General features: G+C 36.9%; 4 protein-coding genes and 1 long non-coding RNA gene across 9 annotated transcripts; 2 read left to right on the forward strand and 3 right to left on the reverse strand.

Annotated features, from left to right (window-relative positions):
• Positions 1–24208: 24208 nt before the first annotated feature.
• Positions 24209–82997, reverse strand: WASHC3 (WASH complex subunit 3). Of its 2 annotated transcripts, none has more exons than XM_004446817.5 (7): positions 82799–82997; positions 82175–82273; positions 75006–75071; positions 73099–73206; positions 69240–69350; positions 52146–52210; positions 24209–29211 (listed from the first exon to the last, which is right to left on the reverse strand). In XM_004446817.5, exons 1-7 carry the CDS (start codon positions 82847–82849, stop codon positions 29127–29129), a joined length of 585 nt encoding a protein of 194 aa, XP_004446874.1. In that variant the 5' UTR covers positions 82850–82997; the 3' UTR covers positions 24209–29126. The 2 variants fall into 2 exon arrangements, with proteins under 2 accessions (XP_004446874.1, XP_023441554.1); XM_023585786.3 differs by having other exon boundaries at positions 69240–69347; positions 82799–82975.
• NUP37 (nucleoporin 37) lies at positions 82982–151652 on the reverse strand. Of its 3 annotated transcripts, none has more exons than XM_004446815.4 (10): positions 151570–151652; positions 150009–150229; positions 141202–141326; positions 135890–135962; positions 129418–129512; positions 107217–107307; positions 101521–101702; positions 101043–101093; positions 98179–98272; positions 82982–83093 (listed from the first exon to the last, which is right to left on the reverse strand). In XM_004446815.4, exons 2-10 carry the CDS (start codon positions 150162–150164, stop codon positions 83064–83066), a joined length of 897 nt encoding a protein of 298 aa, XP_004446872.1. In that variant the 5' UTR covers positions 150165–150229; positions 151570–151652; the 3' UTR covers positions 82982–83063. The 3 variants fall into 3 exon arrangements, with proteins under 3 accessions (XP_004446872.1, XP_004446871.1, XP_004446870.1); XM_004446814.4 differs by having other exon boundaries at positions 82982–83096; XM_004446813.5 differs by lacking the exon at positions 82982–83093 and adding an exon at positions 97459–97724.
• LOC139440174 (uncharacterized) lies at positions 98622–99471 on the forward strand. Its single transcript, XR_011650294.1, has 2 exons — positions 98622–98735; positions 99298–99471. It is a non-coding gene; the product is annotated as an uncharacterized lncRNA (long non-coding RNA).
• On the forward strand, positions 151625–238334 carry PARPBP (PARP1 binding protein). 2 transcript variants are annotated; one of them, XM_058308632.2, is made up of 11 exons: positions 151625–151793; positions 154532–154687; positions 178132–178365; positions 184305–184412; positions 192085–192255; positions 193338–193492; positions 214557–214740; positions 221083–221261; positions 223298–223379; positions 233421–233556; positions 234055–238334. In XM_058308632.2, exons 2-11 carry the CDS (start codon positions 154535–154537, stop codon positions 234390–234392), a joined length of 1740 nt encoding a protein of 579 aa, XP_058164615.1. In that variant the 5' UTR covers positions 151625–151793; positions 154532–154534; the 3' UTR covers positions 234393–238334. The 2 variants fall into 2 exon arrangements, with proteins under 2 accessions (XP_058164615.1, XP_058164616.1); XM_058308633.2 differs by lacking the exon at positions 178132–178365 and having other exon boundaries at positions 151713–151793.
• On the reverse strand, positions 235098–235906 carry PMCH (pro-melanin concentrating hormone). The gene is made up of 2 exons (XM_012521610.3): positions 235661–235906; positions 235098–235304 (listed from the first exon to the last, which is right to left on the reverse strand). The coding sequence occupies exons 1-2, from the start codon at positions 235904–235906 to the stop codon at positions 235098–235100; spliced, it is 453 nt and encodes a 150-aa protein (XP_012377064.1).
• Positions 238335–288358: the final 50024 nt, after the last annotated feature.

A 288358-nucleotide genomic window follows, 5' to 3' on the forward strand; every position in this document is an offset into this window, starting at 1 on the left:
AAATAATGATTGAAATTTTCCACATTAGATAAATGTTTGGTCAAGAAAGCTCTGGGCAAATTGTAATAAAAGGACATTTATGGACCTTAGTTATCAGTGACTTCATTGCATAGATGGCTGATTACATCTGTTCAACCAATGAAACTTATCATCAATGAATGGTATTTTATCCAATCAATTGAATGCCTTAAGAGGAATAATGATTTCAGCATTCAGAGAGTATTTCCAATTTGACTTCAGACAGTAAATGTTTTCTGGGAACTCATCAAGGACCTTCTTTGGAGCTCCTGGTTAAGCCTGCTGCAGAATTGAGACTTGTGCATTTCCACAATCACAAGAGAGAATTTTATAAAATTTCATACTACTTACAGATATCTCCTGTCAATTCTGTTTCCCTAGGGAACACTGACTAATACAACTTGGTATGAGGAGTGGCTCTTGAGAAATAGAATTTTGAACTTGGGATTTCTGAAGTGGTTCTGGGAGTTTTGCAAGTGGCTCTCTACTTTGGACTCAAGGGTACCAATGATTTCCTTTCCAATAATCAAGAGGCCACTGCTATTCCATGGTGTGAGTTGGCAATGGAGATACATGAAATATCACCACTGGATTCCCTTACTTCTGTGCTTATAAGAGGCAAGGATCTGGGTGAGAGTGTTTTCAACACCTTAACAGAGTTTTGTGGAATCAAAAGGTACAATGATGTTGGCTGGCTCCTCCTAGACACTCTGGATATAGTTATAAAAGAAAGGGATGAGCTAAAGGCTTCAAATTTGCAATTTAAATGCAGAATGAATGAAGTGAAAGTTTCCATGTGTGCTCTGAAAGAAAATCTTGTTTCATGCACCTACAGACTTGAGATCTCTGAAAACCAGATTCAGAGTCTCATTGCATGAGTAGAAGAGTTACAAAGGAAACTCAAATCTCAACCTCACAGGTTGTCTGCTGTTAAAGTGAAGGAATTGATTAAAAAGGAGCAAAGCCCTGAGGACTAGGATGGAGACATATGGGTCAATGATGATATGAGTGGAGACAGTGAAACCCTAAATTCTGCTGAGACTTTGCCAGATAAACGTGTGATGTTCTGTCCTGTGGGGAGCATACAATGTCAACCTTGTGTCACCCAGTCTCCAGCCTGCCCCAGGGAGTCCAGACCTCCTTACAGCCCTGAGTGAAACTAAAGCCTGTGCAGCCCAATGTCCACCCTTCCCTGAGGAATCTGCCTCCCAACCCCTGCCTTAAGAGATTAATTCTATTTCACCAGATACAAAGGAATGCCCTGAGGTCAGTAGCTTGTAAGGCATTTCTAATCTTTCTCCTTACCCATCCCCCCATCCCTCTTCTCTTCAATACTTATTACTAGACTAAAATCACCACAAGCCCCCAAAGGCGAAGTACAAAGGGTGACCCATGAGGAAGTATGCTATACTCTAAAAGAACTGCATGACTTTTCTAACTAATATAGACAAAAATCAGGGGTCTATGTGTGAGAATGGATACTGAGGGTATGGGATAACAGTGGTAGGAATATAAAGTTGGACCTGAATTTATTGATATGGGCCCACTAAGCAGAAACTCTGGATTCAATGGTATAGTTTAAGGAATTAGAAAGGACTCTAACAGTTTGTTTGGGTGGCTGACTGAAACATGGTCCAAAAGATGACCTAGAGGATCTGCAGTTGAGATGAACAACTTACGCTGTTATACAGTAGAAGAGGGCATTCAAAAGCTTAGAGAGATTGGAATGCTAGAATGGATTTACCATTTAAGACCTGCCCACCCACCCCAGGAATGTCCAGAGGACATGGCTTTAACCAGGACTGTGAGGAATAAATTTGTGAGACTAATCCCATGTTCCCTGAAGAACTCTGTGGTTGCTCTTCTGTGTAGTCCAGATACTACTATAGGAACTGCTGTAAATGGAAGTAGAATCCTTAAACATTATGGGGATGATCGAATCTCAGGCCAGTAAAAGTCAAGTTATCAGCAGTTAATCATCAAGACAAGGTGGACTTGGCTGCCACAAACAAGGCAGACTCAAAGCAGCAACCAGAACACTAGAGCAATGGCATTGGCTAATAGATCATGGGATACCTAGAGGTGAAATACATGGGCAGTCTACTAAATTCCTACTTGAACTATTGTATTATAAGCAGAAGAGTTCTAGATCGAGTGAACAAAACCCTAACTTCAATTACAGACACAGGGAATCATGGCCTTTAATCAATTCCTAGACTTGAGGGGGTTTACAGACCCAGAGTCTCATGAATGAGGAGAAGGCCAGGTAACCTTAGGGAAGGATCCTGTTTCACTGCCAAAAATTTATATGGTTAATCTTCTTCCCAGCTTTCCCCAGAGTAACTGTGTATTGGGGGAAAGGAAATGATCAGACATTTTGGGGATTATTAGACCCTGGCTCAGAAGTTGCATTAATTCCAGAAGATCCAAAACATCACTGTGGTTCACCAGTGAGGGCAGGGGCTTATGGAGGTAGGTGATTGGTGGTGTTTTAGCTCAGCTCTGTCTCACAGTGGGTCCATGGGGCCCTATGGTTTTCCCTAGTTCCAGAATGCATAATTGGAATAGACATACTCAGTAACTGACAGAATCCCCACATTGGATCCCTGACTTGGTGAGGGCTATCATGGTAGTAAAGGCCAAGTGGAAGCCACTAGATCTGCCCTTAACTAGCAAAATAGTAAATCAAAAGCAATACTGGGTTCTTGGAGGAATTGCAGAGATGAGTGCCACCATCAAGGATCTGAATGATGCAGGGGTGGTGATTCCCACTACATCCCCATTCATCTCTATTTGGCCTGTGCAGAAAATATATGGCTCTTGAGAATGACAGTGGATTATCATAAACTTAACCAGGTGGTAACTCAAATCACAGCTGCTGTCTCAGATGTGGTATCATTGCTTGAGCAAATCAACACAACACATGGTACTTTGTATGCTGCTATGGATCTGGCAAATGCTATTTCCTCAATTTCCATTAGTAAGGACCACCAGAATAGTTTCCATTCAGCTGGCAAGGCCAGCAAAATACCTTCACTGTCCTGCCTCAGGGGTATATTAAGTCTCTAGCACTATGTCATAATATTGTGCACAGGGACCCTGATCCTCTCTCCCTCTCACAAGACATCACACTGGTCCATTATATTGATGATATCATGTTGATAAGACCTAGTGAGCAAGAAGTAGGATAATTCTAGACTCAGTGGTAAGGCATTTGCATGAGAGAAGATGGGAGATAAATCCAACAAAAATACAGGGGCCTTCCACCTTGGTGAAATTTTTAGGTGTCCAGTGGTGTGGGGCATGTTGAGATATCCTTTCTAAAGTGAAGGATAAGCTATTGCATCTGGCCCCTCCTATGACCAAATTGAGGCACAACATTAGGTAGTATCCTCAGATTTGGAGACAACATATTCCTCATTTGGGTGTGCTGCTCAGTCTATTTGCCAAGTGACTAGAAAAGCTGCTAGTTTTGATTGTGACAAGAACAAGAGAAGGCCCTGAGACAGGTCCAGGCTGCTGTGCAAACTGCACTAACATTTGGGCCATATGATCCAGCAGATCCAATGGTACTGGAAGTGTTAGTGTCAAATAGAAATGCCATCTGGAGCCTTTAGCAGGCCCCTATAGGAAAATCACATTGCAGACCCTTAGGATTTTGGAGCTAAGCCCTGCCATCCTCTGCAGATAACTACTCTCCTTTTGAGAAACAGCTTTTGGCTTTAGTAGAGACTTAATGCTTAACCATGGGCCACCAAGTTACCATGATACCTGAGTTGCCTATCATGAGCTGGATATTGTCTGACTCACCAAACCATAAAGTTGGGCAAGCATAGCAGCACTCCATAGTAAAGTTGAAGTGGTATAAATGAGATAGGGCTTGAGAGGGTCCTGAAGGCAAAAGTAAGTTACATGAGAAAGTAGCTCAAATACCCATGGTCACCACTCCTTCTGTGTTACCTCTTCCTTCCCAGCCTCACAGCTTTGGCCTCTTGAGGAGTTCCTCATAATCTATTGACTGAAGAAGAGAAAACTAGGGTCTAGTTTATAGATGGTTCTGCATGATATGCCCATACTACCTGAAAGTGAACAGCTGCAGCACTGTAGCCCCTTTCTGGGATATTCCTGAAGGACAGTGGTGAGGGCAAATCCTCCCAGTGGGCAGAACTTTGAGCACTGCACCTCGTCTTTCATTTTGCTTGGAAGAAGAAATGGCCAGAGGTGCATTTGTACACTGACTCATGGGTTGTTTCCAGTGGTTTGGCTGGATAGTCAAGAACTTGGAAGGAACATGATTGGAAAATTTGTGACGAAGAGGTCTGGGAAAGAGGCATGTGCTAGAGCTCTCTGACTGGGCAAAAACCATGAAAGTATTTGTGTCCCATGTAAATGCTTACCAGAGGATTATTTCAGCAGAGGAAAATTTTAATAATCAAGTGGATAAGATGACCACCCTATGGCTAATATTCAGCATCTTTCCCCAGCAATTTCTGTCATTGTCCAATAGGCTTATGAACAAAGTGTCCATGAAGGTAGGGATGGAGGTTATGCATGGGCTCAGCAACATGGACTTACCCTTGCCAAGGCTGACTTGGGGGAAGCGGTCTTGACCCAGTGGTTAGGGCATCCGTCTACCACATGGGAGGTCCGCGGTTCAAACCCTGGGCCTCCTTGACCCATGTGGAGCTGGCCCATGCACAGTGCTGATGCATGCAATGAGTGCCCTGCCACGCAGGGGTGTCCCCCGTGTAGGGGAGCCCTATGCTCAAGGAGTGTGTCCTATAAGGAGAGCCACCCAGCATGAAAGGAAGTGCAGCCTGCCTAAGAATGGCGCCACCCATACGGAGAGCTGACACAACAAGATGATGCAACAAAAAGAAACACAGATTCCCGTGCCACTGACAACAGAAACGGACAAAGAAGACGCGTAAATAGACACAGAGAACAGATAACCGGGGCGGGGGTGGAGGGTAAGGAGAGAGAAATAAAAAAATAAATCTTAAAAAAAAAAAAACAAAAAAAAAACACTGCTGAGTGACCAGACTTATTCCCAGATATGGCACCATTCCCCAAGGTGATCAGCCTGCTACTTAGTGGCAGGTTAATTCCATTGGATAACTACTATCATGGAAGAGACAGTGATTTGTTTTAACTGGAATAGACACATACTCTGGATATATGGGTTTGTGATCCCTGAACACAGTGTTTCTCCAAAAACTACCATCTGTGGACTTCCCAAATGTCTTATTCACTGCCATGGCATTCCATACAGCATTGCTTCTGATCAGGAACCCATTTCAAAGCAAATGATGTGTGAGAATGGTCACATGCCCATGAAATTCACTGATCTTAACCATTTTCACCATCATTCTGAAGCAGTTGGATTGATATAATGGTGGAGTGGCCTTTTGAAGACTCAATTATGGTGTAACTAGGTGGCAATACCTTGCAGGGCTGGGGAAATGTTCTCCAGAAGAATGTGCATGTTCTAAATCAGTGTCCACTCTATGATGCTATTTCTCCCATAGCCAGGATTTATGGGTCCAGGAATCAAGGGTGGAAATGGGAGTGATATCACTCACTATTACCCCTAGTGATCCACTAGGAAAATGTTTCCTTCTTATCCCTACAACTTTAAGCTCTGCTGGTCTACAGATCTTATTTCCCAAAGGAGGAATGCTTCCACCAGGGAACACAACAATGATTGCATTGAACTTGAAGTTAAGACGGCCATCAGGTGACTTTGGGCTCCTCATGCCTCTGAATCAACAGAAAAGAAGGGAATTACTGTACTGGCAGGGGTGATTGATCCTATCAAGGGGAAATACACCTACATAATAGGGGTAAAGAAGAGTTTTCCTGGAATACAGGAGATTTTCTAGGGCATCTCTTAGTACTGCCATGCCCTATGATGAATGTCCATGGAAAATTGCAACAACCCAATCCAAACAGTACCAACAATGGTCAAGAATCTTCAGGAATGAAAGTTTGGGTTATCCCACCAAGCAAAGAACCATGACCATTTGAGGTGCTTGCTGAGGGTAGTGGGAATATAGAATGGGTATTGGAAGAAGGTAGTGATAAATATAAACTTTGACCAATTTACCAGTTATAGAAATGAGAACTGTAATGTTCATGAACATTTCTCCCATTTTTTTTGTTATGAGTATGATTGTATATGTGCATAAAATGAAAACCTTTGTTTTCTTCCCTAACTTTCCCCCTTGTCATATGACAAAAGTTGTATTAGTTTCACGTCATAATATTTAAGGATGTCAATTTGAAGAGTGAATATTACCCAAGGACTTGTACCCTATTCTGTAGGGAATTAATACATTTCCAATTGTATGCAGGACAGTTGAATACTCTTAGGCAGAAATATATATATGTATGTTTATTACTGTTTATTTATAGGTATGTATGTTTTAAGGTGATGTGTATGGCTGTGAAGTTGACAAGAGGTGGACTGTGATGGTCTAATGTGTCAACTTGGCGAGGTAATTGTGCCTAGCTGTTTGGTCAAGAAGGCACTGGGCTAATTATAATGCGAGGACATTTATGGACCTTAGTTATCAGTGACTTCATTGCATAGATGGCTGATTATATCTACAACTAACCAAGGAGATTTTTGTCAGCAATGAGTGATGTTTTATCAAATCAGTTGAATGCCTTAAAAGGGGAAACACTTTTAGTGTTCAGAGAGTATTTCCAGCTTGACTTCAGACAGTCAGTGTCTCCTAGGAACTCATCAAGGATCTTCTTCAGAGCCCCTGGTTTGTAGCCTGCCTATGGAATTTGGACTTGGGCATCCCCACTGTCATGTGAGAGAATTCAATAAAATCTCATACTATTTACAGATATCTCCTGTTGATTCTGTTTCCGTAAAGAACACTGACTAACACACCCTTATATCTTACTTGACTTCTGTAGCAGTTTGATATAGATATGAATTCCAAAAATAGATATTGGATTATGTTTGTAAACCGGTCTGTACCTGGGCATGATTAAATTAGGGCTTTTGATTGGGCCACATCAATAAGTGGCCCCTTGGTGGGTGGGAACTCACAGATAAAAGACATGGCAAAAGAAGAGAGCTGAAGATTTTGATAATGGAGTTTTGATTTGGAATTTGATGCTGGAGTTTTGAGCTGAGCCCTGGGAAGTAAGCACACAGAGGAAAGAGAAGCAAGCCCCAGCAAGAGAGGACCTGAGCCAGACAGGAACACAGAGGAATTGAGATGGCTCTTTAGACATGGAAGAAACCCCAGGGAGAGAGACAGAGCCATTCACCTGATAGTCTACAGCTGACCTTGTGGAGAGGCAAAGCCTAGAGAGCCTCATAGACTACAGCTGAACTTGTGGAAAAAACAGAGGCCCTGAGCCTGGAGAGAAGCAAGACCTAGGAAGAGAGGAACCTAGGAATCCTGAACCCTGGCAGATATTGGCAGACATCTTGCTCCAACATGTGGAAATAGACTTTGGTGAGAGAAGTAACTTATGCTTTATAGCCTGGTATCTGTAAGCTTCTACCCCAAATAAATACCCTTTATAAGAGCCAACAGATTTCTGGTATTATGCATCAGCACCCCTTTGGCTGACTAATACAACTTCTATTTGTTGTTTCATCCTTTCTCCTTCACAAGCAAGCCTCTGAAAAGATAATTCTCTTTATACAACCCATTTACACCTCCCATTTATAACCAACCCATTGCTATATGGCTTCTACCCCTACCATTCTCCTGAAATTGTTATCATCAAGGTCCTAGTGACCTATTTGATACAGAATCCAATGGATTCTTTTAACTTTAATCTTAGCTTGTTTATTCAACAAAATACTTATTAAGCATATGCTGTGTGCCATGCTCTGGAACTAGAGCTGGGAATATGATGGGAAGAAATATAAATGCCCTCTCAGAGCTCAAGTCTGGCAGGAAACTCAAACAGCTAAGTAAGAAGACATGCTAAGTGCTATCTGGTATTTGATGATGGTGTCTACTTCCATTCCAATTGAAGTGCTCTCTGACTTTGGCTTCTCACCCCATCCTTTCTGGGTATTTTTATCCTCCTCATTCTGACCATGTCTTAATAGCTTTTGTCCAGGGCTGCTCTTTATCCTTCTGTCCTATGAGTTAGTTATTTTCCCCATGGTAAATTGCTTGGCCTTCTTTCCAGTCTATACCTCAAGTTGTCTTCATGATCTCATCCATGTCTAAAATTTCAACTAACATCAACAGGCGCATACTTCCAAATATGTATCTCCAGCCCAAATCTTTCCCCCTAATTCCAGAATTCTTCTATCTACTGAAGAGTTTCATTTGGATATCTATAAGTACCCCAAATTAAAAAGCCCCAGTGTTATTTACGATAAAACTGTTCTCCTTTGTGCTCCTGAATTGAATAAATGGTACCAACTCCCCACAGTCTAAAATATTGTCACAATCCTTAATTTCTCTCTCCTTCCAACACCACATTCAATTGGTCATTAAATCCTATTGATTCATTCCTAAGCATTACTCACACAGGTTTCCTCTCTATCCCTTTAACCACTGCAAACCTTATCATTTCTCTTTTAGATCTAGTAGTCATCGCTCTCTGCTTCCAGTCATGGCCTCTTTCAATAAGTTCCAAACAACAAAAAGTGACCTTAATGAAATGGAATCCAAGTATGTCACTTTCAGGTTTAATATCCTTTGATAGTTCTCTATAGCATTCCAGATCAAACTCATGCTCCCTATCATGGCACAATGCCCCAACTTACCAGACTCATCTCTCACCTTATATTGAATTACCAATTTCTTGTGTGCCAAATAGCATCTCATACACCCTGGTACTAGCAAATGCTGTTACCTCTGCTGGATTTTGTTTCCTCCTACTTCTCATGGCATTCTTTAAGACTCAAATCAGGTACGGCACATCGTAAATGCTTTTTGATGTTCCTCTTCCCTAAGCTGAGGTTAAATGCCCTTCCTTAGTATATCCACAAAATAGTTCGTATATATTCTATCTTTGTAGAGCACTCACTTTGATTTTTTTTTTAAAGATTTATTTTTATTTAATTCCCCTCCCCTCCCCCCGTTGTCTGTTTTCTATGTCTCTTTGCTGCGTCTTGTTTCTTTGTCCGCTTCTGTTGTCGTCAGTGGCACGGGAAGTGTGGGTGGCGCCATTCCTCGGCAGGCTGCCCCCTCCTTCGCGCTGGGCGGCTCTCCTTACGGGTGCACTCCTTGCGCGCATCAGCACTGCACATGGGCCAGCTCCACAAGGGTCAAGGAGGCCCGGGGCTTGAACCGCGGACCTCCCATGTGGTAGATGGACGCCCTAACCACTGGGCCAAAGTCCGTTTCCCTCACTTTGATTTAAAAGAGTATCTGCTTTAAGGATGCCCACTATCACCACTGTTATTCAGTATTGTGCTAGAAGTTCTAGCTAGAGCAATTAGGCAACAAAAAGAAATAAAAGGCACCCAAATAAGAAAGGAAGAAGTAAAACTTCTGCTGATAATATGATCCTATATCTAAAAAATCCTGAAAACTCCATAACAAAGCTATTCGAACCAATAGATGGGTTCAGAAAATTGGTGGGTTAAAAGAGTAATATATACCCAGGGGATCTGAATCTCTGGACTGACCATATGATAACCAAGCCCTGAGCCTCAACAGACTTCAGCTCCTACACTCTGGTTTTTTGGACTTACCCCACTCAGCTAACATGGAGTTGAAGAAGGTCAACCATCACACCAGGGAGCCAAGAGTGCCTACAAATGAAAGCAGGAGGATTGCATCCAGCATCCATGTGGAATCTAAGCCCCCTCTTGACATAGAAGTGGAATGGACAAAACCAATCCAAGGCCCACAGGAAGGAGGAATAGAATATGGATTAGAGTGGACTTACTGATATTCTATTCATGAACTATTGTGATTAGTAATCGAAGAAAATGTGGCATTGGTGTGGAGAAAGTGGTCATGGTGGCTGCTGGGTGTGGGCAATGGGAGGAAGAGATGAGATGTAGAGACGTTTTTGGGACTTGGAATTGTCCTGGGTGGTGCTGCAGGGACAATTACTGGACATTGTAGGCCCTCCCATGGCCCACTGGATGGAACGTGGGAGAGTGTGGGCTATGGTGTGGACCATTGACCATGAGGTGCAGTGATGCTCAGAGATGTATTCACCAAATGCACTGAATGTCTCATGATGATGGAGGAGAATGTTGCTATGGGGGGAGTAATGGGGTGAGGGGGGTGGGGGTATATGAGGAACTCATATTTTTTGAATGTAATATTAAAAAAATGAATAAAGACAAAAAAAGGACAAAAATGTAAAAAAAATAGTAATATGTAAAAATCAGTAGCATTTCTAAACCCTACTGTTGAACAATCTGAGGAAGAAGTCAGGAAAAAAATCCATTTATAATTGTGACTGTATTAGTCAGCCAAACGGGTGCTGATGCAAAATACCAGAAATTGGTTGGTTTTCATAAAGCGTATTTATTTGGGGTAGGAGCTTGCAGATACCAGGCCATAAAGCATAAGTTACTTCCCTCACCAAAGTCTATTTGGAGAAAGATGACTGACGACATCTGTGAGGGTTCAGGCTTCCTGGGTTCCTATGTTCCTGGGGCTTGCTTTTCTCTGGGTTCAAAGTTCCTTCCTTCCTGGTGCTGGCTTCTCTTTCCTCTTTCCCATGTCTTCAGCATCAAACTCTAACATTAGAAATCCTCAACTCTGTTCTTTGCCATGCCTTTTATGTGTGAGTCCCCACCCACCAAGGGGTGGGGATGCAATGCCCTAATCATAACTCAATTATGCCCAGGTACAGATCAGATTACAGGCATAATCCACTATTTCTTCTTGGAATTCATCAATTATATCAAACTGCTACAGTGATTAAAAGAATCAAATATGGAAGAATAAGCTGGTGATGCATCTAGAAAGATACCTTGAATAAAAGGGTTAACTCAGACCAGCAGAATATCTCAGCCTAAATGTAGGATCATGTGTTAAAAACTGCTTTTTGACCTTGAATAAAAGGGGGAAAGGGCAAAGACAAATGAGTTTATATGTCTAAGAGTCTTCAAAAAATAGTCAGAAGGTCATCAGAGGGGTCACACTTATGCAGGGCCCCCGAGACTGCCAAAGTAGGTGCAAGCCCAGGTACTGGGGCTTGCTTTTCTCTGGTTCTTCTGAGGGCTAAGGAGACCCACGGGTCATGGCAAATGGCTCTGGAGTTCAGTGCTGTGTCAGTGGGTCCTACTTTGGAATTCGTGTTCCTGAGTGTGATGGAGTTGGACTCAGATGTGACCTTTCTACACACGCCTCCTCTGTCACTTTTACTGTTTCTTCTTGAGTCAGTGAAGGTAGTTTGTATGTTTCTAAGAATTTGTCCATTTCATCTAAGTTATCTAATTTATTGGCAACAGTTGTTGATAGTATCCTTTTTTTTTTTTTAAGATTTAGTTCTCTTCCCTTCCCCCTTCCCCCCCCCCCCCCCCGGTTGTCTGTTCTCTGTGTCTATTTGGTGTGTTTTCTTCTGTGACCGCTTCTATCCTTATCAGTGGCACTGGGAATCTGTGTTTCTTTTTGTTGCATCATCTTGTTGTGTCAGCTCTCTGTGTGTGTGGTGCCATTCTTGGGCAGGCTAAACTTTCTTTTGCATTGGGCAGCTCCTTGTGTGTGGGCTTCCCTACACGGAGGACACTCCTGTGTGGCATGGGACTCCTTGTGTACATCAGCACTGCACATGGGCCAGCTCCACACGGGTCAAGGAGGCCCAAGGTTTGAACCTTGGACCTCCCATGTGGTAGACAGATGCTCTGTCCATTGGGCCAATGGATAAGTTCTCTCTTATAGAACCTTTTATTTTATTGGGGTCAGTAGTAAAACCCACATTTTCATTTCTGATTTTCCTTATTTGTATCCTCTTTTTTTCTTTGCCAGACTTGCTAAAAGCTTATTAATTTTATTGATCTTTAAAAAAACCAACTTTCCGTTTTGTTGATTCTATTTTTTTTGTTTGTTTTTATTTCATTTGTCTTCACTGTAATCTTTGTTATTTCCTTCTTTCTGTTCACTTCAGGTTTAGTTTGCTCATCTTTTTCCAGTTCTTCCAGTTTCGAGATTAGTCTCTGATTTGAAGTCTTCCCTTTAATTTTTTTTAATGTAAGCATTTAAAGCTATAAATTTCCCTCTCACCAATGTCTTCACTGCATCCCATAAGTTATGGTATGTTGTATTTTCATTTACATTTGCTGCAAGATATTTCATTTAGCTTCTCATTTCTTCCTTAACCCATTGGTTATTTAAGAGTGTGTTGCTTAATATGCACAGATTTGTGAATTTTCCACTTCTCCCTCTGTTATTGATTTCTAACCTCATTCTGTTGTGGTTGGAAAATATACATTGTGTGATTTAAATAATGTTGAATTTACTGACATTTGTTTTGTGACCTAACATTTGGCCTACCCTGGAGAATTATCCAAGTGCACTCAAGAACTATGTCTGATTTATTGTGTGCAGAATTTTATGTATATCTGTTAGATCTTGTTTATTTAGTGTATTATTCAAGTCCCATAATGCCTTATTGATCTTTTTTTTTTTTTTAAAGGTTTATTTATTTTATTTAATTTTCCCCCCTCCCCTGGTTGTCTGTTCTTGGTGTCTGTTTGCTGCATCTTGTTTCTTTGTCCGCTTCTGTTGTCATCAGCGGCACCCGCTTCTGTTGTCGTCAGCGGCACGGGAAGTGTGGGCGGCGCCATTCCTGGGCAGGCTGCTCTTTCTTTTCACGCTGGGCGGCTCTCCTCACGGGCGCACTCCTTGCGCGTGGGGCTCCCCCACACGGGGGACACCCTTGCGTGGCACGGCACTCCTTGCGCGCATCAGCACTGCGCATGGCCAGCTCCACACGGGTCAAGGAGGCCCGGGGTTTGAACCGCGGACCTCCCATATGGTAGACGGACGCCCTAACCACTGGGCCAAAGTCCGTTTCCCTGATCTTCTGATCAATAGAATTCTATCCATTATTGAGAATTGTGGTGTAGAGTCTCCTTCTATTAACGTAGAACTGTCAATTTTTCCCTTCAAGTCTGCTATTATTTGCATCATATATATATTTTAATTTAATTATTATTTTTTAAAGATACTTAGATTATACAAATGTCACCTAAAAAATATAGGGGATTCCTATATGCTCCACTCCCCACACCTCCCACATTCTCCCACATTTACATCTTTCATTAGTGAGGTACATTCATTGTGATTGATGAACACATTTTGAAGCATTGCCGCTAAGTGTGGATTAAAGTTTACATTGTAGTTTACATGCTCTCCCACACAGTTCTGTAGGTTATGACAAGATTTATAATGGCCTGTATCTGTTGTTGCAATGTCATTCAGGACAAGTTCCAGGTCCCAAAAATGCCTCCCATATTACTCCTGATTTTCCTTCTCTCTGCCCTCAGAATATCCAGTGGCCACTGCCTCCACATCAATATGATTTCTTCCATTGCTAGAATTACAATAAGTCTATAGTAGAACACCAGTTATTCCCCAGTCTTGAGGATTTTAGGATGGTGATGTCCACTCCACCTCTAACTGAGCGGTAGCTGTGATCCCAAAGGGCTGATGGATGGGACTCTCTTGCCTACAGTTGTAGACTCTCCTGGTTCCCTGGTATGGCAGTTGTTCATCATCACCTCTGTTAGTTGTCCTGGGTGAGACCAATGAACTAGAGAGTATGTGTTGCAACTCCGATGAGATTCAGGGCTCAGCTGACACATGGGTAGACCAAAGATTTGGTCTTACATTTGTAGACTCTCTCTATTCCTTGGAATTTCATTATCCATCATCATTCCCTTGTTAGTTGTCCTGGATGCGTTCAATGAACTGGAGAGTAGGTGCTGAAACTTTGTTGAGATTGGGCCTGACTGGCACATTGAAAGCCCAAAGATTTAAGTCTCTTGGACCTACACCTACCAAGTCTAGTACTAATTATAAGTTCAATAGAAAGAGGCATGTGTAGGGAAACTACAACTGAGTCTAACTCTGTCACTCTGGGGAGCATAAATTCCAAAGTAGGGCCCACTGGCAATGCACCAAACTCCTGAGATATCTGCCCTGACTAGTGTCTGGATATCTCCAGAGCCCTCAGGAGCCCCACTATTTGGAAGTAGTATCTGCTTTGGCAGTCAAAGAGATCCTGCTGATATGTGCATAAGTGTAACATCTGGAATGACCTCCTTACTCACTTTGAAGTCTCTTAGCCATATAAACTTACTTGTCTTTACCTTTCCCCCTTTGGATCAAGGTCTTTTTCCAGTTGCATTGCTAGTTGGTGTTTGGTAGTAATGTCCTGGTGCCAGGAAGGCTCATCCCCTGGAGTCATGTCCCATACTGGGGCAAGGTAACGTATTTATATGCTGAGCTTGGCTTAGAGAGAAGCCACATTTGAGCAACAAGGAAGCCCCCAGGAGGTTCCCAGGAGGCAACTCTTAGGTACCCTACAACACTAGGCTAAGTTTCCATTTCCAGAGTAAAGGTTCATAAGCACAGTCATCAATATCAAAGGCCTGTCAATAGACCATCCTCCTTCACTAGTCATTGCCCCTGTACTTGAGGGGTTCTTGCTGATTAGAGAATGTGGCAGAGCTCCCCAGGATGAGAATTTGATATTCCTTCAGTTATTGTGTGAATCTCCACCCACTGTGACAATGCCCCATGAACACTTGAACACTTTCATATGCTTATATGTATGCCCAGGTGAGCTTCCTCCTATGTATTCTCTAATGAATACCAGTATCATCCTAAATATGTAACAATCATATTTGGTTTGATAACAACTTAATTTCAACAGCATGCATATATACTTTTCCTTTACTCCTCTGTTCTCCCACCATTTTTTAATACTTGTTACTATTTATGTCTTTGTACACTGTATGTCCAAAAACATACTTATCATAACATTTTTATGCATTTGCATAAAAAGCAACAGTAGGAAGTAAGAAGTGGGGTTGCACGTCAAACAATATGATACAATAATACTGGCCTTTATAATTACCCAAATTGCAACATTTACCATGGCTGTTTATTTTGTTATCTGCTTTGAACCACTGTCTAGTATCCTCTCCTTTCTGTCTGTAGAAATTCCTTTAGCATAGCTTTTTGGGCAGGTCTAGAGATTATGAACTCCCTCAGATTTTTTTTTATCTACTAATGTCTTAATTTCTCTTTCATTTTTGAAAGAGTCTCACCAGATATAAAATTCTTGGCTGGAAGTTGTTTCCTTTCAGCACTTTGAGTATTTCAACCCACTGCCTTATTGCCTCCATGGCTTCTGATGAGAAATCAGCACTCAATATAATTGTGACTTCCATTTTTATGCAATACATTGCTTTTCTCTTGCAATCTTCAGAACTCTCTCCTTGTCCTTTGTATTTGATAATATAATCAATATATGATGGAGTTTATTTTTTTTCATATTTATATTTTTTGGTGTTCTCTGAGCTTCTTGCATATTTATGTCTTTTGCTAAGTTTGGGAAGTTCTCTGTCATCATTTCTTTGACTATCCCTTCTGTCCCTTTCTTTCTTCTCTTTCTGGGACTCCCATGATGCATATATTGGTGTGCATGATAGTGTCCCAGAGCTGTCTTAGGCTATTTTTGCTCACTCTTAATATTTCTTTTCTTTTTCTGCTCCTCAGCCTGACTCATTTCAAGTGTCTTGTCTACAATTCACTGATTCTTTCTTCTGACAGTTCCAATCTGCTTTTTAAACACTTCTGGCATTTAAAAAAAAATATTTAGTTTGTTTATTTCTCTCCCCTCTCTCCCAACCCCCCCGTTGTCTGCTGTGTCCATTTGCTGCATGTTCTTCTTTGTCTGCTTCTGTTGTCAGCGGCATGGGAATCTGTTCTTTTTGTTGTGTCATCTTGTTGTATCAGCTCTCTGTGTGTGTGGTGCCATTCTTGGGTAGGCTGCACTTTCTTTTGTGCTGGGCAGCTCTCCTTATGGGGTGTGCTCCTTGCACATGGGGTTCCCCTACATGGAGGATATCCCTGTGTGGCAGGGCACTCCTTGGAGGCATCAGCACTGTGCATGGGCCAGCTCCATATGGGTCAAGGAGGCCCAGGGTTTGAACCATGTGGTAGATGGACACCCTATCTACTGGGCCAAGTCCACTCCCCCCTTCTGGCCTTTTTTATTTCGATTATTATGGTCTTCAACTCCAGTGATTCTGTTTGATTCCTTTTTAATATTTTTATTTCTTAGATTCTCATATTGCTCATTCACTGTTTTCCTGATTTGATATCCTTTAGTGCTTTCTATTTTCCTTCATCTTCTTGAGCATTTTAAAGATAATTTCAAAAAGGCTTTGCTGCTTATTACAAAGTCAATAAAAAATAAAAAAATTAAAAAAAAAAAAAATAAAGAAACAGAATGCTGAAAAAAAAAAAAAAAAAAAAAAAAAAGGCTTTGCTGGGTATGTTCACATCCTCATCGTCTTCATTGATGTTTTTTGTATTTTTATCCTCTTCCTTTGGATGGGCCGGCATTTCCTGTTTCTTTCTTTGCCTTGAACTCTTGTTGCACACTGTACATTTTTTTTTAAAGATTTATTTTTTTAATCTGTTTCTCCCCTCCCGCCCTGCCCCAGTTGTCTGTTCTCTGTGTCCATTTGCTGCATGTTCTTTTTTTCCATTTCAGTTGTCAGTGGCATGGCAATCTGTGTCTCTTTTTGTTGTGTCATCTTGCTTTGTCAGCTCTCCGTATGTGTGGTACCATTCTTGAGCAGGCTGCACTTTCTTTTGCGCTGGGCGGCTCTCCTTACAGGGTGCACTCCTTGCGAGTGGGGCTTCCCCATGCAGGGACACCCCTGCATGGCAGGGCACTCCTTGCATGCATCAGCACTGTGCGTGGGCCAGCTCCACACAGGTCAGGAGGCCTTGGGTTTGAACCGCAGACCTCCCATGTGGTAGGCTGATGCCCTACCCACTGGGTCAAGTCTGCTTCCCACACACAGTACATTTTAATATTTTAAAGCCTTAACTCTTGGATTTACATCCTAAGATGTCTGTTTCTTGGTTTTGCAACCAGGTGGTGATAAAACAGATTTTCTTGAGCTTCAGACCTCCTATCAGGAAAGTCTGCGCAAGACAAATGCAACATACAAGGTTTACCTATCATTCTGGGCTTGTGTCTTGTCCCAAACTTAAGCCTGTTAGTTGCTTTGGAGTTACCCTGTTTACTAGAGTTTGGTTGTCTCTTCCATTTCACAGAAGACATCCCTCCTACTCCCAGGGGTTTAAAGCCAGCAGTCCTTTGTCCCAGACTGTCTGCCTCTGTAGTTTTTCACACTCCTTTTGCTGTCTCAATCTGTTTTGTCTAGAGGGCAGATTCTGGGAGGAGGGGCATCCTGTAGAGGACTTTACCAAGTCAGTCCTTCCTAGCCTAAACAGACCCAGGGACTCATGAAGCGGGAGCAGACCTTCTCCAAAGTGCTCTGGGGATGAGATCAAGAAGGTTCCCAAAGCTTTTCTAACATCTCCCCAATGCAGAGCTTTTCTAGCCTGCCCCAAAAATGCAGCCCTTCAGCTAACTTGCCCCTCAGCCCTGAGGAAGTACTGTGTCTTTAAATCTGTCTCTATCCCTCTCTGGAGTGGTTGATACAATGGCTGCTGTTGCCTTTATTGGAGCAGGTTGAAACAATGGTGTAGCATTTTGATATGGTTATGAATTCCAAAAATAGATATTGGATTATGTTTGTAATCTGGTCTGTACCTGGGTGTGATTAAGTTATGATTAGGGTTTTGATTGAGCCACATCATTAGGGAATTGAGTCCTCACCCTTTGGTGGGTAGGGACTCACAGATAAAAGACATGGCAAAGGACAGAGTTGAAGGTTTCTGATGTTGGAGTTTTGATGTGAAGTTTGATGCTGAAGTCTTAAGCTGGAGCCGTAGGAAGTCAGCACACAGAGGAAAGAGAAGCAAGCCCCAGGAAGAGAGGACCTGAGCCAGGAGAATATAGAGGAATAGAAACAGCTCCTTAGACATGACAGAAACCCCAGGGACACAGACAGAGCTGTTCACCTGATAGTCTACAGCTGACCTTGTGGAGAGAGGTAGTCTAGAGAGCTTCATAGTCCACAGCTGACCTTGTAGAGAAAACAGAGGAGCTGAGCCCAGAGGAACCCAGGAAGCCTGAATCCTCACAGACATCAGCAGCCATCTTGCTCCAACATGTGAAAATAGACTTTGATGAAGGAAGTTACTTATGCTTTATGGCCTGGTATCTGTGAGTTCCTACCACAAACAAATGCCCTTTATAAAAACCAACCAATTTCTGGTATTTTGCATCAGCACCTCTTTGGCTGACAAATAGAAATGGCTACCTACTGCCTTTGTCTGAAGTGAGTTGAAACAATAGCTGCTCTCAGAGCCAGGCCCTCAACAATCCATATTCACTAATTAAAGGCTGTGATAGTGGTTAGCCATGCCCAACCCTGTTCTTGGGGAAGATTTTTATGTACCTTCTTTCATGAGGGAGCTAGGCAGGGACTGACTCCACAGGGGCCTGCCATGAGAGTGGGGGGTGGGCATCAGTAGCCACCTCAGAGAGGACAATTTGTTTCTCCCGCTCTTCCTTGGATGCTGGACAGTGTTCTTCTGGCCTCCAGAATTTCAGAAATAGTTGTTTAACACAGTTCATGCCTGTTTAATAGTTGTTTTGGTGGAAGGACTGAGTCCTAGAGTTCCCTACTCTGCCATCTTTCCCAGAAGTCTTCCTACTAGAATATATCTTCATGTTAGTTTTTCTGGGCCTACTTCCCCAGATACGTAGTTTGCCTTTTCAATAGAAGTTTTATAATTTTAGGTTTTATAGTTAGTGATATATTTTCAGTGAATTTTTGTATAAGTACAAGTTATGAGTTGAGGTTCATTTTTTAAATATATGGGTATCCAGTTTTACCATCAGTTGAAATTACTGTTCTTTCTCTACTGAATTAGCACCAAGTATGTGTTGGATTTTCTATTCTGTTCAATTAATCTACTTCTCTATCCTTACACCAATAACCCTGTCTTAATTATTCTAGTCTTATAATAGCTCTTGATCTCAAGTAGTTTTAGTCCTCCAAGATTGTTCTTTTTCAAAGTTGCTTTGGCTTTTTTAACAAATCAATTTTATTGATGCATATTAATAAAGCAAAAATCCATCCAAAGTGTACAACCAATGGTATTCAGTATAATCAGTTGTACTTTCCTCACTTAAATCATATTTAGAGTGTTTTCATTATTCCATTAATAGTAACACTCAAAAACAACCAACAAAACTCATCACCCCTCAATCACTCTATGCTATTAACATATATATAATCTAAAATTTCCCTTTTTAACCACATTTAGATATATATTTCAGTGTTAACTACATTCACACTGTTTTAGCTATTCTTGATCCTTTTCATTTCCCTATGAACTTTAGAATCAGTTTGTCAATTCTACAAAAAATGCTTCCTGCGATTCTGACTGGGATTGCATTGAATCTATAGGTAAATTTGGTGAGACTTGACATCCTATCATTATAAGAGTCTTCCAATCCATAGATATAGGAAATCACTCCATTTATTTAGGTCTTTGTTAATTTCTCTCAGCAATGTTTTGTAGTGTTCAATGTACATGTATTCATATCCTTTGTTAGCTTATCCGTCAGGATTTCAATTTTTTTTATTTTTTATTTTAATTGATTTTGTAAAAATATTACATTAAAAAAACAATATGAGGTCCCATTCAACCCTACCACCCCCACCCCACCACTCCCCCCCCAGTAACACTCACTCCCATCATCATGATACATCCATTGCATTTGGTAAGTACATCTCTGGGCATCTCTGCACCTCATGGTCAATGGTCCACATCATGGCCCATACTCTCCCACATTCCATCCAGTGGGCCCTGGGAGGATTTACAATGTCCGGTGATTGCCCCTGCAGCACCATCCAGAGCAACTCTAAGTCCCAAAGGCGCCTCCACATCTCATCTCTTCCTGCCATTCCCCATACCCATATCAGCCACCATGTCCACTTTTCCCACTCCACTCCAATGCCACCTTTTCTCTGTGGACCTTGGATTGGTTATGTCCGTGGCATCTCTATGTCAAGAGGAGGCTCAGATTCCACATGGATACTGGATGCAATCCTCCTGCTTTCTAGAATATAGAAATATAATTGATTTTGCATATTGATATTGTATCATGCAATCTTATTAGTTCTAGTAAGACTTTTGTTGATTTCAATGGATATTCTATATATATAATCATGTCATCTGTGAATAAAGATAGTTTTACTTCTTCCTTCCAATCTGTGTGCACTTTATTCATTTTCTTGCTGTAATGCATTTGTTAGATCCTTCTGTACAATGCTGAATTGAAGTGGTGACAGTGGACATCCTGTATTATTTCTGATCTTAGGGTAAAGCAATCAGTTTTTCATCAGTATGATGTTAGCTGTAGAGGTTTTGTAGACACCCTTTCTCAAGTTGAGGAAGTTCACTTCTATTTCTAATTTGCTGAGAGTTTTTAATCAGGAATGGATGTTTTGTCAAATGCACTTTCTGTGCCTTTTGAAATGATCATACAGTTTTTCCTTTTTTAGCTAGTTAATATGATGGATTTATTGATTTTTGAGTGTTAAACAAATTGTGCATTCCTAGAATAAACTTCACTTGGACATGATGTATTATTTCTTTAAAAATAAGAGATTTTATTTTTAAAATAGTTTTAGATTTACAGAATGTAGCAGACAGTACAGAATAATGTAGCAGATAGTTCCATATATACACTCCTACTTCACCTTCCATCCCCCCATTGTTAACATTTTGCATTTGTGTGGTACATTGTTAAAATTAATGAACCAGTATTGGTAATTCTTAATTATAATATATAGTTCATACTAAGGCTCACTTTTTGTGTTGCACAGATTTATGACTTTTTAACAAATGCATCAGAACATTTTTCCACCATTAAAGTTTCCAATAGAAGAGTTTCACCCTAAAAATTTACTGTGCATCACCTATTCTTCTTTCCCTTTCTACCTCCTGAACTCCTGAAATCACTGATCTTTTTACTGTCTCTATAATTTTTCCTTTTCTAGGATGTCATGTAGTTGGAATCATATAGTTTATAGCCTTCTCAGAATGACTTCTTTCATTTAGATACAGGTAATTAATGTTCCTCTATGTCATTTCATGGCTTCAAAGCTCATTTTTTTATTGCAGAATAATATTCTATTTTATTGATGTGCTATTTGTTTATCCATTCATACACTGAAAGATATTTTAGTTGCTTCCAGTTCTTGGTGATTATGATTAAAGTTGCTATAAACATTCATGAGGTTTTTGTGTAAGTTTTCAACTTGAGTAAATACATAGGAGCATGACTGAACTGTACAAGATAAGAACTGTACAATAGTACTTTCATTTTTCCTTTCCTGAACTTTCTCATTGTTTTCTTATATTTTTGCCTGTTATAAATCAAATAAGTTATTTTTGCTTAAACAATTATCTTGTAAAGAGATTTAAATAATAAGGAAAATCTTATAAATTTATTTATATAGTTACCATTTCTGGTGCTCTTCATTTCTTTGGGTAGGTCCATATTTCCATTAAGATATCCTTTTCCTTAAAGGGTTTTTTTTTTTTTTTGGAGGTACAGGGGACTGAACCTGGGACCTCATACATGTGAAGCAGACACTCAACCATTGAGCAACATACACTCTGGAAAGACTTTTAATATTTATTCTAAAGCATGTCTGCTGGTATTAATTTTTTTGGTAATTCTTTAAGCTTTTGTATGCCTGAAAAATTATTTCATCTTCATTTTTTAAAAAAAGGTTTATCTATTTATTTATTCCCCTTCCTTGCGGCTTGTTCTTTTTCTTTTGCTGTCTTTTCTCTGTGTCCATTTGCTGCACATTTCTTTTTTTTTTCTGAATCTGCTTGTCTCCCTTTTGTTGTGTCATCTTGCTGCACCAGCTCTTCGTGGCGCATTGGCCAGCTTTGCCTTCACAAGGAGGCCCTGGGACGTGAACCCAGGGCCTCCCATATGGTAGATGGGAGTCCAATTGATTGAACCACAGCCGCTTCTCTTCATTTTCATTTTTGAAAGATATTTTTTCTGGATATAGAATTCTAGGTTAACAGTTCGCATCCCTGCTCTGCCACTTATGTTCAATATGCTGTTCCACTGCCCTCATTTGCATCCACCTAGTATAATCTTCATTTTCAAAGTAACTTTTCTTTGATTTCTATTTATTTTGCGAGCTCTATCACCTCTCTTTGCCATCCTCCTTTTCATTGCCCACTTAATTTTGGAGTTTTAAAAAATTGTGTATTATGCACTTATACCTATGATCATTTCTTAATTTATTTTAAAATATCAGTTTATATTTCCATTTTGGTGAGTACATATTTTGGTGTGCTTTTAGTCTGTAGAGACAGACATGCTGTTTCATATTTCCCTTTTGTACAATAATTTTCCTCAGGATTTGAATGCAATTCTTTATTGTTGCTCATTTTTAAGTGAAGTAAACGATGGTCCAGAATAACTTTTCTAGTCTCTTGAGCTCCACGTTATGCTGCTTTACTTAAGTGATATTCATATGGCCTCACACTTTTTGAGATCTGCCTCCTTTGGTCATCTACTCCATTTTAATTATGACTTCTCTCTTGCTTCCTGATCTTCTCAAATTTGATTCTACGTCTAGCACTTTCTTTGTGTGGCTTTGTTCTGGAAGGAAATTTTGATTTATTATGTTCACAGGGCCCAGATCATTCCTGCACCTTGACTTTCAGACCTTAATGGGATCCCCTTGTACTTACACAAAAATTTAAGTCGACATAACTGCCATCCACTTTTCAGCTTCTGTCCTCACTTTGGCCTATCGTGACTCCTGTAAGTAGTTGTTAGTGATACGGAGTATTTCCTGTCTTTGGGCTGTCAGATACCCTGCTGTCTTCTAACAGTTTCTTTCCCTACAGGTGCTGATATCATGCAAGTAGTTAAATTGTTTTCTGCTGCTTGTACTTTTGGGTTTATTGGGATAGATTGTTACTTTTTTTTTTTTTTTTACAGATTTTGCCCTTTTGTTTTCTTTTCTTCCTTTTTTTTTTTTTCTGAGGTACCAGGGCCGGGGATTGAATACTGGATTTTGTATGTGGGAAGTTGGTGCTCAACCACTGAGCTTCACTGGCTCCCCTGAGTTGGTTCCTTTGTTTTTTCACTTGTTGCCTGTTTCTTTGTTTTTAGGAGGCACCAGGAACCAAAACTGTGACCTCCATGGGTTTTCAATTTTGCTATGTAGTTTCTCTTTATTTATGTATCTTTGGGGGCCACTTAAGAACTAAGCTGCCAGCTTCTCAAATCCTTCTAAGGTTTGATTTTTAAAACCAGAATGAGAGTATAGCTAAGTACAAAACCAGTAACTGTCCTTAAGAAAATACAGAAATAGCTTTACTTGATTGCCACAGGGTCACATATTTTAAAACAAATGAAAAAACTGAGATTGTTAAAACATACTTGAGAACCATAAAAAAAAAAAAAAACCTTCGCAATTCCACTTTGCAGATTACTAAGTAAATTTTTAATAAGAAATTTCTTAAATTTCAAGAATTTGAAATTTCAAGAACTTTCTTTTTGCATGGGTAATTAAAAGTATTACTATTTAACATAAGAATATTACTGGTAGACTAAGTATTTTTGTTTACATAAATAAGCCTTGTTTCTTTCCTACATTTTTTTAGGAGGACTGTTCAACTATGGGCTATAATTTACTACTCATTGGTAAAAATTAGGCAATTAGACTAGATACTTGGTAAAATTTCTCCTGTATAAAAATATTATTCCAATTCTTAGAATGTATTGTGAAATGTTTGTGATGCTAACTGTGAAACAAAGTGTTAGTTAAAAAGTTTTAATTTAATTATATTGATATGGTCAACATAAGTATACACAGATGATGAATGAACAGTTTGTAGATATGGTAAAATGAATTTTTTCCCCAAATTTATTTATTTGCAAGCTGCCAATCTAAAATAATATTTTTGGGGGGAGTGAGGAAACGGAGTCAGAAAATCTTTACTCTTCTTGTTCCAAAGGAAAAGGGATATCTCTTGTTTAAGCTACTTATCCAAAATCAAAGAGTGACACTTCCTTTGTTAGTACTTTCATTTATTAATCTCATCAACAAGGTAAAAATGAATGTTTTGGAAGACACTATGGCACTGTTGCAGCAGCTGTTATACTACAGGATTAAACTGGATGAATTTAAGTATTTCATGAGTTCTGTAAATCAAGTTTGTTTTTGTAAAGAACTTGATCAGAAATAAAAGTTTTACTGAACATTATGTTGCCTGTGCACTCTTGAAGAGCACATGGACACAATTTATTCTTTAACAGGAGCCTTGCTCTGGCTCAGAAACTTTTCTGTAAAAGTTTCACAGAAAAATTCTGTGGGCTATGTGTAAAAGGAAACATTTAAAAATTATAATTACAACAGACTGTAAAGATATAGATTTAGTCACTGTTTATCCTTTATCATTCTTGGCAGATTTTAAAAAATGAAAACTTTTAATGAAAAAGTTCTGCAAGTCTTGAGTGTGGATTCCCTAGGCCCACCTCAGATTCCAGCCATGGCTGCAGCGGAGAGTTCCAGGCATGGAGAGATCCATGCAATCTCAGACTCACCTTAGGGTGACAGTACTCAAGAGAGTACCTCATTTTCCACTTTCTGACCGAGTTTTTTCCCCAATGTCAAGGAAGCCCTCTAAGGCCTGCATGTAAGGACATTCCAGAAGTGGGATGGGGGGTGGGAGGGAGATATAGTGCCTCCAACAAATGGGCCTAGGGCTGATAGGGAAATGTTGCAGCATCCAGTCCTTCAAATGTACAATTCGAGGAAGCATCCTGCTCATTTCTAAGGAGGTCCTGGTCCTGGAATCATGCCTTATGTCTACAACGGCAATCTCAATAATATACCTCTGTACTGGATTTTCTTTCTTCCCTCATTCTTCCTGTGCTCTTATTCCTCCATAGGACTACCTCACAAATAAACTACTTAGACCCAAGCGTTTGTCTAAGGTTCTTCTTTAGGAGGTACACAAAGCACTTTGGGTATGAGAAGTGACCCTGGAAAGAAGATCCTTAGAGTGGGATTCTGGAACTGGATTACTTACTCCACTGCTAGGGTAAGTAGACAGTGATAACTCCAGGTGTACACCACAATTCCTGAATCTCAACTGTGGACTGGGATGAGGTGTAGCTGATAGGGTAAGCAATGGGTTATCTGGTAGTTGTGTCGCTGTGTGTGGTAGAAACTGAGAGCTTTACCACATGACATTAAGTAATTATGTAATTGGAGCTGCCTCTCTTGAGCTGGGTATTATCAGGTATTCCAAATCATAAGGTCAGAAGAGGGTCACAGTAGCAATCCATCATTTGATGGAATTGTGCATTTGAGATCAAGCCTGAGCAAGTCCCAAAGGTATATGTAAGTTACACGAATGGCTGAGATTCTTACGTCATTTACTTCTCTTGCACTAATGCTTCTCCCTCAATTCATTCCTTCAATCTTATATGGAGTTCCTTATGACCAGCTAGCTGTATCAGGTTATCTATTGCCACAAAATTGCATATAGTAAGCCCTCCAAAATCTTAATTATGATCAACAATAAGCATTTATTATACATCTAGAGGCTGCTGGAAATTGGCTAGGCAGATTTTCTGATCTTGACTGGGCCGGCTCACCTAATTGGGTTTACTGTTGGTGACTGGAACAACTCAGTTCTACTACAGACATATCTTTCAGGCTCCATCAGGCTAACCCAGTAATGTTTTTATATTAATGGCAGAGGCACACGAGAGAGTAAGACCAATCACCCAAGTGATTTTCAATCTTCTGTTTGGATCACATTTGCTAACATTCCAAAGGATATCACATGGCTGAGCTCAGAGTCAGAGGATAAGGCAGAATACCTATCTAGAGTGGGAGGGCAATATAAACTTACATGACAAAAGGCTTGGAAACAGGAAGAAATGAATTGCAGCTGTTTTTGCAATATTAGTACACCAGCTGACAGAGGAGGAAAAAGTGAGTTTATTCATGGATGGGGAGGCTTGATAAGTTAGTGTGGTCCCCAAATGGCTATTACACTCATCCTCTCTCAGAGGTGATCCTAAATATGAATGGTGAGGGAAAAATCTTCCTGATGGACAGGGCTGCAAACAGTACAAATGGTCATCATACTGATAGAGAAATGGTCTAATTAAGAATACAGATTTTTGATCAGTGGCAACTGGCTTGGCTGACTGGTCAGGGGCATGGAAAGTAGCTACATAAGGATGAGGCATGTGAACAAACTATAGAAATGTGCACAGTATGTGCAGACCTTTTTATCATGTACTACCAATAAAAGAACACTCATCAGATGAGGCAAAGATTAAGGTGGACGGGATGACTCCTTTAGGTGTCAGTCAGCCTTATCCTTGACTACCCCAGGCTTACACAATATGCCTATGAATGGAGTAATTATGGTGGCAGGATGGAGGCTATCTACATATGGGTCCAACAGCTTGGGCTTCCTCCCACTAAGAGTGATTCAGTTACCGCCTTTGCTTAATACCTGACCTGCCAGTATCAAAGACAAATGCTGAGCCTTTGATTTGCTATTATTCCTCAAGGAGATTAACAAGTCTTGGTAGCAAATTGTTTATATTAAATTCTTTCCACTCTGGAGAAGAAAGCAATTCTTTCCTTTTGGAATTCATTGCTGCTCTGAATACGGGCTTCCCTTTCCTTCCAGCAATACTTCTGGAAGCATTACTATCCGAGAGCCTACAAAATGCCTATGACCAACCTGATATACTGCATTACACTGTCTCAGACCAAAGGTTTATTTTGTCACAAAATAAGAACAATAGGTGTGTAACTACTGTGTCTACTGGCTCTACTGTCTAATATAGCATTATCTAGAAGCAGCTGATATAATAAACAATGAGATGGCCCATTAAAGGCTAAGCTAAGGCACCAGTTTAGAGAGATCAACTTGAGGACTGGATGTTGTACTTCAGGATGCAGTGAGTATATGCAACTTACAAATTATCAATATGTGATGCTGGGTCCGCAACTGCTAAAATTCATGGGTCCAGGAATCAAGATGGGAGAAACTGGATTAGTCCTTCTTATCACCATTCCCAATGACCTACTTGCAGAGTGTGCTTCCCATATCTGCCACCTTATGCTCTGCTGGATTGGAGGTCCTCCTTTCCAGACAGGGTAAGAGGAAAGAGCTGGGACTCTTCTACCTGGGAGTACAGTAATTTGTTTCACCAAATTGAAGCTACTGCTGCCAATAAATCCCATTGGGCTGTTCATGCCTGTGGCACAAAAGGCAAAAATACAGTTAATACTTTGATTACATGAGTTAAGAGTTGCAACTATAAAATGGAATAGGGATAATGTGTCCAGAACTCAGGCAATTCAATGGGGCATGTTTTTGTGCTTTCATGTTTGGTGAAAACATCAGATAAGCAATTGTAATAATCATATCCTAAAAAGGGCAAAGTAACCTAGGCCCTACACCCCTTCAGGGATGAAGGTCTGTGTCATTCTATTAGACAATCAACTTAGATCAGCTGAATTTCTGGCAGAGAACAAAAGAAAAATCAAAATGGGTGGAGGAGGAAGGGGATGATGACTATCAGTTTTGGACTTGGATTCAGTAGTAGAAACAGGAACTATATTTAGCTTGTCTCACTAATCCTCCTGTTTAGTCTACTACAGAGATTGTGGCTGGCCGTCATCTTGAAGACTTGGTGACAGAGTGGGCCTAACATGGGGTTTGAGCAATTCTTAATAGCCAAGGGGCAGACTACAACAAACACCTCTCTTGGTCCACTTTGATATCAATCACAGCTGCAATGGACAGTTCTAAGTGAGCCCAGACTTGTCTTTTGCTGGCAACATTCCACCTCACATGTGCATCTTTCTGCTCTGTCTCAAGGTCTTCTTGAAAAAAGGGAGCCTGCTTTCTCACACATAAGCACAGCACAGGAGTGCAGGGGTGGTTAATGCCCATGGGGGCAACTCTCAACTAAGGGGTATGGAAACTGATCATAAATGGTCCCATCCCTGTTCATCAGGTAGGCAATTCTGGGAGTGTTCTGTAAGTTTCTTAGTAGGTCCTGTAGCACTCTAACCCACGATGGCAAGCCTAATACCTTCATATTGGTTTCCCCCTTCCTTATCTCCCTCTTCTCTCACTCCTGCTTCCTGGAATCACCTCACAAACTACCTATCTACACTCATGTCCTTTTTTCAGGCTCTTTTTCATGTTATATAAATTAAGATGAGCAAAATCAATCAACTGCATTTATATATTTTTTCACATAAGTATTTAAAGGATTTTCAAGACTACATAAATTATTTAGGAAGCATTCATTATGTGCAAGGTGAAGTGAGAAGAACATTTTATACATGTACAAATTAAATATATATATTTTTCTATTTGGGTAACAAAGAGTTGCTAACTGATAATAAATATAAGAATATCTGACTTTGATAATATATGAATATATATGGATGAATGGGCAAATGGTAAAAGCTCTATATGCTAATAAATATTAGGAATAAGTTCCATATTTAACCTTCAAAGTAAATGACATTTGTCTTTCTGCCAGAAATTTATGAACTGAAATACATAATACTTTACATGCTAAAATATTTGCAAAAATGGAATTCACTTAGCCAAATTCATATTTTTTAACTGAGTGATCAAAACTAAATTAACTTCATTTTATATGCTGTCATCCCTAAAATATTCCATCTTAGTATTGGTAGCATTAGTTGTACCTTATATTATTTAGGCTATTCTGTATTTCAGTTCAGCGTCCTTTATTTTGGTTATAAGACATACTTTAAGGTTATAAAAGCTTTATTTATAACATAGAGGAAGAATGGTGGTAGATATGTGGCCACTGATGTTTTATAATTAAGGGTTTAAGTTCAGATTCCCTCTCTTACAGAATGTAAATGATACCTATACATGTATATGCATTTCTTATCTAAATTAAGCTCAGTCACTAAAAGAAGATTCGCTATCTGAACTTTCTGCTGCATTTTTATCACCTTCACCATCAGGCACTGGAGCGTCTGGCCTCCTGAAAGAGAAGGGAAAATTTTAAAAGGTTTTTCCAGTTGAAAAAAGCACTTATTAATTGTACATTAAGCTCCTCTTCAAATAGAATATTGCTGCTAATAAATTTGTGAAGTCTGCCATCCTTTGCTGAAGGAGTCTCTCACTCTACACCACAGAGTAGTTCTTTTTGGCTTCTTTAGCACATGGGGATTAAGTGCTATTCCTGTACAGGCCATGGCACTACATGCTGTGCTACTTCAGCACTTTCTGTCTTTCATTACCATGGAGACCCAACTAGACAGAGATGTGATCTGTAGATGCTGGCATGAAAAGTACTAAATTCCCGCAGCCTCCAAGTGCAGCTGAGGTGCAGAGAAAGGAAAGCTAGAAATGGAAAGAAAAGGAAAACCTTTATGCTTGAAAAAGCTGTAGGGAGAAATTTAGAAAAGGAAGAGTTCAAGAATGGCTATTAAGAGACAGACAATATGGAAATTTTGCAGAGGAAGAAAGCACCTGGTCAAAGCAGGTTCTTTTAATGCTTACTGAATGTTTTCACTTGTGTTTTATCTTTAGAGAATGACTCTGAAAAGAAAAGTACAACGACTACACAACTGAATAATTTAAAAAATTCTGTCTTGAATATTCTTTAGGCACAACCAGGAGATTTGAGAATGGTTAAATTCCAATTATGCATATATGTGCTCTATAAATAAACCAAAAGAACATTACAATGGTGTCATTAAAGCAGTCAACTAGAGAGGCCCCATAGTGTTTGTACCAGTAAATCTTTTAATCAGTAAAGTAGGACTGTCACTCAGCCTCCATTCACTCTTGCCAGGAAAGTAAACTTAAGTAGGGAAAGTATACTTTTGGAGAATATAAGAGGAAAAGCAGGAATAATATAGTTGCTATCTTTTAATAACATAGCACCTAAAGAGTAGTAAAAACTACCAGATTTATTTCTCCCTCACGTTCCTTGATTCTTAATAAGATTTAGGACAGTCAACAAACAAAACTCTTTGCCATAAATACAAATTATTACTAAAATAAGAAAATGCTTAGTCCACTATTTAGTTCTAGTTATTAAAAACTATGGGTTGGGAAGCGGATTTGGCTCAACTGATAGAGTAGAGCGTCCGCCTACCACATAGGAGGTCCAGGGTTCAAACCTAGGGCCTCCTGGCCCATGTGGTGAGCTGGCCTACACGCAGTGATGATGCATGCAAGGAGTGTTGTGCCACACAGGGGTGTCCCCCATGTAGGGGAGCCCCATGTGTGGGGAGTGCGCCCTTCAGGGAGAGCTGCCTCACGCGAAAAAAGTGCAGCCTGCCCAGGAGTGGTGCTGCACACATGGAGAGCTGACGCAGCAAGATGATGCAACAAAGAGAAACACAGATTCCCAGTGCTGCTGAGAAGAATGCAGGTGACACAGAAGATCAGACAACCGGGGTGGGGGTGGGGGGTGGGGAATAAATAAATACATCTTAAAAAAAAAATTATGGGTTGGGGAGTGGGTATAGCTCAGTGGTTTAGTGCCTGTTTCTCATGTACAAGGCCCCAGGTTCAATCCCTGGTACCTCCTAGGGAAAAAAAAAAGCCTGAAGTTATGAACAAACTATATCTAGGAAAATAAAGAAAAAGTTATTTATTTTTCTAATATTACATTTAAAAAATATGAGGTCCCCATATACCCCCCACCCCCCTTGCCCCACTCCTACCCCCATAACAACAATCTCCTCCATCATCATGAGACATTCATTGCATTTGGTGAATACATCTCTGAGCACCGCTGTACCTCATGGTCAGTGGTCCACACCATAGCCCACACTCTCCCACATTCCACCCAGTGGGCCATGGGAGGACATACAATGAGAAAAACTTATTTTTAAAACTATGGTTACTTTTGGTTTCTGTTTCTTGATATCATATTTGGCAAGTTACAAATACTAGCTGTCAAATATAAACCCATTTGCCCTGCTGAACAAGTCTAAATCATACCTATTAGGAAACCATATGCACCCACACAGTAAAATTTTAAAGCTGCATATAGCATGAATCAACTCATTTTTAGGTTTTGATTGATGCTCCATTTACCTAGGGTATTAACATGGGACAACAGTCTTCATCTACACAGAAGAACTCTAGATTTAGTGGGAATGAATATTTGGTATATTTTTCCCAGTAAATTTCTCCTTGTTATATGGTTGATTTCTTATTGTCTCCATTTTGAAGAAAAAGGGGGAAAAAAAATCATTACAGAAATTACTTGAATACCACATCAAAATTACATTAGCATATATGTCAATTCAAATAAAATAATGTATACTACTCCCTAAATTAATCCTAGTTAAGAAAAGAGTAAAAGTGGTTTAGCAGGCTAGTGAAATTATAAATTCATTAAAATGAATGTGCTTAACCATTTATTGATATATGTGATGCAGTAGAGAATAGTGATTAAGAATAGAGACTATGGAATCAAACTGCTTAGTTTCACATCCCAGCCTTGCCACTTACTCATTGGGTGGCTCTGGGGACGTTACTTAACTACTTTCTACTGCACTACCTGAGTGTACCATGATGATTAAATGAGTTAATAACTGTAAAATATATTGAATAACATCTGGCACATAGTACTAAATGAAACTTAATGCTATTATTACTATTTTATTATTTTCCTCTTCATTATCATGTGACTACTATTTTTCAAGAACAGAGTTAAGTGCTGGGATATAAAGATGAATAATACATAGTTCCTGCCCTTGAGAAGCTGATTGTTTAGTGGGGAGACAGAAATGCAAATAACTTATTGTCATATAGTATGATATAAACAAATGCAGCTGTACTATCTATACTGGTATGAAAAGAAGAGTAATCATCTCTGCTAGGGCTTGTCAGAGAAGACGTCAGAGAGGTAGAGATACTTGTGAAGGGTTATGAGATATGAGTAGTTTTCCAGAAAGAGAAAAGGTGGGAATAAATGAGATATGAGCACTCCAGGTAAGGAGAAAAATTGGGAAAGGCATGGCATGTTGCATTTAAGAACTATAGGTCATTTGGTAGCTAGAGGGTAGAATATGAATTGGGGTGCAACAGTAGATGAGATTAGACACAGGAGCAATAAGTAGAGGGTAGGAAAAAGTTACATGAAATGTAAGTTTTCACTGAAACAGAAAATCTAAGTATGGAGACTCTTAAGTCCTCTTTTATTTTAAAAAATTGAGATATAATTCACATGCCATAAATTTACCATTTTAAAGTATACAATTCAGTGGTTGTATATTCATTAAGGTTGTACAATCATTACTGCTATCTAATTCCAAAACATTTTCATCATTCCAAAAAGAACCCTTAACCATTAGCAGTCACTCTCCTTTTTCTCCTATGCCAGGCTCCTGGCAATCATTAGCCCACTTTCTGTGTCTATGGATTTGCCTATTCTAGACATGTCATGTAAATGGTAGCACATGATATGTGGAATTTTATGTCTGGCTTCTTTCACTTAACATTATGCTTTAAGGTTCTTCCATGTTATAGCGGGTACTTCATTACCTTTTTATATATGCTGAATAATATTCTATAGTATGGATATATCATATTTGTTTATCCATGCATCTCTTAAAGGCCATTTGGTTGTTTCTACCTTTTGGCTGTTACGAATAATGATGCTCTGAACATTCATGTACAAGTTTTTGTGCAAACATATGGCTTAAATTCTTTTGGGTCTATACCTTGGACTGGAATTGCTCAGTCATGTGGTAATTCTATGTTAACCATTTTGAAGAACTGCCGAACTGTTTTCCATAGTGGCTGCTGCATTATTTTAAATTCCCACCAGCAACGTATAAGGGCACATTCTTGTCCACATTCTTGTCAACACTTACTATTGTCTGTCTTCAGTCACATCATTTTTTTAAGGCGGTACCAGGGATTCAACCCAGGACCTTATATATAGAATTATATCTGCTCGCCTTCATTAACTTTTAAATGAAATTTATGCTACTTTGAATTGAAATCACAGTGAGAACAAACGATAAAGTACATACTAGTTTTCCTTGGATATTAAAAAGACAAAAACTTCAAGAAACCATGAAAATCAAATGAAGTGGAATAAATGAAAGCATTTTTAAAAGCTATGAAGCCTTACATAAATGTTACTGGTGATAATAAAACTCATTATACTATCATTTCTAGCCTGGACAGTCATATTCTCAGGGAGAACAGAAATTTGGCTTCTTGTGCTATGTTCAGAAGTGCTCTTATTTGAGCCTATATATATGAATGTTTTTGCTTTTTTTTCATAGAAGGAAGTTTTAAAGACATATTTGAAAAGGATGCTACTGTAAATTACTAACCTAAAGGTCAGCCTCTCAAAATTCAAAGGAACCATACTTCACTGCTAAAATATGGAAATAAGGGAATTTTATAATAGTCTCTTATTATTTCAAGTATTTAAGTGAATCACTAAAAAAAAGTATATCATCAGAATGTAGAAAAACATGTCAGAAATATAATCATAATATATTATATATTTTAAAAAGAATTGTATTGCAGTATATTATTCATACATGAACACACATAAATAAGCATATAGTAAAAATTGTGAACTTATAAAACAAACATGCATATCATCATACAGGACTCGTGTCCATCACCCTACCATAAACACCTTGCATTCCTGTGAAACATTTGTTAAAAGCACGAAAGAGGATGGTCAAAATATTACGACTGGGGAGTGGATATAGCTCAGTGGTTTGAGCAACTACTTCCCATGTACAAGGTTCTGGGTTGAATCCCTGCTACTGCCCTCCCCCCAAAAAAAAAACTATGACTAATTACAGCTCATGTCATACATTTGGTACACCTCCCACCCCTGCCGGTTATTAACACCCTGTATTAGTAGTATATATTTGTTATGGTACATAAGAAAAAGTTTTCATATTTCTATTAACCTTCATCTATCTTCCACCAGTAGTATACAGTCCCATGCTTTGCACAATCCATTCAACGTGCACACTTAGTGGTTCCCATTTTTATCACAGAGATGTGCTGCCATCACGTCAGTCAATTTTAGAATGTTTTCATTACTCCAAAAGGAAAATCCCAGAGTCCCTTAATCTCCCTATTGTTGTTCCTTAGAATTTATATATTTTCTTTGCAGTTGCTGCAAAAATATTACAATATCACTGTTAACTATTGTCCATAAGTTACATTAGTTATAATTACCCTGTGTATCACCATATTCTTAACATTTTGTAAAAGAATATACTTATATTTATACTATTAACCACAATCTTCATCCACCACCTAAATCACTGTTATAAATTCTCTAGATTATTCTCTAGCTTCTTTTTAATTGACTTTTACATCCACAGACTACCCCTTCCATCCACAATAACATTTATAAGTCAGCAGTGTTAGTTATACTTACTATGCTACCATCAGCTCTATTCACTTCCACACTTTTACAACAAACTTTATAAAAAATTCTGCATACATTAAGTATCAGACCCACATTCTCTTAGTAATCTATACTCTATAGAGTTTACCTCTCTGAGTTTACTTATTGTAATTAGTTCATATTAGAGAGACCATCTTTTTGTGGTCTGGTTTATTTCACTATCTTTTTGTGTCTGGTTTATTTCACCCAACATAATGTCCTCAAGGTTCATCCAAGTTCTCATATGCATTCAGACTTCATTTCTTCTTACAGCTGAATAGTATTCTACTGTATATATATATACCATATTTTGTTTATCCATTCATTGGTTGATGGACACTTGGGCTGGCTCCGTATTTTAGCAACTGTGAATAATGCCTCTCTGAAACTGGTGTGCAAGTATCAGTTCATGGCCTTGCTTTCAGTTCTTCTAAGTACATTCCTAGGAACACGATTGCAGGATCACATGGCAGTTCTCTATTAAGTTTCTTGAGGTCCTGCCAAACTGTCTTCCACAGAGGCTGCACCACTTTACAATCCCACCAACAGTGAAGGAGTGTTCTTATTTCTCCATATTCTTCCAGCACTTGCAGCTTTCTATTTTTTTTTTTTAAATAACAGCCATTTTATAAGGTGTGAAACAGTATCTCATTGTAGTTTTGACCTGTATTTCTCTAATAGTTAGTATGGCAGTTTGATATTATTTATGAATTCCAAGAGATAGTGATTATGCTTGTAAACTGGTCTGTTTCTTTGGGTGTGATTATATCCGATTCAGCTGAGATGTCTGATTAAATTATGTTAAGATTAGGGTTTTGCAATCCATAATCCAATCCAAAATCACCCACTGCAACTACATCTCTTCAGGCAACCTTAATCTGAAATACTTTGGATTTTGTCTTTCAAAATGTTGAAAAAATGTTAAGAATACAGACCAGGTGTTTTGTAGAATATTCCTCAAAGTGGATGTAGCAGTTTGATATTGTTTATGAATTCCAAAAACAAATATTGGATTATGTTTGTAAACTGCTTTTTCCTTTGGGCACATTAGATTATATTCGATCCAGAATTTTCACTTTTATTTGATTAAATAATGATTAAGTAATTGATTGGGCCACATCAGTAGGATGTTGAGTCCCCACCAACGTTGTGGGCATGAACTCACAGAGAAATCACACTGCAGAGAAGGGAGGTGAGAGTTTTGACCTTGGAGCCTGCAAAGTAAACACACAGAGGAGCAGGTAAGTGAGGACGGAGAGAAGGTTCCATTAGACATGGCAGAAGACATTGGAAAAGAGATGAGTCATTCACCTGATAGTCTATATAGCTGGTCTTGTGGAGGGTGTAGAGCAGCTTGAGCCTGGAGAGAAACAAGCCCTTGGAAGAGAGGAACCCAGGAAGCCTGAACCCTTGCAGATGTCACCAGCCATCTTGCTCCAACACATTCAACAGACTTCGGTGAGGGAAGTAATTAAAGCTTTATGGCCTAGTAACTGTACTTTTATAAAAGTAAAAAAAAAATATTAGGGCTTTGATTCAACCATGTCATCAGAGTGTGACTCAGTGTTGAGTCTCAGCCCACTTTGATAAAATAGGCTCTCATACGGAAGTAGACACAGAGAAAAAGAACACAGAGGAATGCAGGCAGCTAAACAGACATGGGGGAGGCCTCAGGAAGAGAGATGAGCCTGATAGTCTATAGCTGACCTTGTGAAGAAAACAGAGCAGCTGAGCCTGGAAAGAAATGAGCCCTGGGGAGAGAGATAAGCCTTATGCCAGACTACAGATGACATAAGCAGCAGCAGGGACCATGAAGCCTTCAAGGAAGAAGGAAGGCTGAACACTCACAGATGTTACCTGCCATCTTGCTTCAACATGTGGCAACAGAGTTTGTTAAGGAAGTAACCCTGAGTTGGACTCTTTAGCACCTTGTGACTGTAAGCTTCTACCCCAAATAAATACTCTTTATAAAAGGCAAAAGATTTCTGGTATTTTCCATTAACACCCCTTTGGCAGACTAATATAGCTAGTGATGCGGAGCATTTTTTTACGTGCTTTTTGACCATCTGTATTTCCTCTTTGGAAAAATGTTTATTCAAGTCTTTTGACCATTTTTAAATTGAGTTGCTTGTCTTTTTAATCATTCAGTTGTATGATCTCTTTATATAGCATGGATATCAAACCAGTATCTGATTAAGTGGTTTCCACATATTTTCTCCCATTGAGAAAGCAGCCTTTTTTACTTTCTTGACAAAGTCTTTAGAAGAACAAAAGTGATTAATTTTGAGGAGGTCTCATTTATCAAGTTTTTCCCCATTGTTCGTGCTTAGGGTATAAGGTTTAAGAAACTATCACCTACTGCAAGATCTTGAGATGCTCTCCTCCATTATCTTCTAAGAATTTTATGAGTGTCGCTTTTATATTTAGGTCCTTGATCCATTTTGAGTTAATTTTTGTATAAGCTGTGAGATAGGGGTCCTCTTTCTTTCTTTCAGAAATGGATACCCAGTTCTCCCAGAACCATTTGTGGAACAGACTGTTCTGACCCAGTTGAGTGGGCTTGGTGGCCTTGTCAAAAATCACTCTCCAGAAATGTGAGGGTCTATTTCTGAGTTCTTGATTCAGTTCCACTGGTCAATCTATCATTATGGCAGTACTATCCTGTTTTATACCACTGGAACACAGTAACATGCTTTAAAATGAGGAAGATATAAGTCCTCCAGCTTCTTTTTAAAGACATTTTTGGTTATTTGAGGCCCCTTGCCCTTCCAAATAAATTTGATAATTGGCTTTTCCATTTCTGCAAAAAAATGCCGTTGCGATTTTTATTGGGATTGCACAGAATCTTTAAGTCAGTTAGAGTAGAACTGACATCTTAATGATATTTAGTCTTTCAATCCATGAACATGGAATGTCCTTCCATTTAATTTGGTCTTCTTTGGTTTCTTTTAGCAATGCTTTATAGTTTTCTGAATACAGGTTCTTTATTTCATTGTTCAGTTTACTCCTAAATATTTTATTCTTTTAGCCACTATTATAAGTAGATTTTTTTTTTCTGAATTACTTCCCAGATTGCTCATCAGCAGTGTATTGAAATGCTATTGATTTTTGTGTATTAATCTTTTAACCCACCACTTTGTTTAACATGTCTATTACTTCTAGCAACTTTTCAGGATTTTCTAGATATAGGATCATATCATCAGTGAATAGCAGAAGTTTTACATCTTCTTTTCATATTTGGGTGCTTTTTATTACTTTTTCTTGCCTAATTGCTCTAGGTAGAGCTTCTAGCACAATATTTAATAATAGTGATAAGTAGGCATTCTTGTCTTGTTTCTGATCTCCGCAGGAAAGATTTCAGTTTTTCACAGCTGAGTACAATGCTAGCTGTGGGTTTTTCATATATGCACTATACTATGTTGAGAAAGCTTCCTTCTATTCCTATCTTTTGGAGTGTTTTTATCAAGAAAGGATGTTGCATTTTGTCAAATTCCTTTTCTACATCAATTGAGAGGATCATGTGATTTTTTCTTCTTCAATTTATCCCATTGTGGTTTATTATGGTAATTAATTTTCTTGTGTTGAACCACCCTTGTATACTTGGGATAAAACCCACTTGACCTTGGTGTATAATTCTTTTAATGTGCTTTTGGATTTGGTTTTCAAGTATTTTGTTGCAGATTTTTGCATCTATATTCACTAGAAATTGGTATGTAATTTTCTTCTTTCAGTGTCTTTATCTGGTTTTGGTGTTAGGGTGATGTTGGCTTCATAGAATGAGTTTGGTAGAGTTACTTCCTATTCAATTTTTTTGAAGAGTCTGGGAAAGACTGGTATTAGATCATCTTTGAATGATTGGTTGAATTAACCTGTGAAGCCATTTGGTCCTGTGCTTTTCATCTTTGATGACTATTTCAATCTCTTTACTCCTGATTGGTTTGTTGGGGTCTTCTATTTCTTCTAGGGTTAGTGTAGTTTGTTCATGTGTTTCTAGGAATTTGTCTACTTCATCTATGTTGTCTAGTTTGTTGGTGGATAGTTATTCATAGTATCCTCTTATATTCTCTCTTATTTCTGTAGTGTCAGTGGTAATGTCCCACCTCTCATTTCTGATTTTTCTTTTCATCTTCTCTTTTTTTTTTCTGTCTAGCTAAGGTTTGTCAATTTTGTTGATCTTCTTAAAGAACCAACTTTTGGTTTTTTTGATTCTATCTATTGCCTTTTGTTCTCGATTTCATTTATTTCTGCTCTGATATTTATTTTTCCTTAAGCTTAGTTTGCTGTTCTTTTTCTAATTCCTCCAGGTGTGCAATTAGGTCTTCTAATTTTTAGCTCTTTTTCCTTTTTTAATGCAAGCATTGAGGGCTATAAATTTCCCTCTTGGCACTGCCTTTGCTGTATCCCACACATTTTGATATGTTGTGTTTTCATTTTCATTTGTCTCAATATATTTACTGATTATTCTTGCAATTTCTTCTTTGACTCACTGCTTATCTTATTTAAGAGTGGGTTATTTAATCTCCATGTATTTGTGACTTTTCTGTTTTTCCAACTGTCATTTCCACCTTCATTCCTTTATGATCAGAGAAAGTATTAAGTATAATTTCAATCTTTTGAAATTTACTGAGACATGTTTTGTGACCCAACATATGGTATCCTGGAGAAGGAACCATGAGCACTTGAAAAGAACGTATATCCTGCTATTTTGGGGTATAATGCTCTATGTTAGGTCTAGTTCATTTAACATATTATTCAAGCTATCTGTTTCCTTATTTATCCTCTGTCCAGATGTTCTATCCAGTACTGAGAGTGGTGTATTAAAGTCTTCAATTATTACTGACATCTATTTCTACCTGCAGTTTGGCCAGTGTGTACCTTATATATCTTGGGGCACCCAGGTTAGATGCATAAAATTTATTATAATTATTTCTTCTTGGTGAATTTCCCCTTTTATTAATATATGACCATCTTCATCTAACAGGTTTACATTTAAAATCTATTTTGTCTGATATTAGTATCATTACTCCAGATCTTTTTTGGTTTCTATTTGTGTGGAATATCTTTTTCTAACCTTTCCCTTTCAACCTGATTGTGTCCTTACTTGAGGTGAGTCTCTTGTAGAAAGCATATAGATGGCTCATTTGAAAAAAAAAATCCGTTCTGTCAAAGTCTTTTGATTAGGGAATTCAATCCATTAATATTCAATGTTATTACTGTCAAGGTATTAGTATTATATCTTTTTTCCATTTTATCCTTTGGCTTTTCACTGTCATTTCTTACCAAGCCTGTCTTTTTATCCTTTAAGTACCCTTACCAATATTCTTCATTTCTACACTTTTCTTCAAATCTCCTATCCTTACTTTTTCCTTTCAGGCTGTAGCACTCCCTTTAGTATCGCTTGTAAATCTGGTCTTTTGTAACATACTCTCTCAGTTTTTGTTTGTGAAGACTTTAAACTCACTCTCATTTCTGAAGGACAGTTATGCTGGACAAAGAATTCTTGGCTGGCAGTTCTTCTCTTTCAGTGCCTTAAATACAGCATACCACTTTCTTCTGATGAGAGATTAGTACTTAGTCTTATTGAAGTTCCCTTGTATTTGATTCATTGCTTTTGTCTTGCTGCTTTCAGAACCCTCTCTTCATCTCTGGTATTTATCATTCTGAATAGTTGGTGTCTTAGAGTAGGTCTATTCAGATTTATTCTGTTTGGGTTGCATTGTCCTTCCTGGTTATTGATATTATATCTTTCATAATGGTTGGGAAGTTTTTGGTCATTTTTTTTCTCAAATATTCTTTCTGCCCTTTTTCTCTTCTCCTTTTGGGACACTGATAATGCATATATTTGTGTGTTTTTCACTGTCATTCAACTTCCTGTTTCATTTTTCCATCCTTTTCTTTCTGTTCTCCTGTCATTTCAAGTTCAGATGCTCAGTCCACTAACACTTCTGTCTTCCATTAATTAAAATCTGCTGTTATATGCCTCTAATGTATTTTTAATCTCATCCATTGTGACACATTCTTCTAAGCTGTTATTTTTATTTGCAAGTTTTCAAAGTGTTCTTTATGCTCACCAAGTATCTTCTTACTATCCTTCAATCATTTTTTCTTCATGTCTTTGAATAGTATTAGAAGATTTGTTTGATTATCATTGATTCCTTCTCTGAAATTCTCTGTCTTGAGTCAGGATTTTTAGTTTGTTCCTTTGGTGGGACATCTCTTCCTGCTTCTTAGTATGGCGTTTTTGCTGATGCCTAGGCATCTGAATATATTGGTGAATTTACTCTGACAGTCACTATCTCTTTCTTGCCTAGTGGTTTTTTTTTCATGGCTCTTCTTTGATTTTTGGTTCAACTTATTCTAAGTCATCAAAATTGCCCAGCTTAAGTTATAAAAATAGGACCAGAGTCTCACTAATTGTGTACAGATTCACTCCACAGGGTGTGGGAAAACAGACTCCTCAAAGTGGTTTTTCTCCTTGCAGTTTCTTGGCTGGCCAGCATATGGTGCTCGTCAGTGAATCTTTCCACAGATGTGTCTCTTTCAAAGTCCACTTGCCAGTAATTCTGGTCTAGCCAGAGGCAAGATTCCAGGAGTGCTCTGCTGGCTAAATTCACTGAAGAGAAACCACTCTCTGACCTCTGCCGCACCCTCCCTCTTCACAGAAAGATGTCTGTTCCCCTCTCAGCTGGCTATAATGAGCTATGGGTTTTATTTAGGCTGTGTGAGAGTAGGGGATGGGTGCTGTTGCTGGCTGTGGGGTTAATAACTCATGGTTTTCATTTTAGCTTCTTTGTCTTTTTGTACTTTGCCTCTTGGAGGATGTGCAGCACTATCTGGTCTATAGATTCCCAAAGCAGTTGCACTGGACAGCTTTTTGCCTTTCCTCTGCTGTTTTTGTGAAAGAGTTGAGTCCTGTGTACTTACTCTGATGCCATATTCCTGGAAGTTTACTATCATGTATATATTTTTAAAATCTCAATCTTTAGTGGCTAACAGAAAAACCTGGCTTGGTAGATACCTTTTATTAATTGGTGATACCTGGATTATCAGTAACATGTTTGATTAAAGCAAATTTAAAGGAAAGTTTAAATTAAGTCTAAATTATTTTTAAAAATAAATATTTTAAAAGCAGTTACTAAGGTGATCTCAGCTAAAACTAAACAAAATTTAGAAAGGAAAGAAGCAAAAGAAAGGACTAAGCATATACAAATATATACACATCAGTACTTTTTAGCATACCAGATGCTGTATGACTATGTTATTTTTGATGGACTTATCCTTCTATGTTATGTGGATCAAGTAAGGTTGTCAAGCACAATCCTTGCTGTCCTCACCCTCTCCGTAGATTACTTGCTTCAGCCATATGAGGAGACCTTGCCAATTGTAGGAGTCTCTTTCTCTGGAGAGAGAGATCAACTCAAAGGAGGGTGGAAAACAATGAGAATTTTTCCTAAAAATTAGCTATGGATTATGGAGAAGAGGCTCTCTTTCTGTTGGGATTTCAAAACTAGCAATATTAAAGCCTTTAAATTCTGGGGAACTAGGATCCCTGGCTTCTGAGAAGAAGCCCATCAGTGACAGGAGAGAATAGAATGATTAAACAAAGAAGGTAAAGGTAGAGTGAGGTGGGGGAGAGAAGGAAAGAGAATGACAGCTAGCCAGCCAATCCTGATGACACTGAGCTCCTAGATCCTTTCTTACTATCTAGACTACTCAGCTTTATAAGCCAACAACTTCCGCTTTGCTTAAGCTAGTTTGAGTTGCTTTTTGTGATTGTGAACATGAAGAGTCTTAAAATACAAATATTATTGGTTTAATTTTTCTTTCATTAAGGGAAGATTTATATTTGTGTTTAAAACCTTAGCCACTTTAAAGACACAAAAACCATATAAACATTCTTTAGAAAAACATTTATTTATGTGGACAAATAGTTTAAAAACAATTTTCATCTGCTTTAAACTTAAATCAATTGAATTTAAAGCAAATTAAGTACCAAAAATATTGTTAATAAAAATTGCTGTGTGGGGGGTTGTGGGTAGAGAAGGGTACCATAGTTATGAATCAAATCACTTCTAAATGTCAACTATCACATGCATCAAGTTATTAATATACATTTTGAATAGTAAAAGGATGTTTTATTTCATTAGGCATATGAGAACAGAACTTGTTAAGATATTAACATATCTGTGAGTGGTACACACATTTATGAACATTAGAAAGCAGACCTGGGAAAAGGAAAAAAGTACTACATGACATCACTGTCAATTAGTGGTGTTCTATAAGAACACTATGCAATTAGCAATAGGAGATCTTGAAAGAGCAAAACAATAAAATTCCTGAACAGTGATTGCAATGATTATTTAAGATTTCTGGGGAAGTTAAAAATTTAACAATTTCTACTTCAACATAGCAGCTAGTGACTTATTTCAGCTTTACACTTACTCAAACTCCATATACTTTTCTCTTCTGAATGCCTATCAAGATAGGTATATACTGTCCTTTGTCTTGGTAAGTGCATTCCTGCAACCATGGAGAGGATTTAGTGTCTAATATGATAAAGAAAGAGAAAACCACCTGTCCTAGCTAAGACCTGCTTCAACTGATCTTGGGATCCTTTGCCTCCAAGAAGCTCTCATATCTCTTGCTTACTAGATACACTGGGAGATCACAATTTTTGTGTTTTTAAAAAAAGATTTATATTATTGATTTATTCACTCCCCTCCCCCTACCCCGCATTGTCTGCACTCCATGTCTCCTCTCTGTGTCCATTTGCTGTGTCATCTTCTCTTTACGAGGCACTAGGAACTGAACCTGGGACCTCCTATGTGAGAGAGAGGTGCTTAATTGCTTGAGCCACCTCTGCTCCCTCCTTTATTGTGCTCTCATTATGTTTCCTTTTTGTGTCTCTTTGTTGTGTGATCTTATTGCATCAGCTCGCCATGCCAACCTGTTGTGCCACCTTGCTGTTTTGCTTGTCTTTTCCAGGAGGCACTGCAAACTGAACCTAGGACCTCCCATGTGGTAGGCAGGAGCCCAATTGCTTAAGCCACATCCACTTCCCCACAACTGTTTTTTAACACTACCTCCCAGATATTTTTATGCCCTCTCTCACTCTTGTTGTGGTCCCAGTTTCCAACACTGGACTAATCACATCTTTTTGACATTGATTTTTTTCCTGTCCTATACTTTCTAGCAAGTGTCTGTCAGTCAGTGGCTAAGGACAGGTAATTACACTGAAATAGAACCCAGCTCGGCAAGAATTTTTAAAAAAATGCAGCCAGTAAAACAATCTATTTTGGGAATTGTCCAGGTAAGGGATGAAGGTCTACTCTTTTCTAAACGAAACAAAATCCATCCTTTAATTCATTATGTTGTTATGTACTGGAAGGTAGATAAAATCTAGATCATTAGTGGAAAAGGAATTCCCTTAGAGGACAGGAAAATGTGCTGGACCTGCCTTTACTACAGTCAGAAAATTTTCCTGCTTTCCACTATCCTTTGTTTAACACAAATAAAGTCTCTCTTGTCTCAGTGATAAGGAGGCCGAACTGATTACTTTTATTTCTGGCAATTACATGAATAATTACTCTTCAGGTATGGGAGAAGTATCTAAATGTCTTTTGGATACCTCCAGGACAAATATCAACTGAGCTGGTTCTGTTCAAAGCCTTCACAGTAACTTGAACTCAATTTTACATTCTTTTATTAGCCAGATCAATATACTGTAAATCACACTCCCTACTAAGATTAAGAGTGTGACCAACTGAATTTCATTTTCAGAAAGTGTTCTTTACTGAGAAGTTGACAAAAAAATATATTTTCAGTTTAAGAAAAAAGAGGGTATCATTTAAAAGGATAATTATTTTGTGTATTTTAAATATGTCGTTGTTGAAAACACAGTGGTGTACAGGCAACCATGGAATTATAAACAAGTTGTGTTCTAAAAGCTTTGTAAATCCATTGTTTAGAACTTCTACATATTCTTCCATTAAAACATTCATAAATCACAACTAACACTCATTAAAAATTTATTGGTGGTCCAGAGCTGTGCTAAATACTGACATTATTATCCTACTTAATGTGAACAACTCTCTGAGTGGTGAACTCTTCTATTTCCCATTTTACTGATTAGGATATTGATGCACAGAGATATTAGATAACTAACCCAAGGTCACACAGCTAGAAAGTGGCAGGGCAGAACCTGTATCCAAATAAGCATACCATCTCTAACCAATTACTTAGTGAACCTTAACCATTATAAATTCTACCTCTTGTGATGTGCAGAGCCAGAGTCTAGTCTATTTATCCTAAAGTAGTAAAAGTAGCAATTACTAGGTAGTAATAGTAACCTGAGTTCTGGGGCTTAGTATAAGAGCACAGAAGAGAATTGAGGAAGAAACCTCCCCTTCCACTGGTAATACCTAGGCATTGATGGAAATAATTTATAAGCCACGATTTACCTGTTCTATATTTCTGAATGCAAAACTAAAACAGAATAACCTTTTGGACAAAGACCAATACAGTGTTTCCATTTTATTTCTCCGTAAACTTAAAAAAAAAAACCTTTAAAATAGGAAATAAAAAATTTACAGGACAGTTACAAACTTACAGGACAGCTACCCCATATAGAGAATGCCAACATACCCCATCCTCTGAGATATCCAGATCCACCAATTTTAATGCTTCGGCACATTTGCCCTATCATTCTAGCTATCTACGCACCATTTTATCAACCTATTTATTTGTCTACCCATCTATCTGTACATCTCTTGGTCTAAGTAATCTATCAGTCCATTTTCTGAATACTTGACTGTAGGTTGTATACATCATGTTCCTGGAACACTTAATGTTGCCATGTACATTTCCTAAGAACAAGTATATTCACTTATATATCCATCATAACTGCAGTTACCAGTTCAAGAAACTAAACACAGATAGAAAGCTTACAGTCTATATTCCATTTTTTTCATATGTCCCAATAGACCCTTTAAGCCTTTTTTCTTCCCTTGTTAGAGTTAGATCCCACTCAGGATCATCTATTACCTTTATTTATTAATTTATTTAACAAATCAATATTATCGTTACATATTAATAAAGCATAAATCCATCCAAAGTGTACAATCAATGGTATATGGTGTAATCACATATTTGTGCATTTATCACTTCAATCATTCTTGGAACACTTTAATTATTCCAATAATTATAATAATAAACAAAATAAACAAACAAAACACATCACTTCTTAATGTCTCTATGCTTCCCCTGCAATATCAGCTGTTATTCTTTTTCCTTCTAATAATTCTATTTCTATTTGTAAAAACAGTCATATATGCAATATCAACCATATTCATGTTTTACATCAGCTTTTACTGTCATACAAAAGATAGTAAAACCTCAACCATAAGTTGGTTCTTTGATAAGATTAACAAAATATTTTATTTATATTTGTAAAAAAATATATGTATTTATATTTCTAAAAACAGCCTTATATATGCAATATCAACCATATTTGTGTTTTACATATTTGTGTTTTACTGTCTTATATAAGTAAATCCTCAATAATAAGTTGGTTCTTTGGGAACCAAAGTTGGTTCTTTGAGATGATTAACAAAATCTACAAAACCTTAGCTAAAATGACAAAAAAAGAGAGAAGATGCAAATAAATGAAATAAAAAATGAAAATGTGGACATTATTACTGACTCTACAGAAATAAGAGAGACCAAAAAGGATAATATGAACAACTGCATGCCAAAAAATTAGACAATTTAGACAAAATGGAAAAAATATCTAGGACTGTACAAATAACCTACACTGATCCAAGAAGAAATAGAAGTCTTTTGACTATTTTTCTCTATTTGTTGGCTTTTGATAAAGAATTGTCACTGTCTTTTTTTGTTGCTATTTATTTCTTCCCTTGTTTTAAAAATTGTGGGAACATATGTACAACATAATTTACCATCTCAACTACTCCCAAGCATATTATTATTCAATGGGATTAATTACATTCACTATTTGTGGTATCCTCACCACCTTCCATTACTAAGACTTTTCCATCTCTCCAAACTCTACACCCATTTTGCACTAACTCACATTCTCCCTGCTCCGGCCTCTCTGTCCCCATTCCCTTCCCCCATCCGTGGCAAAGTGTACTTGAATTTCTGTCTTTTTAGGTTTGCATATTGTCCAATATTTTCTTTGTAGTTACCATGGAGCTTAAATTTACATCCTAAATCTTTAACAATCTTGTTTGCTTTGATACTAATTTAACTTCAATAGTATATACAAACTATGTTCCTAAACCTTTCCATTCCCCTTCATGACATTCTTGTCACAAATTACATGCTTATACATCATAAGTTCTAAACCAATGATTTCTCTTTAAATTTTATGCATTTGCCTTTTAGATCCTATACTGGCATTTATATTTACCACAGTTATTGCTCTTACTGTAGATCTTTATTTCTTCACATGGCTTCAATCTACTCTTTAGTGTTCTTTCCTTTCAACCTGCAGAACTCTCTTTAGTATCTTTTATAGGGCTTGGCTATTGGTGACAGACTCCCTCAGCTTTTATTTATTTGGGAATATCTTAATCTCTCCCTCATTTTTGAAAAACAGTTTTGTTGGATACAGAATTCTTAGCTGGTAGTTTTTGGTTTTGTTTTTTGCTTTCAGCACTTTAAATATGTCATCTCACTACCTTCTTGCCTCTATGGTTTCTAATTGAAGCTCCCTTGTACATGACATATAGCTTCTCTCTTGCAGCTTTCAGTATTCTCTCTTTATCTTTGGCATTCAAAAGTTTGATAATAATATGCTGCAGAGGGGGTCTATTTTGGTTTATCCTTTTTGAAGTTTTTGAGCATCTTGATGTGTATATTCATGTCTTTCATTAAGTTTGGGAAGTTGTCAGTCACTAATTCTTTGAATATCCTTTCTGCCCCTTTCTCTCTTTCTTCTTCTCAGACTCCACAATGCATATAATAGTACACTTGATGGTGTCCCTCAGGTTTCTCAGGCTCTCTTCACTTTCCTTCTTTCTTCTTCCTTCTGCTCCTCAGACTGGATGATTTCAATTATATTACCTTCAAGTTCAATGATTCTTTCTTTTGCCAGCTACAATCATTGTTGAACCCCTCTATTGAAAATTTTAAATTTCTGTTATTGTGCTCCTCCTCAGCACTGTGTCATTCCTTTTCATAATTTCCATCTCTCTGGTGATATTCTTTGTGTCCATCTATTGTTTTTCAAATTTCCTTTTGCTCTTTATCCATGTTTTTCTTTAGCTCTTTGAACATAATTAGGCCCTTTAAAAATTTTTTTAAAGTCTTTGTCTGGTATTTCCCAGCTATGGTCCTCCTCACTGATGGTTTATAATGCTTTAATCCTCTCTTCTCATTGGGCCAGCACTTCCTGTTTCTTTGTATATTTTGTAACCTCTTACTGAAACCAGGACATTTTGATATTTTAATGTTTTATTGGGGGAATTTATAGACCCTGAGGCCTTTTTTCCTTAGGCTTGTATCCAGCTAGTGTTATGAAAGAACTTTCCTTCCTTGAATGCCAGGACATAACAAGAACAAAACCTCCCCCGTCCCCCAAAAACAGAAAGAAAAGAGAACACCTTTCTCAGTCTTTGCAGATTGGCCTCTGCAAATGCTCTCCTTCAGGGCTTATTCATACACTGAGTTTAGAGAATAGCTCCAGGCCAAAGTGTAGGAGCCTCCCTGATCATGTGTCTAGTCTTGGGCATGCACATGCAGCCCTAGGAATCTCCCCCATTTACATGATTCCAAATGGCCCCCTTTCCCCAGGAAATAGTTTCCTTATGGTCCTGGGTACTGCACTGTATGTTCTGTAGCCAGCAATTCCTTGCCCCAGGCAGCCAAACTTTACTGCTCTTCCAAAGCATTCTGTAGGAGAGCTCTTTGAGCTGCCTTCTACATGCAGGCCAAGTTCTGGGATGGTGAGTCCTTCAGGCCACTACCATACAAATTGGGCCAAACAATATACTCCCTGTACGTGCACCAGGGTTACTCTGCTCCCTCCAGAACTAGTACCAGGGATCTGGACTGGGAAAGCAGGCTGGCTTAGAGGCAGTGGGGAGTAAGGGAGAGGTCAGCAGGGGTGTCAGATGATCCTATCACTGTTAAGCAGCTTTTTTCTTGATTTGGCCCTTGCCCTGTTACTGCAGTCCCTTAACTGTTTTCTCAAGCTTTGAGAAAGATGTTTCTACCAGTTCTTGCTTATTGTTCAAAGCTTCTTTAGAAGGATGGAGTTCTGGAGTGTCTCGCTCTGTCATTTTGATAGGGGTGGGCCTCCTTAAATTCTTTTGAGTACAATAGTTACAAAGGTGTCCTTTCACAAACCTTTTCATTTAAGTGGCACTGGAAACACCCCTCACCCTTGTGGCTTGTTTGCTGTCTGCTCTTCTGTGTCCATTCACTGTGTGTTCTTCTGTGTGTATGTGTGTATTTTTATTCCCCCCCCTTGCTGCTTGCTTGTTGTCTGCTCTGTGTCCATTCGCTGCACACTCTTCTATGTTTTTACTTGTCTCCCTTTTTGTTGTGTCACCTTGCTGAGTTGGTTCTCCGCGGGCTGGCAGAATTCTGTGGCACCTGCAGGCCGGCAGAACTCTGTGGCGCCTGCGGGCCAGGCAGCACTCCATAGCACTTGCAGGCCAGCGGCTCTCTGGGGCATGTGGGTGAGCCTGCCTTCACAAGGAGGCCCCGGGTTGTGAACCCAGGGCCTCCCATATGGTAGACGGGAGCTCAATTGATTGAGCCACAGCTGCTTCCCTGGAAACCTAATTTTTATAAGCTAAATAGGACTCATTCTTGGATATATAAGAACCGTTATTTAAAAAAAAAAAACCATGGATTATTTCCAAGAATTAAACAATCACTTAGAAGTAATCAAACAAGTATTATTTATTTGGTAATTATCAGGCATTTTTTTCAGGTCTATAGACTTTCTACAATTTTTTGATAATTATTTTTTTAGAAAAATTGCCAGGCTCTTTTCCCCCTTATCACGTTAACTTTTTTAGGTTAAAATTCTGTACTCTTAGCTTCCAAATTTTGATACACACATGACAATGAAGTAACAACATAAAATGAAGTATTTTATGGTCAGTATTTCTACACCAACCTCAGTTTTGTTCTTTGCTTAGTGCAGACAGATCTAAACTACTTTGTCCAACAGTTATGTGAGTGCCTTACCACATAAGGCTAATAAAAAGAAAGTGTATATTTATACTTTAAAAGAGAAAAGAAAAAAGAAAACAGAACAATCTCTACAGAAAGTTCTTGGCTAAAGCTTAGTATGTACCTAAGATTCTAAACAAAAGAGTCTAAATAAAAGTACACTCTTCCCTCAGATGGCACATTTTCTTCTTCATTATCTCATATTTTTCTCCTAAAGTGAGGCTCCTTAACTTTTATGTAAGTATCTTTTCTAAAGTGCCAGGATTCTTCAGTTAACAAGGCAGTTGATTATCATATTTAGCTGAATGTGGTTGGAGCTGGTTTGCTAGTAGTGGTGATAAGTTACAGTGAGTCAACCCCACTCCCACCAGTGCCCCTGGTGACCAATGGCATGTACTTATGAGGTAATGGGCCAGAATACAGGCTCCAGGCTGTGGTTGAGGAACAGCCTTTCTGTAAGACAACGTTAACTGTTACTGGAATTCTACCCTAAAACTTGGCACAACCTTTCAATTGAATGTTTCCCAACATTTATAGACAATGACATACCCTCAAACTTGTTAAGTGAGACATGTTAAGAGAGTATTAGGGGTGCTGGAGAGTCTCCCCCTAGTTGTCATCCTTGGACATCTAAAAGTGGTGCTACCTAAATTGAGTCTTGAAAGAAGAGGAAATTAGTCAGGCCAATATGATGGAGGGTCATGCAGAGGAATGAAAACATTTAAAGACAACAAAAAGAATAGGAAAATGATAAATTTAGGGAACTGCAAGTAGTCTGCTATGGAGACACAAGATAGGTACATGTGGGAGAGTGGCAAGATAGGAAGCTAGAGAGAGAAACTGCCTTTTGATGATAAAAACATTTATATGCAATGCTAAACGTAGCAGAGAATCAGAAAGATTTGAAGTAAGAATTAAGTATGAATAGATCCACTCAGACCCTAGTGAACAGGATGAAAGAGAATAGGGAAACCAATAAGGAAGCTGCTATAAATAATAAAATGATTGAGGGCCTGAACTAAACACCAATAGATATGGGAGCATATGCTCATATTTGAGAGAGATCGAAAAAGAGAGAAGAGGGACTAACATAGAAGGGGTTGGGAAAGACAGCAATGTCAAGGATGACTTCCAAGTTCCTAACGTGGAGAGTGGATGAAGTAAAGGATTATGAAGTAGGTTTATGCTGCATAGCAGATGAAATGAATTTAACAGGGAGTAAAGAGACAAATGATTTTAAAGGCGATTCTATAGTTCTCTGTTACTATAGAAGGTCTACTGTGTATTTCCAGAAGTTAAATGAATTCCAAAATGGATTGGACCCACATTTTTAATTCATATTAAAGTACATGTCACAATCCATTTGCTTTTAAAATGTGTGTCAGAAAAAATTTCCAGAAAAAGTGCCAAACATCCTGGTGATGTTTTAGTTCAAATTACTAAGCCATGCCATCGTACTTGAACTGTTTGCTATTAGTTGAAATACCACATGTAGTGACATGTTAGAAATCTGCTCTTATAGACTTTAAAAATTTCATATTTTGGAAGATAAAAGAAACAGACCATTTATGGTGCTTCACTCCCCAAACACACACCTTTTTCTGAGAAGCTAAATGCCAAGAAAAATTCAAAGTATACTGATAGTATAGTATGAATGCCCAGATAATACAGCTAAATACATTAAGGTGAACTAAAACCCAAACTGGAAAGACAGTTTACAAGTACCTAGATATGTGCAAAAGAGAATATTCTGAAGAATCCATCAAAATATGCAGAATCCTGGCTATATACTATGTACTATGTACAAGTTTGCTTGGAGGAATGAATTACTGTCAACTATCAGAGCCATGTTTTTATACCATTTTCAAAAAATATTTTATAAAACTAACACAACCCAGTATCTAGTTTCAAGATAACCATTAATGTGGACCTAGAGTACTTTTACTCTGTTTAATGATCAAAGGTCTTAAAAGAAAAGCAGTAAGGTAATAAAGAAGCTAAGAAAAAGGTAGCATGCAGAAAAAAAATAGAATTGCCTCTCATAAACACCACTGTGTGATGAAAATCAAATTTCATCTCCTTTTGAGATTCATTACTGATCTTTTCAAACTGTTCCTAAAATCTGCAAAGACTGGGTTTAGTGGCACAGAATATATATATTTTTTGTAACACTGCAGAAACACTATTTATGAGATGATTTCCTTAACCATAAAACACTGTAAAGAATCAAACAAACACATAGCATGACATATTTTCACTGTAATTGGCACATTCAATATATTTGCAGCAATACTATAAGAAGAACCACTTACTCAAGAAGATCTGGGTCTAGTCCTTCAGATATCATTTTGTTCTTTATTGCCATCACTGGAACACCCTAAGCAAAAGACACAGATAATAATTTAATTATTAACAATGCCTCCTTTATCTCCATATAAAATCCAAAACAAGACCTTTAGAGGATTATTTAATATAGTTCTTCTTTCATTTTTATATTAGTACATATATAGCACTTGCATTATCTAATAAGAAGTTTTACACTATAAATGGAATCAGTGACGTCTAATGCCACATAGGTGTAAATTAACTCATTATCTATTACTAAGTCTGCTACATAGAAAGCAGTGGTCATATTCTCAGACTCTTCTTATGGCATTAAAGGAAAGAAAATACTGAAAACCTCAATGACTAAGACCCTGGCTGGAGTGGTTCAATGAATAATTAGCAATATTAATGAAATATTTTTTCAAATAAAAATTTCAGCACTTTATACTCTTATATATAGCTATATTAATGGTCCACTTCCATTTGGACACATCAGGCACAAAAGGTCAACTAGAATTAAAAAACCCTCTTGGCACTATATCATACATTTTCTGTATACCAATGCAAACACTAAGTAATGATAATTATAGAAATCTATAAGTTGCAATAACACTGAGAACATGTGAATTTTAAAGTTCAGGTTAAGAACATAAAAATAGTAACTGAAGCAAAGGAAAGGATATGTCATAAATAAATACAAAATTACTAGAAAAGTGATTTAATGAATACTGAAATTTCATTTTCAAAGTTCTAAGGAGAGAAGATAAAATTAAGTGTCTTTCTTGACTCCTTGTATTCACACCATCCCAAGGATGAGGAAATACAAATCTGATAGTTAAATTTGAAGTCATTCATTCTATCGCCTTCAAAAGTAGGTGGGGTCCGTTGTCTTTAAAAGGTTGTATACATGGAGGGTTCCCTCCTTTGTACCTTTTCATCCCATGTGGCAGAAGGGGTAAGTTGCATCAGAACCCACGTGGGAAAGAGCCTAATCACTTCTTATTGCTGTTGCACACTCTTCCCTTTGGTCCTCCCATGTTACAAGCCAGTTGTGATATTACGTTTTGAACTGAAGAGTAAAGAAGAGGCCCCTTAGGAGCTTTGATATACCAATCCAATTTCTCAAAGCCTTATCCTGAAGATTCTGGGCACCCAGCCAAAGTTCCTCTGCTTTCTTTTGTAAATGACCCTTGAATGTTTTCCAGTTTTAGAAACTGGGAAGCAGTACATTTACTGTAGTTACCAGTAAAATTCTGATATCAGAATCTCACATAATCTTTAACATCACTGTGGAAGCACAGTGCTTTATGCTGAGAAAATAACGAGATAATCAGCCCAGGCCCTCAGGGAATGCACAGTTTATGTGTACACAGATGATTATAATACAGCTGTAAAACTGATAAGAGAGGCCTGCATAGAGGGCAATGTGAGACCGGAGGAAAGGCAGACTGAGCTCGAGGATCAGGGAATGATTTGCTGAGGTGATCTTTTTGAATTGAGTCTTGAAGATGGGATTAAGAGTTGGTTAAAAATGAAAAACACAGAGACTTAGAAATATATACAAAATTAATCTATCATACACGGCTTTTCTCAAACATTTTTAAAGAAATATATGCTCGCCTAGATAGTCCCTTCTCCCAAAATGCTGATTTAATTTTACATTCCGCCCAACAAAATCTGAGTTTAAATCAAGGCAAACATGCCGATATGAGAACCAAATGGATTGAAAATTCAATAGAGAAGACTTCAAAGTTAATGACTATATATCTTCCATATAAATGTTGCAGATCATGCCAAATTAAGTTTAGATCATTAACCATGACGTTTAATTCTTATTTATCTTTTTAAAATCTGTCCAAAAAATACAACTATAGAAGGAGTCATAAGATGTCTTCTACAACCATAACTTCTTATTTTGGCCATGGAGGAGAAAAGATACAAGTACTCTCACAGCTTGTTAGGTTAAAGGAGATTTGGAAAGCAAAAGCTTTCTTTCAAATTTACAGGTAACCCAGAAGAATCTCACTCATGAAGGGTTGCAAAAGCAAGGCTATCTTTTACAAGCCCATTTATATATTTATCTTTATAACTGTTGTGATTTATATTATAAATTAGTAAAAGTACTCTATAAGACTCAGATAACAATGGATAGTTGAATGCATCTAAATATAGAAGGATGAAAATAAATAGCACTATCATAGAATTTTCAAAATTATGCCCCTGAAAGCAATACCATTCCACAGGGCAATCTCTGAGGTATTCTGAAAAGTGAAATATGGTAGGTTTGGAAGACAAAGAAGGTGGAAGATAAAATGGTGGGCCATTTGTGAAGTTTAAGGACAAAAAGCAATTACTTGTTTAGGGGCACATAATGTGAACAGAATTCTTAAACTGGAATAAAGGAAGTAAGAGATTGTAAAACTAGAATCACTTAAAAAATATATTACCTTGAGATAAGACTTGCACTAAACGTTTAAAAATTAACTTAATAATTAGTAAAATGTATTTAATTTTAATAGTAGAGAAGAAAGATAAATAGAATGACAAGGATGGGAATTTAATTTTTGATAATTAAAGGCTATTCAACTATTTAGGATAATAGGAGGAAAGTTAGTTGGGCATATTTCACAAAAAAACACTGAAGTGCTAAGCAGAAAAGGGTAAAAGAGCAGGGTTAACGTCATACTTCTCTTAAAAAAACCTCTCAGCTTCTAATAAGGTATAAGGCCTTTCTACAAATTCAACTATGTGATTTATTTTGACTTTAGCATATCCACAGGATATCACTGGAAAGGTTATACAAATAAGTTACAAAGCCGAGAAAACAGAAGGGAGGAGAGATGGGCTTGAAAAATGTCCTAAAATATGGCAAAGAAAGTGTGTAGGGGAGTGGGGGTGGAGGGGTGGCTGTGGAGGGAAGAACAGGGAACAGGTAAGTTGGTGGAATTAGATAAGCTCCCTATTTTAACATTAGCTCCATGGAAATGGTTATAGTACAAGAATAATAGATGCCAGAATCTATAAGCTCCTTGTTTTAATCTTCGTTTCTTGGAATTGATTATAACACAAGAGTAAGATTATGCCCCAAATTTGGTAGGTCTTCAGACATTTCTGCATATGGCTATAGAGAAGGGAAAATACACATAACTTATAAAACCTTATCTTATCAGAGACATTGCTATTTTCATTACCTTAATACAAATTTCATAAAGCTTGATACCAAAGAACAATTTGGCCTTTGTTCCAAAGGATGCATTCCAAAGGGATTTGTTGCTATGTTTTCAGTGATGTTGCTTGGAAAATTTGTTGTTTTGCTATATTCTTCCTCAGAGGTCAACGAACAGGGTCTGGTTTGTTAAACATCAAAAAGAAGTGTCCAATTTCTGATCTCCAAGGGACAAAGCTACTGGTGGTCTAAGGAAGACGTGAGAGACCTCAAAACTGAAGTCTACTGAACTGTGGGATTTTTTTTGGCAAGTGATAATGGCAGTTTGTCCAACATAAGTAAAGAAGCAGCAAGAAGGAAGCCATAAGTCTGATGTTCCAAAAAATCATGTCTGTATTTGCGTCACTGGAGAAAGTGTGTAAAGAAGCCACACTAATGAAATTATGATGGCAGCACTAATAGTTAAATACTAATTTATTATGTCACAAAAGCTGTTTGGAGATTTATAGGCTTGCCAAAATTTACATTTATTTGTTATTTGTGTTAATAAGAGCCAAGCTATTAAATCCCTATATAAACAAAGTTGAAATTTTCCTAAAAATTTTAAATGAAGGGGAAAAAAACTTTCACTCATTTTAACAGAGAGAAATGACACTCTTTTTAAAAATAATAAAAAAAACCTCCTTATATTTTAGAATTTTCCTCTCAGTTTATGAGCTTGAATCATAACAGTTCAGTTATGAAAGATTAAAATATTAAGTATTTTCTCCTTCAGGGGCAACAATAAAGGCTCTATTGAGTTGATGGGCAGATAGTATCTTTTACATCTGTAGGGAGGGGGAATGCATAGGAACTGAAAAGATGCTACAGGTTGGAAAAAGGCAGCCCCCAAACAGGCTTTTATTTAAATTTCAGTGTAGTGAAAAGGATTCAACTATTTCTTTGCTGAGTTTCAATAGTCCTACCTTTTAATAGATATACTGCATTATTTTGGTTATTTTTTGTTTTTTAAACAGTAGTCATTCTAGTCAGTGTGAAAGCCCATTCTCTTTTGTTATACTGGGTATATTATAGGGTGTTATATATAGAATTTTCAGATGAAATATACTATATAATAGATATTGTTTGGTGAACAAATCATATTATAAAAGAATGCACATACTGAAGGATCTTTTTTCCTTGTGGAAGCTTTCGGTGAAAGCATACAAAAATGAACTTAAATAAATCTCAATCACTGTAAAATTAAAATAGCTATCTACAAAAACAGAAGTTTTATTTGTAAAGCTAGAAAATGCTAGACTCTGATATTAATTCTGATATTGTTGCTACCAAAGGTTAATTTGAACCCATATATGTGGAGAAAAAAGTTCACAAATCTTTATTGGAACTAAACATAGTGAACTAATGTAAATTATTCCTTTTATAAGAATTATCTCAATAGATCATTTTCACTGTGAGAAAGTATTTCTCACTTTCTCTTCAGACATCATTAAAGATGACAGAACAAATCACAGGACAAAATGGGCCATGGGCCATGACTAAAAGGCTCTAGTAAGGTGGTAAGGCTGTTCCTGCTACTTTATTCATAAAATAAAAACACGTTAGCAGTTCCTCCTGCACTTTTTAGGAATAGGAACTAAGGTTACCCTAAATGCTTGAGAAAAGAAATCTTTAAAGAAACTATTTCAAAAAGTAAGGGAATCTATTTTCATGAGACAATTCAAAATACAACTGAATTGATTTCCCATGTGATTGCCTTTTTCCCCTGGATAACATACTCTTGTAACACGATAAACATCAGGTGTTCAATGACTAAAAAAAGGACACAGTATTTTCTTCGCCTTTTGTAGCTACTAAAGTATTTGTTGATTTGAGTATAATTTGATCCTGAGGAAGACCCACTTTCCTCCCTTCATTATAATGAAAAACAAGATCTAACATTAAAAAATTTGCTTTGATAGGTTAATTAATAATGGAACTCCATTATTAAAATTTCAACTACATTATAGCTTTGCTATACATTTCACTCAATAATATTTGTTCTCTGAAAACACGTATTAGAATTTTCTAAATTTAATTACACTTTTACTATTTAAGAATAAAAAATTTAGAAGAATTTATACTGAATTATTTTGGAATTCACTGCCTAAATTATAAGTGTAATAAGTTCAAACTGCTTCCTGTTCAGTTTTTTAAAGCTTATTACTTATTACTATACGTACCTATTCAAAAGGATTTAAATAAATACCTCAAAATAGAGCAGAAAAAGCTATAAAGAATAGAAATCTTAGTAACTAATTGTAAAGATAATTCTATTGATTCAAATAATAGAATATATGCTTTTGAATTAATTTTCCAATGTTGGTAATATGTTTGAACTGATGTATTATGATTCTCTCATTCAATGCCTTTTGGGATCCATAGGCACCCATTTAAAGAGAGATGGCCAGGATTAAGGATGCCATGTGGTTACAAAACTACAATAAAGGACCCTGTATCTGATATATCAGTATCTCATCAGCACATGGTCTAACCAACTAACTGAACAAAAGTCATTTGTGAACTTGGGCTAGCAAAAAAGCAATTTTTTAAAAAAAAGTTGGAATATTGTATTTTGAAAAAATTTTTGTAAATTGTACTTAAGTCTGAGGATATTTAAAAAATTACAGTACTAAGATAAATGTCAAAGACATAGATATAGGGAAGCAGATTTGGCCTAATGGATAGGGTGTCTGACTACCACATGAAAGGTTCAAGGTTCAAACCCAGGGCCTCATGACCTGTGTGATGAGCTGGTCCAAACGCAGTGCTGTTGCACGCAAGGAGTGCCATACCGTGTAGGGGTGTCCCCCACGCAGTGGAGCCCCACGCGCAAGGAGTGCACCCCATGAGGAAAGCTGCCAAGCATGAAAAAAGTGCAGCCTGCCCAGGAATGGTGCCGCACACACAGAGAGCTGAACAGCAAGATGATGCAACAAGAGACGAGACATAGATTCCAGGTGCCACTGAACACAAGCGGACGCAGAAGAACATATAACAAATGGACACAGAGAGCAGACAACTGGGGGAGGGGCAAGGAAGGGGAGAGATTAAAAAAAAAAAAGATGTAGATATAGTCAGGTAGAGGAATAGACAATATTTATTTAAAAGTTTTTCCCAGCAAAATTTAATATCTTGAAATCCACTTTCTTTTTAAAATATATAATTAATGTATTAGCATTTCTCCAAATTATAAAATAAGCATCACCAAAAAATTAACTTACAAATGAAGTATGCTGCTGTATCTTCAATTATTTTCTGCACTGGGATTTTCTACACCATTATAAATGCTTACACTATCTGAGAAGGTGCTAAAAGTACCTTCCTCAAATCCATGGTGTAAGAAACCTTTAGGTAGGCACTTCTTCCCCTACTGAGGCAAGACTGCTTCCCACTTATAAGCTAATTTGCTTCTTGGTTCTTATGTTTTTTCCCATTACTTAGTCACAATCTTAGACAAACTTATAGTTATGGTGAGAATCTAAATAAGTAACTACTTAATTTACATGACTATTATTTCCTCCTCGCCAGTTCGGAAACATTTATGTGAGGTGTCTTCTTGTTTCTAGCAAGAGGTGGTCACTGGGAAAGAAGATAAAAGGGCACTGAGAAATGGAAGTTCAATAACTAAAAAAGTATAGTTAGATCAGGATAAAACAACTCTACCACACAATTCCAGCAAGCATAAAAACTGTCAACATCTACCTTCAAAAATTTAAGAGCGTTAAAGAGAGTTTTATTCCTTTTGTCACAAATTCTAAAGTTAACTCTTAACTCTAAAGAGTTAAGGAATTTAAATGAGTTGGAATGAAAGATGTGGAAGCTTAAAGTTAATTTTTTTCTGCCAAATGTTCTTGTCTTTGTTGGTTACCATTTTATGTATCATTTAAAGGAAATTCTTATGAAATTCAAAACTACCTCAAGCTAACCCTGTAAAAATCGTCCCCCCTCTTTGCTTGCTAGCTTTTCATGGGGAGGGGGACTCAGAGGTATGGTATTAGTGAATTAAAGGTAAACAAAGTAAATTTTACTGGCACTTAGCAAAATAAACTGAAGTCAAGAATTAGACTGAAAGGACTGTTTCTGATAAATCATCCTCCACAGTAAATTATTTTAATTATAATGCCAATGGCACAAAAATATGATATTTTTGATATCATATTTTGATATGATATATATGAATATATATTCCTGTGGAAATATATTCTCTACTATTATTTACACTTAAGAAAAACTGCCTGGACATACTTAGCATCCTACATGTATTGCCTTATCAACTATTTTTAAAAGAACATTACTTTGCATTCTCATTTCTCTTATATTTCACTTACTTCCCTTGTTTCTAATTTTTTTTAAACTAACATTTTATTTTAAATTACCTGATATATTATAAGAAAACAAAGAACTCAAGTGTACAGTAGCCAAATATCCTTCTATAACTCTAATGGAGACTGGCATGTGTGTATGTCAGCTTGTTGGTATATGACTATTTTTTTAATGATTGCAAATTTCAAACCCTCCTGAAGTTCAGTCTAAAATATATTTTGCAGAGACTGCAAGCACCAAAAATAAAAAGTTAGAGTAAACAACTAGTTTATGCAAACAATTTACTTACCTATTAAAATAAAATAAAAGATTTCATGGCTACTGAATGTCATCTAAGGATAGTTATAATGAAAAAATATGTGCTATCAGTATTAAAATATCCTGGGCTGTATGATTATGCCAACAACTGTATCAGTGAAGAACAGATGAGGAATAGATAAGAATCAAGACGAGCACACATAAAATTACCAAATGGATATTGGCAATCATATAACCACCACCCCATGACTTCCTTTCAATTTTCTAATTTCATCTAACTTCATTAACATGAGGTCAAGCAATAATTTAAAACAAGGACTTAATATCATTTACTGCTCTCTAATAATCATATATAAGAAAAATAAAACAGCAAAGAACAAAAGGGTAGCTATATCATTTACAAAGAATACTTTTAAACATTAAATTTGGTGTAATCTTCCTAACTTTCAATTTGGGAAAGGTCCAAAAGGCAGCCAAAATGATTGGAAAACAATCAGTAAAACTGGCATAAATTTTCATACATGGTTTCTTTTGAGACCAGTTCACGGACTCTGATAGAAAAAAAAGTAATTTTTGTAGTTCTTTGCCAAAAATATGACAAAACATTATCTGCTTTTAGGTTCTCTGGATACCCAGACATGGCAAAGCATAGGTAACACTAGAAGGACTTCCAATTGAAAACTAACTGCCACGGTTTTTCTGCTTTAAGGGAAATCTCTAACCAAACCTTCTTGCATCTGATATAATACAGAAAGTAGAGGAAGTAGGAAAATGATCAGAGTTCCACTTGTCCTAACTCAAAGTTAACTACTTACATGTCTACCATTCTGCTAAGCTTTGCTCTTTTTTTTTAAAGATTTATTTTTATTTATTTCTCTCCCTTTCCCCCCACCCCAGTTGTCTGTTCTCTGTGTCCATTTGCTGTGTGTTCTTTTTGTCTGCTTCTACTGTTGTCAGCGGCACGGGAATCTGTGTTTCTTTTTGTTGTGTCATCTTGCTGCGTCAACTCTCCGTGTGTGCGGTGCCATTTCTGGGCAGGCTGCACTTTATTTCATGCTGGGCGGCTCTCCTTATGGGTCGCACTCCTTGAACATGGGGCTCCCCTACGCGGGGGGCACCCTGTGTGGCACGGCACTCCTTGTGTGCATCAGCACTGAGCGTGGGCCAGCTCCACACGGGTCAAGGAGGCCCGGGGTTTGAACTGCGGACCTCCCATGTGGTAGGTGGATACCCTATCTACTGGGACAAGTCTGCTTCCCTGCTATTTCTTTTAGCTATAGTCAAATAAACCTGGTTGACCATTTAGCTGATGATAGCAAAATATTTTTTCCTTTTCAGTTTTCAAAGTTGGCTAAACTATGCAATTAAATGAATAAACAAATGTCCTACTCACATCTTTTCTTTATCTACATTCATATGTATGGGAAATCAAATCTTTGGACATACAACTTTTATCTTCATGAACACTGCAAAGCTAAAACACCCCCCCAAAAGTTGTGCCTTGTAAACCTTTATATACTAAAAAATCATTGACCTTAATATTGATTAATAAATGTAGATATCATAAATGAAATAAAATATATATTATTATAATATCTATATAGTTAAAAAAACAATGAAAAATAGAACATATGGTTATTAAATTAAACTTATACCATGTTTTTCACAGTGATGATTCTATTTGAACCAAAAGCCTCTCCTTTGACTACACTATTTTCAGTGATGAGGAACTTACCCTGGATCTTTCTAAACCATGGAAAGCCATACTGGCATCATGGCCAAAAATAGGCTTTGAAAGACTTTAATCACTCTTACAAAAACTACACTTTATTTGATATCTAAAGAACAATCTATTTCATGCTTGATTAGTTTCACCAGGTCCAAGGTGTATAATGTCTTGATGAACATCTTTAATAATCCTTTGGAACCTCTTGATCCTAGGTAATGGAAGTCAAGTCATATTTCCTCAGGCTAACATCCACTGCTGGCAACACATGCATCAGAACCACCAGAACCAAAGAGATCATTCCATTCACATTTTGAACCAGCCAAAGAAAACAGAATGTTAAAAAAGTCTAAGTGTCCGAAGAGACTGTTTTGGCAAATATGTTTTTAAAAAAAATACAAGTCATTAGCTTCTTAATGTGGAAGTCGGACTTTCCCAAGCACAATTTATTACTGGCAAAGGATTCACCAATCTTTGCCAGTAAAAAGGGAAGAATTGTTGGAAAAGTGATCTATGTACAAAATTCCAGTTAAGTTATAAAAGCAATATGTAATTTAGTAAAGGCTTGTGCTGCACTATTATGACAACAAACATTAAATCAGAATCAATTATATGCCACATTTGGAACACAAAAGTATTACTCACTGAAAAATCTTGTGTAAAACTTGCTTAAAAAGGGGAAAAAAATCCCAACAACCAGAAAATGCCAGCAGGTGTTCCAGGAACATTCATTAATAATGAGATCCAAATTTGCGGATCAATTAATAGATCATAAATCTAGAACGAAGTTCATTTTCCAATTTATGGATGATGAAACTGAGGCCTTCACAGGTGATGTGACATGAGCATGGTAATACAATGAATATATGGCAAAGCTAAGGAACATCCCAGCTTTGTTACATCCTAGAAATAGAAGGAAAGGATCTGGCTGTATTCTAGGCAGTGAAAATATGTCACAGAGGAGCAACTATTTTTCAGAACTCTGATCATTCTTATATCTCACAGAGGGTAATGATCTAAGAGTGACAGAAAAAGGCATGGAGGAAAGTGGATTTGGCCCAACAGAATAGGGTGTCTGTCTACCACATGGGAGGTTCAAGGTTCAAACCCAGGGCCTCCTAACCCGTGTGATGAGCTGGCCCACATGCAGTGCTGATGTGCGCAAGAAGTGCCATGCCACGCAGGGGTGCCCCCCGTATAGGGGAGCTCCATGTGCAAGGAGTGCACCCCATAAGGAGAGCTGCCCAGTGCGAAAAAAGTGCAGCCTGCCCAGGAATGGCGCCACACGCATAGAGAGCTGATGCAGCAAGATGATGCAACAAAATGAGACACAAATACTGGGTGCTGCGGACACAGAACACATAGCGGACACAGAACACATAGCGAATGGACACAGAAAGCAGACAACTGGGGGTGAGGGGTGGGGAAGGGGAGAGAAATAAAAAATCTGAAAAAAAAAAAAAAAAAAAGGTATGGAGGCCAAAAAGCAAGGTACTGCTTATTATTCTTTGAACTGGTACTTGTAACAATTGATTTTGTTGACTTCTGTTCAAAGTTCTAATTACTGTGGCAGTTTGAAATTATTTTATGAATCCCAAAAAGGAACTAATCCATTCCTGTGGGTGTGAGACCCTTTTGACTGAACTACCTCAGTGAGGAGTGTCTCATGTTGAGTCTCCACCCTTTGGTTAAATCTGATATAAATGGAAACACACAGGAAAAAGGAGCTCTGCCATTTTTAATCCTTCCATGTGACAGAAAAGAGATGTTGAAAGAGCTGAGGCCCAGGGAGAGATGAGACACATGCCTTAGAGCTTGCAGCTGAACTCAGGAAGACAGCAGAGTAGCTAAGCCTGAGAGAGAAGGCCTGGGAAGATACAAGCCCTATCTATGCCTGGTTGCCACAGCTGAGTTCCAGGAGATGGTACAGCCTGCAGTGGAAGACAGAGACCTAGGCACAGACTGGCTGCCATCTTGCTTCACCATGCGGCAGCTGACTTTGGTGAGAAAGCACCCCTTCTGGTGTCTTAAGTTGGACTTTTCATGGCCTTAGAACGTAAGCTTTTATACCAAACAAATCCCCTTTATAACCAACCCATTTCTGGTACTTTGCATCTGCAGCCCTTTGGCAAACTAGAACAATTACTTAGTGCCTGAAAAAGATTTATAGGTATGTAACAACTGAGGCAAGGAAAATATAAAAGTAGTATATTCTAGCAGATAGCTAGGACCCAGGAAGAAGTTGTTTCCATGGCAGCTTAGAGAAGAAGCCACAAAAGATCATAATTCATCCTGATATCCAAGAAGCCTGAAAATCAGAAAATCTGGTTTTGTATGCTGTAGGAGTTTCTATGTCTATCTGAAGTGATCACCAAATCAATGTTCTGCAAATTTAAGCTTTGTATCTACTAGAGAAGCGCTTATGAAATACTTGTCTATGCTCTGTCATTTTAGAGGATGAAATGTTTCTAAATAATAATTCAAAGGGAGCCAGGAGCTTGTAAATATCAAGATAGTATTGAGTGGAAAAGTTTTACACTTTGGAAAACATAAACTCAGCATAAACAGAATGTAGGTACAAAATTTGCTCATATTTTGCAGCAACCTATATTTTTTAATGACAAGAATATAAAGGTAATCTAAAATGAAAGAAATCCTGTTACTGCCTCCACGAGGTGAATGACCTTGTAGCACTGTTAATTTTCTATTGAGGGTATAGTTAATTTTAAGATCTTAGGAATAGATTTTATATTGCTGGTATAAATATACTGATTTTTCTAGAAAGACCAAATTTTTGTGACCGTGTCATCTTCCCTCTTATTAGTACAAACAATTCTCTAAATTCCTGAACATAGGTTTCAAAAACTCAGCTTTGATAACCTATAGGAATGTGTGGAAAACTACTCAGGATCACAAAAATAGTTACAGTAGAACTCATTTGATGAATTATGTTGATAGTGGTCTTTCTCTACATTAACAACTAAAATTAAATTTTCATTGGTAGGTAAGCAAGAGAAATCTTAGCCACTGTCTCAAGTCAAGAAAAATAGGGTGTTTTAATGAAAATTTACAAACCTGCTGGGTAAGGTAAATACTATTCAGTATTGAAAAGGCAACTTCTAATGTACCTAACCTCTAACATTAGCTGGGATTCAGCTCTTTTGCAGGAAGTGGTCAAATTTGTTTTGCCTTCTCTCTAAATCCCTCCAAATTCTGTTTCTTAGTCACACTCAAGGAACTCAACCACCTTAGTAGAATGAATAGCTAAGTAGAAGAACGACATAGAAGTAGGAAGACATATAACTATCCTACTATCCTTGAGTAGAGAAACACAATGCTACCTAATTGTTTCTGCATTAATGACAGAAAGTGAAAGTGATTGTAATGGGTCTCTAACGAATTCTCTCTACTTCTGATAAGTTAATGACAGAGTTTAAAGGAATGTGTAATAGATGTGGAATGGTTATGAATGTGATGTGTTTTCTAAAGCAGGGTGGTACTGTTACACATTTTTTCAGTTGTAGCTTAGTAAAAGAATGAATACAGGAAGCATACTAGCTTTGTAGATACTGCTGAAGAAAATTTTAAAGTAAATTTTAAGTAAATTTTAAAGTAAGGACTTAGGACACTTGAATGATTAGTATAAATCAATATATACACATATATGAATCTTCTCGAACATGGAATAAAGGAAGCACTAAGTGAGGCTAAAGGAAGGTAAAGGAATTATCAGGTGAAGCATACTTTTTATTCACCTGACCAGATGGAGGATATGGGTAAGGCTTTCCTAAAACCTACTACACATAAGCACAGGAATAAAAGACACATCTGATGGGAACATTACTCATCTATTAATACATATATACTCTAAGATTAATTTGCCCAAATTATAGTACCTGATACATTCTCAAGTTGTCTTGCTGAAAATGTTATCCGTCAAAAGATAAAGGGAACAATGAGGGGAACTGATTTAATTACTTCCTACTTACCTTTGAACAAAAAGGAAAAACCGAATGATGATGCAGAAATGACAAGAACTCTGGCACTGACCATGCCAAGGAAGACAATTAGGGCATTGTCAAACATGTAGCTACCTCTATGGTTAGACGTTTTGACAGTCACTCATAATATACTTGAGAAAGAGCAGAAAAGGTGTATTTTATAGATAGTTTAATAACCATTATTCAAAAACAATGATTGGTAGATGTACATCAACCTTGAGGGAGGCCTCTAGTTGTTCTACTCTACAAAACATTTTCAACTGATACTTTAAATAAATGCAAGGCATATTTATTTATTTCCAGGTGGCAAAAAGCTGGGAAGGATAGTTAATATGCAGGATTATATAATCCATTCAAAAAATTAAATGAGCACCTTTATGGGCAAGGTGTTAAAAGTGAATACGAAAATGAATCGAATACAGTTCTTGCTCTCATGGGTCTTTTTTTAAATAAGGGAGAGAAATAGATGTATAAATTATCATAGATCAAGGTATGTAGTGATAAGTTGCATTAAGAAGACAGGTAAAGTAGTTAGAGAGGTCAATGAAGGGAAATATTACTTCTAGCTTTATGTACTGGCGGGTTCAGTATCTGGAATGATTCAGTAGAAATGTTCCTATGAACATGTTAGATGAGTAGAATTTGGGAATGCAGCAATAAAGAGAGGGAAATCTAGATTCAGAGGTGGGAAAGCATGGAGCTTATATGGAGAAGGGTTTGTGGTTTTGTCTGACAGAAGAATGGAATGAGGACAAGGAACAGTAGGAAATAAAAGTTGGGTAATACAGGTTGGCCCAATAAACTGAAAACAATAAAATTAAATTTAACTTGGATGAACTTCTTGTTCCCCCCTTTCTTCTTAAAAATCACCCCCAAACAACAGGGCAAAAAGAAACAGAATAGAAACTCCAACATTAATAACTACCAGGCATATATGAACCACAATACTTGAAAATTAAAAGCAGATAGAGGAATGATTGATGACTTAGGATAACAGAGGGAGGCCAAGTCTGTGTGCCTGTAGAAGGGGATACCACGAAGAAGCAAGATGATTTGCCTTCCAGAACTCTGGAAATGCTTAGGAATTAGAAGCACTGCTACCAAAGGCAGCAGAGAGGCAAAGGACTGAAAACAGAAAAATTGGGCTAAAAACAAAACGTCTATAAGCAGAAGAAATTGAACCCCTGCTTATATTTAAGGAAAAAGAATGGGCTGCAGTTAAGTGCCACTACTGCTAGTTTTTGAAAACTAACAAATAATTCTCCCTTAGATGTTTTTTAAATAATATTTCCTTTAATGATGTTATAATACAGTTTAAAGTATTTTAAAACAGCTCTTATTAGAAGAACTTTTCTCAAAATACATTTACTCAAACTCTAAGTCCCAACCCCAGAGATTCTATTTAGTATGGTGGGGTCCAGGAACTTGTATTTTGACAAAGTTTCTCAGTCTGAAAACCAATGAGCTAGTGTAAAAATGAAATCTATTATCAAAACTTACCAAAAGGTAAAATGGCATAGAGAAAATGTAGGCTTTTTCATTCATAGATAAGTTTTAAGTGCCAGCTATTATTCTAGGGACTGGGAATAGTACAGTACACAAAAAATTCCCTGCCCTCCTGGAGTTTCTATTCTAGTAGTGGGAGAGATACAACGTAAATATGAGCAATATGTAGTATGTTGGAAGGTGATATAAAGAAAAAAACAGAAGAGAAGACATGAAGAGAATGGTGCCAAGGGGCAGTGGAATTTAAAAGATGGTCAGAGAAGATCTCATTGAGAAAGTAGTATTTGAGTAAAGAATTAAAGGAAGCAAGGGAGCAAACAAATCATGGAGATATCTGGGAGAAAAATATTTCAGGCAGAGAGAATAGCTTAATGTGAAGGCCCCAAGGCAGGAGACTGCCCATATGTTAAAGGACCATCAAGGAGGCAAACTGAACTGGAACAGAGTAAATGAGGATAGGAAATTAGAAAGATAACAGAGATGCTAAATTATATAGGACCTCGTGGGTCTATGAAGGATTTTGGCTTTTACTCTTAGTGAGATTGTAAATGATATGGTTATAAAAATGAATATCTAAAGGATACATATATGTGTAGAGAGAAAGTACGCACTGAAAGGTAATGGAACTTGTCTTAGTAATTAATAACAAAAATTAAAATTTCAGGTGGTATCTGGGAACCTTAGCTAACTAAATAAATCTAGACAGTATCTAATACTGTACTTTAAATAAAGTGTTTTAATAAATATTTCTGGAACGAATGGATAGTGGATTTATACTGAAAACAAGAAAGACAGTGTTTCAAGTTCTTGGAAAATCATATGTGATTTATCAAGAATGTAACAGTTTTTGTACAATACAGCCTTTTATGAAAGATTTCAGGGCATTCTCATGATATCAGCAAGTAGATTTCCTTATTTCATATTTTATATGTTAGGCTAGAAGAGACTAACATAAAAAGCCTTGCAGAGTCACTTCTAAAGCTTTTCCTCTTTTGTTTATAAGACTCAAATTTTATATAAAACACATGGTATATCTTTCAAGCTTAAAGTTTCCTGGGTTCTACCTTTAAAAATTTATTCATCAAGATTCATATTCAAAATAGTCCTACTTTATTCTTATTAATTCAATAAATTTCTAGATTTTCATCTCAAAAAGGCTGGTTTGCTTTTTCTGGAGCTTAGGGACCAGAGTCAATGCAATAATTCTGCAAGTGACAAATCTACTTCTGACAGGGAATGGGAATGACTTTCTCCTCTCATGGTCACCACTGTAGCTTTTAAATTAACCAATCCACACTTATGGGCTGTCAGAGAGAACTGGCTTTTAAATTACTGTGGTGATAAACAATGCCATGGACAGCAAAATGAATCTTTTCCTCTTCAATAATGGTACTTCTATCTGATAACTGAATTTTCATATGCATTAATTTTGTGGTTATCAGGAAAATAAAGGATAGCTCATTCAATCATTGCAACAGGATTTTCTTCAGGAATGAAAGAAATTAACTTGTTACAGACAAATGCAAATATTTTTGTATATAACATGTTATGATTTCCTCGAAAAAATATGAATTCTTAAGTTATATAATGTTAAAAGGATTACTTAATGGTGAAGAGACTTTTATTCTTTTCTATAAATGAAACCGTTGGTAAAGATGACCACCAGGTGAAAGTACACAAAAACATTATTTTTGCTAATATATGGGAATATATATAAGTTAAAGCCATATGATTTACCAAATGGATACTCTACTTTCATTCCTCTTTCTGATACATCCAAGATTTGCATTGATAAGTCTGTGTAAAGCAAAAAAACCTTATATAAATTTATATTAAACTATAAAACTATGTTAGTCTGAAGTTTGAAATAATTTTTAATTAGAAAAACTTGACTTCTGGTTACTTTTTATCAGGGTATTAGTTAAGCACAGGAAAGAAAAATAGAAAACTTGGTCACTCGGTTTAGCAGTTTTCTCAGATTCGAAAAATAACAAAACCTCAAGGGTTAAGAATTTCAAATGAGGCTGCTAGACAGAGAAGACAGACCAAATTAGCTTACCACTTGAACCATTTTGAGATATCTGGCATATCTTGGATCCTTGGCTACAGTTAAGATATTTTCTGCTGTTACTTCACTTTCCTGTGGTCCAGGGTCTTGTACACTGTTCTGCTGTAGAGAGTATGTGTGTAAATCTTCAGACAATTCACAAAAGTGGTCCATCATGTTACTTAAAAGGGATGTTTCTTTTTATATTTTTAAAGCAATTAGTATCAGGAAATAAATCAATTTTAAATTTGAATAGCCACAATTTAATTACAAGACATATGTTTCAAAATAGCTGTAAATTCTTAAAATATTACCTCAGGGGAAGCTACATTTAGTATCAATACTATATTATTTCTTAAAATGCAAGTATATTTATGGCATTAAATATGAAACTGTTTTACTTGTCTCCGGAGTGCTGATATAAACATGAATTAAAGGTAGAAATATTATTTTAATAAAACTATTTGGATTTTCAATTGATCAATGCTAACGGACAGGGAATTGGTTTCCTACATCTACCACCTGCCCAATCAAACTCCTCATTTATTAAATCTTAAACTAACTGCACAAGGCTAGTCTACCTTTTTAGAAACCAATGTCTGGAGACTTTATGGAGAAACTCATTTTTCTGACAAAATCTTATATCATTGTAAATTTTAGCCACTATGGAACTATTAGGAATAACATTGTCCAAAGAGTAGTTAAGATTAAATAATAAAACTACTTATAATGAAGACTACTGCAGAATGGTCTTTTTAGATAAAAATGCTAGTGTAATGTAGGCAGCCCTCATTTGCATGGTAACTGAAACTTGTCCATATTGGAACCATGTCCTCACTTAATTGCAATGTGAGGACTGCTTGTATATAGCATTTAACTTTTAAAAAAAAATTAAAACTGTAGGTTTAGAATAAGTTTACTTTTGTGAACCTTACTCAATATCTGTATATTAGAGTTAAGAGGCATTTAATAAATTTTGAACGAATGAAATTAATGAAATCAATTTTATGTCTACATCAATATTGATATATAGATAAATATCTTCAAATTTTCAGTCTTTAGAATATAAATGTGAATTATATATTAAGGTTTTTCCTCAAATAACTCAAATATAAATTAAACTGTAAAAATTCTGAAGCCACTAAAACCCGAAAAGTCCTTTAGATTTCTCCTCCTAATACAATACTGTTAAACTATCTGGGTATACACACACACACACACACACACACACACATTTTTCATCTATAAAATACAAAAAATTCAAAACATTATTAGTAAAATAAAATTCAAACGACTCAAATACAGTTTTAAAAATGTATGGACAATATACTCATACAACAGCACAATGGAGCAAATAATATTTACATATGGGCCTAATGTATTTCAACATCCAGCTATTAACTTTTGACTATAATCAAGACCTCAACAAGTTTTAATTATGCAGTGTCTTACACCTTTTCCATATGAACGAGCCATTAACTCCACTATCATATCTTTCAACTGTCTTTCATTTAACTCTCAAATAAATCTCAATCTGCACAACTGGATGCTCTATTTTAATGATAAAATCTGAACCATGAAATTAAAGTTTCAGAAAAAATCAGTATACAAACCTTGGGTTTATGACTCATACATAGATTAGAGATTGTGATGAATGGATGATTTTTTAAAAAGAGGTGCATGATTACTCTTTACCTGATGATTGAGTTGACAGTAATATCAATGAAAACTGTATCAACCAATACTTAAATCCATTTCAAAATATTTTACATATACCTATTTTTAACCATGGAGAAGAAACAAGAAGTTTATTTGAATATTAAGAACATGCTGAACAGTAATTTTATTAAGCTAATCATCATATAAATTTTGCATAATTTTTAAACTTGAGAAGCCAACAGGATTTTGTAAATTCTCCAAATGAATCAATATACAACTTTTATATAAAATTGCCAGAGATATATCAGGCCATTCTAAATATGCAAAGCTAATTAGAAAATTCAGCTGTGATTAGTGGCAATCAACATTTTGGGACCTTAAATAGACAAGGGCCAACACAACTGCATAAATCAGGTTTTAAAACACATATTATAGATAGCATTTGTAATAGCACATGGTAAAGTTAATATTTAATGTTAGACAGCTACAACTTAAGAATTTCATAGAAACATTAACATAACAACTAGTATCCACCAAATATTAACTAATCAATAGAGTGGAAATTCTTAGTATTCATTACGGATGCCTTGTTTTAGAAAAAGGATGGTCCACGTTTAATGGAAAGAACCCTTTAAAGTTAAACTCCTCTACAACATCTGGATTTTCTCTTGTATATATTATATATATTTAAATGGCTATCATAATGGAATTTGCTATATTAAATGGATGCTAAATTTTCTAATAGCTAACTCTTAAGTAATCATCTAATTTATTCCTAAAATACCTTGTACCGCATGTGATTAATATGTTTAACAAATTGAACACAGACACTGGAGACAGTGTACTATAGTGGGTAGGAGATAGAACTCTTGGCATCAGACTACTTGGGTTACAATTTCAGCTCTTACACTTATAGTCTGACCTTCAGCAAGTTTTTTAGCATCTGTGTGCCTATGCTGACCCATCAGCAAAGTATGATTGATAATAAATGAGTTAACTTAGGAAAAGTGCCTAGAATTGTGCTGTGCACACAGTAAGCATCCTTTAAATGTTACTATCATCATCGACACCATCATGATATAAAAAATTATTCTGTGAAAAGTGCCTCCAGATATCAATGTAGAATTTCACATAGATAGGAAGTCTACTTGTTTAGTATTACTTTGATAGACCATCATTTTAGTGATTATTTTATTTTGAATACCTTATTGAGACTCACTAGGGACTGTCTATTCTCAAATGAATTATTTTTATTTTTTAATAATAAAATATTTAAGTTTATACAGAAGCATACATTACATTAAGACATAATTGCTAGGGGAGTGGGTATAGTTCAGTGGTTAAGCACCTTCCCAAGTATGAAGTCGCGGGTTCCAACCCTGGCACCCTTCTTAAAAAAAACAATGACATAATAGCCAGATGTACAGCATGGCCATGACTTCAACAATGATTTGAACAAAGCAACTCTAAAAAAGACACTTTTTATTATTAGATCAGTATGTCTCAAATTTCAAGTCTACAAATTACCAAATGCAGATTCTGATTCAGTAGGTTTGGGGTGGAGCCTGAGATTCTGTACTTCTATCACGATCCCAGGTGATGCCAAAGCTATTGGTCCATGGATCACATTTTGAGTAACAAGGGGTTAGATGATACCAGGGAATTACTGCTAATTACACTAGGGTTATAAAAGAAAACATCAAAAAGTGTCAGAGATGCTTAAGCATTATACAAGTATGAAATGACATGATTTCTGGGATTCACTTCAGCAAGGGACAAAAAAGGTAGATGAAGCAATTATGACAAAATCTTAATAACCGGTGAATCAGGGAAATGGGCACTTGGGTGTTCACTATACTATCTTTATTTTTGTGTATGATGGAAAATTTTTATAATAAAATATTTTAAAAGCATAATTCTTACAAGAACTTAGAAAAATTTCCTTTGTGAACTTGAAAAAAAACTGAGTTTTCCTAATCCTGCATAAATTTTCCTTTTAAAAAGCAAAACTAAAAGCAAAAAACATTAACTTCAGAAGTTCTTCAAAATAATTAAAACATCTTAATTTTTTTCAAACTTCATATTCTATCTTAGGTTTTAAAATTTTATTACTAGAAGTTATACATTTTTATTAAACGTCTTCCTTTCGATCTGTTGCTTAAGTCTTTCGAGTTCAGCATGTGCTCATGTTTTGTGGACATCAAATACTTACCTGTGATTGCTCCGAAGTGGCTTCAGAATGCGGCCCATTTGTGACACTAGTGACATTTATAGGAGATACTTCAAATGTGACATCATCTAGGCCTGGGATCGATGACAACTGGGAAAAGAAAATAATTGTTGATATATGAAGATACTGTTAGGACATAAATAAACACAAACGTTTGTGTTAGGCCTATAGAAATAGGTCTATAAAATTTCATCTTTGCTGGGGGAAATTCCCCATACCATAAACTAAAAGTGGAAGACATTTACAAAACACTTTTTGAAGCATTTATCAAAAATCTAATTTCCTTTACTCTTTTCCCAGGAATTATTTTTAAAATATAGATAATCCCAGTAAGGAATGAGATGATGGACTCTGGAGTCAGATTGCCCACATTTAAGTCATAGTCACAAGCTGTGTGAACTTGAATAAACCTCCTTATGCCTCAATTTTCTCAATTGTAAATGGGGATAAGAAAATTTACCTCACAAAGTTGTAGTAAAAAGATTTTTATTAGAAGTGCTATGGGGAACAGATGTGGCTCAAGTTGTTGAGTGCCTGCTTCCCACATGGGAGGTCCCAGGTTTAGTTCCCGGTGCCTCCTAAAAATAAAACTAAAAAACGAACTCAGGGGAGCTAATGTGGCTCAGCAATTAAGTGCTGGCTTCCCACATATGAGGTCCCAGATTCAATCCCTGTCCCAGGTAGCTTAAAAAAAAAAAAAAAAAAAAAGTGCTATGTAGTACATTTTAAGTAGTTAAGGTATTTCAGGTTGGATTTGCAATATCCGGGCATAATCTCTTTACCATTTTCAACCTGATCTTGATACACAGTTGTAAGATGTTTGCCTAACTTTGCAGGTTAACTCTTTGGCTGTAGAAATGACTAAGATTAATTTTCCTAAATGGTAACTTAAATTGTGACCTTGGACTCTAATCTGATAAGCATTCCCTAAATATTAAACAAGATACATACTCATAGTACAGAATACCGAAAAAAAACAATGGTAAGATCTCAAACAGCGATACTCTTTGAGAATGATGACAGCACTTAGCACAGTGTCTGATCCAAACAGTTTCCAAGAGGATATGGCTGCTAGGAGAATGTCTTGAAAATAAAGCCAGTTATCCTAACTTTCTAAGCTACAGAAATGTTCTGAGAGAAATACAGTTGCTCAAGTACACAAGGTATAGAAAGTATAAGCTAGATATTTCAGTCCTTACACCAAAGATACTAACATAATTTTCTATTCCTCATAAATATTTAGTACTTTTTTCACATAATCTTCTTTTGGTAAAAGGACAAAGTCACAAAAATAAACTAGTGACTCCATTACATTATAAATTGGAAAAAGACATGGCCTAATAGCTGGAACTGAAACCAAGTTAAAACATTTATGAAAATCTTTAAGCTTTCAAATAAAAATACTCTCCTGCATTTTCTATTTATCTCTTGCAATTTCATTATCAAAATTTGTATTCTTCATTAGTATTTAATACATCTGCAAATGAAAAAAAGCCTTATATTCTCAAATTTTGCTTCGGAGAAATTTAAAGCTTTAATTTCTTAATGTGTTATCAAAGGTAACTATCAAAATAATTTTGAATTTTCCCTCAAATGAAGTAAACCCATTTGTAACAGCTCAATTTGTTAAAATACTATTCACATTATACTTTGACTAGTATAATAAAAGAAACCTCAGTTCATGTCTACTTTTGAACAGACTCAGTTAATGGCTCACAATGAATACCATTTTCTTTTTAAAATATAATGAATTGAAAAACAACACTGTGTCACCTCATGGATGCAGGAAATAAAGTGAATTCATTCTCAAATTCAAACTGTTAAGTATATCTGAGAAATATGGTATTTGTACACCAAAGTTTATGCTATAAATTATTCAAAAAACAAACCTTTGCATCTAAAATATTGAGAGTTGTTTCAATTTGTTGTATACGAAGAGAAAGGTCTGCCAGTTTCTAGAAAAGAAAAATTAGAGGCATGAGAATGAAGTCTTTAATAAAGTAAACTGTTAACAAGAACAAAGGGCAGATATGAATATAATAAAAACAATGGTTTAAGTATTTCTCATTTTTCAAGCTACTGCTCTATTTTTTACTTGAGGAGGAATGGGAAACTAAGTATTCTATTCTCTTTATTAACATACTTCCTGGTAATGTTATTAAGTTATATTCATTAGATAAAAATAGTTACATTTTCAGCCTTATCAAACTCAAGATCAGAGTAGTAAATAATTATTGGGACCAGAATATAAATTCCACAAGGATAATCTTTTTGTTCACTACTATACTAACAGTGCCCAGAAGAGAACCTGATCATTATTAAAAGGCTTAATAATGATTTGTTGACGAATGAAGGAATGTTTCATAGAAAACAAGAGAAAGAAAAAAATAAGCCAAACACTGTGGGGAACAGGATCTGCCTTTATGAACTACTTAAATATGTAAGTATATAAAATTGTTACCAATTCAAACTTTTCAAGTTTGAAAAGTAAAGGGATGGAACTGGAAGATGTTGGAAATGTTCATGTTGGAAAGAATTAAAGCAAAAGAGAAGGAATTTGAAAGAGTACTGAAAATGCAAAATGAATCAATATACCATCAAAATCCAAGATAAAACAGAATGAAAGGTTATCATGCTCTAGTGATTCTGTACAATTAAATTATCCACATGTACACAGACATACATATATACACATAAATAAAAGTAACATCATAAAATATAACCCATAAAGAGCATTTATTTTAAACATCCTAATTTTAAACATTATTATATTCATTCACATAGTCCAAGAGCAATTGGCCAGTGTACTAGTTGGCAGATATTCAGTATTTTGACTGCTCTCCGGGATATTATCAAAGATCCTGACTAACTCATAGCAGAACTTTAACACCCTGAGAAAGGGTCATTTTGCCAATATGTGGGGTAGGGTGAGGAGATTGAAAGCAATTGGAATAATGAGTGCTTTTTCACAGGGTACTTATTTTTAAGATGAACATTTTGCTATTTAAAAAGATATAATTTAGAAAGAAAACATTAGAATCTATTTTTATTAACATCCCAAGTAAACAATCAAGCTAAGTTTACCCTTGATGACTAGGATTTATTCACATAAGGCTTATGTAAACATAAAAAATGTTTATAAAATATATATACAGATGAATTCCTCTTCAAATTATAGGTATATTTCTGAAAACCACAAATTAAATTTTGGCAAATTTAATTGTACTTTCAATTATCTAGAGAAGCTTAGTCATTAAATACATTCTACAGTAAATTAATTTGCAAAGTGATTGATAATTTCTAATTTATTTAAAAATGAAGGTGTTGGTTTGATTAGAGTAAGTGAAACAGAGAAAAACTCCAAAATTTGAATTTTTAAAAAAATTTCATTTTTGTTTAATATACTTAAAATGTACTTTTACGAAAAAGATCCTAATTATTGTAAACATTTGAACATTTATCTTATCATATTACAGTGCATAGGCAACATATTCAGATTCTCACACCAAACCTATAGGAATTATTGTTATGCCAGTTTTAAAAATGAGGAAACTGAGTCTTCATCTAAGTTAAATAATCTGAACTCAAAAGACTCCAATTCAGAGATAATACTCTTTATCAGATACTATTTTTGAAAGAATTTTACATTGCTAAACCATGACGAAAAATTCTCAGGTAATGCACAGATAGAATTTTTAATATTTAAGGCTAATAAATGATCAATCACTTCCCATTAAGACTAAAATGGTACTGTGCTAAATACCGGAAATCAAATTTTTCTCAATCTGATGAATTTCCTACAATAAAAGCAGTTTATCTGGAATTATTTAAAAATTGGCATTAAAAAATATTCAGTGTTAAATAATAAAACTAACTTGTCTTTAATTCCAATGGGTACACAATGATTCACACAGGATAGTTTAAGGATATACATACAGATCTTAGTAAATAAAAGACTAAGGATAAAAATGTTTATTTGGAAAGCTACTTGTTGATAAGGAAGACTGAAGAGGCTTGGAAAAAAGAGTTATACTTTCTAGAGCAGTTTTTTTTTTTTTTTTTTGGATATAATTTAGTTTGGTATGGCAATCTTTTGCTCGGAACTCACTTTACCTACTCTCATCCGGTATAATCAAAACCTTACTAAAAATGAAATGATTTATTTTTTATTAAAAATGAGATGACATAGATGATCTAATCATGTAAGGCATGAAAGACACTGATGACACTTTGAAATTATAATTATTAGGTATGCCGATGGATTACATAAATTAATGCTTTAATAAAGGGATGTTTTACTGTCTTAGAATTTTGAGTTTTTTTTAAAGTATGTAATTGGTTTCTTTTGTAAACATATATTTTTTTATGCATTTAAAAACATCAATTTAGTTTCACACACTGCCAAAGTATCCATGGCACAATTAAGAATCTCTGCTTTTCAAAGATAATTCACATAATAATGGTTTTGAGTCTGTTTCCAAGTAATAATGCTCTAATATACATGAATACATACTTTTTACAGAGCCATTGTCAGTTGGCAAAGTATACCTGGCTTCATTTATAGGCTACTATTAAGTTTATTTCTAAGATGTACATGCCTTCTATGTTTCCCCTCTGCAATCCTCAGACCACTCTAAAGCAGGATTTTTCAACCTTGGTTCTACTAACATTTTGGAATGGGTAATTCTTTGCTGTGCAGGGCTCTCCTGTGCATTGTAGGTTTCCACTCACTAAATGCCAATATCACTGCCACCCTCACCCCCTCAGTTGTGGCAACCAAAACTGTCTCCAGACATTGCCAAATGCCCCCTGGCTAAGAACCAGTGATCTCAAGTTTGGATGACCATGGAAATGGTCTCAGTAACATGATTATGACAGTAACTGCCCTCACCTCTGAAAGTTTTAGCAGAATGAATGGAAAGGTAACAGACTTTTCCACCCATTTAACCATCATTTTTAGAAGGATTTAAACCAAACCTGAGGGAGTAGATGTGGCTTAAGCAATTGGGCGCCCACCTCCCACATGGGAGGTCCCAGGTTCAGTTCCCAAGTGCCTCCTAAAGAAGACAAGCAGACGCCGCAATGAGCAGACGCCACAACCAGAAAGATGCTGTAACCAGCAGATGCTGCAACCACCCCAATGAGAAGATGCACAACCAGTAGGGAGCAGAAGTGGCTCAAGCTGTTGGTACTGGGTTCAGTTCCCGGTGCCTCCGAAAGAAGATGAGCAGACAGATGAGGGAGCCATGTTGGGGTGTGGGGGTGTGGGGGGTGTGGGGATAAAATTTTAAAAACCCAAGTCAAAAAAACTAAAAAACAAACCTGAAATGACTTGGTTTGGGATAACAGGGAAATTTATAAGTACCTGAAATTTGTAAGATAAACTGAAAACTTCTTGATTTATTAACTTCTATTTCTAAGGCAGTATATTTTATTAAAGTGAAAAAGAAAACAAAATAAAAAAATACGAAGTTACCAGTTAAACATGGAAACAAAAAAACACTAGTTTTTCAGTGTTGTAAAATATCCTGTTTGCATATCCATTTCTCTAAAAGCAAAACAGTATTTTAAAATAATGCATCTCTTGCTGTATTCCACTGGATTATATATGTCCTAGATACAAAAAAGGGAAGCATTCAATGGTTTTATTAAGCTTCATCTGACACTTAAGCCCAGCAGTTGTAAAAGATGTGATAGCAACAAGTTTTAAGAGGAACACTGTCTAGTTGAAGGTTAAGTCTGATGGTTGGCTTAAAAACCAGATGTAGAAGATAAGCACCATGTAACATTTTAAAGATATGTGAAAATTCTTAGCCCTTTTGCTAATATTGGAAGATGTTAGAAAAAAGAAAAATTTTAGAACTTTAACTATGATTAAAAATCCAATACTAGGCATGTTTCAAGTCCAAGTTATAATTACATATCTGTTTTCTGTTTACAGTGTACTTTGACTTTACAATTCACTATAATGATGTTCCCACTCGGTTTTACCTGCAAATTTGTATAGAGCTTGCATTGTCCTTTATTTTTTAGATTTCCAGTCCCAATGGACCACTGTAAGATTTTGTGACTATGACCAGAATAGAAATGCTTAATGAGGAATTTGTAAAGGAAGAAAAAATTACCCTAAGTAACTCTGTAACTTGGGTCTGATTCAACTACTTTCCCTTCTTTATCTTCCTATCTCTCTCTTACTTTAGTGCCAGTCATTAGAAGAGTTACAAAGTAGCCCAGTATGTAAAGTTTAAAAAGTTGAGTTCTTCAGAATACATGCCTGCATTTTCCTCTATTAGAAAACTAAAAAAACAGTACCAGTCATGAAGAAAGAGCACTAGCAATTTGTTTCAAGTTCAATTCCAGTTTGAGTTTAGCTGTGACTGAGGTTGTTACAGTTTGGGTTTGGTTCAAACCAGAACACATGAAAAGAAATAAAACAAGAGGTTACCCAAACGCCTCCCCTCACAGGTCATTTCCAGTTCAAAAAATAAAAGCTGAGGTTCATTTTTTCGTTGAGAGAAACATAGTTTGTTTCTTGTTTAAGGATTTAATTAAACAAGGATCACAGGTCTAAAAGATGCTACCATCAAATTAAAAACAATTTCAAAGAACTACTACTGATCTTAGCTCAGGTGGTAATGGCACTTGATGTTCAAACACCTGGATTATATCCTTGGAATTTATCATTTTAAAAATATATTACATTAAATGGAATGGCATAGCAAGGAAGAGAATACTGATTTCAACAGCAGATTTTGAATAGCTATAAAGAAGTCACTAAACTCTCAATTAAAAATGATGTAAACATGTTTCTTATTCAGGAAGTGCAATATAACAGAGTACTGAGATGATTTTGGCTTGTCAAGTCAATAAACCTGAGTCAGAATCTGAGCTCTGTGTGACTGTGGGTAGGTTACAGTAGCTGGTGCAGCTATAACTACTAGGCACTTAAATATATGTTGAATGAAATGACTAAGCAAATGATTTAAACCTCTCTGTATCTTGGATTACTTATCTATAAAAAAGGGCCAACTGGACGTCTTTCCGAAGGCTGGGCTGTGATGATTAAATATAAATACATGAAAAGCATTTAGCCTAGCACAGGGTAAGCACACAACAAGTATTAGTTATTGTCATTCTACTGAGCAAACAGACTACACCTGACACAAATACCCAGACTGCTAAAATATGAACTGTATAATGTGGTTAGTCAATCCTAGGTTAGGAGAAAAAAGGCAAATAAACCACATTTAAATTTCATGAGTTTTTAGTCAACAAGCTCTTTTCTAGAGTTCAAAGAATTAAAAAAACAGTGATACAGAAATGAGTTGGGGAAAAAGTTGAGAGTAGAACAGAAGTGCGAAGAGTGAATCATGAGGCTTTGACAATTCATAAGCAATCAATCAATGAAAGATGCTTATTATTATCTTTGATCAAGTCATCAGTAAATAGCACTTACTCTTCAGGCAGTCATAACTGTTAGGCGCTACATAGGTGAGGGGCTATCCTGCCTTAGAGCAGCCCAATCAAGTTGCTTTCAAAGGTGCATTTGTTTGTTTTGTTATTGTTGCCTGTTTTATTTCTTAACCTGGTGAGGAGGAGTAAGTTTGCTAAAGATCCTGGGATATTCCATCTCCAGAAACTTCGACACCACCTTGGTGTAAAGAGTGAAAAGCGGGAAGCAGACTTGGCCCAATGGATAGGGCATCTGCCTACCATATGGGAGGTCTGCGGTTCAAACGCTGGGCCTCCTTGACCCATGTGGAGCTGGCCCACCTGCAGTGCTGATGTGCGCAAAGGAGTGCCCTGCCATGCATGAGTGTCCCCCCCGTAAGGGAGCCCCACGTGCAAGGAGTGCGCCCCGTAAGGACAGCCACCCAGTGAGAAAGAAAGTACAGCTTGCCCAAGAATGGCTCTGCAAGCACCCGGAGAGCTGACAGAATAGGATGACGCAACAAAAAGAAACAGATTCCTGGTGCCGCTGATAAGGATAGAAGTAGTCACAGAAGAACACACTGCGAATGGACAGAGAGCAGAAAACAGGAGGGGGGGGGGGATAAATAAAAAATAAATCTTTAAAAAAAAAAGTGAAGAGCTAAATTCTCGGTTTACTGCATTTTATTCAGTCAATTCTACATTTCATTTAGACAGGCAACATTATAAGATTAAGCTCATGAAAGCCATTGCCTAGTCTCTGGGTCTGTTAACAAATAAAATACATGAATTGATCCCCTTACTCTAATATATCAGATAGCACTTTTGTTCATTTAAGTGAGAAGATTTTGATACCACAATAGCTGGACTTATATAAGTGAACACTATCTTCCTGTGTCCATGCAATTTTTATTAATAACACATCTAACAAAAACTCTACTTGTTGAGATTATACTTTCTATACAACAATGAACTCAATAGTTTGTTCAATTGTTTCACTTGTGAATTATCTAAGACCTATGACTTATCACTTTCTCTTTTCTTCTGTTCTTTCTTAAACCCATTTTCAACCCATGCTTATTATTTTCCCTCCTGAACCTCTCTTTTGGGTTTTAAAAACACAGGTCCCTAGATCTGGTATCTTAAGGATTCTTAATCTGGTACTTAATTCTCACTTCAGGCCTCATTTGCATCAAGTATTTTTATTTCCATGATTATATTTGATGCTAAAGTTCTATTTCTAGGCTACCTCTCTCCTATCTTTTGGATCAAGGAAAGTAAAATATTAAAATAAACTGCAACAATGTGCACTTAAATATGTAAACCTTTGGAGTAAACAGAACACATAAATTTTAAAAAAGTTTTCAACTGTGACATTTTAGAATTCTTCTTCGTTCTCTTTAATCACAATGAGCCTGACTAATCTCATTGAGGCCTTTGAACACTACACCAGCAGAGGTGAGATGCACGATCCATCAGAATCAAAAAGGATTTAAAGTGTGTTAAACTAGGTGGCAAGAGGCCCTGATACTTGAAACACGACTGTGGTTTTTTTTCTCTCCACTTGCCATTCTCAGAAACACAGTGATTTCTGAACTGCTCTATAAACCAACATCACAGGACCTACCTCCTCACAAACTGTAGAAAAGCGGTTGAGGAACTGTACTGTGTGCACCACAAATTGGTTTAGAAAAGCCACCGTTCTTTTCTGTTGAATAGCTGGCACCTGTGTCATGTAAAAACAAACATTTGTACAGGAAGAACGAACGCCGTGCAATTCCTTTGATATTTAGGCATAACATCGTGTGAGATTCGAGTTTCTTTAAGTACTGAGAATCATTTTGTTTTTCTAAACTGTTGGGTGGGGTGTCCGAAGAATATAGAGGCTGCAGAAGTTTCAGAAGGGTCTCTGAATTCACATATACCAACTTCAGACGGTAAAGGCACTACATGTAAACGAAAAACATCGGGGGCCGAATTAAAGAGATCGCAAACGGCCCTCTCGGACATCGAGACTCGTGACCCGGAAAGCGAAAGCTGGGAGAGACACACTATCCGCTTAATTAGCTCGGGAGCGACCTCGTTTCAAGGTAAACTGTACGGCTCTCCCTCCCGAGGCAGGCAGAAGGGGGGCCCTGGGCCAAAGACAGACTGGGGCCTGGAGATGTGAGGGTTCTCCCTGGCATCCGGGCGTCCCTTCCCCATCCGCCTCCCCGGCCGCCGGAAGTTCAGAACTCCGTCTTTTACAAACCTTGGTCAGGTCAATGCCCGACCCCATGAGAGGAAGCCCGTCCTCATCCATCTGCTCAGCGGGTGGGACACCCAAGGCTCCCTCCCAGACCCCTCCCAGATGAGGACAGTATTCGCAGGTGAACACCTCCCCCACCGCCCCCTCCGCCCCGGCCCTTCCCGCCGGAAGGAAAGGCCTACGCTCGCCAATCACTCGGCGGCTCTCGGAAAGCCCGCCCCTTCGCTCAGCATTCTGGGATTGGTAGTTCAAGGTCTGGATTGTGACGTCATCCTCGGGGGCTGCAGTTGGCGCTAGACTGCTGAGAAAGAGGAAAAAAGGGAAACAAAAAAAAAAAAGAAGTCAGGAATTGGGTCCCCTTGAAATAGTCCCGCTTAGTCTGGTCTGTTATGTAAATAGTTCCGTCATTCGTTAAGCCATTATATATTTTTAGCCTACTAAATGCCAGATACGGTTCTAGGTCTTATGGGGAAGACAAAGTTTGAGATTCAGCCTGCCACAGCACAGAGGTTTATGCTCTGAAGGAGGTAAGATCTGCTCCCATAAGACTTTAAACCATATAATAAAATGTCAAATGCCATATATGAGGAACAAATTCATGGAAATGACTTCACTTAGACCATCGAAAAGGCAAGCAACAGTCTCCTGGAAAGAGCTTTGCACCTGGAATTTGAAGATTTTGGTTTAGATTTTGACTGCAGTTTACCAGCTGTGTGCCCTAAGACACATCACCTAACTAAAATCTTCCTATTGTGTATCAGGCAAGGTGCTAAGCACTGAGAAGGTGACAAAGACAATAGTCTCTGCCCTCAAGAAATTTATAGTCCGAGGCAGACGTGCAGAATTTAGAAGAGAAGGGTCCCGACAGACAAGCAAACAAAATACTGTGAAAATTGCACACATGCACGCACACAGTGCTGTGGTACCACAGATAAAGGCATTCCCAAGTCCTCTGAGAAAGTTGAAGAAAGTAGCTTTTTAGCAGCCATTTAACATTGAGTGGAGTTAGCCAGGTAAACAAGTAGGGTGGGCCTTTGTACAAACAAAGTTTTAGAGGCCTGAGGGAGCATGGCATATAGGGGAAGCGGAAAAGTTTGATTCTACTGAGGCAAAAAGTTCCAAAAATGGAGAATGAGAGGAAATGAGGGTGGAGAAGTAGAAAGAAACAAACATTGAGGACCTTTTGTGTCAGTTACTTATTTCTCCCCACCCCCTTGTTTGCACTTGCTGTGTCTGTTCATCTTCCTTGTTTCTTTAGGAGGTATTGGGAATCCAACCCGGGACCTCTGATGTAGGAGGGAGGCGCTTAATTGTTCAAGCCACCTTTGTTCCCTGCTTTGATGTGTCTCTTATTGTGTTTTTCTTCTTGTGCCTCTTATTGTATCAGTTTGCTGCACCTCCCTTTCTGTTGCATCAGCAACTTGTCTTGCTCCTCCTCTTTAGGAGGCACTGGGAACCTCCTCTCCCTGCTTTGTGTCTCTCATGTTTTTCTTCTTGTGTGTCTTGTTGCATCAGCTTTCTGTGCCTGCCTGTTGTGCCAGCTCGCTGTCTTTTTTAGGAGGCACTGGGAACCGAACCAGGGACCTCCCGTGTGTTAGGCAAGCGCTTGAGCCACATCCACTTCTCTTCTGTCAGTTTTGATCCTATAGGCATTGTTTCTCAAGGTGTGTTTCATGGATAAATCTACATCAGTTATTTGCAAGGGAGTTGTAGCAGTTTGATATGGTTATGAATTCCAAAAATAGATATTGGATTATGTTTGTAATCTGGTCTGTACCTGGGCATGATTAAGTTATGATTGGGACTTGGACTGGGCCATGTCATTAGGGCACTGAGTCCCCACACATCACAGATATAAGGTATGGCAAAGGACAGAGTTGAGGGTTTTTGATGTTAGAGTTTTGATGTTGGAGTTTGATGCTGAAGCCTTAAGCTAGAGCCCTGGCAAGTAAGCTCTCAGAGGAAAGAAGCAAGCCCCAGGAAGGGAGAAACACTGAACCCAGGTAGAAGCAAGCCCTGGGAAGAAAGGAACCCTGAATCCAGAGAGAAGCAAGACCCTGGAAGAGAAGAACCCAGGAAGCCTGAACCCTCGCAGATGTTGGCAGCCATCTTACTCCAACATGAGAAAATAGACTTTGGTGAGGGAAGTAACTTAGGCTTATGGCCTGGTATCTGTAAGCTCCTACCCCAAATAAATTTCCTTTATAAAAACCAACCAATTTCTGGTATTTGCATCAGCACCCCTTTGGCTAATACAGGGGCAGTGCTTCTTAAATTGCACATTCCAGGGATTAATCCACATAAACTGAACATGACCTCTGTGGGATGAGACCCAGAAAATGACATTTTAACTAACTCCTCAAGGATTACTCTGAACTGAGATTTTAAAATTACTTCTGTGGGTGAACAAGACCAATTGAAAGAATTTTAGCAGGAGATGATTCAGAAATTTGAAAAGGCTATGTAGTGACAAGCACATAGATGCTTAATAAGTGTTGGAAACAAAAAGGTTGAGAATAGTGTTTGTACACATAAATATGGGAGGAGAAAGTGATGGAGGATAGGATGAGGAATAATTTTAAATGCCTATCTCTTTGTAGCTATTCCTGTATATCATTGAATATTTTATTTCAACAATCATCTATTGAGCACCTTCCATGGTCTGGTACTATAGTGGGCTACGGTTATAAATAGATAAACATTATGACAGTTCTAGGAAATTGTACTTATGTTTTTATCTTTTTGCCTTTATAAGGTACATATGAGCTTGAATTTTTCCAATAGATTGTAAATTCCTTGGAGCAAGAATTATCTTTTTTTTTAATGACTCCTAAATTAGTACCAATCATTCTGCTTCTCATTGAAAACTCAATATTTTCAATAAAGTTTTGAGGGCTTACTTATAAAAGTTATCAAGTTGAAGAAGACTGTGAAGGGCATTCCATGAAGAGGAACAGGATATGCAAAGGCACTGAGGCTTGGCCCTAAAGATCTATGTGTGCCAGATATGAATACTGCTGGCCTACCATCCACCTTTGGTGGGAGTGAAGACCACTTTTTCCAGAGCTCTGCCTATTCCTTGTATGAATCTCCATCCTTTCTTCCTCTACTACCACTCTGTACCTTGAGACCATCACAATTAGTCCTGGACTCCTAAATCATCTCTTATCACTTAGACTTCAATCTCATATGGCTTTTTTTTTTTTTTAAGGATTTATTTTTTCTTTATTTATCCTCCCTCCTGCCTCACCTCTGATGGTTCTCTCGTCTGTCTGCTCATTGTTTGCTCGTCTTCTCCAGGAGGCACAGGGCACTGAACCCAGGACCTCCCACATGAGATATGAGTGCCTAATGGCCTAAGCAACACCTGCTCCCCATGGGCTGTGGTGTCTGCTGGCTTGTGGCATCAGCTCATTGTGGTGGGAGGTGGCATCTAGCTTGCTGCAGCAGGAGGCAGCATCTGCTTGTCTTCTCTGGGCACTGGGACCCAAACTTGGGACTTCCCATGTGGTAGGCAGGCACCCAACTGGCTAAGCCATATCTTCTTCCCCCTCATATGGCATTTCCTGATTCCTCCCCAACTCCTAGACCCTTTCTCTATGTCCTCTGGATCTCAGGCATTAGTAAATTCCTCTCTGATGATTCTCCTTCCTGAGAATACCCAGCTGGCCAGTCTAGCCTTCCTGTCCACAGGCTTTCCAATCAGGGGAAAATAAAAAACCAATTATCTCATGGTTTCATGGTAAAGTATAAGTAGCAGACATATATATAAAATTAAACTATAAAGGCGGTGGACTTGGCCCAGTGGTTAGGGCATCTGTCTACCACATGGGAGGTCCAACGGTTCAAACCCCAGGCCTCCTTGACCCGTGTACAGCTGGCCCATGCACAGTGCTGATGCGTGCAAGGAGTGCCGTGCCATGCAGGGCTGTCCCCTGCATAGGGAGCTCCACACCGTAAGGAGAGCCGCCCAGCGCGAAAGAAGTGCAGCCTGCCCAGGAATGGTGCTGCACACACGGAGAGCTGACACGACAAGATGACGTAAGAAAAAGAAACACAGATTCCCATGCTGCTGACAACAACAGAAGCGGACAAAGAAGACGCAGCAAATAGACACAGAGAACAGACAACTGGGGTGGCGGGGAAGGGAAGAGAAATAAATAAATCTTAAAAAAAATTTAAACTATAAAAACATGAGCTTACTCTCAATTGGCCAAGTGACCAAAAATTTAAAAAAATTGTTCTTTTTTTAAAAAAAAGACAAATGCTATAAGATATGAGCTGTAGTTATGAAAGAAGAGTGTGGCAGTTTCTCTCTGCCTCCTAAGATCTTTGATGATTACTATTCATCAATCATCCATTATTTCTGACAGCAGTGCAATTCACATTTTAATACTGAATTTCCAGGACTATTAAAAATCTATAACTAGAAATCTTGGCCAACTGCAGAAGTCTTCTGAAATATGTACTTTTTTGGCTCCAGGTTTCCTTTCATTAGAAATGTAGTACTAGATTTCATTTACTGTAGTGAACTTTGGAGACAAAACAAGTAGCTTGTAATGAATATTGATAACAAAGGGTAGACTACATGCCACCTGTAGATATCCATTCAATAGAAATCTTAAGAATTTTTCAATAGTAGTCTTTGTTTAGCAGATTACTATGAAATCACTATTATTTTATCATGGATAAATTCTTAAGTGGAGGAAATAATGAGAATTGGGTTCCCATTTTTCCTTTGTTTCTCCTGAAACAGTGCATCCCCATTCAGAGGAACTGGTGCTCTAAGTTCCTCAGCAGGAGTGTGCTATAGAAATCCAAGTGTTTTCTTGATTTTCCTGCCTTGGAGAAGATCAGGACCATGAAGCCACTTTTCCTTTTTAATCCTTGTAACATTCCTTGCTTGCATCACTCATTTGATGCTTAGCATATGTTCTCTTTATCTTTTTGTGAACACTGCCAACCTTTTTGTAATTACTTTGAGGTTGGAGGCCATAGTTTCCAATTCTTTATATTCCCTTACAACTATTACAAAGCTGTGCACATGGTAGACATTAATATCTGCTTATTTTTAAGTTAAAAATTTATTATAAGAGTGAAATAGTTATCATGGAAAATGGGAATGCATAGTTAAAAAAATACACAGGTGGGAAAAATGTCACCCACAGTCACACCTCTTAGAAGCATTACCATTTTTATAGAACTAAGGTACGTTATCTTGAATTCACAAAGTCAGATATTTTTCACCTTTAGAAAAGGCATGAATGAGGCAGGCCTCAGAGACATGAGACTTTCCTTAGCTTTGTATATCTTCTATACTCCCTCCTCTTCATAAAATAACTCCCATTTATTTAAAAAGTAGCAAATGATGCCACTGTCAGCTGCTTCAGTAAATGACTCAGTACTTGGGCTGTTTTTTAAAAAATTTTATTTCCTCCCTCCCTTGTTGTTTGTGGTCACTGTCTGCTCTCTATGTCCATTTGCTGTGTGCTTTCTGTGTCTGCTTGTCTTCTCTTTAGGAGGCATTGGGAACTGAACCTGGGACCTCACATGTGGAAGAGGTGTTCAATCACTTGAGCCACCTCAGCTCCCTGGTTAGCTGTGTCTCTTATCATCTTTCCTCTTTGTGTGTCGCTCTTTTTTTAAATTATGTTCACTTTTTTTTCTTCCCCTCTCCCTTCCCTGCCCCACTGTTTTTGCTGTGTCCATTCGCTGTGTGATCTTCTATACCTATTTCTCTTTTTGTCTTCTCTTCTTGTCTTTCTCCTCTAGGATACAGAGGGATTTGATCCTGGGGACCTCTGATGTGGAGAGAGGTCCCCTGTCAACTGTGCCACCTGTTCCTGGTCTCTTGATGTGCTTCACCTTGACTCTCCCCTTTGTCTCCCTTTTGTTGTGCCATCAGTTTGCTGTGTGACTCACTTGCATGGGCACTGGCTCACTGCGCAGTCACTTGGCTTGCTGCATGGGCACTTGGCTCACCACACGGGCACTTGCTCGCCTTGCGGTCACTGGCTCACCACATGGGCACTCACACAGGCACTGGGCTTACCCTGAGGATACTCGGCTCACCATGCTGGCATGCTTTCTCTTTTTTTTCACCAGGAGACCCCAGGGATCAAACATGGGTCCTCCCATAAGGTAGGTGAAGGCCTTATCACTTAAGGCATATCTGCTTCCCTTTTGTGTCTCTTTTGTTGTGTCATCTTGTTGCACCTGCCTGCTGTGCCAGCTCCCCTTCTCCAGGAGGCACCAGGAACCAAACCCAGGATCTCGCATGTAGTAGGCAGAAGCCCAGTTGCTTGAGCTGCATTCACTTCCTATGGGCTTCTTAAGGAAGTCAAGTTTTTCTGAATCACAACCACATAAAACCACCATTTTAGTTCCCCAGCTGCTAAAACAAATACCATATAATGGATTGGTTTAAAAACACTAATTTATTGGCTCACAGTTTCAGAGGCTAGGATTGCTTCCTCCCAGGGTCAGTATCTGCTGTCTGTGTTTGGGGTTCCTTGGCTTTTCAGTCACATTACAATGCATATGATGGTGTCTTCTTTTTCTTCCAAGTTGTGTTGATTTTGGTTTCTAGCTGTTCCCTGTGGCTTCTCTGTCTTTCAGTCTGCTTATAAAGGTCTCCAGTAATCCAGATTAAAGCCCAATCAGATTTCAGTTAGGCCACACCTTAACCAAAGGAACATCTTGAAGAGATCTTATTTACAATGGGGCCATACCCACTAGAATTCAGACCAAGACCAAGAACATATCCAAATGAGGTACACAGTTCAATCTACCACACTCTGTAAATTCAACATCGACATTTCCTTCCTGTAGCTTTGTTTCCAGAGTCCAAAGTGATCATGTTAGAACCTTTGCTATTACCCTTTAGGAAATGACTTAGCCAATCTAGGAAAGACATTCAGTGTTTTCCAGTATGAGAAGCTTTTTTTTTTGAAGATTTATTTTTATTTCTCTCCACCCCCACCGCATCAGTTGTCTGTTCCCTGTGTCTATCTGCTGTGTGCTCTTATTTGTCTGCTTCTGTTGTTGTCAGCAGCATGGGAATCTGTGTTTCTTTTTGTTGCATCATCTTGTTGTGTCAGGTCTCCGTGTGTGCGGCGCCATTCCTGGGCAGGCTGCACTTTCTTTCGCACTGGGGGGCTCTCCTTATGGGACACACTCCTTGTGCGTGGGGCTCCCCTACCCGCTGGGGACACCCCTGCGTGGCACAGTACTCCTTGCGTGCATCAGCACTGCGCATGGGCCAGCTGCACATGGGTCAGGAGGCCCCGGGGTTTGAACCGCGGACCTCCCATGTGGTAGACGGACGCCCTAACCACTGGGCCAAGTCCGCTTCCCAGAAGCGCTTTTTAAAACACAATTTTTCAAGGAACCCCAGATGACTGTAGGTGCAATAATATTCATTAGGCTAAAACATACTTTGTTGAGGGAAATTTAAAAGAGGAATATTAAGTGAAAATGGGTGGGCTGAATTTGGAAATTAATCTTAAACTCCCAAATTTCAGGTCAAAGATAATATTTCTCTTTTATTTTCCAAACAGAGTTCTATTACAGTTGTCTTATAATACATCCTGCTTTAGTCTTTTCTCCTTCATATCACATAGGCAGAAAAGTATAATTTTGGTCTCTATTCCAGAGCCAAACCTGGGGCACATAATAGGATCAAGATGACAAACACATCTGGCTCTTGCTTGGGAACATTTTAGTCATCTTAAGATTTATGAATAAGATTTCTAAGAGCCACTATCTGTGAATGGGAGCGAGGCATACATTGGAAGGGTCATTCCTCATATTACTTGTTATGGTGATTGGAGTAGAAGGTGGTAGATGGTAGGCAAATGATGGGGAAGTCATTGCATATCTGAAGCCAATGTCTCCTAAAGTTATGTGAGATGACTATATTATTCCAGAACTAGGAGGTCATGGCTTCCAAGGGAAAAGAGAATTCTGGTACTGGAAATATGAATAAATTTTCAGAAAAATTTATTTCCATATTTTCCCAGGTATCTACTGTTAGGGTTTTGTAAAAGGCCCAGGCTTTTAAATAGTATTATATATGTTTGTGAACACATCTTAAGTATTGTGGCAGGTGGGTGGAATGATGCAGAAAGGAAGAGGTTAAAAACAATTGAGAGAATTCTAGAATTGTTCAGTAGGCTTGGGGCTTAATGTATTTGTGGGTGAATCCAGGATGGGATTAGACTTTTGAAATAGCTGTATAATATGACCAGATTGTGTACTTGCTCAAAATTATGTGCCAGGGAAATCTTTTTAGAGCTCTGTGGATTTCAGGTGAGGACACTACCATAGATGTTCTCCCTAGTATAGGCAGTTTGGAGAGAGATACTTCATTGGCTGTTCAAACACAATTGGAGGGAAGCGGACTAGGCCCAATGGATAGGGTGTCTGCCTACCACATGGGAGGTCTGCGGTTCAAACCCTGGGCCTCCTTGACCCATGTGGAGCTGGCTGATGCGTGCAAGGAGTGCCGTGCCATGCAGGGGTGTCCCCCGCATAGGGGAGCCCCACGCGCAAGGAGTGTGCTCCGTAAGGAAGAGCTGCCCAGCGCGAAAGAAAGTGCAGCCTGCCCAAGAATGGCACCACACACAAGGAGAGCTGACACAAGATGACACAATGAAAAGAAACACAGATTCCCGGTGCCACTAAGAAGGGTAGAAGGGGTCACAGAAGAACACGCAGCGAATGGACACAGAGAGCAGACAACTGAGGGAGGAAGGGCAGAGAAATAAATAAAAAAATCTTAAAAAAAAAAACAAAACAATTGGAGACAATATCCAACTCTTAGGAGAATCAACCCTACAGAACATTTGGCAAAATATTTAAATCCCACAGAGTCAAAATCTTAATGAAAAAGCTCTTTTGACTCTGCAGGATGATGTGGTGGTTTGAAACTGTATGTAACCCAGAAAAACATGTTCTTAAAGCTAACCCATTCCTGTGGGTGTGAACCTATTTTAAATAGGATCTTTTGATTAGGTTACTTCAGTTACAGCGTGGCCATGCTGGGTCTTAATCCTCTTACTAAAGACCTTTATAAAAGAATGAAATTCAGACACAGGGAGTAAGCCACGTAAACAGGGAGCTGAAAGCAGCAAAACCCAGAAGAGAAGGGAGAGACCAACAGATGCTGCCTTGAGCCTTGCCATATGACAGAGGAATCCAGGATTCCTGGCTGCCAGTCTTCAGGAAGAAAGCATCACCTTGTGATGCCTAGATTTGGATATTTTCATGGCTTCAAAATTGTAGGCTTTTAAGTTAATAAATTCCCATTGTTAAAAGCCAAACCCATTTCTGGTTTATTGCTTTCAGCAGCCTAGCAAATTAAACAGTTGAAAACATAAAAATGAGCTATACTACAATAATTACAATAAAGTATATCTTATCTCTAATACATAAACATTAATATTAGTGGAAAAAGTAGCAATTAACAAATAAACATTAAATTTATTTAAAAAGTAATGTATTGGTCCGATTTAGACAATGTCAACTAAAGAAAGTCATCTTTTAAGTTGTAGTTGAGGTAAAAATGAACCAAAAATGAACTAATCTGTGTAGAAAAATGAACCAAAAATGAACTAAGATGTGTAGATGTAGAAAATCTCCATCTCTATCATTGTGGTATAATTTGTCACTAGTTGCCTCTGGTTTAGAGGTTAGTTGTCTGGGGCTTATTTCTTTTATAACACTGCCTCTATAAATAGAGGTTTCATAAAACAGTATTTGATACGGTTTCAAAGATTAACCTTAATTTTGGCCAGAGTCTAATCTTGTCTGGATTTGGCTCAATGAAAGGACAATAGCTATGTTTATGAAAAAGATCAAAGTGTTTAACTATTCTTAGAAGCAAAGATACCAGCAGCATTTATTGTCTTTTACTACTAAGTAAAGAAATAGGCACTCAATAGTACTATAAACGGGGTTGGTAGAAATGCTGCCATTTCGTAAAAATAGAACCTTAAATCTATTGGATTACTCAAATTGTTTGCATACGCTGAGAAACCTGGTGGCCTTGCCTTCTTCTTACCAGTGTTCATATGGATTTTATAAGTTTATATGAGTGTTATAAGTCCCAAGCAGAGTATTCTGTTAAAAAACAGCTATAGATCAAAGATATAAGTTAAACAGGAATAAGCTTATCCAAAGAAATTTCCAGACAAATGTCATTTGATCCTACATAAGGGCAACAATTGTTTTTACTAAGGTAGTTCAATGATCAGCTGAAAAGGTCAGAGAGTAGATTAAGAACTTTGATTTCCCATAAAGTCTTTGTTGAGGCATGTAAAGGAAATATGTTGAGTTTGAGTAATGGATATGTCATCATCAAATGTGCATTTCTTTTCTTTTTGTGAAATGAGATACTCGAAGCTGATATCCTAATTATTTTGCTGTGGTACTGTTCTTAGTTAATAAATGGTTGCTATAAATTAAAATCATGTTAATAATAATAAAAAGAAAGCTATGTTTTAAAGGTCATATTTATTTAAATGTATAATAAGGAACAAATGTTAGCTGTTTTGCAATTCTTTTCAAGTGCCTGTTAAAATAAATGTTTTTGAATCAGCAAGGTTTAAAGAAACAGAGTGTTCTCTCCTGTTCTTATTACTGAGCACACCGACAATGTGATAAAGATATATTGGAACAATGCTGCTTCTGAGAACTTGAGCAAGTTCTCATGAGCAATATGTGGTAATGCATCATCATAATGGTCATTTTTATTTTGCAACTTTTGTTTGGGCTCAGAACAAAGGTTATACTATACTGGTATGGTATAAAATTGGGTTAAATTAAGTTTACCTTTTTGAACTACAAAAAACATGAGAAATATACTAGAGCAACTACTTTTTCTCTCCTCAGAACTATAAAAATTAGTCTTAGGCACAATACTGTCTCATAACTTTCTAATCAGCATTTCTGGGACAATGTCAGATTTTGGACAATTACAAAAAACCAGACACAAATGTGCAAACCAGATTTCAGTTTCTTCTCCACTGACATGAGATTTAAAACAGCAACAGGAACTTTCTAGGTCAGTGTCAATATGTAGTCACAAATTACCAAAGTAAAAAACAAATTGGAGTGCATGGGTGTGTGATTTTGTCTTTTGGCATGGGAGAGACATTGAAATATTCACAATGTACAAGCCAAATCATAAAAATAAAATGGGACTTATGATCCCATCATGTTGAGAGAGTAGGATTTTGCTTTGACATCTTGCAGATTTGCGATAGCCTGACTTTTGCTTCACCAGTCCTAAATAATACAAGTTTTAGAACATAAGTTTAATTTTTTCTTTCCACAATGTTTATAAGTGAAGCAATACTGAGGAAAACTTCGTTTCAACAGAAGAAACACCCTCTTAAACATATTTATTAACAAACATGGACAAACTATAAACTGGGCCATATACATATACAATCAGATTTCATGTTATTTATCAGGGATTAAGAAGTGATGACCAGGAACGAATTCCCTATTTAAACATTTTCTTCTACCTCTTTCTTCTTTAATTTAAACATATTTCAAAGAATGAAGTTTACTAAGGGAAATATTGTTAAAGCATTTCAAAGTAATTGAATACAAAGTTGAATGACAAAGTAGAAGCTGGAAAATGGTCCTATAGCCTGTATGTAAGATCTAATGAAAGAAAAGGAAGATTAGCATTCTCAATGCTTACCCAGGGTATAGTGTATTTCATTCCCGAAACTAAGAGTTAAAGACATCCCTCTCATTTCTTGAGAATGTCTTAGCATTTATTCACCATATCAATTCACAAATGAAACACCATTTTATTTTCCCTTTGAGAACACTTCCTATATTTACATGATCACCTAAATTATCTTTTCCAAGTAGAGCCTCACCTAATAATAGATACTAATCTATGGGATAATTTCATCAGACAACTTTTATATTTTTATAAGCCCTTATTCCATTTCCTAGATACCCGAGCCCAACATACCCACCTCACCAATCTCCATCCCTAAAAAGAATCCACTTAATTCCTAAATCAACTTTTTAAAATTTAGAGATAATTTTCAGATTCACTAGCCCAAGAGATAACTTCCTTTTTTGGGGGGAAACATCTTGAAATGGCAAATATTAAAATAGTATTTATTAGCACTGTATATCTCTGGCCTACTCTTTTTAGGGATTGTTATGCCATTACAGATGGTGTTAAAGGGAACCATATCAAAATTTTATGTCCTTGGTATTTGCACACAGATGGTCACTGTGGCATTATTCACAATTATCAAGGAAGCAACCTAAGTGTCCATCAACAGATGAAAGGATAACCAAAGTGTGGTATATATTAATACATATGATGCAATATTATTTGGCCCTAAAAAGGAAGTTCTGATGCATGTGACAACATGGATGAACCTTAAAGACATCAGACTGAGTGAAATAAGTCAGACACAAAGGACAAACTGTATGATCTTACTTATATGAAAATAAGCAGTATATACGAATTCATAAAGTCAGAAACCAAGGGTCAGGTAGGGAAGGAGAATGAGGAATTCATGTTTAATTAGTACAGAGTTTCTGTTTGGAGTGATGGAAAAGTTTTGGCAATGGATGATGGTGAAGGAGGTACAACTTTGTGAATGTAATTAATGCCACTGAATTGTGTATTTGAAAAGGGAATAAAAGGGCAATTTTAGGTTGTATATAAGTTATCAAAAACACATAACACACGAACCCACAGAATTGCACAACGCAAAGAGTGAACCCTAATATAAACAGTGGACTAAAGTTTAATAGTGTAATTATAATAATATTGTTTTATCTATTGAAATAACAAAAGTACTGCACTAATGTAAAATGTTAATAATAGGGAAAACTGTGTGTATGAGTGTAGGGGTATAGGGGAATTGTACTTTCTGCATGATTTTTCTGTAAACCTAATACTGCTTTAATTAAAAAAAAAAAATCCTGCCCTTTGCTTTTCTCTTTGTAAGTTCAAAATCTGTCTTGAATGGTAAAATATACAATAAATGTATTAACTTGGTAGTAATATATTAAGTAACTGACTTGGAAATTACCATGCAATTTTTTCATCTGTACTTTAAAGTATATAATAGTTTATACCAAACATCTACATGATTGCCAAATTTCTTTGACTTCTTATTACCTGCAAAATATATTTCTCTCTTACAAATAAACTTCTTGATTCAATAAGATACTTATCATAAGACATCTTATGAAGTGAAAGCATGAACAAAAAATATATATTGGCATTATTTATTAAAAATACATCTCCAAATGCTCAAAAATAAGAACTATACATTTCTGAAATAAATCAATATCTACAAATTCTTGACATCTGTAGCAGACACATGCTGGGTGTTTTCATTCACCTTTATTTAATCCTCATAGCAACTTCTTTAGACAATGCTTCGAGAGAGCATTAACTTGCAGGGATGCATAGTCAGCAGAAAGTTATTTAACTCAATACCTGACTAAAAAGAAGAACCATGATCTTATACTCTTCTGACTACAACATGATGTGTCACAAAATCATGACATGTTTGTTTCACATAAGGCTGATTTCAATTATTTTTGAGTGGGTGAACAGTTCTATCACCATTGAGTGCTATCTCAAAAACATTTAAGTTTCTTGGTAAGAATGGTTAAGATTCATAAAAAGAGGATGTTATTAAAGGTACTAACACTAAGTACCTTTAATAACAAAGTCATTTTGTCAAGGTAAGCTTAAACCCATATACCAGATGTTGTAAGAATGCTGAGAAGTCCAGTCAAAAGGTAATATGGGGAAGTGGACTTGGCCCAGTGGTTAGGGCGTCTGTCTACCACATGGGAGGTCCACAGTTCAAACCCTGAACCTCCTTGACCCGTGTGGAGCTGGCCCATGTGCAGTGCTGATGCGTGCAAGGAGTGCCGTGCCACACAGGGTGTCCCCCGTGTAGGGGAGCCCCACGTGCAAGGAGTGCACCCCGTAAGGACAGCTGCCCAGTGTGAAAGAAAGTGCAACATGCCCAGGAATGGCGCCATACACACAGAGAGCTGACACAACAAGATGATGCAACAAAAAGAAACACAGATTCCCATGCCACTGATAACAACAGAAGCAGACAAAAAAGAAGAACACACAGCACATGGACACAAAGAACAGACAACTGGGACGGCGGGGGGGGGGGGGGGGTGGGTATGGAGGGGGGAAGAGGAGAAAAATAAATAAAAATAAAACCTTTTTAAAAAAAAGGTAATATGAAAATGGTATACTGGGTTGAATAACAGTTATATTTTTAAGATTTTGCAAACCATGCTTTTCTTAATATTAGATTGAAAAATAATCCTTTAAAATTACTGAGGAAGTTGCAGCATCCCTATGAAAATAGATTGCTAAAGAAAATGTATGTACGCACACAAATGTACACGTTCAACTACTGCCAGAGTAACACTGAGACTTTCTCTGCCTTTGTAAATATTTCTGTCATTGAGAATCAGGAAAACAGCACACAGTCAAAGTAATAAGGACACTTTTTTTACAATCTTACTATAAATCAAAAGAATTATTTTTCCTTAGTCATCTGTTCTATGGAGCTGGGTTGTTGAGTAAGTTACACAGTCTTAAAATATAATTATATTTACAGAACAGAGTAGGAAACATTTTCAAACCACCACTTTATTTATAAACAAAAGCAACAAGTGAGACATTTCTAGAGCTCATAATATATCTAATACAAAAATAAGGAATTCTCCCAAAAAATATGTGTTAAAAAATACAAAGTTTATCAACCTAAAGAGAAAATGTATTTTACATTTCAGTCACCCAAAACAGCAGCTTGTGGTCTCCTCCAATCACACACAGTGGGAGAGTCCTATGCCAGGAAAGGCCAGATCCAATAGCTACAGAGCCAGTAAGGATGGGCTATAAAATGTGAAGAATTAAAAAAGCTCAATAAATCCCAAAAGTTAATAAATAAAAGCTAATTTCAAAAATAAGACATGCACTGATAAGTTATCTTTGCTTATAGTGGAAATATAATTTAAAAATAGGTTCCTTCATAGGTAAAGATAACCTGGCTAGAGTAAGGGATCCAGTCAGTCTCTAACCTTTTTACAGTCTACACCAACCAAGCGAAGAAAAGTACAATATTTAAATGAAGGAGGAAATAGACAAAAGCAATAGAAGAAAAACATGAATACTGCAAAAATCTGTTGCCACTGGTGAATTTAAACAGCAAAACATGCCTTCTTTTTCCAATTTAAGCAGGTAACAAACATTATAAATGTCTTTAGCCACAGATTAGAAATTTGGGGGTTCTGGGTAAGTAGAAAAGACAAATAAAAAACACATTTACCACAAAATACTTTGAGATTACCTGAGTGTGTCCTAAATGATGAATTTGAAACTGGCTTGCCATTTTACCAGGATAGCCAGTGGTTGCAAATAAGTTTTCGTTAATTGTGGACCATCTAAAAAAAAATTAAGAATACAAATAAGTACACTATCCTACAGATAATTCAAGTTTGTGTGAAACAGGTATTTCTTTTTGCATAAATACAGCAATTTTATAACCCTAAATTTGTTAATATGGCTTTACGGTTAGACTAGTGTAGCACTTTGAAATTATTTTACAAATCCCATAGAGAAAGATAATGTTTGTGGGCTAGTCCACTCTTGTGGGTGTGAGACCTTTTTTCAAACTGGACTACCTTAGTGAGGTGTGACTCAGGTTAAGTCTCCACTCTGTTGCTGGGTCTGATAAAAAAACGGAGACACACAGGAAGAAGATCTCTGACATTTTTGATCCTTCCATGTGATAGAAAGGAGAGGCTCAGGGAGCTGAAGTCCCTGGAAGAGATGAGCTATTTGTCTGATAGCCTGCAGCTGAAATTGGAAAGAAAGTGGAACAGCCAAGACTGAGGAAGAAGCCTGGTAAGAGACAAGTCCTATGCTTATCTCAACCAGCTCTGCTGGTTGCCCTCAGCTGAGCTTCAGATGTTACTGCCTGGAGGGGAAGGCAGAGACCACGTGATCGCCCACCATCTTGCTACAACACATGCAGGTGACTTAGGTGAGAGAGCACCTCTTATGGTGCCTTGAGTTAGACTTTTCACAGCCTTGGAACTGTAAGCTTTTACCCCAAATAAATACCCTGTATAAAAGCCAACACATTTCTGATCTTTGCATTGACAGTCCTTTGGTAAAAGAAAACAACTGGTAACTATAAATTAATTTCAGGAAAATTAGCTCTAAATATTTTCTCATTCTGTGAATATTTAGGTCTTTATTGTATGCCATTTGTTAAATTTCAAAGTTATACAAGGTTAACACAGTCCCTTTCTTATAACCAAAGGGCTTATGGTGTGGTGTGAGACACAAGTCATCAGACAGATACAAAACATATCACAGTACAATACATTAAAAAACACATTTAATGCTCTTATTGACATTTCTTATAAAATTAATGAAATATTTATGTGTTTAAATTCCTTAGGATGACATGGACACCTGGAATATTTAAATACTTAAGTTGCAAAGCATGCTGAACACTGCAGTACAATGAATCAATTAATCAACAAGTGCTTATGGAGCCCCAAACATGTCCATACTGTATACTAAGCATAATAGGGGTGATATAGGGAAAAATAAATGATTTTTTGACAAAACATGGCTAAAAATCTGGTTGATATCTTTATGTGTGCCAGATGTTATTAATTACCTGTCAAACAGCTAATCTGCCAGTCTTCTGTGCTAACTAAACTTGAACTTTTTTTGAGCAACAGTGTGTCTAACCCCAAGGGAAGACACACAATTGGTTTAAGTCAATCATAGCAATCTCCAATGAAAAGGGATTGCGCCTTCCTCTCCTCTTACTTTGGACAATGTGGTATGAGACTATGATGCCGGAACTCTGGTAGCCATCTTGTGACCATGAAGCAACAAGTCCAAACCTTGCCATTGAGGATGGCAGAAGGAAAGGATAAAAAGGCCTGTGGGCTATTGAAAAAGCTGATAGGGAAGCGGACTTGGCCCAGCGGTTAGGGCGTCCGTCTGACACATGGGAGGTCCTTGGTTCGAACCCTGGGCCTCCTTGACCCGTGTGGAGCTGGCCCATGCGCAGTGCTGATGCGCGCAAGTAGTGCCGAGCCACTTCAGGGGTGTCCCCCGCATAGGGGAGCCCCACTCGCATGGGGTGCGCCCCGTAAGGAGAGCCACCCAGCGCGAAAGAAGGTGCAGCCTGCCCAGGAGTGGTGCCACACACACAGAGAGCTGATGCAGCAAGACGATGCAACAAAAAAGAAACACAGATTCCTGTGCCCCTGACAACAACAGAAGTGGACGAAGAGGGCACTGCAGGTGGACACAGAGAACTGACAACCGGGGTGGGGTGGGGTAAGGGAAGAGAAATAAATAAATAAAACAAATCTTAAAAAAAAAAAAAAAAGAAAAAGCTGATAAACCAAACCTGAGACTGTCTCCTCCAGATTTCTTATTAAGTACCATAGAACTGATTTTAAAATGAACATATGCTCACATATCTGAAATTAGAGTGTGCCTCACAATCTATGGCATTCTTACATTTAGTTGAATATATTTTAATTCTTTGGGGTACATAAAATTGTGGTGTCCCCAAGTTCTATAATTTTATTTGAGATATTTTAGATTTGTTGAAATGCAGTATATTAAAAATGTTCCATAGGTTTTAGTCACTGCTAGTTGGTTTTCCTGTTACTTGATGCTGAAAGCAGTCCTTATGACTATATTATACAATGAAATATGCAAAAATGAAAAAGAACAAGGTAGATTTTTACATCAATTTAAGTGAAAAAAAGCAGCCACAGACATATAATGTATAGCTTGTTCTCATTTAAAACACAATCTAGTTTATATGCTTAGCCATAGGTATACCTACATTTACATCTTTAGTAGCATAGAAATAAAAAATAAAGGAAGGATATGCTTGTTCCAAATTTCTGGGGTGATATGGGTGGAGAGGCAACATGCTTTTCATGTTTTGCAAAATTTCTCAAAAAAAACATTGGAAAACAAAACACCCCACCCCCAGACCAAAAGATAAAAACAAAAAGTTAGGAAAACAAAATGACTGTTTATAAAATAATCAGAAAAAGTCCAGTGCAGAGGAGAGGATTGGGAAAGTATTCCAGGCAGTGGCACAGTATTAACAAAGTAATGAAACTCAATAAATGAAATTATAACTCCAAAAAAATTGTATAGTACCTGAATAAGAAGGCACGATCCATATGGACAGGTCTCTTCTCTTGAGGATAACTAAAAGATAATATTTTGCCTTTCATCAAGTATGTCTTAGACTCAAGTAGGTAAAATTAAATTAAGGTATAAAAGTTTATTTTCTCTTTAAAAGACATAACGCCCAATGTAGCTTAACTGTGACAAAAGTCTAAAAAATCACTAGGTTATAATAGATAAACGTTTTTCTTTTTTGCTAATATAGCTCCTCAGTTCAAAGGTTTTCTATGCTGCGTTGTCCTTCCTAGGTAACTCCCAAAATAAACCTGCAAAGTAGGAGTTCCCATCTCTATTACTGCAAAAACCCATAGCTCTGGACCTTCTACAGGGAGAGACTTGTTTTTTCGCTCAACAGTGAGGCTCCAGTTTTCAAGGATGGCCCAGGGGATCATTTAGCAGGAGTGAATGACGTCTTGTAAGCAATAAAATAAATACACTAAGAAAGTACCTGGACCGAGTGATATCCCAAATTAACCAATCATTCCCTGCAACAGCTCCAACTTTGAAGGTGTTTTTAAAGCACCAATGTGCTGACATTAATGGCATCTGTTCTGATTCTAGAGACAAAATGGCCTGTTGAGAAACAAGATCATAGAAACGGATTGTTCCATTCTTCTCTGCAACCATTAGCTGTAAGACAGAAAAATAAAAGAACACTAAACCATATATCTCACCAGCCAAATCTAAGAAGTCGGCAGAGATTCAATGCTACACAGTAAAACAAACAGTTGCAATACATTGCAAATGACAGATCAAATGTAAAGGAGAAACCAATGTAATAATCTCTATCAAAAACCTTAGAGAAAATTGGCAAAAGAAAGACCTAAGAGAGAAGTACAAATTTGAGTGATGATGTATGGTCACTAGGAAGAAGAGATCAGCCTCAAGATTCATTCTGGGAAAAGGTACCTTTAATTGTCTAGAAAGGATAGCTAAGTATCTGTCTCTGGACAGAGACGTATTTATGTTACACATTCTTACACAGTGTAAGTTTGTTTCCAGAATGGGAGACAGCATGGTGTAGTGACAGCACAGACAGGCCTTCTAGGTAAGGCTGCCTCCCCTACTGAAAAGCTGAATAACTCTACCAAGTTACAGGGCCTTGACTGACAGCTTCCCCATTTTGAAAATGAAAATGTAAAGAAAAGAATAGGTACCTTGCAAGGTTGTTGTGATGATTAAATGATTAATATACATAAAGCACCTAATACAAGGCTTGACACACAGTAGCCACTCACTTAATAGTAGCTACTCTTCAATATTTCTTTGATTCTAAGATATTGCTGATTTAAGAGATTCAAACAAATTAATCATTATGTATATTACTTAGTATGTATGTATCTGAGACATATTTTATTATATTCACAAATTATAAGACAAAAAATTCAAATTTTACAAACTATTAAAATGAGAAAAAATTCTGTTTCTTAGACTCAGGAAGTATGGTATTAGAGTACTCATTTGTGGGAGATAAGTTATAGAAGTTGCTGTGATTATATAACTCCATGATTATAAATAGTTGTTGCCTGAACAAAATGTTTTTAAAAAGTCTACATTTCTGTAAAGTTCTTACTTTTTTTGAGGGAGGGAAGGTTTATAATGAGAATTTTATTTAAGGTAAAAATTTACAGTTCTAGTTCTTATTTTTTTTTAAGATATATTTTGTATTTATTTCTCTCCCCTTCCCCCCTCCCCCCAGTTGTCTGCTCTCTGTGTCCATTTGCTGTGTTTTCTTCTGTGACCGCTTCTATCCTTATCAGCGGCACCGGGAATCTGTGTTTCTTTTTCTTGCGTCATCTTGTGTCAGCTTTTCGTGTGTGCGGTGCCATTCTTGGGCAGGCTGTACTTTCTTTTGCGCTGGGCAGCTCCCCTTACGGGGTGCACTCATTGCACGTGGGGTTCCCCTACATGGGGGACATGCCTGTGTGGCACAGCACTCCTTGTGCGCATCAGCACTGCGCATGGGCCAGCTCCACACAGGTCAAGAAGGCCCAGGGTTTGAACCGTGGACCTCCCATGCGGTAGGCAAACGCCCTATCCATTGCGCCAAGGCCGCTTCCCTAGATTTATTTTTTAAGAATGTTTTTTTCCTTAAGGAAGTACTGGGAATTGAACCCAGGACCTGTACATGGGACATAGGTGCTCAACTACTGAGCTACATCTTAACCAGGGACCATGTATATAGGAAGCCAGCTCCTGAGTTGGTTTTTTCGTTTGTTTGCTTGTTGTTGTTTTTTAGGAGGCACTGGGAACTGAACCTGGGACTTCCCATGTGCGAAGCAGGTATTTAATCACTTGAGGCACATCAGCTTCCAAGAATGTTCTTTTAATTCTGGTTATATTAAGGTGAAAACACCTCTGCAGGACTGACGAAGTAGTGGGAGTCTAGAAGGAATGTAAGACTTGGTGACAAAAATCCTGGATTCTACTACTTAATCTGTTCAATGACCTGGACCTTGCTTTTTCCATATAATTTATATATTGAATGATTTTCAGAAGAATACTACAAGATAGGTAACTATGGACCCATCTCTTTTTTTCCTCTGACTTTACCTATTTGTTCACTTTTATCCAAGACCAAGCATAACAGAACAAAAGTTCTGGGCTTGACAAATCTCTGAGAGGTAATGGATTGGTTATATTAGTAATAATAGTATCAACAATGACAACAATGATAAGTAGCTAAAATTGACTGAGTGCTTATTATGTGCCCGACACTTTTTAAAGGACTTTACAAGTGTTAACACATTCAATTTTCATAAACATCCATTTTATAAGATGAGGACGTGAAGATGGGGGTGAGAGAAAAATTATAAGACCTTGGGAAGTTCGCATATAGGGAAGAAAGAAACCAACAATGATTTTTATATTTTGAGTTTATGTGATGTAGAGCAGGGACTTCCAAATATTCTGAAGTCCTGGAAACATTAAAAAGTAGCTGGGGTGGTATGAGGTAAAATTTTAATGATATATAGAAGAAAAATAGAAATTGAGTTGAAGCTCATAGAAGGAAGGGATCTAAAATAACAAATTAAACATTAGAATGTAAGTTTTGGGATAGATATTGCCTTAAATGTTCTTATTTCTCATCTAGGTCACAGTTTTTAAAAAGTTGTCTACTGAATTTATATGTGGCAACATTACCATGTTAGTACAATCTCTACCAATCAAGCAGACGCACTGCTTTGGGGAGAAATCTAGGCATAAAAGAAAATCAGGATCTGGATTCAGATATAATACTTATACATCTAATACAAATAAATCAGAAAATTTCCTTTACACATACACAGAGTATAATTCTACCAATGAAAAATGCGGTAGGACCCAAACAAATATCAATGGAACACAATTACATAACCTGGGGCATCTCAGTTCAGGATTACCTCCTCTGTGAGGGCTGTGAGCTGATCTGATCAATCCTTCTTCATGTCATCACTCTCCTTACCAGAGTTTTGGATCTTAGCACTTATAATCTGTGTTGTGATATTTATGTTTTCCTTCCTTATAAATCACTGTGAAACCTACAGGCAGGGGTGTTCTTTTTTTTTTTTCTTTTTTGATTTATTATTCTTTTTAAATTTCCTTTTATAATAAACATTGCACAGTAGGTGAGAACTGTTGGACTAACACAAATATGTGGTGAAAGAAGAGCTGGCAGAGGAGAAAAAGGGAAGATATATGCGAGGATGCTCAAGAGGATTAGGATAATGCAGTTTTAAAAATCGAAGTGACCACCTGGCTTTGGGGTCTGCTCCAGTCAGGCTCCCTTCCATTTTTCTCCTCTCCTTCCTTCTTCCTTTCCCGTTTTCCTCACATCTTCCTCCTCCTCCTTTTCCCACCACCCCCCTTTCTTCTCATATTGTCACCACTCCTCCCTACCTTATCTCCTCTTTCCCCTCAATCATGATGAAGTTGACCTTATTTGACACTGTGTGGGGCTTGGTATCAGTCAGGATCCCAAACTCCCAGTCCCTAAAAATTCAGTTTGAATCTTCATTCTGCATGCCCCCAACCAGACCCATGCATGTCATGCATAAAACAAGCTCAACCTTGTAAAAGAAAATGAAGTGAGTAGAGCTTCTTGACAAGGTGATGAAGAGTGTAAAATACTGCCTTGAGACTAAGAATGAAAGAAAAGTCCATTGGATTTGATGAAAACATCACTGATGGCTTCTGAGAGAGGACTAGAGACTGAATGAGATTACAAAGTATATTAAGGGATGGGGAAAGAGGAATTGAAGTTAAAAGGTATAGGTGATATGTTCAAGAAATGAAGATATAAAAGATGTGAAGATAAGCTTAAAATTAAAAGGTAAGGCAGACAATATAATTGTAAAAAGCAGTAACTATGGAGCCAAGCTGCTGGGATTAAAATATCAATGATTCCACTTATTAGTTGTGTGACCTTGGTTTCCTATCTGTAAAATAAGCATCACAGTACCATCTCATAAAGTTGTCATGAGAAATAAATGAGTTGATATATGTGAAATGCTGACAATGGGCCTGGCACATAGAAAACCTTATGTGTTTACAATGATTAATTAATTTATCTTTTCATGCAAGTTTGATGACAAAAAAGTCATTGGAAGAGAGGGTAGGAAGGCAGGGTGCTTAAATAATTGGTAGTGAGCTCTAAAGGACAGCTAAAGGATTAACTTTAAGAAAGACAAACATGGTAACTTCTCAGATTCTAGGGAAGAAGCAATAAATAGAGTGTTGCCCAACAGACTATACTGGCAAATGAAGGAAACTCTTGTTGTTGAATGTCTTCTATCTTCCCAAAGAAATAAGAAGGCCATCTATTGATAATAAGAATTTGTAGTACATTTTCAGTATTTTAGAAAGTTCTAACCTGAATAGGAATACAACCACAGCTAGGATAATTTTTTTTTTAAAGCCATTGATGCTTTTCTGTTTACATACTCGACTTACAAGACGGATAAAACTTTTTTCTTTAAAACCCATTACTGCTAGATAATCTAGGCATCAGGTTTTTAGACTGGAATCTACCAAGAGGCAGGAAAAATATACTTGAATAAATGCCACTTGTGGTTGTTGAACAGAAATTTGGCAATTAGAGATATACTTTTTTGTACTTTTTTGTGTTTCCTTAATCTTTCAAAATTTTATTTTTATTTTTACTAACAAACACTCCTTTTTCCTCCCTCCCCTGGTAACCTCTAATCTGCTTTCTATCTTTGAGAATTTGCAATTTCTAGGCATTTCTTATAGGCAATAGGATACAATTTGGGCCCTTTAGTCTCTTGCTTGTTTCACTGTGCATAACATTTTCAAGGTTATTCCATATTGCAGCATGTCTCAACACTTCCAGTTTTTTCTTACGACCCACTAATATTCCATTTATGTATGTTCTACATTTTGTTTACCAATTCATTAGTTGATGGACATTTGGGTCGTTTCTAGCTTTTGGCTATGAATAATGCCACTATAATAATGGAGAACAAGTGTCTGTTTACAACCCTGTTTTCATTCTCTTTAGGTATATACCTAGAAGTGGGATTGCTGGATCAAATGGTAATTTTATATTTAACTTTTTCAGGGACCACCATATTGCTTTCCACAGTGGCTGCCACCACTTTAAATTCCCATGAGCAATGCACTAGAGTTCCAATTTCTCCATATCCTCTCCTATTGACCATTTGTACATCATCTTTGGAAAAATGTCGATTCAAGTCCTTTGTGTGTGTGTGTGTATATATATATATGTTTTAGGAGGTATTGGGGATTGAACACAGGACCTTGTACATGGGAAGCGGATAATCAACCACTGAGCTATATCTGTTCCCCAATAAGAGTTGTTTTTTTTCCATTTGTTTGTTTTATTTTGTTTTTAGGAGGTATCAGAGATTGAACCCAGGACCTCGTACATGGGAAGCACATGCTTAATCACCTGAGCTACATACGCTCCCCTCTATTTTTTAATTGGGCTATTTGTCTTATTGAGTTGTAGGAGTTCTTTATATATCTGGATATTAAACCCTTATACTAATATAGAGAAACTGTTAAGGAAGAGATTTCTGGAAAAATGCAAATGTAGCTGTAGTCTCTGATTTTTCTCCTGCATATGTATGTATTACCTACATCTTTTCAGCTTGATAAAATAGCTAAGTTTTAAATAGTAACCTTGTAAGTTTCCTCAGGATGCCAGCATACACTCATTCCAGGGGAACGAAGAACAAAATGAGCTGTCTGAATTCCTCCCAAGTCCCAAATCCTAATAAAAGAAGAGAAGGAGTTGAATGTTAAATATTTTTGATTTATCACTAAATAATAATAATACATTTCCATGAACTTATTCAAATTTATTAACTGGGGATTATAAGGTACACATTTGTACTTAAAATGTATCTTTGAAAGAAAATTTTAATACAGCTTTTATAAAATGTGAAAGTAATATGATAAATTTAAGTTTTACCATATATAGTAATGAAAACATAGCCACACACATTCTCTCCTTCTCTAATTAATTTAACATAGCAACACTGCAACACAGTAACCAAATTAGATGATTTATATACTCTATTTTGAGGGTTAAATCTTAAGCCTAGGACACTAAGTAGGTTGCTTTCCTATTTCTATAGTTATTTCAGTTTGCAATAATTTCTATTAGTGGTGCTTAAAGAACAATAACAGTACTCCTCTTTTCAAAAATAACATATAAAGTAGCTGATATGATGTGATATGAATTTAGAAGACAGTAATTTTCCTTAACTGCTTATTCTTTCTACCTTTGGGTTTCCACCCAAAGTGGATCCTTTATATCTTATACCCTTTCTGTCCGGACTCACTTCTCCAATTGTCTCCCCTCAAAGAGACCATTCCCACTAGCTGTCAGATTAAAGACAGGCTGAAGGAATGGGGGCCTGATCCCTCTCACTCTCCACCCCCCCCCTCAATTCAGAAATCCATAACCAGGATCAGGTTACTCACTGACATAGCTCTCTCATCCCAATTTCTTTCCCATCCCCAGAGTGGGGATGAAGACTCAGAAACTTCAGTCTTGGCATTTTGTGTGAGAAGTGCCACCCTAACCTAGCTCATTCTTCACACTCAGCCACTGTGACATCTTGTTGGCACAAAGTGTGGCACAGATAGCATGGCAACAGAGGGTAAGTCGGTGGGAGGGTGGCAAAGCGCCCACAGAATTCTGGTCCTTGAGAATTGAACGTATTTATTAGTATACCTTGGACTTTTTTCTAGGATTTATAGTTTATATCTTAGCAGGGACCATAGACAATTTCAACAAATCTATCTAAAGTCCAGCAAAAATTTTTTATCAGACAATGCTACTATTCTGTACCGAACTACAATATTTCATGTATTTGTTTCCTTGTAGAAATGACAGGGTCTCCAATCTTGAAAAACACTAACATATAAACATAAATGTTTTTCAAAACAATTATCTACTTGATTGAATAGCATACTGTTTTCTCTTTCCAAATCAACATTTTACCTGTATTTACTATTTAGAAGGGAGAACAATTACAATTTAATTGAAGAGGGATATCACATTTACCGACAGTTCATGCAATTGTGTCTTACTCCCCACAACGAAAGAGAAGATTAATTACAGCAACTAAATCTTTCTTTTCTATTGCCGTTTTCATAATAAAGTGCTGGGCTAGCATATATTTTACAACTAGTGAAACAGTAGGAATTTGTCTTGCAAATTTGGTGAGTCCCATAAGAGAATGGCTTAAAATCCCCATTCTTTTGATCTTACCGTTATATGTATTTGATTTTTTGTTGGCCATTATATAAATCGAATACATACCAACATATTTTTATGACAATTTCCTTTCAAATGAAGGAAACAAAAGAGGCAGAAGTTGTGAAATATGGGTAAAGATATATAAAACAGGTCCATTAATGAAATGTATTCCTGTGCAATGAACCAAATTTTAGTCTCATTTACAAAATTGTAGTATTTTATCTTGAACAGAACCTGACACTTTGTTTTAAACTAACTTAAAAATGGGCAAGTTGATCCAGATTACTTTTCAGAGGGTTAGGATAAGATGATTTATGGTTTACAATTATATATTTTTTTCAATAATTTTCAGCCATTGCATAATCCAAGGAACATGCAGAATACAATATATTGGGCAAAATGCATTATCATAACTAAATTAGCTACAGATGGTACAATTTAAGTTGTTAAGTCTTGTTTCCCTTTTTGATAGATTCCATAAATAAGCTCTTCTAAATCCTTCTGTGTAGTCTAATTCCTTTGACTGTGTCTTTATTACATGGCTCATCTAGTTAATATTAGTTCCATCAGATAAAGTCACATTTCTTATTTTTAGGATAATATTTTAGAAGTGCACTAAACACAAAGTATAAAAATCAAAAGTATATGGCTCAAAGAAACCACATTCAAAGAGAAGAAAACCCAATCAAGAAAACAGTATTTCCAGAACCCTAGATGAAGTAGTCTGGTATTCCCTTCCAATCATATTTCCTTATCCTCTCATAATAGGTACCCACTATCCTGATTTCTAACACCAAAGCTTACTTTTGCCTGTATTTGAAAATTATAAAAAAGAAATTATAAGTTAGGTGTTTTTTGGGTCTGGCTTCTTTCACTCACCATTAGGTTTTGTGAGATTATTTTTTTTTAATTAAAACACATTTTTTATTTATTTCTCTCCCCTCCCCACCCCCAGTTGTCTGCTCTGTGTCCATTTGCTGTGTGTTCTTCTGTGACCACTTCTATCCTTATCAGTGGCATCAGGAATCTGTGTTTCTTTTTGTTACGTCATCTTGTTGTGTCAGCTCTCTGTGTGTGCGGCACCATTCTTGGGCAGGCTGCACTTTCTTTCACACTGGGCGGCTCTCCTTAGGGGGCGCACTCCTTGCGCGTGGGGCTCCCCTACACGAGGGACACCCCTGCGTGGCAGGGCACTCCTTGCACACATCAGCACTGCGCATGGACCAGCCCCACAGAGGTCAAGGAGGCACGGGGTTTGAACCGCAGATCTCCCATGTGGTAGGCGGACGCCCTATCCATTGGGCCAAGTCCACTTCCCAGGTTTTGTGAGATTTACCAACACTGTTACATGTTGTTGTACTTTGTTCATTCTCATTTCTATATATAGTATTGATTGAATAAGCAGACCATAACTTATTTATCCATTCTATTGTTGATGGACATTTAGGTTATTTCCAATCTTTAGTCATTGTAAATGATACAACTCTAAGCATTCTTGTAAATGTCTTTTAGTGAATACCTACATACACACATAAGTATGTATAACTGTTTGATACATACCTAGGTGTGCAACTGCTGAATCACACAGAGGTTACAAATATGTTCAGCTGTTACAGTCAAAGGAAATTTACAAATTGGCTGTACCTCATATTTCTTTTCCATTACCAAATACAAGAGCCTAAACTTTCTCAAGAGTCTAAACTTTCTCTTATTTCCTCCCTCCCTCCCTTCCTTATACCAGGGCCTGGATTTGATTCCAGGACCTTGCATGTAGGAACCTGGCACTCAACCACTGAGCCGTACTGGCTCCTGAGTTAATTTTTTGGTTTGCTTTGTTTTGTTTTTAGGAGGTACAAGGGGTTGAACCCGGGACCTTGTACATGGGAAGCAGGTGCTCAACTACTTAAACTACATCTGCTCCCCTATTTTCTGACAAAAACAACCTTAATTATGTGTCTGAAAGGCCAAAAATAGAACTTTTCCATTGTTCTTATTTAGAAAGTAGATTTCTGAAGTCATCCCTTTTTTTCTTTTTCTTTTCATGTATCTATGTATAAGCTTGAAAAACAGAGAACACAATGCACAGTTGAACTCTCTTAAGTGACCTTGTTCTGACATTCTCCTGCCCTCTGTAGAATTAGCAAGAATGAGAAAGCTATTTCCTAATATGCCCACATGCGTATTTATTGTATGCTTACCAAGAGGAATTATAGGTTTTTGCTTTGCAAACTTTTTGACTAGTAAGTGATACAAACAATACATATAATTGAGCAAGTAATATTAGGTAAAATGACAAAATATGAATATGAAAGAGATGTTTCAATGTACGTGATGACAACTAAGTAAAGGTATGTTTCTAAAAGAAAAAAAATAAACCCTGCTCTTAAATTATGTATGTGTAACAGCTGTAAAAGATTAAACAAAAATAAAAATCTGGGTATAGTCTGATTTAGGACTGCTTTGCAAGTGTTACATCCATTGCAGACATTGTATTATGGGTGTGGTTCATGTCAGAAAGATGTCAAACCCTAACCAATGAACACCCAAGAAAGAAATTCAAGAAAAAAAGCTTTGGCCTAATATCAAAAGTGACAACTAGATGTTCATTTAAATGTTGTACACTAAAATAAGGTAGGCAGGCATTCTTTAAAAATCATTTCCTGAGTTTACTGACATTTAGGTTACTTAAGAGGGTTTCTACATAAATAGGAAAAAAATTTCAGAAATTTGGAAATTCAGATCTTATAATAGTATTTCCAAATTTATTTGCCTATAAATTTGTTTATAATAAATAAAATTACTTGAAATTCAATTATAACCACAGACCTTATGCCTTGGAAAGAGAAAAGATTTATGAGTTCACAGACTTCTTAATATACATAACCAAACACTCAGAAAGATACTAGACCATACATAAAATAAAAATTTTAAAGGGCTATATGAAATAAATACATGTATCTACTTGAATATGTACAGGGGAAATTTCAAAGGAAAGGTTTTCAAAGTAAAGTTAATCTGCTGACATTCAGAAGCCAATAATACAGACTGAAGTAAAGGGCACTGGATGTGTTAGCATCACTCCTCATGTAAAAGAAGATGGCAGTTTTTATCCAACTTGACTATAATTATAATAAATATCCCCACTACTCTCCACTCTCTTGTCCTAAAGAGTACTCTTTGATTTAGTTGTAAAATAGAGGGATTATATTTGATGGCTGAAGAGCCATCCAGATCTAAGATTATAAATGACACTTATTTTACTTTTAGTAGTTTATTGTTAAAATTATTGCTTTAATTCTGGGTCAGTGTTTTTCAGCAGAACATTAAGTAACTCTACCTCATGGTATTTAAATATAACTGTTCCATTTAATTAAAAAGATCTCATAAATTGTGCTTTGGGACATTGGGCATATGCTAGATATTCTCAAGGGTCTTTTAAATAGACAATTAGTGGAGGGAGATGTTCCCTCTGAGAATTGAAAGGAAATTTCCTGGGTTATACTCTTCTCTTTTTATTTGTTCTCAATTTTCAATTGGCAACTCATTGTCTGCTAGGAGTTTACTGTAGAAGGAAATTTCTGCTACCCATTGTTTTTTTACAACATAGACAAAAGAAGGAATGGATAACATTAAATGACACATCTGTATCCATTTGGCCACCTCTAACTGGTAAAGCAAAAAATACAAACCACAGTCTTTTTAAAAAAGATGAGAAGACCAGATGAATCAGTGTATTGATTAATTAAATATGAAAGCAAGAACAAAACTCATACAGAGATGTAGTTATAAGGATGAAAGGCAATGTTACAGTGTTGCTGGGTACAGGACATTCTTAAATAGGACACTATTAGACAAGAAACATATTTTTCACTGAGTTTGTGGCAACAAATGTCTACTTTCTCTCTCATTTTCAAATAATCAATCACTAAGTTACTCATCATGCCATGAATGATTCAATGAAGCATGAAATATAATACAGTTCTTAGCAAATCACAATTAGGAAGGAAGACAAACATTACAAAACAATTTAGTGCTAAAATATCTGGTTTTAAGTGCAAAATGACATCAGAGGTGGGAAATAAATAACTGAAAGCGCAATCTAGGGATTAGACTGACAAACTTGAAGGTAGGTATGGTAGCTGAGAGTTGTTAATAAATAAACTTTGTCAGTTTGTGGCTCAGACTATGCAAAACCTTGATACCAAGGGAAAAGCCTTAAAAGTGGAGGTAACATAAAAATAACGCATGGTAGTTTGAACTAGGTATTTTAAAAAGGTTAATTTTAGTATGTGTTAGTGTTACAGATATATTCAGAAGATCATCCTAATTCTGATTTTTAAAAAGTACCTGAGTTCTTAGACATATTACTTAGCTACAATGGTAAGAATAGCATGGTATTAGCATAAATTTAGACAGACTGACCAATGAAAGAGAATTGAGTGTTCAGAAATAGACCCTCATATCTGCAGTCACATGATTTTTTTCAAGACTGTCAAACCCACCCAGTGGGGTAGAACACTCTATTAACAAATGGTGCTAGAAGAACTGGATAGCCATATCTAAAAGAAAGAGGACCCCTATCTCACACTTTAAGCAAATATTAACTAAAAATAGAAGAAGGACCTAAATATAAAAGCTACAACCATAAAACTCCTAGAAGAAAATAGAGGGAAACATCTTCAAGGTCTTGTGGCAGATGGTGGTTTCTTAAAACCAAAGCACAAGCAATGAAAAAAAAAATAGGGTAAATGGGACCTCCTCAAAATTAAACACCTTTGTGCTTCATATGACTTTGTTAAGAAGGTGAAAAGGCAGCCTATTCAATGGGAGAAAATCTTCAGAAATCACATATCTGATAGCGTTTGATCTCCATGTTATAAAGAGATCACATGAGTCAATGATAAAAAGACTAGCAATTCAATTTAAAAAATGGGCGAAAGACATGCATAGACATTTCTCCAAAGAGAAATACAAATGGCCAAAAAGCACATGAAAAGGTGTTCAGCATCAACTTCTGAGAAGATGGCAGACTAGAAAGACACAGGACTCTATCCTCTCCCAGAAAAATAGCTAGAGGACAGGCAGAAATGGCTAAGGAAAAAGTCTTTTAAGGTTTAGAACACCAGGGGATGGGGCTGGACAATGCCCAGAAGAGAGAGGGGCAAAGGAAAAGAATCACGATGACAAAACTTGTTAAAAGTGGCATGTGCAACTGCTGGCATCCTTTTCACACTACAGACACTTTTGAATTCTTAGGCCTTGAAGCCTACAGTTACAGACAAAGAGGGCCCCTGGGTTCCACCTTCATAGGAAAGGGGAGAGAGGGGGACACAGCCTAAGATGACTCAGCTTTTTTTTTTTTTAAAGATTTTTAATTTATTTCTCTCCTCCCTGCCCCCGCCCCAGGTGTCTGCTCTCTATGTCCATTTGCTGTATGTTCTTCTGTGACCGCTTCTATCCTTATCAGTGGCACCAGGAATCTGTGTTTCTTTTTGTTGCGTCATCTTGTTGCATCAGCTCTCTGTGTGTGCGGCGCCATTCCTGGGCAGGCTGCACTTTCTTTCGCGCTGGGCGGCTCTCCTAATGGGGCGCACTCCTTGCGCGTGGGGCTCCCCTATGCAGGGGACACCCCTGCTTGGCAGGGCACTCCTTGTGCACATCAGCACTGCGCATGGACCAACTCCACACGGGTCAAGGAGGCCCAGGGTTTGAACCGCAGACCTCCCTATCCATTGGGCCAAGTCTGCTTCCCTGACTCAGCTTTTGACTTACAAATTTGGTCTGCTCAGTACCACCAACCCTTCCAGGCTGGGTGGGGCCATACCACTGTTTGCCCTGAGAGCCAGCAAGGGACTAGAGAGTTCCAACCCTCTCAATCTCCCTCTCTAAGACCAGGACTGGTTGTTGAGGATGCAGAGCGGAGTGGAATTATTCCCTACCCAGGAAAAGGGAGAGGGACACCAGCAAAGGTTAGAGAATTGCTTTTGTGAAAGTTTAAATTAGGAGGCTTTTAGCCTCCAGGCATGATCCTCCCTCACAATGACCCAGTCCCTATTGCAGTGAACAAACTTGGACTGGCTATTAACTGAGAGTCCTACTGAAGAGCACCATCTCATGACCCACTGAGGAAGCGTATGTGAGAGAATTAAATGAGAAGTTTTTTCTTGCCCTTATAGCCTCCCTCCCCAAGGCCCTTGGAAGCAGGTCTGCAAGCACTGGGTTCAGAGCCCAGATCTGAACAACTAAAAGGGATAAGCCTAAAGACCCAGATCAGGTTAAATTGAGTATCAAAGAATAGCAAGAACACATAGCCTCCTGCCAGTATATCCCTATGAAAACGAGAGAAATTGAGTATCTGAGTAAACTTACCATCCTAATGAGATACCTAGACTTCAGCAAAAAATCATAAGCCATACTAAGAAAATGGAAGAAATGGCCCTAGAAAAGGAATATATCAAGGCTCTAGAAGAGACACAGGATTTGAGACTAATCAATGAGATGCACACAAATTTCCAAAATCAAATTAATGAGGTGAAAGATAATATGGCTAAAGAGATAAAGGACACCAAGAAGACACTGAACAAACACTAAGAAGAATGTGAAAACCAGAACAGAAAACAGCTCATGGGAATAAAAGACAAGACAGGTGAACACATTAGAACACATTAGAGGCTTACGACAGCAGACTAGAAATGATAGAAGAAAGAATAAGTGATACAAAAGAAAGAAGAGCTGAAATTGAAGAGAGAAAGGAATGGAAAAAATAAAGCAGGGATTCAGGGAGTTGAAGGATAACACAAAGTAGAACAACATACATGCCACGGGAGTTCCAGAAGGAGAAGAGAAGGAAAAAGGGCAGAAAGAGTATCTGAGGAAAGAATGGCTGAAAATTTCCCAACTCTCATGAAAAAAATGAACTTACATGTCCAAGAAGCACAGTGTACTCCAGTCAGAATAAACCTGAACAGACCTACTCCAAGACATGTACTACTCAGAATGTCAAACGTCAATGATACAGAGAAGATTCTGAGAGCAGCAAGGAAGAATAAACCATCACATCCAAGGATTGCCCAGTAAGACTTAGTGTGGGTTTCTCATTGGAAACCACGGAGGTGAGAAGACAATGGTATGATATATTCAGGATACTGAGAGAGAAAAACATCCATCTGAGAATTTTTTATCCAATAAAACTGTCCTTACAAATTTGAAGGTAAGTTAAAAATATTCACAAATAAATGAAATTAAGGGAGTTCATAATAAAGAATCCACCTTTGCAGGAAATATTAAAGGGAATCTTATAGCCCAAAAGAAAAAGACAGGAGAGAAAGGCTTGGAAGAGAGTGTAGAAGGCAAAAATAGCTGAAAAAAAATAAAAATAAAGAGACTAAGAAGACAAATGAAAATAAGACATATGAAAAATGAAGAATAAAATGGTAGAAGTAAATAATGCATTTATAGTAATATCATTAAATGTGAATGGATTAAACTTCACAATCAAAAGATACAGGTTGAAAGAATGGATAAAAAACATGAGCCATCCACATGCTGCCTACAAGAGACTCACCTGAGACCCGGATATACAAACTGGCTGAAAGTGAAAGGTTGGAAAAAGATATTCTATGCAAATACTAATCAAAAAAGAGCACAGGTAGCTGTACTAATATTGGAAAAAACAGGCTTTAAATACAAAAAAAAGTTGAAGAGATACAGAAGGCCATTATATATGAATAATAGGGGTAATCCACCAGGAAGAAATAATAATCATAATTATCTATGCACCTAACCAAGGTGCTCCAAAATATATGAAGCAAACTCTGGCAAAACTGAAGGAAGAAATAGACATTTCTACAATAATAATTGGAGACTTCAACACACCACTCACATCATTAGATAGAACCAGACAGAAGATCAACAAAGAAACAGAGAACTTAAACAATATAAATGGCTAAATCTAACAGACAAGATACAAAACATTGCACCCAAACTCAGCAGGTAATACATTCTTCTTAAGTGCCCATGGGTCTTTCTCCAGGACAGACCACATGTTAGGGCACAAGGCAAGTCTCAATATAAAAAGACTGAAATTATACAAAGCACCTTCTCAGATCATAATGGAATGAAACTGGAAGTCAATAATAGATTGGAAAGAGACATCACAAATGTGTGGAGGTTAAACAACACACTCCTCAATAATCAGTGGGTCAAAGAAGAAATTGTAAGTGAAATTAGCAAATATATTGAGGTGGGTGAAAATGAGACTATAACTTATCACAACTTATGGTATACAGTGAAGACAGTGCTGAGAGGGAAATTTATAGCTCTAAATGACTATATTAAAAAAAGAAAAGTTAAAATGAAAGATCTAACAGAACAACTGGAGCAACTTAGAAAAAGAACAGCAAACCATTTCCAACTCAAGAAGAAGGAAAGAAATAATAAAGATTAGAGCAGAAATAAATGAAATTGAGAACAACAAAACAATAGAGAAAATCAAGAAAACCAAAAGCTGGTCCTTTGAGAAAAGCAATAAAATTGAGAAAACCTTCAGTAGACTCAGAAAGAAAAAAAGAGAGAATACACAAATGAATAAAATCAGAAATGAAATGGAGGAAGCTACAACTGACCTCACAGAAATAAAAAGGATCATAAGAGGATAGTATATGTGAAGAAGGTAGACAACCTAGATGAAATGGACAAATTTCTAGAAATGCACAATGTCAAGTAATGCTATAAGAAATACAAGAACTTAACAAATCAATCACATTTAAAGAGATTGAAGCACTCATAAAAAATGTACCAACAAAGGAAAGCCCAGCACCACATGGCTTCACTGGTGAATTCTAAGAAGCATTTTGAGAAGAATTAACACCAAATCCTGTTTAAACTCTTCCAAAAAATTGAAGAGGAGAGAGAATCACCCAACACATTTAAGGAAGCCAACATCACCCTAATACCAAAGCCAGATAAAGCACTACAAAAAAAGAAAATTACAGACCAATCTCTCTTATGAACACAAATGCAAATATTTTCAACAAAATACTTCCAAATCTAATCTAACAGCATATCAAAACACTTATATATCAAGACCAAGTGGGATTTATTCCGGGTATGCAAGGGTGGTTCAACATAAGAAAATCAATTAATGTAATATACCACATAAATAAATTGAAGGAAAGAAAAACCACATGATCATTTTTATTGATGCAGAATATGAATTTGACAAAACCCAGCATCCTCTCTTGATAAAAACACTTTGAAAGATAGGAATAGAAGGAAAATTCCTCAGTATGATAAAGGACATATATGAAAAACTGACAGTCAATATTGTATTCATTGGGGAAAGGCTGAAAGCTTTCCTCTAAGAAAAGAGAAAAGGGAAGGATACACAGTGTCATCATTGTCTTGTGCTAGAAGTTCTAGCTAGAGCAAGTAGACAAGTAAAAAAAAAAGGCATCTGAATAGGAAAAGAGGGAGTAAAACCCTATTTGCAGATGGCTTCATCCTATATTTAGAAAATTCTGAAATATGTATGACAAAGCTACTTGAGCTAATAAATGAGTCCAGCAAGTTTATCATTACAGAGGTGAGAAACTATCTGAGACCTCTCACAGAGATTAACATCATATTTAATTTATAAAGACAGATTTTTGAAGAACGGGAATGGTGAGAAACTTTGACACATTTAAAAATAAACCTCAAAATTAAACTCTCAACTGTAAAGAAATACCATATGGAAGTTTTCAAACAGATGATATGTAATGATTACTTCAAGGAATTCAGAGTAAAAGGGTTTTTCCTTTAACTACTATAAGCCTTAACATAAACACCAGTAATATTATCTAGGAAATATGAGCATTTCATTATTTCCAAGAAAAGTTCTGATATAACTGACAACTTAAAGTTTTGACTACATGCTGGCTACAAGAGTTACAAATGAGGGAAAGCACTCCTTACCACTCACATCAATGGATTTTCAAAATAAATCTGAAAAATGTTTATGGATGTGATTCCCATTTATACTACTTACTTTCTGTAACCACATGAGGGCCATGGAAAGCAAGATGAAATTACTACAGTAATGGACATGGTAACATACTTTAATAAGTAATGGTTTTGTATTTCAACTAAGAGCACATAAAAGAGAACAAAAAGTTCACTACTACATAGTGGTGTTACCAGTACATGATGAAGTAACATTTTAGTAAATTCTTTAATCACTGTAAAGACTTTATTATAAATTTTCATTTACAAACTATTTCACAGCATTGAATGAGAGATATGCAAATGTAACCAACAGGTTTTAGTATAATTTTTGGATAGTTGTTATAAAGACACAGATTCCTTATGTTCCATTCACTGGAGATAAAATATTATCAAACACAATACAAACTATCAGTTTTATTCCTTTCTTTTTCTTTTTTCATTGATCACTTCAATCACTATTAAGGCATTTTCATTATTTCAATTAACAATAATAAACAAAAAATAGACAAACAAGAAAATTCTTCACCTTTCTATCTGTTTCTCCTATATCCCATTCTTAAAGCTCTTGTTAGAGCTATGTAATAACCGATTTTGATTCAAAATGTTACCAAAAATTAGAGGGAATTTTAGAGTCAAACATGGAACTCTATATACTGAATTATGTAACTATATATTTTTTATTAGAGAAGTTGTAGATTTTACAAAACAATCATGCATAAAATATAGGATTCCCATACCCTACCACTAACCACTGCATTAGTATAGGACATTTGTATAACATTTTAATAATATAAATTCTGATTTCTCTTTGTCTGCAATTATTTAGGCATAATTTATTTCCTCAATTGGGATTAAATTCCCAAGGAATGCTGTTCCATTGGCCAACTTTGACAAGGTTCTCAGTCCCCTCCTTTCTCCACTTACCAAGGATTATTATTTTTTAAAGATTTATTTTATTTATTCCTACCCCATTCCCCACATTCTGTGTCCATTTGCTGTGTGTTCTTCCGTGTCTGCTCGTATTCTCATTAGGCGGCTCCAGGAACCGATCCTGGGACTTTGTGGAATGGGAGAGAGGTGATTACTCTCTTGTGCCACCTCAGCTCCCTGTTCTGCTATGTCTTCTTATTTTCTCTCCTCTGTGTCTCCTGTTGTGTCATCTTGCTGTCCAGCTCTCTTTGTCGGCCGGCACTCCTCCACAGGGCAGCTTTCCCGTGCTGGGTGACATTCGCATGCAGGGCAGCTCTCCTGCACAGGGCCACATTCCTGCATGGGCTGGCATTCTGCATGGGCCAGCTTGCCCTCACCAGGAAGCCCTGGGCTTCAAACCCTGGACCTCATCTATGGTAGACAGGAGCCCTATTAGTTGAGCCATATCTGTTTCCCTCCAAGGATTATTTTTAAAAGATTACATATTTTGTTTTCCCAATTGGGGTGGGGGTAAGGGAGGAACATTCCAGTTTAATTATGAATCTTGTACTCAGAGGTAATACGTAAAGAACTTAGCCAATATATGATACATAGAAAACATTTTTCTTCTTTTAACTTTTTTTTTTTCAAAAAACTATACTTATTGGTTTGTGAGTCTTTTAGGTAATTTAGTATTCCCTTATCCAGCGATTTGATTATATTCCTAAAAGAAATCCTTATTCTTTGATTCTGTTCCTCCACTCCTTACTTCCATTCTTTTAAAAAATAATCACTGCTAGAACATGGCAACTACTAATATTCCATCTTTTATGGACAAAGTGAGTGGCACATTACATGCCTTTATTATTTCAGTCTTAAAATAAGAATTCCCTGGGCGGCGGACTTGGCCCAGTAGTTAGGGCGTCCGTCTACCACATGGGAGGTCCGAGGTTCAAACCCCGGGCCTCCTTGACCCATGTGGAGCAGGCCCATGTGCAGTGCTGATGCGTGCAAGGAGTGCCCTGCCACGCAGGGGTGTCCCCTGCATAGGGGAGCCCCATGTGCAAGGAGTGTGCCCCGTAAGGAGAGCCGCCCCACGCGAAAGAAAGTTCACTGCCCAGGAATGGTGCCGCACACACAGAGAGCTGATACAACAAGATGACGCAACAAAAAAGAAACACAGATTTCCCAAGCCGCTGACAACAAGAAGCGGACAAAGAAGACGCAGCAAATAGACACAGAGAACAGACAACTGGGGGTGGGGAGGGGAGAGAAACAAATAAATAAATCTTGAAAAAAAAAAAAAGAATTCCCTGGTCTCTGGACAATTTTCTTCCACCACAAATTTTTATCTAATATTTTAAAAGATTTTTGGGAGAAGTGGATTTGGCCCAACGGATAGGGTGTCCACCTATCACATGGGAGGTGTAAGGTTTAAACCCAGGGCCTCCTGACCCGTGTGATGAGCTGGCCCACGTGCAGTGCTGATGCGTGAATTGAGTGCTGTGCCACGCAGGGGTGTCCCCCGCGTAGGAGAGCCCCACACTCAAGGAGTGTGCCCCAAGGAGAGCCACCCCACGTGAAAAAAGCACAGCCTGCCCAGAAACGGCACTGTACACACGGGAGAGCTGACACAGCAGATAACGCAACAAAAAAAGAGACACAGATTCCGGGTGCCACTGACAAGAAAACAAGCAGACACAGAGGAACACACAGTGAATAGACATAGAGAGCAGACAACTGGGGGGGGGGGGGGGGGGGGGAAAGGGGAGAGAAAAAATAAATCTTTAAAAAAGAAAAAGATTATTGGGGGGGGGGGGGCCAGGATTAAAGGAAAGGGATTTACTTCTGACATGCTTTGTAGTTACACTGAATACTGAGTTTTCATTTCTTTTCTGTCTCCTTAAGTACTAAATGTAGGCCATACTAAACATGTTTAATACTTGTTGATCTGACTTGTTCTTACAGGATAGTAGTTTCTATTACAGAAGAACATCTATTATTTGGCAATGAGTAGGAATGTGATGTTCTGTATTAGTGAAGTTTTAAATTAATAAGCTTAACCCATTAAATATTCAAACATCATTTTTACCTTTAGAGGTAAGAAATAATAAATCTTTCTAAATGAATATGTACTCGTCTGCCTTTCAAGTACTATAATAATTTTAGCTACCTTTTTTAACCATTTTTTTGAAGTTTATCATTCACATATGAACATACATAAATGATAAATGTATAGGCAAAATGGTGAACTTACAAAATGAACATGCATATCATATATGGCTCCCATACATGAACCTACCACCCAGACCTTGCATTGTTGGGAAACAACTTTTACAAACTATGAAAGAGCACTGTCAAAATTCTACTACTACTACTACTAACTATAGTCAATATTTTGTATTTGGGCTATTTTCCCCCAACTCACCCAGTTATTAACACCCTGTATTAGTATTATGTACTTGATAATAGTTCATGAGAGAATGTTCTCATATTTGTTGTGTTAACCCACAGTTCATATTCTACCACAAGATTCACTGTATCTAACTTTTGATGATGCTAGGCTGTAATTATGAACATCAGTATTTTATCTTCTTGTCCAAATGTGTATACATATACATACTCAGTGCACATACAGAAATGGACATCAGTATTTATTTCTATCATTCTGTGCATATATGTGCATATAAATGTACACAAACATAAATATGTATATATTTATGTATGTTTGTGTATGTGCATGTGTGTGTGTGGTAGAGATGATGAGGGATCATAAAGGAAAGGGTGGGGAGTGGACGTGGCTCAATCAGTTGAGTGCTTGCATCCTACTTGGGAGGTCCCACGTTTGGTTCCTGGTGCCTCCTAAAGAAGACAAGCAAACAATGAGCAGACGTGAGTAAAAACAATGAGCAGACAATGAGCAAACACAATGAGGAGACAATGAGCAAAAATAAATGAGCAGGGAGTGTCTGTGGCTCAAGCAGTTTAGTGCTTGCCTCCCACACGGGAGGTCCTGGGTTTGGTTCCTGGTGCCTCCTATAATGAAAAAAACAGACAAGCAAAAAATGAGCTAAAACAATGAGCACAAACAAGCAAACACAATGAGTAAACAGATGAGGGAGCCACAGGGGTGGCAGGGGATGAAAAAAAAAAAGGAAATGGCTTAGAACATGAGATTGAAGGGCTGGCAATCCTGTAATTTACCTGGAAATTTCCTTTCTTAAAAACATATGCTGCCAGACTGCTTTTTTTGGGTAATGGCACCTTTTTCATAAAGATGTGATGACAGAGTTATAATCATATATTCATTCTTTAACCTACTCACTCCTTCCACAAGGTCATTCTTCTAGGTTCATGATGACTTCTAAGGGGTAAAGCATGGCCGACTCTGCGAAATACCTAATTAGTAAAAAGGTCAAAGCACTCTACTCTAGATTAATTTCCTCATCCTCTAGACAAGTCCGTTTCTTAGCAGGATTAAAATCCTCTGTTACTTAGGCATCATGGACACCATGGAGCTCCTCTTTGGCAGCTTGCACTTACTCTTCTTTCTCATCCATGATAACCTGGCTAATCGAATGTGAAGGACCATGACATCTTCATTTCAATAACCAGTGCTAGGATAATTTGACAAAGTTATCCCTCAAAAATTACAAATTCCTCACCAGCACTAGAGGATGAATAACACTTTTGTATATATACCTCTAAGCAACAATTTTATCAATTTATTAAGTTCAATGATATAAAGAGAAAAATTATTAAAGAACTTTAAAAAGTTGCACCACCTTACAAATCCACCAACAAAGTATCACAACGTCCTTACCAACATTTATTTCTTTTTTTTAATTTTAAAAAAGGTCATTCTAGTAGGTGCTAAGTAGTATCTTGTTTTGGTTTTGAATTGCATTTGCCTAATGAATAATGACATTAACCACATATTTTCATGGGTTCGCTGTCCATTTATATATCTTCTTTGAACAAATGTCTTTTCATGTACTTTGAACATTTTAAAATTGTGTTGTCTTATTATTGTTGAGTTGTAAGAATTCTTTATATATTCTAGATACAAGACCCTTATGAGATATATGATTTACAAATATTTTCTCCCATTCTGTGAGTTGTCTTTTCATTCCCTTGATAGTCTTTGATATCCTAAAGTTTTTAATTTTGATGAATTTCAATTTATTTAATTTTTCTTCTGTTATTTGTGCTTTGGGTGTCATAGTTAAGTAACCACTGCCAAATCTAAGGTCATGAAGATCTAACCCTATGTTTTCTTCTAAAATTTTAATAGTTTTAGATAGATGTTGAGGACTTTTTTTCATGTATATTCATAGGGATATTCTATATTTTTCTTTTCCTGTGATATCCTTTTGTGGCTTTGGCCTCAGGATAATCCTGGACTCATGGAATAAAACAGAAGTGTTCACTCTTCTTGAACTTTTTGGAAGTGTTCAAGAATTGGTATTTGTTCTTCTTTAAATGTTTGGTAGGATTTCCAAGTGAAGGAATTTGGTCCTGGGCTTTTCTCTGCTGGTTTTTTATTATTAATTGCTGGTACTTATTATAGGTCTATTCAGATTTTCTATTTCTTTTCTATTTCTTTCTCTGTTGGTTTTTGATTGCTGAAACTTGTTATAGGTCTATTCAGATTTTCTGTTTCTTCTTGAATCAGTTTTGAAGAGTTTACGTGTTTCTAGAAATTTGTCCATTTCATCTACGTTATCTAATTTATTGGATACAATTCCTCAGGGTGTTCTCTTAAAATCCTACTTATTTCTATAAGGTAGTAGTAATGTACTCACTTTCATTTCTGATTTTACTAATTTGAATATTGTTTTCTCAGTCTGTCTAGCTCATGGTTTGTTAATTCTGTCAATCTTTTCAAAGAATCAGTAATTGTTTTGTTGATTCTATCATCTTTCTACATTCTATTTATCTTCACTCTAATTTTCACATTAATTTTCTTCCTTCTGTCTGCTTTAGGTTTAGTTTGCTTCTCTTTTTTCAGTTCTTTAAGGTATAAAGCTAGGTTTCTCATTTGAGAGTTTTCTTCCTTTTTTTAATGCAGTTTTTTACAACCTTAAATTTCCCGTTAGGCATGGCCTTTGCTACATTCCATAAATTTGGTATGCTCTGTTTTCATTTGCATTCATTTCAAAGTATCTTCTAATTTTTCTCCACCCACTGGATGTTTAAAAGGATATTGTTTAATTTTCACCACGTGGGGATAATTCAAATTTTCCTTCTTTTAATTATTTCTAGTTTCATTTTATTGGGAACAGAGAAGCTCCTTTACATGATTTCAATCCTTATTTTATTTTTTAAAATATTTATTTATTTCCCCCCCTTCTCCTCCTCCTACCCTGCTGTTTTTGCTGTCTGTGTAGTCTTCTCATTTTCTCTCCTCTGGATTTACTGGTATTTGATCCTGGAGACCTCTGATGGAGAGAGGGGTTCCCCGTCAATTATGCCACCTCAGTTCCTGGTTTCTGCTGTGCTTCACCTTGACTCTCCCCTTGTCTCTCTTTTGATACTTCAAAAGACTCACTTGCATGGGGCACTGGCTCACCACACGTGCACTCACACGGGCACTGGCTTGCCATGTGGGCATACTTTCTCTTCTTTTTCACCAGGAGGCCCCAGGGATCAAAGCCAGGTCCTCCCATACAGTAGGTGGAAGATCTATCACTTGAGCCACATCCACTTCCCTGATTTCAATCTTTTTAAATTTATTGAGACTTATCTTCTAGCCTAACACAGTCTATCCTAGAGAATGTTCCATATACATCTGAGAAGGTGTATTCTGCTTTTGATGGGTGAGTGTTCTGTATATATTTGCTAGGTCAGTTGGTTTATAATGTTTATAATGTTCAAATCCTCTATTTCCTTATTTATTTTTACTATTTTTTAATAAAACTTTTAAAATTAAAGTTAATAGATCACATAGAACGTTACATTAAAAAAACATAAGAGGTTCCCATTTAACCCACACCCAACCTCCCCACCCCCATCAATTTTTTGTAAACTGTATTTTTTTAAAGATGCATACATAAAAGGTAACATTATAAAAAACATAAGAGATTCCTGGATATCCCCCATCCCTCTATTTCTTTATTGATCTTCTGCCTAGTTGTATTTATTTTTAGCATGGCATCACCTGTTGTATTAGTAAGCCAAAGGGGTGGTGATGCAAAATACCAGAAATTAGTTGGTTTTTATAAAGGGCATTTATTTGGGATAGGAACTCACAGATACCAGGCCATAAAGCATAAGTGACTTCCCTCACCAAAACTATTTTCACATGTGGGAGCAAAATGGCTGCTGCCGTCTGCTAAGGTTCGGGCTTCCTGGGTTCTTCTGGGCTCAGCTTCTCTGGTTTCTCCACAAGGTCAGCTGTAGACTATCAGGTGAATGCTCTCTCTCCCTGGAGCTTCAGCTTAAGATCAGCATCAAAATCCAACATTAAAACTCCAACATTAAGAACGCTCACCTCTGTCCTTTGCCATGCCTTTTATTTGCCATGCCCTAATAACGTGGCCCAATCAAAGCCCCAATCATAACTCAATCACGCCCAGGTACAGACCAGATTACAAACATAATCCAGTATCTATTTTTGGAATTCATAACCATAGCAAACTGTTATATCTGAATATAAAACTACTATAAAATGACAGATTTAGAGACTAGAATTTGACAAGGATTTTACCAATGTACTTCTACCTCTAACATGCAGGCCCAGCTTATGATTGGCATTACTTTAGTATATTGATAGCAGTGATCATTCGGGATGTAAATGGCTATTTCCTCTGCCCAAAATGCATAATTGTTATTTGGCTAGTGTCTTTATTTGCAGTCTGGCAATTCTATCCTTTGAGTTAATGAAGATGGTTGTACTGAAAAGTTTTTCTACTGGAGTCTATCCCCTCAGAATTCCTTTCTTCCTGTGAGAATGTATAATACTTGCTGCTCTTCCTTACCTTTAAATTCTTGTTTTACTTTTATCTTCTGTTTCTCTCATTTTCTCTTTTTTTTAAAGGTACTGGGGTCCAGACATTGAACCCAGGACCTTGTATGTGGGAAGCTGGTAGTCAACCACTGTGCCACATCGGCATTCTTGAGTTGGTTTTTTCATTTGTTTTGCTTCTTTTTTGTTTTTCTGTTTTTTTTTTTTTTCCAGGAGGCACTTAGAACTGAACCCAGGACCTCCCATGTGGGTGGTTGAATTACCCACATTCTCTCCCCTCAGTCTTTCTTTTCTTTTTTAATTTTATCATATCCATATTACTTAGCTTCTGGCCTAAGAAGTTTGATTTTAATAACTAATTAGAATTCTCCTTTACTTCTGGTTGGCAAACTAAGCTAATGCATTCTAAATACAGGTCCTGAGCTATTCCTACAATGTGCATCAACCCTAAAATCTCAGTGGTTTAAAAAGTAAGCATAAATTTCTTGCTCATGGGTCTACTGGAAGCTGTGTTTCATAATGCTAGAAGGGCCCATGTCTACTCCATCTTTTTCTTATTTTGGGACCAGTAGCTCTCCAAGACACACTCATAGCAGATGACAGAACATACGTAAAGCCAAAACAAGTAAAACATTTAAAGCTTTTGCTTGGATCACATTTGCTAACATTATATTGGTCTAAACAAGACACATGGTTAAGCCCAACATTAACAGAGTGGGAAAACTCCTCCTTTCATAGAAGGGAGGAAGGAAGAGTAAGTATTTGCTGAACAATAATACCATCGACCACAGTCTAGCAAAATAAGACAATTAGGGGCTAAATAGCAAGTTTTAGAAAATGTTAAATTTATTTAAATTAAAGGAATGACTCAAATTAAGCTCTTTCTACATTTTAAGAGTAATAATGTCCTTTCTTTTATAAAATGATGACAAAAGGTAGTAGACTTTTAAAATTGTTACTACTTGAGAAAATAAACAGTTGGCAATTCTACATCAGTTTCCCAAATTTTGGAGAAGTTTACTAGTCTACAAAAATCCCAAGTCTACCACAAGAAAAAAAAAAAATCAGACCATGAAGTATAGTCCCAGGTCTTTCTGGCTGTTGTTCACTCTTCAGAAATTATTCCTTGGCTTTAAAAGTCGTGCATTTCCCCTTTTTCAGGTTTTTTTTCTATATGCATGTGATTAGGAAAGTCCATGTTTGAGAGAAATGAAATGCCATTATTTCATCCTAATAATCTAACCTAACTTTTATCATAACAATGGTCCCATTAACTCTTTAGGCCTCTATACAAACTTAGTTTTAATACACTTAGGGCCCTTTCAAAAGAAATGATTTTTAATATATGAAAATCTTAAAGTCATATAAATCTTTCATATCCCTGATATGAAAATTTTTATATAGTACATAAAGAATAATGGTTTATGATTCTAGATCTTTAAAAATAGGAGCTACATGAATAATGATTAAAATTTAAAAAGTAGCTCATGACTTTACTTCCACTGTAAAAGGACACATTTAATAGTTTTCTATGTATACAAGTGATAATAAATATAATTTTGACAGTTTAATCAAACATTCAAACTATGCAAAACAGCAAAGCAGCAGTTTTTTTGGCCACAGTATTGTTAAAGTAAACGAAGCAATTGGCACTCCTCTAATGACTGACACATTTCACTTCTGACTTCTCAGCTTTTTTTCACCTCCTACTCGTACTCGTTATCTTGTTCTCCAAGTAGAGTGGTATTCTTCACTTAAGGCATTATTAAAATGTTATAGTTAATGTCATCTGCTCTAAACTAGTGGGTGGGGTGGAACAATGATACTGAAATGTATTGTATATACAGAAAAAAACTTTACAAAGAGACCTTCGAAATTGAAAAAACACTCATTTTTCCATGAATCTTACTTAGCAAATGAAATTCACAGTTCATATCGAGCAATAACATATCATATAGGATCTGTGACGTAACTTCATAATATAGCAATTACCATTTATTATCCTAGTAACTTTGTCCAATATTGAAGAATATGACCCAATATATATATTTTGATTTCATAAATACGCAATTCTAAAGTAAGAGGCAAGGAGGGACACATGAATCTGGAACAGAAGACTCTATTAACTGCAATTAGTAATCGAGGCACTGGTTTTGAAACTTAAGTTTGTGTCATACTTATTATTTTTATTTATTTTTTTAAAGATTTACTTATTTTTATTTATTTTTCTCCCCTTCCTCCCCCCCCACCCCAGTTGTCTGCTCTCTGTGTCCATTTGCTGTGTGTTCTTCTGTGACTGCTTCTATCCTTATCAGCGGCACTGGGAATCTGTATTTCTTCTTGTTGCATCAGCTCTCTGTGTGTGTGGCGCCATTCTTGGGCAGGCTGTACTTTCTTTCGTGCTGGGAGGCTCTCCTTATGGGGCACACTCCTTGCCTGTGGGACTCCCCTACGTGGGGGGACACCCCTGCGTGGCACGACACTCCTTGCGCACATCAGCACTGTGCATGGGCCAGCTTCACACGGGTCAAGGAGGCCCAGGGTTTGAACTGCAGACCTCCCATGTGGTAGGCAGATGCCCTATCCATTGGGTGAAGTCTGTTTCCCCATACTTACTATTTTTAAAAAGTACACTTCTTTTATAACATTGTGTGGCATTTATATAAGTTACAATTCCTGTAATTTTTAAAATGTCATTCTCATCAAAATAAAAAAATAAAATAAAAAATACAGTTGTAACATAAGGAACATACCTGCAGGTATGATCATCACTCACACTTGCAATTTCACGGCCTTCTTTGGGATCAAACACCAAACCATTAATGAAATCTGAATGGCCCTCTAAAATCTGACAAAAGGGGAAAAATTAATTAAAACTACAAAAACATATTCTACAGCATTCCTTCCTAATTATTTTACTTCACTGCTTTAAAAGCTTTCACTACATGCTCCTTTTTTTCTATTAAATGGTCATATGCAGCCTGCTATTTTTAAAGCATGACTTATATATCCATTTCTGGAAGGTTTACCTTGGAAAGAAGTTGATCATTCAACACGTTGCTCTCAGTTTGACCGTTCTTTTCCTTTTTTTAACAAAAACACATACTTTTAATGTACCTGTCCTCATACCACCTTTTTTCTCACTTCTTACATAAAGTTTAACTAAAAAATAAAGCTAGAGAAACTTCAGCAGCACTGAGATGGAGTCCCCTCTGCTTTTTATCTCATACATAATGATCTGCATGCTTGCTACTACCCAATAAACCCAAGTCCTGTGGACCTCACCTTTTAAGGCTTTTATCCACTTGTTTAATGTGACTGCCAGGACTGGAGACAGCTAGAATAACAAGTCCATAGTCACAATGAATGCAGAAACCTTCAACTGGCCATTGAGAGCAAATGGGAAGTTGTAAGGTGGAAGACTATGTATGCAGGCAAGGTTCAAATCTTTTCATGGATATACTTCTTCCTTCCTCTCCTCCTTCCTCCCTCCCTTCTTTTCAAGAATAACTCCAATTTGATCTCAGTTATAAAGTTAATAAAGTGGTTCTATATGGTATTGCTTACTATAAAGAAATATATCACAAGGGAAATAAGGATTTGATTCAAACATTCCTGCACAGCTTTAACAAACTTAAATCCTCCAAGTCATCATGCAAAGATTCCTCCACAGTTTACAAGGCAAACTAAATTAACATTAAGTTTTTAATGTTCATAATAATCAGCATATTAACTTTTGATTGGTCAAAATTTTATGCGGTAACTTCTGGGGAAGATGGCAGAGTAGGGAGAAGGGAGTTCCAGGACTCAGTTCTTCCACCCAAACAACTATTAAACAGACAGGAACTGTGTTTTTGAAAACACAATGTACAAAGATGTAAGTGGGATGCAACCTGAGTTACGCCTTATTGACGCAGCCCAATCAGAAGCCCTAAATTGATTGTATCAAACTCAGAGGCCCCTCAACGCATTTGATACAACCAAAGAGTATCACACACAGAGGAATAGATTAGTTTATAAACATAATTTTTCTCTTTTTGGGATTCATAAAATGATCTCAAACTGCCACAGTACATTTAAAACAGTCACAAATAAACAGAAACTAAGAGAATTTGTAAAAAAGAATCCAGCTTTGTAGGAAACATTAAAGGGAACATTAGAGCTAGAAAGAGAAAGACAGGAAAGAGAGGCTTGGAGGAGAGTGTAGAAGGCAAGAAAAGCTGAAAGGATATTCAAAGGAGTAAAAAGGCAGATGCAACTAAGACATGACATGTGAAAAACAAATACTAAAAATGATGGAAGTAAATAATGCATTTACAGTAATATCATTGAATGTGAATGGATTATTCTCCCCAATCAAAAGCTATAGGCTGACAAAATGGATAAAAAACCACGAGCCATCCATACGCTGCCTATAAGAGACTCACTATAGATCAAAATATACAAACCAGGGAAGCGGGCTTGGCCCAGTGGTTAGGGCGTCCGTCTACCACATGGGAGGTCTGCAGTTCAAACCCCGGGCCTCCTTGACCCGTGTGGAGCTGGCCCATGTGCAGTGCAGATGTGCACAAGGAGTGCCGTGCCACGCAGGGGTGTCCCCGTGTAGGGAAGCCCCACGCACAAGGAGTGCACCCCGTAAAGAGAGCCGCCTAGCGCGAAAGAAAGTGCAGACTGCCCAGGAACGATGCCGCTCACACAGAGAGCTGACACAACAAGATGACGCAACAAAAAGAAACACAGATCCCCATGCTGCTGACAACAGAAGAGGACAAAGAAGAACCCACAGCAAATAGACAAAGAGGACAGACAACTGGCCGGGGGAGGGGGGGGGCGGGGTGGGGCGGGAGAAAAAGAAATAAAACAAACAAAATAAACAAAAACAAAAAAACCCCAAAAAATATACAAACCAGCTGAAAGTGAAAGGCTGGAAAAGATAATCCATGCAAACAGCTGTACTAATATTGGACAAAAGAAACTTTAAATGCAAAAGATATAAGATATACAGAAGGTCATTATATGTTAATAGAAGGGACAATCCACCAGGAAGAAATAATAATCATAAATATCAATGCACCTAACCAGGGTACCCCAAAACACATGAGGTAAACTCTGGAAATACTTTGAGGAAGATGAAAATGAAAATACAATATACCATAATTTATGGGAAGCAGCAAAGACTTTGCTGGGAGAGAATTTACAGCTCTAAATGCTTACATTTTAAAAAAGAAGACTTTAAATCAGAGACCTAATCTCAAAACCGGAAGACTAGAAAAAGAAGGGCAAATGAAATCCAAAGGGAGAAGGAAAGATATAACAAAGATTATAGAGGAGATAAATGAAATAGAAACAATAAAACAATAGAGAGAATTAACAAAACCAAGAGTTGGTTCTATGAAAGAATAAAATCAGCAAAACTTTAGCTAGCCTGACAAAGAAAAAAAGAGGGAAGAAACACAAAACGAAATAGAAAGGTAAAGGGGAACATTACTACCATACATGCTAAAATAAAAAGGACTTTAAGAGGATACTATGAACAACTGCATGCCAATAAGTTAGATAACCTAGATGAAAGAGATAAATTCTTAGAAATACATAAAGTACCTACATTGACTCAAGAAGAAATAGAAGATCTTAGCAAACCAATTATTAGTAAAAAGATTGAATCAGTTATCAAAAACCTACCCCCCAAAAAAGAGCCCAGGACCAGATGGCTTCACAGGGGAATTCTACCAAACATTCCAAGAAGTCTTTACTCCACTTTTGCCCAAACTCTTCCAAAAAATTGAAGAGGAGGCTACCATCATCTCATACCAGAAAAAATAACACCAGAAAATAAAACAACAGACCAACATCTCTAAAGAATAGAGATGCAAAAATCCTCAACAAAATACTAACACACTATATCCAACAGTATATTAAAAGAACTATATAACATGATCAAGTGCGATTTATCCATGGTATGCACAGTTGGTTCAATATAAGAAAATTAATTAGTGTAAAACACCAAGTTAACAGATTGAAGGAAAAAACCATGTGATAATCTCAGTTGATGTAGAAAAGGCATTTGACAAAATACAGTACCCTTTTTTGATAAAAACACTTGTAACCCTAGGAATAGAAGGAAACTTCCACAACATGATAAAAGTCATATGTGAAAAGCATACATCTAACATCCTACTTACAGCTTTTCCTCTAAGAACAGGAACAAGACAAAGATTCCCACTGTCGCCACTGTTTTTCAACATGGTTTTGGAGTTGCTTGTTAGAACAATTAGGCAACAAAAAGAAACAAAAGGCATCCGAATTGGAAAGGTAGTAGTAAAACTTTCCCTATATGCAGATGATCGGATCTCATAAACAGAAAATCTTGAAAAATCCAGAACATATCTGCTAGAGCTAATAAATTAATTCAACAATGTGACAGGTATAAGACTAACACCCCAAAATCAGTAGATTTTCTATATACAAGCAATGAACAATCTGAAGAATAAATTATGAAAAATTTGCTATCACAATAGCAACTAAAAGAATGAAATGCCTAGGAATAAATCTAGCCAAGGATATAAAGGACTTGCACACAGAAAACTACAAAACATTGCAAAAAGAAAGAGAGAAGACCTAAATAAATGGAGGGACATTCTGTGTTCATGGCTTGGAAAACTCAATTATCATTAAGATGTCAATACTACCCACAGCAATTTATAAAATCAGTGTAATCCCAATCAAAATTTCATCAACACTCTTTGAAGAAATGGAAACCCAATCTTGAAATTTATATGGCAGGGTAAGGGGCCTTGAGTAGCCAAAGCCATCTTGAAAAAGATGGATTACGTTGGAGGACTCACACTTCCCCATCTTATTACAAAGTCACAGTAATCAAATAAGCACAGAACTGGCACAAGGACAGACATATAGACCAATGGAAAAGAACTGAGAGCTCAAGGCTCACATTTATGGCCAACTGATTATCGACAAGGTATCAAAGACACTCAACTGGGAAAGAATAGTCTCTTCATCAAATGGTGATGGGAAAACTGGATCTCCATTTGCAATAAAAAGTACCCCTATCTCACACCATATATAAAAATCAACTCAAAATTGATGAATGTCCTTAATAGAAAACTAGAACTATCAAACTCCTAGAAGAAAGCATAGGGAAGCATCTTCAGGACCTTGAGTTAGACAACAGTTTTTAGACTTAATGCACAATGCACAAGCAAGAAAAGAAAAAAAAAAAAAGAGAGATAAATGGGACCTCATCATAATTTAAAATTTTATACCTCCAAAGGATTTTATCATGAATCAAAAATGACAATCTACACAATGGGAAATAACATTTGGAAAGCACATAACCGATAAAGGTTTACTATCCAGAATATAAAAAAAAAATCCTTTACTTTAATAAACAACAAAAAGACAAAAAACCCAATTAAAGGATGGGCAAAAGACTAGAATAAATATCTTTCCAAAGAAGATATACAAATGGCATGAATCACACAAAAAGATGGTAAACATCATTAGCCATCACAGAAATGCAAATCTAAACTACGATGTTACACATTTCACATCCATTTGAATGGCTGCTATTAAAGAAATGAAATGATAAATAATAAGGTTGGAGAGGATGCAAAGAAATAGGAACACTCACTTATTGCTGGTGGGAATGTGAAATGGTACAGCTGCTATGGAAACCAGTTTGGCAGTTCCTCAGGAAGCTAAGTAGAGAACTAGCATATGATCTGGCAATCCCCTTACTAGGTATATATCCAAAATAATTGAAAGAAGGACTCAAACAGATATTTGCACGCTGATGTTCTTATAGCATTATTCACAATTGCTATAAGATGGAAGCAACCCAACTGTTCTTCAACTGATGAATGGACAAACAAAATGTGTTATCTACTTACATGGAATATTATTCAGCCATAAAAAGGAATGAAGCCCTGATACATGAGACAACTTGGATGAACATCATGTTGAGTGAAATAAGCCAGCACAAAAGGACAAATATTTTATGATCTCACTGATTTGAAATAATTAGAATAAGCCAACTCATAGAACATGGGTTACCAGGACTTGAGATGGGATAGGAATAGAAAATTAAGGATCAAAAATGTACAAGGTTCCTATTTAGAATGATGGAAATGCTTTAGTAATGGCTGGTGGTGATGGCAGCACAACACTGAATGCAGTTAACAGCACTGTAATGTATTTCTGAATATATGTGATTATGATTAAAAGGGGAGAGAGAGTACAAACACGGTAACAGCACACAAACACTGAACCCTAACTTAAACCATGGGCTTTAATTAATAGTATAATTTTTAGAATGTGCTGTCATCAATTCAACAAATGTTCCACACCAATGCAAGGTGTTGGTGGTGGGTTATGTATGGGAATTCTGTATTTTATGCATGATTGTTCTGTAAGTGCACAACTTCTCTAATAAACAAAACAATTTTTTTTCACCTATCTACACTTGACTACTCTCTGGTACACTATTAATTTAACCAATATATACAGCATTAGATTACAGCATATTTTTACTATTTTTTAAATGATAAAAATTTATTGTTTATTTTTCTTTTATAACACTATTCATGTTCAGAAAGTCAAGAAGGCAATACTGTTGCTATAACAAAATGATTCAATTTCAACCCAAACTAAGGGCTTTTTATTATAGCAATGGGAAGTACAATTATTGAGCATTATTCTAAGGGTTTTACATGAATTAGCTCAGAAATGCTGGAGATGTTATGATTATCCCCATTTTACAGATAAGGAATAAGCATAAAGAGATTATTTTGCTACTAAGTTGTAGAGCTGGGCTTCAAACCACACAGTCGGGCTCCTGTGTCTGTGTCTTAACCACTTTGTAATCCTCTCTCCTGCTCTACTATAGTGATCATTTTTGCCTTCGAAGCTCATTTGCTACTTATTGGATGTTCATGTCTACTCTACGCTGACTATATTCAAGTACGAATATACTTGGCTTTGCCGTGCCTGCCTAATATTTCAATGTAATAAGCAATAGGAGATTTTTAATCCACAGTTGTTACTAAGAACATACTTAACATAGGTTAAAATAGAGACAATGAGACCCTAAATTACATGCTTTCAAGATGACCTAAAAAGTCATTCTGAATTGGGATAAGTGTAATTTAAAAATAAAAAATATATATATTTTAAATTCTAAAGATGAACAAATTACAGTTGTCAATATACCTTGTATTCATTTTTATCCTGAAGATCTGAAGTAAATAATCTAATTTTCATATCAGCAGCTGAGGTACAAAATCTGGAAAAATAAAAACAAAACAAAACAATATTTTTAGCCTCTCAAAGTGAAAGTCCTTCTTGCCCCCAAATCAACAAAGCTACTTTCATAATTCATTATCATGCTTTTTGGGGAAGTGGGTTGGGGGATGTTGTGGCTCTATTACAAAAATATGTTACATGGCCATTATCGAAAGTAGGATGTATTTTAATACATCCTACTTTTTGTGTCTTGAAAACACAGAAAATATTAATATATTCTAGATTTGTCTCAAAAGTGTGGAATTTTATGCCACATCAGCAGATGGATTTAATTTTAAATTTTTTTTTTCCCTTCTCCCTTTCCCCCCATGGGGTTTTGCTGTCTGTGTCCATTCGCTGTGTGATCTTGTGTGTCTGTTTCTTTTTATCTTCTCTTTTCGTTTTTCTCCTCTAGGCTTCACATGGATTTGATCCTGGCGACCTCTGATGTGGGAGAGATAGTCCCTGTCGCTTGCTCTACCTCAGTTCCTGGTTTCCACTGCGTCTCGCCTCGACTCTCCCCTGCGTCTCTCTTTTGTTGTATCATCTTCTTGCTGTGTGGCTCTCCACACAGGCCTGGCTTGTCGCATAGGCCTAGCATGCCTTTACCAGAAGGCCCCGGGAATCAAAGTGGGTCTTCCCACATGGTAGATGGAAGCAAAATCGCTTGAGCCACATCTGCTTTCCTTAAATGTTTTTTTGAAAGTACAAACCGATGGATTTTTTAAAAAGTATCATTATTTCTTAATGAGGTCAATAAGAGATTAAGAATACCATTACATACCTGCCTTAGACTTTGTCTTCTTTAGTTATCTACAAGATTTCTCACTTTTCCTATCCCTCCATGTAAATTAAATTAGATAATAGAAGATACTTTTTAAACCTATAAAATGGTATATTTATAACTATTAAAGTGGGAGTATTACTTGTACTGACCATAAATATTTGAGGCCTTTTTTTAAAGTAGTTCCTCAATGGACGTTACTTAAAAAACAACATTTAAGCAACAAATAAATATTTCTTAACGTTAATACTAAAATTTCTAGATTCTCATCTCATCAGGGAATGGCTTAGGCAGAAATAAAATTACTGCCTAATTTATATATTTTTAAAAGTTTATTTCCAATTTTTCTTTAGTAAGAAGCCTATTGTAGGGGTTTAAACTTCATCAGTTCTGACAAAAGTTAACCTTTTTTCTCAACTCACATTTAAGGATTTCTCTCAAGCAAGGCTCCTATTCTATAGACTGGGCATATCTCTGTTACCATACTCCTTTTCAGAAACTTCTCAAGAGCCATAGTAGGAAACAGATCAAAGCCAACAGGGAAATCCCCTTCCTTGTCCAGGGTTTTCTTAGAAGAGACACTAAAAGTTGCAGAGAAAAAAAAAAATAGTATTTTTATACTATTTTTAGTATTTTCTCCCCACACCCCAAACTGGGAAGTGCTGTTCCAAGTGTTCATAATCCAGTATTTTAGATGAGAGGAGTGGTGTGTGTGTGTGTTTGTGTGTATGTGACAAGGGTTGAGGTGTTCTTAGGATATATCTCAGGAAATATTTTCTGGATATATCATTAAGTAATTTTTAGGTAGTTTTGCAGTTTATAATTTTAGGAGTTTCATCATATGCTTTACAAATATAAAACAAAATTTTCATGAAGGTTACTGTCTACTGTGATTCTTAAAGGGTTTATATGAAAGAGTACAACCTGCATTATGTTAGTGCACAGTATATTTTGCATTTCTATGTAGTTATACAGTGCATAGGAATTTCATACTATTAGTAATGGATTGAATAGTGGCTCCAAAAAGCTATGTCTAAGTCCAAACTACCAGAACTTGTGAATGTGACCTTATTTGGACATAGGGTCTCTGCAGATATAATTAAGTTAAAGATCTCAAGATGAGATCACCCTGGATTTAGAATGGGTCCTAAATCCAGTGATTAGTATCCTTAGGAGACAGAAAAGGAGAAACACAGGAGAGAAGGAGATGTGAAGAAGGATGGTTACTAATACGCTTTTGAAAAGAAGCATTCTCTCTGTGCAGCCTCTGGTACTTTCATGTTGTCAGAGGTGGTTAATATCCAACTTTTGCTATCAGGCCCTTTTCCAATTCAGTACAACATTCTGAGTCTAGGCTAGTCTACCTTCCTTTGGTTCAGTCTCCTTATTCTATCTCCCTCTCCATTCACCACTCCTCTCTTGCAGGTAGAAGAAATAAGGAGAGAAAAAGGAAAAGGAGGAGAAAGAGAAGTTCTAAGAAATGTTCACGAGAACAGCTACTATGGGAAAAGTATGTTAAGGAAGCAACCATTTTAGAAAATTGCTTTGAATTATCTATTCCAAAGTATACATTTTAAAAGAAATACAAGCACATGCATACCAGGATACATGCACAAGAATGTTCATGGTAGGATTATTCAAAATAACCTCAAATGGGAAACAACTCACATGTCCACCTACAGTAGCATGGATAGACTGTACTATATTCACAATGGAATACTACGTATTTAAATGAATAAGTAGATCTATAACATGAATGAGTTGCACACAAGTAATGTCAAGTGAATTCAAGCAGCACATAATATATATGGTATGATTCCATTTGAAATACAGTTTAAAAAAGCACAAAACTAAACTATATTGATTAGGCATGCATAAATACCTGGTAAAACTACAAAGAAAGGCAAGGGCATGATTATCACAATAATTATGAAAATGATTGCTTTTAAGGGGAAGAAAAAAGGTTATGATTAGGGAGATGTACATGAGGAATCTGGGGTGCCGGCAATGTTGTATTTCTTGCTCTGGGTGATGATCACATGGATTTTTGCTTTATAATAATGATGGTAATCTGTACCTATATATACCATACTTTTTTTTTTCTTTAGAGGGTACCAGGGATTGAACCCAGGACTTCATACTTGGGAAGCAGGCAATCAACCATTTGTGCTACATCCACTTCCTATATACCATACACTTTTTCTTTTTTTTTTATCCCCCCCTTTGTGGCTTTTTGTGTGCTATCTGCTCTCTGTGTCCATTCACTGTGTGTTCTTCTGTGTCTGTATTTACTTACCGCCCCCCCCCCCAGTGGCTTGCTTGCTGCTTGCTCTCTGTGTCCACTCGCTGTGCGCTCTTCTGTGTGTTTTTTTTTTTTCTTGTCTCCTTTTTTGGTTGTGTCACCTTGCTGAGTTGGCGCTCCGTGGCGCTTGCAGGCTGGGAGGCTCTCCGCAGCGTGCGGGTGAGCCTGCCTTCACGAGGCCCCGGGACGTGAACCCAGAGCCTCCTATATGGTAGTCAGGGGCCCAACTGATTGGGCCATAGCTGCTCCCCCTACTATACACTTTTAAGCATGTATGTTATATTTCATACATTAAAAGAAAAGTTCAGGCTATAACAAAGCTTATTCTAGATGATTCTCCTCTCTTCAATTTGTTCCATTATTGTTTTGGGTGTTCATTATTGCCTCACTCTGGAAACCCGAGGACAAATTTGCTAGTAATGTGGAGGGTTTCCTAATGTGTATTTTCTCAAAGTTATGCCACAAAGAAATAATTTTAAAATCTCTGTTCAAAATGTCATCTCTAAAACTGATAAAGGTCATGTTTAGGTTTTAAAAATAAATATCTCAAGCAAAAGGGCTTTAAAGAAGGTATTACTAGCAGAAAGAGGCCGAGTTCAGAAAAAAACAGGAGTTAACAGTAGTCAAAATACTCATTAAAAAAAATTAATGAAAGATTCTTACTAGAATTAATTAAAAAAACACACACACACATACAAAACTTTATGGTCATCCCCATGTTGGCCCACTTGTCTCTCAATCTTTGCTGCTTTAGTTTATGTATGTTAGGGGAATTTAAATCCCCCTAATTAAACCAGAAAACCTCTGAGAAATCAAGTAAAGTGAACTGTTTAGTCTCCAGCCACTATGAAGAAAAAAACCCCAACAAAACAGCAAGTGGGGATGGAAAAGAATGGGGTGGCAGGGAGCAAGAGAACATGATTGAAGGTAATTAAATGTTAAAGATAAAATCACTAGGAAGGGTATCTTTCTAACTGCAAGATAAATGTTAATGATGATAAGGGATAAGTTATACCTCAGTCACCTTGACAGACCTTGACAGATCAATATGCAGTCATGGAAAAATATTAATTATTTGGGAATACCGTGGAAAAAATATAAAGTAAAACAAACAAAAAATATATGTACTTACTCATATAATTTAATTACAAATGTGTAAAACTATTCCTTAAATAAAAGGAAAGAGAATTCGATACGAAGGTGGCACTTTTCCCTTCTTCCTTTTTTTTGTATTTTCTCAATGCAGATATAAGCATGTATTATCTTTATAATAAAAATATATATTTGAAAACTCCAAAATTGTACTGTCAGCATGCTCTAAAAAAAATTGTCTTTAAAATCAATGACCTTGATCAACATGGTGGAGTAAGATATTTCCAGGATCATCCAGCCACAAAATCTTTCAACGATCAGCAAGAACTGGCAGAAACATCCTTCTCAAACCTCCAGAAGACAGTTTAAAGGACCGCAGTAATAGGGCAAACACCAAATCAAGATTAAAACTTTTTAAAAATGGTAGCATTTCCAGATACCCTGGTTGGCCCTTCCCTTACTCCTCACTGGCTAGGACTGGAGCTAGTCTGTACCCCCAGTATGGATCTCTGGTCCGAGTACCAGGAGCAGCAGAGTAACTCCTGTGTACCTTCTGGGAGCTTCCATGTTTGGCACAACTGTCTGGTGATGGCCTGAGGGACCTGCCATCCCAGAACTTGCCCTGCATGTGAAAGTGGCTCACAATGCTCTCCAAGTGCTGTGGGAGTACAGACAATTTGTACTACCTGGAGTAAGGGACTACTGGCTGTAGGACATACAGTTTAGTGTCTGGGTACCTGGGCACAAGGAAACTGTTTGCTAGAGAAGAGGGGACATATATATCTGATAGAGGAATTCCTTGAGCCACACATGTATGCCCAAGACATGCAAAGAAAGGATTAGAGGCACCTAAACAAACTCAGGTAGATATAAAAATCATATATTTAAATAATAAATTCAGATGATAAGCCTAATTTATGATTAAGAGCAAATATCTGGGGTTGAAGAAAACAGAAATATAACTTTCAAGAGAGAAAAACGTCCCTATGATCATAAACTTACGATCACTTAACACAATAAAAGGACACTAATCACTACTGCATTTAACAATTTTAAACTTACTTGATTATTGGAGGCAACGCATCAAGTCTAGTCTCTGGGCTCCAAGCTATGCCATTCACCCTGACACCATGGTGAAAGGTTCGAAGTGTTTTATATTGAATCCCTTCGATGTCTGCTTCTTCCTCCTAAGCATGCGCAGTAAATATTTTAATAAATTATGAGGACAATGTAATAATTTGTATTCCATTATTACAATGCATTTATTGGGAAGGTGTACAAGCTTTTGAGAATTTCAAAGCATTTAGATATTCAGACTTAACTAGTTAATTGAGTTAAAAAAAAACTACAACTGTGAAAGCATCCTAAAATTAAACTAAGGCAACTAAAAACAAACAGTAATTATGTTATACCTTATCTTAGGAGATAATTTATTCCTATAGTAAAACATTTCAAAGCAAACTCAGTGAAATTAGAATGCTATGAGTATCAGAATCTTCTAGGTAAATGAATTAGAATTCATGGATTATTGACTAACAGACTTAGAATCCAATATAATAAAATACACTCAGGATGGAGGAATGAAATATGGATTAGATTGGACTTACTGGTATTCTACTATAAAATTATTGTGACTCTAGCAATGGAAGAAATTATATCATTGATGTGGAGACAGTGATCACGGGAGTTGCTGAAGGCAGGGAGAGGGAAAAAGAGGTGATATGGGGGCATTTTTGGGACTTGGAGTTGTCCTGAATGATCATGTAGGGACAGATGCAGGATGTTATATATCGTGCCATACCCACTGAATGGACTGGGAGAGAGTGTAAACTACAAGGTAAACTATAATCCATGCTGTGCAGCGGTGCTTCAAAATACATTAATCAAATGCAATGAATGTACCACACTAAAAAACAAAAAAAAAAACAAACGAAAAAAATACATTTGGAACAGAAAGTCTTAATTATGTAGCAGATACTTTGAGACCTTATTCCTTCAAAGTCATTATAATGAGTATTAAGGTTTTCATATGGTATTACATACGGTAGTAATACATGAGTGAGATGTTGCAGATATGTAATTTGTATTGTAATAGTCTGTGAATAGTGACTATATAAATAATAACCTGATTAATCTCATTTTTAGGTTATTTGATTCTGGGTAAAAATGCTTAATAAAGCCAGCTTGTTTACCTAGTTCAGTATTACTAAAATGATTTCAGTTGCATCTTCATGGGAAGATGAGAGAAAAATGAATTTTACAAAGTCAAGCCATCTATGTCTGCAGCTAGGAACAATAACCAGAAAAACCCTCCCACTACAAAAACACAAAAATCCAAATGCAGAGAAACAACAAAGCAATGAAGTACACAGCTGCCTTAAGGTCATCTGTCCACATCCGAGGACTTAAAGCATCAGTATGCAAGGGACAGCAGCTAAAACTTAGTGTCTTTCACAGGAAAGGATGCCAGATCAGAGAACTCTGCATAGATGCATTACCCTTAGAGGTGAAGGCGGGTGGAGGGAGGGCTGCCTGTGCAAAATACCTAACTTGGCTCTGGGTAAAGGCCAAGAAAAGGAAAAACCCAACAACTTCACATGAGTTTGGCACCTGAAGTCACACTATGTCCTCTAGAAAATGAAAAAGAATTTATTTCAAAGTGGTCATATAGTAGCAGCAGTCCTAAGCACCTGAGGGAAGCAAAGGCAAATTCTCTCTGGATGAACGACTTCTACCCAGGCCTCAAAAATTTCCCATAGATATAGTTAAACTAAACATGATCTTACACACAATCAATCATTGATATATACAGAAACAAAGTGTACCATGAACACATACAACAAAGAATCAAACCTGTAAAGATGACAGATAAAAAAAAATTATCAGGTACAAAAGTAATATATATTTAAGGAAATAAAGGAGATAATCTAAAGTATGAGTAAATAAGAGGTTATGAAAAATGTCCAGTCAGATTTTTAAGAGAACTAAACAAAATTTCTCGAGACGAAAATGCCATAACTGAAATGACAACAACAACAGAACAATATTTATGTTTAACAGCAGCTTAGATGCAGATCAAGGGAAAATTACTAAACTGGAAGACAAATTTCAAGAAATTACTCAGAAACTAGATAGCGAAGACAAAAAGGTTAAGAGACATGGTGTACTCAGTAAGAAGTTCTACTATACATGAATTCTGGGTTGTAGGAGAGAATAGAGGGGATGGAGAAGAGTCAATTCTTAAAGAGGTAATGACAAAGGATTTTTATACTTGGTAGGCACCTAAGGATAATAAATCCTAGGCAGTTTAAATAAACTTATGTCTAGACACAATTAAGTGAAATTGCAGAAACACAGACACCCAGGCTTGCATATAGTCAAGAGTGCATGTGAGATCTTAGCAGCAGTCAGAAAAAGACAGACTTCCTATAAAAGAATAATAATTAGACTAATAACCACCTTTTCAGCAGAAACTATGAAAACAAGATGCTGAGGGAAAATAACTCTAGAATTGTAGATGGAACTAAACTATTTTTCAAGAATAAGGCTATATTAAAGCTATGTTCAGAAAAACAAACACCAAGAATAAGCACTAACAGACCCTCACTAAAGTATCTCCTAAACAGGGGCTGGCAACTATGGTCCACAGACCAAATCTGGCCCATTTTTTATGGCCTATAAGCTAAGTAGCATTTTTATATTTTTAAGGAGATATAAAAGAAAACAAAACAAAGAAGCCAACAAAAATCAAAGAATGTGCAACAGAGACCATAGGTGGCTGGAAAAGCCTAAAATATTGACTATCTGGCCCTTTACAGAAAAACAACAACAACCAAATATACAAAGGCAAACAGATGGGTATATCTAAACAAATATTAGCCATATAAAACAACACACTAATTTGCTGCTTTAAAACATAAAGAAATATGATAGAGAACTAAAATATTAGACAATAATATGAGTTTTGGGGGCAGGTGATAACAGGTCTCTTATTTAGGAAGAAAGGTAAAGATGTTAATTTTGACTTTAAATATGCATTTCCAAATATCTTTGATTACCACTAAAATAAGACAATAACATATAAAACTTCCAAATTATCAGAAAGGAAAAACGAAATAAAGGGGTAAAAAAAAATCACAAACAGAAGACAAGTGAAGAATATGTTTTCAACAGCAAAAAAATGATCTAAATATCCATCAACAGGAGAATGGATCAATAAATTGTGGTATATTCATATGAAAAAAACACTATACAGTAGTGAAAATAAATGAACATGGAGAAGTCTCACAAATATTTTAAGCACTAGCAATTATAGGACATAATACAGATTAATTTCAATGATATAAACTTTAAAACATGAAAATTAAGGAATGACTAATATAAAATTTCTTGGGGCAAGAAGGAAAGGTAGTAGAGCAAGGACAACCAAGGAGTTACAAAGGAATTGCTACTGTTCCATTTCTTGAGCTTGGTAGTAGGTATAAAAGGATTTATTTGATTATTTTATTCCTCATATACATACTTTTATATGCGTAGATTATTCCAAATAAATCATTTTGTTATTTTAACCAGCACATTACCTAGGACTAGAGACTAAAGCACATCTTTTTCATGACAAAATTGTTTAAGGAATCCTGTATATCAAGTGACTATAGTTATCTATTACAAAAACTCTGCTCATGGGATTATAAAATGACATTAGGAAAAAAATCCAGATGAAACTTAATGTTAATGAATTATATATGCCTATATATAGTAATTAATTGAATTAACACGTTCTAAGTATTTCATTCACCCTGAATCTAAATGTAAAGTTTTATAATGTGTCGTCTAACTGAATCCAAATAGATGTGCTGATTTTCCCAGGTTGGCCTTTGGGATCCTAGCAAAGTCATTTTACAGATATATTACACATCTTTCTCTATATAATGCAGATATTGTTTGAAAATCAATTTAAATTTCAAGTGAACTCCTTTAAAAAAAATGTGGAGCAGGTGTAGCTCAGTGGTTGGATGCCTGTTTCAGATGTAGGAGGTCCTGGGCTCAATCCCTGGGATCTCCTGGGGAAAAAAAAAACTTAACAGCAAAAGTTTTTCCATAAATGAAAAAAGGAAACAAATATTTATCAAGAAGAGAAAAACATTATTTATTAATACATAAATTTTATGTATTAAAACTGTATAGCTAACAGCCAGATTTGCCAAGGTGGCAGCCACTAAGCGTTTTAAAAATACATTAAGGAGTGTAATCATAGCTTATTTCACTAAGCGTTTTAAAAATACATTAAGGAGTATAATCATAGCTTATTTCATTAGTTTGGGTTACTTTTCTATACCTGACAAATCAATCTCCTGAGAAATGAAGGTTTTATATTAAAATGCACATTAATTTGCTACTCTTAATAGTGGTAATAATTAGGTGTGGCAATTTTACCTAAATTACATATATGAAATAACTGGGTGGTGGTGAAGAGTAGGGATAAGAAAATTCCAGGGTCTATATAGCCTGAGTTTTATGTATTACCAGTGAGGTTTTTTTTTTCTCTTTCCTGGCAGCATTATCTGCCATTAAGTCAAGTAAAAGGGCAGGGTATGTGTATGGTATAGGCAGAGACGAATGCTATTTTGGGTTTAGTCCGGGTTGCAGGCAGTATTGTATAGACAAGAAATTAAGATACTCCGGAAAACCTGCTATAATACAAATGATTATACAAGGATCCAGCATATTTGAGATTGGGGCAAAGCCAAGTTGATAGAAGGACTATTCTAACGGTTTGAAATTGGCAGGCCCTCCTACCACATCCATTTATGGCCAAATACAGAATTTCAGAATTAGACAAGTCTGTAAAGTTTATTTAGTCCAATTCTTTTGCTTAATGGTTGAATCTCTGGTAGAGCATCTGAGAAAAGAGGTTGAATAACCTCTCTCTGAGCACCTCCAGTGAGAGGGAAGTAGCTATTTCTTGGAGGAGTTTATTCAATTTGGAGATAGCGCTACTTATTAGAAAATTACTTCTTAGCATTAAGCCAAAATCGTTCCATGTAAATTCTACTCATTGGTCCAAGTTCTGCTTTCTGGAACTACACAAAATAAGTCTAATTCACTGATGGCAAATATATGTCCATAGCTGATATCCCTTAGGTAAACATACTCAAAGATGCAGTTTACACGTTTTATACACAGCACTATAAGCAGTAACTCTAAACAGTTAAGTGACATAAAACCCATTTATCGTTTCTAGTCTAATTATTCTTCCACATGACAGTTTTACAATTATAAATACTACTCTGAAATGTGTCTTCAAATATATTATCTCCTTTGAACCATAACATACTGCTGAGAACTTAGGTAAACATTAAGCATCATTGTCATTTCAGAGGATACAGAGCTGCACTGTCCAATGATATCCATGTGGCTATTAAGCACTTGAAATATGGCTAGTTAAAATTGATGTGCTATAAAATACAAAACACACACCAGATTTCAAAGACTTCATACAAGCAGCATGTAAAATATCTCATCCAGATAACTAAAGATCCTAAGTCACATTTCTCCCTTGCAAATCCAATAGTCTATCATTTTAAGATATTGTATTTATCTTTATTAAGTTTTAGCTTATTCAACTTGGTCCTTGATCCAATTTATTAAACAATGTTTAGACTCTGAGCACAAAGCCTGAATGCAGCAGGTGCTCAAAAAATACTTATTACGTAAAGTCTACCATCCAAAGCATTAGGTATCTCTCTCAGCTTCATGTTCTGCATAAACAGAATGCTTAAATCAAGTTCTCTTCCAAGTCCCTAATGTTAAAAATTTTAAGGCCCAGGACAAGGCCCTACCTTGGTAGAGGCCTCAATTCATTAATGAAGACCTTTGAACAGACTTAGAAATTTTCATGCCCCTCTCCCTTTACATACAGGTTGTTTATACTTTTCATATTGCATTGCTTTACATTTAATTAACTCCTTGTTTTTTAAAAACATATTTTTCATTAGTTCCTAGCACTTAGTATGCACTCAATGAATGAATATTTGACAGACACATGAAACTAATGAACAGTACTATCATTTAGCTCACATTTTCATCATATTCAAAAGCATGAGATTCTGGAAAATACTTTGTTGCAGATTCACTATAGCTATCAGTCTTACAATGAGAACTTTCTGACAGGAACTAGAAAATCTTTCCCTTCAAGTTACCTTCATTTAGGTTTCCCTCAAGGCAAGCGGCATAAATAGGGATGCTTTTTAATCTGAAGGTTTCAAATGAGAGAACAGGAATAATGTTTGATTGTACTTAATTAGATAAAAAATAACTTGAACAGAAAGCAATACTTTATTCTAAGACCCCAAGGGCAAACTACTGGAATCTAATTCTCCTTTAGAATCGTTTGAACCAAGGCTTCAACCCATCTGAGAGCACAGAAGAGAAAGAAAAGATTTTTAAGGATGGATTTTCCTTTACTTCATTGTTTTTTCATTTACTAGTAATGCAAATCCCTGAACTTCTTTGAAGTAGAATGGCAGGAAACTCCATGAGAACAGTGGCACTCTTGTTTATCCACAGTACCTAGCACAGAATATAATTCGTACTCACTACTTGCCAAATTAATAAAATCTCAAATTTCTTCCTTAGGGAATTTGGGGTAAGACCTACCTTGCCAGTATCACTAGTCAAATGATTAATCAACACAATGCAGATGACAATAAACCATAATGGAGTCATACAAATGTAAGATGTTATTGTTATTCTTTTTCCCGTTTTCTCTATCACCCATCAATTCTGCCTTTCCTATTTTTTTCTTCTCCCTTCTTGGAGGTTCTCCCCCAGCATTTCTTAGTTGATCAAAAAAGTGGAGATAAAGCATACTTTTCAATATTTCTGAATATAATTCTATGTTCATAACTGTTAACTTTAAAAGTAATGAAAATGAAATAAAAAGTTAGTTTCACCTGTAGGCAGTTGTTTTATTCTTTTGTAGCTTAGAAGCTTGCACTAGAAAACTGGTTTCAGGAAGCGGACTTGGCCCCATGGATAGGGTATCCACATACCACATGGGAGGTCCGCAGTTCAAACCCTGAGCCTCCTTGACCCGTGTGGAGCTGGCCCATGAGCAGTGCTGATGCCCGCAAGGAGTGCCCTGCCATGCAGGGGTGTCTGCCATGTAGGGGAGCCCCATGCGCAAGGAGTGCGCCCTGTAAAGAGAGCTGCCCAGGGCAAAAGAAAGTGCAGCCTGCCCAGGAATAGCGCAGCACACATGGATAGCTGACACAGCAAGATGACGTAATAAAAAGAAACACAGGTTCCTGGTGCGCTGATAAGAATAGAAGCGGTCACAGAAGAACACACAGCGAATGGATACAGAGAGCAGACAGCTGGGGGGAGGAGAAAGAAAGAAATTTAAAACAAACAAACAAACAAAAAAAAACCTGGTTTCCCCTAGGCCTATTTATTTATTTATTTTTAAGGAGGTACTGGGGATAAAATCTGGGACCTTGCACATCTGAAGCAGGCGCTCAACCTTTGAGCTACACTGCCCCCATGACCCCGTCTTTTTAAGAGTGTATCAATTGACTTACTCATGACTTTTTATGATTCTAATCTGGTAATCTAGCTGAAGTCTGGCTGAGGATTGTATTTAGTCTAAAACCTAGAAGTTCCTATCCCCACCCAAAGAGACAATGTGGGATAATATAAGAGCTCTCATATTCTACTCAGACACCAACAAACTGAAACCTTTAATTTATACCTTCCCTTTGGGATATAATCCAGCTCAACTTTGTATTAACTGTACACATTCATTACATAATACTATAAAATTATAAACTGCATTTTTTATTTCAAAACATTGTATGCTGAACTTGCTCCCGAGTAAAAAGGGAAATAATGTTTATAGTGGTTTTAGTAATAAAGTTATTTTAAATATTTGAAAATTAACTTCATTAATTAGAATTTGAGAAATAATGATTTTCTGAATAATATTCTGGCAAATGAAGGATTAACCAGAAATTCCTGACTTCATTGATCAAGGTCTCTCTTACATGTAGAACATTCCTGTGAGAAAACCTGGTGTGTACTCAACACAAATCAATCTTTCTTTGGTGATTAAGTATGGTGTGTGACAATTAAAATGTATTTGTGGCTCATAATTGACAGGTGCCATTCTAGGAAATTTATATATAATAATTCATTAAATCCTCACAAAACTCTATTAAAGTATAAACACATTTTAAACACATTTAAACCCAGATGAGAGGTATTATATGTACCTTATCAAGGTCACAAAGAAAATAAGAGGTAAAGCAGGGAGGAATGGAAAGTTATGCATTCTAGCTCTAGAGTGCATGCTCTTAATGACACTGAATTGTCTGCTCAATTAATATTTCATACTTTGTGGACTCTAGATTTATGGTTTAAATATGCGAAAAGTATGAGAGTGTATTAATAGGAAAGCTGAATCTCATGAAAGCCATAAAATCTCCTGGAGAATAGGATTTTAGGCTTTTAATATTAGCTTGTTTCATGTCAAAGTGGAATGTAGAAAAAATTATATTTAACTGCATCCCATTTAATTGGGGTTTTTCCTGTACATAACAATGCTCAACTTAACATAAATTCCAATTAACAGAAATTTCTTTAACTAATTATGTGGCAAAAAAGGAGCCTCATACTCTTTTTTTCTATGTGTGTAATGTCTGCAGAACCTCAGACACGTATTATTGGGAAGTCTTTCTCTGTGATTCTTCATATCTTTTTTTTTACAGTTAAATTCAGTATTCAATCTATTTTCAAAATTTAGCTTTGGTTTGTGCAAGTTTTCTTATGAGGTTTATAAATATCTTCACTGTCATTTAGTGTTGTAGACTAACCTGAAATGTACATGTGCCAACGACCACGTAATTATTGCCACCATAAGCAATAAGGTTTCCTGAATCCCCACTCTCGAAGGGATTAAATTCTACCACATGCACATAATCTTCACAATCCACAGTGTAAGCAGCATTTCCGGTGGCATCTTGCTTCATCTTCTATGTCAAAACTCAAGCAGATGTAAAAATATAATAGCCTTCTACTGGACAAGGTCATGAAACTGTGGATTATAACAGAAACAGATAAAATTAGAAATAATTAAAATGTAACTCATTCAGTAAATCAATCAAAATGAAGACATAGCATTACAATGCCAGAGAAAGCGCCAAAGGAATGAAACATTTAAAATACTCAGCAAAGGACAGAAGCCACAGGAAAAAAAATTAGATCAAATTATTAATGGTTCAATACTTCCTCCACAGCTTCCCTCTTTTTCACATCTGTGAAGTTAATTTACTCCTGCAGAGTAAAGCACCATAAAATTCTGTATAGACCATCTAAAAGATAAGGTACTTGCAAACAGAAATCAACTATTAAACACATTCATAAAAAATTAATAATAACTGAGCACTATTTGTAGGCAAGACTTAAAAGCATTTTACTGCCATTATGACATTTATCACAAACCTAAGAGGGAGGTACTAATTATGGTCTCCACTTCACAGATGAAGAAACTGAAGCTTTAGAAAGTTAAAAAACTTGGGAAGCTTGTAAGAAAACAAAGCCAGGATTTGAGACTTTACTGTTTGTTGGGCACCAGTGCAAGTGAAGAAAAAAATAGTCCCTGCCTTGAAGGAGTTCAGAATGCAGGGATATTTATGATTCACTATGAAAAGTGCTCTAAAAGAAGGAGATACAAAATATCATCAGACATGGAAGTGCCAAAATGCGATTTAAAAATGGTATTCATAAAACCAGGTACAAAATTTGAACTTATTAGGGCCTGATGTGCACTCTGGAAGTAGTATTCCAAGTGAGAATTATAAATTCTACCAGTTTTTTTTTTAATTGAATGAGTTTTATGCTCCTGAAAACAGTTGCGTTCAGTAAGAACATATCAAGCACTCGATGAATATTTACTGAGAATCAGTTGAGTCCCACCTCAGTGAGCTTATTAGCTCTTAACCTCAAGAATGGGCACTCAGCCTGGGCATCCCCGGGCACTTGTTAAGGGTGACCAGCAGGTGAGAAGTCTACGGATACAGAGCAGTGTGGGAAGTGCAGAAGATTCGAGGCCAGGAAACTAGGTTCCGACCCCGGACTTACAGCTCATTACAGCAGTGCCGGGGCTCACCGCATACAGCGGGATGACTTTCCCCTTTAAAACTGGAAGGGAAGAGAAGGAGGGAAGGAACAAGAGAAGACTCTGCAAAGAGCCCCGATACCTCTTCCCCACCCAGAATTGTCCCTTAAGACCCGATCCCGCTTTCCCGGGCCTGCTATCGCAGGGAAGGAAGAGGCGGCCGGGGGAAGAGGTGGAACTCCCGGGAACAGGGTGAGAGAGCAGGACAGCCGGCAGCGAAATGGCGTGGGTCCCTGAGCTCCCCGAGCGATACCAACCGGAGGGCGCCAGGCCGCGGCCAGAGGGAACTGGTCTCCGCGGGCAGAGGAGCTATGGCGGCGTGTCTCGGCTCTGCTTCCGGGTCGGAGGGCGAGCTCAGTGATTGGCTCCCGGTCCTTCCCGCGATATTCGAAATGTAACCCCTGGCGTTCCTGAATACCAGCGAGCAGGTCGACCTGTCCTTGCAGAGTGTACATCTCCCCGGTTTCTCCCGAGCTTGGTGGTGAGTCTTGCCTCTTTCCTGCCTGCGCGTTGCACTTCTAGTGGTCATCCAAGCCAGAACTTGTAAGGGCTTTCGGTGACAGGAAAACGCAATGCCACCGTGTGGGGTGTTATTGTGCATTTCTTTTGCTCTGCAGCCTGATTGATGACATACGTCATGGTATCTACTGATGGAACTGGAAGGTCTAGAGAGCCTACAGATCGGAAGATTGAAGCCCATAGGGAGCCTGCTTAACGTCCTTTAGTTAGGCTGAAAACGAGGGTTCTAGTCCCAGCATGCACGGACGCTGATTCCACTTCCTCTGCTTTCACCCCCCGCCCTCCCCTCCCCCATATATATCCTCCCAAAGAATATTTAAGTCCTGAATTCTGACAATGATATTATCAACGGCTGCCATTTTTAATCGAGCACCTACTAATGCCTGGCATTAGGTGGGTTATATACTTGTCTCATCAAAGTCTCAACAATTCTACGAAGTGGGAATTATTTCCCCCGTTTTACAGGTTAAGAGACTGAGGATTATCAAGAATTTTAAATACCGTAGAACTTATAGCTAATAAGTGAGGGAGCCTGGGTGTGAACCCTGGTTATCTGACTCAGACGTGTATTTCTTTGAACCATCTCACTACCTCCCCAGTGGCAATGACCTACCTCGCAATTTTTGCTCCAATGCAGTTTGGAATCCAAATTTTTCAAGCAAATATTTATTATCGTCACCACCCGTTTTTGTGTAGGGCAGCCTGCCATTCACTGTTTGCATAGTCAATGTCTCATTTAACTCATTACAACTTGGATTGAAGGTAGGTAGAAAGGGTGGGTATCTAAAACCTCTGCCTATATAACCAGGTGTAACGCTCACAAGGGGTGAGCAAATTGGCTACACTGCCTGTTTTTGTGTGGATAGCTCTTGAACAAAGAATGTATTTTACATGTTAAGTGATTGAAAAAAATAAATTTTTGTGACACATGAAAATGATAAGAAATTCGAATTTGTGTCTTAAATGAATAATTTTGTTGGAGCCCAGCCAAGCTCATTTCTTTATGAATTGTTCATGACTCTTTTCACATTACAAGGGCAAGTTGAGTAGTTGTGACAGAGACCTAATGGCCTGCAGATATTTAAATACGGTAGGATTTTACTCTTTGGACTTTTCCAAAATAACTTCTTTGGCCTTATCCAAAATAACTGCTGACGCCCGGACGATACTGTTGGTTTTCTGTCTCCAACAGTATGCTCTTTTCAATTTTAACCCAAAGCAACTTAGAAACTCATAATGCATGGTAATTACTAACATTTAATTTACTCTTATATATGCCAGGCACTGTTCTAAAAGCTTTGCTTGTATATATGTCATTTACTCTTTACAAAACTCTATGAGGTAGGAACAATTATTATTTTCATTTTCAGTACAAGGAAGCTGAGGCAGGGAGAGGTGATCTGACTTGGCTGAGTGCGCACAGCTAGTGAGTGGTGAAACCAGGATCCAGCACAGTCTAATTCCAGAAGAGTCTTCATTCCTAGCAATCTGGACTTATAATAACTCTACAGCCAGTAAATAATTTACTGCCAAGGATTTATTTTATTTAAACTCTTATGTTATAAATGGCTTATACCCTTTTTTTTTGATCATGCAAACCCAAGGTGTCTAGTAAACATCTGAGATTTTGTTTATGCCATATAAAAATAGAAGAACAACAGAAGGAGTCAGTAAATGGGATATGTACAGTACAATATCCAAAAGAGGGTGATGGACATGTGAATATGTTGGGGACTGGGAAAGAAAGAAGGAACAAATCTTAGCAAGCATGTCTGTATACTTAGAGAAAGGAATTGGCTGTCTAATAAGCTTGGGTATGTAAATTATTAGAATTACATCAAATTATTTTGAAAAGGTTTTGTGTGCATCAGAGGAGCTTGTGTAATACAGTGATTTAAGAGCACAGTTTATGGGATTAGGCATCCTGGGTTAGGTATGGTTCAGTTATTTGCTGGCTAGGTGACATGGGGTATCTGTTTCGTCAGATGTAAAATGAGGATACTAATACCACCTACCTCATAGTTCTCTTGTAAGGATTGCATGAGGTAATAAACATTAAGCTTTCCAAAAGTTTCTGGCACCAAGGAAGAGTTCCTAAATATTAGCTATTGTGTTTGGTGAGCTATTGCTGTGAAAAAACCACCCCAAAACACAGGGGTTTAAAACAAGAACCATTTCATTTGCTTATGATTCTGTGGATCAGCACTTTGGACTGGGCTCAGCTATGTAGTTCTTCTGTTGGAGAACTATAAAAAGTAGTCTAAGGAATTGGAGCTATAATAAATAGTCTAAGGAATATCACTTACTTGTCTATAAGTTGTTACATGTCTGAGTTGGTGTTGCTTGTCTGCTGGAGTTCCTCAAGTTCTCTTCCCCATAACCTCTCAATTATGCTAGATTTCATTAGCTATATCTGTGTCTATAATTATAACTATGCAAAATTTGCCTATCTGTATGAATTTTCAGATTTAGGATTGGATTTTGTTATTTCAAATGATTTGGCTTAAGACAATCAAATGAGAGGAAAATGTGATTGGGAAGGAATTATATTCTGTTTTCCTAAATTTAGAAGCTATCTTGATAAATATGAAATGACATTTCATTCACTACTTATTTTTCTCTATGCTTGTTTATACATGTTAGATATTAATTTACAATTAAAATAAGGTACTATAACATTGTATTCTGTTCTGCTTTAAGAGGATGGCTGTGCTTTATCAGAAGGATGTGTTGCACATGATTAAAGAGTTTAGAAGGAATTGGCATACTCTTTGTAACTCTGAGAGAACGACTGTATGTGGTGCAGACTCCATGCTTTTGGCATTGCAGCTTTCCATGGCAGAGAAAAACAAAGAGGTTAGTAAATTGTATTTCGGCTAATTTATTTTTTAATTAAGTTTTAGGTTACTGCCCACTTTAATAAACTTAAGTACATTAATTTCTTTGTAATATATGTCCTATGATAATATCAGTACTTCATTTTCACAAATGCCTTTGCATATATGTGTGACACAGAATATTAAGATTAGACTTGGTATTCTTTATTTCAAAATTAAGCTCTTCAAACAGACAATTTTACATGTAGCATGCACAATTGATGTAATGAAAAGCTTTAAGATAAACACGCAACTATTATGGTTATTATGGTTAGAAATTATTTTATAACATTCTTCTCTAAAAGAAGTTCTAGAAGACACACATAAATGTTTATTTAAATTAATCACAAAGTATTTTATGACTGGTTTCACATTTTGTAGTATAGATTAGTTGTTCCCAAGCCATATTGTTAATAAGAATCTCTTGCAGCACTTTAAAAAAAATACTGTCTCCTATGCTCAATTCTTGGAAATTCTGGTTGTTCTGATCTGTACTGAGACCCTGGAAACTGTCTTTTTAAAATCTCCCCAAAGTGATTCTTATAAAGCTAGTTTGATGAAAACTAGGACTTAGAATGACCCTAGCCAAAGGACTAGAGGTGTCAGGTGAGAGAAGGGTGAATATAGGTTGGAGTGATAAGTAAAGATTTCTTGGATTTTAGATAATGTACCTAAAGGAAGGGAAGTCTTTGGGTAGGAAGGGAAAAGTCAGTTTAGAAGAAGTTTCCAGGATGAATCAAAATCATGATGATTTGAAGATGGTAAGGACACCAGCTTGACTAGAGAATAGGATTTTTGAAATGTAGACATGGTTTTGATGTTTTGGTTTTTTTTCGCTAGATATTGAAATTACATTTTGATGAGTCTTTTTTTTAACAAATCAATTTTATTGATACTTATTAGTAAAGCATAGATCCATCCAAAATGTACAATCAGTAGTATTTAGTAAAATCACATAGTTGTGCATTTATCACTCCAGTCATTTTTAGAGCATTTTCATTATTCTAGTAATAATAGTATTATTAAAAAACAAAAACCAAGCAACCAAACAAATCTCATCACCTCTCAATCTCTCTATGTTTCCCCTACCATACATAGCTGCTATTCTGTTTCCTTTTGTCTGGTATATTTGTATTTATATTTTGTAAAAACTGTCTTGTATATGCATTATCGCCCTTATTCTTATTTTACGTGAGGTTTCACTATGTTTTACAGTCCCATATTATATTTTTTAGCTTTCCTTCTAGTAATATAAATGTCTTTAGGCTTTCACTTTCAACCACTGTTATACTTGTATAATAGCTCTGTTAGTCACAAACAGCATGATGTGCTCTCACCATTTCCATTTTTTCCAAAGATTTACAAACAACCCTTTAATCAATTCTGTACACATTAACCATTAGCTTTCCATTCTCTACCCTCATTCTATTTTCTGGTGACCTATATTCTAATTTTCAATTCCATGAGTTTACACAATATATTTAGTTCATAGTAGCACAGTCATACAGTATTTGTCCTTTTGTGTCTGGCTAGCTTTACTCAACATAATGTCCTCAAGGTTCATCCATGTTTTATGCTTCATGACTTCATTTCTTCTTATAGCTGTATAATATTCCATCATGTGCATTCACCACAATTTGTTTATCCATTCATCAGTTGATGGAAACCTTGGTTGTTTCTAATTTGCTGAATCATTTTAATCCTATTTGTCAGTGGTTTCCAGATTTTGAGATTCTGTAGACTGTAAAATTTAAAAAAACAGACATTGACAGTAGAGCATTTTTCATCTTGGCAAATTATTGAGGGAAAAAAATTTACTATTATAACCATCAGTTTGTAAAACAAGAAGAATATTTTAATACCTAAATTAGGAAGTATGTAATCTTTTTAAAAAAAGGGATAGTTTCTGGGAAGATGGTGTTGGAGTAGACAGGTAGGGCTCAACTCTCACAAAAGCAATGGAAAAGGGCCAAAAGTTGTCCGAGGGACCTGCTTTTGGTATCAGCAGACCAGGACAGTGCTGCACAACACCCAGGAGGGTAAAGGAGAGAGAAAAAGAACTTGAAACAATAAACATGAGTTACTAAACCCCTACAGTGGCCAGAAAGGGCCCCATCCTCCACCCTCAAGAAATTAAGCCTTGGGAAGCAGATGTAGCTCAAGTGAATGAGCTTCTACCTACCACATGGGAGGTCCTGGTTTGGTCCCTGGTGCCCCCTAAAGCAGACAGCGAGCTGGTATGATGGGTGGGCGTGGCTAGCTGATGCAGCAAGATGACTCAACAAGAGATAGAAGAAGGAAAACATGAGAGATACAATAAAGCAGGGAATGGAGGTGGCTCAAGCAATTAGATGTCTCCTTCCCTCATTGGAGGTCCTGGGTTTGGTTCCTGGTGCCTCCTAAAGAAGCAAGATGAACAGACACAGCAAGTGTAAACAATGAGGGGGTGGGGAGAAATAAATAAAGAATAAATCTTTTAAAAACAAGACATTAAGCCTGGATAAAACCCCTGGTTCACTGCAGCTTTCTGAGAGGGGAGCAGATGTCCCCGTCACCTGTTACAAGGGAAGACGGTGGGGCATTGGAGGGCAGAGAGTGGTTTCTCTTCGGTGAATTTGGCCAGTGGATTCCACTTTGAATCTCAGCTCTGTACATACTAGAAACACTGGAAAGCAGAAGTTGAAAGAAATACCTCCATGGAAAGGTTCACTGATGAGTACCATCTGCTAGCTGGTAAGGAAGTTGCAAGGAGAAAAATTGCTTTTAAGTTTCACTTTAGCCCAAATTTTTGGGAGAAAATCTGTACCCCCAGAATTAGTGACTCCCTGACTGGATTTTGATAACTTAGGCTGAGCAGTTTTGAAGGTGTAGAATAAATTGAACCAAAAAATCAAGGAAGAGCTGAGGGGAAAAAACAAAACACTATGCAAGAGAGAGAACTTGACCATTAGAGTAAATTCACCAACTTATTCAGATGCCTAGACATCAGCAAAAAATTACAAGCCATACTAGGAAACAGGAAGAGATGACCTAGCCAAAGGAACAAGCCAAATATCCACATGAGATACAGGTTTAAGACAACTAATCAATGATAATCACACCAATCTCCTAAATCAATTCAGGAATTGAAGGAAAAAATGACTAAAGAGATAAAGAATATTAAGAAGACATTCTGGGTGAGCATAGAGAATAATTTGAAAGCCTGCTAGGAAAAGAACAGAGCTGATGGGAATGAAAGACAAAATGGATGAGGTTAAAAATGTATTAGAGGGAAGCGGACTTGGCCCAGTGGTTCAGGCATCCGTCTACCACATGGGAGGTCTGCAGTTCAAACCCCGGGCCTCCTTGACCTGTGTGGAGCTGGCCCACGTGCAGTGCTGATGTGCGCAAGGAGTGCCATGCCATGCAGGGGTGTCCCTGTGTAGGGGAGCCCCACGTGCAAGGAGTGCGCCCCGTAAGGACAGCTGCCCAGCACCAAAGAAAGTTCAGCCTGCCCAAGAATGGCGCTGCACACATGGAGAGCTGACACAACAAGATGACGCAACAAAAAGAAACGCAGATTCCCGTGCCACTGACAACAGAAGCGAACAGAGAAGAACATGCAACGAATAGACAGAGAACAGACAACTGGGGTGGGGAGGGGTGTAGGGGAGAGAAATAAATAAATAAATCTTCTAAAAAAATGTATTAGAGGCAGATGTGGCAGATTTGAATTGATGGAAGACAGAATTAGTGACTTGGAGGGCTGAGCATCTGAACTTGAAATGACAGGACAACAGAAAGAGAAAAGAACAGAAAAAATGTGTGGCAGTTTAGTATTATTTATGATTTCCAAAAAGAAGTATTATGTTTGTAAACTGTTTCTCTGGGTTTGATACCCTTTCATTGTATTAAATTCAGCTGATATGGCTTTGATTAAATTATGTTAAGATTAGGCTGTGCAGGGTGAATTCCTCACCCCCTTGCTTGGCAGACACTCATACAGAAAAGGACATGGCAGAGGAAAAGAGACAGCTCGTTAGACATAGCAAAGGCCCCAGGAAGAGAGATGAGGCTGATAGTCTACAGCTGACCTTGTGAAGAGAACAGAGCACTGAACCTGGGAAGAAATGAGCCCTGGGAGAGAGATGAGCTTTATGCCAACCTACAGCTGAGATAAGAAGAAGCTTGGACCATGGAGCCTTAAGAGGAAGAAGGAAGGCTGAACCCTCACAGACATCGCCTGCCATCTTGCTTCAACATCTGGCAAATGACTTTGGGTGAGAAAGTGTGTCTTACGGTACCTTGAGCTGGACTCGTTAGGCCTTGTGACTGTAAGCTTCTACCCCAAATAAATACCCTTTATAAAAGCCAACATATTTCTGGTACTTTGCATCAGCACCCCTCTGGCTGACTAATACAAAATAGAACAGGGTCTCAGGAAATTGAATAACAATGCAAAATGCACAAACATACATGTTATCTGTGTTCCAGAAAGAGAAGAGAACAGAAAAAGGGCAGAAAGAATATTTGAGGAAATAATGACTGGAAACTTTCCATCCCTTATGAAAGGCCTAAATATCAGTATCCAAGAAGGACAATGCATCCCAAACAGAATAAATCTGAAAAGACCTACTCCAAGACACCAACTATTCAGAATGACAAATGCCAGAGATAAAGAGGATTCTGAAAGCAGCAAGAGAAAAGCAATGTGTCAAAAACAAGGGAATCTCAATAAGAATAAGTGCTGATCTCTCGTCAGAAACCATGGAGGTGAGAAGAAAGTGGTATGATGTATTTAAGATATTGAAAGAGAAAAGCTGCCAGTCAAGAATTATTTATCCAGCTAAACTGTTCTTCAAAAATGAGGGTGGGTTTAAAGTCTTCACAGACAAACAAAAACCAAGAGAGTATTTTACCAAAAGACCAGATTTACAAGAGATACTAAAGGGAGTGCCACAGCTTGAAAGGAAAAAACAAGGGCAAGAGACTTGGAGAAGAGTGTAGAAATGAAGATTATCAGTAAGGTTATTTAAAAGATAAAAAGACAGACTTGGTAAGCTAAAGGATAAAATGGACAAAGGAAGTAATGCCTTTATGTTAATAACATTGAATGTTAATGGATTGAATTCCCCAATCAAAAGACTGACTGAATGGATAAAAAAATATGAGTCATCTATATGCTATCTACAAGAGACTCACCTCAGATGTAAGGACATAATCAGGTTGAAAGTGAAAAGGCTATTTCACACAAATAGTAACCAAAAAAATATAGTTACTATGTTGTTCCTATATAGTAACAAATAGTAATATAGTAACCATTATAAGAGATGAAGAAGGTCATTGTATATTAATAAAAGGGCAATTTACCAAGAAAAAATAATTAAATATTTGTGCATCTAATCTGGGTGCCCCAAGATATATGAGGCACAGGCTAGGCAAACTGAAGGGAAAAATAGACTTCTCAAGAATAATAATTGGAGTCTTCAATACACCACTCAGCATTGGATAGAATATCTGGACAGAGGTTAACTAAGGAAACAGAGAGCTTGAATAATATGATAAAGGAGCTAGACTTAACATTTATTTATAGAGCATTATACCGTAAAACAGCAGGATATGCATTCTTTTCAAATGCTCATTCTCCAGGATAGACCATATGTTGGGACACAAGACAGCACTAAAATTGAAGACCTAATTGCATCCATGGAAGAACTAGAAAAATAACAGTAAACTCATCCCAAGCAAAGCCAAAGGAAAGAAATAGTAAAAGTCAGAGTGAAATAAGTAAGTTGAGAACAACAACAACAGCAAAAAACAATAGAGAGAATGAACAAAACCAAAGTTGGTTCTTTGAGAATATCTAGTTCTATTTTTAGGGTAACAGAACTGACAGGAGATAATGGATTGAAAATAGTATGAGATTTTACAAAATTTTCTCATGCATCCTTGGGGATTCACAAATTCAAATTCTGCAGGCAGGCTGCAAGCTAGGGGTTCCAAAGAAGGCACATCATGAGTTCCCAGGAGGCCTTGGGTTTCTAAAGTAGAGCTGTAAATTCTCTCTCTGAATGCTGAAATCACTTCCGCTTTTAAAGCCTTCAACTGCCTGGATAAGATGTTACTCTTTGGGGATGGCAATCTCCTTGGTTGATTATAGATATAATCAGCCATTTATGCAATTAACTCACTGATAAAGTCCATGGAAAGTCCTTGTATTAAAATTAACCCAGTACTTGCTTGACCAAACAACTGGGCACTACTACCTGGCTGAGTTGACACATTAGCATAACCATCACAATCAACCCCTTGTCAACTTGGCAGCCATATGCATCATCTTAAACCAGACTTTATCTCTAAATAAAAACCATAACAGAAATATATATATATTTCCACCTAACAATGTTCAGTTGTCCTTTGTACAAACATGAATGCACTAATACCCTCCAGAATGGGGTGCAAGTACTTGGGTAATGTTCACCCTTAAACTTGACATCCTTAAATATTTTGACATGAAACCAATAAAACTTAGGTTGTATGATAAGGGAAAAATTAGGGAAGAAAACAAAGATATTTGTTTTATGTGCATATATAATCATACTCGTAACAAAACAAGGAAGACATATACATGACATTACATTCCTTGTTTCTGTAACTGGTCATGTGGTCAAAGTTCATATTTATCACTACCTTCTTCTACTACCCATTCCATAGTCCCATTACCCTCAGCAAGCACTTCAAATGGCCGTGGTTTTTTGCCTGTTGGGGTGACCCAAACTTTCATTCCTGAAGATTCTGGACCATTCTTAACCCTGCTTGGATTGGGTTGTTGCAATTTTCCATTGACTTTAATCACAGGGCATGGCAGTACTAAAAGTCACCATAGGGAAGCGGATTTGACTCAACTGATAGAGTGTCCACCTACCATATGGGAGGTCCAGAGTTCAAAGCAGGACCTCCTGACCCATGTGGTGAGCTGACCCACATGCAGTGCTGATACATGCAAGGAGTGCCGTGCCACATGGAGCTGTCCCCCGTGTAGGGTTGCCCTTTGTGCAAGGAGTACACCCCGTAAGGAGAGCTGCCCTGCACAGAAAAAAAAAAAGTGCAGCCTGTCCAGGAGTGGTGCTGCACACATGGAGAGCTAATGCAGCAAGATGACACAACAGAAAGAGACACAGATTCTGCTGAGATTTGCTGCTGACAAGAATACTAGCAGACACAGAAGAACACACAGCAAATGGACACAGAGAGCAGACAACTGAGGGAGTGGGGGAAGGGGAGAGAAATAAATAAATCTTTTAAAAAAAAAAAAAGTCACCACGAGGATTTCTTGTATTTCAAGCAAACTTTTCTTTACCTCTGTTATGTAGGTGCAGTCCTATTTCCCCTTGATAAGTCAAGAGTGAACAATACAAGGATGCCTACTGTCACCATTGTTATTTAGTATTTTGGGAGAAGTTCTAGCTAGAGCAATTAGGCCAGCTAAAGAAATAAAAGGCACCCAAATAGGAAAGGAGGAAATAAAACTTTGACTATTCACTGATGATATGAGCCTGTATCTAGAAAATCTAGAAATATCTACAATGTAACTTCTAGAACTTATAGATGAGTTCAGCAAAGTGGTGGGATACAAGATTAAAATGCAAAAATCACTAGCATTTCTATACACTACTGAAGAGCAATTTGAGGAGGAAATCAGAAAAAAAATCCATTTATAATATTTAATAAAACAATCAAATATTTAGGAATAAACTTAATCAAAGACATAAAGAACCTGTATTCAGAAAATTACACAACATTGCTAAAAAAAACTGAAGAAGACTCAAATAAATGGAAGGGCATTTTGTGTTCATGGACTGGAAGACTAAATATCATTAAGATGTCGATGTTACCCAAACTGATTTATGCATCCAATACAATCCCAATAAAAATTCCAACATTTTTTTTTCAGAAATAGAAAAGCTAATTATCAAATTTATATTAAAAGAATGAAGTTGGAGGACTCTTGTTTCCTGACTCTAAAGCATATTAAATAGCCACAGTGGTTAAAAACAGCATGGTACTGGCATAAAGACAGACAGATTGACCACTAGAACTAAGTCAAGAACTCAGAAATAGACCCTCACATCTCTGGTGAAGTGATTCTATCTAGAATAAAGATAGTCGATTCTACAAATGGTTCTGGGAGAACTGAATATCCATATCCAAAAGAAAGAAACCTTATTAAAAAATTAACTCAAAATGGATCAAGGACCTAAATATAAAGGTGACAACCATAAAACTCCTAGAAGAAAATGTAGGATCTTCAAGATCTTGTGGTTGGTGATAGTTTTGTAAATCTTTTACCCAAAACACAAGCAACGAAAGAAAAATTAGATAAATGGGACCTCCTCAAACTTAAACACTTCTGCACCTCAAAGGACTTTGTCAAATGGTGAAAAAGCAGCTGACTCAATGGGAGAAGATATTTGGAAACCACATATTTGATAAGGGTTTAATATCTTTGATATATAAAGATATGCTTCAACTCAATAAAAAGACAAACAACCACATTTAAAAATAGAAGAAAGACATGAATAGACATTTGCCCAAAGAAGAAATACAAATGGCAAAACACATGAAAAAGTATTCTTCCTTACTAGTGATTAAGGAAATGCAAATCAAAACTGCATTGAGATATCATTTCACTCCTGTTAGAATGGGCACTATTAAAAAGTCACAAAACTATGCGAGCTGGAGAGGATATAGAGAGATAGTTACCCTTATTCCCTGTTGGTGGGAAAGTAGACTACTACAGCCACTGTGGAGGACTGATTGGCAGTTCCTTAGGAAACAATATATACTTGCCTCTACTAAGTATATACCCAGAAAAACTGAGGGCAGTGACACGGTCAGACATCTGCACACTGATGTTCATAGAGGTGTTATTCACAATTGCCAAAAGAGGTAAACAATTCAGGTGTCCATCAACTGATGAATGAATAAACAAATTTTGGTGTATATCCGTGATGGAATAAAATTCAGGTATATGAAGAAATGAAGTAGTAAAGCATATGACAACATGGATGAACTTGTAGGCATGAAGCAATCCAGACATAAAAGGACAAATACTGTATCATTGCGCTATTGTAAATTAATATATTGTCTAAGCCGGAGTTAATAATTAGAATATAGGACACCAGAAAATAGAATGAGCGTAGAGAATAGAATGATGTACAGAAGTGGTAAAAGGTTGTTTGTAAATATTTGGAAATGAATAGAAATGGTGAAAGCACACCATAGTATTTATGACTATATGGGTATGACAGTGGTTGAAAGGGAAAGCCTAAGGGTATGTACCTTACTAGAAGGAAAGCTAAAAAAAAATGTGACATAGGACTTTATAACAGTGAAACCTCATGTGAAATATGGATATGGATAATATTGCATTTAACAGACTTTTTTTACTAAATACAAATACAAATAAACTAGAGAGATGGAAACAGAATAGTAGCTATATATGGCAGGGGAAGCATAGAGAGATTGAGAGGTGATGAATTTTTTGTTTATTTGAATTTTTGTTTTTTTGTTAGTATTGGAATATTGAAACTGTTCTAATAATGATTGAAGTGATGAATGCACAAGTATTTGCTTATATCAAATACTGTTGATTGTACACTTTGGATGGATTCATGCTTTATTAATATGTGTCAATAAAATTGTTTTGCTAAAAAGTAAAAAGATAAATGAATTAATAGAAATAAAGTAGTAAGAATAAAAAAAGAATATTCTGTCTTACACATGGATAGTTGGTGATTTTACATATTTAAATATATTAAAATAAATTTTAAACATAGAAAAAAATGGGACAAAATTTTATTTTATCTTATATGCAGTCAGCTATTCTTACAGTAAGTAAGTTTTTACTGTGTGCTTTATATAGTTCTCATCATTGGGAATATAGCACTGAAGAAAATCCCTGCCCTTATGGAGTTAACCTTCTAGAGAGGATAGACAAATAATATTCTAAGAAATAAGATATTTAGTATTTTAGGACATAATAAGGGTCCTGCTTATTCAACAAGGAACAGAAATTTATTTGAAAGCGTCTTTATCAGAAAAGGACCTTATCTGAGAGATGACATTTGAGCATCAATGCTATTGGTAATGCAAAAGAATATAGAAGTTACCAGGGAATGGCATGGTAAAAGTAATATTTTAGGAATATAAATCCAGGGAGAAGAGTCTGGAAATTAGGAGGCCAATTATGAGGCTATTGCAAATCCAGGCATGAGATCATAGTTCTGGACTATAGTTACGGTAGTCAGAACAGAAAAGAAGAACAGATTTGAGAGGTATTCCAAGGAAAAATTGGTAAGACTTATCTGTCCAAATAGTGAATAAAGAAATTCAGAATTAGAAATGATGTTTTGGATCAGTTGAATGGCCTAGAGAATAGTTTACCTTTGCCACTGAAAACAATTAAAGGGACCTAATTTTTATTTTATTTTATTTTTTATTTTTTTAGGTTTTAGTGGTAGGGGTGGATATGGGGGAAGGAGGGAGATTTAATTTGAAACAGTGGTAGAATTCATGCAGAAGTGTTTCGTGTTCTCCAGGAGACTCTGCAGTGTTTCTTGGTAACATTTTCTAATATCTTTTTTTTTTTTTAATATTTTTTTTCCTTTGTTTTTTTTTTAAAAATTATTTATTTATTTATTTTTTTAATTACATTATGAAAAATATGAGGTCCCATTCAACCCCACCGCCCCCGTCCCCCACTCCCCCCACAGCAACACTCTCTCCCATCATCATGACACATCCATTGCACCTGGTAAGTTCATCTCTGAGCATCACTGCACCCCATAGTCAATGGTCCACATCATAGCCCAGACTCTCTCACGTTCCATCCAGTGGGCCCTGGGGGGATCTATAATGTCCCGTAATTGTCCGTGAAGCACTATCCAGGACAACTCCACGTCCCGAAAACACCTCCACATCTCATCTCTTCCTCCCGTTCCCCACACCCAGCAGCCACCATGGCTACCGTTCCCACACCCATTCCACATTTTCTCTGTGGACATTGGATTGGTTGTGTCCATTGCACATCTATGTCAAGTGAGGGCTTAGATTCCATATGGGTACTGGATGCACTCCTCCCGCTTCCAGTTGTAGACACTCTAGGCTCCATGTTGTGGTGGTTGACCTTCTTCAACTCCATGTTAGCTGAGTGGAGTAAGTCCAATAAATCAAAGTGTAGGAGCTGAAGTCTGTTGAGGCTCTGGGCCTGGGTGTCATATTATCAGTCCAGAGATTCAAATCCCCTACATATATCTTAAACCCAGCACCGACTACAATTCCAATAAAGTAGCATGCAAGTCTTGTGAAAAGAGATCCCCTCTGAGTCCAATTCCATCACGCAGAAACACCAGCTCCAAAGAAGGGCTATCTGTCATGGCAGTGAACCCCTTCTGCCATGACCATAGAAGCCGTGGGTCTCTTTATCCCTCAAAAGAACCAATACCTGGGGTTGTATCTACCTTATCTGTCTCTTAGACTCTGTTCAGTTGTACATAGGGGTATTCCTTCTGACAACCTCCAGACTCTTTTTTAGAGACTCACAGCCTTATAATCTCATTTCTCCTTTCCATTTCCCCCTTACATTAGGTCAAACAGCTTCCCGAAGTCATGTCATTATATGTAGACAGGTATATTCTGCTGTTCCGCATTGAATCTTTAATTCAAGGTCATTTTCTAGTTGCTTCTTCAGCTGGTATGTGGTAGTGATCCCTCGGTGCCAGGGAGGCTCATCCCCGGGTGTCATGTCCCACGCTGGGGGTCTAATATCTTATAATCACAAAGCAGGAATTATATCTTTGTCTTTTTTCTTCCTGTTCTTACGCACAATTCCAATTTTCCAAATCATCAGTAAGGATGTAGGCCAAGTAAGATGTGTATGTTTACTTAGGAGATTTTAGGGAAAATCCTGAATTACCTAAAAACATAATAAAGAAATAAAAATGAGTCTATAAAAAGAGAGCTCAGATGTGATATGTTGTTTATTTTTTAATTTAAACTCATGAAATGGTTTATAAATAATTGAAAATGTAAATGATTTGTATTTTTAACATGTGAAAACATGGATGAACCTTGAAGACATACTGAAATAAGTCAGCCACAAAAGGACAGCTTTATGATTTCATGTATGTGAAATAATAAGAACATGCAAATTCATAGAGGCAAGAAGTAGACAACAGGGTACTAGGGTAGGGATAGGGGTAAAAACAGGGAGTTAATGCTTAATGGGTTCAGAGTTTTTGTTTGAGATGATGGAAGTTTTGATTATGGGTGGTGGTGATGGTAGCACAATATTGTCAATTTTAATACCACTGAATTGTATACTTGAAAGTGGTTAAAGTAGGAAATTTTGTCTTGTATAAATACTACCAATTTTTTTAAAAAAAAATATTTTTATATGTCAGTTTAAATTTGGAACCCAGTGTACTGAGGAAACATTATGTAAGTGATAATTAGGTTCTCAGACAATTCCACAAAAGCCTATTTTAAATCTATACTGTAGGGGAGTAGATGTAACTCAAGTGGTTGAGCACTTGCTTCCCAAGTATGAGGTCCTGGATTCAGTCCCCTGGATTCAGTACATCCTAAAAGCAAAACAAACAACAAACACATGAAAAAACTAACTGTCATTGGGGGGTGGATATAACTCTGGTTGAGTGCCTGCTTCCCATGTTCAAGGTTCTGGGTTCAATGCCCAGTACCTCCTTTAAAAAAAAATCCATAGTGTAGATTAGTCAATATTTGTAATGAAAAACTAATGGCAACAATGCTGTTTGTACTCTATTAATTTAGCAGAATGTTTGAATTTGCCAAGAAGTGTTTTAAAAAAATTATCTTGTGAACTAACATTTGAGGAAAAAGTGGTTTATTTAGAGGAAGATGATTAGGTAAATATTTATAGGCATTTTGAAATGGGTATTTGGAGTACTTTAATGTAGAGTGACACAGAGTGTTTTTCTCTTTCTTTAAAAAAAATTAAAATCTTTTTTAGAGTTAAATATGCGTATCATGTAAGGAGTCAGTTATCTATAAGGCTTGGTATGAAAACAGCACTCTATCCCAACCTCCCCATTCCTTATTTCCCAGAGACAACCACTTCCCTGTTCTTAACTAATTTATTTTGGTATTTACCTCCATCCCTCCATTTATTCATTCATCAAATGTTTATTGGATCACTACTATGTGACAGGCATGATTCTTTGTACTATAAATGAAATGCATGAAAATCCTAGCTCATGTACAACCTTGAACCCACCACAATATCCATACTACCTGGCCATCATCCTGACTCATCCTCCAGTTATTGACTTAGTTTGGTAGGGCTGTTGTAAAAAAGCACCACAAACTGGATAACTTAAAACAACAGAAATGCATTGGTTCACTTCTGGAGTCTAGAGTCCAAAATCATGATGTTGGCAGGGATATACTTCCTCTAAAATCTGTAGGGAAAAAGCCCTTCTAACTGGGCATCTGGCAATGGTTTGCTGGCAATCCATTGTGTTCTCTGCTTCAGTTGTCATGTCATGTTTTCCTCTTTTTCTGTCAGTGTCCAAATTTCTTCCTCTTATAGGAACACCATCATACTGGATTAAAGGCTTACCCTATTCCAGTATGACCTCATTTTAATTTGCTTAATTCTAGCTATACAAACTCTGTTTCCAAATAAGTTTACAGTGTGAGGTACTGGGGATTCAGACTTCAACATATGTTTGGGGGACACAGTCCATAATAGTTATGTTTGTAATTTTGGGTTCAGTGTTTATGCCAGAAGACCACTTAAATGCATTAGCAGTATTTCTTTTTGGTAAAACTGATTTTTCCCCTAAAGTTAGTAATTATTTTATTTTTCTGTTTGCTTAGATTTTTATATATTTTTCACTAATGTCTCCAGAATCAACCGCAGTTATATAAATCTTCTCAATATATCCAAACACAGTTATATATTCTGTCTCTAATCTCTTTGAAGAAATCTTTCATGGACTCTTCTGACCTGCTTCAATCTGTACTGAATGTTCTCTAGACTTGTTCTTATCTCTAGGCCTGCTCCTTTCTCTCTTCTTCATCATCATTCTGGGGATCCTTTATAACTCTTAAGTTGTATTCTTTATTACTTGGTCCCATGATTTTCTCTTTCTTGATTTACTCTTTTGGTTTGGTAGCTTCCTAAGAAACATTCAGGGGTAGTATCTTCATTTGGCAGGGCTGCTATGACAAATATCACAAATGGGTTGGCTTTAACAATAGGAATTTATTGTCTCACAGTTTTGATGCTGGCTTGCCGCAGCTTGCCTCAATCCCTGGGGTTCCTTGGTTTGCATCTGTGCCTCCAACACATGGCAAGCTGCCTCATTCTCTGGCTTCTACTGATTTCTGGCTGTACTTGTGTGTGGTTATCTGTATCTCTGTCTAGATTTCTTCTCCTTATAAGGAGTCCAGTCATATAGGTTAAGACCCACCCTGATTCAATTTGGCCTCATCGTTTGAAGGTCCTATTCACAAATGAATCCACACCTTAACAAATGATAACATCTTCAGAAGTCCTATTTATAAATGGGTCACATCCATAGGGCTGGGAGTTAGGACTTGTCTTTTGTAGGGGTATGAGCCAGCCCCCAACTGCTGGTAAGGTGTTAGAGACCTTGAATATCTGAAACAATCTATATTCAACTACCAGTTTTGGTTGGGTATTTAATTCTTGGTTATTAATAAGTTTTCCTCCAAATTTGTCACTTTAATTTTTGATCCTTTATATGAAATCTTTTTTTTTCTTCCCTTTCTGGAAGTTTACAGATTGTCTCTTTGTTGCCTGTTCTGTTGACCACTCAGTCTTTTCAGTCAAGAAACTCATGTCCTTCCCCTTCTTGGAAGTTTTCTTCTTTATTTGTTTTGTTTTTATTTTTTGTAAGATTCTTTTAATTTCCCAGTGTAGCTATTTTCTCATTTTTATTTTTGAATAATATTTATTTTTAGAGCAGTTTAAAGTTTGCAGCAAAATTGCACAGAAAGTAGAGTTCTCATATCCCCAATATATGTAGTTTCCCTTTTTAACATCTTGCATTATTGTGGTACATTTGTTACAACTGATGAACCAATACTGACACATTATTATAACTTATTTATTAGTAGTAGCAATTGCAATTTATTTTCCTTCCTTTTTCTTGTTGGAATTCCTATTAATCAACTGTTAAACTTCCTTTTATTGGAACTCAATTTTCTTTTCTATTTCCCATTCTTTATCTTTTTATTCTACTTTCTTCCTTTTTATCCTACTTCTTGTTTTCTTTATCTTCCAACCAATCTTCAAATAAGATATTTCATATATAATAGCTTATTGAGTTTTCCACTGTTATCTTTTTTATTTCCAAGAGCTTTTTAAATTTTTCTCATTTATTGGTACATGATGTTTTTTCCCCCATTTTTTAAAGATTAGAGCAGTTGTTGGTTTAAAAAAAGTTATGTAGGAAGTAGAGTGTCCCTATTACCCACACCCACACCCAGTTTTCCCTGTTACTAACATTTGCATTTGTGTGATACCTTTGTTACAATTGATGAAACAGTATTATAATTATGCTATTAACTATAGTCTATAGTTTATATTAGGGTTCACTCTTTGTGTTGTATAGTTCTTTGTCTTTTTTAACTTTTGTTTTTATTCTGGTAACATATATACAACCTAAAATTTCCCGTTTCTTCCACTTTGAAATATATAATTCAGTGCTGTTAATTTCATTCATTATATAGTGCTGCTTCTCTCTTTTAAAAGAGCATCCTATTTTTGCTCGAAGATTGTAATATTTTCTCCTCCTCTTCAGAGAACAAGGATAACATTAGTTTTTTGAGGTTTTCTCCTCCTTGCAAAATCTATTTCCTCCAAGTTCCTGTTTCTATTAGTTTGGGACAGAGGTACTTTCTTTCTTATAGAGATTTCCCTCATGATGACCCTTGGCTATACACTTATATTTAAATGGAGAAGCGAAATGCTTATTGGAAATGCAGTGTGTAGAAATGGGGTTTGTCAGCCTGATCTGGCAGGGCCACATGGTTGGGGAACCTCTGATGTCTATTTTTAGGATGTCCATTTTGGATAGACAAGTTCCACAGTGAAGAGTCTTCTTTCCTTCTCTACAAATAGTGTAAAATCTTGCTGCCATTGTAGGGCTGCCTGGTGGAAGTGTCATAATTCCTGATATAAACCGTCATTAATTCTTATTGTTTTTGTTAGGGTACTTCTATTTTCACCTGATCTCTTCAGTCCAGATACTCTCTTTTTATCCTATCCAGGGAACAAACTTCCAATTTTCTGCCAAGGTAGATGACTGCTCTTAACCTACTGCAATCCAAAATAATTATCAGGCAAAAGACTAAGTGAGGTAGTCTCACTTAGAGAGGTAAGCACAATACTGACGCTACTAAAAAAGTGCTTCACTGGCCATCATCCCTTCTGCTGGGCAGATTTTTTTTTCTAGTATACATATTACGGGTGTTGGCCATTAGAGGGCTTTGACTTTCTGTTGCAGGTGGGTGGGGAGAATCTCTGGTCAGCTTCCCACCTTTCTTGGGCATAGCTTTGTCTTCTAAACCGAGTGTGCTCAGTGGTCATAAAAGCCAGTTTTGTGTGTACCAGAAAGTGGTAGACGGCCTCAGGCAAACACAGGCACCACCATGTGCTTACCCTTCTATTTTGACACTTTCTCCTTGTTTTGGACCTCTTGTAGTTTCCCTTCTCTTACGGACAGCACAGTCATGCTTAAAAAAGAAGTTTTCATGTTTTCTCCTGTCCTGTAGTTTTAGGTATTCTGTGCCAGGAGGGATTTCTCTGCATATTCAGTCTGCCAAATTGCCCTCTTAATATGTCTATTTTTAAATTATAATTTAATTCAAAATTATGCAGATGGAATACATCTTTTTCTACATCTTGTTTTTCTCACCCAACGTTGTTTTCAAGATCTCTTGAGATACTGATAGATGAAAAAATTGATCTAATTTATTCATTTTAACTCTTGTACATATTCCATTGGATGACTAATACATTTTATTCATTGATGGACTTTAAGGTTGTTTGAATGTTTTTGCTCTTACAAACAGTTCTGCATTGAAGTGTCTGTGCACTAAGAGGCTCTCTAGGGTCTATACCTAGCTGGTCATATGATAGATACATCTTTAATTTGACTTGATATGTCCCTGCTGCTCTTCAAAGTGGCTGTTAGAATTTACATTTATGTCAATAGTATATAAAGGTTCCTTTTTCTTCTCTCTCTCTTTACATGAGATATCCAACTTTATCAGAAAAAGGAAAAAAAAGCGTATTTTATTTTAATTTCCATTTTTCTGATAGCTAGAGTGTTTAAGCACCTTTTTGGATTTCTTTTTGTTTTGTTTTTCAAAGAAATTTATAATCTTAACGATTGTCTTCACATTTTATTATTACAGTCTCTTAAGCATTTACATGTTATTATTATTTTCTTTTATCAATTTAAAGTTACCCACAGTTAATGCAAGCTAATAACTACAATGACATTAAATCTACTTTAGTCAGGGCCATACTTTCCCCTTATTTTTGTTCAATCCTCAGTCTTAAGGGATTTGGGACAGTGTCCACTCTGACTGCTTCAAGCTGAGAAAGGATAGACATGTTATAGGGCAGAGGAAAGGAATTGTTTTGCTTGCAGCTGGAGATACTCTTTCCTTTGGGGATGGTGCTAGTCCATCATCATCGTTTTATTAGTTGTCCAGGACAGGCCAAAAGAACTGGAGAGTAGGAGTTGGCCGTGTATCTGTTGGGTTTCAGGGCTCAACCAGTATAGGAACAATCTGTAGGCTTTAAGTCAATGAGAAATAAACTTAACAAGTAAATTGAAAATTATAGATTCAAATAAAAGGAGGAGAAGAATAATGGTTAAGGGATTTATAAATGAATATAACTATGTTGTATTGGGGAAAAAGCTTTTCATGTATTTCCATCGGATAGAGCCCCTTGAGGAGGTTGATATTGTGTGGCTTGCTTATGGTGTCTGGATGTCCCTAGGGCCCTCAGGAGAACTTTTGTTTGAGGCTTTGTTTACTGTGGCAGTTTGTGAAATCTAGCTGAGACCTTTATAAGTATAACCTTTGGAATGACCTCCTGACTCACTTCGAAATCTCTTAACTGTAAAAACTCTTATTTATTATTTCCCTCTTTTGATCAAGGTCTTTCTCCAACTGCAACACTGATTAACACTTGGTAATAATCCTTTGGTGCCAGGGAAGCTCATCCCTGGGAGTTAATGCCCAACGTTGTGGGTGGGGGTAGGTAGTGAGTTTGTTTTTTATTGTTGTTGTTGTTTTTTGTTCTTTTTACAGAGTTTGGCCTAGAGAGAGGCCACACTTGAGAAACAGGGAGGTTTTTAGGAGATAACTCTTAGGCATTAATTATAATTAGGCTTAGTTTCATTATTAAGGGAATAAGGTTCATAGGTACAAGCATTAAGATCAAGGGCTTGACTTATTAGCCTGTTTGCTTTTATTAGTTAAGGCTTATTATATATTCCAGTGCTTTGGCTATCTTATTTGAGGAAGTAGCAGAAGTCCCCAGGAGGGGTAGTTTAATATTTTTTCTTTAGCTACTCTGAGGGCCTCTTTCTATCCAGAAAACATAACTTATGGCAACAAGGACACTTTTATATCCCATAGAAGTATGTAGATATATAACATTCAAAATTTTCAAAAGGCCCCATCTGCTGAGATTCCTGACCATGTCCCACCTTTATCCTCGTTTAAGCACCTTTTTACTTATTTGACACTTCAGGTATCCTCTTTTATAACTGATTATATTCTTTGCTTGTTTTACTATTGAATTGTTTTTGTCTCTAATTCTTTGAAAGAGTTCTATTTATATTGTAAATACTCTTCGTCACAATTGTGGGTTTCTTCCATTGTGCTCTAGTTTAAACACTTCTGCTGGATAGTCTCTGCTCTACATTATTTCACCAGCATTTATATGCCAGACTTCTCTACTGGGTCTCAGTCTGCTATTATCAAGTACTCCCTGGACATCTTTACTTTGATGTCCCATTACCATCTCCAAATCAATTTTTAAAAATAGAGCACTCTGTTTGCTGCCTTCCTATTCATTTTCTTAGTCTCAATGGTACCATTGGTGACTCAGTCACCAAAGGTAGATACTTGTGCAACATTCTTGATTCTCTTTCCAGTGCTTTCCATTGCAATGTATTACCGAGTCCTGATAATTTTACTGTCTGGTTAGTTTTAATCTGTACCTCTATAGTAGACTGAAGTAATGGGTTCCAAGGATATTGTATAAATAGAATAGGCTAGTCAAGGGCTAAACCTGGGGAACACCCACAGGAAAATAATAGGAGAGAAATTTCAGAAAGTTCTCCAAATATGTAATTTAATAGTCTGTTAATTTCTTCACCTTTTAATTAATAGTTTTTTGTGTGTGGGGGATAAAAGTTGTAGGTAATAAGAACTTTGAGCCTGATATCTGCCATAAGTTGAGGCAATTATTAAGAATCAATATTGGGAAGCGGACTTGGTCCAGTGGTTAGGGCGTCCGTCTACCACATGGGAGGTCTGCGGTTCAAACCCCAGCCCTCCTTGACCCGTGTGGAGCTGACCCATGCACAGTGCTGATGCGCGCAAGGAGTGCCATGCCACGCAGAGGTGTCCCCCACGTAGGGGATCCCCATGCGCAAGGAGTGTGCCCCATAAGGAGAGCTGCCCAGTGTGAAAGAAAGTGCAGCCTGCCCAGGAATGGCGCCGCACACACAGAGAGCTGACCCAACAAGATGATGCAACAAAAAGAAACACAGATTCCTGTGCCGCTGACAACAACAGAAGTGGACAAAGAAGAACATGCAGCAAATAGACACAGAGAACAAACAACTGGGGTGGGGGGAAAGGGGAGAGAAATAAATAAATAAATCTTAAGAAAAAAAGAATCAATATTGTATAGTGATTAAGGGCTATGGTTCTGGAATAAAACAGACTACTTTTCTAATCACTTCCTAATATTTATGTATTTATTTAATAATGTGAATTATTTTGAAAGAAGTAAATATATTTTATCAAAAAGCTAAAGTGAGATATACTCTGAGAAAAATTTAGTTCTCGTACAAATTTTGACATATTGAAATATTCATTCCAGGTCAGTTTTTCTCCAGGGTTTGTTAGTGTGGCAGTCACTCAGTTTCATTTGTGGAAAACTTTCTACTTGCTAATTCACTTAATTCACTGTGAAAGTTCAAACTCTGGGTGGGAAGGAAGAGGAGAGGTGAGTTGCAACTGAGCTTTTCACAGTGTGTGTGTGCACTCCAGGACCCGCATGTGTGATGGAGATGATGAGAGGTAGTTCTGTTTTACTTCATCTCCCCATGTCCAGAGTTAGCTCAGGCATCCTTAACTGTGCTTAGACTTTCAAGTCACTCAGCGAAATGAATGACACAGGCACATTCACAAGGAGCATACAGTAGTGAAAGGGTAGAATGGTTGTATGTATCTTTCACCTATTTTTTTTCATCCTGTATTTGAAGCTTTATTTAGGTTTTTAATTCTTTGAAGAGCTTAGGAAATGAGTCCTGTACAGTACTTGCAACTGAATTTGATTACTCTAAAATTTTTGAGTAGTTTTTACTACTGAAAATTTAACCTGTTATAGATTGATTGAGGACTGTGTAAACCATCTTCCTTATGACTTCATTAGGTGGTAAATATTTTGAACTTTTCTTTCTTCAGAATAGGCTTCATAGTTTGAATCTGTCTGGCAATTGTGTTATGTAGATTTTTTTTCTCCTTAAGTAGACTCAAGAGGTTTACAGATGTTCAGCTCAATGAAGGAGATGAATGTATGCATTTTATAACTCATGTAAAGCAATCACAGCACCCCTGGTTGATTGTGATTGTTAGTTTTGAAAATGACCTAACAGTGTTCTAACAAATAAGAGACAATTTTCAAAATTGTACATTTCTTCACCCCTCCTTTCCCAATAAACAAACATTTATTTTACTTTGAATAGGGAAAGAGAAAGGAAACTAGCATTTTAAAAATTCCCTACCACTTATCAGGTGTTATTTAATCTGTACAATTTCATTTTGTAATCAAGGAAACTAAATTGAGGGATTTCAGCATCTTACCCAAGGTCACACAGTCAATTAATGCTCTTAAATGGACCTGGTAACTTTCCTTTAACTATAAATATAAACAAAAAGTCCAGTTAATTAAAAGTATAAAGTTTATTTAAGATTTTGAATTATTATTAAAAAGCTTTGGTATAATATACAAAATACGAATGCTCTGAAAAATTTGTAATTCTTGCTTTTCTCATTTTATTCTTGTGAAATGCAATCTTTCTTATGTCCATCAGAGAATTACAGCATTGAACATTTTGAACTTCCTTCAAATATTAGCCAGCTGGCATGTTTTCCTAGCAAAACATTTTCTGATTTGACCACAGACTCTCTCAATCAGTTGTTACTGGTTTGAATAATAGAAAATGCTGTCATGGTGGGCACCTGATCATGAAAACTGATATCTGGAGTGCATTTTTATTTGGATTTAAAATGTTTTTACAATCCCAGTATAAACATTGTTAATCTAGTCAGAACCTCTTTTCACAAGATCAAGAGCTTGCATAGTTTTACTTTAACTAGTTATAGTCAAACAGTGTGAGAATAAATTGTACATTTACATTAGGCAAAATCTTAATTTATGTTTAGCATGAAGGATGTTATACTAAAATAGCCCTAGGGATTTTTGAGATAAAACAATTTAGTTTTGAAGCTGTAAACAACTGGGCTTATTTAATTTAAATACCATTTAGAAATTTTATGATGTGGAACCCTTGTGTGATTGGGAAATAAAGTATATAATGTTTGATGCAATGCTGGGAAATTACAAATCTGTCTTACATTTGGGTTATGGATGCAAGGTTTGAATGTTACAGATTTTTTTGATTGTTCGTTGAACTAGTTCCATGAAATAGAATTAAGTTTCATAATTATGATGCAACAGGTCCTTTCCCTAAGGACAATGAGTATAATTTTCTTATTTGCTTCCATGTGGATGAGTAAAGAGTTATTATTTTAAGGCAGATAGGACACCTTGTTTTAAATTTGGGTTTTAAGTAGAATATATGGCTGGTTATTGTAAAAGATATAAAGGTATATATTTAAGAGAGCTATATAGAAGGACGTGTATTATTTGGCTTTTTTTATTTCTTTCTATTACTGTTTATTGGGTAAAGATGGATGTTATATGTCAGGTCCAGTGAATTATAGTATAGTTCTACTTAAATATCCACCCATCTTTAAATGTAATTGATGGAAAGATCTTGTTGTCTGTAGAAACTACTAACATATTAAAGGAATTGAATTGTGGAAGAGAACAACATTGCATTTCACAAAACCACATAAGAATATTTTAAAAAAATATTTGTTACTCATGCTGCGTTGGAAAGGAATAATTAGAGTATTTTCCTGAAATAAGACTTGCACTTTTTGGAGGGCACCATTATTAATTTCTGGGATAGTAATGTGGGAATAGAATGTAAGCCTTTAATATGAACACTGAAAGAATTTTTTATATGGGTATCAAAGAAGAGACTTTAAACATATTGGTAACATTAGTGGATCTCTAAGCAACTTTATGTCCCTATAGCCAGATTACAATCTTTTTTTATTTCTTCTGGGAGAAATAACCAGTCAAAAAAAGATTAAAAAAAAAAAAAAAAGAATATATTTGTCTGATTAGTAACATCTGACAACTTATAGAAAGAAACCTGACTATGGCTCTTAGCACTTACTTGCTACAGTTGAGTGTGTCTATGAGCTAAGGAGAGTCAAAATTATTCTGGCCCAATATTTTGCACTGATATTTTCCTTTCTGTGGAATACTAATGATATGAAATGCAACTTTAAAAATTTTAATCTGTATAACCGTGTTTAAGACCAACGCTTGGAATAGTGTGGTATGTAATTCACTATGGCATTGATAGTTTAAAAAAAGGAATAAAAAATATATTAGCTAAAAGAACAGAATCACATATTTTCCCAATCATAGTACCTATGTACTGCCTTACTGTACCTCTTCCCTGTGTCCCTACTTTGGGTGGAAAAAATTTAGTGAACTTCAGGAAATGAGACAATGACTATATGTTTGCAAGTTATGACGTACAAACTTGCCTTAGTTGTTCATATTTTCTAAAATCATCAAAACCCTTTTCTTTTATGTCTGATTTCTATCATTATTCTCTAGCTCAACTTGGATAATCTCTTCAAACCCACAAGGATTCAACATACACTTTACTACAAAACAATTCACATTGTTCTTCCTGGCTCAGTTAAAAGTACCCAACTTTTTCTTTTTCTTTTTGTCATCATCTCTTTCAGCACAATGGAGAATTTACAGTCTTTCTCAGTGATGTCTTATTGACTTGGAAATACTTTCTACATGAGAAATTGAACTTACCACTTGAAAATATGGAAGTGATTGACCACTACGAGGAAATCAGAAAGACTTATGATGGTTTTTTGAAGAATAGTAATATGTTAGATCTGATTGATGTTTATAAAAAATGTAGGGTTTTGACTTCAAGTTGTGAAAAGGATGACAGTATATCCCCTGTAAGTATTTTTTAAAATTTCTATTTCACTAAATTTATTTTAATTGTAAGCTATTTTATCACTGCTTGTGGTAAATTGATAGTGCTTTTCATCATGTTAAGAGTGGAAAATTAAGCTACCTGAATGCTAGTCATTACTTGAAAGATATTTTGGTGGCAAATTTTGTTGCAGTTTTTTTATTATTGTTTGGCTGAAATATAAAATAGCTTTTGGCTAGATGAGAAATCTTTTGCAGATATATGATTTCTTTTTTTTTTTTTTCATATCTTTTTTATCTCCAAGACCTCAAATGTGGAAAGCAGGCATGCAACCACTGAGCTACATCTGTTCCCCTGCCTTTTTATTTTATTTTCTTGGTTTAATATGCAAATTGTTCATATGGCATTTGGTATTTGTTATATAAATCATTGCTATGATTCTTTCTTTGATTTAATAATATTAATATTTTACTGAAATGGAGCTTTTGTTTATTTAATGAGGATAGTAGTGTGCAGCAGACTTCTTGTTTTTGCACATTTGTTGCCTTATTTTTTATGGGACATAAATTTAAAAATTAAATTGAGCAGCATCCCTTGCAGTTTGGTTTTGTCTACATAGAAGACAAAACTGTTTTAGAATATATTTGGATATATCTGCACTTGTAAGTGTTGAAAATATTTTTCTTTATCTTAACATTTACTGAGTGGCAATAAATTAGTAATTAAATAGTGATAATAGCTAAATAATTATAGCTGGAATTAAAAGAAAATGTTTATTGTGTCTTTTAAGATATTCAAATACTTTATAAATATTTCCATCTGATAGTTGGGAACAGTGTTTTGGGTACTTATAATTGAAACCTCCATAGCAGTAGTTTAAAAAAAATAGAAATTTATTTATTTCTTCCATAAAAAATGCCTAAAGGTAAGCAACCCTGGACTGGTATGTTAACTCCATGGTCTTGAGAGATCCAGGCCTTTCCTGTCATTCTCCTCTACTGTCTTAATTCTTGGTCACTACCTTAAAAATTTTCTTATAGTCCAATACAACTGTTGGAGTTCCAAATATTATATTGGCATTCCTTACACAGGAAGTAGTGAGAGAACAGCCTTCCACATCCCTTTCCTTTTAAGGAGACATAGCCCTTTTACTTCCATCTCATTGCCCGAAACGTAGCCACATGGTCACACAAAGCTTCTAGGGACGGAGGAGGGGATATATTCTTTATTCTGGGTAATAACATGCCAGAATAAAAACAAAAGCTGATATACTTCTGGAAGAAAGGGGAGGAAGGAGAGAGGAAGGAAAGGGAGGATGGATATTGGTAGGCAGCTTGCTGTCTGTGCCTCATTGTGAAACCTTTGCTTTATCATAACTTACTCAAAACACATATGTGAATATGTGCACACCCACACAGGCACTGCCACACTTAGAGATAGCTACTTGTGAGCACAGATAGTTTCTTTTATTTCTCCTTATCAACATTTCATTTCCTTGCCTACTAGAGATGATTTTTCCCTTTATTTTTAATTAATTAATTAATATTACTTTATTTTAATTAATTTCCCTCCCCTCCCCCAGATTATTCTCTTGTCTGAATGCTCGTTGTTTGCTGCCCTCTTTCCAAGAGGTACTGGGAACTGAACCCGGGACCTCCCACATGGGAGGTGAATGCCAGACGGACCGAAGCTTTAGATTACGTAAATGTTACATTGAAAATATAGGGGATTCCCATATACCGCACACACTCCCCTTCCCACACTTTCCCCCATTAATATCAACTTTTACAAGTGTGGTACATTTGTTACAGTTGATGAACACATATTGAAACATTGCTATTAACCATGGTCTATAGTTTACATTATGGTTTACATTTTGCACCACACAATTTTATAGGTTTTGACAAAATGTATAATAGCCTATATTCATCATTGTAGTATCATGCAGAAAAATTCCATGTCCCCAAAATTCCCCTAATTTCCCTCTTCCTCCCCTCAGGTGATCACTCTCTTTATATCAATGTTACAAGTTCTTCCATTACTAGAATAATAATAAGTCTACTTTGGTTCATAGTTGTACTTCCCCATTATATTTGTGCATTCCTTAGTCTTGAGGATTTGGGAATGGTGATGCCTACTCTGCTTCCGATTGAGAGGGTTTTAGATCCCATGGGGCAGGTGGATGGAACTGTCTTGCTTACAGTTGTAGATACTCTGTTTTTTGGGATAGGTGTTGTCCATCATCATCCTTTTGTTAGTTGCCCTGGGTAAGTCTGATGAACTGGAAAGTAGGTCTTGGCTGCAACTCTGCTGAGATTCAGAACTCAACTGGCATATGAACAGTTGGAAGATTTAAGTTTCTGGGACATATATTTAATGGGTATAGCGCTAATTATAGGTTCAAATGAAAGGGGCCGCAGAACCATGTGTGGGAAAATAATAATTGAGTCTAACTCTGTTACTTTGGGGAGATAGGTTAACATATATTAGAGGGTGAGGCCCACTGATGGGGTGTCTATTTCCTTGGTTTGTCAGCCCTGCCTGTAGTGTCTAGATGTCTGTAGAACCTTCAGGAGTACCCCTGCTTGAGACACTGTTTACTGTGGCATTCAGTGACATCCTCATGAGATGTGCTTAAGTATAACCACCGGAATGAGCTCCCTACTCACTTTGAAGTCTCTTAGCCATAAAAACTAACTCGTACTTAATATTTCCCCCTTTTGCTCTAGATCTTTTTTTCCAAATGCATTTTAGTTGGCACTTGGTAATAATCCCTTGGTGCCAGGGAGGCTCATCCTTAGGAGTCATGTCCCAGTCTGGGGGGAAGGCAGTGGGTTTATATGCTAAATTTGGCTTGGAGAAAGTCCACATTTGAGCAAGAAGGAAGCTTTCAGGAGGTAACTCTTAGACAATATGTATTTCTAGGCTAAGTTTCAATTTCACAAGAACAAAGTTCATAAATACAACTATTATTATCAAAGGTCTGTCCTTCACTAGGTGCTGCCATGTACTCTAGAGATTCTTGCCCCTCTACTAGAGAATGTAGCAGGACTTAGAGATGATTTTTTACTATTTTTCACATAGTTAATTTGGAAAGACTAATCAAACATAATATTGGGAAGTAGGAACTACAGAGATCTGCTGATAAACCAGTGAGAGTATAATCTAACTGAGGTCTTTATTTTCATGTTATTCTTTGCCCCTGTTTAAGTCTCCTACTAATTCTCCTTAGATAAGTGGATCAACTTATTGTATGAGATATATAAGAGTACACATAACGCAAAATAGATAGTTCCTTAAATAGCATTATTTGAGGTAATTCTCTATAGAAGACTGTCTCCAGATATCAATACCGCCCCTTTACAGAACATCAGGAATGAAAATGAAGCTGCTGAGATGGTAGTGCATGAAGTAGAAAGTTTTCTGCATTAAAATGCTAGAAGGCTAACAACTTGATATCTGATTCTTATGTTTGTTCTAGGAAAACTTCCAGTAAGGAAAAAGCATGTAGGAAAACACTTCCCTAGATCTATTTCTCAAAATTTGCTAAGTATAACCCTAACTTATCCTGAAAGTGTCTTTTAAGATATATGCCAGGAAATTCCAAACACTGCTGAATTTCATGATCTTGAATTTTCATGACCCTGATAAAGTTGTTTCTGTGTTTCTTATTTGGTGTAGCCTAAATAAGGCAGAAATTGTGAGGCACTGAGTAAAGTTAAGACCAGGGGATTCTGGGAACATGGTATTTTGAACTCTACTTCCATTCCCTTTACTTCCTGCTTTATACTTCCTCTCCTGAGGAAGATAGATGCTGGGCCTGTGGGTATCTGGGAACAAGTAAGATCTTGATTGTAATGGGAGTGTAAGTAGAGAGAATAGGTGCAGGGCTTACTTTTTCAGGTACTGGGCAGTATCTAGAGGACAACTTTGGAGTCTGGGGTGAGGAGCAGAGATGATAGATCATGAGAAGAACTCAGCAGTCCTCAGAGATCTGTGATTCTTCTGGGGAAGAGCAATAAATGCCCTCTCTGAGAATGCTAAGATTCCCTGATCCTTAAGAAGCCAAAAGTAGATGAATGGATAGTCTTACTCTTTTTCCTGTTGGGGAGGTTTAGGAAAATAGAAAAAGACTCTTTCTTGGCCTGAGCAGGTGATGGGCAGCCTGTTTGCTTCTATACTGCTGGTCCATAGCTGTAGATACTATTTCAGTTTCCATTATTTACAGGACTTTCATTACTTTTGGTACCTCAGCAGTCAAAGCTGAACCTGCCCCAAAGAGCCAATAAAGAAAAACAATAAACTATAAGGGGTTCCAGAAGCTAAAGAAAGATGAGTCAGCCAACAAGCACACATACTCAACAAAACAGACCTGCTAGAGGGAAATGGCCACAACCTGAATAAAAAAATTAATGAAGTACTTAAGGATAAGAGGATATTCAAGGAGAGCTCCTATATAAGACTTTCTAGATCTTAAAAAAAAAAAAAAGGAGAGAAAAGATTTCCCAATGCAGTGGTAGATTAATTCAGATCTATATTAGTGTCCTGAACTACAAGCAACATAAATATTTAAAGCATAGAGAAAAGAATAGAAAGATATGAAGAAATCATGAGGGAAAAATTAAGAGACTGGGAGGTTAGTTCTAGAAGACAACATGTAAATGATAGAATCCCAAAAGGAGAAAAAGGAACAGATGAAGAAGAGATGAAATAATAGAATATTTCCCCTAGCTGGAAAGAAATCTGAATTTGCTGCTTCAGAGTCTTTACCACTCATAAGCAAAGACACATACTTAGGTACATCTTGGTAAAATGCCTGAACTCTTAAGGATAAGGATAAATTTTACTAATTTCCTTGCAGAAAGAACAAGTTACTTAAAAAGAACAAATAATTAAGTAGCATGTTCCAAACTCCTGAAAGAAGATAGTGACCTAAGATTTCACTCCAACCAAGGTATCATTTATACATCAGGTCAAGGAAGGATTTGTGAGGATATACAACTATTTGCAAATATATAGGGAATGTCATTCTCATATCCCATGTGAGGAATTTACTTTTCAAAAGACCCTAATAATTAAACAACAGATGAACTGGGACTGATATTTATATATAGGAAGATGTAGTGAGCAAGGAAACTTGGAATGTGAGTGTGTATGTATATATAGTTAGAAAATTATATCTGTTATGAACAACAAAATCCTAGGCTTTCTGGTTTTTTCTTTTCTTTTTTAATGGTTAACTTGATGAGCTCTTCATGGGGCTTTGTTAATGCAGTTTGTACCTCTCATTCAGGTTTACTCATCATGTGTATATATATTTGAGATCCCTTAGAATAAAAGTAATAATATGGAGATGTTGCGTAGTGGGGCAAGATGAAAGCAAATGTCTGTTTATAAATTATCTTTTCATGGAAACTTAATTTTGTTTGAAATATTGTGTTGCTTAGAATACCAGATTTGCTTATACACATTCCAAAGTGAAGCATTTATTGAGGGTTTTATACAGAGTTAGAGGATTTTACTATCACCTCTTCATTAATCATTTTAAATATTTTTATTAATTTTCCTAAAATCACTTATTCTAGTTAGATTCTGAGTTATTAACAAACAGATGATAAAAATTTTCCCTGACTCACTTTTATTTTAGGTAAGACTTTTCTCTGTATATCATTATCTTCCATAAAATAAAAGTTTCACTAAATTTCCAAAGTCTTTAAGCTTATAAAATTCTATGAGTATTGGTATCATTGGAAACAGATTGAAATATTTTGTTTTGAAGCTTAATTCCATGTAAAATTATTGACTCCAACCACTTGTTAGTTAATATGCTATTTATTGGATCATCAGTGGCACTAAGTGGAGCTAGGTGTGAAATTGTTTTTCTTTTTTTTACTTTGTTGTGTGAAATATTTTTGATCGTTAGTATGGCAACTTCTTAGTAATACCCTGTATTTCCTACAGATTCAACTACGGGATTTTCTGTCTGGCAGACAGTATGCAGTAGGTGATGAAACTGATCTTTATGTACCGACATCACCAACAAGTAAACATAACAAGGATAATGAAAAGGTACTGATAAATTGAGTAAATTAAAGCAGGGTATTATCCCTTTCAAATCAGTACATGAATTTAAGGATACATTAGAGTTACTAATGGGTGTTTTTTAAAAAATAAGGTTTCAATTTGTTTAAACCTATTTTGTAAAGGAGAATATATTGAAAACTGGCAAGAGACTAATAATAATTATTTTCTTCATAGTTTTGGGCTAAGGTAACAAGCACTGAGCAGAAATAGCTATTATTCTAAGTACCAGAAAAAAATTTAAAGTCCCAGTGCCAAAGTTCTTTGAAATTTTGTATTAGGTAAACTTTACAGTTCCTGTTTGAAGTGGTTGGTTCTTGGGAGAATATGTACCATTGAAGCATTTATGTGCCTTTTAATGCAATGAATGGTATAACTAATGTATAAAGAGTTTTGAGGGAAGCGGATTTGGCCCAATGGTTAGGGCGTCGGCTTACCACATGGGAGGTCCATGGTTCAATCCCAGGGCCTCCTGACCCATGTGGTGAGTGGGCCCACGTGCAGTGCTGATGCGTGCAAGGAGTGCCCTGCCATGTAGTGGTGTCCTCCGCGTAGGGGAGCCTCACGTGCAAGGAGTGCACCCCGTAAGGAGAGCTGCCCAGTGCGAAAAAAGTGCAGCCTGCCCAGGAGTGGTGCCACACACAGAGAGCTGATGCAGCAAGATGACGCAACAAAAAGAGACATAGATTCCCCATGCCTCTGACAAGAATACAGGCGGACACAAAAGAACACACAGCGAATGGACACAGAGAGCAGACAACGGGGGGTGAGGAAGGGGGAAGGGGAGTGAAATTTAAATAAATAAATCTAAAAAAAATGTTTTGATAAGAGTTTCTCTTGCAAACAAACCACAGAAAAGTAGCATCAAGTACAGGTTTGGTCTAACATAAGTTACCTTCTGCTGAACCTAATTAAATGCAGTAAACCCACACCATCGATGGGAGTTATGTTTATGAAAGTTTTCATGGTTAATAAAACCACCATTGATAAAATCAAAATTTAATAAAGAGTATTGGACAAAGCATTAACATTTCATTTTACCTATTCTTAAACATGGTATGTAAAAGGTTTATAGTGTAACTACTTCCAAAACCAAGCGATCCAGTACATAATTGCAGATATATTTTGGTCACCAAATGTGCCTATTAAGGCACACCAGAGTCTTCAAGGGAATGAGTTTGAAAAGTAATTGTTTTGTTTCCTTGTTTTATTTTGCCTTATTTTATTTCATTTTATTTATTTTTGCTAAGATGCTAAATTATTGTTTTAGAAATTCTGAAGTAATGAAGGGAAAAATGGAATGAAGTTCCAAAAAGAAAATCATGAGTCAAGTAAAAAGCTCCACCAATGAATTAGTTCTCATCCAACTTTTCTGTCATTACATGTAAGCATTTATGCTTTAGTCAGGGTTCTCTAGGGAAACAGAATCAACACGAGATAACTGTCAATAGTAAGAGATTTTGTAAGAGTCTCTCACATGACCGTGGGGATGCACAAGTCCAGGTTCTACAGGCAGGCTGCAAACCAGGGGCTCCGATAAAAGTCCAATGAAGGTCCTTGATGAGTTTCTGGGAGACATTGGCTGTCCGGACATGAGCTGGGTGATTCTCTCTGCTGGAATTAATTCCCCTTTTAAGGAATTCAACTGATTGCATAAAGCATCACTCATTGCTGATGGCAGTCTCCCTGATTGATATAAATGTAATCAGCTATCTATGCAGTAAAGTCACTGGTGACTAAAGTCCATAAATGTCCTTGTATTACAATTAACTCAGTGTTTGTCTTCCAAACAACTGGGCACAATTACCTGGAAGAGTTGACACATTAGGCTAATCATCACAATTTATATATTAATGAAGAAAGTAAGAATATCTATATAAATCGTTAATCTTCTCAATTTAGAAAAACTGACTTGAAACTGAAGTTGAAATCTGCATCTCAGTAATAATCCAGGGATAGGAAAAGAAACTTGGAATTGTCAGAAAGTTAAAATAAAATTGTCCAGCTTCTAAGCAAATGTTACAAATACTTTGTGGCATGGATTATTAAACAAATAAATAGAACACTATCCTTAGTTTTGGTATCTGGGTAAAAGCTTCAATCTTGTGGAGTTTTTCAATTTAGGCCCTTGCTTCAGGATATGACAACTGTACTTATGTGGACTGCTTTTCCAGGGAGCCTCTTTAAAACCCACTTGTAAATACTAGAGCAGGGAAACCATAACTGCCGTGTTATCTGACCATAATGATAGGAATATATTTCAACTGTAGCCATGAGTTAAAAGAAACACTCTAGCTGTAAGGATTCCAAGATGTTTTTCCCTGATGTTTGCCCAGCATCACAGAAGGATAGGAATTTGCCAACCTGAAAGAGCAAGCTGTAGATGTGTGAGTTAGGCCCTAGTTTTGTACCCAACAAAGATGAGGTAAATCCGTACCAGTAAATCTTTATTATTTTTGATAGCAGAAGGCCAGTGCAACAGAGACTACATTCAATTAAAAGTAGATAAAGTAGAAAATGAAGTTTCTGATTATAATGTGAATGCCATTTGCTTTGCTCTGATTTTTGGCCTCTTGTGTTACTCTTCCCAAATGTCAAAAAGATGAAGAAGAGATTCATATGTTTTAGACAGACTGTTGTAGTGTAAGTTAAAATGGAAACTTTTGTATTTTAGATTTGCATGTAATTTTGCTGTGACTTATGTGAAAGGAAAAGATAAAAAGACATTTGAAATATAAGCAGAAAATTCTGTTTTACCTTATTTTATAAAACTTTAAGACATATCTTAAAGATGATTATCATTTGGCTGTACCTTCGAATGCTTTATTTTATAAGGCAATGTAGTTAAAAATATGAGGGCTTATTTGATCCCTAGGTAAGTTTTTATTAGTAGTACCAATTTTGAAATACTTATGAGGACTAAATACATGTGTTAATTTCTCTTTCAGTAATCATTTAACAAAAATTGATTGAGAACTTTTTTACTAATCATTTAAAAATATAAATTGATTGTCTGCAATAATGCCAGTCATTACTTTAGGCCCTAACCTTTTCCTCTCCATTGTGGTATTTTTAAAATTGACCCTGACTTCCTCCCATGTTTCAAGAACTGTTTTTCATGTGAAAATTTAAATAACCCAAAAGCATGTTATCTTTAAAATTGCTTGTAAGATTTATAATGAACTGGAGACTTGCTTAATAATTATCTAAGAGGACTCCTAATGATCTGTAATTATTTACTGCTATATTTTTACTCTTTTTTTAGTGCTTCAGAATTTAAAATGTGATTAGACTACGAAGAATTTGAATTTCAATAAGGGAAATATTTTCTTAGAGTTTACAGTTGATGGACTGTGTCTGTAAATATCAGTAACCGGAGGATTTATGGATATCATCCATTTGGAGAGTGAGTTAAGTTTAGAATTTTTAAGTCCATTTATCGAAGGAAACAGGCAAGAAGATTTCAAGTGAAAAGTCTAGGAGCAACATATAAGAATTAGAAACAGATGTAAATTCCAGAGCATGTGGGGGGGAGTGGAAGCAGTTAAGTTTGAGAACAGGAAGAGAATTCTATATAGAGAATTTAATTTTGATGAAATTTATCAATTTTTTTAATGGATTATTTTTTGCTTAATTACAGGTTGTGAAGATTTTGTCCTATGTTTTCTTCTAAATGTTTTACAGTTTTATGTTTCACATTTAGATCCATGCTCCATTTTACTTTAATTTTTATAAAAAAATTCAGTTTATTTATAATTTATATTAATTTATATGATTATATTTATTTATATAATTTATTTTTATAAAATAATTTATAAAAAATATTTTATAAAAAAATAAGACTTCAGTTAAGGCTCTTTTTTTTAATGAATGTGGATGACCAATTGCTCTGATACCAATTATTGAAAATATCCTCATCTTATGCACCTTTGCCTAAAAATTAAATGGGTAATAACTGTGTGGGTCTATTTATGGACTCTCTATGCTGTTCCATTGATTTGAGTGTGGGTCCGTTTACCAATACCACACTGTCTTGATTGCTATATTTCTACAGTAATCCTTCAGATCATTTCCTAGCATTTTAATATGTTGATCTAATGTCTTCTAGCTTGCATACTTTTTTTCTTGTAGTTTTTGAAGATACATAGATCACAAAAAATGTTACATTAAAAAATATAAGAGATTCCCATATACGCCCTCCCCACCACCACTCCTCTAACATCAACAACCTCTTCTTTCACTGTGGCACATTCATTGCATTTGGTGAATACGTTTTGGAGCACTGCTGTACTGCATGGATTATAGTTTACATTGCAGTTTACACTCTCCCCCAGTCCATTCAGTGGGTTATGGCAGAATATATATTATGAGAAATTATCCATTAATCTTAAAATTGTTCCCTTGTATATAATGTGTCATTTTGTTCTATTTTCAATATTTTTCTCTCATCTTTGGCTGTCAGCAGTTTTGACTATAGTGTATTAAGGAGTGTTTTTCTTTGTGTTTTTCCTACCTGGGTAGCCTGTTGGATCTGTAATTCATGTTTTCTAGCCAGATGTTCTTGGCCATTATTTCATCAAGTATTTTTTCTGCTCCTTTATCTCAGTTTCAGGGACTCCAATTATATGAATATTTGCTCTCTTTAAATTGACTCACAGATCTTAGTTTTTTATATTTTTTAATCTTTTTCTTTTCTTTGGATTTGTTCATTTCTATTGATTTATCTTTAAAGTTAACTGATTCCTTCTTCTGTTGTCTCCAAGCTGCTATTGAGCCCATCCAGCAAACTTAGCTTAGTTTTTTTTTTTTAACGCACAGGAAGAAATTTAATTTTTTTCTCACATTGCTTCTCCCCCAACCCCAAGATGGCTCCCTTGTCTGTCTGCTCATTCTATGCTCATTGTCCACTTGTCTTTTTTAGGAGGCACCAGGAACTGAACCCAGAGCCTCCCATGTGGGAGGTAGGCACCCAACTGCTTGAGCCACATCCTCTCCCCAGGGGTTTTTAACTAGAGGTCCATGGAAGGGGTCTGTGGAAAGATTCCAGAGGGTCTGTGAGCTTGAATTGAAAAAAATTAAATTATCTTTATTTTCTTTGACCTCTAATTGAAATTAAGCATTTCCTTCACTTATGAATGTATGCACTAAATAAATTACAGTAGTATTTATTTTACTTGACTGGCAAAGGGGTTCATGGAAAATAATGGTTAAGAACCCCTGTTCTAATCTGTTGATTCATTGATAATGCATATTCTTTAATTCATTTAACATATGTTCTCTTAATTCTTTGTACATGCTTATAATAGCTATCTTGATGTTTTGTCTGCTATTTTCAATATCTGTATCCACTTGATGACAATTTCTATTGACAGCTTTTTATCCTGAGAAAGGGTCACATTTTCCTGTTCCTTTCTCTGTCTAGTAATTTTTGGTTGAAAATTTGACATAGTAGATAATATTTCATAGTGAGTCTGGATTCTATTACAGTCTTCTGAGAAATAGCAGAGTTTTGTCCTAGTAGACAGTTTACTTGTCAGGATTCAAACTGTATACTTTGTCTCTCTGTTGTTATATGGCTTCTGTTATCAGCTTCCCATTGCTACTTTTTTAAATCTTGTTTTTTGTAGGTCTCCCCTTTGTCTGCCAAATTTTGGGCAGAGGTGGAGCTCATTCCCTCTGTGGTTTCCTTGTTTCTAGGAATTTTAATGAATTTTCCAGCTGCTTTGCCAGCTTCAGGCTCTATACTCTCACACTTCAAACCTGCCCAGCTTCAGTTTTCTGCCACTTGAGCTACACACAGTTGTGGAGTGCATTCAGTTAGGCAAACTTTTAAACTCAAAGCTCTGGTTCTTTCCTTGTAGCTCCATCTTTCTAGAGTATATTTCTTTTTGAGTTCTGCCTGTGTTTTTGGTGGACCCCTGGAGTGTCCCCCACGCTTGTATAGTTTAGCTATCAGCCAGGGGTTTGGGTTATTCATGCTCTGGATTTTTGCAAGGATTCCCCTTTCAAATTTCTGGGCTTCAGTCCTAAACTCTAAACTCTGGTACCTTTAGACACCTCTGTTTTCTGCAACCATAGCTGTGGGACTTGGGCAGTCTTTGAGCCAGTAAACCACAACCCACAAATTCATACCCTTCTTGTTGCAGATCTTTTAAAATTAAACTTCCTCTAGTTTCTGCCTGTCTTTTGGGTGCTTTCCAGTGTCTTTAAATAATTTTTTAGGAAAGCAGAGAGGTGGCTCAAGCGATTGGGCTCCCACCTACCATATAGGACACCTGGGGCCTCCTGGTGAAGGCAAGCTGGCCTGGCTGGTGAGCTGACCCACGTAGAGAGCTGGCGCAGCAAGGTGATTCAACAGAGACACAGAAGAGATACAATAAGAGATGCAGCAGTTCAGGGAGCTGAGGTGGTGCAAGAGAATGAGTGCCTCTCTCCCACTCTGTAAGTTCCCAGGATCAGTTCCTGGAACCGCCTAATGAGAATACAAGCGGACACAGAAGAACACACAACAAATGGACACAGAGAAAAGACAGTGGGGGAGGGGGAGTCAAAATAAATCTTAAAAGAAAAAAGATGATTCTCAAAAGAGTGCAATCAGAGTTTAAAAATTTTTATTTACAAAAATGTTATCTAATATTTTATATTGTTTTCTGCAGGGGTACACTTGATCACTTACTTTTCTCCCATTACTTGATGTTGCATGGCCTCAAATGACCACAGACCTCAATTCTTATACATTTTTATTGCAATTTTTTTAAAAAATTAAACTTTCAGTCTACTTCTTTCTGTCTTTTAGATGATTTCCAATGTCTTTACATGGTGGTGAGTTTTTTTAAAAAGTTTTTCTAATGTTATAGTTCTTTTCTGCAGGGGATCACATGGTCATTTCTATCCTAGTACTGGATGTTGCAAGACTTTGAGTAGCTATAAATAGCTAATTTTAAAAGAAAGAATATTAAATCCCTGGTTTATCATTTGATTGGGAATGACAAGTACAATGTCCATATCAGGTTTATCCCTTAAATTATTCATCTTGTGCTTCAAAAGCCTATACCTATTCTAGACCAGATAATACGAACATCAACTACTTGGTTATGTTGCTGTTATTTGTTAACATTTGGTTGGATCTCTTCACTTTAATTCTTATTTGGTTATTTGGCTTTGACAAAGTAAGTAGTAATTCTCAAAAAATTTACCATATAAGTTCAGGCCTTAGATCTGGCCTTCTATAAGGGTTGTAGGTATGGGATCAAACTATAGGCAGTAAACCCATGTCCTAAGCTTTAAAGAGCTTTATTATTGGTTATTATTTAGTGGCATATGTATATAGAGGAATGAGTTAAGGCTTCATCACAGTGAAAACTTTGCAGTTTATCTTCTATATCATTTTCTAAGAGCCATTTTTCCAACAGTATGATAGGATTTATTATTTACTCATAGTTTCTATTGGCAGTAAGTTGGTTTCATGATCAAAGATATGTTGATTTGCCAACCTGAGCTTTCTGTTTGTATAGTCATCCTCTGTTCTCAAAAAACAGAGTGAGATATTGTTGCTGAATGATCATATAAAGTATTTATAACATATATAAAAGAGATTATTGATGGATTTAGGACAACTTCAACCTAGAAGAAAATAACTTTTAATTACTTAAATATACAGGTGGAGTTACTAGCGAAGAAAATTATCTATTCATATTTAAACCTGCTAGTGAATTCAAAGAATGACCTGGCTTTGGCTCATATTCTCAATATCCCTGATAGAGGACTTGGAAGAGAAGCCTTCACAGACTTGAAACATGCTGCTCGAGAGAAACACATGTCTATCTTTTTGGTATGAGCATGTTAAATTTGAAAGGTTATTTTAAGCTTCTTTTTGAATGCAGGATGTATGTACCTTAATTGTAGTTCTACCATTATATTTGAAAACCATGATAATTTTATTTTCTATTATATCCATCACATTTGGCAAGGGAGAATTTCTTAAAGCAGTGCTTCCCTAAATGTATCCTACACAGTGCTAGCCTTGTTAAATATCCTTGAATAAATGTTTCTAAGGGCAAATAGTTTGGAAATAGTATATACACTCCTTTTGGATATTCATAATGCTTATTCGTTTATCAAAAACTCTGAAAAGTCCTGCCATAAAGAAATCTGTTTATATTAATGTTGTATTTAATTCATTGTTTCTTAAGTTATTTGACCTTAGAAACTTCCCTCAAATTTTTGACATTTCATAGAATTTATTGTTCTTAGAGTATGCTTTGGAAAATACTGCTTTAGAACATTTCATCTTTGTTATATAGTCTTCGCATATCTATTTTTATAAGTGTAAAGACGAGCAATTTGAACTACACATGATCAAATAATTCTAGCCTGTGATAGTTAGATGAGACTTAGGAGTTATTTAGTGTAAATCTTTATTTTATAAATAAAGCAGCGAAGATTTGGAAAGCTTGAATTAATTGCCCAATCAATTCACTTATTTAACACAACAGATCAGTTGAAAATGAAAATCCATGTAACAATTCCAATAGCCAATAGTCAATCTATATTGGAATATATTCATAAAAATAATTATTTATAGTTTATTATATATTCTTCTGAATATATTCTTCTGCCATAATTTAGCACCTTGACTCAGCTCCTTAGACTCTACCTGCAGCTAGGTTCATTGCCACTAGTCTTACTGGATGAATTATACATGGTACCTATTTCTTTGGTTATTTACTTCTGAATCAAAGTGTGAAATGAGTCGTAAAAAGTGCTCAACTTTCTATTTATAACAATTAAACAATTGCTTCACTTTAACTATATGCCCTGAATATATATAGATGCATCTAGCTTCATGAAGTAAATTGTAGTTTTACTTACTTAACCATTCAACATAACTAAGTCATTCATTTTAATTCCTAGGTGGCCACATCATTCATTCGCACTATAGAGCTTGGAGGGAAAGGATATGCACCATCGCCATCTGATCCTTTAAGGACACATGTAAAGGGATTGTCTAATTTTATTAATTTTGTTGACAAATTAGATGAGATTGTTGGAGAAATGCCAAATCCAAGGTAATGACTTTTCATGAATTACAAATACATGTTATTAATCAATCTTTAAAACTTCACTGTATCAAGAATAGGAATATAATAGATATTAAAATGACCAAGCATCAGACCAGATAGTAGGGAGATGAAACAAAATATCTAGATGAATAAGTAATCATGTGACCTTCCTAGCTCTGTTTCTAAGATTTTTGCCAAGGTCAAAATGCATATTCAAATTAAATTTGATTGGAGAAGAGGGTTTACCATATTGTCTCTGTCTGGAAAAAGCATAGATTTTGGAGGACTGGAAATGACTTCATAGATAATTTCTTTAAGCTTTTTATTTAGCAGAAAAGGAAACATACCAAGAATGAGTGAGGGAATTGATAAACATACCATGAATATTCTATTTTTCTGCTAGTGTTTTGATTATTTGTAAATACTTGATTCATTTGGGACTTTTGAAAAAATTTTCTTTATTAGAGAAGTTGTGGGTTTAGAAAATAATCATGCATAAAATACAGGATTCCCATGTACCACCCCACCATCAATACCTTGCATTAGTGTGGAACATTTGTTACAATTGATGACAGCACATTTTTATGTTTGTGCTATTAATCAAAGTCCATGGTTTAACTTAGGGTTTACTCTTTGTGTAGTATAGTTCCATGGAGTTTTAAAAAAATTTTAATGTTACCATATATACAAACTAACTTTTCCTTTTTTAGTCATAGTCATATATATATTTCAATGCTATTAATTGCATTCACAATGTTGCGCTACCCTCACCACCATCCATTACCAAACATTTCCATCTTTCCAAATAGGAATCCTTTATATTTTAAACCTTAACTTCTTATTCCATATCCCCACCCTGTCCCCTGGTAACCTATATTCTGAATTCTGACTATGAGTTTGCTTATTCTAATTATTTCAAATCAGTGAGATCATATTTGTTTTTATGTTTTATTGGAGATAAGAGGATTTTCTTAACTGATAGATTTTCATTTGTAATATGGGTTTTGGATGGTGAATAAATTTTAGATAAATTTTTGAGGGGCCAGAAGTGGTTTGTGTATATTGGCAAACATGGCAAATCACTGTCAATTTGGATGGCATCCATAGCAAAGTACTAATAAAAATAACTGACATTTATCAAATAACTTATTATATGTCAGACATGGTGATAGGCTTTTTACATGAATTATCATATAATCATCACAGCAACATTATATGATGGCTACTATTATTCTCCCTAATTCACAGATGAAGAAACTGAAATACTGGTGCTAAGTAACTTGGCCTTGGTCACATTGTTTTTAAGTGGCAGAGCAGGAATCTAAACTCAGTTCTGACTCTGGAACTCTTTCTCTTAACCACTGTATCTCATTCCATGAAACTTCTCTTCCTTCTAAGATACCAAAAAGAGTTTTCTTACACAATTTTATTTAAAAGATTTCTTTTATTTATTTCCATCCCCTCTCTTTGTCTGCTCTCTGTGTCCACATGCTGTGTAGTCTGTGTCTGCTTGCACCCTCGGCGGCACCAGGAAACTGCATCTCTTTTTTGTTCCGTTGTCTTGCTGCGTCCGCTCTCCATGTGTGTGGTGCCACTCCTGGGAGAGCTGTGCTTTTTCACACAGGGCGGCTCTCCTTGCAGGGTGCTTTCCTTGGGCATGGGGCCCCACACGGGGGCGCCCTGCATGGCACAACACTCCTTGTGCATGGCAGCTCTGCGCATGGGCCAGCTCACCACACAGGTCAGGAGGCCCTGGGTATCAAACCCTGGACCCTCCCATGTGGTAGGTGGGCACTCTATCAGTTGAGCCACATCCACTTCCCTTTTTTTCTTACATAATTTTATTGTGAATCTCATTCTTCTTCAGTTTTACATGGATATTCATTAAAAGGAAGTAAATTTGGAAGAGCATTTTCCATATGACTTATAGGCAATGTCAGTCACATCTTTTGAACTTCCAGATAATGTATTGGCTGACAATTTCTTCTGAGAGAGCAGATGATTAATTTTTTAGAATATTTATTTTTAGAAAACCCATATGTAAGTATATTTTGTTAGAGTTAAATGGTATAGCAGACTTACAATAAAAAAGCCCTCAGAGCAATCAACTTTGTAAGTTTCTGTGTTTTTTATATTTACCTCCATTTAAGTGAAAAATTTTCCAGCTAATTTTGATTTTTCAATTTTAGAAAGTACCCATTAACTTCCTACCTTGAAAGATGAGGATTTCTGACCCACTCACCGTCTTCCCAACATTCCGTCTCTCTCTTCCCCACTTCTCTTCTTTGAGTTTTCTCATACAGATTCACTGCAATTTTGGATTAAGTCATTTTTTAAAAAATATTATTTTATTTATTTCTCTCCCCTTCCTACCCCGTGTCCATTAGCTGTGTGTTCTTCTGCGACCGCTTGTATTATCCGACGGCACTGGGAAACTGTGTTTCTTTTTTGTTGTGTCACCTTGCTGCATCAGCTCTCTGTGTATGTGGCGCACTCCTAAGCAGGCTGCGCTTTTTTCACATGGGGTGGCTCTCTTTATGGGGCACACTCCTTGTGTGTGGGGCTCCCCTGCAGGGGGGTGCCCCTTCGTGGCAGGGCATCCCTTGTGTGCAACAGTACTGCATGTGGGCCAGCTTGCCACACGGGTCAGGAGGCCCTGGGAATCGAACCCTGGACCCCCTATATGGTAGACAGATGCTCTATCAGTTGAGCCACATCCACTTCCCTTAAGTCATTTTTTTAAAGTTTACATTGTTATGGTTCTGTACATATTGTATAGCCAAACTATATTATTAATATATTCTCTGATTATACCTCTTTTCTTGTACAACTTTTTGTTTTCCAGAGAGTTAATTATCTACTTTTTCCTTTTACTTTCCTTCTTTATATTTTTATCACCCATTTTTGTCAGCATTTCCAATGAAAATGAAACTGTAAAATTTCTTTTTAATGTGCTCCAACATTTTAAGTCATCTCTCCGTCCTGTATTTGCCCTGGAAAACATTCTTTATGGAGAGTCTTCTATCTTCTTCATTCTGTACTTTTGCTTGTTAGGCCTATTTCAGAGCAGTAACTGAAGCTTCATGGGAATTTTCTTTGCTTCTGCCTTGTTTTCTGGATCTCATGACATTCTGTTTGCTTGGTAAACCCTTAGTTTGCACAAATAATTTTCTGAGAAGAAGTAGATGGCTGTGATGGTTAGGCTAATGTGTCAACTCAGCCAGGTAATTGTACCCAGTTGTTTGGTTAAGCAAGCACTGGGCTAAATGTAATACAAAGACATTTATGGGCTTTAGTCATCAGTGAGTTTACTGCATAGATGGCTGATTCTATGATCAACCAGGGAAATTGCCTTCAGCAGTGATGACATTTTTATCCACTCAGTTGAATGCCTTAAAAAGGGAAGTGATTTTAGCATTCAGAGAGAATTTCCCCTAGCTTGTCTTTGGACAGCCAGTGTCTCCCAGTGTCCTTATCAAGGACCTTCATTGGACTTTCATTAGAGCCCCTGTTTTTCAGCCTGCCTTCGGAATCTGGACTTGTTCATTGCCACGGTCACGTGAGAGAATCTTATAAAATCTCATACTATTTACATAGATATCTCCTGTAGATTCTGTTTCCCTAGAGAACCCTGACTAATACAGCTTGGTACCAGGAGTAGTGATTAAGGAACAGAATTGTAAACATGGAATGTCTGCAGTGATTGGCTCTCTACTGTAATTGGACTCAAGGATTCTCATGACTCCCTTTCTAATAATGAAGAGGCCACTAACAGTCTATGGCCTGAGTTGGCAATGGAGACATGCAAAATAGCATCACTTTTGATTCCCCTACTTTCATGCTTGTAAGAGGCAAGAATCTGGGTATGTTTTCAACACCTTAACAGAGTTTTGTAGAGTTGAAAGGTATAATATTGTCTGGCTCCTCCTAGATACTCTGGATACAGTTACAAAAGAAAGAGATGAGCTAAAGCCTTCAAGTTTGCAATGTAAATGCTGCATGAATGATGTCAAAGTTTCTATATGTCCTCTGAAAGATAACCTTATTTATTGCAGTCACAGACTTGAGAGATTTGAAAACAAGATTCAGCTTCTCATTGTATGAGTAGCAGAGTTATAAAGGAAACTAAAATCTCAGCCCTGCCAGGTATCTGCAGTTAGAGTGAAGGCATTGATTGGAAAGGAATGGAATCCCAAGGATTGGGATGGTAACATGGGATGATGATAATTTTGGTGGGAACATTGGAACCCTAAATTCTGCTGAGACTTTACCAGATAAATCTGTGATGGGGTAAGCAGATGTGGCTCAAATGATTGGGCTCCTGTCTACCGTTAAGGAGGTCCAGGGTTTGATTCCCGGGGCCCTCTGGTGAAGGCAAGCTGGCCCATGTAGAGAGCTGGCCTGAGTGGACAGCTGGCCCACACGGAATGCTGACCCATTCAGGAGTCCTGGCCTGCGCGGAGAGATGGTGTAGCAAGATGAAGCAACAGAAAGAGACACAGGGGAGCGATAATAAGATGCAGCAGACCAGGGAACTGAGGTGGCACAAAAGAGTGATTGCCTCTCTCCAATTCTGAAAGGTCTCAGGATCAGTTCCTTGTGTCTCTTCAAGAGAAGACAAGCAGATACAGAAGAATGCATAGTGAATGGACACAGAGAGCAGACAGTGAGCGCAAAACGAGCAGGGGTGGGGGTATGTGAAATAAATAATCTTTAAAATAAAACAAAAAAAAACCAAACATGTGATGACCCGTCCTATGGAGACCACACTTTGTCAACCTTGTGTCACACAGCCTCCAGCCTGCCCCAGGGAGACCAGACCTCCTTCCAGCTCTGAGGTGGGTACCATCCAAACTAAAGTCTACACTGCCCAGTCTCTGCCCTGCCCCAAGGAGTCTGGACCTCCTCCCTGCCCTGAGAAATCTGCCTTTCAACTCCTGTCTCAAGAGATTAATCCTGTCTTACTGGAATAAAATGCAAAGGAATGCCCTGAGGTCAGTAGCTTGTAAGGCATTTCTAATCCTTCACCTTACCCACCCCCACCACAGCTCTTCTCTTTGTGACCTATTACTAGACTAAAATCACAAGACCCCAAAGGTGAATTTCAAAGTGAGATCCATGAGGAAGTATGCTATACTCAGAAAGAACTACATGGGTTTCCCAACTTATATAGATAGAAATCAGGGGAATATATGTGGGAATAGATACTAAGGGTATGGGATAATGGTGGAAGGAATATAAACTTGGATCAGGCTGAATTTATTGATATTGGCCCACTAAGCAGAAATTCTGGATTCAACACTGTAGTTCAAGGGGTTAGAAAGGGTTCTAACAGTTTGTTCAGAAGGCTGACTAACATGGACCAGAAGATGGCCTAGCATGTCTGAGGTTGAGATGCCTGATTTGCTGTGGTAACACAGTAGAAGAGGAAATTCAAAAGTTTAGAGATTGGAATGCTAGAATGGATTTGTCATTTAAGACCAGCCCATCCACTCCAGGAATGTCCAGAGGACATACCTTTAACCAGGACTTTGAGGAATAAATTTGTAAGACTAACTCCATCTTTCCTGAAGAGCTCTGTGGTTACTTTTCTCTGTAGTCCGGATATTACTGTAGGGAGGGCTATAAACATTATGGGGACGATTGAATCTTGGGCCAGTAAAAGTCAAGTATCAGCAGTTAATAGCCAAACACAAGGTGGGTGTGGCTACCAGAAATGAAAGGCTGTTACAAAGCAGCAATCAAAATCTGAATCGCATAGTTATGGCATTGGCTAATAGATCATGTGGTACCTAGAAGTGAAATAGATGGGCAGACTACTAAATTTCTTCTGGATCTATATAAGCAAAAGAGTTCTAGGCCAAGTGAACAAAAGCCATAGCCCTCAGCATTGCCTTCAATTCCTGAGAATTTCTGAGGTTGCTCTTTATGGTTTCTCTCTTGGTAGTTACTTCGGTTTTTAGCTTTATCACTTCTGGATAGTCAGGTACTACTTGTTAATTTACTTTTCTTCTTTCTGTACAGTCATGATGTATTTCTATTATCAGTAGCTATTGTTTCCTCTCCAATTCTCTTTTTCTTTATGAATTTAAAACTTCTATTTTTGTCATTGTAATTGGATTTTGGGAGGGAGCAGTGATAAATGCATATATTTAATCCAATGTAATTTGTTATTATTACCTTTCTTTTGGAGAAGTTTCTAATTGGGTATCAACAGGGTAGAAGTATATTTGTTTTAGAGACATCTAGGGAAAGGGAATATACTTAAAGTCTTTGACTTAGAAGTCAGTCATTTTGTATATCTTGTCTGGTCATAATGAATTTAGAGAAGACCCTGAAGAAGATAATTAGATTCTCTTCAAATGGGTATAAACTGTCCACCTAAGCAATCTTTGTTTTCTTCTTTCTGCTTTCTTGACTTTTTTTTTCGGTAGGCATATACTTGTTTCATAATTTTAAAAAAGTAAAGCTATTAAATACTAAAAAGAAACATCTTATTCAATAAGCTATAAGGGTATATAAAGAAAAGGACAATTGACCTATTATGTGGGAGCCAGGCAGGGGGTGTGAGGATGGTTACCTGGATGGATATTACATTTGAACCTAATCTTGAAGGGTGAATTTGAAGGAGTTAGCCAGGCATGGAGATTGGGGATATGCTGGGGCCCAGAATGGGAGAAGGAAAGATATTTCCTGCAGTGAGGACAATATGGATGATCTATTGAGCTATTGCTCCTTTGGTTATTCAGATTTTTTTTTCTGCATTGAGTGTACTTTAATAATTGTACATGACAAGGTAGCCCTCTCTGAGTCCCTCCCCTTCTTCAGGGATTTGGATGGAAGTTGTGGAGAATGGGTGTTTCTCAGTGTTGGGATATTGAGTTGGAACTAAGACTCTCCAGCAGCTGATTGCCTCTCTCTTCCTTTCTTGATATTGCTGGGGCTTTTGGTCCAGGGGGCTTTTACTCTTTGGAATATCCAAATTCACTGTAATACCAGGAAATGAGCTTGACAAAATGGTGGTTAAGGACAATACTAACCCCAGCATCAAAAGAATGAGTGTCACTATTAAAATTACAGGAGACAAAGTGGTCCTCAGTGTATCCCAGGATTCCCTTTAGGGGGCCCTTTGACACCTGCTCCACTACCTTCTTGATACCAACGGCTGCTTTCTCCAGATGGCAGGTTAGATCCACAACTGATACATTGGGGTTGGGGATGTAGAAGGCCATGACAGTGAACCTCCCATTCAGCTCTGGAATGACCTTGCCCACTGCCTTGGCAATACTGGTAGATGCAGGGATGATATTCTTGGGAGCCCCATGGCCATCATGCCCCATTTTCTCAGAGAAGCCATCCTTAGTCTTCTGGGTGGCAGTGGTTATAAGTCCCATGCGACAACTGTCATTGATAACCTTGGCCAGGGAGCCAGGCAATTGGTGGTGCAGGAAGCATTGCTGATATTCTTCAGGGAAATGTTCTACTTTTCATGGTTCATGCCCATCACAAACATGGGGGCATTGGCCAAAGGGGCAGAGATGGTGACTCTCTTGGTGCCATCCTTCAAGTGAGCACCAGCCTTCGCCAGGATTGGAAAGACACCGTTTGGACTCCACAACATATTCAGCACAATCATCACCCCATTTGATGTTGGTGGGATCTTGCTCCTGGAAGACAATAATGGGATTCCCATTGATGACAACTTCCCCTTTTCAGCCCTGATGGTGCCCTTGAAACTTGCTATGGGTAGAATCATACTGGAACATATAGACCATGTAGTTGAGGTCAATGAAGGGGCAATTGATGGCAATATCCTACACTTTGCCAGAGTTTGCCAGCAGCCCTGGTGACCAGTTGTCATTGTCTTTGGTGTCTCTTGAGTCCTCATATTTGAGCACTTCCTTCTTGAAATTCTTTTTTCCTATAAGTTCTTGGATTTCATTCTTTTACTTTCCATCTACCTCTCTGACTACTATACGAAAATTTCTTCTTTATCTGTATTTCAGTGAAATCTAAACCTTTTTCCTGAGTTTCAGTAGCATATCTTTAACTACCTATAGGTTTTTTGCCCCATAGGCAACTCAAACTTAAAATGCCCAGACAAAATCTTCATCTTTACCTGCAAACCTGCTTTACCTCCTTAATTGCCCAGCTTGATGAAGCTTTCTCCCTCATCTACCCATGCAGATAATCTGGGTATATTCTAGCCTTTATTTTCTCCTTTCTAAAAATACCTTTAGTCTCCAAGATCTGTAAATTCTTTTTTCTTATCACCATTCCTATAACCACTACCTTATTTCCAGGCTTTATACTGTTTGTATTCAGACTTACATGCTTTCTTACCTGGATTGTTTCACGTCTCTGAGTTGTCCATTCTACCTCCAATCTTGAGTTGCCCCATTCTGTTGTCCTCACTGCTGCTAGCAAATGTTACTCCCATGATTTAAAACCCTTCATTGATTCCATATCAGGTTCAGGATAAAATTCCAGAAGCCTCAGTAGTATATGCAAAATTTATGTGATCTAACTTTTCCCTCTTTCTCAGTCTGGCTTCTTCAAGTCTGAACCTCTGGGTTCTGGGTTTCTAGATTCTTGGCTTCACCACAAGAAAGAATTCAGAGATGAGCCAATTTAATAAGGCCAGTAACAAGAGATTATTAAGGAACAAGAGAAGAGATAGTACATACCCAAGAAGGTGTGGGCGTGCTGCAGGGTGAAACTTGTGTAGGGCCCTTGGGTAGGCCTTTTTTTTTTTTTTTCTCTTCCCTTCTTCCCCACCTTCCAACCCCCCCCCCCCCCCCCAGTTGTCTGCTCTCTGTGTCCATTCACTGTGTGTTCTTCTGTGTCCACTAGTATTCTTGTCAGTGGCACCCAGAATCTGAGTCTCATTATTGTTACATCATCTTGTTGCGTCAGCTCTCCGTGTGTGCAGTGCTCCTTATCCATACAGTGAGTTTAGATAATAGCCCTAGGCCAATGTATACCCAGCCTCCCTGAACCGTTGGCACATGTATCATGTCTTGGGCATGCCAATGTGGTCCTAGGAATTCCCTTGTTTACCTGGATATAATTGCCTCTACTTCCCTAGGAAACAATTTCTTCATGGTCCTGGTCACTGTACTATCTGTCCTACAGATAAAACCCCCAGGCCCCAGGCAGCTCAACTTGACTGCTCTCCCACAGTGTTCTGTAGGAGAACTCTGTGAGCCTTCTTCTACATGAAGGGCAAGTTCTGGGCTGGTGAGTCTCTCAGGCCACCACCAGGCAGATGAGACCAGAAATATAAGCTCCCATTATCTGCAGGAGGGTTTCTCTGCTCCATACTCTACCAGGACTAGGGATCTGCAGTTATAGTGTGGATGGGCTCCATGTAGAGCAGGTGATTGGTAGGGAGAGGGGCCAGGGCATCAGGATATTCTCTTGCTTTTAAGTAGTCTTTTTCTTGATTCAGCACTTGTCCTGTTACTGTGGACCTTTAACTATTTTCTGGAATTTTGAGAAAGATATCTCTGCAAGTTCTAGGTGGTGGTTCAAAGTTTTTGTAGGAGGATGGAGCCCAGGAAGCATTTTTTTAATAAAGATTTATTTTTTATTTATTTTTCTCCGCTCCCCCCTCCCCAGTTGTTTGCTCTCTGTGTCCATTCGCTGTGCTTTCTTCTGTGACCGCTTCTATCCTTATCAGCAGCACAAGGAATCTGTGTTTCTTTTTGTTGTGTCATCTTGTTGCATCAGCTCTCCATGAGTGTGGCGCCATTCTTGGGCAGGCTGCACTTCCTTTCGCGCTGGGCGGCTCTCCTTACGGGGCACACTCCTTGCACACAGGGGTTTGAACCATGGACCTCCCGTGTGGTAGGCGGATGACCTATCCATTGGGCCAGGCTCTTTCCTAGGAAACATTTTTGATACATTTATGTGGAACCTTTAATCACATTTAATTTTTAAAGGTACTGTTTATTGTAGCCAATAGTTATAAAATTTGTGAGGACTGTAAAGAAAAGCCAGACACTTTTTGATTAAGTAAACATAGTAATTATTTTAAAGCATTACTTGTCATTTCTGTTTATTATTACTTATTGTTTACTTTCAGTAACTTTCCTTCTGTCCCAGGGCTGTAGTGTGAGATATTTAGGAGTCAGGAACTATAATTTGCCTCTTTCTCACCAAACTCTCCTTTTAATTTCTATCTTCTTGGAAACTTCCCTGAATACCTTCCCACTCAAACTTTTCCTCTACCTTCCCACTCAAACTCCTCCATATTGTCACTATCATACTATATCCTATCATCAATTTTGCCCATTTAAATAGAAAATTATTTATTTTGTATCCCAAGTGCCTGGCACAAATGCCCTGGAGTCATGTGAGTTAAAACTTTGAGAGTTTCTAGGCTATAGAAGCAAGAATTTGAATTATGCCACTCTGTTGCACAGCAGATATTAGAAGAGCTAACCAAGCTGCCTCAAAGAGCTAGAGACTGGATGATAGGCTTAAAGGAAATTGGGGGGTAGAGGAAGGATGTAAGCTGACACCTACATGGGTGAAATCTATGATAAGCTGGAGGTAAGTAATTGTACAAGGAAGAGATAAAATGGGGGAATAGGGTTACCTTTGGGTGGGGCTTTGCAGGCTTGAGGGGGGCTAGGGATGGGAGGATAGGTAATATTGCCCAAGAAATTGGGGGTAGGGTGGGGCAACATATGAACATAGGAGATTGTCAGGTATTTGGTTTAGAGTATAATGCTGAGAAAACTTTTTCAAAAATATAATAAGGAAGGTTACCTATTTAAGATGCTTAAAGGGGATAATCTGACACAGGACAGGCTCCTAGGGAGTATGTGAGTGCTCATTTTGCCATAGTGGGTTATTATCATTGAATAGAGACCTATATAATGAGAGTGAAGGTATACCCAAATCCTAGAGAGGACTGATGTTCTCAAATAGAGGGAATTGTATCTCTGGAGAGAAATGGTGGCTCCTAGTGCATTAGGGCAGTTGAGCATGTCAAGCCCTCAACACTGTTGCAAGTATCTCTGAACATGGCCCTTCAAGCAATGAAGATTGACTGTCACTGTGGGCCCTAAGGGGAGGGGGAAAGAAGTATTGAATAGATGGAATCAATGTAGCTGTTTGGGCAATAGACGTGTTCCACAAGATTACGCCCTAAGGGGAGGGGGAAAGAAGTATTGAATAGATGGAATCAATGTAGCTGTTTGGGCAATAGACGTGTTCCACAAGATATATAAGACATGTTAAATTACACCAAAACATATAGGGGCTGATAGGCTAAAATGTAAATCATAACGTAAAACATAAGATAACTAGAAATTTAGAAAATTGTATAGTCTGAAATATAAACCACAATGAAAACCCAAATGTTACCTTGTTTGAAAGCTATTGTCTCAATATCTGTACATCAGTTTCAGTAAATATAGTATGAATATGTAAAAAGATTATTTCTGTGGAAGGGAAAAGGGTTTTATGTTGGATATGTGGGAGTACTGTATATTGTATATATGAATTACTGTGATCTAAAACTTTTGTGAAGATAAGCTTAATAATTAGGAAAAAGAAAAAGAAAGGATATAGACACTGAGGAAAAGACAGAAGAAGTTGCCTTGCCAACTTGCATACAGAGCAATACTTACTGTAGTGATGGAAGGCAAAACATCAAAAACAAAGCTTTTGCGTTTTTTCATTTTTTGATACCCCAATTTATTTTTACCTTAATTTTTCTAAATTAATATGTATTCTATACCTAACCTTTAAACTCATCACTATATTCCATTTTCCTATTAATGGAACCTGGCAATATATTGGGCTTCACTTTTGAAGAAGTTTTGGATCACAGAGAGGTTCAACAATGGCAGGGGAGGAATACTGGTATGAGATGTTATTGACAGGGGACACATGGTTGGCAGGGAGTTCTACAGGGCATATATACACGGTACATAAAAATGTTTGGATATTTTCATAGTGGTTACAATTAAAAACAACAACTGAGGGAGTGCCGAGTTCCTAGCCAGGAGAACTCTATCACAGTCCCTAAGGGAACAGCAATAATCCCCCAAGTGCAACAGCAAAGATCGAACAAGAAGGAAGGTCCAACAATGAGCCCTTGATACTAATGACTGTGCTTGTGAGCTTGTGAGCCTGTGCACCTGAAATAAGAGCAAGGCCTAGAGCTGCAGGGTGCCTAAGAGTTACCTCCTGAGAGCCTCTGTGTTGCTCAAATGTGGCCAGTCTCAAAGCCAAACTCAGCGTGTAAATGCTTTGCCTTCCCCCCAGCGTGGGACATGACTCCCCGGGATGAGCATCCCTCGCACTGAGGGATTACTACCAAGTACCAGCTGATGATGTAACTAGAAAATGACCTTGAATAAAAAGGGTCAACTCGGACCAGCAGAATATCTCAGTCTACATATAATACCAGGAGTTAAAAATGCTTTATGACCCTGAATCAAAGTGGGAAATGGAAAGGACAAATGAGTTTGTATGGCTATGAGTCTCCAAAAAGAGCCGGGAGGTTATCCGAGGGGTCACCCTTATGCACACTGGAGCAGAGTCCCAGAGACAGATAAAGTAGATAAAACCCCAGGTGCTGGTTCTTCTGAGGGCTACAGAGACCCACAGGTTCTATGGTCATGGCAGATGGCATTCAGTGCCATGTCAGTTGGCCCTACTTTGGAATTTGTGTTTCTGTGTGATAGAGCTAGACTCAGATGTGATCTTTGTCCACAAGTCTCTCCTGTTACTTTTACTGGAAGTGTAGTTGGTGCTGGGGTTTAATGTATACCCAGGGGACCTGAATCTCTGGACTGACCATGTGATAGCCAGGCCCTGAGCCTCAAGAGACTTGCAACTCCTACGCTCTGGTTTATTGGACTTACCCCACTCATCTAACATGGAGGTGAAGAAGGTCAACACCACACCAGGGAGCCAAGAGTGCCTACAACTGAAAGCAGAATTGCATCCAGCATCCATGTGGAATCTAAGCCCCCTCTTGGTATAGATGTGGAGTGGACACAACCATTCTAAGGTCCACAGGATGGAGGAATAAAGTATGGATTAGAGTGGACTTACTGATATTCTATTCATGAACTATTGTGATTAGTATTCGAAGAAAATGTGGCTTGGTGTGGGGAAATTGGCCATGGTGGCTGCTGGGGGTAGGGAGTGGGAGGAAGAGATGTGATGTGGGGCATTTTCGGGACTTGGAGTTGTCCTGGGTGATGCTGACGGGACAGTTACCGGACATTGTATGTCCTCCCATGGCCCAGTGGGTGGACTGTGGGAGAGTGTGGGCTATGATGTGGACCGTTGACCATGAGGTGCAGCGGTGCTCAGAGATGTATTCACCAAATGCAATGAATGTCTCATCATGATGTAGGAGGTGGTTGTTATGGGGGGAGCAGTGGAGTGAGGGCGGTGGGGAGTATATGGGGACCTCAAATTTTTTTAATGTAACAATAAAAAAATAAAGACAAAAAGAAAAAAGAGCTAATGATTGGTTCTAGAATGAATCTATAGCATAGCATAGATTAATCATAGCCATGATGTATGGATATTTTGCCAGGGTTCAAAATCTTGACTTTTGCGAGTATCAAAAATAAAAGTCTTGTAACTTTTATCCTAAATACTATTCAGTCAGTGAATGACATTATAAAATTTTTTTAGCATATTTGTTCCTGAAGGAGGAATAAGAAAAGGGAGAAAAAGTGGCTGTTTCCTTTTTTTATTCCTGTCCTTATAATTGGTATTAAAACACTTCCCTATTTTATTCTGCTTTTGAATCATTTCCTATACAATTTTCATTAGAGATTAATTCCCAGAAAAGGAACAGAATGTTATGTTTCCATTTTGGCCACATCTCATCCAATTAATTTCTGTGCTTTTAATTTGAAATTAAGAATCCAGATGAAAAAGAAAGTGGCTGTGTGCACTAGGATATAGTGTTTATATCCTAGAGTCTGCTCAAACTTCTGATAATGGACGTACAGAAGATTAGGTCCTCTGGTCAACTCTTTCATTGAAAATAATTAAAGTTCCAGATAATATGTATTTTTAAATGCTTCTTAAATGCATTTATGAACAGACAAATGTAAGGAAAACACAGGCCAAAAGCCAGGTTGAAGTAGAAAAGTCAGGGAGGTAAGTCAAGAAGAGAAGCCAGCTTTTGATTTGACGTCATTTGTTAAATTTAGCGAATTGAAGATTCTGTTTTTATAGCCTCTTATGGTCTCAGTGGACATTGGTCAAAGCTTAGTGACTGCCTGAGAATGGGAGTCTCATAGGAAATACATATCCACCCCAAAGGGCTACCCCTTCATGGTAAAAGTGAACTAAAAATAAGGGCATTTACTTTAACCTTTTGATAAAAGTCTACTTCATGGTGAAATTTTTTAGCAACTTTTACATTTAAGGACAAAACAAAAGTTCCTGCTATCTTCATTTCTTTTGAGCTTAGTATTGGATATCCAATTCTGGGTAGCAAGGCAATAAAAGAATAAGAGTTCTAACAACTGGAAAGGAAGAAATGAAACTCATTATTTGGTGAAAATATGATTGTATATGTAGAAAACTTGAAGGATCTAAAGATAAATTATTGAAATTAACAGAGTTTAATAGTGTAGCTAGGTACACAAGCAATAAACAAAAAGCAATTATATTTTCACACCAGCATCAAATATAGTACATTTAAAAATATAGCTTCAATTACTAACTCCTTCCACCTTGGTAGGTTCAGTCTGAATGTGAAAGTCTCTGGTTGCCTTCTCCCATCTTGCTGCTAGCCCAAGATTTTATCCCTGGTCACAGTTCTCCTGGTGATATTTGTGTTTTTGAAAACCCCTTTCATCCTGCTTGCCTGTCAGTCACAGCTTCCAAATCTTATGTGTTCCTTTTGTGAGAGTGATTGGGTGCTAAATGGAGATTTTCCCATTTCCATCAGTGAGATGTTCCCAGTTAGTATCTAGTTTGCCAAAATATTTTCAGTAGAAACCCCTAAATACTTTGTACTGTTAATAATAATAATGATTAATAGTAAAATATATGTCTTTGTCTTACTATTAACAACTTTAGATTGTTCCATGTGATGTTGGTCATTTATTCAATAAACATTTAGCAGTCATCTCTTCTGTTTGCCAAATGTAAGCCGATAATATGAAGGTTAGTAAAATATGGTTCCTTCCTAAAGTAGCTAATTTTTTCATGAAATGTTTCCCAAGCATGTCTAATGATAAGAATCACTTATGTTACTTTAAAAAACAAACAAACAAATATCCATTGCCCTTTTCATGAGATTGTGATTCAGTAGGCTGGGATCTGGGAACTGCTGTTTTAAATAAATGTTGAATATGATTCTGATGATCACGCAAATTAAGGAGACACCAGTCTAAAACATTATCATATATTAAATCTCTTTGTAATTTTCTTCCAACTTTCTTTCTCTTTCTGGCCCAGCTATTTAAATGTGAACAGTTATACTTCTAGGACTTATTAGGAAATCTGGCTTGTTCCCTAAAATATAATACCTAATCTACCAATAAGGCAGTAAGGATGAAAACAACAACCCATAACTTCTTTTATGCCACTTCAACAATAGTTCAAACTCTAGCATACAAAACACAGATTTCTGGGTCCTACTCCCAGAGTTTCTGATTCAGTAAGTCTAGAATGAGCCTGAGATTTTATTTGCATTTCTTGTGAGTTCCTAGGTGATGCTGATGTTGGTCTGGGGACCATGCTTTCAGCACCACTGCACTGCAGAATCAGAACTGATTGAAGGAACTTTGGGATTCAACTGCAACAATCTTTATATGCCACTTTTTAGGAATGCCGTAACCATCAGTGCTCCTGATTTAAAACTTAAACAGAAATGAGATTTATTGGAGGATAATTGGTAGGAAGACTGAAGATTCAAGCTTGGAAAATTGGCAGAAGCCCAAGAGAACCTAGAGAGGAGAGAACTCTACCAGGGTTATGCCACAGTAACAATATGGTTAGGATATAATAGCTGGCAGAGGTTCACTGGACACTGCCTTCATTGTATTCTCCACTCCACTGCTGCTGTCTTGAACATTCTCTGTCTAGATGTCTTTTCTTTATTCTCTCAAGATTCAAAGTCCCAGGTGAGAGTTTCTGATTGGCCAAGCCTTGTTATGTGTTTAGTTTCCATATGTCCCACTCGTCAGGGATTGGTATATTTGGCCCCAATCGATTTGGGAGGTAAATACCGAACACTATAATTTCTAACTTATAAAATATGACTTGTCTATAGCAACCATCCTATGAACTTGGAATTTGTAATGAATATGGAAAGATACATGCTTTGTTAATATGTATTAATAAAATTGGTTTAAAAAAGTATTCAAAAATATTTATATTATTGAAAATCAGTTATAGTATTGCACCATTTGTTTTTATTCATTGGCATTCATGTGCTCCCTGTTCTAGTATTTAACAACACAATATTGCAATCACCAGTTTACTTGTTTGTTTCCCATAAGCTCCTTATCTCAGCATCTGTTTAGTAGATGCTTAATAAATTAAATATTAATGAAGGAAAGAAGTAGCATATTTACTGAGTAGTAAAAATGTGCTTCATTTCTTTGCCTTTATCCTTAAATATTTATTTTCTTATTAGTAAGGAAGAAAACTATACAATAGCAAAAAATATATGGAGAATATTTGAAATCAATAGGTTGATTTAAATTTTAGTCAAAAGTTATGGCATGGGAAACTGACTTGGCCCAGTGGTTAGGGTGTCCATCTACCACATGGGAGGTCTGCGGTTCAAACTCCAGGCCTCCTTGACCCGTGTGCAACTGGCCCATGCACAGTGCTAATGTGCGCAAGGAGTGCCCTGCCACACAGGGGTGTCCCCCGCATAGGGGAGCCTCATGCACAAGGAGTGCGCCCTGTAAGGAGAGCCGCCCAGCGCAAAAGAAAGTGCAGCCTGCCCAGGAATGGTGCCGCCCACACAGAGAGCTGACACAGCAAGATGATGCAACAAAAAGAAACACAGATTCCCATGCTGCTGACAACAGAAGCAGACAAAGAAAGAACACACAGCAAATAGACACAGAGAGCAGACAACCGGAGTGGGGGGGAAGGGGAGAGAAATAAATAAATAAATCTTTAAAAAAAAACGTTATGGCATAATTACAGAATATTAGTAGTTAACTATATTTTTTATATTTCAATATAATACAACATTATTGTAGAATAAAATCCCATCCATTGAAAATCTATTAATTTAGAATTTGTGCTCTTCTTGAAACTCTTGAAAGGCTGTACGTTGTTTTTATGTTAAAGATCAAATCTTAACCTGGCCTATGATGCCCTGAATGCTTCGGCCCTTGACTTTTTCTCCATTCTCATCTTGCATCATTCATTTATTACTTAATCCTTTCAACAAATGGTTCAACAAATATTTATTGGGTTGTCGCTATGTGCCTGGCATTGTTCTAAGAACTGGGGATATAATGCTTTAACTTTGCATTCTCCTGGGGGTGGAGAAAGAGGGATAATAGATAAAAATAAAGGTGAGTAAGGTGAATAGAGTGTGCTGTGGGTTAGGATGTAGAGAGGAATGTTATTTGAAATAGAACCTAAGGGAAGGCCTCTTTGATGAGGTAATATTTGAGAAGAAATCTGAAGGAAGTGAAGAGAGTGAGACAATCAGATATCTAGTTGAAGAGTTGGTCTAGGCAGTGTGAACAGGAGCAAATGTCTGTGGTAAGAGCCTGCTTGTTGTGCTTTACCAACAAGGAGTCCTAGTGGCTTGAGTGGAGTAAAATGATCTAAAGGACACTGGTACAGGAGAAAGCCAAGAAATAGGGAGGGGGTAGCAGAATATATAGGGACTTATAGGTATATATTAAGGACGTTGACTTTTATTCTGAGATGTGAAGCTAGTATGGGCTTTTGGGCAGACCGGAGATGTGTTGCCTTGAGTTTTCAAGATCACCCTGGTGGATGTATAGAGAATAGATAGTAAGGATTTAAGAGTAGAAGGGGGAAGCTATTTAGGTTATGGGACTTAATCTAAGAGACAGTGGCAGAGATGCTACGTGTATTTACTAATGGATTGAGTACAGGACACCAGAGAAAGAAAGGAGTCAAGCATGACTCCAAGGATTTTGGCCAGAGCAGGTGATAGAATGAAGTTGCCATTTATTGAAATAAGAAAAAACAGTGGGGAAAAAAAACACAAAAAACTTTGGTTTGAGACACATTAAGCAAAATGCCTATTAATTTTCCAAGTAGAGATTTTGTGTAGGTGGTTGTATGCAGGGTAGCAGTTGGAACTGTACTTATACATTTGGGAATTATCCATATAGAGGTGGTAATTATAGCCATAGGGCTGGATGATATCACCAAGGGTGTGTTATATGGAGAAGAGAAGAGACTCCCAATACTTATAAATTGAGATGAGAAGGAAAAAGCAAAGAGACTGAAAAGATAAGACAATTCAGGTAGGAAGTGAACCAGGAGAAAATGATGGGAGCAAATGTGGCTCAAGTGGTTAAGCACCTGCTTCCCACATGAGAGGTCGCATGTTTTGTCCCCAGTGCCTCCTAAAAACAAAAAATCCAACAACAAGCAAACAAATGAAAAAACCAACTCAGGGAAGCTGATGTGGCTCAGTGGTTGAGTTCCGGCTTCCCACATATGAGGTCTAGGGTTCAATCCCCAGCCCCAGTACCTTAAAAAAAAAAAAAAAGAAAGTGAATGATACACATATTCCCTCATGCTTTCTCTGATCCAGCCATAATAATGTTCTTTCTGTTTCATATATGCCAAAGCTCCCTTTGACTCAGGGTATCTGTGCTTCTGTGTTCTTTACGTGGAATGCCATTCCTTGTTCTCTTTGGACATATCCTTCATGTCTCAGATTAAATATAAATTCTTTAGACATCAGTTCCTTGACTCTTAACAACATTGGGTTTCATTGTGCTTCCCTTTTGTGGTATTTACATTATGCAAATATTTATTGTTGTACTTATTTAGTATTTGCCCCCCTCCAGAACAGATAGTGTAAGCCCCAAGACTTGGTCTTGTCTGTCTTGTGTACCACTGTGCCACCAACAGAGTATACACAAGTACCTTATACGTGGTTAGTGTACAATAAAGAAGGTAGACAGAAAATTTTAATGAATAAATAATAGAGCATATCTGATATTTGCCCTTTATTAGCAAGTTCTTTTTGAATAAGTAAAAGAAATTTTGGGAGGAATATTTAAAATCTTAATGAATAAAATTTTACAAACTCTGTAAAAATGTTATAGTTACTAATTAGATGCTTATTTTGAATAAATTAATATTCAGTGAAGTAAAATTTCTAACATACTATATAATATCTTCTAATTATTTACATGTAAAAACTAGCTCAAAATTCTTATGTTAATGAGTACATATTACCAAGTAAAAAACTTTTTGACTTTACTTACCTTATATTAAAAAGAATTGACCAAATATCCAATATAGGATCACAGAATCCTTAATGACCTTCAAGGTCAACTAATAATGATAGTGATAATAGCAAACACTTAATGCTGACTGTGCCAGCTAGTATTCTAGTTGTTTTTACTTTCATAAACTCATTTCTTCCTTGTAACAATCTTATGAGAGTAATTATGCTGTTAATACTCTTTTACAGAGGAAGAAACAGTCAACAAGAAGTTAAATAGCTTACCCAAAGTGGGAAGTTGCTGAGCTGCGATTGGTATTCAGGCAGTCAGATTCCAGAATCTATCTTCTTCACACCGCCTTTTCATTTTGGCACGGTGCATCATTCTTTCCTGGGATACCTTAAGGATGGAGATCTCATGACTTTAAAAGAGCCCCATTCTATTCTTGGGCACCTGTAATTGCTTGCATGTAATGGACTAAATGCCTTCCTCCTGTGTATATCTCACACTGGTCCCGGTTTGATCCTCTAGAGCAGGGGCTGTGTATTAGTCAGGGTTCTCTAGGGAAACAGAATCAACAAGGGATAGCTGTCAATAGTATGCGATTATGTAAGAATCTCTCACGCAGCTGTGGGCATGCACAAGTTCAGGTTCCGCAGGTAGGCAGTGAATGTTCAATGAAGGTTCTTGATGAGTTCTGAGAGATATTGGCTGTCCAAAGACTAGCTGGGAGATTCTCTCTCAATGCTGGAATCACTTCCCCTTTTAAGGCATTTAACTAACTGAGTTAAGCATCACTTATTGCTGATGGCAATCTCCCTGATTGATGTAATTATAACCAACTATCTATGATTTACCACTGAAGTAAAGTTAATGGTGACTAAAGTCCATAAATGCCCTTGTATTACAGTTAGCCCAGTGCTTGCTTGACTGAACAACTGGGCACAATTATCTGGCTGAGTTGACAGAATAGCCTAACCATCACAGGCTGCTGCCCAAATTCTTTCAGGTTTAGGTTGGGTATAAAGAAATAGTGATTTCTTGTTTGCTTTTGATCACTGCTAACGAGCTTAATTTCCTTTTCCATATAATAATTCATGTATTAGAATGCAATATCATGTGTCATGCCCACTTCCTTTCTTATCCACTATCTCCTAGCCCAGTACACTGATGTTCTTGGATAAACTATTTAACCTCCTTGAGACTGAAATTTGTCATTTGTGACTTAGGTATAATAATATCTACTAATTGGGTTTGTTTTTAAAATTAAAATAAAGTAAGTATTCTGGTTTTCAATGAGAGGCAGCTGTTTTTGCTATATCATTTTAGTTGTATCTAAGGATACATAATTTAAGTATATTGCTTGTATGTAACTGCATCTAAATCTGTTATTTTCATGTATAACTAATTCATTTCCCTTTAGCTTTCAAATCCAGGGGGAAGTAACTCATCTTGTTGAAATGACTTACTTTGAGGAAAAAATTTAAATTTTGTTTCTAATGTTCTCATCTTTTTCTTACATGCCACTCTGTTTGATTTATAAGATCAAAGCTATATTCTCTGAAAAGTGTTGATTAACTCTGAGAAATATGTTTTCAAGCTTATAAGCATATTGTCATTTCTAGTACTATTGTATTGGATGATATTATTTTTATTTTCAGCATTGCGGGAGGTCGAATACTCTCATTGATAAAGATGCAACTCATTAAAGGACAGAACAGCAGGGACCCTTTCTATAAAGCAGTAGAAGAAGTTGCTCAAGATGTGGAATTGAGGATTAAAAATATCATCAATTCTCAACAAGAAGATGAAGTTGTTAGCACCACTGACATCAGTCCTGCACAGGTAATGAGCTTTTTGTTTTTCATTATTATTCTATACAAAACATTATCTCTTCTATTTACTGTAGAAATGACTTAGTATTGCTACTTAAGTCACAGAATGTGTTTCCTGTGTTTTAAGACATTGTAAAACATTCAAGTTTCTCAGGTGGATTATGTAGGATTATATTGACCTTGGGTAAATCATAACATCTTTGTGTTTATTAAAGTAGGGCATTAGATAATCTTCCATATCCTTTTCAGCACTAAAAATTTGGGAGCAGATGAAGCTCAAGTAGTTAAGTGCCTGATTCCCATGTACGAAGTCCCAGGTTTGATCCTTGGTACCACCTAAAAACAAATACAAAACAAAACAAACAAACAAAAACCAAATTACATTAGTGAGTGGATATCGCTCAGTGGTTGAGTACCTGCTTCCCATATACTAGCTCCTGGGTTCTATCCCTGGTACCTCCTAAAATAAAAAATAAAAAATAAGAAAATTATAATTCTTGGTGGATATTAAGGTGTTCTATGGTTGTTTTAGTTTCCTGGCTGCTAAAACAAATGGGAATTTACTGGCTTACAGTTCTGAAGCTAGGAGAAGTCCAAAGTCGATGCGTAAGCAAGGCAGTGCTTTCTTCCTGAAGACTGTGCCATTCCAGGGCCTATAGCTGGGGATCCTTGGTCCTTGGCTTTTCTGCACATGGTGGTGTCTTCTTTCTCTTCTGGGTTCTGTTGACTTCTAGCTTCTTGCTGCTCCCCAGCTTTCTCTCTGTTGCCTTCTCTATAACCAATAGTAGGACTAAGATCCACTCTGATTCGTTTGGGCCACATCTTAACTGAAGTAACCTCATCTAAAGTTCCTATTTACAATGGATCACACCCACAGAAATGGATAAAGATTAACCTATTTGTCTGAGGTACATAATTCCAAGCCACCATGGTGGTATTTTTCAATTATTTCTTTTATAAAGAAATAGTTTTCATTTTGAATAATAATTTATAATTTTATAGTATTCTAACTTTAATTTCTAATAACAATTTATTTTATTTTCCCATTTTGACAGACATAAAATAAGACTATGGTTTCTGTGGTTCTGCCCTCTATAGGATAGCAGTGGTTCTATTAAAAATTGTTTCTGTTCTTCAGTTTACTTTTCTTTATAGAACTTTTCCATCTTCGATCCCTTATTTTCTACTTCTATCCCAGCTTACCCCAGACCTTAGGAATTTTCCCTGTACCTATCAATATTTTCACTATATATTTTGAGAATATTTATCCCTTTCTTGATTTTTATTTTTTACATAGTTAATCAAATATAATAGGACCTAGCTTCAGCTTCTAGAAGAACTTGACTTCCATGTTTTTAGCTCTCAATTTTGGAATATGTGCTATAGTTTTTTTGTGGTTTAATATTGAAGAAACAAAAGTCATTTTTCATTAGGTATGATTGTGAGAGTCAGAGGATGTAGAAAGACTTTGCTTAATTTCTGTTTATTATTTATTTACTGACTGACTAATTTCATAGACCTATTCTTTTATGCATGTTTTCAGACTTACTTTGATCATGGGCATGATGGGGATTCTGGGATGTTACCCATTTATTTCATATGTGCTAACAGTTTCTGTGGCTAGCTTGGCCCAGATGACAACCAGGTTACTCTTAAAAGAATGTAGATCAAACCACACATTTTCAGATTATTAAGATAACAATCTCTTCCATTTTCTGTTACAAGGAATGAAGATACATATCCCCATTCTTAATTTAAAAAAAAAGATTTATTTATTTATTTATTTCTCTCCCCTTCCTCCTCCACCCTGGTTGTCTGTTCTCTGTGTCTATTTGCTGCATCTTCTTTGTCTGCTTCTGTTGTCAGAGGCACCAGAATCTGTGTTTCTTTTTGTTGCATCATCTTGTTGTGTCACCTCTCCATGTGGGCGGCACCATTCTTGGGCAGGCTGCGCTTTCTTTCACGCTGGGCGGCTCTTCTTATGAGGCGCACTCCTTGTGTGTGGGGCTCCCCTACATGGGGGACACCCCTGCATGGCAGGGCACTCCTTGCGCACATCAGCACTGTGCATGGGCCAGCTCCACATGGGTCAAGGAGGCCCGGGGTTTGAACTGCGGACCTCCCATGTGGTAGACAGACGCCCTACCCACTGGGCCAAGTCCACTTCCCCCCTTTTTTTTTTTAAAACCCATTCTTCATTTAATGTTTCAACCAAATCTTTGAAACTTCAAACTTTATAAGGAAAAGTGCTTGATGAAGTTGATATTAAACAATACAGAATTTTCTGGTACTAAAGAGTAATATATATTAAGGACTAATTTATATTAGGCAATTTGTTATAATACTGGTAGCCCGTGTCTGTGAAGTGGAGAAAGCAAGCCAACAGCACAGTGATGACAGCCTAGAAAACTAACGTACTACAGTGGATATCCCAGAAAGGTCACAATGTCTAATAACACTATGAGTTAAACAGTAGCATTTGCCCTATTTTACCAGTCAGTTTAACTAAACACAGAAAGGTTAAGCAACTTACTCAAAGTTTTATAGTACACACATCTAGTAAGTTGATATCACACCCAGGCAGAAATGCCTTCCTTTTGTGCTTACTAATATTTATATATGTAATATTATATTATCATGTATTTATTTATAATTGTATGTGAAAGATAATTGAGACTATGTATAATCAAACAGTTGTGGTACAATACTATTACATACACAGTGGTCAAAGTTCCAGGCTTCTAGACAGTGGGCAGATTCCAGCCCTCTTATACCCAACATTGTAGAAATGGGATTTGTAAGAGTTAGGTTGTGTACCAGTATGTCAGTAAGTTGGTGTCCATTTCTTAAGGAATTTACAGGTTAACTAAAGTAATCGAGAGTTAGAACTTACTTGGAAACGTAGGCAACCTTATACTCTGTTACTGATGAAAAATATATGTTAAAGAGCTTACTTTCAGGCCATCTGCTCTCTTACCTTCTAAGTTCTCTTCATTTTTTTTTATACATTTGTTCTCCCCCCTCCCCCCCAGTTGTCTGCTCTCTGTGTCCATTTGCTGTGTGTTCTTCTGTGACCGCTTCTGTCCTTATCAGTGGCACCAGGAATCTGTGGTTCTTTTTGTTGCGTCAGCTCTCCGTGTGTGCGGCTACACATCCTTATCTTCTTCCCTTAAGACTCAGGGGGAAAGCTATACTTCTATATATAAGATCTAATTCTCCAAGTGTTCTTTGTTCCATTGTTACCCCTGTTCACTCTCAGATTTTTAACCTCATCATCAACATTCACCCCTTCTGCACAGCAAGTCCTTATTTAAAAATAATGAACAAAATAAACTTGAATAAGTTCTGTAGTTCCTAATAACCACAATTCCCATTTCTTCTGCCTTTTTATAGGCAAGTTTGAAACATAGCTTCAATTTCCCATATATAAGCTTTTCATTTTGTTTTGTTTTGTTTGGGTTTTTGTGTGGTTTGTAGTAGGGAGTTTCCAGTCTCTCAAGAACATGTTCCAGTCAGGCTTCTGCACTCATCATATCTTTGAAACTGCCCTTGACAAAGACCACCAGTGACTGTCCCGTCTAGTGGTCATTTCTTAGTCCTCATTTGTCTATTCTGTGACATCACACACTTTGGACTGCTTTACCCCCCTGCAATCATATGTATTGAGGTGTAATGAACATATGTTAAAGTGCATATATTGGAAGTGTACAATTTGGTAAGTTTTGACACATGTATGTGTCTTTGAAACCATCACCACAATCAAAACAATGAACATATTCTCAGTCCCAAAAGTTTCTTCTTACTCCCCGCAATCCCTCTTTCTTGCCCCTCCCCAACCCCATCTCCAAGCAATACTGCTCTACTTCCTGTCCTGTTACTGTAGAGTTAGAGTAGTTTGCATTTACTAGAATTTTATGTAAATTGAATTATGTAGTCTTATTTTTTGTTTGACTTCTTTCACTTAGTATATAGATTATTTTAAGATTCCTCCATGTTGACCACCTACTTTTTAAAACACCTTTTTTGATTATAGAATCTGTTCCTGGTTTGAGCACTCATCTGGTTTTTTTCAGTTCATTCATTCATTCATCCAACAGATATTTGTTGAGACCCTACTTTGTACCAGGGATAGAGCAATATACTGATTGTCCTGTTTATCTGATTATTCTCCATCCTTTTCCTGCACACCTCCTAAATGTTGGTGTTCCCCCTCCTTTGCATACACTTTTTTTGTTTTATTTTGATGTACTGGGACTAGGGATTGAACTGGGGACCTCATATGTAGGAAGCTGGCACTCAATCACTGAGCTATACTGGCTTCCATGCTTGTACTTCTTAGATATTAGTTTTCTCCTGTGTCCTCATCAGTGCTAAATAGGTTTTTTCTGGGAAAACTTATAAATACCCAAGTAGTACTCTCATGCATTTCAATAGATATTTCTTTTACCCCTTATTAAGCCTTAGACAGGAATATCCAACTGACCACTGGAGATTTCTAGTTGGGTATCTCAGAGATGCTTCAAACATAAAATGTTCCCTAATTTCCTTGCTTTCTTCCCACTCTTACCCCTCAAATGTGGCCTTCCTCTTTCGTTCCTTCTCATAGGTACTGACACCATCATTTACCCATGCATTCAAAATTTGAAGTTTAGTAACAATTGTAGATTTTCCCCTTTCCCTTATTCTTCTTTCTAATTATAGGTATTTCCAATTATCCTTTCTTAATCTGTTTTTTCTTAATCTTTACTGCCACTTAGTTCAGACCTTCTTGTCTAATCTAGACTATTACAGTTCTTTAATTTGTGGCTCTGTCTTGAGATCTGATAACATTCTATCATGGAATATATTTTACACATTGCCATCAGTGATTTTAATAAAATCTAAATAGGATTGTTTTGCTGGTTTTGCTGAATAAAGCAAGAGATTTTAACACTGTAACAAGTTGAATAAAATCTTAACTTCTTTGCATAATACACATAGCTTTCCCAGGTTCATCTCATACATCTCCCTGCTTTTGCCCCTATTCTTCAGCTATATCATGCTACTTGGTCCATGATAATACCATGTTCTCTCTTCTGTTTGTCTCTTCCTCCATGAAACCTTCCTTATACCCAGGTTAAATCAACCATTCCCTTTTGCATGCTACCATCACACCATGTGTATACTTGTGTTAGAAATAGGACTTAGTTTTCTGTGATGCAGTTATTTGTTTTCTTTTTTATCTTACTGTATTAGTTAGCCAAAGGAGTGCTGATGCAAAATACCATAAATCAATTGGTTTTTATAAAGTGTATTTATTTGGGGTAGAAGCTTACAGTTACTAGGCTATAAAGCATAAGCTACTTCTCTTAACAAATCTTTTGCCACTTGTTGGAGAAGGCGGCTGCTGACATCTGCCAGAGTTCAGGCTTCCTGGGTTTCTCTCTTCCCGGGGTTCATTTCTCTCTGGGCTCAGCTCCTTTGTTTTCTCCACAAGGTCAGCTCTAGACTATCAGGCACTCTAGGCTTTGCCTCTCTCCACAAGGCCAGCTATAGAATATCAGGTGACCAGTTCTGTCTCTCTCCCTGGAGCTTTTGCCATGTCTAGTAACCCATCTCTATTCCTCTGTGTTCTACTGTGTGTTCACTTCCTGGGCTCCAGCTTAAAACTCCAGCACCAATGTCCTACTTACATGGCCCAATCAAAGCCCTAATCATAATTTAATCATGCCCAGGTTCAGACCAGTTTACAAACATAATCCAATATCTATTTTTGGAATTCATAAATCATATCAAACTGCTACACTTACCGTGTAGACTGTGGGTTCCTTAAAGACAGTGGTATTCACTTTGTAGTCTTAGCCTCAAATACAGTGCTTGGAACATAATATGTACTTATTAATGATTACTGTGTGAAGGAATGTCAACTAATTTATTTTAACTTTTGCATTTAATTAGATCTTTTCAATCACGTTAGGATTGGTATTCAGTTTGCCAGAATCCCATCCCTCTTTTGTATAAGTGAGACAAACTACACAGAGAAGTTAAGTCATGAGGCAAAGGTCACATAGCTAGCTAGTGGCTGATATTTTCTGATTGAAAGCCTAAAGTTATTCTGATCAGAACCTAATGTCTTCCTTTTATAATACTATTTTCTGTATTCTTATGTACATCTAGAATTTGATAAGATTGGTTATATTATGGTTTAAGGAAGAGATATTCACACTGTCTAAAGCCACTTCTCATAGCTGAATTTTATTACTTGAACAATAGAGGAGAAAGGAGAACAGTGACACATGAAGTGAAAAATTGTGTCCAGTTTGCCTAGCTGGCATGATTATTATATTTACTTAAAAGTAATTGTTTATTCTAGCCAAAATCATATGCCATAAACCATGGCACTGCATACTGCGGTAGAGATACAGTGAAAACTCTACTAGTTCTTTTGGATGAAGAAGCGGCCACTCCTCCTACTCAGAACAAAGCAGAACTTTTATATGATGATGAAAATATAATTCATGAGAGTGGAACTTCTATTCTTACACTTTTTAGGTAAGTAATATGAAAGTTACCTGTATGAAAATGTTAATTCTGGTCTGTAAAGGAAAATATTAAAAACATCTTTGATTATGAAAAAAATAGGTGCTTATGGTAGGAAATTTGGAGACTACATAAAACTATGAAGAAAAAAAACCAAAATTAGTTAAAGGGAAATTGAAATTTTGAATGTGAAGAACTTATATATAAAAAAGGTAGTATTTTGTGAGATTATGGCAGGTGTTTTTGGGTTCAGTTTTTCTTTTGTTTTTTCATCTTGCTTTTTGTTCTTAAGATATTTGTTTGCTTTTCTCTGATCAAGAACTTTGCTAAATGCCCTCAAACAACCCCTTTTAGTAGGATTCTGACTTTATAAGTGAGGAGATGGAGACCTGAATGAGATGTTAAATAATTTGTCCTAGAGAACTAAGTTAGCAAGTAGCATAGGTGTCTTTCTGCAAAGCCTAAGGCCAGTGCTCCAAGGACTCTGCTCTTCTATCTGAGAACATATACACCAAACTAACACTTTTTCTTCCTCACATTACAAAAGAAAAATATTTGCTAAGCTAGCAGTGGTATTATGTGCAAGGCCTTGATACTCTCCAGTTTTAACAACAATTAGATCATTCATTGAAGAAGGTGATGATGTTTTAATTAGATGAACATTCATTTATAGGAACATTAAAAAAATTAGAACAATCATTTAAAATTGTAGGTAGTGTAGAGAATTTTTACAGTCATCCTACTGTTTGATCTTTTCTATTTTGTACTTGAGCTACTTTTTAGAAAGCTGAATTTAGTCTAAAATTGTTCACATCCACCCATAATTGCCTCATGTATGCTCCTGTACCTCACTTTCCTTCCTCTCCTTTTTAAGGAGAAACCTTGCAATGATCTATCATTCAGTATTGTCATCTCATTCCTTTAAATCTCATCTTCCTCACCAGCTTTCTGTGATTATTCTTTTGTATTCGGGCATGATATAATTCCTTCACACTCACTATACCTCAGAAATGCCCAACTATTTTCCTAACAATTAAAATTTCTGTTATCAAGGTATATTTACTTATAACTTATATGGGAGCCCTGGAAAACAGTATAAAGAAAAGGAACCTTCCCTTTTTCTCTTTTTACCTTCTATTTAACAAAGTTTACTTTTAAGTAGAAATATAAGTAATTTAAAATTTTCTCTCAGATTTAATTCTACTTAGATAAAGTTATTTTCTGTTTATAGAATTATTTTTTACACAAAAATAATCCCCAAATCCATTTTTAAAAGGGATGTGACCTAGCACATTTAAAAATTATTTGCAGTTTGGCTTCTACATTAGCATTTCCAGTTTTCATTATGCAGATAAGTGCTAGTTCATGCTACAGACCATTTGTAATGGTCTGTGTTGATATGACAAAATTACATACAGAATGGTATATGAATATAAGTCAATTTAAAGTAGACAACTATTCTTTCATAGGAAAGACCATCTTTTATTCATAGAAACGGTCTTTTGAATCATTGGGATCTGGTTCTGTTTCTGGCTCTATTAAGCCAAAAAGGAATTTGTTTATCTATTAAGCCAAAAAGAACTCCTGGAGAGTCCCTGAAACACCAGTGTCTCCTTCTCCATTGTGCCTTCCCTCTCTCTCCTGTTTGAAAAGTATGTTTTCCTCTTTTGAATTCCTATTGTACTTTACTTATACCCATGCAATGGCACTTGACATTTTCTATTTTGAGTTTTAGTTATGTGGATGTCTTATTTCTCTTACTTAGACTTTAGGGTACCAGAATCCAGGGTCAGTGTATGCATCAACTTTCTGTCCTTCACAATCTCTTGTACAGTGCCTTACAAATAGTAGAAGCTCAGGAAATACATAATGACTGAATCAGTTATTCAAATTATTATTACTTAGGAGTCTCAGAATAGGAATACTGACAACTAGATTCAGTTGTCCTTTTTCCTATAACTGTTTTTAGGTGGGGGAGAGAAGGGTAAGTTTAAAGGCTGCTTTGGTCTATTAATTTTTGTTTTTTTTTGTGTTTTTTTTTTACTAAGATCTCCCACACAAGTGAATAATTCATCAGGCAAACCCCTAAGAGAGCGCATCCAAAAGTCAATGCAAGAAAAAAAAAATAAGGTACAATTTAAATTTAATATACTGTCATGGAAATAATAAAAATGGTTTTATTTTTAAAATAAGTAAATAAGTTGACCTGGATATTGTAATTATAATTGTTCAGGGAACAATATGAATGAAGGAGAATATGAATGAAATGGAAAATGAGTAATGACTGTTGACGAGCAATTTTCCTTTTATACAGTCTTGACTAATCTGTCTCTGGCATGTTCGATCCACTGAATCTAAGAAAGGACTAAGTACCTACTATGGATAAGTGTTCAATAAATATCATTTGAATTAATGAAGGAGAAAAATAAAGAAGACATATCTTTATCATTTACATTTCTAATCTTAAACTGAGTCTTGAGAGACTATATAATTTAAAATTTGTTCCTGCCTGAAAACATAATGGCAAAATATAATTAATTGTTTTTAGAGAAGGGGAGAATATCTCATATTTTTAATAAACTAGAGTTCATAATTTTCATTTGGTTTAAACTAAGCTTTCCTGTCCTCATTAGAAATGTTTATGTATAAAAGTAGTCAATAATGTGTTTCTGGGTGTTTTTTAAAAAATTTTGGTCTCATTTTACAAAAGGAGACTTGGTCTTCATTCATTCGTTTATTTAACATCTTTATTGAGTACCTACTTTGTGCCTGATACTGTTTTATGATTGGGAATTCATTCAACAAAATTTTTACATAAAATTTATAATCATTATCCTTACTATTTATTCATCTTGATGCAACTGAAAAGAGAACTCTAATCTGTATGCTTTTTATTTTCACATTTGGAAATATAGTCCCATTTAGTAAAGCTTTTAGTTATCATCTATTTCATTTACATACCCAAACCCATTTAGTTTTTAAATATTTATTAATAAGCCTTGTCTTTCTATTGACTGTTAGCACTCATTAGTAATTAGTTCCTGCAGATATCTTTGAATTTTTTTGGGGGGGAGAATAATGTTTTTCAGTTCTTTGTTATATTGATGTAAGTTCTTCTAGTCAAGGCAAAAGTTTTTTTTTAAAAAACATGTATTCCTTTGTTATAGAAGTAGAAACAGAAGTAATATGAGTTCTCTATTTTCTCCTCTACTATGGATATTGGCAAACTGAGCAGCCAACTAAGACTCTATTCTTTTAAAAAAAACTTTTTCCCCCATTTTCTGCCAGAGATATAGCAGGTATTGCAAGTATATTGAAATGTGGATAAAATGTGGACAGTGAACCCTGGAGCTTATACTTTTACCTAAGTGAAGGCTCTAGTGCTACATAACTTAATTAAAGGAATCATCCAAATGGTCTACTTTCAATTGAATGAAATACAGTCCCTAACTAATTGGAGTGAACCCTCTTATAGCACATATAGTAGTATATAATAAATGCTTAGAAGAAAGTGTAGAACTCGGAATTTTTTTTCAGACTGCAGATTTCCTTAGCTGAGCTCTAGTCCTTAGACGATAGAAAATTAGGGGCTAACAAAATATGCAGTCTTTAAAATGTAACTCTGAGAAAAATAAAATGCCTTCAAATATTGAAGGAACAGAATCAAGAAGTCTGAGGCAAAGGGAAGCGGGAAAGCTTTTGGGAATCTTGAGAGGCTAGCAAAAATTTGGAACCTTCAAAAGCCCTGAACACACTTATTTTTGCTGAATTTTGGAACTGTGTGGGAGGCTCAATACTGTATTGACTAAAATTACCTGTGGCCTTGTGGTCGTTGGAAGACAAGGTTCTGTTTGAGGAGTAGGACCTACTTTGAATACATGGCAGGTCTCCTTTTTAAGATATTTGCCACATTTTTTATGTGAGGTGGGGTGGGAAGCCAAAGAGCAAAGCATAAAAACCTGAATGGCAGTCTGAATCCCCTACAAAGTATTGGGACAGAGATGCTAGCACTCCACACTGCTCTCAGTTGAAGGTTTGGGAGGGATGTACCTAGGAAAGAAAAAAGGGCCAAAAGTGGAATGTAGATTATGAAAACTACAACCTAGGCCTAACCCAGCTCAGTCTCTGAGTACTTTGAGGTTATATTTTAGTTTCTTTGGCTCTTCAAGCAAATGCTGTGAAATGGATTGGGTTATAAAGTGGGAATTCATTAGCCCACAATTTTGAGGTTAGAAAAAAGTCCATATCAAGGTGTCATCAAGATAATGCTTTCTTCCTAAAGACTGTGGCATTCTGGGGATGGCTGCTGGGGACCCTTGGTGCTTAAATTGTCCCATGGCAAGGCACACGGTGGTGTCTCCTGGTCTCTCCATTCTCCTTCAGGTTCCATTCAGCAGCTTCTGGCTGTTCTCTCTGGCTTTCTCTCTGTGTGTCTGAGTTTCATTCTGCTTATAAAGAATGGCTGTATAGGACTAAGACCCATCTTGATTGAGGCAGGCCACACTTTAACTGAGATAACCTCATCAAAAAGTCCTATTACAATGAGTTTACACCCATGGGAATGGAGTAAATTTAAGAACATGTTTTTCTGGGGTACCTACAGCTACAAACCAACACAGGTTATCAGACTTTCATCCTGTCTACCTAACAGAAAAGAGGACACTTCTTGGTGGAAAGATCATCTGGAGCCTATACATTTCCTATATATCATGTCTAGTATGAAATAAAATATACAGGACAAGAGAAGATGCAGAAAGGCTTGTCCTTTAATCAAGAGAAACAGTAGAAGCTGATGTATAAATGATCCAGATATTGGAATTAGCTGACCAGGAAGTAAAGATGTTTTTGTTAATGTGTTAAGAAAATTAGAGGAAAAGATTAGTAAATGGTTGAAAATTTAGAGAATTCCAACAGAGAATGGAAATCTATTTTAAAAAAGAACAAATTCCTGTACTGTAAAAATATAATCTAAAATTCAGAAACTCATTGAATGTTTTTAACAGCAAATCACACATAGCATTAGATTGGAAAGTGGGCTTAAACACAGGTCATTAGAAAAATATCCAAACTGAAGCAAAGAAAGAATAGAGAATGGAAAAGCAAAAGAGAAGAAGGACACAGAGAAAAAGTCTAGTATATGCCTAATTGGAGTCCCAGAAGGAGAGGAGAGAATAGGGTAGAAACAATATTTGAATAGATAATGATTGTGATTTTTTCCCCAAAACTCACTTGGTCCTTCATATAAAATTCTTAATTGGTAGTTAGAGGTGGGAAAAGATGCAAGGTTTCCTTTATTAATGTAAAGTTACACATGTGTTCCAACTGTGTGGACCCAGAAAACTTCTTAGTCCCACAGTGCTTTGAGAATCCATTTACAGTACACAAATGTGCTACAAGATGCAGACTTTAAAGCTTTGTTCTAGAGCAGCACTATTCAATTTAACTTTCTGTAGTGATAGAAATGTTTTTTTATTCCTACTGTTCAATGCTGTAGGCTGTAGCCACACATAGCTTTTGAGTATTTGAATTGTGGCTATTGCCACTAAGGAACTGAATTTTTTTATTTTTTATTTTTAGCCATATGTGGCTAGCAGCTCGTTTATTGAAGAGCGCAGTTCTAGAGGAATAAAGAGACACCCAAATGCAACAACTAGAGACCAATAAGTAGAGGAAATTAAGAGAATAAGATATTAGAATAAATAGGATTTGAACAGGCAGAGAGAACAACCCGATAAAAGTGTTAGATTGCCTTGCTGTTGTAAAGAGACTATGTATTGGGTAGTTGTACAAAATAACAGTGAATAAATGTGGGGCAAGGTTAAAAGTGTGGCTTTTGTGATTTGAAGGAACTAAGTTATTTCTTATAAGAGGCATTTGGGAAGTATATGTGCATGAGGACCTAAGAAACAGTATCAAAGAACTAGAGAGGAGCAATGGATATTAAAGAAGTTTAAAGGACCTCAGCATGGTTCTCTGTCCTTAATGTAATTTTAGCTTTTTTCTGCATGCCTATTTCTCTTTTGTTTCTGTACCAACTGGTTTCTTTACTCTCAGTTGAATGGAATAGTCTACTCTGTACGTCTTTCTCTACCTCAAAGCTTTTTACCTTAAGATTATTTAGCTGTTCTTTGCAAGTCTACTTCTCTCATTTCTGTATCATGTGGTTTCCTTACTCTCTATTGATGAGAGTAGAATACATTATCTCCATCATTTGCTGTTTCCAAACTTATGCTTATGTGGGATACACTTGTTATTGTCTGTTATAATTTTACTTCATTAGTTAATTCATTCCACATATATTAAGTGCCCCTTGGGTACTGATATTCTAGGTGCTGGATATATATCAGAGAATAAATCAGACTAATACCCATGCTCCTATCAATAAGCCTAATCCAAATATTTGTAGGGCCAAGGTATAAGAGTATAAATGGAGGCCCCTGGCTGCCTTCTCCCCACACACACACTTCAACCTTGGTTCTATTCAATACTCTGTGGGACACTTCACCAAAGGATGTTCATGATTTCCCCTACCCCTCTTTCCAAACAGCCCTTTAGAGAAAGAGGCCAGTGCCCAGGCCAGTTTGAGCAGGGAATTTTGGGACCCCACGTACCTGCAGCAGAATCTAAAAGCAGGGGCATGGTCTTCTAGTGGGCATGCCCAAGTCCCTGTGAACTTGTCACCCTGTAGAGAGGAAGGAGACACAGGAGAACCAGAGTAGGCTACTAGTTCCCAAACTCAAAGGGCTTTATAGTTTATGAAGCTTACATTTTAGTTTGGAGAAAGAAAGAGAGGCAGTAAACAGAAAAAACAAGTGAACTATAAATTGAAAGGTTATCAGTGCTATGGCATGAAATTAAGTTGGTGAGTGGGATAAGAAGAGTATATTCCTTGGGTCTGTTTTGGTTTTAAATAAGATGGTCAGTAGAGATCTTCTTGAGAAGGTGATATGAAGCAGCATTTTTCATTAAACTAAAAAAAGAATGTTTACGTTAGACTACTAAAATTGAACTCTTTGGCTGAAGGTGTGGGTTGGGGTTTTATACTAGACATTTTACATCCTTCATCCCAATCAATCATTGTTCAACTCTAGAAGGCGTCATTTTCTAGACCACACAACTAATAAGTAGTATTCAGGTGTTAGACTTCAAAGTTTACACTATTTCTGAAGAGTAAATGAAGGTATAATAAGTAATTATAATTAGGAATCATGAAAAGATAATGCTACTTGTGGGGATCCAGTGGTTCCGCAGCCATGGCTAAGGGAAGCTCAGCCAGCAGTATGCAGCCACCTACATGCCCCAGTATAAGTTAAAATGTAACAAACCTCCTAACAGGAGAACAATGTACAGATGGTATTTTAGAGGGTGATTTTCTCTAGGCTGTGCATTCCTTCCCACTGTAACATCACCAGACCCCATTTATGTGCTTCATGTGACCCTAGCAGAAACTCTGTTATGAAATGTCTTTGTTCTGAGACCCTATATTTTGCCCCTCATTTTCCTGTCTCTGTTGAGTGCTGTCTTTATTCTTCAGCCTGCCACTGCCAAAGACCCTCTCCTGTCCGAAAGTCCCAATAGATAAAGCTCATTATCTGACACCTTGCTGAGTGCGTCTTTTGGTCTTGCAGCCGCCCCGACCTTTGCCCTACAGGAGCTTGGTCGGAACACTACAACTTAAATGAAAATATTATCTTCCTACTATTGAGCAAACTAAAAGGAATTCACTCATGAAGAAATGGGTCAGTTGATATATTTACAAATTCATATTATGCCAGTAAGTGTAGCAAGTCTCTGTTCTTTTGAAACATGGTAATGTAAGAATGAAAAACTAAATTTAGAATATTTGTTTTTAGTTACAAATTTAATAGTTATGTTGAATAATTTCTTCTTTCAAACTTGTTATATTTGTCAGTTATAATGTGAGCTTAGAACCTTCATATTCTTTTTAATACGTCTAACTCTGATAGTGTCTGCAACTTTTCAATATTTTGACTCATTTGTCTTAATTTAACTGGAGCCAGGCTTTCCTGTATGAAGTACTATTTTCCTCAAACTGGGAACCTACTAATAATTTTAATTTAAAAAGAGTTTGTGGCAAAAGGAATTTTCCAATTCTTGGCAAGTTTGAAGTTCATTGCAATTTTACTGTGGATAGAAATCTTTCCAAAGGGGGAAAACACTGTACAAAAAAAAATTTCAATCTGTTTCTCTCGTGTGACTTGAATAAATTGATTTTTAACAGCCATATATGAATCTTGACATTATTCTTAGTTTAGTACTTTAAAAACACTTTCAAGGGAGAATTGTTTTGCTTATTTGTGATTCCAAATCAAAAACACAGAGATTTGGAAGATTTGCAGCAAAAAGTAATCTCATGTCTATGTAGCCACTAATCTTGTGCAGAAAAACTCAGCTTTTATGAACCAAGGAAATGCAATTTCTTTTAAGTTATAAATACAAGGTAATGTACCTTGCCTTGTTTGCACAACTAAAATGAAAAGGCTGCTTATAAGTTCATCATTTTTTGAGCTGCATTCCTAGAGTCATTTTAGAGTTGGCAAGTATCCTGAAGACCTAGTTCAACAGACCTCTTAATATAAGTATGTTCTTTGTACATATATTACAATAATAACTAGTGTCTGTATAGAACTTTAGAGTTTATATAGCCCTTTCATATTTTTAATTCATTTACTCCTGACAACTCTGTGAGATATATATTATTCCCATTTATATATGGACAAGTGATAGCTTCAATGATTTGCTCTAGACCATCTAGTTAATAAGTGATAGGGCCAGTATTAGAAGACAGGTCTTGTGGCTGCAAATCTGGTGCTTTCCACATCATATTATCTTGTCTCTCTATGGTTTTCTTTTTCTTCTCTTTTTTAAAGATTTTATTTAGTTATTTCTAACCCCTTTGTTGTTGGCACTCACTGTCTGCTCTCTGTGTCTGTTTTTTGTGCATTTGTCTTTTTTGGGGGGAGGCACCAGGAACTGAACCCAGGGCCTCCCATGTGGGAGGGAAGCACCCAATGACTTGAGCCACCTCCACTCCCTGCTTGTTGTGTCTCATTATATTTCCTTGTTGTGTCTCTTCATTGCGTCTTGTTGCGTCAGCTCCTGCATCAGCCCATCGTGTCACCTTGCTATCTTGCTTGTCTTTAGGAGGCACCTGTGGAACCAAACCTGGGACCTCCCATGTGGTAGGTGGGCACCCATCTGCTTGAGCCACATCTACTTCCCTGTCTGTGTTTTTCTTAGGTGGACGGACACCCTACTGTTGGCTCCAGTCAAGTTCATGACCAATTAAAAAGACATCTAGGTCTTTTTCATATGCTGTCTTAAGTCAGGTTCTCTTCAATCTGTAAGTCTGTAATTGATATTTTGAACTTAAAGGACTTTTTCTTATCCCCATGTATTTTCATCTTATTATTTTCTACTTATGGTTCTAGCCTTTTGAGATCTTTTCAGTCTTGATTCTGTTATCCAGTTTATTTGTTATTCCTTCTAGCTCTATGTCAACAGCAAATTTTATGAGCAGAATGTCTTTGTGATTGTAGAAGCCATCCTAGTAATTTCTTCTGGTATACTGTGTGGCTATCACATAGTTGGAATTTAATAAGTGGTTATTGACAAAAAAGAGATTTTTGTACAGGGCAGGAAAAAGAAAACTCAGACATAATCTTTTATAAAAAGAAAAATACCCTCAATAAAACTGCTCTCAGTTATTTCCTTTCAACATATTTACTTCATGGCCACCGTAGAATGCTTGTGCTTTCTTTCATTTTGATATGTTTATAAATAATATTTTTACAGTAAATTAGTGATTATTTTCTTGGTAATGAATACTGAATTCAAATTTCTAATCAATACTGAACTTGTTCTCCGTATTTTAAGACTCCATTGCTTCTTTGTGATCTATTAACTTTAATTTTAAAAATACAAAAAATAAAATAAAAAAAAAGACTCCATTGCCTTGTAACTAGTTCTCTGAAATTGGCCTGGAGTCCCTTATAAATCTAGAATTTCTTACAAGGAGCCCTAAAGAGAAGAAATCTAGTTGGAAGGAGGTCTGTGAGACTTATTTTATGATTGTACTTACAGAGCAAACAAAGGTTTTTACTTAGATTGTATATTTAAAATTAATAAAAATAGCTCTCTAGAGAAATTTTTTATTTATACTAAGTATAAGATTGAGTAAACATCAGATATCTGTACTACAGAAGGTAATTATTGTATTTTTATTTAGAAATTTTTATGGGTGGCGATGAAATTTTTTTTAGGAGGTAGACTAACGCTTCCCCAAGCTATCCATTGGTGCCATCTCGGTGTGGGTACATAGGAATGATTCTAGCTAGCCACTTAGCATCGACTTCCTGCATGGTCTAACATACTCTTTCTAACTCTGTGTAAGCATTTTATAAGCAGTAACTGGTGAAATGAAAGAAACTTCGTATGAAAAGGAAATATCAATGGTTAATATGGGTTTTACAGATGGAAATAAAAGGTTATGGATAATACTACAACAATGTGATGTAATATCATATAGAATTTATTAATAAAATTTATTTTAATAGCTTTGTCAATTGCTTTAATTCTGTATTGATAGGATTAATAAGGTCTAGAAAGGACTACTTAAAACCTTCAATTATATTTTAGGGCATCTTGTGGTAGATACCGTATTATATAATAGGAGTTGTGTTCAAGGGGATTCAAGAAGGTATTGTTTTATAGCCCCACCCAACATCAAGAGTGTACTGTATTTCACTTTTCTCAAACTATAGTTTTTCTTTTCAATTTTGTGCATTTTTGTGCTTAAATGAAAGACAACAATGAACTCCAAATGTGTAATGCTTCATTCAAGCAAATGAAACATTTTTTAGTCATCTGAGAAATGGAAGCACTCGTAAACTCCATTAGTCAGAAAAATATAAACTTTGTCATCCTGAGAAAATTGCTTCTATGAGGCAGCTGGACAGGATGTTCTTGTTATGATTTCTTCTCCACTATAGTCAGTAGACTTCATTGCCATTATCTTTGCAAATATCCAAGTGGGTTAAATATCCATATTTCTTTCTGAGGACCCTACATAAAGTAGTGATGTTTTGATCTTCATGGATTCTATCAGTAAATATATGATAGTTATACCTTCGACTGTTAGATTTTTGAATTGCTGAGTCTTATTTAATCATTTATTTAAAGTTTAAACTTGTCTGTATCTGAAAGGGATTTGAAGTAGTTTCTAATTATCTGGAGAAATGTCCCCATTATACCTGAATGGCATTACGTATCAATAGTAATTGCTGAAAATTTCAGATTCTGTGTAGATTATCTTCTGAAATTAATTTCTGTCTCTTTAACAGGGATTTATGTTTGTAGAATATATTTCCAAAATTACTTTCTTGACATTCTTTTCAATGGCTAAGAACTACATTTGGCTTTCTAATTTTCTCCTAAATGAGAATTAGACTCTCCTATATGATGTTTGAAGTTAAATGCAAGAGTGTATTTTGAACTTTTAACCATTAAAATCACGTAACTGAAGCTTCCTAATACAATGTATTTGAATCATCTTTCTTATTTCCCTAAACATCCAAGGTTTTAAAAAAGAAATAAATTCTTTCTGTTAACATTTTTTTCCTTTCAGTTTATTTCTTTGCTAGTTTTGTTTTTATTTCATCCTCTTTTATTTTTATTTTTCATTTCAATGTTTCTTCCTTCCCTACTTTTTGTAATTTCTTGAATCCCTCTGCTATTTTTTCCCTAAGAGTTGTGCTCTGTGTAATTCTTAGGTTTAAGAACTTATATTTTTCTATGATTGTGTATCTTGTGTTTATTATAATATCACTTATAAGAAAACTCACTCTCCAAAGCAGCCAAGACGCAAGAATGTATAGCGAAGGACCCTGAAGTGCTTAAAATGAAATTTTTCATAGCTGCCACAAAAAGTGTCAAAAATACACATAAAGCTTGTATTACTGAAAAGAACAAAAATGCTAACTATCAATGCATGAGTTTGCAAAAACCATGAAGCATCGGGTTAAAAATTCCCAAAGTGTAATGGAATTTTAAGGGAAATTGTTATGATACCTTGATTACCATAGAGTGTATATCTAGATTAAAAAATAAATCAAAATAATGAATTGCATATTTTCTTCTTTCTGTTACCAGATGAAACAAACTTTAATAAGATCCCAATTTGCTTGTACTTATAAAGATAACTGCATGATAAGCAAGGATAAATGGGATAGTGATAATTCTGCATCAAAGCCTTTATGTGTTCTTCAGACAGAAAACGGCCTTTCTGGTATTGACCTTATTTGAACAATTAAATAACAATTTAATTCTAGTTTACTAGTTGGTTTTAACTGATTAAAAGTAAAGGTTTTTTTGTTTGTTTTGCTTTGTTTTTATTTTTTTTCCAAAGTATTATGAAATGTAAAGGTTTATATTTTTCAAGATCTGGGTTTATTTTAAAAGTTTAAATACAAATGTATGGCTAGGGATAGGACACAGTTGATGTTACTAAATAAATTTAAGAAATAATTATCTGTTAAAGGATTAAATGTCATGCATTCAAACAAAACAACTATTTGTTGGTAGAGATGGGAGGTGGTATGGTAAAATGAAAAGAAAGAAAAGTAATGTGATAGTACTGTTAATCATGTAATTTAAGGCATTCTTTTATTGTAAACCATAAAATTTTGAATGTATTTTAACCAGTTTTAAAGTTTATTGTAAAATTCTCACAAGTAATATACTAATATATTAATTTCTCTCTCCTTTTCATCTTGCATAACATAAGGTGTAAATTCATCTGTTGGAAGACCAACAATTGGAACAAGTTCTGGAAATGTTCATCTGGACAGAAGTAAAAATGAAAAAGTGTCAAGAAAATCAAGTAGTCAGATAGGAAATAAGAGCTCAACAGGGAAAAAGATGGATTTGGATGATGAAAATATTCTCTCTGATAATGGAAATGAACTGCCTCAACAAAAACAGGCTAAGATACCTAGGACATCAGACAAATCACAAAATAAATTAGATGACAGACTAACTAGAGTGACAAAAGGCAACAAGCATACTGCCAAAGACAAAGTGATTGCTGGTCAGACAAAGTTAACTCAGTTTTTTAGACTCTGAATTTGTATTTTATGTGCTTTAGATTTATTTATATATCAAACCTTTTACCAAAGACATACACTTAATTTTTAAAAGATCAAGGTGTAAATTATATTAATGCTTTATTTTGATCAGGAGTGTATGTAAGGTTAGTATGTTAAGTCTTATTCAAAAATACTAGTAAGTCATAATTATGCAGAATTTTCACAAAGTTTAATTCACAGAAAAAGCATATCATTTAGGTTACTGATAAGCCTTAATAATTTTTTTAAAAACAGACATTCAAAATTATACACAAATCACAGTAATATTAAATGCTTTTTCCCCCACTGACAATTAAATGATTTTGTTTTCTTCTGAAAAGATGGTATGGACCAACAATTATCAGATTTGCCAACAAGGTCGGTAGACTCTTCCCAGCATACACCTGAGCACTGGAGGAAAAAAAGAAATTTAAATTGTTTAATGAATTACTATTACCATACAATATTTACTAGAAATAATAGAATGAATCTAGTGTAGCTAAGGCTGAGTAAATTAAAATTAAAAGTAACTAATTAAATGCTGGTTTATTCCACATTTGGGGGCTAGAGGGAGAGGCTCACTTATATTGACTATAATGGAACCATGGTCTTACTCAATTTTGTTATGATTGGATCCAAATATACTTAAACTCAGAGTTCTATTTTATGGTATTACAATAAAAGAATTGAATTTTTTTACAGATTACTCACTGTCAAAATCTCTCCTTCCTATAGGAAATTTAGCTGAGTTTTCTTCATCTCCAATTTCTCTCTTTTCCTGTGTTGATTCAGTATTTTGAACTCCGTTCTCAGCTGGAAAAGCTACAGATCCTTTCAAGGCCAGATAAGGTTTTATAGCCAGATTCAGTGGCAGACCATGATTTAAGGAATTATATTTGGAGCCTGCATTCTGCAAGGAAAATATTGATTTGTATTTTAGTTGTCTTATCATGACTGATACTATAATACAATTGAATAATATTTTTATTTCATCAATTCAAAGATGCTCTGCACTGCTTTTGCCTCTTTGAAAATACCTTAGATACAAGTTTATTGTGGGTGGGGGATTTGATAATAGGTATTCTCTAGGATGGTAAAACAACCTGGTACATGTAAAATTTTATCAGTTATTCTAGTGCATACTGTATGACTATTTGTACATATTTCTGTTTATGAAAACAAGAATATCAATTTTACATTTCAAAGGATTTCTAAAAATCATTTAAATTTCTATTGAAATAAAGAAGAAATTACATTGCCACTTACCTTTGAATTTCTGTTTTCCTCATTGTTCATGAAACTGCTCTCATCACTTTTATATTGTTCCAGGGAAGGAGCAATGACAGATTTTTCTGCATCTTCCTTCTGAAAGGCTTTCCCCATCCTAAATGTATTAAATACCATGTCATCTTCTAAATTTCTTATGGACTTTGATGCTGAAAGTAAAATACCTTGAGAAAACAAAGAAAAAGTTAGTATTAATATGTATGATGAGACACTCATTTTTGCCATTCTTAATTTGATGTTTGTATAGAATTAAACAAGGATCTGAAAATGAAGAAAAATTTCTCATAACATGCTTCACAAATGATTTCTATCCTTATATATTACCCAACTTGAATAGAAAGCACTTCAAAGTCTTATGCTTTCATCATTTTAGAAATAACTCATTGGATAGAGACTAACCTTTTGTATAGCTGCAAATGTTTACATTGTTTTGGTTTTAGAGTCATATTGTTTATTCTTAAGTGTGAATTTTCTCAGAATCTGATTAAGACCCTTTGTAGAATGCTTTCTGTTGAATAGATAAGAGTCTTTTGAAAATGGGTTGTTATTAAGGAAGACCACAGGACATCAGGCACTCTGTACACTCTTACTGTTTCCTTCTGTGTATTTTCTGATGAACTAAGATACTAAAAAGTAATTTCACTCAAGGAGGATAAGGATAAAAGTTTTATTTACTTTTAATCCTGATTAAGTTGAAACACTCTTCAACATGGATTTTCTTTCATAAATGCTCGTTATAGTCTTTGGTGATTAAATTACATGTGCCTGTTTGTTTGAACAAAAAGTCATTCATGCTGTATGAAAAACTGAACTTTCAGGTGTGGATATTTTATCCTTGCATTTACAAAATGGTAATACTGACATTTATTAGTGAATTTAACCATTAAAGAATAGCAATTCTGTGAAAAGAATTTATATGTATTCCATAAATATTAGTTTCGGATGATTTTCAATTAAATATTTCAGTTAATTCCTACTTTTGACCCCAAACAGATAAGAGAATGCATTCTTGAATATGTCTTCTGGTACATATGTGCAATAGTTTTTCTAAGGTATATTTCTGGGTATGGAATTGCTGAGTCATGTCATATGTGTATGTTCAGCTGTGCTAATGCCAAAATGTTTTCCAGAATAGTTGTAACCAATTTATGCTTCCGCTAGCAGGCTATGAGATTTCCCCTTGCGCCATATCCTAACCAATACTTGGGTATCTCATTGTCCTTTTAATTTATATTTCCCTAATTACTAAAGAGGTTGAGTTCTTTCCATAGGTTTATGAGGTACTTTTCTTTCCTCATACACAGACTATATTTGTTTTGGTCTTTGTCCATTTTTCTATTGTGTTGCCCTTTTCTTTTTAACTCATGAGAGATCTTCATGTATTTTGGATTTTCATTCCTTGTCGGTTATATGTGTTGCAAATTTTTTTCCTTATTTTTGTGGCTTGTCTTTTCATCCCCTTTATGGTGTCTTTTGTGAGCCAAACTGCTTAATTTTAACATTTGAATTTATTCATCTCTTTTCTTTATAGTTAGTATGTTGTATGCATTGTATTTTTTAAATCCTTCCCAACCCTGAATTGGGACCTGAATTGGGACCTGAAGTCCCAAACTTATTTCCATATTTTCACATCTTAAAGTTTAGATGTTTTGATTTTCACATTTAAATTCTTAATCTCAAATTTTGTATATAATGTTAGAGATACAACTTTACTTTTTCCCAATGTCCTTATACCATTTCTTGAATAATTCATCCTTTCTCTACTAATCTGCAGTGCTATCTCTGTGATAGATCAGGCTTCTAAATATTTAAGGGTCTCTTTCTGAAGTCTGTGTTCCACACTGGCCTATTTATTTAGCCTTATGCCAGATCTACACTCTTAATTATTATAACTTTAAAATTCTTGATAACCAATAGGGAAAATCTCCCAGAACCCTATCAACCATTAGTTTTTCTTCTACAGCAGTTCCTTAACTGTTCTTTGTCATTTGCTTTTCCATATAAATGTTAAAATCAAATTTTCAAGTTTTGTGAGAAACCTTGATGGGATTTCAAAGGCATTTACATTAGTTTGGAGGGGAATTGATACCTTTAAAAGAATTTATTTCTTAGCCATATACATAGTAGTTCTCTATATTTATTTAAATCTTTAGTCTTTTAATAGCATTTTCTTGGTTTCTTCATAAAGGTTTTAAATATCTTTTGTTGAAAGAATTATGTTCTTTATAGTTTAATTACAATTAAGTTCTTTACAATTTTTTTGTTATTGAAAAAGTATCTTTTTAAAAACTACCTTTTGTAACATTACTGCTGTGTACACATGTGATTGGCATTAAAACAAACTTTCTAAACTCTTTAGTTCTAATTCTTATGTATGTATAAATTCTTTGGGTCTTTTCATGGAAACAATTATGTCAATTTAAAGTAAAATTTTGTTTCTTTCTTGCATGTCCTTCTATATTTGTTACTTCTGTGTCTGAGCACACAACCTTCATTAACCTTTAGTAAATGTTAGAAATGGAGATAGCAGATATTGTTACAGTGTTCCTGATTTTAGAGAAAATGTTTTTAATGTTTCTCTATAGAGACTGAATGTTGTTTGCTGTAAGGTTTTTATAGACCTTCTTTATAAAGTACAGAATATTTTCTTCTATGCCTGACTTAATAAGAGTTTTTGTCATGAATCTCTGATGAATCTTATTGGATGTTTTTTCTCTGTATTTGGAGGTGAACATATCTTTAATTTAATAGATTAAATTAACAGACTTTTCAAATGGTAAGTCAACCATGTGTCCCTGGAACAAACCTTTTAAAATATATTATTGGATTCAATTTGGTATTATTTTATATAGTACATTTTGCATTATACCATGAGTGAGATTGATTTGTAATTTCCTTTTCTTGTCTGATTTTGGCAGCAAGGTTGTACTAGCCTCATAAAATGCACTGGGGTGTGTATTAGTCAGGGTTCTCTAGGAAAACAGAGATATTTGTAAAAATATTAAGTGATTTTATAAAATTATCTCACATGACTGTGGGCACACATGAGTCCAAATTCTGTCAGCCAGGAACTCTGTTTATGGCCTCGTTGGGTTTCCCAGGAGAAACTGGCTGTATAAAGTAGAGATGGGAATTCTCTCTGAATGCTGAAATCACTTTTCCTTTTAAGGCCTTCAACTTAGTGGATGAGACGTATCACATTGCTGAAGGCAATCTCCTCAGTTGCTTATCTATGTAATCAGCCATAGATGCAATCACCTCACTAATGATTTAAGTCTATGAAATTTCCTCATAGTACAATTAGGCCAGTGCTTGCTTGACCAAACAAATGGGCACCATTACTTGGCCAAGGTGACACATTAGTCTAACCATCACAGGGTGCAAGATTTATTCTTTTTATTTTCTTTTCTGTAAAACTTGGGTTTGGTGTTTACATGGCGGGATTTTTAGTGAATAAATCATTTTATTAAGTAGCTGTGGGACCATTCAACTTACCTGTTTCTGTTTTATTTTGTTTCATTTTTTAAAAGATTTACTTTATTTATTTCTCCCTCTCCCCTCCCCCTCAGTTGTCTGCTCTCTGTGTCTTCATTCACTGTACATTCTTCTGTGCCCGCTTGCATTATCAGGCGGCACTGGGAAACTGCGTGTCTTTTTTGTTGCATCATCTTGCTGTGTCACCTCTCCATGTGTGCGTGCGCCCCCTGGACAGGCTGCACTTTTTTCATGCGGGATGGCTCTCCTTGCACATGGGTCACCCCCATGCATGGGCACCCCTGTGTGGCATGGCACTCTTTGCGATCAGCACTGCACACGGGTCAGGAGGCCCTGGGTATTGAGCTCTGGACCCTCCAAATGGTAGGTGGATGCTCTATCCTATTTTTCCAGAAATTTACACTATTGTGGAATTTGTCTATTTCTCTGTTTTCAAATTTGAAAATATGAAGTTATTCATCCTATTTTCTTATATTTTTAATCTTGCACCACCTGTAGTTGTATTTAGTTCTAATTATGTTTATTTGTGATTGCTCTCTTTTTTTTCTTTTTTTGGGAGGTACCGGAAATTGAACCCAGAACCTCATACATAGGGAGCAGGCACTTTGATTAGGCCTAACAGAGGTTTATCCATTTTGTTATAATTCACTCTTGTCTTTGTTATTATTTATAGTATTTTTTTCTGTTTCATTAATTTTGCCTTTGCTGCATCCCATAAGTTTTTATATGTTTGTTTTCATTTTCATTCACCTCAAGATATTTCCTAATTCCTCTGAGAATTCCTCTTTAACTCTTGAAGAGTAGGTTGTTTAATGTCCATATATTTGTGAACTTACCATCGCCTTCTTTTAGTGATTTCTAGCTTCATTTCATTGTGGTCTGAAAAGATACATTTAAGATGTCAATGTTTTTTAACTTATTGAGACTTGTTTTGTGACCTATAACATACCTGGAGAATGATCCATGTATACTTGAGAAGAATGTGCTTTCTGTTTTTGTTGGGTGAAGTCTATATATTTCTATTAGGTCTAGTTGATGAAAGAGTATCGTTCAAGGATTCTATTTCTTTATTGATCTTCTATCTAGATGTTCTATCCATTATTGAAAATGTTATTTTAATGTCTCCTATTATTAATGTAGAACTTTCAATGTCTTCCTTAAAATCTGTTAAATATTTGCTTAATATATTTAGAGGTTCTACTATTTGGTCCATATATATTTATAATTATTAAGTTGTTCTTGTTGAATTGACCCTTTTATCATTAGTTAATGACTGTCTTTGTCCCGTGCACCAGAAGAGGTGCTTTCTCATCAAAGTCAGTTGCCACATGTTGAAGCTAGATGGCAATGGATCTCTGGCTGGTCTCTGCCTTCACCTCTGGGCTCAATTTTTCCTCTTGAGCTCCATGGGCCCAACCTCTTGAGACTTCATGCTGTTTTTGACTTACAATTTTATCTGATATTAGTATAGCTTCCCCAGCTCTCTTTTGGTTACTTACTTACATAGTATATTTTCTCCATCCTTTCACTTTCAACCTACTTGTGTCTTTAAATTTAAAGTGAGTCTCTTGTAGACAGCATATAGTTTGGTAGTGCTTTTTATACATTCTGCCAACCTCTGCCTTTGTTTAATGCATTTACATCTGATGTCTCTACTGAAAAAGCAGGACATTCTTTTGCCATTTTGCTGTTTAGTCTCAATTCTTCTGTTAATGCTTACTTTTATAATTATTTTATTCTTTTGTACCGTGGTATATTGTGTGCCTTCTCATTTCTATCTGGATGTATTTTTCATATTTTTTTCCCTATGGTTACCATGGGATTAAAATCTGACATCCTAAATCTATAGCAATAATATTTCTGTTGATAACTACTTAACTTCAATAGTACGCACATATATTAATACTTTTCCTATACCCCTCTATTCCCCCAGCAATTTTTTGTACTTGTAACCACTTATATCTTTGTACATTGTATGTCCAAAAACATAGTTTCTTCATTACTTTTTATGCATTTGCATTTTAGCACCTTTAGAATGTAAGAAGTGGAGTTATACACCAAAAAATAAATACAATAGTAATAGCATTTATAGTTACCCAAATGATTACATTTACCAGAGATCTTTATTTCTTTATGCCACTATTAACCATTGTGTAAGTGTCCTTTCCTTTCAATCTAAAAAACTCCCTTCAGCATTGTTTGTAGGGCAACCACTCATCTTTTCACTGTCTCTATAGTTTTGCCTTTTCCAGAATGTTGTATACTTGGGATCATATAGTATACAGCCTTTTCACACTGGCTTCTTTCAATTAACAACAGTATGGATTTAAGTCTCCTCCTTGTCTTTTTTTTTTTTTTTATTTTGAGAAGGAAAAATGGTTTATTGACAGCCGGCTGGACTCTGAGCTTTCTGTTTCAAACCCAAGCCTCAAACAAGATTTTCAAGTTCCTTTTATACAGGGTGGGGAGTCAAATTGAGCTTTTATCAAAGAAAACTACTTTCTTTGTTAGTTAAGTCTTTGCCTGAGTACCAGATAGGTTTTGAATTAACATATCATCCAATATTTTAGGTGAGCTTCAATTAGCATCTTGCCCACATTCCGTCTGGATGCAACTTTGAATATACATTCAGTTTTACATCCTTTCTGAACGTTCAAAACCCATGTCACTTAACTGGATTTCTAGAGACTAGGCACACTTGGATACAGAATTAGATGATTTTGAATTTATGCACAGGCTATATTATATTTCCCAGTCCTTGTCTTTTTGAAATTTAATGGCTCATTTCTTTTTTGCTACTTTTTTTGTTTTGAAATACTTTCAAATATACAGGACAGTTACAAAAATAACACATACCCCATACAGAGAATTCCAACATACCCTGCCACCCCCAGATATTCATATCTACCAATTTTAACATTTTGGCCCCTTTGCTGTATCATTCTATCTTTCCATTTTTCTTATTTACCAATCAGTTTTCTGAACATTTAAGTGGGTTGCATTCATTATGCTCCTTGAACACTTATTACTGCCAGCTTATTTCCCAAGAATAAGGCATTTCACTTATATGTGCAAGTATGCAAGAAATTTAACATTGGTATAAAGCTTACAGTCTGTATTGCCATTTTTTCATATGTACCAATAATATTCCTAATTTAGAGTACTCCAGGGAAACAGAACAGGCAGGATATATATATATATATATATATATATATATATATATGAGAGACTTATAAGAATTGGCTCATGTGACTCGGGATTGGCAAGTCAGAATTGTGTAGGGCAAGCTGTAAGCTAGGAACTCTAATGAGGGTCTCAATGAATTCCCTAGGTAAAACTAGCTGGCTTTTACATAGAAATTCTTCTGACTGCTAAAATCATCACTTTTCCCTGTAAGGCCTTCTACTGACTGGATGAGACTGCTGTCATTGCATAAGGCATTCTCCTTTGTTGATTATTGATGTCATCTGACATAGATGCAATGGACTGGCTAAATCCATGAATTATTCTCACATTAATAGTCAGGTCATTGCCTGCTTGACCAAACAACTGGACACCATAAATGTGGCCAAGTTTACACATGAACTTTGCCATCATATTCTACCCATGTCAGCTTGATACCCATACACATCTCCTTAAGCCATACTGAATCTCTAAATAAAAACAATAGCAGTCATGCTTTCTCCTAATATACTTCAACTCTTCTGCATAAAACCAAAATGCACTAAACCTTTCTCCAAAGGAGGCTGCAAATACTTGGGAAAAATTCACTCTTAAACTTGATAATCCTGTAACTTAAATACTATAACAAAGTTAATACTATAAAGGTTATATGATAAGAGCACAAGATACAGAAGAAAACATGGTATTTTCTCCATGTGTGTGTATATATATGTATATAAACATGTTCTTATCAAAACTCAGAAGAAATAATCATTACAGTCTTCATTTCTGTAACTGGTCATATGGTTGTAGCTCATATTTATAGCTACCTTCTACTACCCACTCCATATTTCCTTTGCCCATAGCAAGCACCTACCCTGTTCTTGGTTATTTATCTGGTGCAGTGAATTAAACCTTCATTCCTGAAGGGTCTAGACCATTAGTAGTCCTTCCTTCATTTGGTTGTTGCAGGTTTTCATTGACTTTTAATCACAGGACATGATAGTGCTGAGAGATGTCCTAAAGGATCTCCTGAATTTTAGGTATACTCTGCATTACCTTCATTGTGTAGTAGCAGTCCTATTTCCCCTTGATAATCAGGACATATTACCTTTGTTGATTCAGAGAGATGAGCCCAAACTGGCTGGGTATCAGTCTTAAGTTTCAGTTCAATGAAATCATTGTTGTGTCTTCACAACTCCTTTTTGAACTCAGACCTGTAGACCAGCAAAGCATAAGGTTGCACAGATAGGGAGCAAAACTTTTCCTACTGAATCACTAGAGGTAATAGAACATAGTGCCATTCCCATTTCCACCTCTTGATTCCTGGACTGTGAATTCTGGCTATGGGAGAAACAGCATCACAGAGTGGAAAACAGCACCTTTGAGTGGACAGTGGTTTAAAGCATATTCAGCCTCTTAGAGAACATTGCCCCAGCCCTGCAAGGTTTTGCCACCCTGTTAGTGCCATAATTGAGACTCAAAAGGCCCTTCCACCATTTTATCAGTCCAGGATGATGGGAACATGGTAAGACCAGTGAATTCCATGAACATGTACCCATTCCCACATTTAATTTGCTGTGAAGTATGTTACTTGAGCAAAAGCAATGCTTTGTGGCATACCATGAAGGTGGCTAAAACATCTGTAAGTCCACAAATGGTAATTTTAGCAGAAGCATTGCATGCAGGGAAGGTAAATATGTATCAAGTATTTGTCTATTCCATTAAGGACAAAATACTCTCCCTTCCTTGATGGAATTGTCTAATGTAATCAACCTGCCACCGGGTAGCAGGCTGATTACCTCCGGGAGTATGCCATACTGGGGACAGAGTGTTGGTCTCTGGTCCTGGCAGACTGGACACTCAGCAGTAACTGTAGCCAGGTCAGCCTTAGTGAGGGAAAGTCCATGTTGCTGAGCCTATGCATAAACTCCATACCTACCAGTATGGCTACTTTGTACTTGAGGCCATTGGGGAATGACAAGTGGCTGGGGAAAGAGACAGACTAGGATCCATAGACCATATTGTCCTGTCCACTTATTAACATCCTTCTCTGCTGAAGTTGCCCTCTGGTGAGCATTCACATGGGATACAAATATCTTCATATTTTCCACTCATTCAGAAATATCTATCCATATACTTCTCCCGGAGACCACTTTGCCACCAATTTTCTAATCATGTTGCTTTCAAGTCCCTTACCATTCAGCCACACCCTTGGCAATAGCCTATGAATCAGTATACAAATGTACCTCCAGCCATTTCTCCATATTCTCCAAGCAAAATATATAACCAGGCACAGTGCTTAAAGTTTTGCCCACTGGGAGGATTTCCTTTCACCATTTCTTCAGGGTTGTCTTAGAAAGGGACTGTTGTGCTGCATTTGCCAACTTTTGGGTGGTACCTTTATATTGTGCAGAACCATCTCTAAACGAGGCCTAAATTTTCTCTTCCTTAGTCATCTGATCATAGCAAACTCCCCATGAGTTCATAGTTTTCAGATGGGAAAAGTAGGGGCAAGACTGGGGTCCATGTACATTTAGGCCACTTCCTTATGTAAGTTACTGGTATCTTCAGTGCCTACTTGAGCCTGATCTCATATATACTTCTTCCATTTAATGACAGAGTGCTGCTAGGCATGCCCAATTTTATGGCTTGGTGGGAAAAACAACACCTAATTCATGATGGGCAACTCAGGTCTCGTGATAACTTGGTGGCCCATGGTTAGGTGTTCAGTCTCTTACTAAGACTGAGTAGCAGGCCAATAGCTATTTCTCAAAGGAGAGTAGTTATCTTCAGAGGATGGCAGGGCTTTACTCCAAAATTGTAAGGGTCTGTGCTGTGATTCTAAAAAGAGCCTGCTAAAGGCTCCAAACAGTATCTCTCTTTGCCACTGAAATTTCCAGCACAATTGGATCTGCTGGATCATATGGCTCAAAAAATGGCAGAGTAACTTGCAAGGCAGCCTGGATCTGTTATGGAGCCTCCTCTTGTTCCAGTCCCCACTGAAAACTAGCAGCTTTTTAGGTCACTTAGTAAGTGGGATGGAGTAGTACACCCAAATGAGGAATATGTTGCCTCCAAAAACCAAAGAGGCCAAATTTTTGGTTGTAGTGGGGCCAGACACGACACCTTATCCTTCACATTAGAAGGGATTTATCTACATGCCCCATGCCACTGGATGCCTAGAAATTTCACTGAGATGGAAGGCCCCTGAATTTTTGCTGGCTTTTACTCCCTCCCTCTGCTACACAAATGCCTTACCAGTAAGTCTAGAGTGGTTGCTTCTTACTGCTCACTAGGTCCATTGAGCAAAATTACCATCAATATAATGGACCAGTGTGATGTCTTGTTGAAGGAAGATGATCAAATTTCCTGAGGACTAGATTATAACACAGGTTGTAGACCTTGATCTGTCCCTGAGGTAGGGCATTGAACGTATATTGCTGACTGTGCAAGCTAAAAGCAAACTGTTTCTGATGGTCATTACTAATAGGTATCCAGAAAAAAAAACATTTGCCAGATTAATAGGTCCATTCCAGGTACCAGGGGATGTGTTGATTTGCTTAAGCAGTGATACCACAACTGGAACAGAAACTGTAATTGGAATCAGCATCTAGTTAAGTTTATGATTATCCCGTGTCATCCTCCAAGATCCATCTTTGTTTTTCACAGGTCAAATAGGAGAGTTGAATTACCACCCCTGCATCCTCCAAATCCATCATATCCTTGATGCTGGTGTTAGTCTCTGCAATCACTCCAGGAATGTGGTATTATTTTTGATTTACTAGTTTGCTAGGTAGGCGCAGTTCTAGTGGCTTCCACTTGGCTTTTCCTACCATAATAGCCTTTACTTCACAAATCAGGGAACCAGTGTGGGTATTCTGCCAGGTGCTGAGTAAGTCTCTTCCAATTATGCGTTCTAAACTGATAGAGCCCTTTCTAACACCTGAGCTACACTGAATCTAGACTCTCTGCTTAATGGGCCCATTCAATAAATTCAGCCTGATCCAACTTTATGTTCCTTCCATCATTAACCCACACCCTTATTATCCATTCCTACACATATTCCCCTGATTTCTGTATGTATAAATTGAAAAAAAAATTGCAGTTCTTTTGGAATGTAGCATACCTCCTCATGGGGTGCATGTTGTACTTCACCTTTCAGGGCCTGTTGGGACTTCAGTCTAGTTATAGATCTGGAAGAAAGGAGAAGTGGTAGGGGTGGGCCATGAGAGGAATTAGTAGTCTGTTGCAAGGCAAATAACTCAGGTTATTCCATTACAATTTCATCTGGTTAAAGAGGATTAATCTCTTTAGTGTGAGTGCAAGAACTGTTTCCTCAGGGGAGGCAGTTTCAGGTTTATTAGGTACAGTGGCATTAATCTCTTCAAATAGGGGCAGGTTGGCTGATTGTTCAGGGCAAACTATTACAGATATATCTGGCAAAGAAGACTCAGTAGAATCTAGGGCTTCAGTTTCCCCATCATCATCATCAGTCCTTATGGCTCCATTCCAGTTTTCATGATCCTATTCCTTCCCCATCAATGTCTCATTTTGATGGCACACATGCTGCAAGATTGGGAATTCAATTTTCAGTGAAATGTAGGCACTTGCACAATAAGACTCTGGGTCTTGTTTTCAGAAATTTCAAGTCTGCAGCTACAAGAAATAAGAGTTTCTTTTAGGTCACACATAGAAACTTTCATGTCTTTCAGTTAAGCTGGGAATTTGAAGCCTTGAACTCAACCCTTTCTTTAACAACTGAATCTACTGTATTTAAGAGCAACCAGTGAACATCATTATACTTTTAAACTCTGTTCAGGTAGATAAGAGCCTTGCCTCTTAATAAGCATTTGAGTAGCAGTATCCAATGGTGATATTTTGTGTATCTCTATTGCCAATTTACACCATGGACTATCAGTGCCATCTTGATCATTGGGAATATAGTTATTAATGACTTTGAATCTAATCAGATTATAGAATCAATTCCAAGAACCCCAGAACCTACTCAGAAATCCCATCCTTAAGATTCTGTTTCTCAAGAACCACTTGATATCAAAAGCTGTTTTAGTCACCATTCTCCAGAGAAACAGAACTGACAGGATATTTGGGATTCATTATAGGAACTGGCTCATGTAACTAACTGTGGGATTGGCAAATCCAAATACCATAGGGTAGGCCACAAGTTGGGAACTCTGGTAAAAGTTTCAATGAATTCTCCAGGAAAAGCTGTCTGTCTGAAGTAGAGATAGAAATTCTTTCTTACTGCTAAAATAAGAATTATTCTTATTCAAGGGAGGAATTATTCTTATTCAAGGGAGAAATAGTTCTCCCTTGAAGGACTTCATCTGACTGGATGAGACTTTCCTCATTGCTGAAAGCAAACTCCTTTGTTTATTGTAGATATAATCACCTGACTGATGATTTAAATTCATAATATCCTCACAGTAACACTCAGGCCAGTGTTTTCTTGATACATGGTTGATAAATGAATTTAACCATCACAGATGATGATGTTTTCTTTCAGCACTTTAAAATTTTGTTCCACTGCCTGCTGCTGGGTGTGGGGAACGGGAGGAAGAGATGAGATGTGGAGGCGTTTTCGGGACGTGGAGTTGTCCTGGATAGTGCTTCACGGACAATTACGGGACATTATAGATCCCCCCAGGGCCCACTGGATGGAACGTGAGAGAGTCTGGGCTATGATGTGGACCATTGGTGCAGTGATGCTCAGAGATGAACTTACCAGGTGCAATGGATGTGTCATGATGATGGGAGAGAGTGTTGCTGTGGGGGGAGTGGGGGGCGGGGGCGGTGGGGTTGAATGGGACCTCATATTTTTCATAATGTAATTAAAAAAATAAATAAATAAATAATTAAAAAAAAAAAGAATATACCACAAAAAAAAAAATCTTATTAGTACTCACTGGTACATAACATGTTGCTTTTCTCTCGCAGCTTTCAGAACTCTCTGCTTATCCTTGGCAGTTGACAATTTGACTACTGTTTGTCTGGGCATGGTTCTCTTTAAATTTATCCTTATTGGGGTTTGCTGAGCTTTTTAAATGTGTCTATTTATGTCTCTCATTAAATCTGGGGAAAAAATTTTGCCATTATTCTTTTGAATATTCTTCTGCCCTTTTCTCTTTCTTCTCCTTCTGGGACTCCCATAATGTCTATGTTGTGGTCTTCAACTCCGGTACTTCTGTTTGGTTCCTTTTTAAAATTTGTAACTTTTTATTAAGATTCTCATATTGTTCAGTCATCATTTTCCTGATATCTTTTAGTTTTTTCTCCTTGCTTTCTTTTATCTCTTTGAGCATATTAAGGATCATTTTTTAAAAAGTCTTTGTCTAGTATGTCCAAAGTTCTTCCTTGATAGTTGCTAGATATTTGTCTTGTTACTTTGAATGGGCCATCATTTCCTGTTTATTTGCTGGTCTCATATTCTTTGTATTGCACACTGTACATTTTAACATTTTTAAGTGTTAACTCTGGTTTTTAATTCCTGAGTTGTCTCTTCCCTAGATTTGTATCTAGCTGGTGATGTGACAGGGATTTCCATGAGTGCCAAGAGCTAACAAAAACAAACCAGTGCAAAAGGCACTGATATTGCCTTGACTGATATCAATAATATCAGTATTGATATTATCAATGAATTCCAAAAAGAAATACTGATTGTGTTTGTAAACTGGTCTGTTCCTCTAGTGTATTGGATTGTACTAGACTTAGAGGCTTAGCTTTTACATTATTAAATCAAGATTAGAGCTTTTATTTGACCATGTCACTAGGGTGACTCAGTTTGAGTCCCCACCTACAGCTAGCCTAAAGGTATGGGCTATATAAATGGATACTCAATTAAAGACAGGTGATTTAATACATGGAGAAGGAGAGCTCAGAGAGTTTAGTTTTTATTCTGGAGCCCTAGGGAGAGAGCCAAGCCTTTCACCTGATTGTTTACAGCTGGCTTGGTGGAGAAAGCAGAGCAGCTGAGCCCAGAAAGAAACAAACCCTGGGAAGAGAGATAAACCTTATGCCAATCAACAGTTGAGATTGCAAGAAGCTGGGACTCTTGAGTAGGTAAAAGTGATTTAATATAGGATTTAAGGGAAGGATAGGACTTGTTTTGAGAGTTGAAAGGGAAGAATATTGTGATCAGAGAGCAGAATAACTAGATTTCAGTTCTAAGTGAAGACAAATCTAGAATATGGCCATAGGAATGGGTGGTTGGGAAGTTTAAATAAAAAGCACAGGGAAGCAGACTTGGCCCAGTGGTTAGGGCATCCGTCTACCACATGGGAGGCCCGTGGTTCAAATCCCGAGCTTCCTTGACCCGTGTGGAGCTGGCCCATGCACAGTGCTGATGCATGCAAGGAGTGCCCTGGCACGCAGGGGTGTCCCCTGCGTAGGAAGCCCCACGTGCAAGGAGTGTGCCCCATAAGGAGAGCCGCCCAGTGCGAAAGAAAGTGCAGCCTGCCCAGGAATGGTGCTGCACACATGGAAAGCTGACACAACAAGATGATGCAACAAAAAGAAACACAGATTTCTGTTACACTGACTACAACAGAAGTGGACAAAGAAGAACACACAGCAAATAGACACAGAGAACAGACAACTGGGGGGGGGGGAAGGGGAGAGAAATAAATAAAAATAAAATTAAATTAAATTTAGAAAGCACAATGTTGGATGGTGTGGTAGTTTGGTATTGTTCATGAATTCCAGAAATAGATATTGGATTGTGTTTGTAAACTGGTCTGTTCCTCTGGGCATATTAGATTGTATTAAATTCAGATATTTCACTTTCACTTGATTAAATTATGATTTGCGTTTTTATTCGGCCACGTCAGTAGGACGTTGAGTCCCTGGCCCATTGGTGGGCAGAGGAGAGAATTTGAGTTTTGATACTGGAGCCCTGGGAAGTAAACACACAAGAGAACACAGAGGAATAGAGGAATAGAGATGGCGCCATAGATAGGGCAAATTCCCTGGGAAGAGAGAGAGCCTGACCTTATGGAGAAAATAGAGCAGCCGAGCCTGGAAATAACTGAGCCCCAGGGAGAGAGTCAAAGGTTTATGTCATCCTACAGCTGAGATTGGAAGGAGCTGGGACCATGGAGCCTTAAGAGGAAGGTCTCTGTTGAACCCTTGCAGAGATCAGCAGCCATCTTGCTCCAACATATGGCAACAGACTTTGGTTAGAGAAGTAATTCACTCTTTATGGCCTTGTGACTGTAAGCTTCTACCCCAAATAAATACCCTTTCTAAAAGCCAACAGTTTTCTGGTACTTTGTATCAGCACCTCTTTGACTAATACAGCACCTTTCATAGTCTCGGCAAATTGGCACTTCCTTGTCTGGTGTTCTCTCCAGCATTTAACCCAACTATGAAGAAGATCAGCCTGAGGGTGAAATTCAGGGTCCTCTCAGTCTTTTCTGTGTCTTTATCTTGTCTTGGACTTGTGCTTGCTCTAGACCTGAGGAATTCCTGCTTACAGGAATTCAAATATACCCTCTATTCCCTATGATATAAACTTTCTCCTTATTATGGATGCTCTATGGTATAACTTAAAGTAGCATTTGCCTAGGCAGCTTTGATCTAATCATTTCTCACCTTGCTTTAGCTGTTAACCTTTTTACAGGTTAAGTTCTGGGAAGGCAAGCTGAAGAGGAGTTTCCTGGTTTAGTCTTTGAGGCTGCCAACAGATGGGTTGGCACTCACACATAGGCACTCAAGTTGTACGTGGTAGTTACTCTGTTCCCTCTTGAACAGGGCCAGGGATCCACAATTGGAATTGATGTCATCATTAATGTTGGGAAAGTCCCAGCCATTATTACTTTTTCAAGTATTTCTTTTCTTTCATTTCTTTCTTCTTCTCGTTTTCCCATATGTTGAAAAACTGTCGTCCAGTTTTTGGATATTCTGTTCCAACTTCTCATTCTTTTTTCTCTTTGGATTTCAGTTTCAGAGGCTTCTGTTGATGTGTCCAAGTTTACAAATTCTTTCCTTGGTCATGTGCCATCTGAGCCCATCAGCAGCATTCTTTAATTTTGTTAAAATTTTTTATTTCTAGTGTTTCCTTTTGATTTTTTCTTAGAGATTCCATCTCTCTGCTTATTACTCATCTGTTCTTTGCACTTTGCCCACTTTTTCCATTAGAGCCCTTAGCATATTAATCATAGTTATTTCAAATTCCCAATGTGATACTTCCAAACTTTCTACCATATCTATATCTGGTTCTGACACTTGCTTTGTTGGTTTAGATATTTTCTTCTACTCTTTTAGCATGCCTTGTAGTTTTTTGTTGAAAGCTAGATGTGCTGTATTAGGTATAAGAAATGAATCATAACCCCCACGAAAGACAAAAGACCCCAGTTCTATAGAAGTGAACATGTTTGTGCATAGGACCTTTGAAGGTGTTATTATTAAGATGTGGCCAAAGTGAATGAAAGCAGGCCTTAATCCACTATGGGTTAAGTCCTTCTAATAAACAAATTAAACATAGAAGTCAGAAGTCTGGGACCAGAAGAGCCAGAGAATGAGGTAAATTGTCATTGATGTAGACAGAAATGCAAGCCAAGGACCTCCAAATATTGTGGCAAACCAACACCAGAATGCTATGGTCTCTGAAAGACATGACTTGTTGAGACCTTGATTTTGGACTTCTAACCCCAAAAACCATGAGACAATAAATTCCTGTTGTTTAAGCCAATCAGTGTGTGGTATTTTTCATAGCAGCCTTGGCAAACTAAGACATTGGGTAAAAGGAACTGTAGTCAATAGGCTTTAGTGTGAGGTTTTATGCTTATCTGACTAGGATTTAGGATTTGTTTATATATGCTATAGCTGCAGATATTAGAGGCTTCAGATTCCTCAAGTGTCCTTGTTTTTCTCTTCCTATTGTATTTGGGTTTTCCTAGAAACTCCTTAAATGGAGTCTGTGTCTTGCAGCTGTCTTAATTGTAATCTGCTGTTATTTTTCTGGAGCCCTGTTGATGTGGTGGTAAAGTATTGGAAATGGGTCGCATTCTATAAGCTTATGATTAAATATTCTTTTTTGTTGTTGTGTTTTTGATAAACCAGAGTACCTGGACCCAGACCTTCTGAAGAGTTTCTTTTTTTTTATTTATTTATTTATTTATTTTTTAAATTGACTTTGTAATAATATTACATTAAAAATATATATGTGAGGTCCCATTCAACCCCACCCCCCCCCACCCCACCTCTCCCCCCCAGCAACACTCATTCCCATCATCATGACACATCCATTGGATTTGGTAAGTACATCTTTGGGCACCTCTGCACCTCATAGTCAATGGTCCACATCATGGAGGCCCATACTCTCCTCCATTCCATCCAGTGGGCCCTGTGAGGATTTACAATGTCCAGTGATTGCCTCTGAAGCACCATCCAGGGCAGCTCCATGTCCCAAAGACGCCTCCACCTCTCATCTCTTCCTGCCTTTCCCCATACCCATCAGCCACCATGTCCACTTTTCCCAATCCAATGCCACCTCTTCTATGTGGACATTGGATTGGTTGTGTCCATTGCACCTCTATGTCAAGAGGAGGCTCAGATTCCACATGGATGCTGGATGCAATCCTCCCACTTTCAGTTGTAATCACTCTAGGCTCCATGGTGTGGTGGTTGTCCTTCTTCAACTCCATCTTAGCTGAGTGTGGTAAGTCCAATAAATCAGATTGTAGGTGCTGGAGTCTGTTGAGGCTCAGGACCTGGCTATCACATTGTCAGTCCAGAGATTCAAATCCCCTAAATATATCTTAAACCCCAACATTAACTGCACCTCCAGCACATTAGCATGAAAGTCTTATGAAGGAAGATCCCATCTGAGTCCAGATTCATCACACATAAACACCATTTCCAAAGAGGGGCCATCTGACCTGGTAGTTAACCCCATCGGCCATGACCATAACTCCCATGGGTCTCCGAAGAGTTTCTTAACCTTTTTTTCTCTCCCCTTATTTGAGACAGGAAGTCTAGAAGGGGCTAGAGTTGGTTATTTGCCCTTCTCCAGGTCAGATAAGGTTTTGGTAAAGTAGTTTCCCTTAAGGGCTAGCCTTCCTTACAGAGAACAGACCAAAGAACAGGATGCCGTGGGTGTTTTACAAAATTGTTACTTTTCCCTTCCTCCTGCCAGAAACTGGAGGAGATTGTCCTCTGTAACTCACAGTGAGAGACTGAAGTAAAACTTATAAAAGTATGGGGGCTCCCTAAGCCTGGGTCTCCTGGAGTTTTTAACTCTCAGGTTAGTCTGCACTGAGTCTTCAGCAATTTATCAATTACAGTTTGTGTTTCTACCTATACAGGCTCCAAGGGTTTTTCCAGAGGGCTTCTGTGCCTGGGCTTCTGTTCCAGGTCAGCTGTGAATCTCTATATTCATTTCTTTTTTCCAGGTTTTGGGGCAAGGGTTTGCCCTGTGACCTCAATTTTCTAAATGATCTAAGAAGAGTTGTTTTTCAATTTGTTAAGTATTTTTTTGGTTGTGAGGATGGGAGTGAGAACTTCCAAGATCTTTACATATTAGAGTGGAAAAATAAGTTCCTTATCTTTTTAATATTGTATTGAGGCAGGCTAGTATAGGAAAAAGAGAAGACTTGAGTAACTGCTGGAACCAGAGTATATGGCCATGAAATACCTCTGAGAAACCATCTAAGGGAAGGTTGATACTAAGAAAAAAGCCAGAAAGACCCCGCTGAGACCCTGGCCATGAAATCTCACCTGGAACTCTGCCTGGTCAAGAGGAGGCCCCACATTAGGGCAGTTGAGCAAGTCAAGCCTTCAACACTGTTGCAAGTATCTCTGAACATGGCTCCTCAAGAAATGAAGGTTGACTGTCACTGTGGGGCCCAAGGGGAGGGGGAAATAGATATTGAACAGATGGAACCAAAGTAAATGTGAGGGCAAAAGAAGTGTTTCACAAGATTACACAAGGATGGATATAAAACATGTAATATTACACCAAAAACATATAGGGGACGACAGACTAATAATGTAAACCATAATGTAAAACATAGGATAACTAAAAAATTTAGAAAACTGTATAGCCTAAAGTATAAACCACAATGTAAACACAAATGTTATCTTGTTTGAAAGCTATTGTCTCAATATCTGTACATCAGTTTCAGTATATGATATGAATAAGTTAAAAGATTATCGCTGTGGAAGGGAAAAGGTTTTATAATGGATATGTGGGAGTACTGTATATTGTATATATGAATTACTGTGATCTAAGGCTCTTGTGAAGAGAAGCTCAATAATTAGGAAAAAAGAAAAGAAAAAGATAGGATGTAGAATTTTTCCAAATCAATATGTATTCTATATCTAACCTTTAAACTCATTGCTATATTCCATTTTACTAGTAAGGGAACCTGACATTATATTGGGCTTCACTTTTCAGGAAGTTTTGGATCACAGAGTGGTTCAACAATGGCAGCAGAGGAATACTGGTATGGGATGTTATAGACAGGCAATATATGGTTGACAGGGAGTTATACAGGGCATGTGTCCAGGGTGCATGGAAATGTTTGGATATACTCATAGTGGAAACAATTAAAAACAACAGCTGGGGGGGTACTGGGTTCCTGGCCGGGGCGGGGACTCTGTCGTGGTCCCTAGGGGAGCAGCGGCAGCCCCCCAGGTGCAATGGTAAGGATCAGGAAGGAATGAGGGTCCAACAGTGAGCCCCGGATACTAATTACTATGCTTGTGAGCCTATACACCTGAAATAAGAACAAGGCCTAGAGCAGCACTGTGCCTAAGAGTTCCCTCCTGACAGCCTCCGTGTTACTCAAATGAGGCCAGTCTCGAAACCAAACTCAGCATGTAAATGCAATGCCTTCCCCCCAGTATGGGACATGACATCCGGGGATGAGCCTCCCTGGCACTGAGGGCTCACTACCAAGTACCAGCTGATGATGCAACTAGAAAATTACCTTGAATTAAAGGTTCAGCATGGACCAGCAGAATATCCCTGTCTACATATAATAACAGGAGTTTAAAATGCTGTTTGACCTAAAGTAAGGGGGAAATGGAAAGGACAAATGAGTTCATATGGCTATGAGTCTCTAAAAAAGAGTCTGGAGGTTGTCAGAAGGATTGCCCTTATGTACATCTGAGCAGAGTCTCAGAGACAGATAAAGTAGATACAACCCAGGTATTGGTCCTTTTGAGGGCTAAAGAAACCCACAGGTTCTATGGTCATGGCAGATGGGGTTCACTGCCATGTCAGTTGGCCCTTCTTTGGAGCTGGTGTTTCTGCGTGATGGAGCTGGACTCAGATGGGATTTCTTTTCACATGCCTTTCATGCTACTTTACTGGAATTGTAGTTGGTGCTGGGGTTTAAGATATATCTAGGGGATTTGAATCTCCAGACTGACAATATGATAGCCAGGCCCTGAGCTTCAACAGACTACAGCTCCTACACTCTGATTTATTGGACTTACCCCACTCAGCTAACATGGAGTTGAAGAATGTCAACCACCACACCATGGAGCCTAGAGTGCCTACAACTGAAAGCAGGAGGATTGCATCCAGTATCCATGTGGAATCTAAGCCCCCTCTTGACATAGATGTGGAATGGACACAATCAAGCCGAGGTCCACAGGAAGGAGGAATATAGTAAGGATTAGAGTGGACTTAATGATATCCTATTCATGAACTATTGTGGTTAATAATCGAGAAAATGTGGCATTGGTGTGGAAAACGTGGCCATGGTGGCTGCTGGGTGCGGGGAATGGGAGGAAGAGATGTGATGTGGAGGCATTTTCGGGACTTGGAGTTGTCCTGGGTGGTGCTCCAGGGACAATTGCTGGACATTGTATGTCCTCCCATGGCCCACTGGATGGAACGTGGGTGAGTGTGGGCTATGGTGTGGACCACAAGCCATGGGGTGCAGCGATGCCCAGAGATGTACTCACCAGATGCAATGGATGTGTCATGATGATGGGGGAGAGTGTTACTGTTGGGGGAGTGGTGGGGTGGGGGCGGTGGGGGTGAATGGGGACCTCATATTTTTTTAATGTAATATTTTTTTAAAAATGAATAAATTGAGTAGAATTTGGAGGAAAAAAAAAAAAGAGGAGGCCCCAGATAACTTCAAACAAAAAGCCTGATCATTGGCCCCCTGAGAGCTAACAGATGGGATAATCAGTCAGAATAGCAAACAGCTGGGGCTCCTCCCCCAAAGTTAGGAAAGGGAAGAAGTGAATAATGGCTTAATAAAGGTAGTCCCCCAACTCCAAATGTTCTCTCTTTGCCTGAAGGAGTCCGCATCTACATCTTGGGTATGTACTTCTTTTCTTTGATTTCTCAGTAAACTCTTTATGTCCTAATTAAACTGGTATGTTCTTAAATTCTTTTATGTAACATAAACAAGAGCCTAGAGAAATCCAGCATCTGCCAACTTCAATATTGGAGTGGAAAAATAAGTTCCTTATCTTTTTAATGTTGTATGTTGATTTGTTTCCCAGGGTTTGAACCTTCTTTGGAGTGATACCAAGCAAGAGTGGGTTCATTTTTCCTGAAGAATCTTTAAAGCCAATTCCTGAGAGACTGGGGTTTCAAAGGAAGAATTTTATTGGTTGTACAAGCAATAGAGCACAGTGGCCTCATGGCCCAAAACTGCCTCCCTGATCTGAAGAAATTCTAATATTTAACATTGGGGCACCAATGAATAATTGGGGTAGAGCTGAACATAGGTTCCTTCATTAATAAATAGTAAGGGGGAAGCAGATGTGGCTCAAGCAATTGGATTTCTGTCTACCATATAGGAGGTCCAAGGTTCAATACCCAGGGCCTCCTGGTGAAGGCAAGCTGGCTGGTGTGGCAGAGCTGGCCTGCGTGGAGTGCTGCCCCAAGCAGGAGCGCTGGTCCACCCAGAGAGCTGCTGTGAACCAGCTCAGTGATAGGTTGGCTCAAAGGGAAGGCGATGCAGAACTTTACGAAATAAAGGACAGAGAGAAAGACACAAGAGAGGAGATAAAGATGGGCCCAGGGGACTCACAGTTTCTGGAACTGAGAGCCTTGACCCTAGTTTCCACCTCATATTTATTGGAAACTACCAAGCAACTATTTGTTATTAGAACTGCAACATCATCTATAATAAAGGAACAACTGCAACATCTAACTGCAGCATCTACAATAGAACAGGTGTAGCATTTACAATAAGGAACAGGTAAGCCAGTTTCCCACAACAGAGAGCTGACACAGCAAGATGACACAACAAAAAGAGACATAGAGGAGAGACAATAAAAGACACAGCAGACCAGGGAACTGAGGTGGTGCAAGAGAATGATTGCCTCTCCCACACCAGAAGGTTCCAGGATCCATTCCCGGAGCTGCCTAATGAGAATACAAGCAAACATAGAAGAACACACAGTGAATGGACACAGAGAACAGACAATGATGGGGGGCAGGGGGAAATAAAAAAATAAATCTTTAAAAAAAAAACAACAATAAGGGCCTTAACAAGACTGACTGGGGTGGGGTAGCACACAGATTTGTGACCAAATCAATCACAAAGATTTGGGATAGGAATACACAGAACAAAGCTCAGTTACGAGGTCTTTCATATGGATTTTAAACGGAGGTTGGTGTAGTGGTTACCATCCCAATAGTAAGTATAAACAGGAGTGGGACCACTCTAGCCAGTTTCAGTAATTTTAGGTATTAACCTTTTGCTAAATTTATAATATAAAGGCATCTATGTAATGATTTAATAATCATAATTGTTTGTTAATTCTTAACCCTTGGTTATAGGAGCTCCCTGTTTAATCTATAAAAGTCCTTTTTAATGGAAACCTTTTTTCTTAGCTAGTATATTGGAGGTGTAAAAAATACTAACAATTCTGCATTTTTATTTTAAGTTTCCACTGAATGAATTGGTTTGGCTAATCTTCACCCAAAATTGGGACTAAATCCAAACCATTTTTAGTGTTAAGAAAAGTTAATGTTTTCCTTTATTTTGCTTAAGCTGTCATAAGCCTCTGAGCATTATGAAGTTTTCCCATAACCATGTAATTACGATGGTAGTTTCCAATTAGAAAAAAAATGATAACTTTTTTTAAAACATTCGTTACTATGATGTGCAGTAGAGCATAGTAGATTTCTTTTTCATTGATAATGAAAATTAAATATCCCTCCTGTGGTAGAAAGGAACTTTGAAGAAAAACTATTGCCAGATGAGCTTGGGTGGAAAGGCAGAAGGTTTATATCAAATATTATCTACATTTTTGAAAGCTGATGATACCACCATATATTTGTAAATTACTTTATCTAACTTCTCTTTGCCTCCAAGTAACACATCTTGTGATGCCAGTAAATTCAATGCAAATCAAATGGTGATTGCTCATTTATTTACTGAAAACCCTGAATTTCTAATTTTATGGGTTTAAAAGCCAAGATTGCTCACTTATATTGCCAAAAGATATAAGAAACTTAGAGCTCTATCTCAAATATTTCCTCTAAAGAATTATGATAAATATTTTCAATTTTCTTTTAAACATAGTTTTAAAAAAATCTTATCTTGATATATAATCAGATTGGGTTTTGTCAGGAAAACAAATCATAATCCCTAGGTACTTAGAAAATAAAAGTTTGATAAAGGAATGATAATTTATACAAATTTTGGAAGAAGAGGGAGAGGAAAAAATCAGGGAAATCATGTGGAAAGTCAGGAAAGCCTCATACCAGTTTTAGGGAAAAAGACACTGAAGTTACTCACCTGAAGTACTAAGGTCTCACAGCTAGAAAATGGTGAAATCAGGATTCAAATTCAGACAGATGCCTCCTGAATCTGTTCTTACCACTAAATTGTAATCATCATCATCATCCTTTAATCTCACCCTCTAACTCTTCTTTATCCACGTGTAATTCCTTTTGGCTTCCTTTATAAATTATGCTTTCTTCTTCCCTCTGCCTTTCATTGTACCTTCATTCTTTGCCTAAAGTATTCTCCCATTGTATTTAGTCAGGGTTCTCCTGGGAAACAGAACTGACAAGATATATATATATATAGACATAGATATAGATATAGATATAGATATAGATATAGATAGATAAATATATATACATATATATGCACACATATGTATACATATATACATACACATTATATATAATGTAAATATTATGAGATTTAGTATAGAAATTGGCTTATGCAACTATGGGGATGGGCAGGTCCAAACTCTGTAGGGCTGGCAGCAAGCTGTGAATTCTGATGAAGGTTTTCAGTGTATTCCCCAGGAGAAGCTGTCTGTCTGAAATAGAGATGGAAATTCTATTTTCTGATGGCTGAAATCATCAGATTTCATTTTAGGCCTTGAACTGATTTGAAGAGACTTCTCTCATTGTTGAAGGCAATCTCCTTAATTGTATATGTAATCAGCCTTAGATATAATACAATCAACTTACTGAAGATTTAAAGCCATGAAGTAACCTAACAGTAATAATCAGCCCAGTGCTTGCTTGACCAAACAACTGGACACCATAACCTGGCCAAGTTGACACATGAAATTAATCATCACATTCCATTCCTTGTCATCTTGGCACCTATACACATCTCTTTAAACAATACTTAATCTCTAAATAAAAACAATAGCAGTCATGCTTTCTCACTAACACTCATTAATTCATTCTACGAGGCCAACACCACCCTCATATCAAAGCCAAATACCACAAGAAAGAAAAGTGTAGGCCAATATCTCCGATGACTATAGATGCAATATCTTCGACAAAATACTAGCAAACTGAATCCAAAAGCATATTAAAAGAATTATACTCCCACTGGCATGCAAGTTGTTTTAACATAAGGAAATCATTTAATATAATACACCACATTAACAGAATGAAGGGAATAAACCACATTATCAACTCAATCAATATAGAAAAGGCATTTGACAAAATACAACACCATTTCTGGATAAAAATACTTAGAACAATCTTCCCCTAAGATCAGGAACAAGATAAGGATGCCCAATAATACCAGTTATTTGAGTTTATATTGGAAGTTCTTGCCAGAGCAATTAGGCAAGAGAAAGAAATAAAAGACATTCAAGTTAGAAAGGAAGAGTAAAACATTCGCCATTCACAGATGACATGATCTTATGTATAGAAAATCCTGAGAAATCTACAACAAAGCTCTTAGAGCTAATAAACTCAGGATAGTGGCAGGGTACAAGAGCAACACCCCCAAATCAGTAGTGTTTATGTACACAATCAATGAACAATCAGAAGAATATATCAAGAAAGACATTCCATTAATAATAGCAACTAAAATAATCAAATATCTAGGAGTAAATCCAAACAAGGATGTAAAGGATGTATACAGAGAAAACTACAAAACATTGCTAAAATAAATAAATAGACCTAAATAAATGGAAGGCTATTCAATGTTCATGGATTGGTAGACTAAATATCATAAAGATGTCAATACTATGCAAGGAATTTATAGATTCAATGCAATCCCCATCAAAATGGTAGAAATGGAAAAGCCAATCATCACATTAATATGGAAGGGTAAGGGCCCTGAATAACTAAATCCATCTTGAGAAAGAAGTATGACATTGGAGTACTCACACTTCATGATCTTAAAACTTATTATAGGGGAGTGAATGTGGCTCAATGGTTAAGCACCTGCTTCCCATGTATGAGGTCCTGGTTTCACTCCCAAATACCTCCTAAGAAAACCCAAAAAACAAAAACCCCAAAACAACTTATTAAAACCACATTAATCGAAACAGCATGATATTGACGCAAGGACAGACATATAGATTAATGTAATCAAACTGGGAGCTCAGAAGTTCTCACATTTATGGCCAACTACTTTCTGACAAGGGGGTTAAGACCACTCCATTTGGAAAGAGCAGTCTAACAGATGGTGCCTTGAAAACTGGATATCCATTTACAAAAAAGAAAAAGAGGACCCCTACCTCACACTTTATGCAAAAATAAACTCAAAAAGTACCAAAGACCTAAATACCAGAGCCAGAACTATCCAACTCCTTGGAGAAAATGCAGGGAAGCATCTTCAGGACTTTGTGTTAGGCCATGGTTTCTTAGACTTAACACCACAAAGCACAAGTAACAACAACAACAGCAAATAGATAAATGGGACCTCATCAAAATTAAACTTTTGTGCCTCAAAGGACTTTATCCTGAAAGTAAAATGAAAACCTACACAGAGGGAGAAAATATTTGGCATTCATATATTCAATAAAGGATTAACATTAAGAATTATGAAGAAAACATTCAACTTAACAACAAAAAATAAACAACCAAATTTTTAAAAATGGGCAAAGACTTGAACAGATTTCTCTCCAAAGAAGATACACAAATGGCCAGAAAGAAAAATGAAAGCTGCTTAACATAATTGGCAATCAGTTTTTAATACAGATTAAAATCGCAATGTGATATAATTTCACACTCATTAGAATGACTGCTATTAACAACAACAACAAAAAATCAAACAAGCAGAAAATAGCAAGTGTTCAAGAGGATATGGAGAAGTAAAACACTCATTCCTTGTTGGTAGCAAAGTAAAATGATGCAGCCACTGTGGAAGACAGTTTGACAGTTCCACAGAAAGCTAAGTATTACTACCAAATGACTCAGCAATTCGTCTACTAGGTACATACCCAAATAAACTTAAAGCAAGGACTCAAACAGATATTTGCATGCTGATATTCATAGCAGCATTATTCACAATTGTCAAAAGATAGAAGCAACCCAAGTGTTGTAGATTTTGAATGGATACTGAAAATATACAATGGTATGTTATCTAACCATAAAAAGGAATTAACTTCTGATACATGTGACAATGTGGATGAAACTTGAAGACATCATGTTGAGTGAAATAAGCCAGAACACAAAATGAGCAAGTATTGTATGATCTCACTGATTTTATATAATAAGCATAAGCAAATGCAGGCATCTGAATCTAGAATTACCAGGGAATGGAGTGGGACTAGGGAATGGGATAGTAAGGCTTAAAAATATGTAGGCTTCTGAAGATGGTGGCAGAGTAAGGAGTGTCAAGGGGCAGGTCTTCCTACAGTGCAGTTAGTAACCAGCCTCTCTGGACAACTGCAGGCCCTTTCAGCCCGCATGGACTAGATTGGTGGGCAAACCTGTGGATACATCTCTGCCTCAATAGAAAAGGAGGGGGGTTGTGTTTCCTCAACATCTCCAGGCAACTGCAGGCACTTTCAGCCTGCATGGACTAAAGTGTTGGGCACTCCTGTAGTTCCATCCTGTCCCTGAGAAAGGACAGTACTCTCCTCTCAGGGCAATTGCAACTGTTTTCAGCCCACACAAACTAGATTATTGGACACATCTGAGACTCCATCCCTGCCCCCAGTAGGACAGGATGGTGATGGGGTTTCCCCAGCTTCTCTGGACAACTGCAGGTACTTTCAGCCCACATGGACTGGATTGTTGGACACATCTCTGGCTCTAACCACCTCCTGACAGAGCAGGAGGATGGATAGCATACCCTCAGCCTTTCCAGGCAACTGCAGTCACTTTGACTCACTCTGATGGGCAAACCTGTGGATACATCTCTGCCCCCAATAAGATAGGAGGGAAGTCTGTGTTTCCTCAATATGGAGATTAAACAACACACAAGTAATCAGTGGGTCAAAGAAGAAATTGCAAGAGAAATCAATAAATATCTTGAGATGAATGAAAACAAGAACACAACATATCAGAACCTAAGGGATGCAACAAAAGAAGTGTGGAAAGGGAAATTTATAGCCCTTATTGTTACATTAAAAAAGAAGAAAGCCAAAATCAATAACCTACTACACAGCTGGAGCAACTAGAAAAAGAACAGCAAACTATGCCCAAAGTAATGGAATAAAAAGATCAGAGCAGAAATAAATGAAATTGAGAACAAAAAACACAATAGAGAGAATTAACAAAACAAAAACTTGGCTCTCTTGAGATCAAGAAAATTGACAAATCTCTGGCTAGACTGACACCATAAAAAAGAGAGACTATCCAAATAAATAAAATCAGAAATGAAAATGGGGACATTATTACTGACCCCACAGAAATAAGAGAGATCATCAGAGGATACTATGGAAAACTGTTTGCCAACCAACTAGACAATATAGATGAAATGAAAAATTCCTAGGAACATAATGAACAACCTATACTAACACTAGAAGAAATAGAAGACCTCAACAAACCAATCACAAGCAAAGAGTTTGAAAGTCCTCAAACAACCCCCAAAATGAAAATCCCAGGATCAGATGGCTTTACAGGTCAATTCTACCAAACATTCAAAGAAGACTTAATACCAATCTTATTCAAAGTCTTCCAAAAAATTGAACAGGAAGGGATGCTACCCAACTCATTCTATGAAGCCATTATCACCTGAATACCAAAGGCAGATAAAGATATTATGAAAAAAGAAAATTATAGACCCATTTCTCTATTGCATATGCATGCAAAAATCCTCAACAAAATCCTCACTAATTGAACCCAACAAAACATTTAAAAAATTATTCATCATGATCAAGTAGATTTTGTCCCAGGTATGCAAAGGTTCAACACTAGAAAATCAATCAGCACAACATCATTAATAAATCAAAGTAAAAAATCACATTATCCTCTCAACTGACACGGAAAAAGCAATTTGACAAAATCTAACATCCTTTCTTGATAAAAACACTCCAAAAGGTAGGAATCAAAGGAAATTTTCTCAACATTATGAAGAAAATATATGAAAAACCCACAGCTAACATTGTAGTCAATGGTGAAAGACTGAAAGCTCTCCCATTGAGATTGGTAATAAGACAAGGATGCCCACTGTCACCACTGTGGTTCAATATAGTGCTAGAGGTTCTAGTTAGAGCAACCAAACAATAAAAAAGAAGCAAAAAGCATCCAAATTGTCAAGAAGAAGTAAAACTTTTGCTATTCCAGATGACGTGATTCTGGAAAAATCTACAACAAAAGTACTAGAGCTAATAAATGAATTCAGCATAGTGGCAGGATACAAGATTAACATGCAAACACCAGTAGTGTTTCTACACACTAGTAATGAGCAATTTGAGCAGGAAATCAGGAAAAAATTTCATTCACAATAGTGACAAAAAGAATCAAACATTTAGGAATAAACATAACTAAGGACATAAAGCATTTATATTCTGAAAATTACAACGCATTGCTAAAAGAAATCAATGAAGATGTAAATAAATGGAAGAACATTCTGTGTTCATGGTTGGGAAAACTAAATCGCATTAAGATGTTAATTCTACCCAAATCAATATACAGATTCAATACAATCCTGATAAAAATTACAACAGTTTTTTTTTTTAATTTTATTTATTTACTTATTTCCCCCCCATTGCCTGTTCTCTGTGTCTGTTTGCTGCATCTTCTTTGTCCGCTTCTGTTGTTGTCAGTGGCATGGGAATCCATGTTTCTTTTTGTTGTGTCATCTTGCATCAGCTCTCTGTGTGTGCGGTGCCATTCCTGGGCAGGCTGCACTTTCTTTCACGCTGGACAGCTCTGCTTATGGGGTGTACTCCTTGCGTGTGGGGCTCCCCTAGCAGGGGACACCCCTGCGTGGCAGGACACTCCTTGCGCGCATCAGCACTGCACATGGGCCAGCTCCACACGGGTCAAGGAGGCCCGGGGTTTGAACCGCGGATCTCCCATGTGGTAGGCGGACGCCCTAACCACTGGGCCAAGTCCGCTTCCCACAACAGTTTTTTTAATGAAATGGAAAACCCACTTATGAAAATTTTTTGGAAGGCTAAGGAACCCCAAATAGCCAGAAACATCTTAAAAGCAAAGAACGAAGTTGGAGGACTCCCACTTCTGGACTTTCTCATATTACATAGCTACAGTGGTAAAAACAGCATGGTACTGGCATAAAGATAGACGTATAGACCAATGGAACTCAAATGATGGTTCAAAACCAAACCTTCATATCTATGGTCAAGTGATTTTTGACAAGACTGTCAAACCCACCCAGCTGTGTCAGAACAGTCTATTTCACAAATGGTGCTGAAAGAACTGGATAGCCATATCCAAAAGAAAGAAAGAGGACCCCTACCTCACATTTTATACAAAATTTAACTCATAAAATTTAACCATAAAACTGCCAGAAGAAAATGAACGGAAACATTTTCAAGACCTGATGGTAGGTGGTGGTTTTTAAAATCTTACACCAAAAGCACAAGCAATGAAAGAAGAAATGGATAAGTGGGACCTCTTCAAACTTAAATAATTTTTTGCTTCAAAGAACTTTCTCATGAATGTGGAAAGGCAACCCATTCAATGGGAGAAAATATTTGGAAACCACATAGTCAATAAGGGTTTGATTTCCACGCTATATAAGGATATCATACAACTCAACAATAAAATAGAATGCAATCCAATTTAGAAAATGGGCAAAAGACTTAAACATTTCTCCCAAGAGGAAATACACATGGCGAAATAGCACATGAAAAAAACATTCAATATCACTAGCTATTAGGGTAATGCAAATCAAAACTACAATGAGGTATCAACTCATACCTCATAGAATGGCCATTATTTTAAAAACAGGAAAAAAGTATTGGAGAGGATGTGTCCTTAGGTTGCAAGCATAGCCATGGAAACAGATGTGGAGAAATTAGAACACTGCTTCACTGTTGGTGGGAATGTAAAATGTTGCAGCCACTGTGGAAGGCAGTTTGGTGGTTCCTGGGAGCTAAATATAGAACTGCTCTAACCAGCAGTCTCTTCACTAGGACATGAATAGACATTTGCACACGAATGTTCATAGTGGTGTTATTCACAATTGCCAAAGGACAGAAATAATTCAAGTGTCCATCAACCAATGGATGAATAAGCAAAATGTGATATATATATATGTGATGGAATACTATGTAGCTGTAAGAAGAAATGAAATTGGGACACATAGGTAACATGGATGAACCTTGAGGACATTAGGCTAAGTGAAGTAAGCAGACACAAAAGGAAAAATATATGGTCTCACTAATTTGAACTAAATATGAAGAATAAATACATGGAGTTAAAACCTAGACTATAGGTCACTAGGAAATAGGATAAGGGCAGAGAAGGAGTACTGATGATAATGTATGTAGAATTTTCAATTAGCTTGACTATAAAAGTGTGGAAGTGGATAGAGTTGACAGTAACACATTATAATGAGTATAAATAACACAGCTGATTTATAAATGGAATTATAGCTGAAAGGGGTAATCTAGGGATGTAAATGTCAATCAAAAGAAAGCTAGAGAATACTCTAGGGACTGAATAACACAGTGAACCTGGAGGTGGATGAGGATCGTGGTTAATAGTACAAATATGAGAATGTTCTTCTATGAACTAGAACAAATGTATGCCACTATTACAAGGTGGTAAGAATACAGTGATGCATGGGAAAAATACAATTAATGTAACATATGGACTATAGATAACAGCACTATTGTAATAGTCTTGCATCATCCTCGAAGAAGGTACTATATCAATGCTAAGGGTTGGGCGGTATGGGATTTTTCTCTCTTGGACTAAGGAAAACATTCAAAGATATACTCAGATGATGACTGCATAACTCTGATGAAAGTGAGAACCATTGAGTGTACCCTTTGGATAGATGGTGGTGTATAGAGGGAGGAAAAAGGCTGAACACTCGCAGATATAGCCTGCCATCTTGCGTCAACATATGTGGCAACAGACTTTGGTGAGGGAAGTAACTTACACTTTATGGCCTTGTGACTATAAGCATCTACCCCAAATAAATACCCTTTATAAAAGCCAACAGAGTTCTGGTACTTCATATCAGCACCCCTTTGGCTGGCTAACACAGATGGGAATCAAGAGTTTGGTTTTGGATTTGTTAAATTTGAGATGCCTAATAGACATTCAAGTAGAGGTGACATTAGATATGAATCTGGGATTTAAGGAAATGGTCAGGGCTAGAGGTATAACTCTGGGAACTGTAGCATATATGAAACTAGATGAAGTTGTCTTAAAGCACCCCAACATTAGAGATCAGGAAGATGATCCAAAAGGAGACTGAGAAGGAGTAGACAGTGAAGTTAGCAGTGCAGTGTCACAGAAATAGAGGGAAGAAATGGTTTCAGGAAGGAAGGAGGGAGTGATCAGCTGTGCCAAATGCTGCTGGGTGAGTGTATCAGTAAGGGTTCTCTAGAAAAACAGATTTTAGTTCAAGGTATTGGCTTACAAGATTGTGGGGCTGACATGTCTAAAATCTGTATGGCAGCACAAAAGGCTGGGAACTCAAGCAAGATTTTATGCTGCAGTTTTGAGGCCGAATTTCTTCTTCCCTGGGAAACTCAGTTCTTTGTTCTCAAAGCCTTCAACTGATTGGATGAGGCTCACCCAATTATCAAGGGTAATCTTTACTTCAAGTCAAATGATTGTAGATGTAAATTACATCTACAAAATACCATCAAAGCAACACAGATTAGTGTTTGATTAAGAAACTTAATAACTGGGTTCTGTAACAGCCAAGTTGACACATAGAACTATCACAGTGATTAAGATGAGAACTGACTAAGCATCATTAAGATGTCTGTCCTACTCAAATTGATTTACAGATTTAATGCAATACCAATAAAAATGACAACACCATTTTTTACTGAGCTGGAAAAGTCAATTATGAAATTTGTTTAGAAGGACAAGGGGCCACAAATAACCAAAAACATTGAAAAAGAAAAATGAAATTGGAGGAATCACTCTACCCGAATTTAAAGCATACTACAAAGTTACAGTCATCAAAACTTCATCAGGGTACTGGCACAAGGATAGACGTACTGACCAATGGAACTAAATTAAGAGTTCTGATATGGATCCTGACATATATGGTCAACTGATATTCAACCAGGTCATCAAGTCCACTCAACTGGGATAGAATGGACTCTTCAACAGATGTTGCTGGGAGAACTGGATATCCAAACCCAAAAGAATGAGAGAGGATCACCATCTCATGCCTTATACAAAAATTAACTCAAGATGGTTCAAAGACCTATATGTAAGAGGTAAGATAATAAAGTTCCTAGAAGATAATATATGTAGAGAAGCATCAGTGGATCATGTAGTAGGAACTGGTTTCATAAACTTCATACCCAAACCATAAGCAATAAAAGAAAAAAAATAGATAAATGGATCTCCTCAAAATAAAAAAGTTATGTGTATCAAAGGAGTTTGTCAAGAAGATGAAAAGGCAACCTCCTCAATGTGTTGGGAGAAAATATTTGTGAATCACTTACCCGATAAAGGTCTAATACTCAGAATATATAAAAAAGTCCTATATCTCAAAAATAAAATGACAAACAACCCATTTTAAAAAAGGGCAAGAGATTTGAATAGTCACTTCTCCAAAGAGGACATAAAAATGGCTAAAAATCACATGAAAAGATGCTCACCATCACTAGCTATTAGGGAAATGCAAATCAAAATTATAGTGAGATATCATCTTACACCTATTAGACTGGTTGCTTTAAAAAAAAAACAAACAGAAAACTACAAGTGTTGGAAAGGATGTGGAGGAATGAGAACATTCATCCACTGCTGGTGGGAATACAGATTGGTGCAGCCATTGTGGAGGATGGTTTGGTGGTTCCTCAGGAAGCTAACTATAGAATTGCCTTATGATCCAGTAATCCCACCACCAGGTATATACCAAGAAGAATTGAAAGCAGGGACATGAACAGATATATGCACACCAGTGTTCACAGTGGCATTATTCACTATTGCCAAAAACTGGAAGCAACACAAGTGTCCATCAACAGAGGAATGAATAAGCAAAATGTGGTATATACATATGATGGAATATCACTCTACTGTAAGAAGGAATGAAATATTTACACACACAATAACATGGATGAATCTTGAAGACCTTATGTTGTATCAAGTAAGCCTGTCACTAAAGGAAAAATATTGCATGACCTCACTGAGCAGACTCACAGAGACAGGGTCTGGAAGAGAGGTTATCAGGAAACAGGAAGGGAGGAGAGTGTGGTGAGCTGATGCTCAGTCTGGGCAAAACCTATGATAAAGTGGAAGGGGGTGGTTTGGCAGTGGATGGAGGTCATGGTGGTGCTGGAATGTGAGGGTGAGTAGGGTGGGGGGTTGGGTTGGACCATCCTTGGAAATGGGGGGAGGGCTAGAGGAAAGAACAGGTGAAATCTGGGGATTTGTAGGCCTATGGTTGAAACTACAATTGTAAGAATGTTCCATTGGAAAATATGGCAGAAAGGTCACTGGTGCAGGGTGTCAGTGGTGGAGGCATATGTAGGAAAGAGTGCACCTGGGGCATTTGCCAATGGAATATGAGTGTTTTCATCTTGTCAGAGGCTGTTATCTCAGTGGTTGGAGACCCACACAATAAACAGCAAAATATTAAACTTCCTTCCTGGGGAATCCTGCTATGTTCTCAAATAGAAGGGCAAGAATCTCTCAAGTACATAGGGAGTGCCTAATAAAAGAAAACAGAGTAGTATGTCAAGTCCTCAATAATAATGCATGTAACTATGAACTTTATTCTTGGAAAATTGGAACTCGGGTTACCATAAGTTCCAAGGGAACATATAAATTTGTATGGTGCAAAGTGTAAAACATAATATAAACTATTGACCATGGTTAGTAGCAGTATTTCTTTTTCTTTTTTTTTTTTTCAGAGCTTTCTGCCATTTTATTTGAGAAGCAATAGTACTTCTTCAGGAGGAAAATTTAATATTTTGTTAGCTATTGTGTGGGTCTCTACCTATCCAGAAAATATACCTATGGAAATCAGGATAGCTTTATATTCCATAGTGGTATCAAGTTGCATAAATTTCAAGTTATGTAAAAAACCCTTTCTATCAGGTCACCGGACAGTGTATTTCAATGTTTTTCATCAACTGTAACAAATGTACCATGCTCATGCAAGATGTTATTAATAGGGGAAAATGTGAAAGGGGGAGGGGTGGGGCATATGGGAATCTCCTATGTTTTTTACGTGATTTTTTTTTTTCTGTAATGTAAAGCTTCTTTGAAAATAAAGTGAAAAAAAAAAGACACTGGGGAAACGTACAGAAGAAATTATAAACATATAAAAGATATCAGATCTTACAGTGATGAAAGGCACAATGCAACAATTTTTTTTACTTTGTTTTTGGGGAGGTTTTGCATTACAAAAAATGTTGCAACTATGGGTAGGGAGGATCACTGGTGCAGAGTGTCAATGGTAGGGGGATGTGTGGGGAAGGATGCACCTGTGGCATGCCTCTATGGAATATGAATGTGCTCATGTGGTCATGGGTTGGTATTTTAGTGGGTGGAGACCCACATAATAATCAAAAAAATATTTAATTCCCATCCTGAGGAGTCCTGTTACATTCTCTAATAGAGTGGTAAGAATCTCCAGAGTACATAGGTAGTGCCTAGTAAAAGTGGACAGACCAATATGCCAGGCCTTTGATATTAATGCTTGTACTTATGAACCTTATTCTTGTGAAATGGAAACTTGGCTCAGTAATATATATTGCCTAAGAGTTACCTCCTGAAAACCTCCTTGTTACTCAAATGTGGTCTCTGTCTAAGACAAACTTAGTATATAAGCTCACTGGCTTCCCCCCGGTGTGGGACATGACTCTTGGGGATATACCTCCCTAGCACCGAGGGGTTATTCCCAACTGATAACCATCGATGCATTTGGAAAAAGATCTTGACCAAAGGGCAGAAAAATTAAATACAAATGAGTTTTAATGGCTAAGATTTTTCAAAGTGAGTCAGGAGGTCATTCCAGAAATTACACTTATGCATGTCTCAGGCAGATCTCCTGACTGCCACAGTAAGCAAAGCCTCAAGCAGGGGTGCTCCCATGAGCTCTAGAGACATTTGGGTACTATAGGCATTGCAGCAAACTCCATGCAATCGGGACCCCTCCCTGGGCTTAACTTTGGTATATATGTTAACCTATCTCCCCAATTTAACAGAGTTAGATTCATTTATAATCTCCCTATACATGGTTCTTCTACCCCTTTTATTTGAACCTATAATTAGCAATTAGCACTATACCCATTAAATATATTTCCCTTTGGTCTGTTCATATACTAGTTGAGCCCTGAATCTCAGCAGAGTTGCAGCCAACACCTACCCTCCAATTCATTGGACTTGCCCAGGACAGCTAACAAAATGATGATGATGGACAACTAACAAAATGATGATGATGGACAATGCCTATGCCAAAAAGCAGAGTCTACAAATGCAGGCAAAACAGTTCCTTTCATCTGAAACAGAATGGGCATCACCACCCCAAAATCCTCAAGATTGAGGAATGAGCAAACAAAAAGGGGAAATGCAACCATGGGCCAAAGTAGACTTATTATTACGGTAGTAATGGAAGAACTTGTAACATTGATATACAGATAGTGGTTACAAGAGATTCTGAGGGGAGGCAGAGGGAAGAATAGGTGGAACAGAGGGCATTTTTAGGGTATTAAAATTTTTCTGCATGATATTGCAATGATGAATACAGGCTTGATGAAACAATTTCAATGAAATGGTAGGGGCAGAACCATAGGAGAGAATTCTGAAAAGAATGGGAATAGAGTAAGTGGAGATAGTGAACATAAAGAGTATGCCAATGACTCGTGCAAAAGGAATGCAGAGAAATTGAGCCATAGACGGAAGAGAGTAGGGCATCAAAGAAAGATTTCTTTTTAGATTTCTCCCCTCCCCCACCCTGCGTTTTTGCTGTCTGCGTCCATTTGCTGTGTGATCTTCTCTCTTTCTCTTTTTATCTTTTCTTCTTGTTTTACTCCTCTAGGATTCACTGGGATTTGATCCTGGGGACCTCTGTTGTGGAGAGAGGTTCCCTGTCACTTGCACCACCTTTGTTCCTGGTTTCTGCTGTGCTTCACCTTGACTCTCTCCTTTGTCTCTCTTTTGTTGTATCATTTTGCTGCGTGACTCACTTGTGTGGGCACTGACTCACCATGAAGGCACTCAGCTTGCTGCACAGACACTGACTCACCACTCAGGCACGCTTTCTTTTTTTCTTTTTTATCAGGAGGCCTCAGGGATTGAAGCTGGGTCCTCACATATGATAGGTGGAAGCCCTATCACATGAGCCACCTCTGCTTCCCAGAGTTCTTTTAAACACACAGCTGATATTATAGCATGATGATAAAGAGAAGCAACATTGCTAAATGTTGTGGAACTCAGCAGATGGAGCACACATGCTCTTGACAGTGTAGTAAAAAGGACATTTACCCAATTCCCACCCCCTATGAATATACATTGTTAAAAATCAGTGAAGTGGTGATGATGGTAAAGGAGTTTGTTAACCAGGACATAAACTACAAAGATTAGAGAGGGAGGAGAAAGGAAGCACAGAGCTGTTGGTGATAAGAGTGTGGAGGAGACAGAGATGAGAAGGTCTCATATCTGGATGGAGAGCAAGGGCATGAGGCATGTTGACATCCCCTTAGAAGGGGATTGTGCTTGTGTGTATTGTGTTGGGTTTCTCTGTGTGTATGACTATGTTGTGTTTATGTAGTTGGCAGGGAAGTGTTAGCTGCTGATGGCATTTAGGTCACTTACACTACAGCAAAGAACTTGATGTTACACTTCTGAGAGAATTTGAATCTGGTTGATGAGTAGACTCCAGTCCTTCTGGAGGAATCAGCTTGAGTCTGTCTTTAATTTGAGGGCTCAGAGGAGAGATTCAAGGCTTCTGGCACACAGACTTGTAGGGAGTATTTGGAGACTCTGTAGGGATATGGGGTACAGCTGAGGGTTGTGGAAGGCAGTAGAACTCTTCCATTTTGTGCCCACCATGGGAGTTGAATAAGGTATCCCCTCACTATGCTTAATATGGGTTTGTGGGGATGGTGGGGTGGAAGGAATGGGGAGAGTTGGCGATACTCTACTGTAATTAGTCCAGCTAATATGAGACCAGGTGATAGGAACATTGGTATCCTCGAGCTTTAGTCCAATATTATAGCTGCTATGTTCGTGTGCTGATTTAAATATTTATATTGTTACAATATGTGTTTGAATTATGGACCTGCCTTACATATGGTTTCCTTTCTTGATAAATTGTATAAAGTTTTGAATTCATCTTTGTCTATGAAAGCTAGTGGACTGGCTGCTTTCCTGGGTCTCATTACTGGCATTATGTTGCTATTTATTAATGCCATATAAGCAGAATTCATAAAGCTATTTAAGAAGCCAAATTGTAAAGGTCTAGTGTATTGACATCACTAATTTTTAGTTCTTTAGACTAAAAATTTAAGACTTAAAATCTTATTGGCACAAATCAAGAGTTAAATGAACATGGTTGATATTATGCTCATGGCCAGACTTATTTCAGTTGCCTTTGAAAGACTATTCTTGGATATTGTTTTGATTCTTCGCAATTTTGATGTAATCTGATAGTATGCTTCTAGAATGACAAACTGATGATAGCTTTCAACTTTGGTTACCAACAAGGAATGTTGTATTCCATGCATTGATTCATAATTTCAGGTTTCTTCACTGTTACAGTAAATACTGCATTGGGTCTTCATTGTTGCATATGTTAGGAATCTTATGTTTGTACTCTCATGGCTGTCTTCAGTCCTCAGACATTCCTAATTATCACATTGAGCACTCTAGACTCTCAAAGTATTTTGAAATGCAGTGGTTTCTAAATATGTAGAATGAATATGTGATTCATTTGTTCTGTTTCATTTTCTTCTGTTTGTAATAGAGATTGAATACATGCCAATCTTTTCATTCCATGTATGTGCAGTGCTCTTTCCTGCCATCATTACTTTGTTCATAATATTCTCTGCTTACAAGTCCCTCGTCTTGTACCTCCATCCATCTAAATATAAAATATCCTTTAATTCCCTTCTCTTTCAGCTTTCTCTGTGTATCACAGCCAGATCTTCTTTGCTGAACCCCATACTATTTGTAATACCTTGCCACCCTATTTAGAAGATAATTATTTCTTATATTCATTAGTTTATTGAGGCCCTACATATCTATGGAAGCCTTAATGGCTTCAATTCTTCATTGTTGCCTATATTTATTCCACGTAATGTTCCAGTGCTTTTTCATTGTGGAAAGGGTGACCTGCCCACCTCATGACTCTGGCCTCAAGCATGTGACTTGATTTAGTTAATGAGATGTTATCAGAGCCTTGAGATGACCTTGCACATTGGGGATTCCCTCTCAAGGCTTTGCCTTCATCATGACACATTCACCACCCTGCTCGAGAAAAGGCCACATGGAGCAGAGCCATAGTCCCTCAGTCACCACAGCTGAGGCTGTCCTAGATCAGCAGATCTCCATTCAATCCCCACACATTAGAGCAGGGTTTCTTAACAAAGAGTCAATGACCTTGAATTTAAATGAAAAAACAACAACATTATTCTTGTGGGGATGTGTTGGTGCAGGTGTGATATATTTATTAAATAATGCACAGTATAGTGTGGACTCAGTAAGGGGTCCATGGAACAAAAAAAGTTAAAAGCCCCTGTATTAGAGCACGCCCATTCAAAGTCAGCAATGCTGCTTAGCTCATTCCCAGCTGACCCCAGAAGTACAAACCATAAATATTTATTCTTATATGCCTGTGAAGTTCTGTTTTTGTTACATAGCATTATTGTGGCCATAGATAAATGGAACAACGTCCTACATGCCTGGCATATGCCTTCCTGCTAACATTCTTCCGTTATTCTACAGCCATATTGGTTTTCTTCCTGTTCCTCCAATATACCAAGATCCTTTCTGGCTCAAGAACTTTGCCCTGCTATCCCCTTTGCCAGGAGTGTCTAACTCTTGTTATTTGCAAGAGTTATATACCACTTATCATTGTGAGGCTCATCTCAGATATGGTTTCTGAGAGCTTCCTTAACACTACTAAATAAAGGAACCCATTTTCAGACATTTCCTATTACATTTAACTCTTTGTTTTCTTCACTGTGCTTATCGCTCTCTAAACTTATATTATTTGTTTACATACTTCTCGTCCATTGTGCCCAAGGGAGCAGGGTTATTGTTTTGTTTACTCTTCAATCTCCATATGAAGAACTGAGTCTGGCACATGAGACTTTCAACATGAGATAAATGTATGAAGGATTTTTTTGCTGAATCAAAAAAGCAGAAAGGAGAAGGTTTTATGGTAGAGTCTATAATATGATAGAGTATGGATATGGCCAATTCTAGTTTGTAAGAGGCAGAATAGCATAGACTAAGACCTTGAGCTTTCAAACCAGAGTGCCTAGATTTGAATCTCAGCTCTACCACTTATTGTGCATACATGATCATGCTACTTGACTTTTTTCCTTATTTCGTCTCCTGCAAAATGGAGATAACAACAATACCAACTTCAAAAGATTGTTGTGAGGATTGATATACATATACTCATAATAGTTCCAGGGGTATAATAAATGTTCAATACAATATCATCAGCTATGATACTTGTAAAGCAACACTTACTGAGCATTTCCTATGTACCCGGATTTGTCCAAAGCACATTTCATGCCTTACCAACTTTAATCCTTATAACAGGCCTATCAGGTTGAGACCAAGTTCCTTGCTCCAGTCATACTTTACAAGTGTAGAGATGAGATTCAAACCCAGGTTCTTAACCACACCATATCTGGCCTCTCTATAAGTTGCTGCTGCTGTTTTTTTAAAAGTAATTGCTGTGAACTTTCTGTTGGTTATCAACATTTCCAGGGAAACCAAGGGTTCCTGGGTGATGTGAATCACAGAGTAGAAATTGTCAATTTTTGTAGCCTTGTTTTAAGTTGGCATCCTTTTGTTAATAGAACCATCTATTAGTCCAGGCCTTTTTGTGAAACATTATGAAGTGACTGGGGAAGATTGTGGAGACATCCCCTCTTTAGAAATCTAAATTTATTAAAATAGTTAGCTAGCCTCTCTCTGTCTCTTATCTTGCCCAATTCAGAATTTACTTGATGTATATCCATCAGAAGCACCTGTATATCTACTGTTTGTTATTATAGGTGCCCATTGGATCAGTTCTTAAGTTGTATATACTATTTAATTAAATAATTGAATTAAGAAAAATACTTTGTAAGATTCAATATTACCCACTTCTCATAATTTAAATGTAAATTAGAACGTAAGCTTACCAAGGGCAAGGAATTTGTTTTGTTTTGTTCCATTCTCCCTCCCTCCTTCAACAGTCTTTTTTCAGTATAGCATCTAGAATGGGTTTCTGAAAACACAAGTCAGATCACTTAATTTGTCTATTAAAAAACCTGTAAAAAGGTTTCCCATTGTACTTAGGATTACATTTAAGATCCTTATAGTGGTCTCCAAATCTCTCCTTGATCTGGTACTTCTTTTGCCTCTGATCTCATTTCTACCACTCTCTCACTTCCTCGCTCAGTATCTTAGTTTCCTAGGGTTGCCGTAACAAAGTACCACAAAGTGGGTAGCTTAAAACAACAAGAATTTGTTGTCTCACAGTTTTGGAGGTCAGAAGTCTGAAATAAAGGTGCTGGCAGGATCATGTTTCCTTTGAAGTCAGTAGGAAAGAATCTGTTTCATGCCTCTACTGGCTTTTGGTGGTGCTTTGCTGGAAATCTTTGGCATTGTCTTGTGGCATTTTCCCTAATGTTGGTCTGTCTGAGTATAAATTTCCTCTTCTTAGAAAGAAGCCATTTTAACTATTCACATATTTAAAGATCCTTTTTCCAAATAGGATCACATTCACAAGACCTGGGGTTAGGACTTGAACGTATCTTTTTGGGAGGATACAGTTCAATCCATATACTCAGCTCCAGGGATTTTTATCAATTTGTTCTTTGCTGTATCTCAAGTGTTTTAAACAGTGCTTGGAACACAGTTAGCACTTAGTAAATGTATATGTGTGTGTGTGTGTGTATATATACATATATATAAGATTTATTTATTTATTTTCTCCTCCCTGCCCCCTGCTGCTTATGCTCACTGTCTGTTCTGTATGTCCACTCACCACACAATCTTCTGTGTCTGCTTGTTTTCTCTTCTCATCTTCTCTGTAGGAGGCACTGGAAACTGAACCCAGGACCTTCTGATGTGGGAAAGAAGCACTCAATCACTTGAGCCACCTTAGCTCCCTGGGTTGTTGTGTCTTTCACTGTCTTTCCTCTGTATCTGTTTTTGTTGCCTCACCTTTTTGAGCCAGCTCTCTGCGCTGTGCAGGCCAGCTTGCTTTTCACCAGGAGGCCTTGGGAATTGAACCTGGGACCCTTCATATGGTAGATAGGAGCCCAATCACTTGAGCTACATCTGCTTCCCAGTACAAACATATTGAATAATTGGATATTCTGCAATGGGAGAGTCTAGTTGGCCATCTAGCACTGCTTAGACTGGTATTTTGTCTGCTTATCTACCACTGTTGTGTGCATATTATTTCAGTGGATTAATTTGTATTTAAAAATTTTCAGAATCCTAACTTTTAATATTGTGCACCTTCAAATGCTGTTTGCTAAAGCTAAAGATGGTTAAACTCTCTTCTACCCTTTCTTTAATTTGAACTGGAAGGGGTGAAAGTCCCTGCAAGTAACCTGTTGACTATCTTTCTGGATTTATTTTGATTGTATATTTTTTGGGGGTGATGGTAGTATGGGGTAAAGGATACTTTAATGGCAAAGAGTAAGTTAGGAATTCCCCAATCTCTTCAAATTCCAAGAAATTCTTAACTGAATTTTTAATAAAAGCCAACTGAGGCTACATAGGGTAAGATGAGAATAGTGTACTGTAGTTGCAGTAGCTACCTTTCAAGTGCTCAATTGCTATACACGGCTACTAGTTATCTTTTGGACAGTGCAGATACAGAGTATTCCCATTGTTGCACTGAAGTCTATTGGGCAGCACTGCTCTAAATAATGGTAACTAATGATTACATTAGAAAATAATTATATATTTTATTTTCCCAGTGGTAAAATGTATAGAATTGTGTCTTGAAATTCTTTTATCTCTCTATTTATTCAACAAATATTTCTTGTGTATCTAATAATGCCAGGCACTGTGCTAGGTACTGGGAATTCCGTGGTGGACAAGATAGCCTTAAGCCCTTCCCTACAGACCTTATATTCTAATGGGGGAGATAGTCATTAAATAGATAACATACAAAGAAATATGTAATTTGCATAGTGCTGGTTGTATAGTAGATTTTTAACTGTTGATTGACTAGTGTGCACACTCTCACCAGCTTCTTAGACCCTGACGAAGAGTAGGCATAAAAACTACATTGTAATTTATAGTTGAGGTCAATAGGCATCATAAAAAATTTCAGTGCCACCATATATTTAGTAATGTTCAAGCTGCTCCCTGTGTTTTTCTTATTTCTGACATGGAGCAAAGATGATGTCAGTGGAGCTGCCCTGTGGTTTATAGCCCAGTTATTCTGGGATTACATAGTTGCCATCTTGAGCACTAGCTGATCCAAAAGAATCTAAGCCAAGGTCTTGCCAATGATGGAAAGAAATGATGTGTCCTAGCAGTTGCCAAAAATTATATTTTTCTTGATGGCAATGATTGTATCTTTGAAGCCCTCCATATGTTGTGACATGTGCACATATGAATGTTCCCTAGGAGGCAGAGTTCATGCTGACAAATTCACTCAAACAGTGCCTACCTCTATATAATTTGCAGTTACTCAGTTGCCTAATACACTTTTTAATGCCACTGCTGATGTTGATACTGCTGATGAAATTCCATAGAAGGTTGCAGAAGATAAACCATGAAGACAAGTAATTTACCATTGTTTACTATTTTGACTTAATTTCTCCCTTCATACCATCAAGTCTTATGTTATTAAGTCTTAGCAATTCTTTTCTAATATGGAGTGGGGTGGGAAGTATAATCTCCACCTTTGAAAATTATTCTCTTTTTGTTGATTTCTGCAACTTCATCTAGACTTCTCTAAAATGGTGTATCTCTGTGTGCGTTTTAGTGTTGGATACTGATACTGTTGATACTCATAATAATCAGAAGGATTATGTATCATTTAATAATTGACAAGAGGAACAGAGAACTACAATAGCAAGGCTTACATAAATGGGGTGTTTATGTCTTTACAAAGAGAAGGTTGGAAACAATCAGTGCAGGACCAGAGTGGTGGCTCCACAATGTCACTAGAGACTGTGCTCCTTTTAGCTCTTTTCTTGGTCACACTTAGTTCTGGCTTCCATCCCCAATGTCATCACAGTTGCTACAACTCCACAGATGAGGTCTGTATTCCTGGCTGGAGGGATATGGAAGGAGGGCACATGCCAGTTAAAGCAACATCTTCCTCTAAAGTACTTTTCTGAAAACCACGTAAGATGATTTCTACTTACCTCTCACACAATCAATCCTAGTTGTGAGGGAAGCCAGGATATATTTTTTAGCTGGATCCAGTTGGCACCCAAAAATAGTACTGAAGTTGTATTAATAAGAAAAATTAGGAGTACGGATATTGTGTTGATAGTTTTGCACTACCTAGCAACTATTACTGTTGGTAAGCAGTGGGCAGGTGGAAAAACTCTGCTTCTTTGAGAGGGAGCCCGCTGTGAAATTGCTGATGAGTCAGCTTTCATGAAAGTGACGGAAATGTGGTTATATGGAAAGCTAGAAAAATGAGGTTTCTACTTTTTTTTTTTAAAAAAAAGGAAGACTGGTTAAGTTAATGAAGTTGATATGGTAAATTTTTTGCCATAACTAGTGAGATATTTCCTGTGACTTCAAGAATCATTCAGGGAAGTGGCTGTGGCACAATCAGTTGGGCTCCCATCTACCTTATGGGAGGACCTGGGTTTGCATCCTGGCACCTTCTTGTGAAAGCAGGCTCACCCGCATGCTGCAGAGAGCCACCGGCCGGCGAGTGCCGCGGAATGCCGCCTGGCCGGCAAGCGCCACAGAGCGCCAACTCAGCAAGGTGAGGCAACAAAAGGGGAGACAAGCGAAAAAACACACGCAAAAGAGCAGGCAGCGAATGGACACAGAGAGCAGACAGCAAGCAAACCGCAAAGGGGGGGCGGGGAGGATGGAATAAATTAAAAAAAAAAATCATTCAGAAAAGAAAGATCGGGCCCATAGTGTGAACCTAATAATTCTTATTGAAATGAATCAGACTGACCTATATTTCTTTAGCAAAAGTCCATTACGCAGTTTTGTTATTAATCCAGGACAATGTTACACTTGTATGGGTCATTAATTCTGTTTGATGAATCATGTCATCATACACCCTAGAATCATTTCTTTATAGTTCAGTTCCTCATTTTAAAGCACGGGAGCAACATTTATTGAGTACCCATCTTGAAAAAGCAATTCTAATTTGACCAATAAAAATATATGCAAATACCAAATAGTTGGTGGTGTTTTTTTTTTTTACTTTTTTAATTACAAAAGAAAACACACAGAAAAAAAGCCCCCACACAACCCTATGTCTTAATAGTTTATTACAAAGCAAAATATACACCACCCAGGTCAAGAAACAACTTTTCCAGCCACCCCAAATCCTCTGTGTATCCAGTCCAAGTTACATACGCCATTCACTTCCCAGTAGTAACTACTATACTGGCTTTTATAGTAATTAGTTCTTTGCATTTCTACATATTTTTAAATAGCACTCATAGTTTTTTTTTAAACATTTAATTATAGAAGTTGTAGGTTTACCAAAAACTCATGCATAAAATATAGAGTTCCCATATATTACCCTTTTATTAACACATTGCATCAGTGTGGTATATTTATTGCAATTGATGAAATAACATTTTAATAATTATACTATTAGCTATAGTCCATGGTTTACATTAGGATTCATTGATTATGTTGTACAGTCCTAGGCTTTTTAAAAAATAACTGTATTCTATTAACATGTATACAACTTTATATTTTCCCTTTTACCACATTCAAATATAATTCAGTGCTATAATTAAGTGCTATTAATTATGTTCACAATGTTGTGCCAATTTCACTACCATCCATTACCAAAACTTTCTTATCAACCCAAACAGAAATTCTCTACCACGTAAACATTAACTCCCCACTCCCTACACCAACCCTGGTCCCTGGTAACCTATATTCTAGTTTCTGACTCTATGAATTTGCCTGTTCTGATTATTTCACACCAGTGATATATACAATATTTGTCTTTTCATATCTGATTTCTTTCAGATATGTCAGATATGTCAGATATGTCAGATATGTCTTTCAGATAATGTCTTCAAGGTTCATCCATGTTGTTGCATGTATCAGGACTTCATTCCTTTTTAATTCCATTGTATGTATACACCACCTTTTGTTTATCCATTCATCAGTTGATGGACACTTAGGTTAGCAATTGTGAATAATGCCATCTTTAATATCAGTGTGTAAATATCTGTTTGAATCCCTGCTTTCAGTTCTTTTGGGTACATACCTAGCAGAAGGATTGCTTGGTCACATGGTGATTCTATACTTAGCTTTCTGTATAACTGTCAAACTGTCTTCCACAGTGACCACACCCTTTATTTTTAAAGATTTATTTAATTTAATTTATTACCCCCACCCCCTGCTGCCACCTGTGCTCACTGTCTGCCCTCTGTGTCCATTCACTGCTCATTCTTCTGTGTCTGCTTGTTTTCTCTTCTTGTTTTCTCTTTAGTAGGCACTGGCTACTGATCCTGAGACTGCTGATATGAAGTGAAGCACGCAATCACTTGAGCCACTTCAGCTCCCTGGTTTGTTGTGTCTATTATTGTCTTTCCTCTAGGTCTCTTTTTTGCTGCATAATCTTATTGCTTCAGTTTGTGGTATGGGCCAGCTTTGCCTTCACAGGGGGCCCTGGGAACCAAACCCGGGACCCCCCATATGGTAGATGGTAGCCCAGTCGCTTGAGCCATATCCATGTGCCTGTCACTGGACCATTTTATGTTTCTACCAGCAATGAATGAGTATTCCTATTTCTCCACATCCTCTCTAATACTTCAATTTCCTGTTTTTGTAATAGTAGCCATTCGAGGAGGTATCAAATGGTATCTGATTTTTTTTTAAGATTTATTTTTAATTTATTTCTTTCCCCTTCCCTGCCCCACCTCCCGCCAAGTTTTCTGCTCTCTATGTCCATTCACTATGTGTTTTGTGTCCACTTGTATTCTTGTCAGCAGCACCTGGAATCTGTGTCTCATTTTTTTTGAAGTGTCATCTTGCTGAGCCAGCTCTGTGTGTGTGCGGTGCCATTTCCTGGGCAGGCTGCAATTTTTTCACACTGGGTGGCTCTCCTTGCAGGACACACTCCTTGCACGTGGGGCTCCCCTATGCGGGGGACACCCCTGTGTGGCACAGCACTCCTTGCATGCATCAGCACTGCACATGGGCTGACTTATCACACAGGTCAGGAGGCCCTGGGTTTGAACCTTGGACCTCCTATGTGGTAGGCAGATGCTCTATCTGTTGAGCCAAATCTGCTTTCCCAGTATCTGATTTTTTAAACAATTTTTTAAATTAGAGAAATTGTAGTTTACAGAAAAATTATGTAAAAAGCACAGTGTTCTCATATATCTCTCCCCATTATTGACACTTTGCATTAGTGTGGTACCTTTGTTAAAACTGATGAAAGAATATTATAATTGTACTATTAACTATAGTGCAAAGTTTACATTAGGGTGTATTTTTTCCCCAATATATTACCCTTTTATTAACAACTTTCATTAGAATGGTACATTTGTTATAATTCACAAAAGAACATTTTTAGGGAGGTGGCTGTGGCTCAATCAGTTGGGCTCTTGTCTACCATATGGGAGGCCCTGGGTTCATGTCCCAGGGCCTCCTTGTGAAGGTAGGCTTGCCTACACACTTTGGAGAGCCACCGGCCAGCAAGCACGGCGGAGTGCTGCTGGCCCTCAAGCGATGTGGAGAGCCGACTCAGCAAGGTGACGCAACAAAAAAGGGAAACAAGTAAAAACCCTAAAGAGCGTGCAGCAAATGGACACAGAGAGCAAACAACAAGCAAGCTGCAGGTAGGGAGGAATAAATAAAAATAAATACACACACACAGAACACACAGTGAATGGACACAGAGAACAGACAGCAAGCAAGCTGCAAGGGGGGTGGAATTAAAAAAAAGAACATTTTATTATTGTACTATTAACTGTAGTCCATCATTTGCAATAGGGCTCACTGTGTTTTCTAGTCCTATGATTTATCATTTAATTTTTGTTCTAGTAACATATATACAACCTAAAATTTCCTGTGCTAACCACTTCAACATATATAATTCTATGCTGTTAATTATACTCATAGGCGGCTAACCGTTTGGGGAAAAATGAAGTTAGAACTCAATTTAGTCCTTATAGGAAAATGCAGTACAGGTAAAGTAAATATTTAAATTAAATTAAACTGGGAAGCGGACTTGGCCCAATGGATAGGGCATCGCATACCACATGGGAGGTCTGCAGTTCAAACCCTGGGCGTCCTTGACCCATGTGGAGCTGGCCCATGTGAGTGCTGATGTGTGCAAGGAGTGCCGTGCCATGCAGAGGTGTCCTCCGCGTAGGGGAGCCTCACACGCAAGGAGTGCGCCCCGTAAGGAGAGCTGCCCAGTGTGAAAGAAAGTGCAGCCTGCCCAGGCATGGTGCTGCACACACGGAGAGCTGACACAACAAGATGACACAACAAAAAGAAACACAGATTCCCATGCCGCTGACAACAGAAGAGGACAAAGAAGACACAGCAAATGGACACAGAGAACAGACAACCAGGGTGGGGGGAGAAGGGGAGAGAAATAAATAAATAAATAAATCTTAAAAAAAAAAATTGTACTCACAATGTTGTGCTACCACCACCACCACTACCACTCATTTCCAAAACTTTACAACCCACCCAAACAGAAATTCTGTGTAAATTAAGCATTAACTCCCCATTCCTATACCAACTCAGCCCCTGATAACCTATATTTTAAATTCTAACTCTATGAGTTTCCTTATTCTAATTGTTTCACATCAGTGGGCTCATTTAATATTTGTCCTTTGTATCTGGCTTATTTCACTCAATTAATGTCTTCAACATTGTTACATGAAACATAACTTAATTCCTTTTTTTCTGTAATAATAACTTATTTTTAGAGAAGTTTTAGATTTACATTTACAGAAAAATTACATGGAAAGTGTAGGGAATTCCCATTTCTCCACATCCTCTCCAACGTTTGAAATTTCCTGTTTTTTTTTAAATAGTAGCCATTCTAGTGGGTATGAAAGGGTATCTCATTATGGTTTTGATTTGCATTTTCCTAAAGGCTAATGGTGTTAAGCATCTTGGCCTTTTTTGTTCATTTGATGTTTTCTTTGGAGAAATATCTGTTCAAGACTTTTACCTACTTTTTAACTGTGTTGTCTTTTTGTGGTTGAGTTATAGGGTTTCTTTATATTATGGATATTTAATCCTTATCAGATATATGGTTTCCAAACGTTTTCTCCCATTGTGTAGGTTGTCTTTTTACTTATGTGATAAAGTACTTTGATGTACAAAAGTCTAACTTTGATGGATTCCATTTATCTATATTGTCTTTTGTTGCTCATGCTTTGGGTAAAAGTCTAAGAAAACATTGTCTAATACAAGGTCCTATGTTGCTTCCCTGTGTTTTCTTCTAGCAGTTTTAGATTTCCAGTTCTTATATTAATAATTAGGTCTTTGATCTATTTTTGAGTTGATTTTTGCATCTACTGCAAGGTAGAGGTCCAGCTTCATTCTTTTACTTATGGACATCCAGTTTCCTAGCACCATTTGCTGAAAAGACTATTCTTCCCCTATTGAATGAACTTGGCATGCTTGTCAAGAATCATTTGGTTGGGGAATGGATGTAACTCAAGTGGTTGAGTGCCTGCTTCCCTTGTACAAGGTCCTTGGTTCACTCCCTGGTATGTCCTAAAAGCAAAACAAACAAATAAATGAAAAAACCAACTCTCATTGGGGAGCAGAAGTAGCTCAGTGGTTGAGCACCTGCTTCCCATATATAAGGCCTCAGGTTCAATCCTGAGTATCCCCTAAAAAAAGAAATCATTTGCACACTGATGTTCATAGTGACATTATTCCCTATTGCCAAAAGATGGAAACAATCTAAATGTCCATCAACCCAATGAACGGATGAACAAAATATGGCATTTATACTGTGGAATACTATGCTTCTGTAAGAAGAAATGGAATTGGGACATATGTAACATGGATGAACCTTGAGGATATTATGCTAAATGGAATAAGCCAGGCACAAAAGGCCAAATATTATTCTTGTCTCACTAATATGAACTAAATACAAAGAAAAAACACATAGAGTTAAAACCTAGAGTATGTTATTAAGAGGTAGGTTAAAGGCTGAGAAAGGGTACTGATGCTTAATGTACGTAGAATTTTCAATTAGCTTGACTGTAAAAGTGTGTAAATGAATTAAGTTGATGGTAACACATTATAGCGAACATAACTAACACAGCTGGTTTATAAATGGAACTGTGGCTGAAAGCAGTAGTCTAGGGACTTTAATGTCAATTGAAAGAAACCTAGAGAATAGTCTAAGGACTGAATAACAGTGAACCTGGAAGTGGATGAGGATTGTGGTTAACAAGCAAATATAAGAACAAATACAAGGATGTTCTTCTATGAACTAGAACATATGTATTACAAGGTGGTAAGAATATAGTGATGCATGGGAAAGACAATTGATGTAACCTATGAACGTTGGATAACAGTATTATTGTAATATTCTTGTATCAATGTCAAAGAAGGTACTATATCAATCCTCAGGGTCTATAATAGGAGAGTATGGAATTTTTTCTTTTGGACCGAGGAAAACTTTAAAAATTTACTGAGGCTATGACTGCACAAAGCTGTGATGAAAGTGAGAGTGACTGAGTGTACACTTGGATAGATTGTGCAAGGCATGGGACTGTATAACATAGTGACCCATGTGGTGGAAAATGGACTTTGGTTAACAGTACAAATATGAGATTGTTCTCTCATGAGCTGTAACAAATGTATAATACTAATACATGGTATTAATAATAGAGAGATATGGAAAAATATATCAAATGTACACTATGGACCAGAGTTATTGGGAATAGTCTGATGATGTTCTTCCATAAACTGGAATAAATGTTCCACAAAAATGTTGAGTGTTGGTCAAAGAAGTGTCACAGGGGAAATCCACACATATTATGCATGATTGCTTTGTAAGCTCACAACTTTTCTAATAATAAAAATATATATTTAAATATATATTTATATAATATATATATTTAAAAATCAGTTGGCCATAAATTGGAGGGTTGATTTATAAACTCTCAATTGAATTCCATTGCTATGTATGTTTTCCTTGTGCCAGTACCACGGTGTTTTGACCACTGTATCTTTGCAATAAGTTTTATGATCGGGAAATGTGAGTTCTTCAAATTTGTACTTCTTTTTCTCAATGGCATTGGCTATTTGGGGTTCCTTATTCATCCATTTAAATTTTATAATTATCTTTTCCATTTTTACAAAGAAAACTATTGAAATATTGATTGGGATTATGTTGAGTCTGTAAATCAAGCACTTTGGGTAGAACTGACACCTTAATATTTAGTCTTTCAATCCATGAATGCAGAATATCCTTCCTTCTATTAAGGTTTTCTTTGATTTCTTTTAGCAATGTTTTTTAGTTTTCTATGTACTAGTCCTTTATGTCCTTGGTTAGCTTTATTCCTAGGTATTTGATTCTTTTGGTCACTTTGTAAATGAAATTTTTTTATTGATTTCCTCTTCAGATGGCTCATTACAAGTGTATAGACCACTACTGCTTTCAAATGTTGATTTGTATCCCATCACTTGACTGAATTTGTTTTTTTAGGTCTAACGGCTTTGTTGTAGATTTTTGAGATTTCCTATTTGTAGGGTCATCATATCATCTGCAAATAGAGAAAGTTTTCCTTCTTCCTGTCCAATTTGGATGCTTTTTGTTTCTTTCTTTTGCATAATTTTTCTACCTAGAATTTCCAGTACAATGTTTAATAATAGTAATGACAGTAGGCATCTTTGTCTTGTTCTTAGTGGGAAAGCTTTCAGTCTTTTACCATTGAATTTGAGTATGATGTTAGATGTGGGTTTTTAATATATGCCCTTTATCATATTGGGAAAGTTTCCTTCTATTTTTTTTTTTTTTTACCAAGAAGGGGTGCTGGATTTTGTAAAATACCTTTTCTGCATCGATTAATATGATCATGTATTTTTTTTCCCTTTGTTCTGTTAATGTGGTGTATTGCATTAATTTTCTTATGTTGGCCAACCCTTGCATACCTGGGAGAGATCCCATTTGATCATGGTGTATAATTCTTTTAATGCACTGTTGGATTTGGTTTGCTAGTATTTTTTTGAGGATTTTTGCATCTATATCCATAAAAGATATTGGTCTGTAATTTTTTTTCTTGTACAATCTTTTTTTAAAAAGCAGTTTTATTAAGATATATTCACGTACTGTACATTCCAACCAAAGTGAACAATCAATGGCTTTCAGGATAATCACTGTGCTGTGCACTCATCACCACAAAAATTTTAGAACAATTTCATTACTATGAAAAGAAAAACTCCACACCCTTAGCAGTCTCCTCTCAATCTTTCTATCCTTCCCCAACCCTACATAACAACTAATCTAATTCCAAATTTATATATTGATTTATATTTACATTTTATATAAATGGAATTACACAATACTTAGTTCTTTGTGTCTGGTTTCCTTCACTTAGCATAACGTTTAGTTTTGTTTTTTTCCCCCTGTATTAACACCTTGTAACATTAACATACATTTGTTAGTTTCAAAGAAAAACAGTTTTATATATGCAATATAATCCATACTCATATTTCACATGAGGTTTCACAGTGCTCTACAGTCCCATGTTCCATTTTTTAGCTTTCCTTTTAGTGTTATACATGACTTTAGACTTTCCCTTTAAACCACTGTAGTATGTATGCTAGTTACAAACACCGTAATGTACTTTCACCTTTTCTATTCATTTCCAAAGAATAACAAACAACTGTTTGTAAAT

Source organism: Dasypus novemcinctus, chromosome 12 (assembly GCF_030445035.2).
Source record: "Dasypus novemcinctus isolate mDasNov1 chromosome 12, mDasNov1.1.hap2, whole genome shotgun sequence".
NCBI lineage: Eukaryota > Metazoa > Chordata > Mammalia > Cingulata > Dasypodidae > Dasypus > Dasypus novemcinctus.

Excerpts from the sequence above, each read along its gene's own strand:
- NUP37 (XM_004446813.5), bottom strand. The coding sequence starts at position 150,164 with ATGAAGCAAGATGCCACCGGAAATGCTGCTTACACTGTGGATTGTGAA. Across the intron at positions 101,703-107,216 it reads ATCCTGAGGAAACTTACAAG|CTAATGGTTGCAGAGAAGAA; the intron begins GTTACTATTTAA and ends TCTGTCTTACAG. Across the intron at positions 98,273-101,042 it reads GATCGTGCCTTCTTATTCAG|ATGGTCCACAATTAACGAAA; the intron begins GTACTATACAAT and ends ATTTTTTTTTAG.
- WASHC3 (XM_004446817.5), bottom strand. The coding sequence starts at position 82,849 with ATGGATGAGGACGGGCTTCCTCTCATGGGGTCGGGCATTGACCTGACC. Across the intron at positions 82,274-82,798 it reads CGGGCATTGACCTGACCAAG|GTGCCAGCTATTCAACAGAA; the intron begins GTTTGTAAAAGA and ends TACATGACACAG. Across the intron at positions 73,207-75,005 it reads TCAATATTTTAGATGCAAAG|TTGTCATCGATCCCAGGCCT; the intron begins GTTTGTTTTTTG and ends TTCTTTTCCCAG.
- PMCH (XM_012521610.3), bottom strand. The coding sequence starts at position 235,906 with ATGGCAAAAATGAGTGTCTCATCATACATATTAATACTAACTTTTTCT. Across the intron at positions 235,305-235,660 it reads AGGAAAACAGAAATTCAAAG|AATGCAGGCTCCAAATATAA; the intron begins GTAAGTGGCAAT and ends TTTTCCTTGCAG.
- PARPBP (XM_058308632.2), top strand. The coding sequence starts at position 154,535 with ATGGCTGTGCTTTATCAGAAGGATGTGTTGCACATGATTAAAGAGTTT. Across the intron at positions 192,256-193,337 it reads AACACATGTCTATCTTTTTG|GTGGCCACATCATTCATTCG; the intron begins GTATGAGCATGT and ends TTTAATTCCTAG. Across the intron at positions 193,493-214,556 it reads GGAGAAATGCCAAATCCAAG|CATTGCGGGAGGTCGAATAC; the intron begins GTAATGACTTTT and ends TTTTATTTTCAG.